This window comes from Dermochelys coriacea, chromosome 10, assembly GCF_009764565.3.
Source record: "Dermochelys coriacea isolate rDerCor1 chromosome 10, rDerCor1.pri.v4, whole genome shotgun sequence".
Lineage (NCBI taxonomy): Eukaryota > Metazoa > Chordata > Testudines > Dermochelyidae > Dermochelys > Dermochelys coriacea.
The window spans coordinates 17566402-17791960 of record NC_050077.1 but is presented as its reverse complement, the minus strand read 5'-3'; the positions used below and the strand labels follow the sequence as shown (position 1 = coordinate 17791960).

Here is a 225559-nt window from a genome sequence, read left to right as displayed (position 1 = left end):
AAGAAATGCTATACTAGTGTAAAATAGTATTAGATGTATTTTTGCACATCAGAAAATATAAAATAAAATCTTACCATTCCCTATTACTAAGTTGTAAACTCTTAAGACATAGAGTCTTAAGTCTGAAGTTGTCTGGTTCATCTTAGATGATGACAGTTTTAAACATTTTTGCCTTTGATGTCATTTAAAAAAATTATTTTAAGCACTAACTATAACAATTGAAGCCTGAGAATACCTTGTAAAGCATTGCAAAGGGTATATTGAGCTGCATTCACCACTTCAGTTGGTGTAAGTGAGAGCTGCATATATAGATCAAAAGCAGTACTCTATAAAATCTTATTTCACCCTCCATAGAAATACAGCCACTCCTGTGGCTGGGTGCTGCAGCTGGCTAAGAGCACACACTACTACACAATACTTTTGGATAGGTGAAATAGACTGATCCTAATTAAAACTACAGGGTTAATTTTAAGAAGGCCGATTGAAATTATTCAAATTACACAGTGACATCTTATTACTGCCTCATGTTTGCCATGAGGGGGCTTCCATCATGCTCCGGGTCAAGAGCCATGAGAAATGAGATGTGCCTCCGTACTCAGACCTGTTCAGTTCGCGTGTCTTCTAGATGTCCTTTATGGTCACTTATACCACCACAGGACATGACAGTGGAATTTGCTTGGCGTAATGACAACAGCTATGACAGTTGTTAGTTGGGTTGGTGATGAGTAATTATCTGTCCACCAGGTTTTGACCTGCCAAGGCACCTGTGGTCATCCTTGAACTGGTTTCAAACAGGACAGAACAATTGTGTCCAATTTATTCAAATGGGGTTTCTCTAACAACCTGCAATGTAGATGAGGTCAATTTCAGACTATGTCACATATCCTTGATGAATCCCGCTGACTGACTTTGACAGTGGGTTACTGGCTCTTCACCTGGCTGATGCCAGTGCTATCAAAGGGCGGGGCACACTGCGCATACACTGAGGAATTACAGTGAGAAGAAAATTCTGCTTTCAGTTCTCTATGGTGGACCTTGACTAATATTTTGGTCTTTTTATATGTATGCAACTGCTGCCATTTGAAAATCAGAGTTGGGATCTTGCTTTGGTGTGGAGAAATAAAAGTTTTATCCTAACAGCGAAGAACAGCAATGTGGGGTGGCATGTAATCTAATAAGCTCCAGGGGAAATGATTGCAATTAGCTGAATAAATGGGAGTCAGTGAGTCTACAGGATTTGGGAGCCTGGGGCTATCAGTACATATGCACAGATTAGTGGTACTGTACAGTATTTCCTGATTAATCCATTGCTAACCAAATGGTCCATATTCACTGACATGAGTGCTATTTGACCTCACCAAAGCAGTGATCTGATCTGTTGTACCAGGTTTCACTGACTGCCTATGATAGACACTACATGCCAGGTCAAGGTTTCCCCATCACTGGGGAGGGGAACAACTTAATTCACATTCTCCCTTCTTGTGAGAGAGCTCACCTGTCTAGAGCCTCCGCACACCTCAGTATGGGTGTGGAGGGGAGACCACATCGCTGTGTGAGAATGAGACCCTTTATGTGTATCTGTCCCTAGCAGGGCAAGGTGCCAGTTCCTCAGGATGGGGAGTGTGAGATCCATGCAATGCATAGGGGATGCGTGAGGCCACTTCATTGTGGAGAGGCTGGATGAGGCTCACGCTGTATTGATCCCTAGTTGCATGGAAAGCTGCCTCAATGTGCATGTGTGGGCTTCAGGGTGTCTAGGAAAGGGTGCCTGCAGTGTGTGGGGGGAGACCTCTTCCTCCCGGAGGTGAGGCCAGTGCTTAATTCGTGCCAGGGCTGAGTCCCGGAACCTCTAGGCTTGGCAGTTCATACCCCGGCTCCTCTGCTTGCAATGTCAGTTATGAAAGTAAAAAAAAATTGCTTGAGCCCCTGGCACCTCTTTCATTACAAATTAAACAGTGGGTTAGGCTCCCCCGTCAGTGTGTGCTGTGCGGAAAGAAGCTTCCCCCGTGGGGCTAGCTCCTAGTATGAGTGGGGAGAGGCATGTCACACACAGGGGTAGCCCCCCACCGTATGGGGTGGGCAGCAGAGCCTTTTCCATGTGGTTAGCTCCCCCAGTATAAGCCCTCCCGTCTGTGGGACAGGGGAGGAGCCTTTCCCATGGGGTTAGCCCCCATCAATGTGTGGGGTGGGGGAGGAGCCTTTCCCTAGGGGTTAGCCCCCCCGTATGTGGGGTAGGGGGAGGAGCCTTTCCCCGGGGGTTAGCCCCCCCGTATGTGGGGCAGGAGGAGGAGCCTTTCCCCGGGGGTTAGCCCCCCCGTATGTGGGGCAGGGGGAGGAGTCTTTCCCCAGGGGTTAGCCCCCCATATGTGGGGTAGGGGGATGAGCCTTTCCCCAGAGGTTAGCCCCCATCAGTGGGTGGGGCAGGGGAGGAGCCTTTCCCCGGGGGTTAGCCCCCCCGTATGTGGGGCAGGGGGAGGAGCCTTTCCCCGGGGGTTAGCCCCCCCGGTATGTGGGGCAGGGGAGGAGCCTTTCCCCGGGGGTTAGCCCCCCCGTATGTGGGGCAGGGGGAGGAGCCTTTCCCCGGGGCTTGGCCCCCTCAGGGGTGGGGGGAGGAGCCTTTCCCCGGGGGTTAGCCCCCCCGGGATGTGGGGCAGGGGAGGAGCCTTTCCCCGGGGGTTAGCCCCCCCGTATGTGGGGCAGGGGGAGGAGCCTTTCCCCGGGGCGTTGCCGTTAGCCGTTAGCCCCTGGGGTGTGCCTAGCGGGGCTGCGCTCTCTCACTTTAGGACACCGCGTCGGCGCGCGGGGCTTTGGTTGGCTCAGGAGGGCGGCGGCAGCAGCCCCCGGCTCAGCGAGAGCCATCCGCCGCTGTCGCGTGGGGCCGGCACCTTCCCTTTCCGGTTGCCCCGCACAATCATGGCAGCCTTGGCGGCGGGGCGGGGCGAGGGCGGTGAAAGACCGGACTCGGGGGGGGGGGGAGGTCACGTGACAAGGAAGCAAGATGGCTGCCTTCCCGTGGTAAGGCTGGGAGAAGCACGGGCAGAGGTGCCGGGAAGGGTCAGGGCTGAGTGAGGAGGGAGCCGCGCCGGGCAGGCGGAGGAAGGTGGCAACGGGTCTGGACTCGTGTAGTGTGAGGTGGAGCAGTTCCGGCTGGGCCGGGCGGGAGCTGGTTCCCTGGTTCCTGGGGAAGGGTCCCTGATCTTCCCCTATCTGGAGCCAACGGGCTAAAGCAGAGCCTGGCTACAGACTCCCGAGCCGGGTCGGCTGGGGACTTCCCTGTCCCCCAGCTTAAAGAAAAGAGGGTGAAAGGCGCCTCCGCTCTGTCAGCCTGCCTAGCCTGTTCCCCCGCTAACTCAGTCCGAAAGCCTAGTGCAAAACTGCCGTGGCCTTCCCCCGGGTGCGAAGCTCACCTGTTTCGGAGGTGCATGCGGTGGAGCTGTGGTAAGGTTTAATTCCCTCCTTTCCTACAGTCTGTACCAGTAGCCCTGACCAAAGCTTTCTTTGCTGTAAGGGGCTTCCCCAGTAAAACAAATATCAAGAACAACACCGATAACTTCCTCCTTGGTTCAGGACTGCTGCTTTGGAATGGGTCTAAAAGGAAGCCAGAAGCCTAAATGAAATAGCAGTAAGCTATTCACTTGTGGCAATGTTTTAGAAAGTTCATTTCTAATTTGGATATATACATACATACATGTTCCGACAGTGACGGTGCTTCTTTCAAATGCCCCCATGAAAAGACCATTAAATTATGTTGTTATCACAAGCCTGCAACTGAGACTATCTGAAAGAAGTTAAAAAAAATATACTTGAACCTCACAGTAAAATCCTTCCTCCGCAGAAGGGGACATGCATTCGGATCTGTTTTAATAATGTGGGATTGGTGTTACTTATTTGCATTTTTGTGAGAAGATGGGATAACCCCAAAGGAATTGCTGTAGTTTACTCTGTGATTCGTGTAGGGTATATAAAGCCTCCATATGCTTTTTTTCCTCCCTGTAACCCTATATTTGTTTTTTCTTTGATGTCTTACAAAGTGCCAAATCACAGCAGGAGCATGGAGGTGCCTGGAAGGCATTGCGTTGAAACCTTTAAAAAAACATTACTGAAAAAAAACACACCCATGTGTGTAGCTTTGCACCAGTGTAGATGCAGGCATGTCAATGGAAGAATACATCTGTTGATGTAGCTACCATCAGATGACATTTCTACACTGGCAGAAAACCCCTTCTGTTAATGTAGGCAGCATCTGTATGAGGGGGTTATATGCTGGCTGTATAGCCTCAAAAGTCTGGACATACCCTAACTGAATAAGAGACAACAGATGTATGCAAGCAGACAGGGGAGTACTAGGAAAGTGAGCCTGTGTTGGTCAGCATGATAGGCAGTGGTATCAGCACGTTGGCAGCCTAACCATTATCAGTTTTTTTTTTTGTTTTTTGTTTTTTTTTTGTAGGTATCAGGGCAAAATAGAATTTTGAGGAGGGATTTGAAGAGGGATAATGAGGTAGCTTTGTGGATGTAGAAGTCTTCACAGGAGCATGATAGAGATGTCCTGTGAACAGACTTTCTTATGTACTGTCTTTAAAAGTAAGCAAGAACAATCTAGGGCAGTCAGAATTTGGATCTAATTTGATTGTGTTGGATTTTATAATGTCTTTGTTTGTAAGAGAGGGATGGGGGGAGGAGAAAGAAGCCAGATAAAAATTCTGTTCCTCTTATAGTCCAGTGGATGTCCCTGTTGGTTCATGTTAGGATACAAATTCTTCTTCTGTAGTAATATGAAATGTTTCTTTACTTCTGGAAAACTGAATGCAGAACTGAAGAAAATACTTAGGAAATAAGCTACATAGTACAATTTCTGTTAGAGCAAGCAAGACAAGGAAATGATGAAATTTTTTTCATTTGACAAGATAAAGAAAAATATGTGCAATAATCGTTTCCCTGCTTCATAAAGTGCATGGCTGCTTGTAAATAAACTAATTCCTGTTTTTGAAAGACTTGCTTTCCTGAACTTTTTGTTCCTTTAAATAATAAATTTAATTTATTCAGCTTTCACATGGAGGTACAGCTTTTTCTGAAATGAAGGGACACATTAAGATACTCAGTGTGCTATTTGCATCACTATTAAAATAGCTTTTCAAGATGTTTAAAAAATATAAGTTGCCCTCTTTTAAAGTAAAAGGAGCTTGTTGCTTGAATGAATTTCATTCCAGGCTGAAACTAGCCGTATAGTACTCACCCACATACTTTTTTAATAGTATAATATCAAAATGAGACTTTGTAAATATTATGAGGGAGGAAAGAATATCAAGTATTTGGCTTAAACTCAGATATGTCCATAGGTGCCTCTTAAGATCCATTCTTGAAGTTTTTCTGTTAATACTTCTCAAATGCCCATTTCATTAGGGTTTTGTTAGCAATTTAGTTATAGACCATTGTTTGGGGATAATAGTTAAACCAAAAAATAAGTCTTGGATATTAGCCGAACAAAACTTTATGTTGTGAAAATTGCAAACAAGCTATTTTAAGGAAATGCTTGTGTTAAAATGTTACATACTTAGGGGAATATCCAGTAGAGACACCGGAGTCGGATTAAAGGCTCCCTGAGACCTTTACAAACCCATTCTCTGGTGAAAGGAGAGACAGGGCAGTGCAGGGCTAGTGGTATCAGGGAGAGTCTGCTCCAGTGTGGAGAGCTGCTCTCTTCCCTACAGGGGAAGCTACATAAGACTGTTTAGGGGAAGGACTGGCGCTCCAGGGCCAATAACAAGGCTTCACACCTTCGGCGTGTGTGTGATGGTGGTGGCGAGGGGTGGTAGGAAAAGACATTCCCCTTTGTTTCGAGTTGGAACTGTGTTTTTTGTTGGGTGGAGGAGCACTCCTTGGGCTGGCCCTGAGGCCTGCCAGAAAAGTATTGGGAAATAAACCCCCAAGTGGGAGAATAAATACAGTGAAGAGTGGTGCTGACTTACTCCATGCCTCCACCAGCAGAGGGGGAAATGCTGTACCTGCCGAGGTGGAGGAGGTGCCTTGTCGCAATACATATATAAATCCATTCCAATAAAAGGGATGCCTTCCCAATAGATGTGGCCGCTGCTTTTCTTCCCTCATTGCTCTTCTAAGTGCCAGACTCGGGTAGAGCAAGGCAACCTGCCTGTTATAGGGTAAAGCCTGCATGTGGACATGGACCTTACAGTTGCCCAGAAGACTGGATCAGTCAGTCTAATTTCTTATGAAATGTTATATTTAAAAGTAGCAGCTGTGTTAGTCTGTATCTGCAAAAAGAACAGGAGTATTTGTAGCACCTTAGAGACTAACAAATTTATTAGAGCACAAGCTTTCGTGGACTACAGCCCACTTCATCGAATGCATAGAATGGAACATATAGTGAGAAGATATATACACACACATACAGAGAAGGTGGAAGTTGCCACAGTTCATTATCTATGTTGTTTTTCAAGTGCAAATCGTTTTCTGTTATGGAAGAAGGTCTAGTTTTTTCAACAGGCTAACAACTCGGATTAAGAATAAAAACTGTAAAATATGAGTTTGCTGCAAGTTATTTTTGTTAATAAAATATTTTCAGTAAGAATGGAAGCCTTTAGTACAATGACTTATTTCTTGTTCTTGCATTGCTGGTTATGTTCTTCCTTCCTCTTGTCAGCTGGCCACTGCAACTTTTAATTGTGAATTCTGTGGAACAGCAGGATATTGATTCCCTTTGTAAATTACCTAATGGGTAAATTATTTGCTAATTCTGATCATTCTGATCCTTTTGACGATTAAATTAAATGGTATAGAGGCGAATCCAGCTGCTGTACTTTGAATACAAAACAGTAACTGGCAGTTACCTCCCTTCGCAAGTGTACTGACCAGAAGTTTTTATTTAGTGTATAAAAGAGCAAAGTAGTCAAGTCAGTTTACAAATTAGCTTCCCATGCAAAGGGAAACCTTACATCATACAATTTGATTTACTTTCCAAAACACGGCTTGGCGTATAAACATGTTTGCACCTATACAAGTATTATGTATATTTACAGTCTCTCACATACATATACAATAATGCACCTATAAAACTTTTTCTTTATTCTTGCTTTTTAAGGCATGCAAGGTCTAGAAATTACACATCAGAGATTGAATTATGCAGACTGGAGGCTATACCTGTGGAATTTGGGGACTACCATCCACTGAAACCCATTACCGTAAGTTTCTTTTTGAGCCTTTGCAAATAACATCACTGTAAAGTGAAAACTACTGTTTCCTGCTGGCAACTAGAGGCAGTTCTGATTTCCTGTTGAATTTGTTAGAAGAAAAGTTTTGGTTTTAAAATCACTGGCAGTACCAGGTTTCAGAGTAGCCAGCTTGTTAGTCTGTATTCACAAAAAGAAAAGGAGTACTTGTGGCACTTTAGAGACTAACAAATTTATTTGAGCGTAAGCTTTTGTGAGCTACAGCTCACTTCATCAGATGCATTCAGTACCAGTGAACTACATTTGGGATGCTCCAGCTGCTTGCAGCTCCCACCATTTCTATAGTATTAGGAGTTTATGTTGCTATTTACACAGTACTGAAAGTCTTGATGTTGTAAGAGACGTTTTCTGGCATATTATTCAGAACAGCTCAAATCCCGCACAGCTTCTTGGTTACTTATGAAATGTTTCATCTTGTATAAAAAGACCAGATTAGGACCAACTCATCGCATTACCAGTAACCTGCCTTACTGATCAATGTAGAACTTGTTGTTTTTGTGTTACCTCTAAACCAGCTGTGATTTTTAAAAACACTCTATGAAATATTGCAAGCAGGCATGGGGCTCTACAAAACACATAAGAGGCAAGGTCCCTGCTTCAAAGAGGTTAGTTTAACTCTGGTGACTATGATACATGGGCAGCAGTTCAGACTCTGGAAGGTCACTAGGGAGATCTGCATAGGAAAGCTTCTTGAAAGGAGTAGTCTTTAAGGGTGGTTTTGAAAGACAAAAGGAAGGGTATTTGGTGCACAGGAAGTGGTAGCCTGTTTGAAGCTAAAGGAGCATCATGAAAGAAGGGATAAAAACAAGAGTGGGAGGAGGAAGCAAAGAACAGGTGGGGGAGAGAGTGCCTTTTGCTGCAGAGAATAGAAACAAAAATGGTAAAAGAACTTCTAAGTACCAGTACTATAGCTGAGGCACTCCTAGCAGAGAGAAAAATTGTGCTATTGGGAGAATCTGTGCTCTAGTAAGTTATTAAAGTGGAAGTAGATCATTTCATTTTACAGTTGAACTTCTCCTTCAGGTTACTGAATCCAAGACCAAGAAAATGGGTCGGAAAGGAAGTACTTCCTCTACCTCCTCCTCTTCTTCCAGTTCAATGATAGACCCACTAAGCAGTGTGTTGGACGGTACTGATCCCTTGTCATTGTTCGCAGCAACAGCAGATCCAGTGACTACTGCAGCTAACACGGTAAAGCTCGAGGTTAATTATCTCAAGTAGATTGAACAAAATAGACCTGCATAGAACTGATTCTTTGTGCTCTTGCAAGAGCTGTTTCAGTATAGAAAGTACCATATTAACTAATCAGAGCATTTCGTTTACCTGTTTTCTTTTGCTTTAGCAGTTCTGGTAACGTTTGTGTTTTTTAATGTTGTAAATCTGTGAAGGATCAGTAACACATGAAACACAGTAGGTCTTAAAATATCTGGTCACCTTTCTTAGTCTTCCTGGTATACATGAAGCTGAACACCTTGTTTGTGTTTCTCCTAGGATAGTACAAGAAAGAAACATGATAAAGACGACAGCTTGGCTGTAGGAAGTGACTTTGAACCATGGTCAAGCAAACGTGGTGAAATCCTTGCTAGATACACGACGACTGAAAAACTCTCCATTGTAAGTACACTTATTAATAATTTTGTGCAAGAACCTTAATAGACTATGGGTACTGTGAGGCTACAGTAATTGAGTACCTTGTGACTATTCCTTTTCTATGTAAACAAATTCAGTAAATTTAATTTGCAATGAAGTGGAAAACCATCCCAGCAGCTCTAGCTTTTAAATATTCATAAAGAAGACTGGCTGATCTTTGGCCTATTGTACTTGATTATTTTTAGAGAGCCCAAAAGTGTGTTAGCCACTTCCCAGAACACAAATAGAGACATGGTTCATGCCATGAAAATCACGCTTTATATCTCCATTAATTTATAGAACAAATAGCAGCACTGAAAATAATCAATCCACACGTCTTAAATAATTTATAAATAAGTAAATAGTTTGTAAATACATTCTTTCTAAAATGCTGTTGTTTCTCTGCAGAATCTGTATATGAGTTCTGAAAAAGGTGAGTAGTTTCTCTATATCAAGTGGCATGGGACATGGGACTATTATTTTAAGGAGAGAGCAAATGACAGACCTTTGGTGCAAACATGCATTCAAATTAAAGCTTTCTTTCTCCAACTGTGAGCTGATTCACTGCTGTTGCTCATGAGTCCCACTGGATTGTAAAAATATTTATCTTGCTCCATCTAGTGGCTGCTGGGTACATTGTTATGTGTAATTGAAAGAAACTACAACTGCGGCTTTAAAAAAACATCTGGGCTGTTACTATCCCTCCAAATTTCCCAAAATTGCAAGATTATTTTGACAGGTTTCAGAGCAGCAGCCATGTTAGTCTGTATTCGCAAAAAGGAAAGGAGTACTTGTGGCACCTTAGAGACTAACAAATTTATTTGAGCATAAGCTTTCGTGAGCTACAGCTCACTTCATCGGATGCATGTTTGGCTTGTCTTTATTAATTTTCCCGCTTGCTTGCTTGAAGGGAAATAGAAGGAAGTGCTTTGCATAGCTGTCCAACAATTCTCTCTGCCTGGCTGAGAGAAGCATTGAAGGAGCAGATTCCAGTATTATACTGGCTGTTTAGTATGACACCAAAATCTTAATTTTTAATGCAGTGTTTTAATTGAATTGTTAATGGAAAAAACTGTTAAGAATGTGAGGCGAAGTAATAAAGAACCTTCCATAGCCAGTGCAATCTTGAAATGAGTAAATATACAGGGCTCCAGCATCTTACCCAAAGAACCTGAATAAAAAAATCTAGAGTCTGGTTTTGTTTTGTTTTTCGCTTTTTCCAGTTGCTATTCTGTACCCACTATGAAATGTTTGGAGAAAAAGATGAATGAATTGTTGGCAACATTCATTGTGTGCCTGCAGGAATGGAGGTCTTGTTTGAAAATCAGGCTCTGAGTCTCTAATGCTAGCAGCTGAATAGCTGCCTTTAGGTTGTTGAACCACCGTTTTGGTCTTGGATACTGTTAGCTTGTTTAAATCTGACTCTTCCCCTCAAGTCTCTCTCTTTTTTTTTTTTTTTAAATTTTTTTTATATATATAATATATAATTTAAGAATTTGAAAATGTTAAACTCAAAGATATAATTACCTACAGGAAAAGCTGTGACGCCTGGCTCAGCAGTTTCTGAGAAGGTGCGAACAAGGCTAGAAGAGCTGGATGATCTTGAAGAGGTGAGCAAACTGTCCAGGAAACATTTCCATTTTAAGAGAAAAAAGATTAGTTGTGTGAGATGAAAACTATTTAAGAAACTTTCTGACTTATCCCTAAAAGCCCTGATTCTGCAAACACTTATGCAGTTGTTTAACTTCATGCACTTGAGTAGTCCCATTGAAAGTGTGTGTGTCTGTGTAGAACTGGGGCCTAAATTTTTGGCTCATTGACAACCAGTACCCCAAAAGGAGAGTCACTGGGCTGACTCTCATTTATCTCCTATAGCTGCTGTATTTAAGCTCCCTGATGTCTGGTAGGCTCTACCAATTTTTAATCTTTTTATTCTGTCTCTTGTTGCAGAGACTGACATCTCTCCTAAGTAAGGCACTGATTCAGTCAGGCACCTAATATGCATATGTTTAACTACTTTAATCCCATTGAAATCAGTAAGGCTATTGACATGTTTACGTACCTTACTGAATTGGTGCCAATTCTGCTTCAGTGCTTCCATGTCTTTTTTGGTTAACTTCAACTTGGATTTCATGATTAACACAGTATTGTCATTTTATAAATTCAGCATGAAGGGATCATGTGTCAAAAGTAGCATCTACTTAAATATCTGCAGATTAGATTCTATTAGTGGAAGAATAAGTATCTCGATAATATATAATGTATTCACTACTGAGACCGAATTGCCTAGCCTCACTCACAAAATAGTGGTTGTTTCTGCACTTCATCACTCCATTTGTCGATTTATTTCCCTGGTAGTCATTCCTGATACGTAATCCTTTACAGTGACCTGCTATAGTTCTGATACGACTATGCTTGAGTCTTGCTCTTTATTTTTCACAAATGAGTAGCTGGGAGCTTTGCAATAACTCTTTGCCCTAGGTCTGCACACCATTCTGCAACACACTTTGTTCATAAACAGACTTACGATATTGAATGGTGTTCATATGAAAAGGAATTGGAGAGTTAGAGGAACTCAGTATTGTTGTTGTATTTGACCTGAAAGTAACCAAAGGACACTTTATTTCTACTGCTGCTACAACTTAATAGCAGTCAATGACAAAACCTCATAAAAATTTAAAGGAATAAAGAATTTCATTAGAGCAGAGGTTCTCAAACTGTGGTCCGTGGGAGCTCCATTCCATGCGGTGGTCCGTGGATAGTTCTCTAAGGTGCACGGCTGGGCGGCCGCACATGAGAGAATGAAGGGCTATCCACCGAATTAGTGGAACCATGCAGGCATGGCTTCACTAATTAGGTGCATGGATCCTGGAGAAGACGCACATGTAAGGTGAGGTGGTGGCCTTGGGGGGAATTTGGGATGTGCAGGGCTGCCGTGGCAAGAGAAAAAGGCGACTTTCCCCAGCTCCAGGGCTGCGGCTGCCAGGGGAGACCCCTCCCCTTCCCAGCCCCAGCTCAGGGACTGCCGCGGTGAGGGGGAGAGGGCATATCCATCACATTAGAAAGGTAGGACTACTGATATTAAAATGAGAGTTGTGTGCTTTTATTTGTAGAACAAAAAAACGTTTATTGGGTTTTTTAAAATATATAGCACTTTATCCAAAACGCTTTACAATAGTTAGCTGACAGTACAAACAACATTTGGCAAGATCATTAAGTGGTCCGCCGAGACCCTCGGCAATTTTCAAGTGGTCTGTGGGGGGGAAAAAAGTTTGAGAACCACTGCATTAGGAAAAAATGGCTTAACAGCTTGAGGGTCAGTCTGATGCTTGTGTTCTTTGAGCTCTGATTTATATTTTAAAGGTATTTGGTTAATATAAAGAATATAAGGGCACTGTCAAGTACTTTATGTATCTATTTCAACTTTCATTGTGTTTCCCCTTTTCAGTAGAAGCAGAATTCTCTCCTCCTGATTTTTCTCCCTGTCATTTTGGCAAATATTGTATAGTAATGTTTCTAGTGTCAGAGCCAGCACAACTTCTTTATTTACCTTTGTTTCTACACCAGCATTGCTGATGTCACCAGGAATAGTCCCATAAATGCTGGGAATATTTATAGGAAGAAATGTTCTATGAGCCTAAACCAAAGCCCAAGACTCAATATCTCCCCTCCCTGGATTTTGAGGAAGTTCATATCTGGCTCTGATCTCTGCAGCTTGGGGCTATATTTGTTAGTGAGTTGCTACAACAAAGCAAGCACCTTGAATGTGTTGTTTTGTTGCATCATACTAAAATGGTGGGATTAAAAACACAGTTATTATAGGGGAGGGGCTGGTAGCTCAGCCTATTATTAAGGTTCCTCATTTCCCATTATAACATCCAGTTTTCAGTTTGTAACTGCCAAACTTTAAGCATTAATTAGGGGTAATATTTCCTATGCTGGTTTTCTGCCTCATGCTGATTTTTTTTTTTTTTAAATGTCAGCCTAAAACTATTTAGCATGAGGTTCTGTGCCCGCTAGAGAGCCCTCCAGAGCCTAGAATGGAACCCACGATTCCTAAGTCTCACCCTTCCTCTCTTGTCAGCAAATATCTGTGAAACCCTCCAGCAGCTGTCCCCCAATGCCCAACACTGAGTTCTCTGGTCACGAACTGTGCTGTCCAGGGGTCACGGAGACCAGAAACTCTTCCTCCTCCTTCCCCCTGCAACACGCACTTTCAAAAATTCACAGGGTTTTAAATGCCTTTTCTTGATTGCCCAGCTTGATGAGCACACCTAGCACTCTCCACTGTTGTGTGCTATTGCCCAGCTGAACATGCCAGATACATGCTCAAGACATGCTCTGGCCTGGAGTAGACGGGCAATTCTGGATCTCCTTAGCCTGTGGGAAGAAGAGGCTGTGCAGGCACAGCTACAGACCAGCTGTAGAAATGTGGACATCTATGAGCAGATTGCTTCAGGAATGCAGAAGAAGGGGTATGACAGGGATCTGAAGCAGCGCCACGTGAAAGCGAAGGAATTGCAGCAGACATACCAGAAGGCCAGGGAGGCTAACAGTTGATCTGGTGCCAAGCCACAGACCTGCTGACTTTACAAAGAGTTGCAGGCCATATGTGTTGGAGACCCCACCAGCACCTTGCATGCAACCTCTGAAGCGCCTGAGTCACAGGTCCCTGGCGAGAACAGCGAGGAGGAGGAGGAGGGACATGCTATCAGGGGATCTAGCTATGTCACAAGTCAGGACCTGTCTGATACTCTACCACACCCCAGTGAGTTCCGGCCGTTGAGTACGGGTGAGCCCAATGGAGGGGAAAGAACCTCAGGGTAAGTATGTAATTGTATTTCTTATTATTATGATGTACTGATGGTGCCCCCAGCTTAACAGGATATTGCTATTGACTTTTTGTTAACTTTACTCTCCTTGTTGTACCACTACCTCTTCTGGTATAAGTAAGTTATCTGCTTTTCATTCCCCTGTAGAGTTAGGTGGGGTCGAGGAGGAGGGGAAAATGTAGAGCAGTTTGTGTATGTACACAGAGATGTCCCTCGAATCCTCCTGAGACATCTCGACAAAACTTTCATGGAGGTTCTCTGCAATCCTCTCCAGAAAGTTTCTAAGGATGGCAGCCTTATTTCTTCCTCTGCGGTAGGACACTTTCCCATGCCAGTTGGCAATAATTTTGCCAGGCACCATTGCAATAAACAGGCTAGCAGCATATGGGCCTCTGTGACTTCAGGACTCCAGCAGCAGCTGTATTCTCTGTGCCTTTGTCATGCTCATGAGTGAGATATCAGCTAAAATCGGTAAAACGATTGGCTAAAACGGTGCCAATATTCAGTGATGTTGCCTGGTTCTTGTAGTTTCATGCACTTGAGCAATTCTCTCCTCATTTCCCTTGTCCCTGCCAGGTCAAACTCATCATGGCTGCTGCTGTGAGTTGGGCCATCCACGAACACTCTGAAGCAAAAGTGTCAATAAGCATGTCTTGTTTAAAACTTTAGGGGAGTAAGGGAGGGGAGTTCTGAATCTTAACTTTCACTTTCCATTGTGACTGTACTGACTATGATACCTCTGGGTGTTTTACCTGTAGCTGCAGCAGTCGCAACCTTGAGGGGTTTCCCCCTCCACACCCATGGAATGCCTGCACCAGGCAAGGAGGAGAAAGAAGAGGACTCATGGTGACGTGTACAGTGAGATCCAGTGCTGATTCAGATCCTTAGCAGAGGGTCTGGAGGGTGAATATTGCAGACTGTATGGAGAAGGAAAGAGCAGACAGGAGAAGGGTGCAGGAAAAGGAGAAGGAGATGCATCAGGACATAATGGGGCTTCTTCTGCAGCAAACACAGGTGCTGCAGACTCTTGTGGAACTACAGATTCAACAGTCATGGACTTGCCTCCCTTTGCAGTCCACAGATAACTCCATTACAGCATCTTCCCTACACCTCCCGCCCCAATATTCCATGCAGCATCAGGGGCTGCATCCCTACCATTGCCACTCCACCCCGGGGAAGATTAAAGACAGCCACAACTTCACATACAGTTACCTGGTTGATGTATGTGTAGGTAAAATGGACATGAATGTACTTTCTACTTCAAGTGCTGTTCCATAAATGTAAGAAGGTTTTGATGTATTTGCATTTAATTTGCACAGAATTTTTTTTTTGTAGTGTGTTTTGTTACACAATAAAAATCTGTTTGGAAAATTATTTCTTTATTAATTCTCAACATATGCTGCAGAATGCCTAGTCGTACTGAAAGCACCCACTTGTTGTATAGTATGACACAACTCGTTGGATCAGTTTAAAAAACCCCCACCAGTGTAGTAATCATAAATGTACAACAAACATCACAAAATTAATAGGTGCATTGACATGGTTTATTCATAGATGTACACCAAGTGCCACATAATTCCTAACATGCCCCAAAACAGCAGGATCACGGAGAGCACAGTACACCACAACACGTTACTGTGGCTCATTGTTAAAGTGCTCTTTCAAAGCCTCCCTTAGCTGTATAGCTTCACGTTGAGCTCTTCTAATAGTCCTTGCGTCTGGCTGTTCAAACTCAACAAACAGCTGATGCATCTCTGCCCTTCATTCCACTGGTAAGTTTTCTCCCTTGCTTCACAGACGTTATGCAGGACACATCAGGCATCTAGAACCACTGGGGTTTTTTTTGTCACTGAGACCGTGCTGTGAATAAACAACGCCAATAGCCATTCAGTCTACCAAAAGCACATTCACCTGTCATTCAGAACCTGCTGAGCTAGTAGTTGAATCTTTCCTTGGTGCTGTTGAGGTGGCCGGTGTACAGCTTCATGAGCTGGGGAGCAGAGGGTAGGCCCGGTCCCCTAGGATCACTACTGGCATTTCAACATTGCCAGTGGTAATCCGCTGGTCTGGAAAGAAAGTCCCTGCTGGTAACTTTCTGAATAGTCCTGTGTTCTTAAAGATGTGAGCATCATGCACCTTCTCTGACCAGCCAACACTGATGTTAGTGACGCATCTCCCGTGATCCACCAACGCTTGCATAACCACAGAATATTAGCCATTTCTGTTGATTTACTTTGTGGCAAGGTGGTCTGGTGCCAGAATATATATATGTATGTGAGTGCTGTCTATTGCCCCACAGCAGCTGGGGAAGCCCATTGCTGCAGATCTATCCACTATGTCCTGCACATTGCCAAGAGTCACAGTCCTGCATAGCATGAGACAATTAATGGCCCTGCATACTTGCATGACAATGGCCCCTATGGTTAATGGTTAATTTTCCAACTCCAAAATGATTTCCCGCTGAATGGTAGCAATCTGGTATTGCAAGTTGCCAGAGCACTATCGCCTATCACTTCTCCAGTATCAGTGCAGCTCTCATTTTGGTGTCCCTGCCCTAGAGGACTGGGGTGAGTGCGGCACATAGATCTGGGAATGCTCTCCTTCTCATTTGAAAGTACTGCAGCCACTGCTTATCATCCCAAGCGTGCATTACAGTGCAATCCCACCAATCATTTCTTGGGCCCAGATTCGGCACTCTGCTACCTGTAGCTGCTCCGTCAATGCCACCAGCAACCTTGAATTGGTCCTTCTTTTGTTCCACAGCAATCTATCCTCCAAGAAATTGTCATGATCCTTGCTGATTTGGTTCTTTTTCCAGCTCTGCAGATACCTGAGGATAGTGCATCCTATGCTTGCAACTCTCATGACAATAGGTCACAGCTAAGCAGGCTCCATGCTTCTGTCAGAGATGGCGGACAGCGAGGAGGGCTGTGTGGGTTTGTGGGATTTTTTTTAATTTAAAAGGCATGAAAATTTGGGGATGTACATGATGTTCTGGGATGGGGAAAGTTGCATCCTGGGAAGTTGACCCCTTGCTCCCAGTCACCTCTGTGTGACTTGTTTCTGCTCCATTATGCATTGCCAAAACTTCTTAAGAGACAGTGCGCTGGACAGTGGTGAGTTGCACATTGGGATACCTATCCATGGTTCATCGTACTGTGGTTTGACACAAGCACTCCAGGTGCGTATGTGCAGCACTGATGCAAGGAACCAAGTAGGCAAGTGCACAAGTGATATACCAACTGCGGCAGCTCTATGCTGATTTAACTTGCATTGGCAAAAGTTTGTAGCGTAGATGGCATGTTAGCTCAAGTGGCAGAGCCTGTGCAGTGGATCTGAAGGTTCCAACCTTGCTGATGAACCTCAGGTTAATAGATTGGCTAACTAATAGGTATCTTCTTTTTGTTGGTTGCCTCTTTATTAAACACTGCTGTTTTTTCTTGTCAGGGTTCACAAAAAGAGCTGTTGAATTTGACTCAGCAGGATTACATGAATCGGATTGAAGACCTTAATCAGTCACTGAAGGATGCTTGGGCCTCTGATCAGAAAGTAAAAGCTCTAAAAATAGTTATCCAGGTCAGTTTAACTATGTGTGTGTGTGTGTGTGTGTGTGTGTGTGTGTGTGTGTGTGATACAAAAATAGTGAGATTTGTTTATTTAGAAAACAAAAAGATGAGTGAATGTTACTCTAACTATAAGACTGCTGCAGACACCTCCACCATGCTCAGAATTCTGAGGGTAGGAATGAAGTGTGTAAAACCCTTTGTGCTATATGATTACTAGTTTATTCTGGCCCTAAGTAGTTGGAAAGCTAGTTGCTACTAATAAAGTAGTATGAATGTCATGATGACTCCCTAGCCCAAGGGGCTGATCCAGGCATGCACTTAATGTGCTCGAGAGATCTCATTGTGAATAATGCCACTGAAATTGTACTTAAAGTTCAGCATGCACTCAAATGCTTTGTTGGATCAGGGTTTAAGCCTCTCAGAGGCAGTAGTGAAAACTCCATAACTGAGAACACTTAAAGTTAGACTGGACAAAACACAAGAAAATGTACTTTACGGAATAATCTTAATTAGAAAGGGGGATGGATTATATGATTTTTATGATTGTATTGTTTTTTAGATCTCTAATATTTTTAATGCTGTAAATATTTAAATTGCAGTAAAGTTATTGGTGATCACATACATCTTCCTCTTACATGTGATCTTTTTATTTTTGTTTTATTTTTCCTAATACTGTGCTTAGATGATGATGTGGAAAATAATACACAAATCAATAATTAATTGATACCAAAAATTGGGACTTTGAAAATGCTTTTATGTTGTACATTTTAGTACCATTGGTAATTTTAGCATTTTTACCTTTGTGAATGTATCTTTTTGTAAATGCTAAGGTGCAAAGATAAGTGTGGGGGATGAGAGGGAGTGATGAAAACATATATGTAGAATAGGCTGAATCTCTTAACTGTTTATTTCTAGACATTCTATCATTTGGGTTATTGGTTTTTTTTTTAAATCAGTTTTTGTAAAGGAAGTACATAGTTCACTGGTCTCCACTGAAATTCACTTATCTCTTTTGCAAAAGCTGATGTTTTGTGACTCAGATGTTACTAAGAGTTTAGTTTCTCAACATTTTTTTTTAAAACTATGAACTGATAACCTCTTTGAAGTTGCTCAAATATTAAAGAGATGAAAAATTGCCTAATTGGTTTGAAATACTGGATAATAAAATGAGGCTCCTTGAGGAAATCAAAATACTTAGATGATCTAAGAATGCTTAAGATATTCTCTCTGATACATATGCTTGGTGTTAATAATTTAGAAACAATAGATCTGTATCTTTAAGATGCTCATCACATTAAATATTTATTTCTGGCTTACAAAAAATACACATTTATGATTGTTTCACTGCTCTGGCACAAAAAAGCTGTGAGCTCATTTAGAAGTGAATATGCTTATTTCCCAGTCTGTTGATCTGAAAGTAGCTGCAAAGGGAGCCTGCCATTCATTGCAACAGATATTTAGAGTTGCATCAAGTAGATTTCCAGTGTAAAAAATTTTTTTCGTATGATGTGGCAAACTGCTGCTATCTTCCTTTCAACGACTGTTTGTTGACTTACAAAGTAAACATTATTCAAAGAAGTTGATATAATATTCCAAAAACATGTGGTGTGAGCTGCTTGCAGTGTAGATCATATGTGGAAAATATTTGAAACAGCAAGTGTGTTCTTCTAAATATTTGTCTTTGGCAGTAATTCTGCTTAGATTAATTCATTAACACTGTTCTGATGCAATGAAAGTTTTAACTTATTTTTTAGTTTTTGATTAATCTATCTTCAAATAAAATAAAGCCTGTAGGACCTCCTGTTAGTCAAACATCAGTTGAAGTTAAACCTCTATCTAGGGCTCATCACAGTAGTATCATATTGGGATATATTATCATCTACAAATAATAAATGGCTTGGAGGGCAGTAGCTAGGAAATTTTACCTTTGGATAAAAATAGTTCCTGAGATTGTGCAGATTGCCTGAAGCTAACATCACAACTGAAGGGACTATATATTACCAGGTTTCTTTTATCCTTGCCCATCTTGATTCATTTTTGGGTACGGAACAGAGACTACTGATATTGCTGGTAGCTGATCTCCTTATAATGTATGGTGCCCATGCTAATTTATTAGAACCTTCAGCATTTTTTGTAATCAGTGACCACAAGAATTGTTTCACTGCAGGAACCTTGCCATAGTGAATGGGAGAATATCTGCAGTTTCTGTGCTGCTTCTTAATAAAGTCAGAGTGGGTAGTGCTGCATAACTACTCATCTTCCCTGAAAGGTTGTCGTCTTGCAGGAGATGGACCTCTTGGAGTGAAGTGGAGTAGAAAGCTGCCATGCTAAGTGCTCAGTGATGCCAAATGTAGATTACTGTCCACCTGTGGCAATAACTTAGCCTGCTTTTGGCCATGTCATCAGTTTCTAGATAGATTTTTTTTTTTTCATTTAAAGTTGATATTTATTTGGTTTGGATACCTAATAGTTCAGAGGCAACAAAGGAGTGAAAAATACCTTTACTTTGCAAGTCTTCAGTACAGTCAGGAAAAATGAATGAGCATTTAGAAGGAAAACTTATTTCAGCAGGTTTCACTGAATCAAGTCAGTTAAATTTTGCCATCTGCTTGCTAGACTGAAAATCTAATAAATTAACAGTATTGCTTCTCCTAGACTTATTTTTCCATTGTTTTGTTTTAAAATATTAGTTGTACTACGCTAGCACTTAGAGACCCCAGCCAGGTCTGGTTGCCATTGTGCTAGATTGTGTCCAGACATATAGCAAGAGACAGGTTAAGCCTCAGCCAGCTTACAGTTTTACAGACAAGATGCAACAGGTTGGTGTGACAAATAGGATATGGAGAGAGAAGAGAGGAAAGGGAAACCCTTAACACAAGCATGTTTAGATTAGGCTGGCTGAATGCACAATTCATATGTGTAATAAGACAATCAGTAGTAGTAATCATGGCTTGGAAGTGAGTCTTATACACGATAATGTGGTGTGTTTAGGGATTTTGATTGGGGAGGAAAAGGGGATTCCTAGGTGTAAGGGGTAACATGGGAGAAAGCGTGAAGGTGCTTGTGGGAGAAGTGGATGAAAGACTGATAAAGGCTGTTAAACCGCACAATAGAGTCAGTAAAACCAATGTATTTACATTTTTATTGGCCACTGATTCCCCCCCCCCCCCCCAACAAAATAATGGAACGATGGCTAGAGTAAACTACTATTTTCTGCATATCCTGGTTTAGTAAAATAATTGAATAATTTGATTAAGCACAGAAACAGTTCAAAGATTCTCTAGTGATGTTCAAGCTGTATTAATTTGTAAATTACTCTTTTGGGGGGATGGCACGTGTTAAGAAATAGGACAACTGAATGTTAAAACTTGTATGAATTTTCCTTTAAATGAGGCCAGAGACAGAGTGCAGTGAAGTTGCAACAACCTTAGAAACTGAGAGACTGATGTAATGTTAATAAAGTCAGGATTGTTTTTCCAGCAGTGGATCCCCTTTGGAAAGCTGTTTAAATTGGAAATGCTGGTAAAGTTTACAAAGGAAATGAAACATAAATCAGTAGTGAATAGAGTTCAGAAAAAAGAAAAGGAGTACTTGTGGCACCTTAGAGACTAACAAATTTATTTGAGCATAAACTTTCGTGAACTACAGCGACACGAAAGCTTATGCTCAAATAAATTTGTTAGTCTCTAAGGTGCCACAAGTACTCCTTTTCTTTTCTTTTTGTGAATACAGACTAACACGGTTGCTACCCTGAAAAGAGTTCAGAAAATGATCTTTGAGTTTGGATGATTATGCCTTTTAGTAGCACCAGGGAATTAGCAATATTATTAAAAAAAACAAATTGCCATTAAAAGTGTGGTGACCTAATAGTATTTTATCACAAGAAAATACAATACCATATTACAATGCCTTTGTTGAGAGGAAAACTCAGAATATAAATGTAGTACCTGTAGGATTTCTGTGTATATAATATCACAAAAGGATTTTCAGAGGAAGTCAAAGGAAGATCCTAAGACATGGTTCTGTGTCAGACCGTGTTTCTTAGAATGATACCAAAATTGAGGATGTTCCCATCTTGCGATTTACTTAACTCCCCTACTCCCAAAAAACAACACTCTCAGTGGTCCCTGGGTAGTGTCATAAGAAAAGTTTACTATTGTATGCATAATTACTTCTCACCCATAGGAACCCTCCTTCTCCATGAAAATTCTGTTGCAGACACTAATTCCTACCTGATTCTAGGCCTGGGCATTAATCACATCTGTATTTCAGTTACTGAAATAATATACCAGTTCCTGTGGTAAGGGATAGAGGAAACAGAAATGCAATAAATTGGTGTTTAGAAAAGAGTGTGAATGAGAGAATACTGGAGCTTAACTATTGCTGGATCACTCTGAATTTGAGAAACTCTTAAACATATATTACTACTCCCTCTTACCCCAGAAGTAAACAGTTTCCTAACAAGAGTACAACATTATGAGCATACTAAATGGCGGGGGCATACTTTATTCCCAGAATTAAACATTTGTCAATAGAGGGCAAATGACCAACCGCATCACAACACTAGAAGTAGCTTGATTTAGGGCCAGATTGTGAGAGAACCTTGTTAGGGAAATGGAAAAGTACACGCAGAGCCTTGCCTTCCACAACTCCATGCAACAGCTTGTACAGTTGCAGTACTTGCTTCGAGGGAGTATCCTGAGTGCCCCTGGGGGGTGCACAGTGACGTAAAGGGAGGAAGGTCCGTGCTCATGGGTTCATTGTTGGGCATGTGAGTCTGTGTGTGTGTGATAGTTTGTTTTGTTTTTGGTACACATAGAAGAGATAACAAAGAATTACTGGGAAAGCAACTAAGTACTATTCACTAAAATTCTCTTGGAAATATAGGGCAAATGAGCTATGTGATAAATTTAAAAGACTTCAGGAAACTTTCAGGTTTGACCTTGATAGAGTTTAGAGACGCATGATTATTGTGGAAAAGTCCAGCCCCATCCTATTAATAATTTTAGATTCAGAGCAAATGCTGCTGTGCTGGTATCTATTTTTTGAGTGTGAGAATTAGAAATCTTGGGGGCAGTTGGGCGTCTGTCTTAAAAGCTTTCTGTACTCCACTAGAAGTGTCAACATATTTAGTACCTTGTTTTCTTGGTCTGATGTGGAAAGTCAGAACATATGGAAACTAATGTTCTCTTTGGGTACGTCTACACTGCCATAAAATACCTGTGGCATGGCTAGGGCTGGCCCAGCATAAGCTGGCTTGGGCAGCAGGGCTAAATATTGCAATGTAGATGTTTGGGCTCAGGCTGGGGCCTGGGCTCTGAAACCTTCCCCCCACTCATGGGTTCTCAGAGCCCCATCCCGAGCCCAGCCCAAAAATCTACACTGCAATTTTTATCCCTGCGAGCCTGAGACAATTGACCCAGGCTCTCAGACTTAGTGCCGCAGGTTTTTTATTGCAATGTAGATGTACTTTCATTTTCAGTTAGGTGAACCCATCTCGCAATGAATATATTAAAATATACGAATTGGAGAGAGCACAAATATTTTAATAGCACTTTAACTTTGTCATCCTTAGATTAAGTGAACAAAGGTGTGTTGTGTGGTGGCTGCCCATATTGCGCTTGGATGCCCATAATGTGCTTGGATCTATCTATTACCTGAGGGGAGAACTGTGTACATACTTAACAGGCAACAGTGGAGATAGTTCTCTTGGGTCACAGGAGTGAAGGGTCTAGCTTTTCTTTCTTGTGAACTCTCTAGATCCTCTCTTGGTGAATAAAGTAGTGAGGCTGAAAGGACTATCCCACTTATACTTGTTCCGTATATTGTTCCAGTCTGGTGATGCTTCAGCAGGTCACTTCCTGAACGTTGGGAATAGAGTTGAAATTGCATTTTTAGACAGCACCCCCCCATACTCCCCCCACACTATATTCATTCCATTCAGTTGAAGACTGTCTCCTGATTGCAGGGGAAGGGCCATCCTACAGCAGAAGGGACTGAGGTGGGTTTTTTACTGGTCCTCTTGGTGACATGGAGGATAAAGAGATTTCTTGTGAAGCTATAGGCTTTGTGTTTTTCAAGAGAGTATATTGGAGAAGCAGACTTGTCCCTTTACTCCTCTCTTCCCACCCCCAAGCCTGCTTTTCTTCTACAGTGGGAGCTGACTATCAGTAAACTTCTCCCAAAGATTTCGGCTACATCAGGGCTTATTGCTATGTCCTACCATATATGTACCATATCTTGTATGTTTTATAAGTTGGTCACCATGTAATTGGATTCATATGCTGCTCCAGTAAAATATTTCACTTTTTGGTCCTGTCTAAACTAGGAAATGGGCTGTGTTTTAGACTATTAGCAAATGTGTCTTTAAACATGACTTTACACCTACCATTGACTCAGTTTAGCACTTTAGTGTCCACCACTGTGTGTTTGTGTGTCAGTGATGTGGTTGATCACAGGTTTCCCTTTATGGTTACCATGACTAGCGTACATGTTTTAAAAGGTCTTAAGTTCTTCTAGATGCAAGGTTGTGTTTAAAAATATGGTAGCTATTATGTTTTTAACCATAATTTCCTAGTTTAGATATGTGCTGTGCATATGCTGCGTATAGATGCTTGGAAGACAGATTGATTAGTACCATAACAATGCTTTTAAATAAATATTTTTTTAAAAAAGGTGGCATTTTCCTTGTATTTCTCGCTATCTTCTATCAGAGATCATTTGTCTTGCCTGAGTGAATATATAAATCTTTCCAAGGCCAACTTAAATGCTGTGCTGTGGATTTCTTAGCATGAGGGAAGACTGACTGATAGTGCTGCTGCTGAAATGGAAACTATCATGGTGATATTCTCCAGAGCCAGGTGTGACAGTTTCAGGGTAACTGCACTTGTATTCCCCCCTCTGTGGTCCACTCCAGGGGTGTCCAGTGCGGTCAAGCCATTGCTTGTCTCTGGGCAGGGACCCATGCCCCACTCCTAAAGGCTGCACGGCCACTGTCTGACACTGTGATATCCCCAGCAAGCCAGTCTACGTAATGACCAGTGTTGTGCTTTGCTTTCTCTCTAAGGGCTGTGGCCAGTGTATTGCCAGCAGTTACAAGTTACCACACAACTCTTTTTAAGCAAGCAAACTTATTCTTAAGGCAAAAGCATTATAAAGAAAGCACTTTTTAAAAAGAAAGCCCGGAACAGATTGAAATGCTTATGAAATGCTTAAAGGAGTCACCCATCAGTCTTATAGGGTCTGAGTAGGCCAAAATCTTTCCAACACTTCTGCAGTGGTTGGGTCTCCCTTAGAGGGAAGGTCCTGTCCATTTGCTGAATTGGAAAGAAGGTCCTGTGTCAGTTTAAACTCATCTCCTTTTATACCAACGTCCTTTCATTACCTGATGGTCTTTGGAAAACCCAGTCTGAACCAGTATATGCAAATCTTCCCAGGGGATGGTACCCTGATGCAGGTGTGCCTGAATGATTCACCTTAATCTCCCCTTCTGCCCCAACTGTTTTTAGTTCCTGGAGGAGCTGTGGTAACCCACCCCTGCTGAGTTGCATGCAATCACTGACCCACAATGATGCATAAACCATTCAAAAACTTAATACAGTGTCATCCTCAAAGATGCTGTATGTGATTGCAATATCTGTCACAGCAGGTATCTTGCAGTGTTCTGTCAAATGATTCCAAAGTCTCTAGGGCTTTTTATATGGCACTCCCCTTTGCAGATTCCATCACTGACTACCTTTAAATTGGGTAAACAGAATTTTGTATCGTCCTGGTAAAGCTTTGTTCCTTTTTCTTTCTTTTCTAGTGTTCTAAACTTCTTTCGGACACAACAGTAATCCAGTTTTATCCAAGTAAATTTGTTCTAATTACAGATATACTTGATACATTTGGTAAGTACTTACAATGGACCTATGATGGATTCATTTTTATTAATTTTTTGTAGAATTACAAAATATTCTAGAAATAGAACCTATAAAGAGTTAACATCAACTGCTTTAAGGATTTAACTTTTACAAAAAATGTAGATAGTTGTACATGCTGTTCCCTGTCTGATCAGTCAAAGACATTAAGTACAAGCCAGCACAGCCTGGAGAGAGAGAGAAATGGATAGACATGTTCCTTTGGACTGTCCTCTCTCCCCTCACTAGGCTTTAAGTGATTTGTGGTCAGATTATTGTATTTTTGCTTCCTTGAGATCCACTCTCTATAGTTGTGTCTATTTTGGCTATTTAAAGATAGTGGTGTGGTTGTGATACTATTAAGAGGGATTTTCAGCTCGTCTGTTAGCCAGCTATCTTCAAAATATGCAAAGGTCTATCTGTCTCCTCAGGCATTCTTTGATGCTGGAGCACTTACTTATTGCCCTCACCCTCAGACCATCTCAGACTTTCACTTTTTTCAGTTCCAGGTCACTTCCACTCTAATGAGTTCCTGGATATGTTCCAGGTTGGTTTCAGTCTCCTTCTAGGCTTGAAACCCATTGATTAGGGGCACAGATAAACTCATGGTAGCTATTGTTGGGGTCAGTTGGCTATCTTGGTCCTGCTGGTCTTCTCGGTAGCCTTTAATGTGATTGACTATGGATGGTTGCTTTGGCAATTGAAGGATATAGCTTTTGTGTCAGAAATTGCTCTCGATTAGTTCCTTAGCTGATGGGAGTCAATTGCTGGTGATGGATAATCTAGAGTTCTTGCAGGATCTGTCTTATCTGCAAGTTCCTTAGCTTATGTACAAAGCTTCTTAGCAAAGTCAAAGTATTAGAAATATATTGATATTCTGCACATCTTGTCCAGGGGCCTTACTGACTTCTGGTCTGGAGAGATGCTTAGATGACATTGCTGGCTGGACATGTCAGATCTTTCTCATCCTTAACCCATGGTAGGCGGAAGTGTTGCTAGCTACTAAGAATTGTTATGCGGAGTTTCTTCCCTTCCTTGATGCCTTTAAAACATGTTCAGTTAGTAAATAAAGTAATGAACCAGGTTAAGATGTCTAGTTTTATTTTTGTTTTTATCTTGCAACAGCAACATAAGCCTTTGTAATCATAGGCTGTGTCAACTAAAGTAATTTCTTAGAATTGCTTCCAGCAGTTCTTCTCTCTCACTTACAGATAGTACAGAATGTACCAGCATGCCTAGTCACTGGATTGAGCAATTGTGCGTGGTGAACTGGTGAAATAATTTTTAAGCTGGTCCTCTTGGGTTTTAAAACTTCTAATGAGGAGCCTGGAAGTATTTGAAAGATTCTCCATTAGTCTTGTCCTGGTAGGTTTCTGCTTTCTGACACTGTCCACTCCTTTAGGATTGGCTATCTCCTTAGATCAATGGGTGATTGAACCTTAGTGGCAGTATCCCCTGTGGATCTCCTTCCTCTCTGGGCATTGTTATTTTTTTTTATCCTCCCTACCTAATTTTGAAAACTGCCTCAAAACTTAATTTGGGTTCTCTCTCTAATAACCATACAATCTTGTTTCAGTTCCATTCTGCCTCTGTATAAGACTCCCTTGAGGCATCCCTAATGTGCCTATCGCCATGGCATCTAAGCGTCTGGCTCATAATTGGGACACACTAACTCTATCCATAAAATACTCTACTCTTCACCCTCCCTTTATTTATCTGCTAACATTCAAATTACTAGATCTATTTTTATAATCTGTCCATGAGAGTGCTGTGCTTTAGTCCCTGTTTAGTGAAGGAAAGCTTATGCAAAAAGTTGGGTCTTGCAATGTGTTCTGAAACCAAAATGATGGCATGTTGTTTTTTGTTTTATTTGGCTTTGTATTGTCCATTTTATGTTTGTCACTGTTTGTTTGCTTGGTGAAGTACCTTAAGTCTCTTTGTGAGGGTATGCAAAACACTATATGCTACGTTCTGTTAATGATATTTATATTTTCATTAACTGATTCTTCAGATTTTCATGTGATTCTCTTATTTATAACAATTCTAAGTGATATATAGATAGATATATGTCCCTTTAATGCTGTGTTTGGGCTCAGAATATTTTTCTGTTTTGTTTTTCTATATTACTAATAAACATGTTTAATTTAGATTCCTAACAAGAATAAATAAATACATTAGTTTGCAGCTTGTTCTAGAAATGTAATAGTTATTAAAGTAACTTCTGAAAGCCAACAATCAATTCTGTTTCAGGATAATATATTGTTTCACTGAATAACCTTGAAAGATGAATAATCTTAAATACATACAATATGCTGTAATACAATGAATATCACTAAAGTAAAGTCATGAGATAAACATCATTTGTTATGGCTATATGAATTACCAGTTGTAGAAAACTAAAGACTCTAGGGAGGAAAATAATTGAGATGATTAAATAGTTGGCTATGTTTTATTATTACATAAACAATTATCTCAGTTGGCTCTCTTCTCCTAGGGAGAGTACATTTGCAACAAATACAAGATTAATTCTGTGGCGTTTCAGTACTCATTTTGCCTTGTAGGTAGATGCTTACACAAATACAAAAGAAAGAAATATAATTTCAAGGATAACGGGATAGCTCAGTGGTTTGAGTATTGGCCTGCTAAACCCAGGGTTGTGAGTTCAATCCTTGAGGGGACCATTTAGGAACAAATGGGGGCAAAAATTGGGGATTGGTCCTGCTTTGAGCAGGGGGTTGGACTAGATGACCTCCTGAGGTCCCTTCCAACCCTGATATTCTGGAGACTGAATGTATCTCTCAGGATCAGATCTCTAGGTAGTCTCTTGCCATCAGTAAAGCATTTTACATCAAGTAAATCTATTGATATGGCAGCTATTTTAGATTGGGTTTTTGTGAATTATCAACATGATGAAACATTCATCAGTCACACTAAAATCTGTGGAAATGCCTTACAGATTGCCACTAGCCTGGTCTCTGCATGTAATTCTAAGCAAGCAGGAAAAGAACTGGAAAATATTGTTTTCTGGACACAGCTGCTTTTTAAATCCTTATTCAATAATATAAATGTTTTATGCTTAAAACTTCCTGATTCTCTATTGAGGTATAAATAATAACCCTCTCTTCAAGCTCCTGGAGAAGGTGATAGTGGAGGTGGTTTGCTTAATGGCCAAAACAGTAAGCAAATTTAGGATAATTTGGAAAATGTAAAGTTGTAATTTCACTAACTTTAAATCATTATATTCCCAGTCAGATCCAATGCTTGGATTTGCAGATAATAGCAACATATTGCTCTTTTCAGTGGCTTATGCCCTGTCTCCCTTCTGGAGCCATCTCATTTGGCCCTGTTCTTAATTGGCAGGAAACGGAATTAGGGCTCAGTATTTAAACAGAGTTCCAGTTATGCCAGCTTCTAATGCAGTATGGATGGGCGATTTGACTCCATCAGCTCACTGATTGATTGGCTAAACTATGTGAAACTGGCTTAGCTGGGACAAAGTTCAAACACATTTCATAGCTCCATTGTAGATGGGGGAGCCTTCTTTGACACAGGGCAGATGGGAAGCTCTTCATTTTCCCTTAGTATATTTTCATATTCTTTTAATTCATGAAGAAACCTGACTCTTTAGGTCAAGAAGGAGATTCTCATTAATTAATTAGGTGCTCTGTTTATCCACGCTGTAATTAGTATGTAGGATTCCAAAAGTAAGTGAGTTAAACGTTTAGGCAAACAATAATACAGACAGATTAGATACGGTACATCATTCTTCAAACAAAATGGAAGTGTTTTATTTTAAAAAAAAAATCTAAACACATTTCTTTAAATCTCCAAAAGGAAAAAGGTGCACTTTCTTTGTGTGTTTAACAATGTGAGGCTAAAACAAAACTATGGGAAAGGTTAGGATCTCTAAACTTTGAAATCTAAAACTATATCTCAAGTTAAAATAACGTGTTACGTAATGTTGCAAGAAATTATCACTCTATCACCTAACAGCTTCCTAAATCTTAAAAATATTTCATTCCATCTCTTCCTGTTTGTGGAACAGTTGAACTAGTAAAAGCTTTCTTTAATTGAATATAGACTATGAAATGGTCAAAATGTTTTTTGCTGAATTATTTAATCTAATTGATTAAAATTATTAATAAAAACAATCTTGGATTTCTTTAACAGTATGGAACTGATTTATTACAGCCTTTTAACTTGAAATGCATTGTTGGTGTTTAACAGGATGTGCTGTGACAGATGCAGTTGTTTTTCCAGGTTTTATATCCCCTTTATGTCCTTTTCTACTGATTGACAGTTGCTAACAATAATACAGGATCACTGCTCAGTGAAGAGGGGGGCACCAAAATTTACTTCCTGGTCAACAGGAGATAGTTGGGAGTAATCTGACCTATCCACTGCCTTTGTTCTTAGTGAAACTAAACCAGAGAAATTATAGCATGCAAAATCCTCAGTGCAGACCTTCAAATCTTTCAGATTCACTAGATGGCAGCATAATATAATGGAGTTCAAGGAAGTCTTTGCAGATGAGATTCCTGGACCCTGTAGAAAACCATCATTATTTCACAATTTGCATTTTACAATTTGCTAAAGATTAATTTATTTTCTTGGCAGGAAAACTAGTATATGAAAGAATTTTATCCATGTGTCTGGATAATCGCGGCTCTTTACCAGGTAACTTTGTGCCTGCCTTGTGCTATTCTTGTAGAAATGTGTAAATTTATCATGTTTACCAAGCTAGGTTTGGGATTGTAAGTAATTTCAACAATACATATCCTGAAACAAATTCAGTTTTGCTTCCAAGCTTTATAAAATAAAAACACATGGGAAGACTTTAGTGCATACCTCAATTCCTGTGGGAGAGAACTAGAGTTTTTAAATTGGGCCAAGCCAATGGTGTAGTAGAAAAATATTACCTTGTTAATGTCCTCTGAAAATAAATCAGTCTGCTCATGTTTGCTGAATTTGGATTTAGTTGCTGTTCCTAGTTTTTAACAAGGGAAAATGTCTATAACAGGTTACTTTAATCACTCCCACAACTTTACATAAGTTTACTTCCTTACTATAAATAACCCAACATAAAACTTGTGACAGTAAAATGTATTCATTTCCAGTTTTAATGATTCTCAACATTAGCAAAAAGAAAAGGAGTACTTGTGGCACCTTAGAGACTAACAAATTTTTTTTTTTCTTTTTGCGAATACAGACTAACACGGCTGCTACTCTGAAACCTGTCAACATTAGCAGGGTTTGTTGCGGGGGAGGGAAGAGTGTGTAACTTCTAGGGCAGGAGGAAATGGAAGACAACTGTTGGGAGCTTACTATTCCCACTCAATCCGGTTCTAAAACAAGGGAAAAAACTCTTGTCCTCTTCTCTCCTCATACTCTCATATCCTAAGCATCTTCCTACAGTTTTTCAGCATGCTTATAACATGGTTTTATCTGCACAGACAAGAATAAACCCTATTACCACACAGTTTGGCCAAAACCATGTTTAAATATGGTTATTTTCATGTTGTAGATGAGCCCATGCAAATTTCATTATAAAATAAAAGTATTTACCTTTGATTTCATCACAAACAGCTTGCAATACTAAACCAGTAGCATCATGAGAAACAAGTCAGTAATAATATTTTCTTTGGTGAGTTTTTTTTTTTTTCTCCTTGCTATTTAACGCTCCACCCCCTATGGACCGCTCTCTCCGGGTGAAGCAAGAGTCAAAATATCTTGGAAAGAAATCTCTACCAGCAATGATATCAGGAATGGGATGTCTAGTCCACCTGGGATGTCTAGTCCATCCCCCGCCATGTCGAGGCAGGATTAAGTATGCCTACACCATCCCTGACAGAAGTTTGTCTAACCTTTTCTTAATAACCTCCAGTGACAGAGATTCCACAACCTCCACACTTAACCTGTTCCAGTGCTTAACTATCCTTAAAGTTAGAAAGATTTTTCTTCATATCTAACCTAAATCTCCATTGCTGCAAATTAAGCAGATTACTTTTTGTCCTACCCTTTGTGCACACAGAAAACAGTTGATCACTGTCCTCTATATAACAGCCCTTAACAGATTTGAGTATTTTTATCAGATCCCCACTCATTCTTCTGTTCTGTAGGCTAAACATGCCAGTTCTTTCAACCTTTCCTCATAGGTCAGGTTTTCTAAATCTCTTATCATTTTTGTTGCTCTCCCCTGAACTCTCTCCAGTTTTTTCACATCTTTCTTAAAGTATGGCACCCAGAATTGAATACAGTGCTCCATCTGAGGCCTCACCAATGCTAAACAGAGCAGAACTATTACCTCCCATGTCTTAAATGTGACACTGCTGTTAAAACCTCCTAGAGTAGTTGCCTTTTTTGCCACAGAATCACATTGTTGACTCACATTCAATGCCCATATAGCTATGTCTGTTGCCACTTTCAGTATCCAAGATTTGAAGGGAGGGAAGTAGAGGGTATTCATCTTGTATAAGCACAAAGATAGGTATCAGCACAAGGATGAGTCTGGAATTATGACAGGTTTCAGAGAAGCAGCCATGTTAGTTTGTATTCACAAAAAAAAAGAGTACTTGTAGCACCTTAGAGACAAATTTATTTGAGCATCCGATGAAGTGAGCTGTAGCTCACGAAAGCTTATGCTCAAATAAATTTGTTAGTCTCTAAGGTGCCACAAGTACTCCTTTTCTAATTTGTTTTTGCACATTTCTCCATTTGTTAGCAATAAATTATTTATGTGTAGGTTAAATACCTTGTAGTTTGTTAATGTGTAATTTTACATACTATCTTTAGGACTGTATTTCATTCTATATCACTTGCTTTAGTGATAAGAAAAGAGAGTAATAAGTTATGAATCAGAAAAAGCATCCAAAGGGGTATGTGTGTGTGTGCTGGTAGCGTAGGGCCTGAGAAGGGAGCCTACATAGCCACTGGGAGGCTCCCTCCTCAGCCCCTATGTTACCAGCACCCCCAGCTATCTTCGAGACACCACTGACTTCCTGAGGAAACTACAATCCATCGGTGATCTTCCTAAAAACACCATTCTGGCCACTATGGCTGTAGAAGCCCTTTACACCAACATTCCACACAAAGATGGACTACAAGCCGTCAGGAACAATATCCCCGATAATGTCATGGCTAACCTAGTGGCTAAACTTTGTGACTTTGTCCTCACCCATAACTATTTCACATTTGGGGACAATGTATACCTTCAAATCAGCAGCACTGCAATGGGTACCCGCATGGCCCCACAGTATACCAACATTTTTATGGCTGACTTAGAACAACGCTTCCTCAGCTCTCGTCCCCTAATGCCCCTACTCTACTTGTGCTACATTGATGACATCTTCATCATCTGGACCCATGGAAAAGAAGCCCTTGAGGAATTCCACCAGGATTTCAACAATTTCCATCCCACCATCAACCTCAGCCTGGACCAGTCCACACACGAGATCCACTTCCTGGACACTACGGTGCTAATAAGCGATGGTCACATAAACACCACCCTATACCGGAAACCTACTGACCGCTATTCCTACCTGCATGCCTCTAGCTTTCATCCAGATCATATCACTCGATCCATTGTCTACAGCCAAGCTGTACGATACAACTGCATTTGCTCCAACCCCTCAGACAGAGACAAACACCTACAAGATCTCTATCAAGCATTCTGACAACTACAATACCCACCTGCTGAAGTGAAGAAACAGATTGACAGAGCCAGAAGAGTACCTAGAAATCACCTACTACAGGACAGGCCCAACAAAGAAAATAACAGAACGCCATTAGCCATCACCTTCAGCCCCCAACTAAAACCTCTCCAACGCATCATCAAGGATCTACAACCTATCCTGAAGGACGACCCATCACTCTCACAAATCTCGGGAGACAGGTCAGTCCTTGCTTACAGACAGCCTCCCAACCTGAAGCAAATACTCACCAGCAACCACACACCACACAACAGAACCACTAACCCAGGAAACTATCCTTGCAACAAAACCCGTTGCCAAGTGTGTCCACATATCTATTAAGGGGATACCATCACAGGGCCTAATCACATCAGCCACACTATCAGAGGCTCGTTCACCTGCGCATCTACCAATGTGATATATGCCATCATGTGCCAGCAATGCCCCTCTGCCATGTACATTGGTCAAACTGGACAGTCTCTACGTAAAAGAATAAATGGACACAAATCAGACGTCAAGAATTATAACATTCAAAAACCAGTTGGCAAACACTTCAATCTTTCTGGTCACTCGATTACAGACCTAAGAGTGGCTATTCTTCAACAAAAAAAACTTCAAAACCAGACTCCAACGAGAGACTGCTGACTTGGAATTAATTTGCAAACTGGATACAATTAACTTAGGCTTGAATAGAGACTGGGAGCGGATGGGTCATTACACAAAGTAAAACTATTTCCCCATGTTATTCCCTCTCCACCCCCCACTGTTCCTCAGACATTCTTGTCAACTGCTCAAAATGGCCCACCTTGATTATACCACAAAAGGTTTTCTTCCTTCCCCCCACCCTCCGTACCTGCTGGTAATAGCTCATCTTAAGTGATCACTCTCCTTACAGTGTGTATGGTAATACCCATTGTTTCATTTTGTGTGTGTGTGTGTATATAAATCTCCCCTCTGTATTTTCCACTGAATGCATCCGGTGAAGGTGAGCTGTAGCTCACCAAAGCTTATGCTCAAATAAATTTGTTAGTCTCTAAGGTGCTACAAGTACTCCTTTTCTTTCTGGAATTATGCCATCACTAGTTAGCATTTCCCATGAAGCTGAATTTGATTAAGGATTTAGCACTTTTGCTACAGCTCCCAAATTTAACAGTGGCAGTATTATGAGGCTTCCATTTCTAGATTATTAAACACTCAGTTGGAATATAGACATTTCCTTGTCAGCATATTATTCAAAGTGTGTCAAAGAGTGCCTTTCCTTGAAATAAAAGGAATACTTGTGGCACCTTAGAGACTAAAAAATTTATTTGAGCATAAGCTTTCATGAGCTGCAGCTCACTTCACTGGATGCATACAGTGGAAAATATAGTGGGGAGATTTTATATACACAGAGAACATGAAACAATGGGTGTTACCATACAGATTGTAACAAGAGGGATCAGGAAAGGTAAGCTATTACCAGCAGGAGAGCGGGGGTACGGAGGGGGAACCTTTTGTAGTGATAATCAAGGTGGGCCATTTCCCCCAGTAGACAAGAACAGTAGGAGGGGAAATAGTTTTATTTATTTTCCTTTGCTTTATGTAATGACACATCCACTGTAAGTTAATTGTATCCAGTTTGCAAATTAATTCCAATTCAGCAGTCTCTCCTTGGAGTCTGTTTTTGAAGTTTTTTTTATTGAAGAATTGCCGCTATACTTACCTACTTGCTGCCAGCTTTCATCCAGACCACACCACATGATCCATTTTCTACAGCCAAGCTCTATGATACAACCGCATTTACTCCAACCCCTCAGACAGAGACAAACACCTACAAGATCTCTATCAAGCGTTCTTACAACTACAATACCCACTTACTGAAGTGAAGAAACAGATTGACAGGAACCGTGGCCAATGGGAGCTGAGGGGGCAATGCCTGTATGCGCAGGCAGAGCCATTTGGTCGCACCTCCGCTTAGGAGCCTGAGGGAGATGTCACTGCTTCCGGGAAGCCTGCATCCCAAATCCCCTCCTGCACACCAACCCCCGTCCTAGCCCTGAGCCCTCCTGCACCCCAAACCTGGCCCCAGCCCAGAGCCTGCACCCACAACTAGAACTCTCACCCCCCCCCCCCCCCACACTCCAACCCTCTGCCACAGCCTGGAGCCCTCTTCTGCATGCCAAACCTCTAATCTGCAGCTCCACCCCGGAGTCCGCACCCACAGCTGGAGCCCTCACCCCCTCATCCCCCTGCACCACTGCACCCATAACCCTTCCTGCACCCATAACCCTGCATCCCCCTGCACCACTACAGAGCCTGCACTCAGAGCCCTCACCCCTGTCACACCCTACTGTCTCCCAGCCCAATGAAAACGAGTGAGTGAGCGAGGGTGGGATAGAGCGAGCGACGGAGGCGGGGGGATAGAGTGAGAGGGGGCGGGGCCTTGGAGAAGGGGCTGGGCGGGGGTGGGGCAAAGGTCTTTAGTTTTCTGCGAATACAAATTTGGCAACCCTAGAGGAGGTGAGAGTAAGGAGCGGGAGGGTGCAAGAGGACAAAGGCAGAGAAGACGATAAAGAGCAGTATTTGTCAGCTCTTCCATATGAGAATTTCATAGGAGTTACTTGTCTAGCTCTAAAATAATAATAAAGTATATTATGAGCTACTGGGTTGACATCAGGCATTAGATCAAATGAAATAAATCAATATTACTAGAAAATAGAAGTGGGGCTCTGGTTACCTAACATTGCTGCTCGCTCTGGGTTTGCAGTCGAGCAGTTGTCTGTATTGCTGGAAAGGAGATCCTAGAATTACATTGTCCAGTTCATTACCGTATGTTTCACTTCTTTTTAAAAGGAAATACTCAATGTACTGTTTTAAATAAATGTAACTAATGTAATTTATTTCAGAACTAAATGTAATATGCTTGGCTCTGGCTTTGTTTTTACAGATAATTTTACTCCAGAAAGTGTTAATGATACTGCCAAAGAAACCTGTTTAAACTGGTTTTTCAAGATTGCTTCAATCAGAGAGCTCATTCCCAGATTGTATCCTTTTTAGATGAGTTTGACTATCAAAATGGTACACTATGAAGTTTTAAAAGGAATTAAAGTAATATGAGAACATCAATTTCACTATGTTGAAAATCTAAACAATGATTATCACCTCAGGTTTTAGTCTGAAAATATCTGTCTATCTTATGTACTTACATGCCCCCCTCCCATCACAACATTATTTGATCACCTCTCAATCTTTAATGTATTTATCTTCACAACACCCCCGTAAGGTAGTGGTGTACTGTTATTCCCTTTTTTTTTTTTTTTTTAAACAGGTGGGGAACTAAGTGAGGCACAGAGAGGTTAGGTGACTTTACCCAGATCATACAGTCAGATTGTGGTGGAGCAGGAAATTGAACCTCAGTCTCCCAAGACATAGGCTAGTACCCTAACTGCTGGACCATCCTTTCTCTCCAGAATAGGAAGGCAAATGGAGCTCAACAATTGTTTTATTATAATTTGTATAATTTTTGTTACTATAGTGTCTGTCCAGGACCCCATTGTGCTGGCCACTATAGAAACACAGAAAAACAAGACAGTCCTTGCCCCAGGTTTTGCATTGAGAGTGAATTCCAACTTGTACTAAATCTTAATTGTGGTGTAGTTGAATCAGAAATCCAAGTGTCTATAGGATTTTAATGGTAACACAGACCTGTTAACTTCCAAAATTTCTGTTAACCCCATATTGATCTTCTCCTCCCAGCCCTTTCTTCTCCCTTTTTATATTGACCCCTTTAATTTTGTTTGGATTTTGAGCTTTGAAGTGTTTTCGAATTCTTTGAATCATGTGGTACTGTAGCCTGAGTGCCATGGTGGTGGCTGGGGGGTGTGGCAGCACACGATGATGATTGTTTATTAAGTAGAGTTTACATGCTATAAACTGGACATATTTGAAAACGAAATGGAAAAGCTATAAAAGCCACTAAACAAGTAGTGCAGTTAATGATATTAGGTCTTAGAGTACCCTTACCATGTGGTGTCCAAGAGAAATTAATTTCACAGCCAGGGAGTTGTCACAATTCAGGGCAACTGTACCTATATTTCCCCTCAGTGGTTTAGCAAGGGCATCCACTCTTGGCCTTCAGCTCCCCAGCTGTTGCCTCTCTTGGATGGAGACTCTTGTGTCTCTCTCTCTCCCTTGTGACTGGGATATTCTCAGGTTGCACAGTTCCCCTGCCTTCACTGTGTACTTCCAGCACCGAAAGGTTGCACAAGGGTACCTGCTTGCTCTCTCTTGAGAAACGGATAACAATGTAATTATTACAGATATGTTACAATGCAGCTCTTTCTAAGCAAGCCTACTTTATTCTTAAGGTATGAAGCATTACAGAGCAATCGTATTAAAAACAATAAAACAACTTACATGCACAGTAATATGCTTACCAGAGTTCATCCCAGCTGTCACATGGACTCTGGCAAGTCCAGTCTTTTAATACCCCATCCAAGGGTCATCTTTATGGTTACAAGTTCATTGGAGCTTCCCAACTCAGAACAAGCCCCCAGTCTTATGAGGCCTCATAGGTCAAGTCTTTCCAATCCTCCCCTAAGTACTGACGCCCTGCGTAGACCAGGAGTCCTTTTGTTGGAGCAGGAAGAAGGTTGAAAGCCCCCCCCCCCCCCCCCCCCAGGTTTTTATCTAAAAGTATTTCCTTTGTCTGTTGGTCTCTGGAGAATCCAATTCTAACCAGTATATGCATCTCTTTCTGGGGCTGACTTCAAAGGGTTGACAATGGAGGAAGTACATTAGCATTCCTCCTTCCTACGTATGTAGAAAAGGTACATACGCTGCCATGTAGGGTTGCCAACTTTCTACGTGCACAAAACCGAACATCCCTGCCCGGCCCCTCCTCCGAGGCTCTTCCTCTTCTCCAAGGCCCTGGCCCCATTCTCTCCATCCATCCCTCCCTCCCTCTGTTGCTCGCTCTTCCCACCCACACTCACTTGCTCATTTTCACCGGGCTGGCTCAGGGGGCATTGGAGTGTATGAGGGGGTGAGGGTTCTGGCTGGGGGTGCAGGCTCTGGTGTGGGACTGGGCATGAGGGATTTGGGGTATAGGAGGGTGCTTCAGGCTGGGAGCAAGGAGTTCGGAGGGCAGGAGGGGGATCAGGGCTGAGGTAGGGGGTTGGGGTGCAGGAGGAGATCAGGGGTACAGGCTCTGGGCAGCGCTTACCTGAAGCAGCTCCCGGAAGCAGTAGCATGTCCTCCCTCCAGCTCCTACGCAGAGGTGTGGCCTGGTGGCTCTACATGCTGCCCCGTCTGCAAGCGCTGCCCCTGTAGCTCCCATTTCCCGCAGTTCCTGGCCAATGGAAGCTGCAGAGCTGGCGCTTGGGGCAGGGGCAGCGTACGGAGGTATAGGTGCTGGAGGGGGGACATGCCACTACTTCTGGAAGCCTCATGGAGCCTGCTTTAGTCCCACTGTGCCACTGACCTGATTTGGTCATCAGTGCTGACCGGACCTGCCAGGGTCCCTTTTCGACTGGGCATTCTGGTTGAAAACTGGACACTTGGCAACCCTACTGCCACAACAACACATTAATGTACATACAGTACACCCCAAATGGGGTTAAAATAAACCTTATTGAATTAGGGCTATCTTAATTCCATAAGATTTGCTCAGTATATTACAGGATATTTTCAGTCTGTCAGAGTAGTAGTTTTGTTTTTCTTACAAGGAATACATCTTGGAATATTTTTCCTTAACTTGGTTTTGTTGTAGCTATGTGGAAGCAGCAATATTGAAATGCAACAAATTTCTGTCCAAAACGTAAGGCTAACATGCAGTTAATAAATATGGACAGCCAACAAATGGGTACATGTTAAAGTAGTATGTAGAGAATTAAGTATGAAAGTTCCACTATCAATAATGGCAGGAATCTTCTGTGCTTTTGGATGGGGCAATATTGATTGCTTTGGGCTCCTGATACAAATCCCATCAAGGCAGAATATTAGCACAGCTGCTGACGTACTTATGCATCCACTTCAGAGCACTTGCATAACTGTAGTATGAATGGAAAGTCGAGCATTTTTGGGGGGCGAGGAGGAGGGGTTTACAAAACTGAAAGGAAAGCAAAATTGAAAGGAGGTGGCTGAAGGTAAAGGAGAGGGTAACACAGGAAGAAAAATAGGTAGGTCAGTAACCAGGCTAAAGGCAAGCTGAGGAAACAAGGCAGAGGCAGTGAGCCTGGAAAGCAGCTGGGGAATAGGCTCCAAGCAGAACTGAATCAATATTGTTTTAAAAATAGCCCTTCAGGACTAACAGGCCTTTGCAGTTAATTGCTACAATGAATGCTATAATCTCAATGGCTCTACAATGACAGCTTGATTATTTTTGGGTCTCCCAGTATGGGCCCGATCACACTTGTGCCAGTGCAGGTGTGTGCTGGAGGGGTAGGAATACTATAAGCAGCCCACACCACCTGCATGTAACAGCTCTGTGGTGAGTCCCTCCTTATAACCATAGCAGGTGAAATTGGGAGTGAAGTGGGACCAGTGGATCTGTGACTGACTAGGAGATTCCTTGGCCATCATAGATCCACTGCCTCTGAGGCCTTTGGGCTTCTGCATCCCTGAGACTACATTGCAACCAGAGAGGAAGCTCCAGCTTCTCCAGCCTAGAGGAAAGGCTTCTTTCCTTCCATCAGTCCCCCAGCTCTTTGCAAATCTCCAGTACCTAGCCTGGCTGCTTCTAAGGGTAAATAGTATAATTCATGTCTAAGATGTTACTTAGAGAACTAGTTAAATTTTACTTCTAAATTAGACTTTGTGCTAATATGACTTTTCTTGATTCTTTTAATTCTTGCTCACATGGAAATTTAATAATGCAGCCTTTTAAGTTATCATTATGCGCTGTGGTGCTCTGATCAATTCATAAACTTCAAAATTTAATTTTTCAAAAATCTTAACAGGGGAATTTCAGAATGTCTCCCGCGACTAACGTCTATGATTAGAGGAATTGGAGATCCACTGGTTGCAGTCTATGCAAGAGCGTACCTGTGCAGGGTAGGCTATAATTTAACATTATTTAAAGTGAGCTTACATCAATGGTATATTTCTCTCTTACTGCAGCCTCACCTGCCAAAAAAGGAAGATTTTAATTAGTGGCAGGTTTTCTCTGGCCCAAAAAGCAGCCTGTTCCTCCTCTTAGAAAATTGCAAGGCAGGATAACTTTTCCATTATAGTCAGAATTTGAAAACCTGCTGCATAATTGTCTATAACAATCATAGTAATTAAAAACTAATTTTCCAGGCTTGTCCTGCCAGTACTTCCTGCTGAGGGAAGGGGGAAATTGGGGACTGAGTCATAAAGAAAGCTTGTAGCTTTGTGGTATTACAGATTGCTATATTAGTATGTCTTTTCAGAGGTACTGTACAAGCTTTCCTTCTACTTGAATTCATTGTCTCCCTGTTCATGCCACGAGAGCATCTACTTTTGGAGGATGGCTTGATGAGCTTCATGGTGAAAAAGAGTTAATTTGATGTCATGTTTTAAAAACTAGGGGGTTGCACACTTTGTATCTTGCGTAGGCTGAGCTTATTACACGCACTAGAGGCTCCTTGGTTTCCCCTATAAGCGCCACCCTCCCTTCCCCCTCTATGTCAGGGATTTGCTGCAACTCCCTCCAATTGCTCCCTGCCAGGGTTTCTGTGTGCACCCTAATTCCCTCTCCTCCCATGCCATGGTCCCCCATTCCTACCTCTTTGCTAGGTGCGCTGTGTGCCCCTCTTTCCATCATATAAGTCCTCCCAATTTTCCCCATAAGGGAGTTCTGTGTTCCCCCATTCCAAGATCCCCATTCTTCCCCCTATGTCAGTGGTTCCCAAACTGGGGTTCGCAAAATGTTACAGGGAGTTCTCGGGTGAGGGAAAAAATCCCTAATGGCGGACAGAGCTGTCCCTAGGGATCCCAGGCAGCATGGGGCCAGCAGCCTGGAGCCCCTGGAATTCCAACAGCTAAGCAGATCAAAGGAAGTATATATCACGCTAAGGAGATTTAAACTTCAAGACTCCTTATAAGAAATGGACAGGGAGATGGATATTTTTTGCTGTTTTTAAAATCAAATAGGCAGCTAGTATTGGTTTAAAATTATTGTGAAGAACAAGTTTAAGCTTTGTTGTAACGTGCGTTGTTTGCCTGGACTGCTCAAGACCTGAATGCTTATGTAGGAAGAATTCTTTGATTTGGCTTCTTAAATACCTTCATGCTGTTTCACATCTGATATTCCTTGATGAAACATAGGAGCCTCAACTTATAACAGGTTTATTCAAGTGATACAAACTACGAAAGTGAGATCTTGGAAGAATGTTGCCGTTTTCATAATGTAATAAAAATACTGTAATGATAAATAATAATTAATGATAAATAGTGTGTAATAAGCATGTCATAAAAACAAATTTTATATGTCCAAGATCACTGCTTTTATAATTTATACTCGGGTAAAGGAGAAAATCCCTGGAAATATTCATTTTTAAGAGGGGGTTCGCGAGACTTGACATTTTAGTGAAAGGGGTTCACAGGTTGTTAAAGTTTGGGAACCACTGCCCTATGGTAAGCACTCTTTGTGCATTCCCTTCCCCCCGATGCCAGAGTCTCTGTCTGCCCTGCCCCCAGTTGCTCCCCAAGGAATTCTGTGTGTGTCATTCTCCCTCCCACTATGCCAGGTGTGTGCACTCCCTCCTCATCATTATTATTCTTTCTGTCTGGGAGATAATCATCCAGGGTGTCATCATATTAAACTCTGTTGTGGGGGGATGAGCAGAGGTGAGATGTTATACTGGAAGGTATTAATGGGTGCCATCAACCACTTGTTTGATCAACAGACAATTGCATAGGTGCTGAAAGCTGTGGCTGTGCTAGTCAGATGGCAGCAGCTACATGTACCCCCCCTTTTCCTCCTTCCAGTTTTCCCCAAAATCAGAGGGGTTCTGACAGCTGATGTCTAGACCATTCCCTGAAATTTTGGAATTGATCGGATGCATTGCATTACATGCATATGTACAGACAGAAATGCTGTCAAATTGTGTAAGGCCTTGACAGGTTGGCCGATGAAATGTTCCAGGTACCATCACATTGGATGTTTGTGGCCTTAACAGTCTGCCATAGGGTATGTTTTTAAAATAAGAAAAGAAGTCTTGGTCCGGAATGAAAGCAGAAGTTAGGGAAATAGACTCCCCCCTAGCAGGAGGTAAAATTGTGACACACAATTCTGTGTGGTCATCTACTTGCTTTCTGTTAACACCTAATTAATTAAAATAAAATTTCAAACTGACCCTGGTTGGAATAAAAACCTGATAAAAACTAACAGTTCATAAATAATGAAGCTGTAGTGCAGACACAAATAAGATCTGTAAAGCAGCAGCATCGCTGAATAGAGGTATCTCTGCTGTTGAATTGAATCAAAGAACCAGCTCTCTCTATGGAAAGTTCATAGGGCAGTGTATTTTTTTTAAGCTTATATGACTCAAATAGAAACAAAATATAAAGGCTAGAGATGCTTGGTGTAGGTAGGTGGTGGGTACTTGCAGTTCCCGACAAAGTCAGTGGGAGTGGCAGGTGCTTCTCAGGATCAGGCCTTGGTTGAGCAAAGTGATAGGGGAGGAGTCTTAGAAGCTGTTGTTTGTTTGTTTGTTTGTTTGTTTGTTTTTTAAAGTAACTGACTTATAGCTTTTTCATGAGTCATTTGTGTTCCACTTTCTCTTCTCTTACACTTGCACATAACAAATTTTTTTTACCTTTTTTCTTTTCTTAAAAATTATAGTAAAAAATACCCTGCACTTAAAAAATCGTTAGTTAGGTTGCAAAATCAAGCACTCAAGAATTAGGAAAGTCCAGACTTAAAATTACCTCTGACCCCTTAATTCACCCCCTTACATGTTTATGCATTACAATAGTCTTTAATTACACGGTCCTGTACTATTTTTTTTTTTTCACGGGACCCCTACTTCATTCAGTGCAAGGAATGGATGCACCAAAGGGCAGCCTTAAATATGGCTTTTCCTAACATTTGAATGCTAGTTTTTTCTCTTACTGGTCATGAACACATACTAGGTTCTCAACAACCTCGTTTAAACACAGTAGTAGCTAGCTCAGTTCTGGTCTCAATGGATGGGGCCATAATATCACTGCCTAGTGAGTCGGGGATAACGATGGGCAAAAAGCACTCTGTTCAGTACTCTGCTATAATATCTTCATCTTATTGATATGCGTGTGAATATACTTATTCCCCGGTGAATAACTCTATTTCATAGCTGAAAGAGGATGGTAAGTGGTACAGATACAATTTTTCTCTTTCTTCGAATGTAGGTTGGGATGGAAGTAGCTCCTCATCGTAAAGAAAGCCTTAACAAGAATTTTTTTGACTTCCTTCTAACATTTAAGCAAGTAAGCAAATATGTTTGTATTGCCTGAGTGATGAAATAAGGATGTTCCTTGAGCAACTGATGATGAAAATACTTTTTATGAATCTTTTTAAAAGTTCTAGAATCTAGAGTTGTAAATATTTTTGAAACTGTGAATCTGAAAAAAATATAATTTCACCAGCCAATAGATGTCACCAGCAAAATTGATGTTTACTAGATTGAACTCTTTACCTTTACTGTGGTATTTCCTATATTTAGAATGGGAAATACTGCACATATTGTGGTAAATTTAACTACTGTACATGCAATATGCCCAAATTTTAAATAGTGCCCACTCTATATTTCTTCCAAATACCGGAAAATATGCAGAATACTTGTTGAGCATACTGTGTAATTCATATACCCTGGTCTTTCAAAGCTTTCAATTAACCTATAACTTGAAGTTTTGTTTCCAGTTTCTCATAGCCCCAGCCAGACACCTTTTTTCCCCCCCGTGGCAGCTCTTTCATCTTTTACTTCCTTTACAGATGCATGGGGATACTGTTCAGAATCAGCTGGTAGTGCAGTGTGTGGAGATTCCATTGTATTTGACTCTCTACTCTCCTGCTATAGATTGGATTTTACAGTGTATTGCGTACCGTGCTCCCGAGGTAAATGACGTAGTCACCATGTAAATAAATGCTTGATAGTTAACTGGAACAAAGAACATATACAATATCTGATTTTTAAAAGATGTTAGATTCCTATGGTAATTGTTCATTGCAAGGCTATTTAGTAAATATTGATGTAGGACCTAGGATGCTATATTCAAACTTGAATTGAAAAATGACCAAAGCTTATGTGAGTGATATTATTAACAGATATAGTTATAGTGCTGTAAATATACACTGGGCTTTACATAGCTAGTTAAGATACATGCAATGCTCTGAAGTGCCTACATTCTAAGTAGCCATAAATAGTATGAGAGTGAGAGTGCTTGAAAAGACAAAAAGGCCAATGTGAAAGGAATAGTAAGTGTAAAAACAAAACCATAGTGAAGGAGGCGTAAGTGGATTCATAATTATTTTTAGTTGTAGATATTAAGTTTAAAATTATAAGGCAAAGTTGAAGAATAAATGTAATATTACACAACAGACTAAAATAAGTCAGCTTCATTATTCCACAAAGCTTATTTCCTTTTCATAGTTTTAATATAAACGGAGATGCAGAAACAGAACTGTGGGTATAAGTAAATAAAAAGCAGGCAACTTCTTCTCTGTCTGATATGACTCTTGGGATAAATATATAGTACGAGTAGAAATCAAAATTTGTACCAGAACAAGTGATTGGGAAATTTTATCTCAACCACAATAATAATAATAAACCGTATTTTCTAAGGTGAGCCTATCAGAAGATCTTTAAATTCCCAACAAAACATGAAGTGCATCTGAGACAATCACAATCTGATGCAGAATTCTGAAGAAAGTGGAAATAATAAAAGTTGACTTAAAAAATAACTTTCTGAAAATATAGGAAGCTAATAGTTCCCCTTTGGGTAAAGAAGGGCTCCAGAAAAATATTGCCCTCTAAACTGGGCTCCAGCAATGGGCAAAGTACAAGTAATGCAGATCAAGGGCAGCATACAGGTAATAGGTGTATGTATGAAAGAAGTGCTAACAAGCCTTAACAGTAATCAAAATGAGTAGTGCCAATATAAAGCCATTCTTGTTGTAGTACATGTTTACAGATTATGTAGAATGTAAATGCTTTTAAATAATGAAGATACTAAAGACATTTTAAAGGTGAAACCTCACCCACATGAAAATGCACATCTGATTGCTTTGTACAGGACTCTGCATAACATGTCTCCTGAGGCCAAATTAGAGATCTTTGATTCTGCATCAGAACCCCATGATGCTGTTCTTCGCACTGCTTTATCAACTTTTTTTATTTATAAACGTGATCAACATAATATTATAACCAGCCTAAAAATAGTCTGAACCAGAAATTAATTTCTAAGGAGACATTACAACACTTCATCATTTGAGAGGAAAGCTGAAGGAAGTCCGATCATGAGGAGAATTTAAATCTGCTGTGATTTGTCTCCTTGTTTAAAGCAGGGATGGGTAAGCTATGGCCTGGGGGCCGCATCTGGCCCTTCAGACACTTTAATCCGACCCTTGACCTCCCACCAGGGAGTGGGGTCTGGGGCTTGCCCTGCTCCGGTGCTCCAGCAAGGAAGTGAGGTTGGGGGCTTGCCCTGCTCTGTGCAACTCCCAGAAGCAGTGTCATGTTCCCCCTCCGGCTCCTACGCATGGGGCAGCCAAGAGGTTCTGCACGCTGCCACTGACCCCGCAGCTCCCATTGGCCACGCCTGGCCGCACCTTCGTGTAGGAGCCAGAGCGGGGACATGCCGCTGCTTCTGGGAGGTGCTTGAGGTAAGCGCCACCCAGAGCCTTCACCCCGACCCCCTCCTGCACTCCAACCCTCAATTTCATGAGCATTCATGGCCTGCCATACAATTTCCGTACCCACATGTGGCCATCAGGCCAAAAAGTTTGCCTGGTTTAAAGGCTTGTTTAAAAATTATCTTCTTAGAAATCAGCTCTTTCTCATTTTAGAGAAGAATAGACTAAACCACAATAGATATGAGCATACATTTTAAAACTCTTGTACACAGAAAAAATATATGTATATTGGAAATAATAATAATAAGCAATTATATTAAAGCACAAATGAGAACATTTACATTTATAGTCAATACTGCATTTTCTTTTTTACTGTCTCATTGGCTGGTATTATCTTGCTTTCTTGATCTTCTGATTCTATTCAGTTTCTTCTGTCATACTGATATAAGCTAATGAGGAAAAATTTGGTAAGCTTTGGGCTTTGTAATTGCTTAACATAGCCAACAAGCTACTTAAAACTTCAATCAGTGTTTCTGCATTCTACAGTAAAGAGGTAGTAGTAGTCATCTCTCTTGCCAGAGGTAATTGACCATGTCATTTTTCAGAGAGAGAACCTTTTCCAGACATGACTAAAGATCTGGAAACTCGACTTTTATAAAATAAAGTAGCAAGTCAGATTAAAATGTCACTATATCCATGCAATATATTTGTTTTATATTGCACCACCCACAATATTTTCTTTTGACTAGATGTAGTGTTAAATAAGATGATTGGAATGTAGTTGCTATGTAATGAAATTCACCTCTAGCTAATGTACAGTTTTCCAAAAGCTGTGAGAATGTTTTATTTGGGTGGTCCACAATTTTTATTTGAATAAAATCACTGTTCTAGATTCTGCTTACCGAGATGATGGAGAGATGCAAGAAACTGGGGAACAAGTAAGTACTGCATGGTCAACAGACCATGAGTCAGAAATCTAAATCTTATGTTACACTTTTATAATCCAGTTCTTTGTATAATGTGTCTCATTTTATTTTGTTGCAGACGTACTTTATTAAACTACTAAAACTGAAATGTAGTATCTGTGCTCCCTGAATTTTTTTTCACCCAAAATTCCAGTGGATTTGGCTGTGGCAAAAAGGTTAATTGACCCAATTGTCAGATGAGCTAGAGTTCAGCCATGATACTTTGTGCTCCCAGTCATTTCCTTTGAGAATTACACATGCTACATTTTCTTCTGTTCCCCTTTTTTACTTTTGCCAGTTGGCCAGTATGTGTATACTGTGAGGGAGGTTGCAAGCAGGTGACTGAACAGTGCCATTTTAAGGCTAAGAATAGCCTTCCAAGCCTGTTCCAGGAAGAATGTGCATTCATTCCTAGTTAACTAGTCCCTGTCTGAACTAGAAAAATGAGCAGAAAATGGTTTTCAAATACAATTCATCCCATCTCCATACCTTAACCTGAACTGGAATGTGGTTTGGCCTGGTCTGCACAGGTTTACCTGTATTTCGTGACTGATTCAGAAAGGTTAATTGCTAGTCTTGAATCCTCTTTCTGAATTGTGTGAGCATGGTTTAGCCCAAGTTATACTGGCTGGTTTCAGTTTGGTTTATTAGGTGGGCTGGGAGGAGATCTTTGAAAATTGTTTGCAAACATGATTAATTTTTTTTACTAAATAGTGAGCTAGTGTAATCTGCTTTGAGTGAAGAGCCAGAAATGCATTACCCTTTTAACCAAAAGAAAGATATTGTAACACCAAACATGTGACTGAGTTAAGGAGTGGAGAAGTTTGACTCAAAATCAGGGGTGAGGAGGCAAAAATCATACTTTTAGACTCATTGTATTAGGATCTGTCTATAGATTTTTGGTTCATTCTACAGTATTTGTCTTTAAATTAAATAGTTTCTAGTCTTTTGGGTTGTGAAGACAGATTTTCTGCTTAGTCTGTGCACAGCTCTCTTGTTTGCTTCGCAGCAAGGCAAATTTCACAATGTAGCACCAAGAGAGCTGAGAAATTTCCTAGGTGTTTTAATGGAGTGTTACTTTCAGTCTATTTTTGACCTTTTAAATGCTTATGTAATGTAGCTAATTGGAAATTGAATTAACTCTGCTCTGACCATTGTTTTGTAGGTTAATAACGAGAGGCAAATTTCTGCCCTCTTACGTGCACCGCATTGAATATTTTAATTTATGTGGTGGTTTTCATTGCTAAATTTTGAATCCCGAGCCCTTCACTAACTACATACATGCAATATCACTATAATTCAGCCATCTCTGGGTGAAAGGTAGCAGCCAACTTGTGCAACATGCTGTGGACAACAGCTGGTGGCATGGAAATGTGTGAACAAGGCCAAGGGCAAATTCCTACTAAGTGCTATGTGATCACTGTAATCCCATTCTCTTCTTCTGTTCTGCAAAAGACCCCCACACAGTAAATTGCACAGTATTCACTTTATTGACTTCAAAAGAATGAAGGACTGAGTGTCGACTCTGCTGGGGTTACAAGTCAAAATGGAAGTTGTGCAGATGTATCTCAGGGCAGAATTTGGCCCTGAATATTTGTTTTAAAATGCTGTCAAATTGAGTTACTTTTTCTGAAGTGCAGTACATTGGATTGCCTCTTCAATAGCTAACTTACAATATAAATTTTAGGTTTCAATTATTACATCTGTAGACAATAATAATCACCTTTACTGTAACCATATGGATTTATTTCTGTTCTACCAGCTCATTTAGTAGAAATCAGCCTCGCAACAACTGCTTTAGTTAATGCAACAAAGCTTCAATGGAGACTGTTGCCATACCAAAAGATACTTCCAATTGCAGGGACTTCAGACAGAAGAAGAAAATAGAATAGTTCAGCAAATGTGCAAAAACGATCCCAATATTACTGTTTCTTTTTATTGACTAGCCAATGGTCTCCAGCTTGGTGAGTGATGTGCCAGTATTATAAGGAAATCTGCTCTCTGCTAGTGATAGCTTGGAAGAAAGTTGATCCTTAAGTAAGAAATCTAATGTAAAATTTATTTTAAAGACAATTAAATGATGTTTTCCTTGGAGTTAAGCAAAGAAAGTACAGGCTGAGGTTTTCTACATATCCTGTGCAGCATTGCCAAACTTCATGTTTTCTTGTTTTGCCAACAAATTACAGCCTTGATCAACCCATCACCCAAACAGGTAGAAACTGAGTGGTGTTTGATTATTCTTTGAAGTTCAGATTAATGTAAACTAGACAATGAAAATTGGCTTAATTTATGGTGAGCTGTGCTGATTTGTATCCTGTTCCTTCTAGTGCCTTGCTGTTGAATTCAGTGATGTCAGCATTCAGAGCGGAGTTTATTGCTGCAAGGTCTATGGATTTTATTGGCATGATTAAAGAGTGCGATGAATCTGGATTCCCCAAGGTAAGTTTTTGCAATTTAAAGCAATCCTTATTCATTATCTTGCTGAGTGCTTTATACTTTTAGCTAGTTGTCTAGATAGTTCACACAGGATTAAAAAATGGGAACTCTCTGCTGTGTAGAATAAGGTGATTTAAGATCTAGAACATTAAGTGATTTCTATTCCAGGGTCCTGAATCCTTTACGAGTGGGAGGGGTCCACTGAGAATGGAGACAAGAACTATGTCTTCTGCAGTAGCAGTGAATGGATCAAAAAGAGGCCTTTTGCAGTTTATTTGTAATAAGGAAGGGGCTGTTATTAGCCAGTCAATCCCAATGCTGGAAAGAAGTGCTGGGAATTAGTTAATTGTGGCTTCCTTCACACAGCATGCAACTCTACTCCCGGAACTTACTTGTACTGCTTTAAGGGGCTTAATCCTGCCCTATGAAGCCAATGGGAGTTTTGCTGTTGACTTCAATGGGAGCAGAATCTGACTTCTGGGTGTGCTAGTTTAGAGCCTTTCTTCAGGAATCTGCCAAATAAGCCCTGGTCTACACTAGGAGTTGAGGTCAAATTTAGCAGCATTAAATTGATTTAACCCTGCGGCCGTCCACATGATGATGCCCTTTTTTCCGACTTAAAGGGCTGTTAAAATTTATTTCCTTACTCCACCCTCGACAAGGGGATTAGCGCTGAAATCGGCCTTGCCGGGTCGAATTTGGGGTACTGTGGACACAATTAGACTGTATTGGCCTCCGTGAGCTATCCCAGAGTGCTCCATTGTGACCGCTCTGGACAGCACTCTCAACTCAGATGCACTGGCCAGGTAGACAGGAAAAGGCTGCGAACTTTTGAATTTCAATTTCCTGTTTGGCCAACGTGGCAAGCTGCAGGTGACCATGCAGAGCTCATCAACAGAGGTGACCATGATGGAGTCCCAGAATCGCAAAAGAGCTCCAGCATGGACCGAACGGGAGGTATGGGATCTGATCGCTGTATGGGGAGAGGAATCCATGCTATCAGAACTCCGTTCCAGTTTTCGAAATGCCAAAACATTTGTGAAAATCTCCCAGGGCATGAAGGACAGAGGCCATAAAGGACCCGAAGCAGTGCCGCGTGAAACTTAAGGAGCTGAGGCAAGCCTACCAGAAAACCAGAGAGGCGAACAGCCGCTCCGGGACAGAGCCCCAAACATGCGCTTCTATCATGTGCTGCATGCCATTTTAGGGGGTTCAGCCACCACTACCCCAGCTGTGTTCTTTGACTCCTTCAATGGAGAGGGAGGCAACACGGAAACAGGTTTTGGGGATGAGGAAGATGATAGCTCACAGCAAGCAAGAGGAGAAAGCGGTTTTCCCAACAGCCAGGAACTGTTTCTCACCTTGGACCTGGAGCCAGTACCCCCCGAACCCACCCAAGGCTGCCTCCTGGACCCGCCAGGCAGAGAAGGAACCTCTGGTGAGTGTACCTTTTTAAATAGTATATATGATTTAAAAGCAAGCATGTTTTATGATTGATTTGCCCTGGCATTTGCGGCTCTCCTGGATGTACTCCCAAAGCCTTTGCAAAAGGTTTCTGGGGAGGGCAGCCTTATTCCATCCACCATGGTAGGACACTTTACCATTCCAGGCCAGTAGCACGTACTCGGGAATCATTGTAGAACAAAGCATTACAGTGTATGTTTGCTGGCGTTCAAACAACATCCGTTCTTTATCTCTCTGTGTTATCCTCAGGAGAATGATATCGTTCATGGTCACCTGGTTGAAAGAGGGTGCTTTTCTTAAGGGGACATTCAGAGGTGTCCGTTCCTGCTGGCGTGTTTGTCTGTGGCTGAACGGAAATGTTCCCTGCTGTTAGCCATGGGGAGGGTGGAGGGGCTAGCCGCGCGCTGAGGGGAGGCAAAATGCGACCTTGGAACGAAAGCACATGTGCTATGTATGTAATGTTAACAGCAAGGTTTACTGTGAAAGAGTGTACCCATTGTTCTATAAAATGTGTCTTTTTAAATATCACTGTCCCTTTTTTTTTTTTCTCCACCAGCTGCATGTGTTTTAAGGATCACAGGATCTTCTCCTTCCCAGAGGCTAGCGAAGATCAGAAGATGAAAAAAAATGCACTTGCGATGAAATGTTCTCTGAGCTCATGCTGTCATCACACTGACAGAGCACAGACGAATGCATGGAGGCAGACAATGTCAACGTGTAGGAAAGCACAAAATGACCGGTAGGAGAGGTGGGCTGAAGAGAGTAAGTGGCGGGCTGAAGAGAGGGCTGAAGCTGAAAGGGGGTGGCAGCGTTATGAGAGGAGGCAGGACTCAATGCTGAGGCTGCTGGAGTATCAAAGTAATATGCTCAAGCGTATGGTTGAGCTGCAGGAAAGGCAGGAGCACAGACCACCGCTACAGCCCCTGTGTAACCAACCGCCCTCCTCCCCAAGTTCCATAGCCTCCTCACCCAGATGACCAAGAACGTGGTGTGGGGGGCCCTCCGGTCACCCAGCCACTCCAACCCCGAGGATTGCCCAAGCAACAGAAGGCTGGCCTGGCATTCAATAAGTTTTAAAGTTTTAAATGTTTAAAGTGCTGTGTGGCCTTGTCCTTCCCTCCTCCACCACCCCTCTCGGTGTGCCTCTCCTCCACCACCCCTCCTGGGCTACCTTGGTAGTTATCCCCCTATTTGTGTGATGAATTAATAAAGAATGCATGAATGTGAAGCAACAATGACTTTATTGCCTCTGCAAGCGGTGATCGAAGGGAGGATGGGAGGGTGGTTAGCTTACAGGGAAATAGAGTGAACCAATGGGCGGGGGGTTTCATCAAGGAGAAACAAACAGAACATTCACACCATAGCCTGGCCAGTCATGAAACTGGTTTTCAAAGCTTCTCTGATGCGCATCACGCCCTCCTATGCTCTTCTAACCGCCCTGATGTCTGGCTGTGCGTAACCAGCAGCCAGGTGATTTGCCTCAACCTCCCACCTCGCCATAAATGTCTCCCCCTTACTCTCACAGATATTGTGGAGCCACAGCAAGCAGTAATAACAGTGGGAATATTGGTTTCTCTGAGGTCTAACTGAGTCAGTAAACTGCACCAGCACGCTTTTAAACGTCCAAATACACATTCTATCACCATTCTGCACTTGCTTAGCCTGTAGTTGAACAGCTCCTGACTACTGTCCAGGCTGCCTGTGTATGGCTTCATGAGCCATGGCATTAAGGGATAGGCTGGGTCCCCAAGGATAACTATAGGCATTTCAACATCCCCAACGGTTATTTTATGGTCTAGGAATTTTCTGGTCTTCCTGCAGCTTTTGAAACAGACCAGAGTTCCTGAAGATGCGAGCGTCATGTACGTTTCCGAGCCATCCCACGTTGATGTTGGTGAAACATCCCTTGTGATCCACCAGTGCTTGCAGCACTATTGAGAAGTATCCCTTGCGGTTTATGTACTCGCCGCCTTGATGCTCCGGTGCCAAGATAGGGATATGGGTTCTGTCTATGGCCCCACAACAGTTAGGGAATCCCATTGCTGCAAAACCATCCACTATGATCTGCATATTTCCCAGACTCACTACCCTTGATATCAGCAGATCTTTGATTGCATTGGCTACTTGCATCACAGCAGTCCCCACGTAGATGTGCCCATTCCAAATTGATTCCCGATTGACCGGTAGCTGTTTGGCGTTGCAAGCTTCCACAGGGCTATTGCCACTCGCTTCTCAACTGTGAGGGCTGCTCTCATCTTGGTATTCTTGCACCTCAGGGCAGGGGAAAGCAAGTCACAAAGTTCCATGAAAGTGCCCTTATGCATGCGAAAGTTTCGCAGCCACTGGGAATCATCCCAGACCCGCAACACTATTCGGTCCCACCAGTCTGTGCTTGTTTCCCGAGCCCAGAATCGGCGTTCCACCGCATGAACCTGCCCCATTAGCACTATGATGCCCACATTGCCAGGGCCTGTTCTTTGAGAGAAGTCTGTGTCCATGTCCTCATCACTCTCGTCACCGCGCTGATGTCGCCTACTCACCCGGTTTTGCTTTGCTAGGTTCTTGTGCTGCATATACCGCTGGATAATGTGTCTGGTGTTAAATGTGCTCCTAATTGCCAAAGTGATCTGAGCGTGCTCCATGCTTGCTGTGGTATGGCATCTACACAGAAAAAAGGTGCGGAATGATTGTCTGCCGTTGCCCTGACGGAGGGAGTGGCAACTGACGATATGGCTTACAGGGAATTAAAATCAACAAAGGGGGTGGCTTTGTGAGAAACTGAATGGCCCCCTCAAGGATAGAACTCAAAACTGGCCATTGATTTCACGGAGGGATGGTGGAGAAAATGAATACAAAACAAATCTGGTTTATTTCTTGTTTTGAGCCACTTCATCTATCTTTATACATCTTGCTGGCAGCACTCTGTGCAGTACGACCGCTAGCCATCATCATCTCCTGGGTGCTCAGCAGAAGACGGTGCAGTATGACTACTGGCAATTGTCTTCTGTAGGCTGCAGATTAAAAGACAGTGCAGTGCCGGTAGGACTCAATCACTATGAGACGAAACTTTAAAAGGGAAATGACCTGGCTGAGTCACTCCCATGTTTGCCCAGGCGCCCCGACCTCATCAAGGTCGGTTAAAAGAGCACCCAGGACTTCGTTGACGAAGGTTACCAGTCATACTGCACTGTCTGCTGCCAAAAGGCAATAAACTGCTGCTGTGTAGCAATGCAGTACCGTGTCTGCCAGCACCCAGGAGACGTACGGTGACGGTTAGCTGAGCGGGCCCCATTCTTGCTGTGGTATGGCGTCTGCACAGGTAACTCAAGAAAAAAGGCACAAAATGATTGTCTGCCCTTGTTTTCACAGAAGGAAGGAGGGAAGGGGGGGCCTTACGATATGTATCCAGAAGCACCCGTGACAATGTTTTAGCCCCATCAGGCACTGGGATTTCTACCCAGAATTCCAATGGGCGGCGGAGACTGCGGAAACAGCTACCCACAGTGCAACGCTGCAGAAGTCGATGGTTGCCTCAGTTTTGTGGACACACTCCGCCGACTACATGCGTTTAGAGCATTTGTGTGGGGACACACACACTCGACTGTATAAAAACGCTTTCTACAAAACCGACTTCTATAAATTCGACCTAATTTTGTAGTGTAGACATACCCTTTGTACGCATGTTAAACAGCAGAACACAATATAGTACTTTCATATTGGTCCATCAAAAGCAAATGGTCTTAATGCTGTATATCATTTCAATATATATGCTCTGATGAGTTGCTAATTAAATTTAACTGCTTATAGTTCTCCACAAAAGTTCATTACAGTTCAGTCTTTGGGCTAGAAAGTATATGATCTTTGAGTGACTTACCCAACTTTATAATTTTGTAACCAGTAGTATTTTGAAGTATGATCTGTTTCATAGAGAATCTCTAACTGATAGGATGATCTGATCTTTCCTCAGCATCTTCTCTTTCGCTCTTTGGGGTTAAACTTGGCCATGGCTGATCCTCCTGAATGTGATCGCCTTCTGATATTAAATGAAGCCTGGAAGGTTATCACAAAATTGAAGAACCCACAGGTGGGTAATTTGATAGGAGATGAGTTCTGGGGTAAGTTGGAACTGACTTTCCTATTTCAGACACAGTTGTAGCCAGTTGTTCAAAATGATTTTAAAAAAAACCTGCAATTACATATGAGCTTTTAATACACACCGAGTGTAGCATTGCCTAGTTCATCATTCCTTGACACTCAATAATTGTCTTGTCAATAAGAATACTGGGCACATGTTTCATGTGAACCCACCCTTTTGTACTCGGTTTGGGTACAACAGGGCCCCGTTCTGAAATTTGTAACTGTGAGGGTAGGTCCTTGTGCCTGCTTGGATCCAAGTGCCAGACAAGTGCCTAAGTAATTACTTTAGCAGACTGTGGGACGAGAAATATATACTCTGAAACTTGATACAGATTTTGAAGGTGATGCATTCTTTTGACCATAGTGTGTGTGTGTGTGAGATATTATATATATATATAAATTTTTTTTCTAGGATTATATTAACTGTGCAGAAGTCTGGGTGGAGTATACCTGCAGACACTTTACGGTATGTAGGAATTTCTATAAGGATTTTTTTTTCTAATTTTAACTATATGGAGACAGTAAGTAGCACATCTTTACAATGTGAAAAACAATAAAACAGATTATCTCCTAATGTGAGTGCTGAATAGATACATATTAGAGGCTTAAAAGGAGTCCTTTTGATCATTCAGGTTAGAAATATATTCACGTATTTGGAACATAATTGGGGAAACAGACAGTGTTACAGTAGTGGCTGTTTGAACCTTAAATAAGAATGATCTGGTTTCAACTACAACCATGTAGAAAATTCATTCTTTTGTAAATGGCAATAAATTCTCAACCTTAACTTAGTACTAACAAAGTATTTTAATAATTTGATTTCTGCAACATTTTTTATGCTGAGTTGTGACATTTGATTTTCACTACATAGAAGCGTGAGGTCAATACTGTTTTGGGAGATGTTATCAAGCACATGACTCCAGATCGTGCATTTGAAGATGCCTATCCACAGGTAAGAGACTGTTTTGATTTACCAACTCTATAAATAATTAATTTTGTTCCAAGAAAATGCACAGAGGGTTCTAAAGTCTCTTACCTTACAGTGTATTTTAAAAGGTCTTTTGTAATTCAGGAAGCTCTTTAGAATAAAGTAAAGCTGTGGTATAGTGTTCCAGTTTTATTCATGGAGGTCAATTTTTAAATCTAGAATAATTAACAACAAAATTGTGTGTGTGTGTGTGTGTGTGTGTGTGCGCGCGCACACAAATTGTTTTCTAGGCATTAACAGGAGAAAAATAACCTATAAATCAGATGATTTGCGGATAGATCTGCACCGTTGTCGTCATTATGTACTTTAACATGCAATTTATTTAGTTGTTTTTCTTCTTTTCCTAGCTTCAGTCAATTATTCAGAAAATTATCACCTATTTCCATGACTTTTCTGTACTTTTTTCAGCGGTAAGTCATATCTTTGCATTGTTTTCTAGAACTTGAGTGTAGACTGTCTTTTATAAGGAAAGCTAACCTAATTTACTTATCTAAGTCATCTGAAAGGTCACATGGTGAGAAGCACTTTTTGTCAAGTATAAAACTGTTAAAACACCATGGGAAGTTTTCTCTTGTTACCTTCTTAAAAAATCCATTATTTACATTCCAGCCTATCACACTGTTTTCTTCTTAGGTTATAGAATTCTGTAATACTATTTAATTCTCTAATATATCTTTTGTTTTAATGCAGCAGTAACAGCCAGCCAGCCAGCAAAGGGAGCTCAGATGAACTAATACAGTCTATTTGTGTGGTGTGCTGTGCTGATAACTACATAATGAGTCGTTAGTCTCTGCCACAAGTACTCCTTTTCTTTTTGCAAATACAGACTAACACGGCTGCTACTCTGAAACCTACATAATGAGTGTTTCAGTACAATGCATTCATATAATCTGTCATAGCAAAGAATTCAGTGTCAACTGTTCCGGTACTGATTCATAGATACCAAGGTCAGAAAGGACCACTATGATCATCTAATCCAACCTCCTGCACAACGCAGGCCACAGAATCTCACCCACCCACTCCTTGGAGGTGCAAATGAAAGTTTAGGGAGGCCAATGAGTGCGTTTGCATTACAAAGTCTGATTAAACTACTGAAACTTGATTCAGAGTAAACTTTTCAAATATACCTAGGAGCCAAAATCCTATTTTCAAGCCACTTGGGCACCTAATGCTCAGTAGGGCTTAGGTCCCTCAGTCACTTGGGCACTTAGAAAATTTCACCTTACACACATTTTGGGGATGGTACAGATACTAATTCTCTAGATTCTCAAATTCAGCATCTTTAAATGACATCCGAACGGTCTAAAGTTTCAAAAGTAGCCCTGGAAAAATCCAAAATGGTGGCAGGAAGTTGACAGATTTTTTGGGGCTGTAATACCCTATGACTTGTTCCTGGAGTCCTCAGACTTTCCAGTGATCATCACTTCTGCATCTGTGCTGCTTCAAGCATATTATTGCTTTTATAACATGTTTTCCTTATTTGTTGGTGACACTTGGCTAAATGAGCTCTGACCTGTTGCATGTTTATACTGGATACTCTGAGCCAATAAACTAACTCTTTTGTCAGCCAATAGGATTTCTCCATTCATACCACCCTGCTATAATCTCTCAGTACCTAATCACTGATCCTCCAGGAAAAATAACTTTCTTCAAAAGAGGTAAAAACTGGTCTATTATACTCATGCACTCATAGCTGAGATTATTTTAAATATTTCTAAAATATTTATACTTATTGGTTCTTTAGGCAGATTTTCATCTTCAGCACAGAGATCAAAAGCTTTTGTGTATAAAATACTTTAATATACCTGTGTTTTTTTTTTTTTTTTAAATTTGTATTTTTAGGAGAAATTCTTACCATTCCTGGATATGTTCCAGAAAGAAAGTGTGCGAGTGGAGGTTTGCAAGTGCATTATGGAAGCTTTTATTAAGTAAGTAGAAAATATTCTGATTAAGGGCATGCTAGAGGATCTGGGCAATCTATTGAAAAGTTGCTGGGGAGATAGAATGAATCTTGTTGTTGTCCATTCAGCATGTATAAGATATTCCAGGCTCCAAGAAGAAAATATAAACATATAATTTTTGATTATTCTTGTTTATGCATCAGTTGCTTATTAATTGTTTTTCAGTGAAAATCAGCGTATCTGAATACTCTTGTCAACTCTGTGTCTGATAGAAATATAAATTGTATGCAGTGTTGTAGCCATATTGGTCTCAGGATATTTGAGAGACAAGACCTGAAGAAGAGCTTTGTGTAAGAGCTCGTCTCTCTCATAAACAGAAGTTGGTCCAAGAAAGATATTAACTCACCCACCTTATCTCAGAAATATAACTTGACTTTCCCCATAATAAACAGTTAGATTTGTTGTTACTGATTCCACCACAGATTAATTGTTCTTTGTGCTTGCTTCAATTTCCATTACTTGACTTGATTTACATGATAAATGCCATGTATTCCTAGCCTTGGCTGACATCAATAATGATCTTGGCATATGAATGAGGAAGGGAACAAATAGACATATTTGTTACAGTAAAATGAATGCTTCCTGAATGAAAAACAATATCTGAAGATGAGATTTCATGTTCAAACTTTTCCAAGTCCAGAATAGTCATTTTCATTAAAACAAAAGATTTTTTTTTTTGAAATCTTACTTTCTTTTCTTATCTTTTTCTTTTAAATTGTCAAATTGGAGAGCAGTAGTACATAATTTAAAAGTGATATCTGAATTTTAATTAGATTTCTTCCAATCAGAAGTATTAAGTGTTGATAATTCAGGCATGAAAAAATAAATAGTGAATGGCTGGCTAGAGCAACTTCCACTGGTCTGTTAAAAAGAGCAGATTGTTATGATTTCTTGATTGCATAGTTGAGAAACATTGATAGCCATTCAGATTCTGCCTGATGTGTTTGTACTGCATTATGTCAATTGTATATCCCAAGGGGACTGTATATAACAGATTGTGCAGTTGATGGTGCCAGGTTTGGAGTCTTTTGTTACTAGTTCTAAATTTTTCAAAAATATAGTCCATTGTAGTTGGCAGAAGCCTGCAAATGGTGTTTGACCATGACGAAAATGCAGCTTGGATACGTTTAAAAACCAAACCAAAACCCAGAAAACTTTATTTGAAGTCCATTAGAAATATTGTTGTATACAGAATGCCAAATTCTTGTCTTTTAGATATGGAACTTACCATATGGACAGAGATTTACCTGTCACTGACCCCTTCCATCCACATATAAGTGTTCCTGTGCTGCCCTGGCTACCAGTGGTGCCATTTATTAATGAAGTTTCCAGGCTTACTTCCACTTAAAACAGAGCTGTGGGGTGATAAATATTTCCTGCTCTATTCCACTTACAGTGAGATGGACTAACTCCTGATATATGTAGAGCATTCTTTTGGTAATGCCCTTTTGTTAGGCAATATATTAAGTGGAGAACTTTTAATACTACATAGGCAAAGAACACTTAAATAGTATATAGTAAATGAATGTATAGTTTATCACTAGGCATTTGTACAGCAGAAAAAAACATACTCAGTACAAATAGAATGAACAATTAATTGCCCTACTAATATTTCCTAGTTAGGCACTAGTAGACTATAAGATCCTGTACTGGAATGCAGGGCTCTTCAGCTGTATCACTCTAAGCCCAGGTGCTTAATCTCTGTATTAATATCTAGAGTAATTACTGCTAAACAGATTGGCAGGTGGTTCTAGTTGGCTCCTCCCAGCATATAGAGGGAGTGGGAGTGTCTCTTTGGGCCATTAGGAAATGAGGGAGAGGGGGGCTCTGGAGAGGAAGCTTAGGCTGAAGTTTGTTTCAGTGTTTTTGAGTTGTCAACGAAGCCATGCCTCAGGAAGGAGATGCAATTGAATCATGGTGGTTTTGCTGTGTTGAGGATACAGTGGGGATTGGTCTGTTCACAGGGGCTGTTCTGAATGCTCTGTTACAGTAAAAGATACAGTGGTTATAAGTTAATACAGTACAGGGCATGCATTGCTCATCAGGGTTAGGTGTCTCTGCCCTTTATCTCTTTCAGGTGGCCTTATTTTATTGCATATTGAGTGTTATGCTTCTTTGTCCTTGGCAGTTGATTGGCTGTGCTAGTGTTGAGGCACTTTTGTTTTCCTCCTTCTTTGGAGCTCAGAGTATGGGAAAGTAAATGGTTTCTTTCAAAATATCTGTTGAAAATGGCATTGGAAATATTATCTAGGAAATAGAGTGGCATTTCTCATTCCCTTGGTAACTCAGGAATTCTGTTCTTTGGCTTCAGTATTTATCTGTGGCATGATTAATACCTCAAGGTGATGTGACTTCAGGATATACACTTGGTTGTCTAATTAGTCCTTGCATGCCTAGACAGGGCATGTCGCCCATTCTGTGCTATCTGACATTAACCAAGGAACTAGATTCCTATCTGAGATTTCTTTACTGGTTTTGCTTTCAAGTTCTTAGCTGGACATTTCTGGGCAATCTGTCTACACTCTCACCATCCATAAGACTTAAGGTGTCTGTGACTTCGTAATAACACCACCAGATAGTTATGAAATATAAGTCCCACTGTCATGGTTTTTTTTAACTGTGTATTAACTGTGAAGGTATAAATATATTCTGTGTATTTTTGTAAAAAGAAAAATACGTTGAGATGTTGTACAATGTAAGATGTTCTTTGGAGGTTATTTCACAGACAGAGATCATGTTTTCACCATTGCAATTCTCTGCTCATAAGAGTATATAAAGGCTGCCTAGCGCAAAATTAGCATTAAATGAATTTTCAGTTTTCCACTGTTTTGTGTCTTGGAGAAACTGCAGTATTTTTATCAGTATTTTCCAAAAATGTTTTTTAGACATCAACAAGATGCTACTAAAGACCCTGTCATACTTAATGCTCTTCTACACGTGTGCAAGACCATGCATGATTCTGTGAAGTAAGATGAAATTTACATGTACTATAATACAGAATATGTGTAAATGGTGGATGTTCTGATGTATAGTTTTATTTTTGGGGGGGTTAATGTTTCACGGTAAATTTATGCATGGCCCTCTGTTTTGCATTAATGGAAGCTGTGCAGTGAAATCACAACACAAATTATTTACTCTTTAATCATTGCTTTGTTAGATTCTTTGTTTCATCATTCAAACTGGAAAATGGCAATAACTTAATAGATTTTTCTAGTGTGGAGGGAGGCAGCAAGGATTCTTCTTGAGAATAAAAAGCATAAACAAAGTAGCAGATGCTGTTAAGAGAAATGATGCCAGTTTGGGCCCTTTTCAGTTTTTGTGAGGATAGAAAGCAGCTAGAATCTTCCAGGAACTACAGTGAACAATACAATATTTAGAGGTTTTCAATACATACTTCACCATTAAAAACACAGCTCCCAAAACTGAGTTGCACTCCAGCCACTTTTAGTTATTTGACTTGCACAAAGCAGCCCTAATCTGGCAGAAATAACAAGAAAATCTCTCTTGAGTAGGGGGATTGTTGGGTGGTAGAGAAACTCCTACATCAAACCCACACCCTATGGCTGTGCAGGAAATGAGACTGGGATGTCCTGGTAATCCCCAGCTGTCATAATTGCTCTCAGAGGCTGTTGGCAATTGGAACAGTTAAGAACAGCCTTCCCTTTTCTATGCAGCCTTCTTCAACTGTGCTGAGTCCTCATTAACCATGCGTCAGAGCCTGGCCAATAATTTTTTGCAGTTATTAGAGGCCAATTTATTTTTAGAAATAGAAGAAAAGAGCTGCATGCCATACTAACAACTTTGCTTTGATATAGTACTCTGGACTACTGTAGCAGTTTCCATCCAAGTGTCTCAAAGCGCTGGACAGATTAATAATTAAGCTCTACTGCTACTAATGATACCGTACTAATATTTAACACCCTTTGTGAGGTAGGGAAATAATATTATCCCAATTCTGAGGGTGAGGAAACTGAGACACAGTCATTAAGTGACACCCAAAATCACACAGAAAATCTTTGGCAGAGCTGGGAATAGAACCAAGATTTCCAAGCGCCTACTTTTGTGTGTAAATAAAAAACTCTCCTTCCTTCTTTCTATGAGGGTTGAATAGAATTGTAAGGGCATATTTTTGTGGTGCTCTCAATCAAGAGCCATTTATAATTTAGTGCCAATACTGTAAAGGTAATTTACAACACTTTCAGTGTTTATAGTATATTATTGTAAGTTTCCTCAGATCATAGAGTATCAGTGAATGCAAGACACACTGGCAATAGAGGAAATCAGCTTTGGCATGTAATTCAAATTAAGACAAGTCCAAATGCTTTATTCTAGGTTATGTGGTCTTTTTGGCTTACGTACGTACAAATGTCTTTTCAACCTTTAAACAGTAATGTGTATTAAAAATAAAATTAATTATTAAAGCATTAAAACAGTTGCCAGTGGCCTATAGTTGACGTTTCTTCACATCTTGTTGTCAAAACAGCTCTGAACCTTCACTGGGAGCCTTGGAAAACCCCTAATTAGCAATTCTTTTAGTTTAGGCAAAATTAATTTACATCATTCTTTTGATTCTGTTCTGTCAGCTCTTACAATGGCCATTTTACATAGCATTCTAATAAGTTTAAAACTACCTCTTTCCACTTTTTACAAATTTTGGTTCAGCAAAGTTTGAACCCACAGTCTAGATCTTAGCACAATTTAGGCCACTTGAACAGCTGTTGAATGGTAACAGCTCACCCTCAGTTCTTTCTTTTGACTGGTAATGTACTAATGAGCAAATCACGCTGAGGTTTTCCTTCCTTCTCTAGTGGATAAAACTATTGTCCTGTTTCCATCTGGTGTCTGCTCTAGGAAAATGGTAAAATGATACACAGGAGGTCAAAGCTGGAGACAAGTATGTAATAGTAAATGTATTAAATGGGATTACTTAATTGTAATTTAAATTCTGTTTATCCATTTTCATCCAAACAGATCTAGCTTATTAGGATGTCCATTTGATGTAAATTTGTCTCGTACTGAATTTGGGTTATGCCTTCTGAAAGATCAGATATATTTGTGGTAACGTTGGAAATAAATGTATCATTTTAGTACCATTTGTGACAGCAAAACTTCTAGAGAACACTATAATGAGACATAGTGGTAATGGTAAAAGAGTTAAAAGGACACAGTTGAGTAATCATAGCTTAAAACAAAAACCTTATAAATAACACCTTAGAGAATTAAAACTGAAAGAACGTTAAATGTCACATTTAAAGTTTTTTTTAAATTGCTTGTATTTCTTTCAAGTAGGAACATGAATTTAGATGAGCTAATCTAACTTGTTTATAATTAGTTTATAGTCAATTTCTCATTCATGTTTTCATGCTGTATGTAGTTCAATGCTGCAACCACTGAATTGCTGTTATGAGAATATTAGTCTGGATAAAAGCTATATCTTTTTTCTCTGGGATTCAAAGTATTTCATAGAAACTGTTGGTCTCTACATTTTATAAAATCTTATTTTACAGAATTTTACGTATTAGGCCAAACTTGTCCTGGTAATATCCCTTTAAGAGTATTTTTAAAAATGGCTGACAATCATAAATACAGTGTGATTTTAAGTTAGTTTAAAAATTATGAGTATAAAAATGAGTATAAGATTAATGTGTGTCCTTAAAATGAGTGAATTAGATACTGTGAGCATACTTTTTTTTTAAAGAATTTGTAAAATACGTATATAGTTGAAACTTCTTGGGTTTTTTTTAAGATGGCTTATCTTATATTGACTATATAAACTTACTGTTGTAGTGCACTAACACTTGAAGATGAAAAGAGAATGTTAGCATCTTTGATAAATGGATTTATAAAAATGGTGAGTACTTAGCGTTCATGATTGCCTGGGAAAACTTTTTGTGGCAGAGATACCAAGTGGGAAGTAGGCACCTAACTACCACTGAAATTCAATGGGACTTGAGCATCCAACTAGCTCAGGATATGTTAAAAATTCCACCCAGTATATTTAGTGAAGGAAATATGCAAATGTTTTGAAGAAATGTCATACAACTGTTGATCCTTACTTGGTATCACAGGCCTAGTTTAAAGTGTAGGTATCACAGCATGCATCAAAATCTTCTGTTAAATGTTTTAAAATGTCTTGTAAAACCTATATGTGTTTTAAAGTTGAATATTTAATGAATGTCTTGCATGTCATGACAGTTTGAAAGTTCACAAGTCACTAGCAAGTGAACAGTAACATTAGCAGATTTAATTCCACCACCCACACCTGAGTAATTCCCACAATCCACCACCCACAAAATTAAAAACAAAAAACTTCTTTTAAAAAATCAGTTTTTTTGAGCCCTCCAGCATTCGAAAATTGAGACAGACTTTAAAAATAACTTAAAAAAACCCCCAAATGCCCACTCTTCAAAAGACGGTTTTTATTGGCTGCATAATAAACTAGTGTTAGTAAAAAGGTTGATTCATTAATCTGTTTGTAGAGCGATTATGTGGGTTTTCTGTTAAGCTGTTTGTTTTGTGTTTTGTTTTGTTAAAATGCAAACCACACCAAACCCCCACTTCCTATAAACCTCACTTTAGGAATTCTGTGAGATACCAGATCCCTTTCCAGAAGTTTGGAAGCTGATAAGTGTTGTATGCTTGAGAAATATTCACACCATAAATCAGAGACCATATATTATTTTAATAATAATAATAATAAATAATAATAAAACACTTGCAGATTTCCCTAGAAGCTAAATTATGGAAGGTGAACAGTTGAAGGAGAATCTCTTCTATTCCTAATATAGCTGTGAGCAAGTTACTTTGAAATTATTGAACTTAATTGCAGTTGAGGTTCTTCATTCCAACCCTTTTTGAACAAACAAAAGAGAGAAAGAGAGAGAGCACCTTAATTCAACACACATTATAGAAAGATCAAATAGCTGTGTGCTGCGGAATGTCATAAGTGTGGCTTTTTGTATCTTCCTAATCTCAGGTATCGTTTGGCCGAGACTTTGAGCAGCAGCTGAGTTTTTATGTTGAAGCTAGGTCAATGTTTTGCAATCTGGAGCCTGTTCTTGTCCAGTTGGTTCATGTAAGCAAAAATTTTACTGCAGATGTTGTCTTAATCGGTGGGTTCCTCCCCCTCCCGCTGCCCCCCCCCCGATTGCCATTCCTTATAATTACTGTGTTTAAGATTTATTTCGCTAGGTATTCAGGAGTATACTTTGTTTTTGCCTTTCTTTTCTCATTAAATTTTTCTTCAATTGTGTACTTTACCCCCATACTCAGTACCATTTAATGATGCAAATTAGCTGTTTCATTAGATTCATTAGCTTATGGAACAAACAATACTACAAGGTGTTCCTATATATTCAGAAATTGGAGACTGATAATCACAGGAGGAAGCATGTGAGTGCTCTCCAGGAGAGATTCTGTCTCTGGAACAAACTTCCAGATGAAATTAAACAAATTACAAAGTCAGACCACCTTTGGCAAACTCTGCAAAATTTTCCTATTTGATCAAGTTTTTGCACCAGAAGCAGAAGGACATGTATAACATCAACCTTCCCCCTGCAACCTCCCTCAAAAGCAGAGCTTTCTATAGCTGTGTAAAGGGTAAGAACCAGAGACTTAATAAATTCCACTGGGACTTGGCTGTTTGCATATGAAAGGTGCTGAAATACCACGGTGATTGATGGCAATATAAAATTTCTTCCATAGATACCTTCTGCGCATTTTTTCTGAAAAATGTAGTGGTGGTCTAATTGGATTATGAATTGAGTATTAGAAGAAATGGGACCTCTTTCATAGTTAAGTTTATTTTCTTTTGTGTTAATTTTTAAATGATGATTATACACAAGATAGAAACAGTATTTCACAAAAATAAATAATGAAAAGTCAAAGACTTTGGTGGAGTTATGGAATCCAGGAGCACAAATAAGAACCCACCCTATAAGGTATATGAAAAGAATCTACATTTCAGGCTTATGTATTCGTTCTAACTGCCCAGGTTCAGAAATCAGTTTGACAGAATGATATCGAGATTAAGCCGAGTTCATATGACTAGATCAGTGTAGAGAATTTTTTTTGTAATTAAACAGGAATTTTCCCATTCTTGCTTAGTTCAAGCAAACAAGAAAAAATAGAAATGGAAAAGGTTGAAATGCCAGGTCAGCAATTCACTGTATAATTTACAAGTGCTGGTTAGCCTTTAAATACATCCCCAAAACAAACTCTGGAAGCATAATTTCATATTTTTACATTTAAAACTGTTGGGTAACTGAAAAATAATAGCAACATAATAATCAGCATGACTATTTTGGTCTTTGGTGGTAATAGGATGGGGAGAATTAATCCATTGCTACTAATTAGATTGGTTTATAAAGTGGGAGTTACAAACAGATACTGATTGACTCACTTACTGAATCTATCTCCGATAGCAGCCTTGGGTGGAAATTCAACCAGTTGTATTTTTTTATTTTTGTTCTTGTTTTTATGTAACGAATAATTTTACAAAAGCACTAATACACTTAAAGTGCAGGTATGGTAAATACTTCTTCTTGGAGATTAGACCTAGGCTAAATACTGCACCTAAGGCATATCAGTATCTTGCGTAATAGCACACATTGTCCAGCCAAATCGGAAGAAAGACAGGAGGCAATGGATGTGGTTTAGTTAAGCTACAATAAAAACGAAATCACTTAAAATATCTGGGAGTACATGGCAATAAATTGTACATTGCAAGTTGTCATAGTTTCCTAATCATTTCCATATAATCCCCAACTAATCCTGACCATCCAGTTGCTGGGACCGTATACCCTCTCCTCTTGTATGAGGTAAATGGAGGACTAGAAAAGGAGGAGGGGGTCAGCTGCTTACTGTTCCAGATGTAGGAGCCCCAAACCTCCCCCTCCTCAGTTTTCTCAAGATGTTTTCTCTCTCATCCTTTTCCATACCCTTCCATAACAAGTATCTGCACTGGACATCTGCCATGAGTTTTACCTACTAAGTTGTGGCATTATAACCAAACACCCCTCCTCAACCCTAGAGGGTCCCAGATTTGCTTTGGGAAAGATGAAAAAACCCACCCCATCTCGCCGAGTCTTGCAGTGAGGGAAAAATTCTTTCCCAGTCCCCAAGAAAAAAACGGGCAACAGCAGATCATGAAGGAAGCTGGTTCTTTCTCGGATTTCATGGGTGAGAGGGTGGTGCTGCCAGCCTGGTCCAGGTAAAAGAGGGCTTCTCCTGAATTGCAAGGGGTTTAAATACCAGTCAGCAGGAAGGGCAGTACCCCCTCCAGATCTGACCTAGCTGCTTCCTGCTCTTCCCTGTTCTGTCTGTCCATGTCAACTTTCCCCTTCTGCCCCAGTTGCAGAAGGGAACCCATAAAGGGACCACAACCCCTTTCCTTCTGGCCAGCCAGACAAGGACCCTCCAAACATAGTTGTGGTGAACACATTATCCCTTTGGCTACTTTTGTTTCCCATATGTTTAACTTGACAGAATGATAAGAGTTGGATGTTTATTTGCAGACTTGGTAAATCTATTCATTTCTATTAGTGCCTTACTTTTCTTTTTTATACATAGTCTGTGAACCAACTGGCAATGGAAACGAGAAAAGTGATGAAAGGAAATCATTCCAGAAAGACAGCCGCATTTGTCCGGGTAAGTGCAAAAAGTCAAATATATTTCTAGATTCTTCATCCCATGTGCACAGATGTTACGATAGGCTGGAGCCTAAGGTTGTCATTTATACAGAAGAAATACATTTGTGGTTTCCATATTGCTTATCAACTCACTTTCTCTTATGGGCACTGATATTTACTCACTAACAGCCAATTGCTGCCATCCTCGTTAGACAAAACTCCAGCAGAGTCCCATGAGTTTGCCTAAGTAAGGGTGATAGGATTCGGTCCCTAAGTGAGGTTTTTTTTAAGCTCTCCTTTAAGGAAATTTCATTTTTCCAAATTAATTGTCATTGTATGCAAGCGAATTATATAGAGGGGAGAAAAGAGCTGCTGCAAGATAAATGGCATGACAATGTGTATCATAATCAAAAAGTCAAAGTGGGTACTTAAATCTAAAGTGGATACTTAAATTAAATAATATATTTTCATAGTGCAGGTGTGTCTTTACACAAGAACTATATGATTCATATGTGTCAGCATGCCAGGTTTCCCCTGAAGCATCCCATGCTCTTAGAAAGTGTAGATTTTTCTGGGGAAGGATTAAGTGGGTTGTTTTCACTCACAGCCAAGTGACTTATGGCACCTGGATATACAGGAAGTGGAATTGACTTTCTGGAGAGAGAGAGAGAGAGAGAGAGGATCTAGGGTGTGGGTTAGTCACTCCTGAGGGAGGAACCCTAGGAGCAAGAAAGCCTTCAAAGAAGTTCTGAGCTAATATTTATTTTCACTGTTAATAAAGGGAAACCCCAAGAGTTGGGTCAGTTTGAATTTCACAAACTTTGCGGGCCATGTTTTGTAGATGAAAGTGGGAAAGATACCTACTTGTGTTATATTTTTAAGCTTTTGCTTGAGCATATACAATAGTAGTTAATTAAAAAGCCCTAAAATTGCTATACCTCTAATTTAAGAAATTATTTGAGTTATGTTTTGTATATTTTCTTCTTTACTTAGGCTTGTGTTGCCTTCTGTTTCATTACAATTCCATCTCTGACTAGTATCTTTGCCCGTCTTAATTTGTACCTGAACTCTGGACAGGTTGCCCTGGCAAATCAGTGCCTTTCACAAGGTAAGAAAGGTGTTTGTTTCAATTGCATAATAATTCTTTCTTGCCAGAAAACAGAATATTACTAATTGTGGATAATATTGATTCAGTTTGAAACTGAAGTTAACTCTTTCACTCCTTATTCTTGCACACATTTCTTTAGTCACAAAGTAAAATAATTCTAAAATGTATTTTTCTAAATGATAGCATATTTAAAATATAGGAATTATTGTAGGAGAGAGGTCTGATATTCAGGTATTTATTCAATTATTCCTTATTTTAGCCTCCATCTATGATTTTTTTTAAATAGCATATTTTCAGAGAAAGCAGTGCTGTTTTAAATAAGGGACTTGAACTTGTGTGCAAATAATGTGCTTTAAATAAGTTTTTCTTGAGGAGAGGAGGAAACTTAGATCAGCTAAATGATTATGCATGGAGATTGATATTCCTGTAAAAACTGTTGGGAAAGAATTAAAGGTTTAAGTACTTCAGTCAGGTTGCCCTAATCATGGATTGTAGTGCTGCATTTTGTAGTGGTACTGGAAGATAGATGTCAAAGCACCGAAGGAATGTGCCATGAAAAAAAATACTTTGCTAATAAAAATGTGTCATGTGTTCCAGGGAAACTAGTGTTGACTATAGGGTTGCCAATTTTCTAAATGCAGAAAACCAAACACCCTTGTCTTGCCCTGCTCACTCCATCCCGCCTCCCTCTGTCACTTGCTCTCCTCTATCCTTGCTCAATGCTTATTTTCACTGGGTTGGGGCAGGGGGTTAGGGGGCAGAACTGGGGGATGGCTCCGGCTGGGAATGCGGGTTCTGGGGTGGGGCAGGGGATGAGGAGTTTGGGGTGCAGGAGTGGACTCTGGGCTGGGATTGGGGCTGAGGGGTTTGTCACGTGGGAGGGAGCTCCAGACTGGGGCAGGGGTTGGGGTGTGGGAGGGGGTGCAGGGTGTGGGCTCTGGGAGGGAGTTTGGGTGTGGGACGAGGTTCCGAGCTGGGGTTGGGACACAAGAGGCGGTTTGGGGTGCGGGCTCCAGGTGGCGCTGACCTCAGGCAGCTCCCGAGAAGGAGAATCATGTCCCTCTGGCTCCTAAGCAGAGGGGAGCCAGGGCACTGCATGCTAATGCTGCCCCCACCCACAGGCACTGCCCCCACAGCTCCCTTTGGCCACGGTTCCTGGCCAATGGGAGCTGCGGAGCCGGTGCTTGGGACAGTGCCTGCGGGCGGGGGCAGGGTGCAGAGCTCCCCTTGGCTGCCCCTCCACCTAGGAACCAGTGGGACATGTCGGCCGCATCCTGAGAGCTGTGCAGAGCCCAGCATGGAGCCTGTTTTGCCGCATTGGTGCTGCGGCCAACCGGACTTTTAGTGGCTCGGTCAGATGTGCTAGCTGGACCCACCAGGGTCTCTTTTCGACCGGGTGTTCCGGTCGAAAACCGAACGCCTGGCAACCTTTAATTGACTAGTATTGAGAAATGTGAGGAATCAAAATGTGCTCATTTGATTGGAATTACTATCAAACTAATGCCTGAACATGGTGTTCAGTCAGGGACTCTGTTTTACTAGATGTCTTAGATAAGATGTAAAACAGAAGTTCTGATCGCTTGTGGTTTTAAAAAAAAACCCATGGCAAGAGTTATGAGCGTTAGTTCTGGTGTCCTGTTCAAATTCCAGCTTGAACATGCTTGCCTAAAAGCAGCTTCCTCTACCTTCATCTGGATACAGTGTCCCTCATTCCTGTCTTAAACTGTTATGCAATTTTACTATGCGCTCTTAAATTGTTGTGATGTTGAGCCTCAGAGATTACTGCATTTCATTGCTGGGTGAAGTGCTTCCTATATGCTATATATGGTTTGCTTAATGCTTAGGGATTTTTCATGGTCTTCTCTTTACCTATAATCATGTCTTGTATGTTAAATATTGTTTTTCCCCTATACTTTTTTGTGCACTTCTGTAGTGAAAGCCATAAATTGAATTACTATGAAAACATCATCTTGTAGTGGCTGTTAACTCTGATTTTAGCTTTGTGTATGTTGATACAGCATGGCCAGAGGGCAGCAGGAGAGTGTTAGAAGGGAGCCTTATTCCCTGTAGAGGGAAGAAAGTTTGCTATAAATTAATTAAAGCACCTGAAGCCAATTAAAGCACCTGAAGCCAGTCACATGATAAAAACCTCTGCTTCAATCAGACAAGAGGAGGAGTTGAAGCAGAGTGGATTGGCACTGGAGCAAAGAGCAGTTTGGAAGAGTTGAAATAGAGTGGATTGGTGTTGAAGCAGAGAGTGGTTTGGAGGGAAGCAGAGGAGAGTTTGGAGAAGTGCTGCGGCGGGCTAAGAAGACCAAGACCAAGACCCTAGATAAGGGCACCTGGTTTGTGCAGAGGGAGGGCAGGAAGCCCCACAAGCTGAAGGGCAGGAGAGGGAAGTAGCCCAGGGGAAGCAACTGCTAGTTCTAGTGGTTTACTTCTATCTTTAGGGCCCCTGGGTTGGGACCCGGAATGGAGGGCGGGCCCGGGTCCCTCCCTCTCCACTCCCCTCCTCTAGGACACTAGTGGGGCAGTTAATACCCCAGTTCAGAGGCAAGAAACGGTGCCCTGAACCCCCACCCAAGAAAAGAAAGTGCGAGACCCATCATATTAGTGCCGGCAATTTGCCACAATGTATATAGAAGAATTAATGAAGCTCATGTTGTGACTATTTTAACTATTACTTGTTATGTATGGAAGAGCATCCCGTATTTGGCACATATTGCTGTCACTGCCACCATAACTTACTATGAAATATCAAGGGGTGTTTGGGTGGGGTGGGGAGAGGGCGGATGACAACTGATGGAATCAGGGTCGGTTTTGCATGTAGGTTGACAAATTAAATAAAACTTATTTTTAAGAACATGAACTTGGCTTGAAGGGTGCAGGCACTTGTGCCTACAAAATTAGTTGAAGTCTAAAATTTACACTTGTCTTGCGTGTGCAGTGTTGTTGTAGCTGTGTCAGTCCCAGGATATTTATTCCTGGGGGAATTCTGTGTCACTGCATGAATAATTAACGAGACACGCATATTTTTAATGCAGAAAAAAGCTGCTGCTGGTAAGTTGCTGCAGTTCTGCCTTTTGCCCACCAGAGGGCACTATGGTGATAGAACAGAGAAGCAGCTCCTGGCCAGCTAGGGAAGAGAAAGAGCCTGCCTTCTTCACAGTGCCTGTTGGGCCAGGTCGGGAGACAAGGGCTATGGGGAGACAGACAGCATGGAGCTGCTGGGGGGTCACAGACAGGGGCTGATAAGGGCTAGTGTGGGAGGACGGATTGGGACGGGCTGAATGGAAGTGGATGTGCAGTGCCAGATAGGGACGGGGAGTGGCTGAGTCGGGGCACAGACATACATGGGGACAGGGGGAGGGGTGCAGGGCCACATGGCTATGGGGGAAGTGGGGGTGGAGGGACATGTGGGCAGGGGGTGCAAGGACACATGGAGTGCAGGAACACATGGAGACGGGCAGATGTGCCTGACTGAATGGGAGAGGCCAGGGGTCAGCCAGGGTCCCACCTAATAACAGGCTGTTATACTGTGGGAGGAAAGGGCTGTCATGCATATTTATTTTGAAGGCCAGTAGGAGATAAGGGTGAAGTGAGGGTGTTTAAATGTCAGTAGCTAAACAAATGCAAAGCTTTAGCGTTACAGGTATACTGTAACTTTTGTAATTGAACTTGTAGCTTGACTTTAAAAAAACAAGCACAAATAAGTCATTTGCTTGTGTGAGGGAAGGGTCTCCTATCAAAGCTTTCCTCCAAGGAGGAAAAGAGAGAGTTTTTCCCACCTGAAACTGTCTGATGAGGAGATATATTAGACTGTGAAATAGTCTCCCAGTAGAAGTGGTGGAAGCCTTATTACCAGCGATTTAAAATTGCAGTAGGGAACAATCCTTCACTTGCCTGGAGATAGGCTATATATTGCGTTCTATCTCGGATTGCTGTGATTCCATATAAATGCAGGGAAGAATAACTTTTCATCTACTTGCACCTTGTCTTCCTGTTTCAATTGATATGTTGCCAAAGCTGTGCATTCATTAGTAAGTTCCAGCTGCACTCACAAACATGCTGCATAGGATGCTGACTAAAGCTTTTAGTATAAGACCACTGTTAGATTTCTTTGTCTGAACATGATGTTGCAAATATAATCAGGGCAGAGGGATTTAGAGAAAAGCTGGCTGTTATATCCAAGTATGTTGTAAAAACAAAAGACTTGCAAAGTCAGTTGTGCAATTGAGTTTATGCAGCTTGTTTGTAGACAAACTATTCACAGACCCAAAAATGAAGTCATTTTTTTCCGCTAGTGTTTTTCTGTTAATTCATTAGCTGTCCCTTTATTTTGTATGCTCTTTGTTGCTGCTTATTAGTGGATCTTTTGTTAGAAATAAAATCTGTAAAATAAAAAGACAGGATACCGGGCTAGATGGACCTTTGGTCTGACCCAGTATGACTGTTCTTATGTAAATGAGTGCTCTTATCATTTGACCCACATGTATAAACACATAGTGTAATCGCTAGACAGTTAATATGAATTCCCACACAGAAATCTTTGTTAATGTTGCCGGCACATCTCAGTGTTTGAATGCATGCTACTTTTCATGACTGTTGAGATGTTAAAACGAAAAACTCCTTGAATCTAAGACCCAGAAAATGTAGAATTATAGTTGGACGACCTTAATTCTGTTCTTGTGGTGTCTTCCCTTCTTTACATATCTAGTATTGGAAATGTGTGTTGCAGACCACTTGGTTTGACACAGTGTTCCAAACAGTGTTCCAAATGAGGTTTTATCAGTACCTTATATAAAGGCAATAACACTTCCCTATCCCTACTGGAAATGCATCCTAGGATTACATTAGACTTTTTCACAGCTGCATCAGATTGGTGGTTTATGATCTTCTTGTGATTGACCAATACACCCAGGTCTTTCTCTTCCTCTGTCACCTCCAATTGATCTCATAGCAAAAATTCTTGTTATTAGTCCCTAAGTGCATGACTTTGCTCTATTAAATTTCAGCTCATTTCTTTTACTCCAGTTTTCAAGGTCCTTCAGATCTTCTTGTACGATATTCCGGCCCTCCTCTGTATTGGCAGTACCTCCCAATTTTGTGTCATCTGCAAACATTTTTAGCACACTCCCACTTTTTGTGCCAAGGTTATGAATGCAAATGTTAAATAAGACTGGTCCCAAGACCAATCCCTTTGCATTAGTAACCTGCCTCCAGGCCTGACAGTTCACCTTTCAGTCTGACCTGTTATAGTCTCCTCTCTAACCAGTTCCTTATCCACCTTTCAATTCTCATATTAATCCTCACGTTCTCCAATTTAACTAATAATTTCTCATGTGGGAACTATATCAAGTGCCTTACTGAAATCCAGGTAGATTAGATTACTGCATAACTATTTTTTAGACAAAGGTAATCTTCTCAAAGAAAGAGATCGGGTTGGTTTGCCACAATCTACCTTTTGTAAAACTGTTGTATTTTATCCAATTACTGTTTACCTCTATGTCCTTAACTTCTTTTTCTTTCAAAATTTGTTCCAAGACCTTGCATACAATTGAGGTCAAACTAACAGGCCGGTAGTTTCCAGGATCATTTTTCCCCCTTTCTTAAAAATAGGTACTATATTTAGGCAATTCTCCAGTCATAGGGTATGACCCCCGAGTTTATGGATTCATTAAAAATCCTTGTTGTTGGGCTTGCAATTTCATATGCCAGTTCCTTTAATATTCTTGGATGGAGATTTTCCAGGCCACCGGATTTGGTCCCATTAAGCTGTTTGAGTTTGACTTCCACCTCGCATGTGGTAATTTCTATTTCCCTATCCTTGATTCTATTTGCTCCCCTGCCACTACCTCTAAGCTCCTCATTACTTTTATTAAAAACTGAGACAAAGTATTCATTCATTCATTCATTCATTTATTTTTGGGCCATTCCTAGATTATCTTTAATGTCCACCCCATACTCCGTGCTTAGTGGTTTCACTTCTTTCCTTGTTTTCTTTTTATTTATGTGGTTATAGAACCTTTTACTGTTTTAATTTTTTTTTTGCAATGTCCAACTCTGTTTGGCTTTTGGCAGTTTTCACTTTTTCCCAGTTCTTTCTGACCTCCAAGAGGTAGCTTTCCTTACTGATCCTTTCCATCTTCCATTACTTTTAGGCTTTATGCTTCCTCAGTATGCTATTTCAGCCAGCTACTTTGTCTCTTAAAGCCAGATAATGCTTCCCATGAAGTAAATATTGGTGATGCTGATTTCAACAGGGACAGGATTTGGGGCAGGATATGCATCTGTATGAGATGTGTATCTCAAGAGAAAACATAGCAAGCTCAAATATATACACAACTAGTACTGATTAATGCATAGCAACAAATTTAAAGCTAGTTCCTTACTTGAATCAATACCAGATTGATGCTGATTCACTCAAATAACTGACACTGTAGGGAATCCTCTATGTGTTTAATGAAAGATACTTAGTAGTAGCTCTGAGCTCAAAATGAAATCTTGCAGCACTATTTGGTTGCTGATTTGGTTTGGCTTGACATAAAATTGGAGGGAGAGACATAACTCTAGGATAACATGTTATTGATCTGGTAGATTACATATTGATGCTACAGATGCAGGCATTTTAAAAATTCCATGTGTTTTTCTGAAGGTTGAGGATTTTAGTTAATGTCTCTGCATGAAAATAGAATTTAGCTGTTACCTGACTGGCACTTGCATTTAATTGTACAATCAAATTGACAGTTTATTTTTATTAGTTGCTGGAAAGCATCCGATTTCTGTAAATTGTGAATTAATATGGAGAAAGGAGTAAAAATTATCTTAATCTGCTTTTTGATAGTCTCCTTCAGTACTCCTGGCAACACTTCACTGCTTAGCTAAGTTATTCAGAACTGGCAAGTTGTACCTACTTTGCCTATGAAGGTGCAGTTTGCAGCTGCCTTCATCCTCAGTGTTGAGATTCAGAACCAAAAAGTCTACTGGTCCCAGCATGGAATTACTTGACTTTAATCTGTATAACTGCTGCTTGCATCAAGATAGAGCAGGAGTGGGCAAACTTTTTGGCCTGAGGGCCACATCGGGGAATAGAAATTGTATGGCAAGCCATGAATGCTCACAAAATTGGGGTTCGGGTTTGGGATGGGTGCAGGTTCTGTGGTGGGGCTGGAGATGAGAGATTTGGGGTGTAGGAGGGTGCAGGAAGTGGGATCAAGGGGTTTGCAGAGAGGGAGGGGGATCAGGGCTGGGGCAGAGGGTTGGGGCGTGGGGAGAGGTTCAGGGGGGGCAGGCTCCAAGTGGCTCTTACCTCAAGTGGCTCCCGGAAGCTGTGCCATGTCCCTTCTCTGGCTCCTACGTGGAGGCACAGCCAGGCAGCTCTGCATGCTGTCCCATCTGCAGGCGCTGCTCCATCCGCAGGCGCTGCCCCTGCAGCTCCCATTTGAGCTGGAGTGGGGCCATGCCAGAGCTTCCCGGAGCCATGTGGTGCGGCCCCTGACCCAGCGCCCCAGCTGGAGCGGGGCCAAGCCACGTGGTGTGGTCCTGACTCAGCGCCCCAGCTGGAGCGGGGCTGAGTCGTGTGGTGCGGCTCGCAGGCCAGATCTGGCCTGCAGGTTGTAGTTTGCCCACCCCTGAGATAGAATATTGCCTGTTGGGACCTGAAGTCTCCTGATGAGCCAGTGCCTCGTTAGTGAAGGCGAGTAAGGCCTGCATTGTTGAACTCCATCTGCATTTGACATGAAGCCTGCAGCTTCGTCATCCATGTATGTGATCACCCATGTGGTAGTTTATTGACATATTCACACTGAGCTATAATGGTTATTTTTGAAAATATGTGGCCTGCTTGTCCCTAGATTACACTGCTTAGTATTTTCCAGGACAATGCTAATGGGTCAAAATGGCGCAAAGAATTCTTGTGGCCAAGCTATAAAAGGCAGTTTTCAGAAACCAATTCAGTAAATACCATGTGGGTGTTTAGATTTTTAGTCAGAGTTTTTTGCGTGTTGGATTCAGAGCAGTGGAGACTCTGGAGTGATGAAATTCCTTGGGTACCTTGGAGAATGGAAGTAAGAGCTGCTTGAGAGTCATTAAATCTTAATGTGTGTTAGAAGCTTAGTTTGCAGCACATTTGGGGGAGAGTAGTTACTGTTATGCAGAGGAAGTGCTGCAGCGTTTCTACTGCAGACTGCACAGGGAGACATCTAAACAATCATGCAGTCTGCAAGCAAATAGGCATTATCACTACCTTTGCAATGTCCATTTATGCTCTTATGGGCCTTTTCCTGCATTGATAGAGGCAGCTAGAGTTATTGGGATGGGTTGGGCAAAGGCCACTGATTCTGTGCTTAGAAGTATCTGCCTCCATAGTAGCAATACGAGGTAGCCTATGAGCTCCAGTGTTATCAATAGCTATTTCTTTCAGGAAATTCCAGCATTTCTTCTCTCAGCTCTTTACCTTCTATTGAGCTTTCCTTATGCCTTTACTTTTACTGCTCTCCTCCTGCTTCCTGTAGCATGGAGATCTGGAGCCAAAGTCTAGAAGGGGCTGTGTAGCAAGTGGCAATATGGTGGGGGGAAAAAGACTCCCACCAGTACAACAGTTCAAGGTTAGCCTTCTAACACCCACTGAAGCCCTCAAGATGAAGGTCGTCTGCTTTTAGGATCTGACATGGATCTTCTTGAGTTGATGAGAAAGAGATCTATGGATTAGCCAATTTCCCTCCAAAACTCACAAAGGCCTGAGCTAAAAAAGTTATACCTCTTGCTGACCTAGGCCCTAGGAACACAGCAGTCTGTGTGGAAGGAGAGGCGCAAGAAGTCCAGCCAAACAGGGTATGGCTGAGCACACCATTCATTCTATTTAGGAGCTTATAATCCTCCCAACTTTTTTTGGCCTGTGCAATCTACCAAGTATGTAGGTAGTACCCCAGTATCCCCCTGGAGGGTACTCAAATGGAATGGATATTTTAATTAAAACTCTGCCCCAAGAAGATGATCATCTAAATACCTATAATACATTTTTTGTGGAGCCTCCAGATCTCACCTTAGTAAGTAGAATACTGACTTGGAGGGGGGTGTACATACCCCAGTTACCTTAACTGACTGACCTGACACTTCTCCATAGTGGCACATTACAAAACTGAATAACAAATCCTTATCAGACATGCTTCTTGTCATGGGTAATGCTTTGGACCAAACTGAGATTAATTAGACACTCTCTCCCTCCCCCTCTTTCCCCCCACATGGAGATGATGCTGTAGCCTCCTGAAAAATGGACAGCATGATTCTTAACCATAGGTCTCTTACCATTCAGTGAGTGGGTGATGATGAAACAATTTTCAGACAGTATAGGGTTGAGTGACATTTTTATCCCTAAAGCTGTTAAATTCTTGTTTAGCTTTAGGCATAATATGTGTGAATTGAGCAATCCAACCAATTCAAGCTGTTATGTCTGACTAATTTCACTAAAGGATTGAGAAAAGTAGATATTGCATGTGGTGGTGGGGAGGTCTTCCATATTTACTCCAAGTTCTTAATTTTGTTAGGCACATCTAAAGGAGGAGTTCAAAAGTGCATATTACCGAGGTTGATCTAAAAGGTCTGGTTTTCTGCAGTTTAAATTGAGATGGAAACATGAAAAAGCAGTTTCCCTAGTGAACTGCAAAGTTTTCAAGCTCACCGCAGTTCAGATAAATGGAGGCTGTGAAGTGCCCTAAACTGATAACATTTTTTTTCCTTAGAGAAAGTTGCTTCTGCATCAATATTTTATAGCCAAGACAAGCAGTAAATGTGCCACGGTGTGAAACTCTTTTAATAATAAGTAGCTTTGTTGAAACGACTTTATGGCCTGAAGTGTTTTCCCCTGTAGCATTAAAATAGGCTTTCTTATTAAGACTAATAATTAATTAGCACTTACAGGTTTTTAGATCTTCCATGGTGTTCGGAGATGTGGGATGAATATGTATTCTCCCCAATTCACATATGAAGAAGCTGAAGCAGAGAGGTTGGGGGCGTAAGGCCATCACTGAAGTTAAGGTTAGGATTAAAACTTGGGGCTCCCTGTCCTTTGATTCCCTTCTTCTCTTTCTAAGCACTGTTGTCTCAATAGGACAACCAAGCATGTGTGACAGAATCTGAATGAAGAGGATTACTGATAAATGAGGTTTAGAATATGACTCTCTTTACTTGGGAAAATTTACTGTTGTGATGGTGGTGGAGTATTACCGTTAACTGAAGTCTCTAGAGGTGGAAATTCCTCCTGATCATTGGACTTTTTTCCAGTTCTTTCAAGGATCAGTTAGTGGTTTTTCAGTACCTCTTGGGCGATTGATCTCTGTCTGCCTGTGCCTTTATAAGCATGCCAAAGCTGGTATTTCTGCCCCACTGTACATCATGACCAGTTTAGAGACTATGCAACATCCAGCTAGTCAGGCTGAATCTTTTCAGTGACTTTCAACTAATTATAAAGATTTAAAAATCTGGCATCCCGGAAATGGCCTGTATTTTTCTTGGTAGGAGTAAGTTCCAGGATCTTCCTCATGATTCAGTGCGTCCTTCCACTTACGCCTGTGTGAGGTTTTTGTTTTGTAGTTTCAAGTCCTTGTTAGAAACCCAGATTTATAATCAAATCCCTTGTACAACTAGCATCAAAACAGGCTTCATCAATCTTATTACATTTCTACCTAAAAATAATTCCCATTATATGTTCCAGTTTACCAAATATTCCGTTTTTCCATCCTCCACCCTGTCTGAAAGGAGCTCTTTGTAATCCTTAGACGCAAAACTACATTAAGATGAAGTTAAGGATCAGAGTGTGAAAGAGTAACGTAAAGGTAAAACACATTACAGAGGTGTAGTGTTCAGGGCTGTTACAAAACCTTTCTGGTTTCCTGAGCTGTGTTAAAGGAGCTTAACTTCCCACATACTTAAAGCATATGATAGTCAGATGTACCAATATGTTGGTGCAAGAGTGTGTGAGGTTGCTGTTAAACTTTTACATTAGCGCACAAGGTTGATTGAAGTTGAGGAATGTATTGCTTTTCAATATCCATTGGAGATCAAAAGCCTTTGAGGTGTAGGTGTGTTATTGACAGTGTTGTAGGAAAAATTAAGGTGGCAAAAATGGAGGAATCTTTTAACTACTGATTCCCCTGCTTTTATTATTTTGGGTGGACGCATGTGTGTCCTGATGCAATCTTAATGATCACTAAATATAGTTTATATTTGTTAATACATCACTAGATAGGCAAACCTCATACTCTCTGTCTCTCCTTAGATGTGTCTTTTGAGTTGTGAATTATTTTTTCATCTCCAGTGGCCTCATTTCTCAGACTGTTTTTGGCCAGCCTGAGATTTTATATCCAGCCTGTCATGGATACTAGAAATAGAATTGCACATTAGATGGAAACTCAGACTGTCACAATTGCTTTACACACCCTTACAAATTACAAGCTTTTTTACCATCACACTGATATTGGTAAAAGAAAACATCCACAAAGGAATTTTGCTTGCTTTTCTGCAGTGAAATATTGTCAAAAGTACTCAATCTTAGAGCAGGCCATTAGTTCTCTTCAGCCTGAAGGTCACCACATATGTGCAGGGGGAAGGATTTATAGATTGTGGTCAACCGGAATGAAGGAGCTGCTGTGGAAGGACAAATTCAACGAAGCATGAAATATGTTGTGTTCGGTGCAGTGCACAAGATATTAACTACAGCCTCGGAAGACTTCATCATGATGATTTGTTGTAATGAGCACTCCGCTCTACCCTCATCTACCCTTAGCAGTGGCTCACTTTAGGAGCAGAATTAAACACTTGGCTAACGTGAGAAACTTTTTCAAACAGAAGGAGCTTCTGCATATATTTATTAACAGGGTTGAAACAAACAGGATCAGAATAGAAGCTAAGAAACTGATCTTGCATGGAACAGAGCAGTATGGAGCCCATTTCCTTTAAACTGGAGCACATCATCTTGTTGTGCTTCCTGCATATCTGTCATAAGCCAAAGGGGTTGGTGCATCCCTTAAACTGTACTTTGAAGCAATTGCACAATAAGATGCTTTATAATTTAGTTGTAAAGATGAGCTTGTCCAATTCTATAGCTTCATAATTATGATAATTTATATCCAGATATACATATTGACACTTATTTCGTGCTTAAGGGAATAATTAGCATTTCCATGATTTCGTACTGTTTACCTTAATCTTACTCCAAACTGAACACTCAATGAGTGTTCCTTCCTTAAAACTCATATAGTTCAACTAGCTCTCTATAAAGGAAAAAAAGCAGAGTAGTTTAAGAACAATTGATTTTCTGAGGACTTTTTTATTTTTTCCTGCAATAATGGGAATATTCTGTGTCTCAGCTGATTGTTTTCATAAATTGCACCTTCTTAAGATGTTCTGGACAATGATTTAACTCCTGCTCCCTGTAACCATATTTGCCTTGGAGAAGTGTAAACTTAGTGTTCAAATTAAACAACCATTTTATAATCCGTAATATGTACAGACCAGTTTAGGAACAGATGATTACAAATGATGCTATCTCACCTGTCACTATGCTGAGCGTGGGAGCAGCAGAAATAAAATATTGTACAAGTCTCTTTTTAAATAGGGATATGATGGAAGGACTGAATATAGTTGGAGCTTTCTGGGTGGGAGATTGATTGCTTTCCCCCCTTTTCTCATTCCTCTTCTTCCTCCTCCCCCAACAAAAAACAAACAAATAACCCAACTGTTTGAGCACTTCCCTAAAAATGTTGAGCCAGTAAGGAACATAAGGTTTTAAAAAGTGGCCAAGCAAATTGCACAAGAAACTAGGCAAGAAATAAGGAAGCCATCTCTGTATTCTGTATTAATCACGTAGTTCAGCCCTTCCATAACTGTTTTCTATTTTTAGAAACATTATAATTTTTGTCTTTTAAACAAAGACAATTAGTTCTGCAAAGAAGAGCTCGAATGGGATAGGGATAAAATAGCATATTGTGACTCTAAGGAGTATCTTTCTGAGAATGGAGATGGGCTTCCTGTCCTTACCAGACACTCCAGTAAGACAATCGGTATCTAAAGCAGGGGTGGGCAAACTACGGCCCTGGGGCCACATCCAGTCCTTCAGACGTTTTAATCCGGCCCTCAAACTCCTGCCGCGGAGTGAGGTCCGGAGCTCCGCGTGGCTCCCCGAAGCAGCGGTATGTCGCCCCTCCAAATCCTACGTATAGGGGCAGCCAGGGGGCTCTACATGCTGTTCCCGCCCCAAGCACTGCCCTGCAGCTCCCATTGGCCGGGAATCACGGCCAATGGGAGTTGCAGGGGCGGCATGTGCAGACGGGGCAGCGCACAGAACTGCCTGGCTTACAGGAGCTGCTTGAGGTAAGCACTGCCCGAAGACTACACCCCAACCCCTTCCTTCACCCCAACCCCCTGCCCTAGCCCTGATCCCCCTCATGCACTCTGAGCCCCTTGGTCCTATCCCAGAGCACCCTCCTGCACCCCCAGCCCCCACCTCAGAGCCTGTACCCCCAGCTGGAGGTACCTTACTACACCCCCGTACCCCAACCTCCTGCCCCAGTCCAGTGCCCCCTTCCACACCCTGAACTCCTCATTTCTGGCCCCACCCCACAGCCCTCGCCCTCTCCCGCACCCCAACCCCCAATTTCGTGAGCATTCATGGCCCGCCATAAAATTTACATACCCATATTTGGCCCTCAGGCCAAAAAGTTTGCCCACCCCTGATCTAGGAAACTCAACCAGGAGATAGTTAGGAAACTCAGCCAGGAGATAGTTGCTTGTTATGGCCATTCTATAGGGAGAAGGCTCTTGTTCTCTGAAATAGTAGAGCATTGAGAGTAAATCCACTCAAACTGAAGCTATCCAGGGTCAGAGTGGTGAGATGTGTATTTTGGTGCTATTGTTTGGGAAGATTTGCTCCCAGACCATTTTTTCTTTCTAAAGGAAAGGAGAGAGAGTAAACCAAGCAGACTTGGTCTGCAAGATTTCTTATTTTATTTGTTGAAGTTAGAGAAATACTACACAGATTCTCACAACGCCATTTGATCATGGTAAGGTTCAATGGTGGTAATGTGGGGTATGTGCATTTTTTAGGGACAGGACAACTGCGGAAATGATAGCAATTCATCTGTTTGTTCTAAAATGAACATCTGCTCCTGCTTTCTCTCTTAATAACATTCTGAGAGATTACTTATCTCCCATTGGGCCAACTGTGTGAATTAATATATCTTCAAAACAAATAAAAACATCCCCTTGAAATAAATATGCAAGCTAAAAAGGAAGCATGTGGTTTGAACATGAAAAGTTTGGAAGGTCACACAAGTGTATGTTGGAAAGAAACGAGTCATAAGAATAGCAATTTTTCTAAAGGAAATGTTTCACTGGTATTTCTCACAAACTTAGTTTTGATATCATGTGGTTCTATATTTAGCAAATTTGCTTAGAGCCTCATGTGTCCAAGTTAATTTTTCCGGAGCAAGTTTCTGTCCTGGAAACAACTATACATGAAATCAGTGGCATCTCTGGGTTATGAAATTTTTCCCTCCTTTCTCCCTGAGTATCTGCTCTTCTCCTTCACTAGGAATCAATAGACCTGGGTTTGGATTCTCACTCTGCTGTTTGATTGTCTTTCTGGCCTAGCACAAATCATTAGGGCCCAGATTTTTAAAGATATTTAGGAATTGCTGTGCCTAAATCTCATTTTCACAAGGGATTTAGGCACTTAGGAGCCTCAGTTTCTCCATCTATAAAATCAAGACGGGGACAGCACCAATTTTGAAAAGTGCTTTGAGGTCCTTGGATAATTGACTTCAATGGGACTTAAACATGTGCTTAACTACTTTGGGGCCAAAAAAGATGGTATTAGATCATTACTGCTTGCTAGAATACCCCAGCAAACACTGTTACAAAAGAACTTTGAAGTGGAAGTTAGGAATACTATCTTTTCAGTACTTTTTAGAAATGTAATTGAAGAGTAGGTTTCAGAGTAGCAGCCGTGTTAGTCTGTATTCGCAAAAAGAAAAGGAGTACTTGTGGCACCTTAGAGACTAACAAATTTATTTGAGCATAAGCTTTCGTGAGCTTCAGCTCACTGCATCGGATGCAGTGAGCTGTAGCTCACGAAAGCTTATGCTCACATAAATTATTAGTTTCTAAGGTGCCACAATTGAAAAGTAGAAATTCTAGTTGATTTTATTTGGGATTACAGTGCAGTTTATTCCTAGCTGTGCTTTACTATACCATTAATGGGTCCATCTTCAAACTCGTGGAAACAAATAGAAGAAAATCTAAAGAATTCCTGTAATATGATTGTTCAGAGGAGTCCTCAGATCTTGGTAACTGGCGGCCCTCTGGTACTACTTTTTGTTTCATAATCCTGTTTTAATTAAAGAATGTAAACATTTAAGCATATTATAACAACTGCATGTACCATCTCTGATTTTCATTGGTCTCTGTAAATCACAGAAGTTAGAGATAGAAAGAACTTCTTATTAGATCATTCAGTCCACTTATCTCTGGGCTAGAACAGCATTGAATATAAGAGAAGGCTGAAAATATTTATAAAACATGTACTGTATTATGGCTGGATTTGAACTGGAGAGTCTATCCTTTTTAATCCGGTACTCTGCTAGTTTAGGTAAAGTGGAAACTAAGGATAACATTTTAAAGCCTCTTAGGCTCTTTTGGAAAATCACTTGGGTGTTTTTGAAAATTTTATTTGAGAACAACTGAGACATTTAATTACATACAGTATTGTTGTAGCCGTGTTGGTTCCAGGGTTTTAGAGAGACAAGATGAGTGAAGTAATATCTTTTATTGGACCCGCTTCTGTTTGTGTGAGAGAGAGAGAAGCTTTCGAGCTACACAGAGCTCTTCCTCAGGACTCGGAAAAGGTATCCAGAGGAAGAGGACCTCAGGAAGAGCTCTGTGTAGCTCGAAAGCGTGTCTGTCTCCCCAGCGGAAGCTGATCACTCCCCTTGTGACATTTAATTATAACAAAAAGTTATAATTGTTTTTGTGGATACAGACTAACACAACTATCCATCTGATACTTAATTATAACAGACACGCTAAACAATCTTTAGCTCATAGGCATGTTTGTAAATTCAACTGCTATGGTGATATTGTAACTATTTTAATGTTGTTTTTTGTAGCTGATGCTTTTTTCAAAGCTGCAGTGAGTCTTGTTCCTGAAGTACCAAAGATGATCAATATAGATGGGAAGATGCGTCCCTCTGAACCATTCCTCCTGGAATTCTTCTGTAATTTCTTTTCCACTTTATTAATTATGCCAGTAAGTAACTTTAGCATGAATTGCAGTGTGAAGCATTTAATCCCTAAAGCTGAAGGTGGCTATTGAATTTTAGCTTGTCTGCTTATAGACCAGACCTTGTTTTAAACTGAATATTTCTTACATGTTTTATTATAAATACTGTCCGTTATTTATTTTTAAATTAAAATAAAAAAATACTTCTGTTTTATATATCAAAGCACATGAATGGTAGTTAAAACACTGTGTCCAAAGTTACTTGAGCACAGTCAGCATAAAACCCTAATCCTGTAATTTCATCATAATGCACCCCATTCTTCAAAAGGCACAAGCCTGTGAACAGACTCTGACTTCATCAGATTGACAGTGGAAGTGCATTTGAATTGGAGACTACTGAAATTCCCGGACATTCAGATCTGGGGACCGTTAGCTTGAATGCCCAGCTGATCTTAACTGCGAGAGGAGAGGTTTTTTCAGATCGCTAGATCCAGAGTGTGTAAGTGTGTGCAGATCACTATCACCCTCTTGAATTGTATCTGGAATGGAACAATGAGCCTCTGGAGTCTTTGGTGCACTGGTAAAATATGCTCTCTGCTGATAAAGCTGCTAAGCAGATTCGCCGCTGCATTCTGTGCCTGTCGTTTGATTGGACTTTAAAGGTGGGTGGGTACAGTGATCTAATCGGGAAGTGACAAAGCCATGGATAATGGAGTCATGGTCCACGTCTGAATCAGTATAATCAGAGAAAAATAGCTGTGAATGTCCTACCCAGAGCAAGTAGATAAGGGGGGTAGGGCAGGAGGCATTTCATGCCACAGGAGGCACTTCATGCCGCATGAGCCACTTGAAACAAGGAAGGATCCAAAAGTACCCCAAGATAGTGAACTTTTTTGGGACAGGGTATGTGGACTTCATCAATATGAGAGAGGGGTCAGATACTAACTTCGCGATGTTCTCTGGTTGTTTCTCCCAGCTGGCTGAAACAATCTTTATCTGGACTAAGTTTCAACCTGCTCAGCATCATCCAGCCAGGTACTTGGGAAAATACTCTCTCTTGATGCAGTGTCAAGAATGCATTAAGCTGAGCATCATCTGCATATAGATGGTACTGCCTCCCAAACTATATTTCTCTCACCCCCCGATGGTGTCACATCCAGTACGTGCTGAGCAGGAGGAATGAGAACAGAGCGCTGCTGCATCCTGCATTAAAAGAGCCCATTGCGTGGTTAAGCATTTGCCCAATACCACTCTCTTCAATCTCTCTAAAAGGAAGGGTTGGGGCCACTTTAACCATTAAAGATTCATTACTCATGGATACAGTACCCATGTGCTTGATTTAAGCCAGCTATGAAGAATGAGGAACCAGGACCTCAGTGAGTGAAACTGATCCTGAACTGATAGGGTGTCAATCCAGTCTGAATTTCCACCATCTGTTACCTTTGTTAGACGATCCTGGCTTTACTCATGAAGCTGGAGTGGGGGAAGATAGACATGAAAGGTTTTGCCTGCAGAAAAGCTGTTTATAATTATTGGCGGTGCTACAGAGAAGCATATTGACTCTTTGAGTTTAGATGTCCTTCATGGGTTCAAAACTGAATATCCATCACATTTTAAAGGTCTCTGAAGAGAATCCTCAGTGCTCTCCTAGTGCATGTTTCCACACAGTACTGACATGGCACTTTATCTCAGCCTAAGGAATTTACAGAACATTCCTTATTAAGCAATAAAATGACTTAAGATATTGTGAACATCAGTGAGTATAAAGAAATAAGTAAAAGTGACCTTCTTTAGCACAGTTAGAAATATGAGCAGAAAATAAAATGAGATTCAATTTGCGGAAACTGCAAACTAATATGGTATATCTGCATATTAGATTATTTCCCCAATGCACAGTAGAAAGGGGAAACTTGGAAAGCAGTAATAATACCTAATTTTGCCCATCCTGTTGGTTAAACAGCTGTATTACAGAACCATCACACTTAATTTAACAGACAGTGAGTAGGATTTATGTAGATGACTGTCTCCAGATTAATTTCATTCTGTTTTACATCCACCATTTTAAAGGCTAATCAGCTGCTTAATAGTTGGCATTATGGGTGAAACATTGAGTCTGTGCCAATCATTCCTTGGCACTGATAGTTCAGTGGTCCTGATGCTAAAAGCTGATGAATTTTGCCTCAAAAACTCTTGCCTCCTGCTGCCAAAAGGTTAGTGGAAAACGTGTGCATATTAAGTTGTTCATGATTCAGGAATTCAGCAAATTTTTAACATCCATGAGTTTGTAAACTCATAAAGGTGTCATATTTACCATGTGGCTTCAGCTATTCAGGATTACTTGATGAAAACAGGATTCACTTTTTAACTTTAAATCTATTAATGTATGAATTGCAAAGGGAGGCTTTCATACTACAGCAGATTGGAAATTGTCTACATGTTCTCTTTTGTAATGCAAAAATCATATGTGGCAGCTCAACCTTAGAAAGACTTTTTCCTCATCCATTACTCTGTGTAGGTATAGTAAGTTGTCTTCCCTTCTTCTGTGGTTTACAGGGTATAGAATGAAATTACAACACACATATATTCTCTCAGTTAACTGTTTGTTTTTAATATTAAACTTAGTGTAGATACTCATCTGTCTTAGGTACAGATGTAAAGTGACTTTGCTGTGGTTGCACAGGACATCGGTAACACACATCAAGGACTTGAACCTAGGTCTCCTGAGGCCTAAGCTAGTGCTCTCCCCATTGGATCATCTTTGCTCCCACAACAGAACTAAATAAAATCCATTTTGAAGACAACGTCATCTTGGAAAGGATGCAAGGGTTAGTAGGTTGCCAGAAAAGATTGTTTCACTAAAGTGCTGTCTCTACTGAACATAATGTAGACTTGAAGAGCTCTGTTTAAGCTCGAAAGCTTGTCTCCTTCAGCAACAGAAATTTGTCCAATGAAAGATATTACCTCACTCATGTTGTCTCTGTAATGTAGATCAACATTTTTGTAGGGTCTGGATGTACAAGAGCAACAGGAAAACAATGCAGAGCTTTGACTATTATTGTCCATTGTTGTGAGTCACTTCAACCTTGGAGGCAGTATCCTTTTTAACTGGTGGTGTTTTCAAGTGGGAATAATAATTAGGAACTGCCCGTGGTCATAATTTTCCTTTTTTGAAGAAGTAGACAAATTGTTACAAAACATTACAATTGCATTCCTTTCCAGGTTTTAACCCAGAGGTGTATTTTACATTCAGATATAAGAAAATTCCTTCTAAACATTAGCAATTATTACTGAAAGATGAGAAACAATCTTTAATTAATTATAAAGACCTAACGATGAAACCTATATAAGTGAAGAAATTCAGATGTTCCATTTTTACTATGAAAATGATAGCACTTTAAACACTTATAGAAACCACACATGGTTTTTACCCATAACCAGGATAAAAAACCCATTTACTAAGCAAGTCTCCCTTGGGGCCGATACTTATCTTACCACTTCTGAGGCTGACATTCCTTCATTTGGGTTAAAATTGGGCTCAGAATGGAAACTAAGTTGTAACCTTAAATGTGAGCCATCTAGTATTATGTCATGACTTTTGTCTTACTGCTTTTTTTTTTTTTTTTTTTTTTGGCCCTTCTCTCCCTTTTATTGTCTTAAAAAAAAAATTTCCCTTCACAGTGGAACAGGTTTTTTTCTCCCTCTTTTTCCGCTGCCCTCATTCCCCCTTCCCACTCTACCCACATGTGCAGCAATATACATGGTGCTGTCAGCCAAGCTACTTTCTTTGTTTGCTCCTTGTGCTCTGCCGGAAGCCTTGGTGTCCTCCTGCTCGAGCCATGTATTTGAGGGAGTGCATTGTATTGAATATGGAATGAGGGACAGGAGTGGCTAGCCAGCAGTGTGTTGTGCCTCCGTTATGCAGGTGCGACACTGAAGAGAGATAACTTCAGAATTAAACTCACACTTGGGAAAATGGTCTGGAAGGAGCATGAAGTGTCCTGGCCTCTGGCAGTAATTGCCAATGAAAGCAAGGGTAGGCCCCACCTTTAGATCTGCCTGTGCTGAAAGAGATTTCCAGTGAGAGGCAGTGATTTCAGGGACTATAGTTTTCCCTGCTTCCAACCCCCAATGCCTCTATTCTGTCCTGCTGTCCTCTCCTGCCGACTCGCTACATTGAGGAACTCTCCTATTACCACATGGCTGTCCTAGAGGTGCTGGTATGTCACACCCAGCTTGAGGTTGGTGCAGTGTTGAAAATGCTGTTAAGAAGAATGAAGTGTTTCTGAAAGTTGGTGTGCTTATAATTTCTTTTAATATTAAAAGGCCATTGCCATTCTGTAGCTTTGGTGCCTTCCCAGTGTATATTTCTTCCAAGACTCATAATTACAAGAGTAATATACTTTTTTTGTAGTTTACTGAAATAATAAGGGTAAAAAAAAAACTAACTAGAGTGTGTAATTTTGGAAGTTCAGCTGTTAAGAAGTTGACAGCTAATTTTGTTTGTCTCCCCCTCAGATTAGAAAGCAAAGGATTTCAAAGCTTGTCTGCTGTGGCTTCCTAGACCAAGATGATTATTATGGATCAAAAAGATGTTATAATTTTCTCTTCAAATGTGTTTGCTAGGAAGCACACTTCGTTAACGGCTTTAATTATATTGTATTTTGCTGTCACGGAGATGTTGCTGCACTTTAAAAAAACAAAAACTCAAACCTCTAGCTGATTGTTAGTCTGTCTCTTGGTTGTTCTGTAGGACCATCCAGAACAGGGAGTGTTGTTTCTCGTGCGAGGACTACTCAATGTGATCCAGGATTATACGTGGGAGGATAATAGCGATGACAAAGTTCGGATTTATGCCAATGTTTTACATCTACTCTCTGCAATGACTCAGGAGACCTATATCTATCACATAGACAAAGGTAAACTGTGAGGGTTATTGTGGGTTCTATGCTCTACAGCATTACATCTATACAGTTCCCCATTGCATTGCATCAGTGATTTGCCAGTGTAAATGCTAGCTGATTAAAATTGAAGCAATAACCTTATACAATGGATTATTCTCCTGCACATATCTGTGTACTATAGTCTAGAACGACCATGAGAGATCATTTGGGTTGCTAAGTATGTATCCAGGCCATACTTATAATAAAACAATATTCCACAAAGAGCATTTATACTTAATTTACTTGTTTAAAGCTTTATTTGTGCAAATCCTGGGACTCCAAACTGGATTTCTTCAATGGGCCTCGTCAAACGTTTTGTTGAGTCCTCCATGTATTTGTTTTAAATAATAGTATCTTATTGTAACCCACTTGTCAGAGAGTGGTATGTCCTCCTCTATGCTCATGAGAACATAAGAATCCACAGTTGATGCAAGTCTGTTTCAGCTCACAGTTGGAGAGTCTGGATTTTTAATGCAAGCTGTAGAGACTCATCCTTTTAGCTCTAGAAGTCCATGGTTCAGTCCCCAATGTCTGCTAAGACAGTGGCTGTTACTTTAGTACAGGGATGATCCAACTCTGTAAGGTCTCATATCAGTTCAGAAGTTCTTCAAAATGTTCTCACTGTCTTCCCTCTTTTCCCTCACCCCAAAGGATCATAATTAAGGTTAAGATTTAGTCATGGGTATTTTTAGTAAAAGTCATGGACCGGTCATGGGCAATAAACAAAAATTCACAGCCTGTGATCTGCCCACGACTTTTACTATAAATACCCCTGACTATAACTTAGCAGCTCCTGGGGCCCTGGGACACCATTGCTCTGATGGCTAGCCCCTGCACTGACAACAGAGGCTGACTGCCCCCAGCTGTCCGCTGCTCTGAGGCCCCCTGGGACCACTGCTCCTCCAGTGGCCGCGAGGCCAGCCATACCAGCTGCTGCTCAGGCGGCTCCCGGGACCGCTCCAGCAGCAGCCAGTGTGGCTGTCCTGTGGGTCAGTTGCACTGGCAGCTGCAGAAATCACGGAGGTCCCGGAAAATCACAGAATCTGTGACCTCAGTGACAGACTCGCAGCCTTAATTGTTGTTTGTTTTTATCCTCACTATCTATTTCACCAGTAGATTCTTTAACAGTTGAATTTGTGCTTCCCAATAGATATGTTGTCATGAGTGACCCTCACATGCTTTACCAAAGAGGTTAAAATAATTTGCTTTCTATTTAAGTGCATCAGGTACATTAAGTGGATTCCAGTGTTTACAAAAAGGCTGAAGCACCTAAAAGGACCAAGAATCCAATTTTGGGATCTGTTCCATTGTGAAAGGACTGTGTTATAACTAACCGACCTGCCTCAGGAAAAATATAGATCATAATCACTTACCTTTTGAGCTATAAACTCAACCCAGCACACCTTATCATTGTGAAAAGAGGAGCTCTCAGCAGCCAGCATGAAAAGAGTGTCTCTAGCACACTTCTCTCTAACTATTATAACTCCTGACGAAGGCTTTATGTTATCCCTCATCTTTTACTCTGAGGAGCCGCAAGTCTTTATCTTTGACCCTCTACTCTCCTGTTTTTATTTTTCTGAGACACCTCCTGGCTAGTTTCAACCTTGGATGTTACCTCTGTGCTTTTGTAACTCCACTCCATATCCCTGGGTTTTGTATTCTGATCCGTCTTATCTCCCATTTGTTGGCCTGTCTTTGTTCTGTTGGCTCCATAACTTCCTAATGCTATGCCTGAAAGACTGTGTGCTGCTTTCTGGGTAAAAGTCAATTTTGAGCCTTGTTTTTAACTCAGCCAGTTCTGGTGTAAGCTTACTGTAGTTGTGTGAATTCCAGACACTGCTGCAGTAAAAGCAGTAGAGAGAGGTTACTAAGATAGACTTGTTTGTTTAAAATCCAGATGTGAACTTGACCATAGCTGGGTGTGCATAGGTGAAGAATTTTGTTTTGTGGACACACTTTCCCACAGCTTGGGGATTTCCTGCCAGCTGCCTTTTGTGAAGGCTTTCTCTGCAGACTATTCCATACCTCCAGGATTACTGCATTGTGGCAATGTGGAGCTGGAAGAAGAAAATCACTTTTTCCAATACGTCACTTATTGTTTGACAAGATACAGCATCAACCACCCAGTAGGAGCATCCGCTCGGCACTTCTGTTAAACTTCCCACTCTCTCTCTACTGGAATAGCCTTTTGGGTTCTGTTAGCTTTGGATTTTAGCTTTTTAGCCTTAATGCTTCATCTTTTCATTTTTTTAAAGATCATCCTGAGGGCTGAACTCTATTTGGTTTTGTACTTTAAGAACTTACAACTCGTTAGAAAAATTAAATATTTCTTGCTGTTCATCTTGATTAATTTTATGATATATAGTGAAGGAGACAAAAAGGAGAAAGGTTTCAGAGTAGCAGCCGTGTTAGTCTGTATTCGCAAAAAGAAAAGGAGTACTTGTGGCACCTTAGAGACTAACAAATTTATTAGAGCATAAGCTTTCGTGAGCTACAGCTCACTTCATCGGATGCATCCAATGATCCATCCATGATCCATCCATGATGCATCCGATGAAGTGAGCTGTAGCTCACGAAAGCTTATGCTCTAATAAATTTGTTAGTCTCTAAGGTGCCACAAGTACTCCTTTTCTTTTTGCAAAAAGGAGAAAGTGAGACAACTGACCCATATTTTTAATATCAAAGAACTAGCTTATAAGAAGAGCAATAATATTTTCTTTTTCAAAGAAAATTTTTAGATGGGTGAATCAGCCTGCATAATTATACAACTGACTAGTTAGTGCAGTTCCCAGTAGAAGTAAATAGAACTTTTCAGAAGAATCTCTATCAAAACTTTTAGACTTTGTTAAAACTATTTGCATTTATATGTTTAGAGGGTCTTTCTTTTTGTTTGAACTATCAACAAAGCTTAGGCTTATCAACATTTTGCATATATTATTTAACAGCTCTAAACCTCAGAATTTAAAGCTCAGTCCTGCTCTAAAATTCAGGTATATGGGGATGAATCTGATAAAATGATCTATTATGCAAACACTGTTGCCAGTTTTACAGGAGATAGATAGATTTGAGTCTGTCTGTCCATCTATCTATATGAAAGCAGGTTCAAGTGCTAGTATCTGTTGTGGGAATTACCATTTTAAAACTATGGCTGTATCTTGAGATTTCACAGTGGCAAACCTAAGATTATTCTAATTATAACAAATGACCAAAACAGACCTGTTAACATTTTATCAACAAGTTGAATGCATCAAGTAGTGCCACTGTCAGCACTAAGGAAATAGGTGTCCCAAATGGAGATACTTGCCCCAGACCCTAAAAATGAAGTAAGTTTTGTTCTGACTCAGTTTTAAGCGCTAAGTGTTTTAGCCCCTGTAGTGCACCAAAGACTGTCTGCAGTGCATACTTTGACATGGTTAAAATTTTGTGGTTGCATCTACTACCCAGTATTTCTTTCAGATGTACTCCAACTTTTGTCTCATCCTGCTAAATTCCTTGTATGATGCTAATCTTGCAACATGTAGAAACTAAGGGAGGCTGCCCATCACTTAGTTGCTTGGAGTAGGCTGGTTTGGCAGAAGTTATCTGCAAAAGATCCCAAGTTTCTCTTTTTAAGGTGGGGAAAAATGTGTGAGGGGATGATCACAGCCATCTTTAACTGAGGCTTTAGATCTTTGTGATCATGATGGGACCAGTTCCAGTTGAACACATTGGAATTTTACCATTGACCTCACTGGAAGCAGGATCAGGCCTTTATGGCCATCCTTCTGTTGGAGAGGCCCCCAATTACTTATGTACCTGTTTCCTGTTTTCATATGGGCTACTCTGACAATCTAACCATAAACAGATGATGGGTTTAGAAGCTTATTGTCATTTTGTGGGATATAGAAATAAAAATTTCCCTACTAGAATCTGAATCATTATAGTGGAGACATAATGCTGGAGGAGAAGGGAAGAAAGTCATATTTTCCAGGCATTTAAAAACAAAACATATTTTTTGTAAATGCAGCTGTGTTTGGATGTGGTAATTGTATCTTCTTAAATCATAACAGGGAAGGTGAAACAACTAGCAAAAAAATCTTTCCATGCATTGGATGCGTTCCAGTCATTGGACTTGCAGGTCGCTGACTCTGACACTTTGGACAGCACTGAGGCATAATAGACTTTCAGTAAAGAGGAGAGAGGCAGTTAATGACAGCAAAATTTAAATCCTATTTCAGGATACATGTAAAGGAAAAGAGAGGCCCAATTTCCCTTTTAAACAATATCTGCACTGGTTTTCTGCTTCCTGCTTTCTAAATACCCATTTAGGAAGGGTTGGCTTCTCTGCAGGAAAATTTAAAATTTTAAAAGTTGGGATCAGTTATAAAAAAAAAAATCTGATTCTGACAGTGATCAAAAAGATGCTGCAAATTTAGTGTGCGACAGAAAAAGGCTAAAATATATGGCAGAGAAGAGTGTCCTTTGTGGATTGTAATTGCTTGTGGTTTTTACACCTAGACTCTAAGATCTCACTCTGGCAATTATTTATTTATTTGGTTATTTGTTTTCATTGTATAGCTGGAACCATGAAAGTGAGGCTCAGAGTGATTAAAATGTTTGAAAGTGTGGTGGTGAGTTAGTAGCAGAACTGGGAATAGAACCCAGATATCTTGACTTTTGGTCCCCTTCTCTAAGACTGTGCTTTCTTCTGATGGTATGCTGATTTTCAAAGACAGATCTAAAATAAATACTTGAGTTCTTCTGGTGGATGGGCTACCAAGATAAAGTCACCATCCATGACAAGATGTAGCAGCCTAGCAGGAAGTTTACAATTGAGCCAATATGGAACTCCGGACTGTAGTGAAGATCTTCCTAGTCTCTTTCAGAATCCCTAAGAAAGTGAATGTGATCTTACCTTTTTCCATTTATAAAAGGGTCAGAATAACACTTACCCATTTCTTGGGGATGTTCTGAAGTTTAAATGTTTGTAAAGTCCTATGATATCATAAAATGAAAAAAGCTATGTGAAGTAGTTATTTTCCCTCTTCCCCTGGGGCAACATTTCTGTTTCTAGACAGCAGCACCATGGTTATATGGATTTCTTGGAGTGCCTTGTACAAAGAGAGAGAACTGGGGCTCAGAAGCTGTCGGAATGATTGTGAAGGATGTCTGGGGGACATTGGATTTTTTAATTCTCTTGGAGATTTGATTTATTAGAAATACCTAGATTTTGCTGAGGAAGAAAATTAAAATCAACAATGGCAGCAGTTCATTATTCCCTCAGTACAGCTTTCCATGCCTTCTTTCCTGCAGATCGTAAATAAGTGCATACAGATTATTATATAGTCAGTAGAAAATTGTGACATGAAAGAGGATGATGCTGGATATATACAGCTAAAGAGGACTGGCCATGACTTGCTGAGAATCTTTAATTTTATTAGAGACTAACAAATTTATTAGAGCATAAGCTTTCGTGAGCTACAGCTCACTTCATCGGATGCATCCGATGAAGTGAGCTGTAGCTCACGAAAGCTTATGCTCTAATAAATTTGTTAGTCTCTAAGGTGCCACAAGTACTCCTTTTCTTTTTGCGAATACAGACTAACACGGCTGCTACTCTGAAACCTTTAATTTCATTCTACATCAACAAACATGGGACTATCCTTTTGCAGCTGCTGGTTTGTTCCATTAAAAATGCTGGTGGATTTCTGAAATGAGTTCAGCTTGCAGTGAAATAGCTTTCATGCCTGACTAGGTGCAAATACCATTCAAATGGCAGCAATACCAAGTACAATGAATATGGAATCTTTCATCTGGATTTAGTGGATTTTTTTCAGCCATTCATCTACTTGTAGATGAAATTGTCATAGGATCCAGGGCCCTAGTGCATTGGCAATTAAGAGTTTTTGGTGCCTGCGATGCAAAATGGTGGGCATTTGAGTATTAACTCAACGGGGAGTACTGACTTCATGTGATGGAACAGTTTTCCTGGCATCTGCACGAAGCACATAACATAAAATGTATCCAGGTGTTAAAATGTGTTTATACCAAATAGACCTTTATTCTGATTTAGATAATCACACATTAGAACTTGTTAATGCTAGTATTTACCCAGCCTGCTTCTTCCAATACAGACTGTTTTTTTTGGCACTTTATCGATTCACCGCTTCAGAATCAGAACCCTGTGATTCTCATTGTTCTTGCCTGTGGAATTTGTCATGCATACACCTCATACCACTGAGGAATTGTGCTGCAGAATCTAGGTATTCTTGATGTTTGTACCAAACATGAACTGAACGTAAATCAATGCAGTATTTCTGCATGCAGACAAGCAGCCTGACACAATAGCTTGAAGAGATGTGAATTCACAAGGGTATCAATATGTTAACTCTGAAACCTAGTAATGGCAATTTAAAATATCAGCGTTAACTATTTGGCTGCTGCTCACTTCAGCTTATAACTGAAATATCCAGCTAATGAACTGTATCCATCATTGAATGTACTGGTAAATACTGGTGGGTGGATAATTAGAGGCATTAGTTGCTTATCTCTAAGGTTATGATTATATCACAGAATCCATGACTTCCAGAGACCTCCATGATATTTTTTGCTTCAGCCCCAAAATTTTAGCCTTACTTGTCACAGATTGCTGAGGTATGGAATTAGAAGTCCAGGTCTTCCAGTCTTCCCAAAACTATTGTTTTTCAAGTCACCTGTACCTTTCCCACAACAAAGGAAGAAAGAGGAGAGGTTTCCTATTTGCACTTAAAACAGAATTCCCACCTCTGGTCTATTCCCATGTGTCAAAAGCTACAAATGTCCTTTTCCCAATTGTCAAAGTTCCTTTTTCATCCCTAGCAATTTCTACAGTGCAGTTTTCATCATCTGTGGCACGTTCAAGATGTAAATTTTGGTGATATTAAAAAATTGTATGTAATATCAAAATACATAGCACTAAAAACTTGCTATCTGGATTTATTTAAAATAATCAAGTTTGTTGAATTTGTCTGCTGCTGCAGAATTTCCAGTTTTTGCAGACATCCAGAGCCGATGCTGCAGAGTTAAGGCTTAGATCATAATCTAAACAACCCAACAAATTAAACATGTATAGATACAAGACAAACTGCTTATGGTCAGCAAAGTGAAATAAAGTGGTTTCTGCCATATTGACTGATTGCATATATTGTATGATTAGGTTTTCGACTGGAATCCCTGGTTTAAAAGGGATCCTGATGGCTCTGGTCAGCACCACTGACCGGGCCATTAAAAGTCTGGTCAGCGGCGTAGTGTGGCTAAGACAGGCTCCATTCCTACCATGGCTCCACGTGGCTACAGGAAGTAGCGGCATGTCCCCACTCTGACTCCTATGCGTAGGGGCAGCCAGGGGGCTCTGCACGCTGCCCCCGCCCCAAACGTTGGCTCTGCCCCTTCCATTGGCCGGGAACCGGGGCCAATGGGAGCTGCAGCGGTGGCACCTGTGGACAGGGCAACACGCAGAGCCACCTGGCCGCGCCTCCACATAGGAGCTGGAGGGGGTCAGGCCGTTGCTTCCAGGAGCCGCCTAAGGTAAGCGTCGCCCAGAACCTGCATCCCTGATCCCCTCCGGCAACACAATCCTGGACCCTAGCTCTGATCCCCCTCCTACCCTCTGAACCCCTCGATCCCAGCCTGTAGCCCCACCCTGCACCCCAAAACCCTCATCCCCAGAGCCCGCACCCCAAGCCAGAGCCTACTCCCTGATCCCCCTCCTGCCCTCCAAACCCCTCAGTCCCAGCCCGGAATACTGTTCTGCACTCCAAACCCCTTATCTGCAGCCCCAGCCCGATTTCCCCCCCCCCCGTACCCCAACCCCCTGAGCCAGCCCTATAAGAATGAGTGAGTGAGAGTAGGGAGAGTGACAGGTTTCAGAGTAGCAGCCGTGTTAGTCTGTATTTGCAAAAAGAAAAGGAGTACTTGTGGCACCTTAGAGACTAACAAATTTATTAGAGCATAAGCTTTCGTGAGCTACAGCTCACTTCATCGGATGCATTTGGTGGAAAAAACAGAGGAGAGATTTATATACACACACACAGAGAACATGAAACAATGGGTTTATCATACACACTGTAAGGAGAGTGATCACTTAAGATAAGCCATCACCAGCAGCGGGGGGGAAAGGAGGAAAACCTTTCGTGGTGACAAGCAAGGTAGGCTAATTCCAGCAGTTAACAAGAATATCAGAGGAACAGTGGGGGTGGGGTGGGAGGGAGAAATACCATGGGGAAATAGTTTTACTTTGTGTAATGACTCATCCATTCCCAGTCTCTATTCAAGCCTAAATTAATTGTATCCAGTTTGCAAATTAATTCCAATTCAGCAGTCTCTCGTTGGAGTCTGTTTTTGAAGCTTTTTTGATGAAGTATAGCCACTCTTAGGTCTGTGATCGAGTGACCAGAGAGATTGAAGTGTTCTCCAAGTGGTTTTTGAATGTTATAATTCTTGACATCTGATTTGTGTCCATTCATTCTTTTACGTAGAGACTGTCCAGTTTGGCCAATGTACATGGCAGAGGGGCATTGCTGGCACATGATGGCATATATCACATTGGTAGATGCGCAGGTGAACGAGCCTCTGATAGTGTGGCTGATGTGATTAGGCCCTATGATGGTATCCCCTGAATAAATATGTGGACAGAGTTGGCAACGGGCTTTGTTGCAAGGATAGGTTCCTGGGTTAGTGGTTCTGTTGTGTGGTGTGTGGTTGCTGGTGAGTATTTGCTTCAGATTGGGGGGCTGTCTGTAAGCAAGGACTGGAGAGTGAGTGACAGAGGGAGTGGGGGATGGAGTGAGCAGGGCTGGGGCATCAGCGATGGGGCAGAGCAAGGGTGTTCAGTTTTGCACAAGTAGAAAGTTGGCAAACCTAACCTGCACCCACACCGTAACTCCCTCCCAGAGCCTGCACCCCAACTCCTTGCCCAAGTCCTGAGCCCCCTCCTGCACCCCAGAGCCCACATCCCCAGTTGGAGCCCTCACCCTTTCCCACACCCCAATTCCGTGCCCCAGCCTGGTGAAAGTGAGACGGTGGGGGAGAGCAAGCAACAGAGGGAGAAGCCTTGGAGAAGGGTTGGAGGCGGGGCCACAGGGAAGGGGCGGGGCAAGGGTGTTTAGAAAGTTGGCAACCCTATTTATAAGAAATAACTGAATCAGATCTCCTTGTTCTGTAGTCAGCTTTGTTTCACTTATGTAGGTTTCTAGTGTGCGCTCTGTAGTGCAGTGACTGTGTATATGTCCATACTGCACCTAGCAGAATGGATCCTTGATTTCAGATGAGGCCCACTGGCATTACTGATAAAATAGATATTTGTCATGAAACAGAGGCCACGGGTATTTAAAAAAGGGCTACTTTTTTTGTATCAAGTCTGTGGCTGTGTAAAATGTTTGAACCTATGAGCTTTGAAATTACATCACTCATGTTTTTGCTCAGCATGTATTTACTTTTCACTGCAATATTTAAAAAATAAAAATAAAACTGCAATTTAATAACAGTTAAAAGCTTCTCTAGCACCAATTGAATGTGGTGCATCAGTAGTAACCATATTGACTGTTCTAAGCTTTCATTTCTCATGTTATTTTGTCAGTATGCAAGGAAAGTAGTTTCCAAAGAGTAATAAAATAATAAAACAAAACCTTTTAAATAGATGAGTTCTCTGAGGGCTGGGGATGATCTTCCTCTCCCACTCCCTGATTTTTCTAGAGTATGCTTGTATTTGAAAATTCTTCATGTAATGTATTCTCTTTAAAATAAGTGTTGTTTAAAGTGAGTAGGTGAAAGAAGGCTATGTAGTTGGTATAAAACAATACAGACTACTTTGAAAATTCCTGCTATTATCTGAATTTAGTCAGTATTGCCCATGATTTTCAGTCAATCAAGTTTTACTTTAGAATGCCTTACCATTTTTTAGGTATACAAATAAATATAAACCTGGTGTAAGCAACATGCATATATAATTCCGGAGTCACCTGAATAGTTGCACACATGCCTGATTTCCTTATACTTATGGGACTAGGTTTCTGAGGTATACAGGGAGCATCAGCTAGAGGGGTTAAGCATTGAAGAGAAACTGATGTCACTTGTCCCAGTAACACATTTTATAATAGTGAATGATCTGGAAAATTGGGGTGATAATGTCAATAAGCCAAATTTTTGTCCAGATTGTCGGCCTTGCATTCATAAAGTAAGTTCAAACAAAAGGTATGGAACAGCTAAGTGAAAAATTTACATGTACAGTGTACGCGGTATGTGCTACAAAATGGGCACTAGCCTTTCAGTTTTCACCAATTTTTCTGACATTCTCTTTCCCTGAATACTATTGCTTTGACAGAGACAAGTTGCGTTTCTGCAGTTGTAAAGTGGTATGGTAATATATGAGGGCTCCAGGTTTGTGGTTGCTGGAACGCTCGGCAAAACTGTATGTTGGTGCTTGAATTGGATAAAGCATAAATTGTCCATCAACTTAATCAATCCCGCTCCTATTAAAATCAATGGCAAAACCTACCTAGCTTCAGTGAAAGCAAGGGATCTGGCCATATGGAAGGTTCGTATGTTGTGCTGTATGTTGCTTTGTGTTCCAGCATGCAATTAAGATCAGCCAATGGTAATAAAAACACAGGTGTCAGGTCTTTATGAAAGATTTCATATGCGGGTGGGATCATTTTACAGCTTTAAAAATTATCTGTTTTAAATATCCAGTATTGTTTTGTAGCAAACACACTTATATAATTTATCCAAATTAAACTCAGATTTAATTATGCTTGTTTCTGCAGTTGATTCCAATGACACCCTCTATGGTGGAGACTCCAAGTTCCTGATTGAAATTAACAAGCTGTGTGAGACAGTGATAGCTCAGATCCTGGACCATCTGAAGACCCTTGGACAGGAAGAGGTATGTCTTTTCTTGTCTTATTACTATACAATGCAACACCAGATCACTTGCAGAGCCCAATAAATGAGCCTTTTCAATTGATACTCCTGGGGAAATTTTACGCCAAAAATTTAAAAATTCCTTGCACAATATTTTAAAAATCTGCAAAGTTCTGCATATTTTATTTGTCAAAATAACACAATATAATCACACTGGTTTAAATTATTTCAGTAATTTATTTAAACTACAATACAATGGATGGAGAATGGGAGTGGGGAGCATACAAATATATGCAGCCATATGCTCCGTGTTACATCATAGACAACTGAAGAGCAACTGAGGGCTGGTGAGTCAAACTCACAATTTATATTGGCTACTGACCATTGGTAGAAAGATCAGTAGCAAACAGTTCATGGAGCACATTTTGATAGGAAATTTTTTCAGTCCAGAAAGTTTGACCAGTTCTAATCGCTAAAGCACCATAAGCATTTATAAGGCCATACTGTCCTTTATACCTCACTGGCAATGTAAACAAGTCTTAAAACTTTTATACCTGTTTTGTATTCCTGGGGGAATTCACAAAGACAATGGGAACAATTCACTAAACAGGCAGGCTTCTACATTCTGGTCTTCACACGCTTACCTCCTCAGAAACACCGTGAAGCCCTGACCCTCCATGCTGAGCGTGCTGCAATAGCGAGCGAGAGGGACAGAGTGTCTCTTTCTCATATGCACAGCTACCCAGTCCACTCTCTGAAGCAGTGATTTACGTCTCTAATGGCTGTTCTGGGCGCCCAAACCAATCTGCCTGCACTGCTGGGGAGAGGTGCGTGACCGCTCTTGTGGTTTCCCTTTGCTTCCCCGCTAGAAGCCATTTTTCTGCAGGGAACCAAAGAAATCTGTAGGGGACATGAATTTTGTGCACACACAGTGATGCAGAATTCCTCCAGGAGTAAATAATTGACAGTGCAATCTAGTGTGTTGCTGCTTTTGGAAAGTCCTGTGAATGTTTACAGCGCTGGAGAGGATTGTATGGTGTTACTTTGGTTAAAAAAAATAAACAGACATCATGTAGGCAACAGTGGTGTGAAGAGATTCAGTAATATTTATAGCCCCACTATTTGTTGTTGTACTCTTTAAGAGATGGATTGTTTAGCTGCATTCTGTGCATGACATGGACAGTCAGTTGTACCAGAGAGAATTGTTTTTTGCTAGGCAGTGGATGCTGCTCTGGGGCCAATTTTGGTCTTGCTGCTTTTCTTGAGGTGTAATAATCTCTACAGCTCCCTTCTGTTTTCATTCCCTCCCAGCTGTCACTTCACTCCTGACCTAAACCAAAGTCTCTATTTTCTCCCTAGTCCCAATTGCTACTTTTCTCATCAGCCTAACCAGACTTCTGGAATAGGCTAATGGACAAAATGAGAATTAACCGATTGGTCTGTTCTGAGCTAAATGCAGTGGAAATTACTTCATTTGTAAAGGCTCTGCATCCCAGAGGGTGATTAAGAATGATTTGCTTAGCTGTAGGGAGTACTTTCACTTTTACCCTATTTTGAATAATGGTTACACTAGTTAAAACAAAGCACAAACCCTTGTCGATTTATTGGATTCCTTGATTTCGGGTTTATACGGTATGTGAGATCAAAAACAGCTCTATGGACTCATTTGTTATGTGGTAATGACTGGCATTCTCCATGTTACTGAACTCATCACCTCTGCATGAGAACAGACTATGTCCCTGGTAACATGTCTGTTTCTGAGCTTCAATTCCCACAGCAACAGCTTTTTTTTTTTTTTAACTGTCTCTATTAGACTATTGTCTCATGTCTTATAGCCTGAAATGCAGGGCAAAGTGAGTCTTTGATGGAAAGAAAATAGAGCTGAAGTCCTTCTCTTATGTCATTTTACTTGGCTACTCGCCAAATAGTTCAGGTGGTTGTTTTTTTTTCTTCCCCTTCTGCTGGGATTACATTTTAGAAATTCTTCAAAAGAGAGATCCTTAAGGTATGCCTCCAAGAATTCATTAAGCAACATGCACTTGAGAGCCCAGCTACTGCTGTTACAGTATTTCCTCTGCCTTTGATATCAAATACTTTCTCATAAAACAACTGTAGAGATTCAAAATTAATAAATCCCACATTTTTACAGTAGCATATTCCAATGTACAGCATAAACTATGTATGTACAGTAGCACGGTGAAATATAGCTATCTTTGGATGCAACAGCAAACCAGCACCCTGTGCAATGGCAAGGACACCAAAGCAACTTCTGCTCTTACAAATAGTGCCATGGGATCTTTTTAATGTGCTCACAGAACACACAGGACTGGGTTTTAAGATACTCTGTGAAATACCAAACACAGTAAACTGTCACTGTATTTACCTCACACAGGCTGAGCCTGTCCTGCTGGGATTGGGACTTGTGTCTCCAGAAAGTCTAGCTTTACAAACCTGATGCTTAGACTACTAAGAGAGTCCGTCTAGCTAATTCACTGAAGCAGGAGATATTGTGGTCCAGTAGATAGAGGGACACTGGTCTGAGAGTAAAGGGACACACACTCTGATCCTAGCTCTGTTATTGGCAAGCTGTGTGATCTTGGGCAAGTCACTTCTCTTCTGTGCCTCAGTTTCCCTAGTTGTAAGGTGGGGGGATATTTGCCTTCCTTTACAAAGTGCTTTCAGATCTGTGGATGAAGAGCACTATACAGAAGCCAAGTATTTCTCTCTTTTTTCCTTTCTTTTAGGGGGTGGGGAGTGTAGGGGTTGATGATGATGTTAAAGTCGCATCCTTCAGCTCTAAAGCAGTACTTGGCAGAAAATCATCTCAGATTTTATTTTGATCACTTCAGTGTTGGCGACCTTTTATTATCTGGCTGCTCATTTACATGAACAAGCCTCTGCTGATATTGGTTTTCCTTGGTTCATTTCATTTGAAACCCATAAAAGGGAATTGATTTTCATATAATAAAATGATTTTGCCAAACTGCAATTTGAAGGAAGAGAAGTGAATCTGATGTTAACACAGTAACAGTATCCTTTCTTCCTATATTACTTTAAAAAATATTTTTTAAAAAATTCTGCTTCTTTTGTGTGATATTGTTTGAACTGAAATTTACAGTCCCAAACTACCCTATACAAATACAAACTGTCTGTGGTCATGGGAGTGTGCCACCATACCGTTCCCTGCTTTGCATTTTTATTGCATTTTGGACTGGAAGGGTTTTTGTTCTTGTTTGTTTGTTTTTGTTTTTTTGTTTGTTTTTAATGCAGAATTCTTATAAATGTTAAAATCCTGCCTGCGGCAGTTGGACTGAGTCGTGAACAGTCAAATGTGTGCATGTTTCATGCAGAGCCATTTGCTTTGGATCCAAACCCAAAGTGTTACAGTAGCCAGTGTTACATTAGGAAGTGAGGTGGTCAGCGTCATGTCCAACCACCTTTGACTGCCCTAACCTGATGGATCAGGTACGCATTTTGCACCTGGGTGATAATTGGTGATGGCCTTTCAGGGTGAGATGAAGTGAGATTTGAACTCTCAACCTTCGGGGATTGTAGTCAAGCTCCTTAATCTCTCAGCCACCACACCTATTTACCCAATTAGCTCACCTATTTTTTATTTTAAAGATGCTAAAGATTTAAAGTTCTTCCTGAAACAATTCTCTATTATTGTCACTCCAGTATTGTTACTAAAGCTTTCAAACAGTAATGGCTTTGTTAGCTTCTTGGAGCAGGGAGCATGCTTTCTGCACTGTTGGGAAAGTATCTGCAAGCTGTAGGAGTTGCCAGAAACAAATACCTGCAATTCTCCCACAGTTCCAGTTATCAGAAGTCCAAACTTCACCCTGCTCCTATTCAAATCAAATTCAAAGATGAGGTGAACTTGGTGTTTTCAGAATTTCCAGCAACTTGGTTAGTCTACAGCCAGTTAAGATTCTTCATTCCAACATCTCATCTTGCTTCCATAACAAAGAGGTATTGAGTGGTCTCATGAGTACAGTTGTGATACCTGTAGAAAAGCAACTACTTTTTATTAAGTCGTCAGTCTGAGAAATGTAGCCAGGCCATTGTTGTAGCTTGCAGTTATCTTGGAAGGCTCGCTCAGCAGGAAGTGTCTTGTACTACTCTTTAATAGTGGCAAGAGTGGAAACCATCCTGATCTCTGCTGACAGGGATTTCTCTGGCTATGGGCCTTCAACAAAAGTGCTTCTGAGAGTATTGCCATGGGCTCCATCGTGCATGAACCCCATGTGGCAATAGAGAAACAAATAGCTGAATTGTTGAGCTCTACTTTAATGAGGTCTTTAAAAAATTAGGGCCATGGTTTTGAAGCGTATCCTGAATCTGATAGGTAGCCAATATAGGGCTTGAAGCACTGGAATAGTATGTTTTCATTGGTCTAACCAGGAAAGCAAGCTCTTGTACACCAAGCCAGCTGGAGTTCCCATGTAGAGTGTGTTGGAGTACTCCTAGAGTGTGACTGACAAATCACAGAGTGCTGTTTCAAAGTCTGTATCCACAAGAAAGGATTTAGTCACCTGGCCATCTGAAGAAGGAATTCTGCTTGCTGCTACTATTTAGGAATGCAGGAACAATGAGGAGTTCAAGAGGACCCTAAGACTGTGTACATACTACCTTCGTAAACAGGGGACTTGTGCTTACAACAGTTGGCAAGTTCAGAGCTGCTGCTGGGTTATTAGTGCTTCTTCTGTTCCAATCAGCATCACCTTTTACTCAGACTGAACTTGAGTCAGTTGTCTTATATCGAGGGGCTTTATTATCCCAAAGAGGAGGATAACTGTGTAATGGCACTGTGTATTAAGTTCTGAGAGCATGATATTGTCTGCTTATACCATCTTATGATCGTCCCTAATTGACTAATGTGTATGAACGGCCCCTGAAGGACTCTTGAGGAGAGGAGAAGCTGCCCACTGTGACCTCTTGAGAGGAAGGAGCACAACTAAATTCCCAAATGCCTTATTCGTCACAGCATGAAGCTTTAAGCGAGCAGATTTCAATGGAAGGCTGGAGTGAATGCTAGAAAGCAGGATTGCTATTGTAAGCAATGCTAAAATGAATAGTAAGACCAGCAAGATCACATTTTTCTCCATCATGCCATATTAAATTAAGATATTACTCTACTCTTTGCTGGAGGGGATAGGACATGAGGCACATAACAGGCCACATGTTCTGGGCTTGTGTAGTTCTTTCTTTATTTCAGTGTCATCTACACACTGTTTCAAAGATTATGAAAAATGCCTATCAAGTGGGTTCTCTCTGCTCTCTTTGGTGTGGGAACTATTAGTCTCATGATTTATGTGACTGCCAGAAACTAGATCTATTCATCTCTGTTTGCTGCCCATAAATACCTCCTCATGAGTTGGAATGCCCTCCACAGTTCAGTCTTGATTATGTCAGTGGAGTTGGCAGCATGTTGACATGGATTTCTCACTCAGTTTTGAGGTCAGTGCCATGTTACACAAATATTCTTGTTGATCAAAATGCAGAGTGTTGCATGCCTTCTTGGTTTTGTTCCTTTTTATATAGTGGCTTTTACTCCATCTTCTCTGGAGTCTGTGCATCTCTTAACTTTGCAACTTCTAACATATGATTGGATCACCATCTCCTACTTGTGCCTGTGTGCTTACCTCAAAATACTGTGAATTGTAATGTACATCCCTTCCTTCTGACTCTGTCTTGAATGTGCTGCATCCTTTTTGAAGTGTTCTCTATGTTATCAAAATGTTAAACAGAGTGTGGGCACATACACAGGCATATATATATTGTATAGAAATACAATATGGTGGGGATATTCAGGGGAGAGACCTTTGACTACCTCTCCTGCACTCTGCTCAATAATCTAGCTCCACTAGGATTATTACTATCGTAAACCTGCAGGCAGCTTCAAACAGTCTTTCTCCTATGTTTGGATTCAAGCAAAAATATATAGGCACAAGTGGTTAATCTAAGGTGGAGGGGGAAAATAGTCCAGATAATAATTTAAATGCTCTAAAGATTTCTGAAGTATTTCTCTAAAATGTACAAGTACAAAATACATGGTGGAGTGGCAAAAAGGCTTTGCATCGCATAATTCTCCCATCTCAAATGCATGCTGTCATGCCACATCATATATTCTTTCTTTTATTTTCCTTTTGCCCAGAGATGTTGGTCCTAGTGCAGTGCTTTCTCTCAGCTCTGATAGTTACTTTCTAACTACTCATAGTTTCCTTATAGTTTGCTAGATATGTCGCTGTGCTTCCTGTTATAGTGTTGCTGGGGCAGACTGATGGACCGTGTCTGTGTCCAGAAGTGGCCACATTTCAATAGTGGATGAAATGATGCTTGAATCTAAGGCTATAAAGAGCTTTGGGAGCCACTGGGATGAAAGGTGCTACAGTATATAAATGTAAATGGAAGCATTTTCTCTGTGACTGCTGCATTTACTCACATTAACACTAGTGGGGATTTATGTACTCATTGAGTGACCCATAATTTTTGTAATAAAAGTTTTTAAGAAAGGGAGTTTCAATCTAATATTCTAAGCACCACCTCAGAATAAAAGTAGTAATCTATTGAAAAGTAGCCACTTGTACTGACTTTAAATATTTAACAGTGTGATAGTCAAATACTCCAATGCTATATGACCTTGCCAATTCAGTATCTTTTTTTGTAAAATATCTTCCTATCTATGTAGCAGCTGAACATGCTAAATAAAGAACATAATCGGTATGTGCAGAGCTTATATTCTAAAGGCACTTACGAATAAAATACAGGGGTCCAAGCCACACAGTGGCTTGTTGTCTTCATAGCTAGATGCTTCACTGGCAGACCCATTGTCCAAAGTTTTCTAAGGTAGTTTAGCATATGTTAGGTTTGGGAAAGCCTCCCAAACTAACGGGCAGCATGAATAAAAGAGACAGTCGCAAGTGGGAGAAAAATAGATAAAATAGTGAAGGTCTGAGCCTACATTTTATTAACATGTTTGCTAGTACTTGTTACCATGAGTAATCTCACTGATTTGAAAGAGTTGGCGTGTTTGTAGGTTGGTCGCTAAATGCTTAATGATCAAGTGCTACTGCCCCCAGTGGGGGTGGGTATCTTCTCTTCTCCTTGGTTAGCTGCTTGGTCCATGCCATCTCCTTTTTGATAGTGTGCATATGCAATTAGTTCTGCTGGCAGTGATAGGAAACATTAATTTCTTTTCACTGCCACAGCAATACTGTATACTGGCCATAGAATTTACTGGCTGAACTTAGAGAAGGCTCAAGTGAAGAATGAAATTTGTTAATTAATGTGGGGGTTCACCATGATTGTGCATTTGCTTCTAACTGCTCTTCAATTGATTCAATTATTGTAGTAGATGAGGCTCTGCCTTTTAATCAACGGTCTCTTTTCCAAGTGAGCCGAACACAAAGTACAGCTCTAGAAAAGCAATGGTAAATAAATACCTCCCCTCAGACGTGACCTTTGATAATAGCAGTGCCTAGCAGCATAGGCATAAATAACAGTGGAAGTGGTGTCAGCATTTCCATTATGCATGCCCCGTGCTGGTGGTGATGCTAAGAGGTCTGTAGTATAGCTGTGTAAAGTTGCTCTATAAGAGACCTGATTTGCAAAGTTTTGCAATTAATTTTTTTTAAAAGTTGTCAAGGTGTTCTTTCCGCTGCCTTCTGGAGCAAGAAAGCCCTCTCCCTTTTTTCTGCATCTCTTGGAAGGAGACTTAGACTTAGAATCTCCTCTACCTAGTGGTGCATGAGACAACCAATTCTTTCTATTGCTGTCTATCCAGACCAAGATGTGACTCCATCATAAGTTGTCTCCACGATGGTAATATCCTTTTCAACCATCCTGCAATAGATCATTCTTTGTCTTCCATGACTTTTTTTCTCTGCGTGGAATCCAGTCTGAAATACCTTGAGCTTCTGCTATGGGAAGGCTGATGACAAAGCAGTATCGCCCTAATTATTGAGTCCACAGTCTGGTGACCTGTGCAGCACAACACTTTCTCATTGGTTACACAATCTCTCCAGAGAATTCTCAAGATTCTTCTTAAACAATGGTGGTGAAATGCATTCAGCTTCCTGTCATGTATTTCCACTATCTGCTACTCCTGGTGGAATGCTGCACCAAAAACTAAAAATTCTGCGCACAGTATTTTAAAATTCTGCGTATTTTATTTGTCAAAATAAGACAATATAATCACGCCAGTTTCAATTATTTTGGTAACTTATTTAAAAATACCTGTCGGCAAGTATGTCTGTAACAATATAGACAACAAAAAAGATTCAAGAAATGTTGTTTTGACAAATAGATTCTTTACTCGGCATATTAATACAGAACGTTGAGTAATTCATTTAAACTACAATAGAGAAATGTATTTCCTGCATGCCTCAGAAGCAGTGCAAAGGTTTGGGGAGTCAGGGGTAATGGAGGAGCTGAGGGAGAGGGAAGTAATAGTTCGGAAGGAGCCTGGGAGTGAACCACGTGGGTTTTTGGGTGTGGGTGGAAGAAGTATGGAACAGGTTTTTTGGGGGTGGAGGGATTGTTAGGGAGTTGGGGAGCTGAGCCCTAGCCTCTCCCAATCCGTCAGACACATCAGGCCCTGTCTTCATGTGTGCCTGCACCTGCTCACCCCATCCGCATGTGTGTCTGCACCCGCACTCAGCCACCCTGTCTACTCCCATGTGTCCCTGCACCTCCACTCCCATTCAGCCCCTGCTCCAGTTTGTCCCCACACTAGCCCTTCTGACCTCCAGTCTATGTGACCCCCGCAGCAATAACTCCCTTCCTCTGTCTTTTCTTCCCCACCCCCATATCCCATGCCTCCTCACTTAATCCGAGGAGTAATCTGTCATGTTTCTAGGGCTAACAATAATGTTGGGAGGACAATAGCATTGTATTCTTCTCACTCTTCCAGATGTTTAACAGACAGGAAAATGATCTACTGTCTTTAACTTTCTTAGAGAGCTGGCCACTAGCGGATATTGTACTTCCAAGATAGACAAAATTGCCAAATCTTGTACTCTGCTCCACCAATCTCACCTCCGCCTGCGCTGATAGCGTTTTCTCCTGTCTCCGTGATCTTGGTCTTCTGCATACTGATACAGAGTCCCACTTTGAAAGCTTTTGGGAGGAGTGGGCCAGAGGCAATTGGGCCACAATCCTGTAATGTATCTTACTTGTCTCTGCCTTTCATTCCCTAAAACACAATTTGACTGCTGTTGCAACCACTAGTAAGCTAAGCAGCAGGGCCAGTAGCACTCCATAAGGTTTAGTGCATGGTTGCCTGTGTTCCAAAGATCCTTTGTAGGATTTCCTTGACTATAAAAAGTGGGAGAAACCTCCTGGCCTCAAGAGACAGCAAGCGACTGTAGGGAGGACCTCTGGGAAGACGGTGCTGAGATCCCTGTGGAAGCTGCTGTTAGGTGTGAGGGGCTAAAAGGCAGGTCAGGCTATATGAACATCACCCCAAGTCTGCCGGACTCTTACGAATCTGGGCTAATATTCACAGTCCTAATAGGATCTTAAAGGCATCCTGATCTCGGGTAAGTTCAGGGTTCTAGTATCATAGAATCATAGAATATCAGAGTTGGAAGGGACCTCAGGAGGTCATTTAGTCCAACCCCCTGCTCAAAGCAGGACCAATCCCCCACTAAATCATCCTATAGAACCTTTCAAACAGTCCTGTCAGTGAGGTGGCAGAAGAGGTGCCCACGTTCGGTACTGTGTGTATGCAGTAGTGGTGGTGTTTACAGCTACAACCATTCAGGTATCCAGAATGCACAATATTACAAAAATGTACCAAGTCATTGAACTAAACTGACACCTGATGTAGGAGCTGTTGTAACTCACACTACTTTGGAATGGGGCTGAATGAGTAGGTAGGTGTTTTTTTATTTGTCCTATTTTGAGGACAAATGCATGGAGAACTAGCCCCAAAGTCCTTGCTGATGTTGATAATGCTAGGCCTGTTGGTTACAGAGCATATGTCTAGCTATTGGTAAAATTCTCTGGACTGTGTATAATTATCAGGATATCTATATTTTGCTGATATATCAGAACTCCAGGATGGCTGTAGAATAATTTTTTACTTTTTTTTATTTTTTTAATGATAGACTCTGAAGCGCCAAAGCCAGCTGGCTCTCTACTTCTTTAATAGTATTTTAGCTCATGGAGACCTACGGAACAACAAACTAAACCAACTTTCAGTCAATCTCTGGAACCTGGCACAGAAGCATGGCTTTGCTGACACCAAGACTATGGTAAGAATAACATGAACTGAAATGGAGTGTGCCATTTTTGGTATTAGTTCTAGGTGCCCTTCCTTTTACTCCTACTGGTCCCAGTGGAAGCCATCTGTGGTCACTCAATTAGGGTGAACTTCAAAGAATGGGGCAGCCAAACCCCAAAAAGCTGGTAGATATTCCAATATTTAGATTCACCCAGCCAGCATAAAACGGCTTTTTTATTACCTTACTGGTTACTCAGAAGTCCAAACAACACAGTTCCCTTAACATGGTCCAGCCTCAGACCTCCATCCACGTACCCACGTCAAATATGATGAAAATTTCAGTAAATCTTATTTCATCATATAAAATGAAAGGTTCTACCAATCAAGGATTGGACACATTACCTGCCAGGCTAATGAATGTTTCAGATCTTAACCAAATACACACTATAGGCAATTCTTATTAATTAAACTAAAATGTATTAAAAAACAAGAGAGAACGAGTATGATTAAAAGATCAATATACATACAGACATGAGTTCAGTTCATTTAGGTGCAGATTCATAGCAGAGATGGTGAGCTTTGTGGTTGCAAAGAGTTCCTTTAGAATTCAGTTCATAGGTCATAGTCCAATGTCCAGATATCATATTCAGGGCGTACCCGCATAACTGCAACCTCAGTCTTGTGACTCAAACTTGCTCTGACGAAGCTTAAGCAGATCTGAGATGATAGAATTGGGACCCAAGGATCTTTATACAATTTCATGTTCTCTTTGACAAGTTGGGAGTTCCTTGGGGAACAAAAGGTAAATAGGATGACTTTGAAGGAGGTCCATCACCGGTACTTAGCTATACGAATTAACATAAGGCCATTTGCATTTTCCTTCACCATTCACAGTACATTGCAAAGAGAGATAAATACTGAGAGATCCCGTGTTTACAATTAATTTAAATTATATCAGAATACAGCATAGACAGGGACTGTTGATTACATTGTCGACCCTACTTATACATATGTAAATACACAAAAACACAAACATTATCTCCCCACATGTCTTCTGCGAGTTATTTATTTTGCAGGATGTTTAACCCTTTCTAGCCATGCCTCACAGTGATTTTATTAGATTTATTTCCTTATAACAAAAATATGTTCATTTAAATCTTTTAAAATAGTTTTGAATTGAAAAATAACATGTCCTGTGTATCTGAATCCTAATAACTTACTGTTGATTTTATGAGAGCACATAATATAAATGCCAACTTTGAATCAACATCTGCTCAAAACAGAAATCAGAGGTAACCTTTCACTTGGGTCCTGGGTCCATGACTGACAGGGTTATAAGTAAAATGGAGTGTGATTTTAGTCTCTTTTGCTATGACCAGTGGTCCACTTTACAACACTAGCATCCAGCCTGGACCAGTCGGCAGCATCGGCTTACTGGATGCTGACTAGCCAACCTTTTATATTTAGACTGCCTTGGTAACTTTCCCAGCCCATTTTATAAGTATGTCATGCATTTGTTGGATGTAAGAGAACTGAAACTGCTGGGGCTAGGAGTACAGGAGATGGCTTTACTCCAAATGAAACTGCCTTTCTGGTTAGTGGAGAAGCAGCATGGTCCAGACCTGAAAAATAATACTTGTTGAGCAACACCTGTGACTGCCAGCGCTGGGGTCAGGAGTGTGTGGTGCTTATGCCTGGATTGGACTGCAGTATTGAAACCAAGTGAAAAATCAGAGGCGTTCTTCACTAAAACTTTCATATGGCTGTCAAGAAATCTGATTCAAGAAAAAGCACAAAGATTTGTATATCTCCTTCCTCTGTAGGTAAAAACATTGGAATACATCAAGAGGCAAAGCAAGCAACCTGAAATGAGTCATTTTACAGAGCTGGCACTAAGACTCCCTCTGCAGTCCAGGACCTGATGAATGTTACCCTTTCCAGAGTCATCTGTAACGAAGGGCATGTTGCCAAGTCCATAAAATAGAAGCTTTATTCTGAGCTTTTATTAGAGTTCAATGTATTTTCATTTTTAAGTTTCACTTAAAAGTATGACAGATTGATTTGGACAAGATAAAATTGTTCTGACAAAGTGCAATAATTTGAACTAAGTTTGGTTCCAATGGTGTCATTGAACAGAATCTGATTGAAATGTTTAGATTCAGTAAAGTGTATCTTAAAATTTCTGATGGCAAATAACATTCTAGACCTGAATTTGACATGACTTTAACAACATAGGAAGAAAATTATCCACATACGCATATTCAGGAGTTCCCCCTTCCCCCCAACTTCATTCCATTTAGGACATATTATTTTCTCTTGTGTGTGAGCAATATGTTGATGTAACATCCTAGTTCATGATCAGCAATAGTTCTGGATGAGAATTATGCCTCAGACTTCTTTGTAGACAGAGTTGTTTCCAATATTCATGTGGCCAGTTTCACTGTAACAGGAATATGGCTGAGATGTTACTGTTTTCTGGATTTGAAAAACCATTTTTGTAATACACTTTCGCCAACATGTTTATGCTTTTCATTTTAGTCTAAAAATGTTTTGTAAAATGGAGGGAACCTCTACATCTAATCTGGCAATCGGTGGGGAGTCTTCAGAGGAAAATGCAAATGTATTTAAAGTACCTTGTGTTTTCAGTCCAAATGCACAGTATCATCAAATAAAACCTGTTAATGTGCAGTTTAGTTCATCTTTCTTCCTTATTACATGTATCCACAGTCATCACCTGACTGAACATGCTGTGATGATTAGTTCCATTTGCTATTCTACTGCTTAACAAATTCCACTCTGCCAGTGGCAAGGAGCCAGGATGTGAGGTTGCTGTTACTGCCATAAGTGCCCTAGTTTTGACTGAGTTTAGGCAATTTACTGAGTTATCCTCTACAATAACCAAGGATGACTAAAATAGTCTAGCCAAATTTTGAGCAAGTAGTTGTCTTTTGTGGAGGGTGAAAATTCCATTTTGTGTGAATGAAATTCTCTAATAATATAGTTCTGCTCTGTGGTAGAAGCTGCACTACGTAATGCGTGTGGAATGGTGCTGTTAAAATATTCTCCATCGTGCTAAGACTGATGACTGCCTCATTGATTAAAACAAGGAGTTATGTCCCCAAAACTAGTTTAGCTGGAGAGCAGAAGTGTTAATCAGTTAATGATTGCAGATTTTTATTGTTTTTGCAGGTGGTGTGTTAAGAAATGCAGGTGTCAATCACACATGCCGGGGTTTAAAGTGGATGAAGCTTAACTGCTATTTAAAAAAAAAGCTAACTGTAGTGATAGGCCAGTTGCGGTGAATAACTGCTCTGGTTGCCAGGCAACAACTGATTTTTCTGCAACATATTTTGAGTCCACGGTAATTATATCAAAGGGTCCACTTGTCAATGGACATTCACTACATCATTTGCTGTCTGTAATTTTAGTTGGGTATGCACAGCTTGCAGTAGAGAGTTAGGAATTAGTTTTCATTCAGAGGGGTTGAATGATATTGGATGCTTGTTAATACTTTTTAAAAATTTTAGATTGGAAATAAATTTTTTCAAAAGTAATCGTGTAGGGTATATAACAGAGGTGGGCAAACTACGGCCCGTGGGACCATCCTGCTTGGCCCCGGGAGGCGAGCCCCCGGCCCCGGAGGTGAGCCCCCAGCCCCTCCCCTGCAGCCTCAGCTCACTGCGCTGCCGGCGCAAAGCTCTGGGTGGCGGGGCTGCAGAGCCCGGCCAACCTGGTGCTCTGTGCTGCACGGGGGTCCGGCTGGCTCCAGCCAGGTGGCGTAACTGCCTCTCCTGGTGCTCTGGGCGGTGCGGCTGTAGCACCGCCAGCCACCAGTGCTCCAAGCAGTGCGGTAAGGGGGCAGGGAGCGGTGGAGGGGGGGTTTGGATACAGGGCAGGGGAGTTTGGGGTGGTGGTCAGGGGTGGGGGTGTGGATAGGGGTCAGAGTGGGGAACAGGGGGATTGAATGGGGGCAGAGGGTCCTGGTGGGAGGGCAGTCAGGAAGGAGAGGGAAGGTTGGATGGGGCAGCGGGGAGCAGTCAGGGGCGGGTGGCAGGGGGTGGATGGGGCAGGAGTCCTGGGGGGGTCAGATAGGGGGCAGAGGCCAGGCCATGGCACGCCTGGCTGTTTGGGGAGGCACAGCCCTCCATACCATTTTGGAAACCTGATGTGTCCCTCAGGCCAAAAAGTATATAACCATCAGAACAAGTGTATCATAGCTATGCAATATGGAATGGGTATATATTTGACTGTTTCCATTCTTTGCTCATATGCTGTTAATTCATCAATGCAAAGTCTGGTGAGAACCAGAATTACAGGTGGTCAGTGGGAGGGGAGTGGTGCTAATTTAGTAGAGTAAAGGTTTTTTAAAAATTAACCTGATGGTGTGCAAGTGCTAAACCATTCTCAGTTCCCCCCCCCATTCCCCCCAACGAGTGTGTTTACTCACGTTACAGCCACTTTGTCTTGGTGTGTTTCACCCATGGTTCAATTCCTTTGGAAGCCTGGGAGTTCTCTAGCAAAATGTCTGCTCTACCTATTTTTGTGGGAGTGTTGATTGGTTTGGTATGCCCATGTATGGGGTGTAATGGTGATCTACAAATCTGCAGTGTAGAACATGCATGCAAGGACTCTGATCCTGTTAGCTATACAGCTAATGTGGCTTTCTGTGATACATGGACGTGCAGAATACCAGGATCTTTTTACAGAAGGTAATATACAAATGTCTCAGAAGAATAGAGATACTGAACAGCTCTGTAACCTATTTTATGATCAAACAGAAGTCTGGGGCCTGTGAGCCTCAATTTTTCTTAACCAATAGCTTTTAAATTGTCCATTGCATTTTCAAGGTTACTTAGTTTTGCAGTTGATTTAAGCCAGGTCCACAAACCCTATACCCTGAGGCTAGCAATGCAGTGTACCAAAAATTATTATTCTTTCCTTTTTCTCTGATTTTCTTAGATGTTAATGAGCAAAAACCCAAGAAATATAACTAGTGATCAGGTTGTAGCTAAGTGAATTGAAGTAGGATCCTGTGCAGGCTGTATCTAGGGGGAAAGAAAAAGTTGTAGGAACACTGCATAACATTTATGAAGTGAGGCTGGTGTCTCAGCTTGTCATACAGTTATCCTAACCCCGGGTGCACTACTGCTGTTACCAGGTTGTAATTTGCCTGTAAGGAATTATGTCAAATACACAAGCATGGTAAAATAATGGCATTAGTACATCGAACTATGTATCGAACCCATATGTTTCCTCACTGGCCACATAAGATTTTCCACCATACTGTTCCGTTTTTTTTACTTTTATGTTCTTCCACGCTCATGTAGCTGTACAGTGACAGACCAGATGCCTTTGCAAGTACAAAGATCTAATGGGGAAATAAATGAACACACCCAGTCTCATTAAAAATCACTGCTTTATTTTCAAAGCTACATTACAATGAAATTTAGGTACAAAGAATAAAAAGCTTTCATTATAAATATATACAAATCTTTTAAAACATTACAGCTGCTAAATGCGAAGGAAAGATTGAGAAATGTGCATGTTACATGTAGCGAGCGCAGAGGCTGAGGTAGGACTCCTCACAGAACAAGGATATCAGTGTTCAGATTCTGCCCTCTTTTTTAATATACAAGTCTGAAAAGCACAGAGGAGATTAATTCTACACATCCCACATGCTGAAAAAAGCCTGAGTAAACGAGAAAGGAAGGTGCATAGTGTGAATCTATATTGAAAGTGACTAAAAATGGTCTCCATGCTCAGTAGTGCTGCTCTGCAGAACCAGCCCAGGTAGGGGAGAGTGCACTGGACTCATCATTCTGGCTCACATCACAGCATTATGTTCTAATGGCAAAGCACCCTGAGAAACTCCTCAGTTGATACTCTTGGTTACACACCTGAGAGTAAGGCCTCAGTTGACGACCCAGGTTTGAGTAATAGAGCCTGCAGCATCTTTGGTGTAGAGGTGTGCTGCCTGCGTCAAGCCAGCTTTGACTTTCAGATCCCAGGCTAACCTTGCTGTGGCTCACAGTGCAGATGTTGGTTTCCCTCCTACACTGATCAAATCGCCAGCCAAGGTTTTCCCAATCCTTCCTCTGCATCTCCAATTTGACTCTTGCCTTACCCAGAGCAAAACAAAGGAAGGTGACTCCAGCAGCACAGCTGGCACTCTTCATGTCTTAGCCAGAGACGGTTAAAGTTAGAATGTGGCTCTAGCAGTAGCATTCTACAGACCTTGACTTTTCTGTTTAGTGAGAAGAGGGAGGCAGGAACGAAAGCCAATTGCAGGGCTGTGACAGATGAGCCAGCCACTTGGCTGGAGGGGGGAAGAGTTCCAGTGGGAGGATAGAGGCTCTGCCTGAGGTAGTCAAGGGCTGTAACCCATGCAGCAAGGGGAGGAGTTTGACCTGAGGCAGCCTCAGACCCTGCAGAAGAAAGGATTCAACATTTCAATGAGGGAAGGGAGGTCACCATGCCCCCTTTTCCTTGTCTGAGGTACTGGAGTGGATTAGTAGGGGCTTCCTACTTATCAGGTGGCTTTAATCTCCCTTTATAGGAGTTACCTAAAAAGCCATTGGCTGACTCCTGGGGTTTTTTGTACACACAGACCAGACTTTGCCAAGAGACTTGCCGTCTCAAGGGGGTACAGGCTAACGCTTGTTTCAGAGCAATGGCTGAAGAAGCAGAGGAGGGAGGCCTAGCAAATGGGAAATCCTGAGTGGATGTCATCCTGCCTGTCAGAGAGCAATGAGAAACTGAGCATCTGCAAAACAAATCAGCTGATAAGTGGGTAAAATAATTTGCCTTTTACCTTCTAAGCTGAGCCATATTGCTGTGGAAATGCTGGACCCAGGAAGTAGCCACGCTGCCATTTTTATAGTCACTTCACAGCTATGCTAACACTTGTGAAGACCGTCTCCTCCCCGCCCCATATCCCAGTTACCAGTGGCATGACACTAAGAGAAAGGATTAAACTAGTTAATACACACAGCTTTTCAGAGTTTCAAGGAGACAATGCCACCCCTACTGATTCGGGCTCTCTGGAGTTTCAAATATGCATAGATTGAATAAATATACAATTGCATTTATATAGTTCATGCTCTCTTGTACACAGCCAGTGAATGTAACATTACGTGTAGGAGTTAATCCAAAGGTTAAGAAACAGGGATTTCGTTCATGCAGGTCTACGATTGACCTTCATGCGGGTTGTGCAGTTCTGAGAAATAGCCTTGGCCACACCTGGTCCCACTAGCCAATGGGAATTCTACCAGTTTACTGGGACCAGGATTTGGCCCTTAAACCAAAGCTACCAAAACAGATTAACAAAAATAGTGAACAATGTTAGTTAGCAAGGAAGAAGTAAAAATCAAGTGTAGCTCAGTGATTCATTGCAAGTTTCCATCCGTGTCTAGACATGCTTAACTGGTGCATAGAAATTATAACCAAGATTCATCAGCACAGCTACCTTATAGATATAGTCACTAACTGGGTTTTTGATGTTGAAATAAAATGTTACTTGAGAGAGCTTGGGAAGTAAAAATGATTTGGCTTGTGGCATTTTTGAAAAGAAAAAAGCTATTGAGACCATTAAAAAAAACATGAGATTTGCAAACAAAGTAGCGTGTTGATCAGATTCTAGCCTTCCCTATAGTGTCTTTCAGTGCAAAAGGCCATAATTTGGCACCACACTAGCAGAAAAACGTATGTGAGGATTTTACATGATGGACTGTAAAACAGCAAAGGAACCATTATGTTGCCCTTGAGTCACTAAAATGTATTAAAGGGTTTTATACATTCTGCATTCTAAGAGTCTAAATAAATATTTACAAGATTTAAATGGCCACAGGCTACAGCTGCAAGTCTCAAACTTTTGCTGAAGGAGAGTTTCTCCCCATTAGTAAAGAACATACTGGCAGACCTTCAAGATACATTGGGATTTGTCATTCAGCTGAGGTTAGAATTTAGTTCCATGTGCATGGAGATTTCTAGTCACATCACTTGGTGCTCTTAAGTGGCAAACTGGGTGTTGAACTTGGTTTCATCCCAAGAAAAAAATGTAGAAAGCAAGTCAATGTTGTTTTCATCCCCCTCACATTGCTGCAACAAAGTTTAGTCCTCAAATTTAATAGATTTAGAAACATATTTATCTATGTACACTTTTTTGTTGGCAATAGGCTGGAATCCAAGGCCAATTCCTCTATGTTGCTTTAAGTTTATTGCTTTATCAAACTCCATTTGCAGGGTCTGCTTTAAGGTATCCTCACCTTTCCTGTTCAGAGCCATGTTTGGTTTTTCTGTGGTTCCTGGTGGATCTTGGGTTGATGCAGAACTCTTTTTAAAACCGCCCATCAGTTTAAGGAATTTTTTTTTTTGGTCTGAACTTTCAAAAGTAGCTGTGCTCCACTGGCTAAACTTTATATCCTGCTGAATAAAACAAGATGATTAGGAAGTTTTACCTGAACTATAGCTATTATACATAAACTCCTAGGATCACAACATTAAATGACACCAGCTTTAAGGGCTGCAACCACCAGTGGGCCATAAAGATTGTGACAAAGACAACCAAAACCATAGTGAGGCCCTAGCACTCCTTGGGAGTGAGCTAAGGGAAGGGAAGGAGAAATTGTTCTCTTCCTGCTTCTGCATCCCACCTCTCTGCCTGCTCTACTTCAGGGAAGCACATGGTAAGGAACTGGCTGCATTAATCGTATAATCATATGATGCTCAGAAGTCTCATTGCCATCTGAGGGGGGAACTTCTCTGGAGCAGAGTGAGACAGAGGTTTGAATGGGGTAACTCTCAGGATCCAAGCGCACCAAGCCATGTTCGCTACCCACCATCAGAAACACCACCATGAAACCCAGTCCTGGTTTTTGCAGACACTAAAATCTACAAGTCTTGAAGCAACCAAAGGGGAGACATTTTAAGCATCTTTGAACAAGGCACATACACTGCCTAAAGAGGAGATAGGAATTGCATGGAAAGACACCTGTGAACAGATCTAACAACTATACTTCTTTTAAAAACTTTTCAGTATTTGCAACAGTGAGTTTTGAACCCTTCTCCATCTAACCTAGAGGCAGGCTTGAGTGGTTTCATGGTGCTGGTAAAGCCAATCATAACTGCTTCAATTAATGAAGTAGTACAGGGGGGCTTTGCTGCTGCTTTAGCATTCAGCAATACTGAGTACAAATGTAGGCCCCCAATCTGTCAGGTACTGAACAGCTTCAACCCCACACTGCACTCTATATGATCTGGCCCATGATCAGCTAAAGGAGAAGGAAACAGAAGGTGCAACTACATATTAGAACAGCTGGGCACTAATACGTGCCCAGGACTGACTCCCGAGTACATCCTACTGTTTGAGATTGTCTCAGATTACTAAAATTATCTCTACCATGTTTTGCACAATTACAATCAGTGCCCACTATTTTCAGAACTTCTGAAGGCTGGAATAAAAACTACAGCCTAAATTACTTAGGCTTTGTCCAGTATTAAAATAAGTGCTTCAACTCCTATCTAGAACTAATACAGCACAGTTTACCACATACTCCTTTCAGAATATTGCACCCTTGCTTTGCCTCAATGCAGTAAATATAAACAGAAGATAAGCCACACATATACAATTACAGCATTTACTTCCCAATTATGTAATGCAACAGTTCGTAGTCTGTCAGATTATGGACTGATGCTCCAGTGAACCTTCAGAGATAAGCCAAAGAATGTTCAATGACTGTTTTCAAAGCCATGGTAACCAATAAAGAGAGGGTTGCTGTATCAGATGGGTTGCAAATGGAACAAAAGATGCATCATGATCCATTTTAAGATCACAGTGACAATAGACTGCATCCAGGAGGACGTCGGTATAGCTGAATATGCAGTCACGGCACCATGTTCATTCCTGTTTTATCTCTGGTGTCTCTTTCCCCTTTATCTTTAGGCAGCCAACTTCTCTGCCATCTGGACACTTCGCTGATAAATTCCCAAAGACATAAAAAGCCGCCTCTAGCCACACTTTACTTATTCTAACGAGCTGGCTGCGTGGCTTTTCTAGAAAATGTTTCAGACCTGTCCTCTATGTTTTCATTTTAATAACCTCAGCAACTTTTTCTAATAAAAAGTTAACTATGAAGACACACCAAATCTGGCCCATGGGTTCTAAGCACTAATTTCTTCCCCCACTAGTTAATTACCCTCTATGGGCACATTAAAAACACACACACAACCCGTAGGACCATTGGCAACTGCTGTAGTTTGTCATTCTTTAGCTCTAGCCTTCCATGCTTCAGTTGCTAACAAAAGCAGGACGGAAGGAGTTCTGCTCCCGTGGTAGGAGATTCAAGGGTATCAAACAATGGAGCTCCACATCAGCCAGGGTCATCTCCTTTATATATAGTTAAGTTGTATGTAGCCCGCTCTACTGAAACCACCATCTTCACCAAACAGCCAAGGTGATACACAGCACACCATACATGCTGCAACAATTGCAATAGTGGCAGCAAGCTGGGAAGGGTTTTTGTACATGATACATAGCCAGTGGGCGTAGAGTCTTTTAATTCAACTTAGACTAGGCTGTCTGCTTTTAAAAGCAGACTTTCCACATGACTGAGGCGTTTCACTTTGAACAGAATACAAACCACCTCATTGATATTTTAGCTTTTGTAGAATTTTCATAATTTTGTCAGACAGCTGCTGTAATAAGTCAGTGTCTATGACACAAATTCTTTCTGGGAGGTGGAGGATACATATCAGCACAGATGCAGAAATAATTACACCTTTTCAAACCCTATAATTTTTTAAGTTAACTGCTGGCAATTACTACACATTGCTTTTACTGCAGCATTTCCAGCTTGCTCTTTGTGAAGCTCATTAATTAGTCTTCATAGCTCCTATTCTTCCATGTGCTAATAACCACTGATAGTTCAGCTTCAAAGGACTGGGATTCCCTGCCAATATGTCATTTTCTGAATGACTTCAGAGCCATTTAGATTGCTTTTATTTCAAGGTATGCCTTGAAACTATCTGAGTTCTCTTCCTGATCCCCTCCCCTATGCAAAGTTACACATTTTATAGATTTTGGCCATTTGATTCATATACGTTCATACTTTACTAGAATTGTGGTAGTCTTCTGGTGCAGTTCACAGACAGTGAAGATAATCTGGGATACCAATAAGGCCCCCTCCCCTTTCTTAATTCCACTACCCCTGTTAAAGGCCAGCAATTACAGCAGCTGACAGATGTTCCACTCTAGACCTGCCAGGGAACAGAAGAGGCAAAGACAAAGAACCAAGACAAGCCCTACAGAGATGTAGGTGTGAGCTGTGGAAGGTGAAAACCTGACTGACGGGAAGGGGGCATATGCACTATATTTTCTTAATCCTCTTTTGGCCTTCCCACTCACGCTCACACACTTGAGCTAAAGTACCAGGTTACATTATTTGTTTATAGGAGACAGGAAGCTTTTCAAATGGATTTGTCAGTTTCTCCATTCCCTTGCCCCAAGTGAACTTTCTTCCCAGAAAAAGTGCATCTGCCCCTTGACATGCACAGCAAGCCACCTACTTGTGAATAACCAAAGTGTCTATCAAGTCATCATGGAGACTTTAAAACAAGCTGGCTGGGTTTGATGCTGCTCAGTAATTTGGGACTAGCTCCCTGCTCTCCAATTCTCCCAGCAAACTATGTGCTAACTCTAGTCCCAGTGACAAGTATATGCATGGGTTAGTGTTATTTATATTCCACAATAAATAGAAAATGATTTTGCAGCAAATTCATCTTGGCTAATTTTTCCAGAGGGAGCAGGGAAAATGCTACTTTTCAGGACTAGCGATGGGAATTAGAGGTCTGTACAATCCCACTGCTATTGGACTTGGCTAATCCGCTCCCAGGGTCTCTTGGGATTGGACTAATTTGGTCTGTAGTATGACCTCAAATTTGCAATCAGAAGAGAGGACTGTGTGCCAGGTGGTGTACATGACTAGCATACAGAGAAGGATGTAGTGCATTTTCAAGAGTGTTGCTGTAGACACATTATCCCATCGGACCAAGCTCTAGGTTCATACGTACAGATTCCACTTTGTTTCTGAAAACCTTCGTTTTGCCAGATTCTCTATCAATCTCTTCTTGCAGAGCTTGCCGTCTAACCTAAAAGGAAGAAAAATAAATCACATAAGATACTGGTTTGTGGTGAAATTTTGGTTAACTGAATTTATGACATAAGAATAAGATGACAAGAAAAAGTGACTGGTTGAAAACCTGCCTTGTAACTTAATTAAAAGTTAGCATTCTAGCCTTTTGCACACTCAATTTCAGAAGATAAAGCCATTATTAATTTCCAATATTAGCATTTCTTACAAATAATTGCAAAACATTAACTCTGGTACTTATCAAACATATTAATTAGAGCTGTTGATTAATCACAGTTAACTCACATGATTAGTCACGATTAATTTGTTTGAGTTAATCACACTGCTAAACAATAGAATACCAATTGAAATTTATTAAATATTTTGGATGTTTTTCTACATTTTCAAATATATAGATTTCTATTACAACAGAGAATACAAAGTTTACAATGTGCTCTTTACATTATTATTATTACAAATATTTGCACTGTAAAAATGATACAAAATAGTATTTTTCAATTCACCTCATACAAGTTCTGTAGTACAATCTCCTTATCATGAAAGTGTAACTTACAAATGTAGATTTTTTTGTTACATAACTGCATTCAAAAACAAAATGTAAAACTTTAGTGCTTACAAATGTACTCAGTCCTACTTCTTGTTCAGCCAATTGCTAAGACAAACAAGTTTGTTTACATTTACAGGAGATACTGCTGCTTGCTTCTTATTTACAATGTCACCTGAAAATAAGAATAGGCATTCACATGGCACTTTTGTATCCAGCACTGCAAAGTATTTATGTGCTAGATAAGCTAAACATTCATATGCCCCTTCATTCCACCATTGGCCACCATTCCAGAGGACATGCTTCCATGCTGATGATGCTCGTTAAAAAAATAATGTATTAATTAAATTTGTGACAAAACTCTTTGGGGGAGAATTGTACGTCTCCTGTTCTGTTTTACCTGCATTCTGCCACATATTTCATGTTATAGCAGACTCGGATTATAACCCAGCACATGTTTGTTTAAGAACACGTTCACAACAGATTTGACAAAACACAAAAAAGGTACCATTGTGAGATTTCTAAAAATAGCTACAGTTCTCGACCCAAGGTTTAAGAATCTGAAGTGATGTCAAAATCTGAGACGGATGTGGTGTGGAGCATGCTTTCAAAAGTCTTAAAAGAGCAACACTCCGATGCGGAAACTACAGAACCCGAACCACCAAAAAAGAAAATCAACTTTCTGCTGGTACCATCTGACTCAGATGATGAAAATGAACATGTGTCCATCCGCATTGCTTTGGATTGTTATCAAGCAGAACCCGTCATCAGCATGGATGCATGTCCTCTGGAATGATGGTTGAAGCATGAAGGGACATGAATCTTTAGCGCATTTGGCACGTAAATATACCTTGTGATACCAGCTACAACAGTGCCATGTGAATACCTGTTCTCACTTTTAGGTGACATTATAAACAAGAAGCAGGCAGTATTATCTCCTACAATTTGTATCCAATCTTGTTTGAGTGATTGGCTGAAGTAGGATTGAGTGGACTTGTAGGCTCTAAAGTTTTACATTGCATTCACACACACACGCAAACAAAGTTATATTTTTGTACATAATTCTACATTTTTAAGTTCAACTTTCATGCTAAAGAGCTTGCACTACAGTACTTGTATGAGGTAAATTGAAAAATACTATTTCTTTTGGTTTTACAGTGCAAGTATTTGTAACCAAAAATAATATAAAGTGAGCACCTTATATTTTGTATTTTGTGTTGTCATTGAAATCAATATATTTGAAAATGTAGAAAACATCCAAAACTATTTAAATAAATGGTGGACTATTGTTGTTTAACAGCACTTTTAATGGCTTGACAACGATTACTGAATTTCCTTGACACAAAGTCCACTGCAGGTAACAAATATACAAACTGCCAGCACAGATGAGGCTTGGACAAGTGAGCATTAAATCTGATCAGCTACTTCAAACCCTTTGGCAGCCACTGCAGCAACAGGTCCCAGATTTTACCCTGCTTTAGTGCAGGGCCCATGGAAGATGCAACATATTTCATCTGGTAAGTAGTACACTCTTTAGCATGTATGTGCACAATAACAATCAATGTGATTTCTTATCTGCACACAGCATGTGCACATTCACATGGCTTGCTAGATCCAGACACACCTACTACTAGGATTTGACTTAACACATAGCTACACAGTATATAGAAATGAGTCTATACCTTGTCTATATTTATTTCATCGCAGTTTCCTTTCCTTTCCTCTACCACTGTTACATCATCCTTACATTCCTGCAAAACAAAGATATAAACCTGAATATAAGTATGAATATCTACTCATTTTAACTGCAATTTACATAGTGACAGTGACAACATTGAGAACATTGCCTAATAGACACAATGCAGTGTTGTAAAATCAGGTAAATGGAAACAGTCAAATTCTACACTGAAAGTGACAACTGGGCCTGTGCATCTCCTTCTGGAGAGATTTCCACCAGTGGGGAGATGGATACATCTGCCAAAGCTTTGCACAACAGAACTCTGCTTTTTCAGAGAGTATCAGGGACACCTGCGATCCTTGTAAAAGAAGGACTTGTAAAGAGATGGGGAACATACAATAAATAATCTGTTGCACAGAAGATGGAGACAGAGGCATTTCAGATTAAACAGTTTGGTAAAAAATCAGAGTTACCCTATTTTGAATCTGCAAATAAAAGGGGTGGGTTACCAGCATCAAATCTGTGACAAACATAACCCACATTGAGAACACACAGAAACCCACTCACTAGGGTAAGCAGACCCCACTGTAAGGACAACTTTGAAAACTCAGTTACAAAGATGAGATTAATGGGCAGCCAATGTGTTGGATAAGTAATGGAGAGGCTAGGATAGTAGAAAATTAACTGAGCCACAGTGGTTTGACTAGCTGAGAGAAGGTGGCCAGAGGAAAGATTCATTGAGAAAACTAGAACAATAATTCAAGCATGAAATAACGAAGGAATGCTAGGACAAGGAGAAGATTTGTAAGAGACTTATGTCCACAGAGATTGCTATTTCTGTTGAGGGTTTTTTTTTTTCCCCAACCAACCCATGGAAAATTTAACTCGTTTTCCATATCTACTTTTTTATACACTGAATTCACATACACACAATTACGTCTAACCCCAACAGGAGAAAGAAATGCTTTCCACAGTAAGGAGAGCTCATTCTCTGAACAAAATTGAAGTATCCAGTTTACTTCTACGTGGCCTAGTCCTGTCTCTTCAGATTTCTTTAAAACAAAAGGGAAAACAGTGATGACAGCAACACACCAAGTTCAGCAAACAGAGCTGCAGTGATTTTAGTCTGAAGGGTAGGTGGCAGGCAAGAAAGGGAGAATTGTGTGCATCTACCCTTGCTAATTCACAATGACTGGATGACCCAATGTGAGTTACTGACCATTGAGAATTAGCAGGATCAGGCCTTTGTGCACCCATCTGAAGTTCTCCTGGACATGATGGAAGCTGAGAGTGGTTAGCACTTCACAGAATTAGGTCACAAGTACACATCATTTAAAAGAAGCAAATATAGTTTTTCAGCACAGGATAGTCTTGGTTTATTTTGCTCAAGGCTATTAATTGTGACTAGACTCCATCAGTGTAATGAAGTCTCATTCACATAAGGCACTGCAGACTCTGCTGCAAAATGAAAAGAGGACTGTTTTTGTGAGATTTAGTGAGAATGTGCATATGTGAGGTTTATGCATGTATAACACACAGTGCCTGCTGTTAAAAAGGCCAGGTGGGTGAGATAATATCTTTTACTGGACCAATTTCTTCTGTTGGTGAGAGAGAAGCTTATCTTGGGACCAACAAGGCTACAACTACCCTGCATACAATAAAAAGGCCAGCACTTTGGCATTCCTGGTAACTATTGTTACCATAGTTATTTCCTTTTGAAAGTGTACAGGAAAATTGTTGGTACCCCAGAGCCCTATTCTACTCTCACTGACACCAAGAGCAAAACTCATTCAAGCAGAACAGGATTGGAGCCTCCTGGTAACTGCAGGCATGTGCTCTCTTACACACATGCCCCTTTATGTATTCATTTGGCCAGCAGCATGGAATATACCAATGTTTTAAAGGTCAGTACAGTCAGACCCTCAAAAGAAGGGAGCACTAGGGACAGCTCAACTCCCTACAAGAAATATAGATTTTTACAGACTCTGAGTTTCAGCTTCTATTTCTGGACCACAATGAGGGAGCTGGAATGTCCTCTACATATCCAAAGTGGTGGTTCATATTGCTCACAGACACAATGTATAAAAACTAACATTAGTAAAGACTTGTTGCCAACTAATCCAAATTTGTTATAACTCTAAATGTGACAAATGTGAATCTCAGCTACAACGTACTGCTTTGTATAGTCTTCAAAAAACTTGCTACGGGCTTGTATGCACAAACAAGGCAGTGGATTTTCTGAGAGATGCAGTGGTGTGAGACATGCATTAGAGATTAGAAACTGGTCCAGAACTGTAATGCAGTTAAACCGGGGACAAGCACCACCACCATCTATTACAGCAGTGTAACAATAACTAAATTTCTTCAGACCAGAACTACCCCGACATCTAAACTTTTGGAAAATTTGGGGTAATTTCGTTACTAATCTACAGAGGACTGAACATAAATAGTAAGAATAGTAATCAGTTGCTTGGAAGGCACTTTGCTGTGCTTTCCATCTTCATTGTCCAGTACCATCATACTACTGCATTTGTCACTGTAAAGCTTATCTTGCCTGTGCACATGTGTGAGCAGCTGCATAAATCCAAATAACGTCTAATCGTCTCATCAGGACAATGCCAATTTAATTAGAAAATTTATCACAGCAATAAAACCATCTTGTCCTTCTGAAGGTCAAAAGGAAAAACCTAATAAAGAAGGCTACAGCCCCAGCTGGCCTACTCACAATGATACATGCACTCACACACATGTACCTTTCTGACCAAACAAAGCCCATTTCCATGCTGCTGTGCAAGCTGAAGACTCCACTTGTACGCTGCAACTTACACATGATTGAAAGTGCTGGACGTTGGAAAGCTCTGCAGGATTCCACAGAACACAAATAACTGTATATGGTGATACACCAAAACAGAGTACACCCCCAGATTTACTGTGTGTTTTGTCTCAGAAGTGAGTTAAATGGAGATAGAGTCCAAAGTAACCCCAAAATCGATCATGAATCTAACATACGGACAATGTTTAAAAAAAAATATGAGGGAGTAACTCTAATACTCTCCACACAACTGCTGGAGCATGCCTAGTGCTATCTACCACAATGGCAGAGTGAAGCCTGAGCCAGGAAGGATGCTAATTTTACAGATTTAAGTAGTGGAATGAGAATTAGTGGTTAGAGCACAAACTAAGGAGGCAGTGAGTTATATTCCCTGCTCTGCTGACTCACAGTGTGGCTTTGGATATGTCCTATCTTATCTGTGCCTAAGTTTTCCCTGCTGTAAAGCAGTTGGAGTAGTAATTACTTCTAAGCGTTGTTGAGACATAATGTATGTAAAGCTCTTGTAGAGCCTTAGATAAGAGGTTCTGTGGAAGTGCAGAGTATCATACAGTAATATTGTCATCTAGGGTCTGAGTTTTAGAGGTGCTGAGCACATGCAGCTCCTATGGACTTCAACAGGAGATCTGGGTTCTCTGCCCCTATGCTTATATGGGGTCAGGAGAGAAAGTGATAAAATGATCATATAAATAGTAATTCGCTATCACTACTCTTAAATAGAGTTGAACATTTTGAAAAACTTCAGAGAAAAAACGTTCATTGGAAAATGCTCAGTTTGAGGATTGTTTGTACACCAGGTAAGTGTTTTTATTCATCCCAGCCCTCATTATCTTATGCACAAGACCATTTCTCCATGTACGTTCCACCCAACAGCAAGTTCATTTGGCTATTCAATTGGCACCACAATTTAAGAATTCCTAATGGGATTTCCATAATAAATAGTCAGCTGGAGTTCTGCTCCAATTAACTTGAGTCATAGATTTCTGGAGCTTTAGATTACCCATCTCTTAAATGCCTGTTTATTTTAATTTAGGGTTTATTGTGTTTCATTAACAAGTGAGTTTTCATTTAGGTTTCATCCTAACATTTGGTCTACCAGGGTTTGCAGATCAATATTTGAGATCTTGTACACATTTGGGATTTTCTGAAAGGCTTTGTCTACATAAGGCATTTTTTCCCCTTAAACTTCTCCCACAGTTGATACCATTAGTATAGGTAGCTCCTCCAGCAATGTCAACAATAGGAGAACCTTTAGGGGGGAAAAAAGGCCTTGAACAGACAAGGTGCTGGTGGACACTAGCATTTTACCATCATGTCATGGAGACACAGGTCTAGATGGCATGGTGATAAAAACACTGGTACCCCACTCTACTATCAACAGTGGGATGGGTCTGAGAAAGTTCAGAGCATAGACACAGCCTTTGGTTTTGTGTCAACTCCTCCGGGTAGTTACATAAGTCATTTGTGCATTTTACATTTTTGTAATTAGAGCACACTAAGTGGTTATAGCAATAGGCATTAAAAAATAAAATACTTCTCTGCCTCTCAGGACTGGTGTCAGACTTAGATCATTCAACTCTAATCCTGCTGGCTGTTCCTCACTTTGACCCTGCACTTGACTGCAGCCCCAATTATATAAATGTGGCCCTGCACAGTCCATCCATGCGGAACAGCTTGCAAGACTGCACTCTTCATGTGTACATAAAAAGCTTTGAGCGCCTCAGTGGGAAGATGGAAAGATGACTACATTTAGAGCTTACCATTGCCTCATTTTCTGTTTTTACTGTGACCTTCTTCTTTTTCAATCTTGGCTCTTCAGCACAGTTCTGCGATCCCTGTTTATTTCTTTTCTTACCCTTATTGTCACAGTGCACATTATTATTTTCTCGAAGTCCCTCATCTATATTATCCACTGCAAGGTCTTCCGTTGGTTTGGATTTCTTTTTCTTGTTCTTTCTATTACTTTTAATTGGCGTCATCTTTTCTCCTTCAGATATTTCCCCATCTTCATCCATAAGGTTTACAGGCTCAGTTACTTCCTCCTCTTCCTTCTGAATCTTTTTCTTTTTCTTCTTGGTTACTTCACTGTCATCTTCAGAATGCTCTCTGTGTTTTTTACTGAGTGCTTTGTCCTGGGACTTGGCTTTTTGTTTTTTTGGAAGGTGTTTATTAGAAACTCCATGACTTTGGTCCTGATTATCCTCACATGTTAAGGAAGAAAAATCTTTGCTTTTTTTCTTCCTCTTGGTTACTTCTCTGTCACTTTCAGAGTTCTGGACAATGTCCTCTTTTTGTTTTTTTCTTATTAATGTGTTTTCCTGGGAATCGGTTTCTTGATTTTTTCTGAAATCTCGTGTTGAAAGCTTCTCCTCAGAAACACCAGGATTGTTGTCCTGATTACCTGCCAGTGTTAAGGAGTCTTGTTTGTCTTTCTTTTTCTTCTTCTTAATTATATCACTCTCTCCTGCAGAGTTCTGGACAATATCCTTTCTGTGTTTTTTACCAGCAAGTGCTTTTTCCCGTAAAGTGGTTTTATTTATTTTTTTAAGGTTTTTATTAGAAATTTCAGGATCACTTTCTAGAATTTCTATCACTGTTAAGGAAGAAATGTCTCTCTCTTTCTTTTTCTTCTTTTTCTTGGTTACTTCATTGTGACCTTCAGAGTACTGGGAGATATTCTCTCTGTGTTTTTTACCAATGACTGTATTTTCCTGAGAATGAATTGTGTATTTCTTTGGAAGGTATTGATCACTGTCCTGATTATTCTCCAACGGTAACAAGGAAAGACCTTGCCCTTTCTTTGACTTCTTTTTGAAAACTTTAGATTTCTTATTTATTTCTTTTACTGGCTCAGACTCTGATTTGCTTTCTATTGTCACAGGGCTGTCAGAACACGCTCTTTTCTTTAATTTAGAGTCAACTTTCTTCTTTTTACTAAGATTTAATTGATCTGAATCCTCTTCTGCTAAGCATTTCTTTTTCTTCACCTTAGTTTTTGCTTGTGTGTCAGATTGGAGGTCTTCTTCAATTTTGATGACAGTTTGGCTCCCAGTGTTCTTCACTTTTTTCTTTTTCTGTGTCGTTTCCTCATAAACACTCCCTCCCTCTTCATTTATTATCATTCTGAAAAACATACTACAGGTTAGTGCACAGCTTTAGTATTGCAACACAGAGCTTTCTGCTTAGGGCTTCCCACTCTTTTGAAGTGTTAATTCTACTTGAACTATGGAGGGGGGGAAAACTACTGGTCTGATTTTCTGACATGCTCAGAACCCACAGCTCCCTTAGCCTAATTTAAACGTCCAATGAACAGCTCTGAAGATCAGACTATAAACATTTCTAATAAGGTTAAATCCATCAGCTATTTCTCTTGATGAAGGCTCTGTCCACACTCAGATCAGAACTATGCTAGCTACAAACAGACTGAAAGCCTGCTTGGGCTAGCATGATTTTCCTGAGCATTGTCAATAGGGATTCTTTTCTGAGCTATACTGACCCTACCATGACAGACAACTTTCTGTAATAGGAGGGCAGACTCTGTGAACACAGACCCTACATAGGCAAACAAGAACCTTCAGATTCATCCTGTTTTCAGGTGCTCACAACCAACATGAAGGTGCAGGCAATCACTAACAGATAGATTCAGTTATCTTCAAACATAAGAAGGGACAGAAGGCTCAGAGGAGGTCCAAAAAATGAGTCCTTGCAACAGTCACGCCTGGAGGAAAAGATTAGGCTTTTATGTTTGAGTTGCCCACTTCCTGAGGTGAGTTTTATCGGTAAATTTGGACTACATATAGTATCTGTACGCTCTGATTGGAGCAGGGCGGGAATACCACTTCTTTTGCTACCTCCCCACAACTGGCTGTCGATCATATGGGACTCTGACAGAACCAGAGTAGTCAGGGGAAGACCTAGTTGACTATAATCACATTTAATTTATCCCACCCTGTGCTTAATGTAGCATTTGCTGTTCCAGTGTAAACAAGGCTTGTAAGATTACACTGTTTCAGCTTCAGTTCTGAACAATAACCTTTCAGAAAGGAATGAAGTGAGATGGTGACTCTTATTACCCCATCAATTGTCCCTCTTTCAAAGATATTATACTGGAGCTTCCAGGGCACAGATGTTTGTGGATCTGAATTCTACCACCAGTCAAGGTATTAAGGAGGCAACTCAGGTGGTGGAATTTAATATGTCCAGATGCCTCCCACAGACTGCAGCATAAAATGAGTTCCTAGTAGGTTTTTTTTCCCCTTTCTCCTCGCAGGCAGCTATCCTGACTGAATAGGCCCCAAAATATGCAGCCAAAGTGACTTTTTAAAGACTCTGTTAGCTCAGCTCTGAGCTGTAATGATAGGTCATACTCTAAATCTAGGCAGAAATGCTAGCTCTGACAGCGTTCTCCATTTATCAGAGTAGGTCCTTCTTTAAAACAATAAAACTTTGGGCTATATCCTCCCCAAGGTAGGTATCTCACAAGCAGGGGACAGGGAACCCTCATTTGCTAGTTTTCCTACACATTATCCCCTCAGGGGCGTACAGTTCATGTGGACCCTCAACAAAGCCAGCAGGAATGTTGGCCTCCCCCAAGCCAGAAAATCCCTCAAGATCCCGAGGTGCAGAAGCCATCTACATAGAGGCCCTGTGCCCTGTCAGGTTTCCGCTGGCTCTCCCCGTCTGCACAGCTCCAGAACTCCCATCTGCTGCTGCAACCGAGACCCACCCAGAGAGGGCTTCACAGCAGAGAGGGAAAAGTAGGTACACTAATGTAACCACATCAGTCAAAAGAAAAGGAGTACTTGGGGCCCCGTAGAGACTAACACATGATCAGTCAGTGCAGCGCTTCGGTGGAACTGGAGGGCACGCTGCCATGGAGATGTGACCTGCACTTCCATGCTCAGAATAACGATCTATGCGCTCACTGCTTGCACAAACCTATAGCACGAAACAGCTCCACGGATGCACTCACACTAGAAAAAGGAGGACCTATAACCCCCAGCGGATGCAGCTTCCCCCGAAGGAGGCTGTAGCATAGGGTTAGATGCCACGGCGGCTACAACACCTTCCATGCTACAGCCTCTGCCGGCGCTACTACTGGCGGAGCTGCACTGGCCAGCAGCTGTGGGCCCTCGTTCATCCTAGGGCTGACACGGCTTCCGCGAGGATCCGTTCTGGGAAGGCTGCGGCGTGGTTTTGTTCCGCGAAACAGTCCCGCTTTTGGCCTTCATAGAATCATAGAATATCAGGGTTGGAAGGGACCTCAGGAGATCATCTAGTCCAACCCCCTGCTCAAAGCAGGACCAATCCCCAATTTTTGCCCCAGATCCCTAAATGGCCCCCTCAAGGATTGAACTCACAACCCTGGGTTTAGCAGGCCAATGCTCAAACCACTGAGCTATCCCTCCCCCCTCCTTCATGCTCCACGGGATCCGTTCCCGGGGTTGCTGACACGTGTGACAGATCTCCATGGCTTTAAGAGGATGGGAACTTTACATTTATTGGCATTAGCGGCGAATTCAGCCCCCTGCCCCCACCAGCCAACCGCCTCCCGCGCCGCGCCCCGCCCCGCCCCGCGCGCGCGCGCGCGCGCTCGCGCTCGCGCTCGCTCGCTCAGGCTTCGACCCCCCCCAACCAACCCAGAGTCCGCGCCAGCTTCCGGCCCCGCGCTCGCTCCACCGCCTGCACCGGGAGGCCTCTTACCTGCGGACCCCACGTGCAACTCCTCCCCCCGCCCAGCGTGTTCGTCCAACCCGGGTGGCGCTGACCCGGAAGCGGAAGGCAAGGCCTGGCGCGGGCTCCTCTGGGTAATCTCCGCCTGCTGCTTGGGGGTTGCTTGGCAACCGCGCCCCTTCATGGCTGTAGCTCAGGGACCAAAGACGCTCTGGGAGCAAATCTGCGCTGGTGAGAGAGACACCTCCGACCCCCGTCAGCGCTCGGGCGGGGCTCCCCCAAGTCCCCCTCTCTGGGGCAGGGGATAAGTGGAGGCTCCCCCAAGCCTCCCTCACGGGGATAGGACTTGGGGGCGTTCGCCCCTTCAGAGCCCCCCAGGCCTCCCTCACTGAGATAGGGGTTGGGGGATGCCCCCCTTCAGAGCTGCTCCGAGCCTCCATCAGTGAGCTAGGGATGCGGGTTCACTGTAAGTCAGTTTCTCTCCCTATGGGGCTGGACCGTTTTACTGTCCATTTCAGTAAGACTTTCCCTGTCTCACTCCAAATGGTTTTTTGCATTCAAATCCCTCTCCTGGGGAGAATCTGGTTCAGCAGGGTTGCAAAGAACTGGACATTGGGGTGTCCCTTTGCAATATAAACATTAGACTGACCCAGCTCTGCAGACAAAACACTTCAACTGGTTCAGAAGTCTAAAAGAAAGTACATTCTTCACAAATGCAGGACAAAAGGTTCAAATATATTTAATAAAATTTGACTCTCGCTCTTGTGATTTAAATTGTCATCAGGCACTCCAATTAGAAATATAGCCTTGTATCATGTGCTGGTGAAGGTGTCCAATTTATTACACCCTTAATGAAGTGATAATATTGCCTTTTGTGTGAGAGTAATCTGCTTCCCAATTGAATCCAGCCTTCTGGTTTATCGCAAGGGAATCAGCTTATTGCCTCATAAAAGCAGAGAGGCAATGATATTGCAAGTTTAATCACTATAAAATTAATAAGCCTTGTTTTCTGTTTCAACAATAGAAGCCTTTGTCTTGGCCATTCCCCATCATCTGCACTGGCAGCTGTGGCTACTAGGAATATTCAGGAAGTTGAGGAGCCCACACCACCAGTCATTTTATTGTACAATACCTAAAGTTATCTATTTATCTATTTAATATTTATAGTGCCCTGCAGTGTGATAAGTGCTTGATATTAAATCGCCATTTTTAATCCTAGAATAAAATGTTACCTACCCTAACTTGACTGAATCAGTAGGTGCATATCATAGATGGAGGCCATAATGCCAGTTAAGGCACATGACTATAAAAATGGTAGGTTGGGTGGTCACAGGTATGTTTTGCATCTAAGGCCCTCATCCTGAATTGTGTAGTGCGAGGGAAGACTTCAGCTTCTTCCCATAATCACCTTCAAAGTTAGTGGGGCTCTGCAGGGACACCTAGTTCCTAAAGAATGCTGGATCAGGGTTGAAGTCTGTAATTCCATTTTGGGTTTCTGGTGATGTTGACTAACTACTTACGCATTAGTTTTAATGTCAAGCTACCATCCTGAATCATGTATTTACAATTGTAATGTAAACTTAGATAATGTAAACTGAAGATATATTGCCAAATATTTTATTAAGATAATATTCTGTAAGATTTCAGTTTTGCTTCTCAGATCCATATATTCCTACTGTATGGGTAAAATAAACTGGTGGAAAGATTTGAATGGTTCATGTGTAGAAATCCTGAAATTTGTCAAAACTTTCCAGTCAGAGAACCATTTAAATCCCTTACTATAGCCCTTTATTCTCTATTTTTAAATTTAATTTCATTAAGAGCAAAATTTCTTCTTAGTGGATCTTAACTACACACACTCGTTCTCCATGTGGCAGATCCAAGACCAAAGAAGTTAATTGAAATATTCCGATTTATTTCAGTGGGAGATGGATCCAGCCCCATACCTTTGCAAATCTATCATTGATATCACTAGGAGATCTGTGCATATAGTGAGAGCAGAACACCTGAGTGGGTTTCTGCCTTTGATATGTATTAGGAACATTTTGCACTTGGGGTAGGTGGAATTGTTGTCTAATGGTCAGCACATGTGGCCAGGATGCAGGACTCCTGGGTTCTGTTTTTTACTGATTCGCTGAATAGTTTGCAAAGATCACATAACCACTCTGCATTTCCATTTTTTCCTTTATAAATTGTAGATGATAATAGTTAGCTACCTCACAGGAGTTTAATAGTTTACATGGGGTCCCCGGTATATGTAGGGATTGTGTTCTTGAAAAGGGCAACGGATACTGAAACGATGGATACCAGGGAATTTTTCCCCATAAGAAATAATGGCCTGCCCTGCCTCTTCTTGCCCCCCCCACTCCCTCCCTGCCTCTTCCCGCCCAGTTCCACCCCCTCCTCCGAGCGTACCCCATCCCTCCCAGCACCTCTTGAATGCTGGGGGAAGCACCCAAAGAAAAGCCACGCAAAAGGTGAAGTGACGGATATGCGGATCAGGACCGATGTGAATCGGAACACGTTCCCCTATTGATGAGCGACAGTTATGCAAAATGACTGATAAGGGGGAGACATATAGCAGGGACCCCCTGTATAAAGAGCCTCATTTGAAAAGCACTATTGCATATAAGTGAAAAAGATTATTAATTTCATGCAAGCATCCTCATTTTATTTAACAAACATTTTATAGTCTTAAACTAAGCAAACAGGTTTCAGAGTAGCAGCCGTAAGTGAGCTGTAAACGAAAGCTTATGCTCAAATAAATTTATTAGTCTTTAAGGTGCCACAAGCATTCCTTTTGCTTTTTTGCGAAACTATGCTAAATTACTTACTTAGTACAAAAAGCCCATTTTCAAGAAAGACTTCCTGAAAATATTGACCTTGATTCTCCAGGACAAGTGACTCAGTTCTGTCTCATTTTAATAAATTAGATTTTGTGTTAAGTATTTGCTTATCATACATGGTTTATCATTTTTGCAAATGAAAGTAGCTTTTAATAACTAATATTTGTTTGTGTGTTTTCAGAAAAATAGTTATAAAGTCCTTTTGACATTTGGTATGGTGCTGGGTTTTGTCTTCTTTTAGATTATGAAGCAGAGCAGCCTCCATTTCCGTGTAGTCCTGAATCAAAACAAGATTCTGTGAGTACAATTCAAGCAAAAAAGCTGTACATAGTATGTCTGAAAAGGTGCATCTATTTCTAAAGGGGAAGATTAGGTATCAAAAATATCTCCAAATTCATTCGATGAATGTGTGACCGTGTATTTCAAATTTCTCTTAAGTGTCAAATGCAATATTCTAGAAATCACTGCTGTTCTTTAAAGATATTTTGGTAAGGCTGCTATGCCTAAAATTAGATTACCAGCTGTGTTTTGGTTTGCACATTGCGTTGTCCCTCTGCTCTGCCTGTCTGCTTCCTTCTTATGAATAGGCAGGATATTGAAATACGCAAGCATCTTGTTCACTGGATTCCTGCATATTTTCAATACTCTCCCTGATCGCAAAAATGAGGCAAGTAAGCAGAATAGAAGACTGATGCTCTGTTTTCACACATGTGCCATTGTTGCCTTACTCAAACTCTTGCTATTGCAAAGACACACAGGTCCTCACATTTATTGTTGGTATATCATATCCTGTTTGTAAGTTTGGAATTTCATATACTTTGTGCTGAATCCCTCAGTTTGAAAAGCTGATTGTTTTGTTTGTTTGTTTTTTTGGTGCCCTTCCATATCTTAAAAAAAAAAAAAAATTACAAAAAGGTGGACCAGATTCAGGCCTACTACCATAGAACCTCAGAGTTACGAACACCTTGGGAATGGAGATTGTTCGCAAGTCTGCAATGTTTGTAACTCTGAACAAAGTGTTATGGTTGTTCTTTCAAAAGTTTACAACTGAACATTGACTTAATACAGCTTTGAAACTTTTCTGTGTAGAAGAAAAATGCTGCTTTTAACTGTCTTAATTTAAATGAAACAAGCACAGAAAGTTTTCTTAACTTATCCTCTTTTTTAAACTTTCCCTTTATTATTTTTGTAGTTTATGTTTAACACAGTACTGTACAATATTTGAGTTTTTTGTGGTTTCTGCTGCCTGATTGCTTACTTCCAGTTCCAAATGAGGTGTGTGGTTGAGCAGTCAGTTTGTAACTCTGGTGTTCGTAACTGAGGTTCTGCTGCATAAGGTGGGCAACTTTGCCTAGTCTGTATTTGGCTAGGTATTTTTATTGGAGGAAAACTTTGGGTGTTCATAAAACTTTAAAAAAAAAAAAACTTTGAACCCTTGTCTCAGAGAACTGCTTGAACAGGGAGATAAACCATCACAGACTCAAATACAAAGCTTGTTGTGTAAAGCACCAAATTAGCCTTACAAAATGATCTAAAAACCAAAGTTTGATCAGCCTGTTTTGGATGTTTTCATTTAAACTAGGCATCTCATAGCTATTTTAGCCTACTATGCATCAGTTAGCTTACAATATTAACATTTTATATGAATATTAACATATTATAACTCTGTGCTAAGCTGGCTAGAATATCCTGTTGCCCTAAGTGAAAATAACACCATTATAATATATTATTTAAGTAAAAAGAATAGCAAATTCTGATGACTGTGTCATTAGTTTGGGAGTAATATATCTGTCAATTTCAGTTTCCTTGCAATTGAATCAAAAACATAGTGCAATGACATGCATTTATATGTTAATGAAGTTCTGTTAATTCCTTAATAGGATTTGTTTATGAACCTTGCATGTATTAAAAAGAAGCCTGCTCATGTCTGTTTTATCGATATGCAACATATTAGATGTATTAGGGGCCTGATCCTACTAATATTTTGTTCAGTAGAGTAGGAGCATGTTCACAAACCCATCTGAGTTCAAATATGCAACAGTTTATTATGCCAAATTTTGATAGCAAATTATGACAGTGATGCAATAGTGTTGGTATGAGGGGTTTGCGTTCCTCTTTCTAAACATTAGGGATAGGTCATTGTCTGATAGAGTAATATTCTTGTCCGCTATAACCGTATCTGTGTTCCTAGAAACACAGATCAAACTATGGGCCTTCAGTCTTGTTAGTTTCACTATTTTTTCCAATTATGATTTTTCACAAGCTGTGTAACTGCAATTTTTTTAATGTGAGAAAAATTCAGACTTGGGTTTGCATCAGTTTTGAATTTGGCTCTCTGTATTTTCTTTAAAAATATGCACATTTCAATCTTATTTTATTTCTTAAACAACAAAAAGAATTCCAGGATACACAGGCAAGTAGTGTATGCAAGCAATTGAATGGAAAAAATGTTAGTATGGAAAATATTTCAATTTTAGTTTAGGGGTATTATATATTGACAGTGAGTAAAACACATTTTTAAATTGTGAAAATCCCTTGACGGTGCCCTTCTTGACAACTGTCGTAGCCTTTCATATGCATAGCTTCCTATATTTGGATATTTTTAGTGCACTGGAACCTAGATTTTTTTTTCCCCTCAAACAGAATTTTCTCTCTGTTTAAAGTATTCATAAAGATAGAAACTGTCCAGCCCAAATATGGAAATCAGTTAATATTTTATTTATTGTAAATTCCAAAACTTGTATTTCCTCTCACACTAAATTTACTTGAAATATATTTATGAAGGGGAACCAATCTGGATGAGATACTTGTCAAGTATGTTTATTTTTAACAGGTTTCTTTGGATACAGGAATTTTGCAGCCTTTACATACAAAGCAATTATACTCAGCTTTTACTGAATGTTCCGGTGCCCAAAAAATACCTTCCTTACCCACGCTCGCACCACTTCCAGCAGCACTTAATCCAAAAACATGTAAGTAAGGGTCTGAAAGAATATATTTACTTTGTAAGGAACAGAAAAGATGTAAATAAGGTCACGTGAGTACAGGCAACCTGTGCATGGTACAGAGGACAAGGTCTCTTGATACAGTGCATCAGAGTGGGCACAGAGCTATATATGGTTAACATTACGGACTACAGACGAAGACCTGAAAAAGAATATCTGGATTTATATGAAAGGGGTGCTGCTGGGCCAAAAAATAATTTAGCATGTATGCTGCCTTGCATACCACTTTGCATGTTCTGAGCAAGTTTCTGCACAAAAGATCTGAATTAAGACGTGCCCCCACAGTATGTTGGGCTACCCTGACAAACTATTCTACCTTTGAAAGACACATACTAGCATACTAGGGCACACCCTGCTGTGATTATTTAAAAGTATAACTTAAAAATTTCTACATGGTTTTTTATTTGAGATTCTCATGACTAGTCCCCAGTACTTCAAACAGATACTCCAGTTTGGGCCCATGTGTCCTTGCAGAGTCATATTGATACACTCTGCAGACATTAGAAATCTATAACAATGCATTTGTTTGTAGGATTAAGGGTTTAATATATAGTTGTACAAATCTATTGAGGACAATTTTCCAACCCTGAATAGAGACTTTTTACTCAGCTGTTTATATTACAACTAGGGCTGTCGCGCAGTTAATTTTATTTAGTCGTGCGATTAATTACACTGTTAAACAGTAATAGAATACCATTTATTTAAATAGATTTGGATATTTTCAAATATATTGATTTCAATTACAACACAGACTATAAATTGTATAGTGCTCACTTTATATTTTTGATTACAAATATTTGCCCTGTAAAAAGCAAGTGATAATATTTTTCAGTTCACCTCATACAAGTACTGTAGTGCAATCTCTTTATCATGAAAGTTGAACTTACAAATGTAGAATTATGTACAAAAAATAACTGCATTCAAAAACAAAACAATGTAAAACTTTAGCGCCTACAAGTCCACTCAATCTTACTTCTTGTTCAGCCAATCGCTCAGACGAACAAGTTTACATTTGCAGGAGATAATGCTGCCCATTTCTTGTTTACAATATCACCTGAAAATGAGAACAGGCATTCTTATGGCATTGCTGTATCTGGCATTGCAAGATATTTATGCGCCAGATGCACTAAAGATTCATATGTCCCTTCATGCTTCAACCATCATTCCAGAGGACATGCATCCATGCTGATAATGGGTTCTGCTTGATAACCAAAGCAATCCAAAGCAATGCAGATTGACACATGTTCATTTTCATCATTTGAGTCAGATGCCATCAGCAGAAAGCTGATTTTCTTTTTTGGTGGTTCGGATTCTGTAGTTTCCGCATCAGAATGTTGCTCTTTTAAGACTTCTGAAAGCATGCTCTACACTTCATCCTTCTCAGATTTTTGGATGGCATTTCAGATTCTTAAACCTTAAGTCTAGTGATGAAGCTATCTTTAGAAATCTCACATTGGTACCTTCTTTGCGTTTTGTCAAATCTGCTGTGAAAGTGTTCTTAAAACAAACGTGCTGGGTCATCATCCGAGACTACTATAACATGAAATGTATGGCAGAATATAGGTAAAACAGAACAGGAGACATACAATTCTCCCCCAAGGAGTTCAGTCATAAATTTAATTAATGCATTATTTTTTTTAATGAGCATCATCAGCATGGAAGCATGGCCAAAGCATGAAGGGACATATGAACGTTTAGCACATCTGGCACGTAAATACTTTGCAATACTGGCTACAAAAGTGCCATGAGAACTCCTGTTCTCACTTTCAGGTGACATTGTAAATAAGAAGCAGGCAGCATTATCTCCTGTAAATGTAAACAAATTTGTTTGTCTTAGCGATTTGGCTGAACAAGAAGTAGGACTGACTGGATTTGTAGGCTCTGAAGTTTTACATTTTGTTTTTGCGTGCAGTTATGTAACAAAAACATCAACATTGGTTATCATTGGTTTCAACTTTCTGAAATTCACATAGAACCTGTAACAATGTTTTCCTTTAGATGTTCCGCACTTTAGACTTTGTATTGTCTTTCAACCATCACCTTTCTTCATCTCATTTTCTATGTTTCTTCTCTTTCTTCTGTTCATTTTTTTCCATTGCTGACAGTGAGAAGCAGTAATATCATAGGCTTTTATATAGGCTGCCCTTCCAATTAGGAACATTTTCAAGAGATATCTGAACTGGATTAAGGATGTGAAGCAATGAACAAAGCCTTTGCTAAAGATGTACATTTCCAGGATACCACCCTTTTAATAATTAATCTGTATTTGCCACATTAAGACAGGAATATTTACTGCAACAGCAGCTGAGACTCTTGACTGAGGACAGCACTTCAACTGGTTATGGCACCTCCTCCGTCCCCCTCTCCCCCCAAAAAAAGTTCCGTGCTTGCTCCCTAGGATTTCTGAATCACTCTGATCTGATGACTAATAAAAATTGTTCCACACCTGATGTAAATTTATTTTATAATGTACAGTGCTCCATAATATTTCTTCTTAAGGTCTTCAGTACAGACAAATTTGAATCTTAAAATTTTCTCTGATTTCAGTGTCTAGATTACGATTTTCAAAGAAGCAAAAGAGTTAAATGCCCAAATCTCATTGAAATTCAGTGTCACTTGGACACACAAAGCCTTAGACACATTTAAAAATTCCAGCCTTTGGAATTTGGAATGTATTTGGTTCCATTTTGTGTCAAGTTTGTCCATAAAATATGCAGCCAATTAATACTATTAACACTACCATGGCTAAACAAACAAGACACACTTAAATTATTAAAATAATTATTACTATCAAACATGGCATGGGATAAGATTAAAACTTGTTTAGTTGTTATGTAGTTAATCAGGATTTTTTGTGTGTGAAATTAGTTACATACATTGTACTGAAATGCTTAGAAATGGCTTTCTTGTTTGATTTAATTTATCTAACTTTGAGATCATAAAAATCAGAATAAAAAGTGGGTCATATTCTGCTCTTGGCTAAACCAGGGTAAATCTGGAGTAATTCCAGTGAAAGTGATGGAATTACAGTGGTATAAATCCAGAGTAATCCAGGGCAGAAATTCACCTGGTTAAAACAAATATCTGTGCATTTATATACACGGGACCATGTAATCTGAAAGGTAATCATGTTGTCATTTTGGTCTTTTGAGTTAATTTTTTTCACCTTAAAGACTGAAGCTTGTATTTTTAAAAAGTAGTTGCCATGGGCCTAATTCTGTGCTCATTGAAGTTAATGGCATCTTTACCATTGACTTCGCTGAGAGCAGAGTTAGATCAACACGGAGTGCTTTTGAAAATTTCACTCTTAAAATTCTCCCCTATATTTAAACATGCACATACTTTCTGTTTCAAGGAGCGCAGCCATGAACTGGCTTTGTTGTCTAAAGCTAAGTGTTATAATCTACCAAACTGGAAATTAAAGTCCAAATCCCAATTCAGTCTCTCGCTTCTAAGGCCGCAGAGCTGGCAATCTAGTGAGAGGCAAAACATCAGAACACCTAGCAGTTAGGCCTGCTGGCCGATCAGGAGCCACATTGATGGAGCTCTGATAGCAATTTTGTTTGTTTCTCTTGTTCCTGGAGGGTTTATTCATGATGACAAAGCCTGTGAAAAGGAGGTGGGTAACAGAGAAGTCTGTGCACCACAAAGTGAAGATTTGACCTGGCCCTCCTCCTGATGCCTAAGAGTTGAATTTTGTGACTGACTACGTTATTCCAATTTCTAAGTGAAAGCCAACCAATAATGGGTGGATATCCTTCACAGGAGGGGAGGAGAAAGTACCCAGTTTGAAATTTATTAAAATTGATGTATTCTTTGTGACTTAAGAGGAGTGAAATCTGTGACTATCTAAATTGAAAGAATCTGTGTTTTAGAACAAACTGAGATGATACCGATTAAAATTAAGGCTATTTGATTTATTTCAGATGAATGTTATTCTTTCTCCAGACTAAATTCAATCTGTTAATGAAAAAAAAATATTGTTTTGTCCAGGTTCTCCTCGAGAATACTTGGAATATTATATATTTCCAGTACTTTTGCCGGGAATGGCTGAACTTCTGCATCAAGCAAAGAAGGAAAAGTGTTTTGAGGTCAGTTCTTAGTTTTCAAGACGCTGTTTCAGAATTCTAAAGTTTTTTAATCCACTATCTACATTTCATTATTTTGTCTTTTACAAACGGATTATAATAAAATAAAATAATGTATTATATGTCATTTTTAAACTCAGTTAGTTTTGAGTAGTGTACTTCATAAACCCGATCAATATGACAAGCCCTACGTTATGCCTTTTCACATAAAACCCTTTCTGAAATTTTCAATTGTATCTAGCCCAGCTAGCTATCAAGCTTCAGGGGGAGGGGTCACTTTTCTTATTAACACCAAGGGGCACTCAATTGAAGAAAGAGAGAAGATTATAGGCCAGAGCAGCTGCAGGAATTTAAATTTAATCTACTACACTAGTTATGAAAATTCAAGACACTGCTCGATCATTGTAACTGTCTGTTGGAATATTGTCTTGTTTTTTTTTGTATGTTGGCCTTTTGAAGTTTTGTGAAAAAATGCTACTTATAATGTACATGATGCAATTTAAGTATTTGGTTTCTCACAGCAATCTTATAAAGACTGGGCGTTGTGGCAAGATTTATTTGCCACACACAGTTTTATAAATGCTTCCATACATTTTTGTAAAATTGTTGTTCTTCATTCAAGTCAATTTAGTTATAGCAATTCAAATTCTGCCTTTAGTTACTTTAGCTAAAGTAATATTTGCTAAGTTTTTCTATCTGATTAACTGTTAATGTCTCTTTCATCAAACTATTTCTTCCTTACGTGTAACTGATTTGTCTGATTTATGCAAACAACTTCAAAGGTGGCAAAATCATAAAAATACATTAAGATTTTCTGTTGAAAGATGCATACCAAATGTGTTAAATCAGTGTTTCTTAACTGGGGGTTATGGGATGGGTTAAGGGGGGGTGGGCAGCAAGCAGGGCCAGTGTTAGGGGGTAGGAAGCAGGGCAGTTGCCTGCAGCCCCATGCCACACAGGGCCCGCAATGCTAATATACATGAAGCCTGGAGCCCCAAGGGATCACAATTTTTTCTAGTGGAGGCGGGGGTCATGATATTTTTTTAAGTCCAGAGAGGGTAGCCAGCACAAAAAGGCTGAGAAACACTGTTTTAAATTAATAATCTGGAAACAAACCAGGGGAGCGTTAAATATTCAGACCCTAGATAGCAAAGCATGCAATTCAGACTATTTTGCTATCCAAGCTACTGACACAGACTTCATATTAAATATATATATGTGCCAGATAACAGACACAATGGAATAGCTTTAAAAATGTTTGGCATGCAATTACATTTGTAGAATTAACCATTGACATATGTACACTTTTGATACAGCCAAAAATTCATTACACTTACCACACTTGGCTGCCCCTCCCAAATTTGTCTTCCATGTTCAGATCTTGTTCTTCCATGTAAATAGCTTGCTTCAGTTTTCACTAAAACTTCACAAGGTTTGAGTGTAATTCTACAATCATTATTTTTTATAAGTGAGCAGGTTTATATCACCTGTGATTGACGCTGTTGATGGAAATGGAAAGTTGTTTTACTGCATGTCAAAATACTTTGTGAGCATTATACATTCGTGCCATGATATTTATAGTGTTTAGCTTAGCAATCTATTGATATATACAATATTCATCGCATCATATACGAAGCCTATATTGAGGTTTTTTATGGAAAGGCAATCGAGAGTAGACCACCTCATAATATGAAAGAATTAAATATTTTTAGACCACTTGAGCAGTTAATTTTCACGGTTGCATAGTGAAGGTTTGGGATTTGGGAGGAGGGGTTGGTTGGTTGGGTTGTTTTTATTTTTTAGTTGAGACCTGTTGGAAAGATTCAGTGTTGAATGGTCCTCTGATCCATATTTCCACTAATGAATTTTAGTATGAGGGCAGCAGACTGTAACAAAAAGTGTAGGAATACTATCAGTTTTAAAATCCACTGATACTTTTCTTAACAATTTATGCTACTCTATTAAAATGTGGTTAAATACAGTTTAAAGACATTGTTAATGTAACAGTAAGAGCAAATAGAAGTCACTTATAGATTAGTATAAGCACTGAGAGAATCCCACACCTTAACAAAGATATAGTTATTATGAGGTATGCAATAATGAGCTCCCTTGAGTAAATATAAAATTCATCCCAATGATTAAATATGTGCTTTTTAATAACAAGCAAAATAAAGTATCCATGTGCATTGTAGTGGGGTGGCTGCCCCACTCCTATACTAGATGGGGCTTCAGCAGGCCAGAGAGACCGTGCAGGTGGGCGGCCAATCAGAGAAGGCCTGATAGAGAGCCAATCAGAGGCTGAGTAAGAGACAGCCAATCAGGGCCAGGCTCAGCCATGTATAAAGGCTGCCCAGGAAGGGAGCAGTCACTCTTTCCCAGGCTTTCAGAGGGTGAAGGTCTGTCTCCTGTGCAAGGGGACTAGCACCAGGGACAGCGCAGCGCAGCGCAGCGCAGCGCAGCGCAGCGCAGGGGAGGGGAGGGGAGGGGAGCTGAGCTGAAGGAACTCCAGCCCAGTATCTGCCTGGCTGCAGGCCCAGAGGGAAGGGCTGGGCCGGTGCAAAGGGGACGAAGAGGAAGCGACCCAGGGAGAGAGGCAGACAAGGGGAGAGAAGGAGGGCAGGAAGGCTGCCGCCAAAGGGTCCCTGGGGGGGGACCCAGAATAGAGGGCAGGCCTGGGTCCCCCCCCCCCCTTCCCTCTTGCACATACACCCAGCCATTGGATGTGGTGATAGTGGACTGCACCGGACCCCTGGCAAAAGGGGTTAGACTTAGGGGTGTGGTTGGCCGCTGTGGCTGGGCAACCTGAAAGACTGCTGAAGGGAGCAACACGAGTCCATGCGCCAAGAGAGGGGGGAGACGGATGGGACACCATCAGTGGAGGGTGCTTCACACTGGACTGAGCTAATTCCCTGACAAGTCAGCAGGAGGCCCTGCAGTCGTGAATCCCAACCCCATCACATGCATAAAGTTGGTTTTTGTTTGTATAGGAACGTTTTCAAGAAAGCAACAAAAAATACAAATACAAACTGTAAACTATATTTGTCTGTAGTGCATCTTTTTACTTGCTATATTAGGAGTTATTTTAGTTTTTTGTTTTGCTTTCTTTCTCATAAAAATTAGCACACTATCAAAAAATAAACTAGGTCATTTTGGTTGTAAAAGGGAGTAATGTCATGTTGGTTGGGAGGGAAATTTAGGAAAGCATGGGTGTGTCATATGACAGTTGTCCTCTGGGACATCATTTATTGCTCTTTTGGAATAATGTTAGCAAAACAATAGGTCTTGGTAACCATATGCATGAATACTAGTGTTACTTTCCATTGCTGACCAAGTGCTTAATACTTAGATTTGAAAATAGACTGTCCAACTTGAATGTATAAATTCTAACTGAACCTTGCCTACTTCAGCTAACATTCACATAACAAAAGCATTATTCTTTGTTAATTACAAAGTCTACTGCCTAACTTGCATAAAAAAGTTTTAGATGGTAACTAGAACCCCTTTCTAATATTCAGAGAGCTATGCAATCATTTTCTTGAAACAAATTCAGTGCCTTACTTCTACTTCACCTTTATTACACAGATCCCCTTGTGGATTTTTATACATTTGTGGTATTGTGATTTAAATATAACATGCACAAGTTGAATGAAATTATTCTTGATATAACAATTAAGAACCAAATTTTCAGCATTTCACAAATGTGCCTGAAAAATATGCAGCTACAGCTATTTAAATTGACATTTAAATTGTAAATTGACATTCTTGCTTATAGTAACTCACCTTTGCATATGCAGTGAGGTCTTGTGTGTGTGACCAAACATGAGGCCCACTGAAAATGTGGTTATAATTCACTCTTTATCACAATGTACAGTAATTGTCTGGCTATCCTGGAAAAAGGACAGGGAGCTCCTGGATGTGGTTTAATTAGGCTGAAACTTTATTCCTAAAAGTCTGGGGATACTCAGCAGATAAAATTGTACAGGACGGGTAATAACATAATCATTTACATATACCCCAGGGATTGCCGTGAGCCCTCCTGCTTTTCCATCCTGGTCCCCAACCAATGTACTGCTGGGACCTCACTATTCCCCAAATGATGGTTAAGGAGGAATACAAAGGTGCGGGGATTGACTCCCTGCCGTATCAGTCACAGGAGCCCTAAACCCACCCTTTTCCTCTTCTTTAAAGATACATCTAAATCTTTTCCACATCCATTTTATCTGATCACCTTAGCCACACCATTTCAAGTACCTGCACCGGACATCTGCCACAAGGAGACACCAGCATTTAGCTTGGCTGTCTTCTCCCCCTCCCCCTGCCTATACCCAGATGGGTTCCTAGACATCTGATGCTCTCTTTAACATTGGCCAAAAATGTATATGCTCCCAAGTCAGATAGGTGGGGTCTGCCTGAGTAACTCTGGTGCCCTGTATACTATGTCCAGATGAAAAATTAGCAATCCCCCTAGGCTACCTGTGAATTTAGCCACCTCCGTGTTCACATATATCCTAGCCTTCTGGACCCATGAGACCTTCACCATTCTCTACCACATCCATCATAGCAACATGTCTGACCACATAATTTTTACTCAGGGAAAAAGTTCCAGGATCTGCTCCAAGTCCCTCTTAGCTCTGACCATTAAATCTACTGTTATACACATTCCCAAACCATTTTCCCTAAGATGAAGCACAATCATATCTGATGTCTGCTCCCGGGCCATCATGGTGTAGAGAGGAGCATCAGCTGGTCCCATAACATGTCTCTCATGCCATGCCAGCTCAGGACTGCTTCACCCCAAAGCAGTCCCGGGTTTACAATGGCTCCAGTGGTTCCATGGAGCCAGGCCCATGCTCAGAAGGGGCCCTGGCCTGCTCCACTTGCATTGCACCCTGAGACCCCTCTGGCTCCCCCCACCCACCACTTGCTTCTCGTGGCCTGCTGCGTCCTCGGCCCCACCCCCTGCTCCTCTCTGCCCCCAGGCCAAACCCCAGTGCACCTCCGGCTCTGAGCAGTCTTTGCCTGTGTGGCCCCACCTGTCTCCCCAGAGCTGAGCTGCCTGGGAATGGTGCAGAAGCCTGGCCCATCTCAGCCCGGGGGGAAGGGGACAGTGCGGGGAGCTTGGCTGGATCCCTCCACGGGAAGTGCGTCTTGAGGGAGCCCAGCCGGGGCAGTCCCTGGCCTGGCTGATTGCACCACTCCTGAGGGACCAGAGCGATTTCCCCGGCCTGGCACCAGCTCTGGCTGCACTGCCGGTTCAGCCTGGCAGACGCAGTTGCCTCCCAACAGGGCCAGTGAGTGCGGACGGGAGGCAGGGTGTGGAGGACTGGGTTTATTGCGGGGGCACTGGGCATAGTGGGGCTGGGGGGGCTCTGGCCATAGGGAGTCTGGAGGATGTTGGGTGGAGGGGCTTTGTGGCACAGCATGGGCCTGCCCCCCAAGGGGAAGGGGCATGCTGGCAGCACAGGGCTGGAGAGGCACTGTGTGTCTGGCAACTTCCAGTTTGCAAATAGTGCCCTCGCACTGGGCTGGGCAGAGCTAGGCGGCCCCTGCTATGCCAGGCCCCATTGCCCCTGGCTGGCTCCTCTCTCTGGGGACTGACCTCCTCACGCCATGCTCCATCACCTCCATGGGGGCCCACGAATAAGTTTGGCACTGGGCCCACAAAAGGTTAATCCATCCCTGCCCCCAAGGACCAGCTGTGAATCTCCAGGCAACCTGGAAATCCACCTACGTGCCCAGTAAATGTACTGTGCCACAGATCCATGTGGTCTGCTGGCCCATCTGCAAGTGCAAACAAAAAGGAAAATTAACACTGATTCCCTACCACCAGTGGGGGGGTCTCATATACATATGGTATGCTTCAGACTGCCAATGCTGAATTGCCCCATTTTCCAGAACGAGGTGGGCTGCTGCTGCTGCTGCCCCAATCCTGACTGAGTGGGAACCAAATTCATGTGCTGGAAATCGCAGCCTCATCAGTCCCTGTCTTAAAACTGTAACAAACTGGTATGCTGTGAGTGGACTCTTATTACTGTGAATAAAGAGAGACCTATCCCTCCCTGGTCTTATTGCCATGTGTGCCTTCACAGCACCCACAGGGTAGATCCCAGACTTGCCGCCTTTCTGGAAAATAATGAATTCTCTCATACCTCCTTGATCCATCTTTAACCTCCTCAAGGTTAATATCTCCTGAAGTGAGCTGTAGCTCACGAAAGCTTATGCTCAAATAAATTTGTTAGTCTCTACGGTGCCACAAGTACTTCTTTTCTTTTTTTTTATCACCTCTCCGAATGTATATCCATCAGTTCTAAGTCCCTTCCAGAAGTATCCCTGAAAGACTCAGGCACTAGCTTGCTGATCCTAAAAGATCCAAAACAACCCCGAAAACAATATCAGGAATGCAGCACAGAAAAAGGCCACCTCTTGTCCACAATGACATATGGAATCTAGGATCCACACCACATCCCTGAACGTATTAACGGTGCTTGGACAACGTGGATCCTGCCAAGGGCTGGTGCTTTGAGACCATCCTGCTAGAAACCTCTGAACTAAAAACCTGCTACAAGGATCTGGGTCACCATTCAGCCTACTGACAAACATAAGGCCTAGTAAGTGAGTGGAAATGTTTCATGATTCAATTGCCAGGTTGCTAACAACACGATGTACTGCAGCACCAGGTCCTCTATAAATGGTCATATTGCAGGCCCTCTAACTCCTGAAACTGCACAAAATCATTACAATGTTTCTCATGGCTCCAGAATGTTCATGGAGCCACCGATCTCTGTGCTACTCTGAAAGCCATCATACTCCAAGGTTCCCCAGTGCCAGCGGCATCCATTTGGGTTCCTTGCTGGCTCTAGTTCCAGCTTCTGAAATCTGTCCATCTGAAAATGAGACAATGCATCTGCTACATCTTTATCAACCCCAGCCCATGTTTGGAAAAAAAAGATGTTAAAGCTTAAACATTGTACAACAATAGCTCTCATCAGCCTCATAACTCTGTGTGATCTAGAGGACTGGTGGTTGATAACATGTACCACCACCTTGCTGTCATACCGGAAACACATTCTTTTATTAGCAAACTCCATTCCCCAAATGATCACTGCATCAAAATTGGAAAAAATTCCAGGAACGTTATATCCTGCACTATCCCTTTTGGCATCCAGGTGGAGGGCCATTTCTGGGCACACCACCTGTGTTGGTAAAATACCTCAAAATCTGTACTTTCTGAAGCATCTGAGTGGATCTTTTATCAGCCTTGAGTATCCAGTCCTATCTCTAGAATGACAAGCCATTAAAATGGCTCAGAAACTTTCTCCATACCCCCAAATCCTCCTTCATTTCGTTAGTTACCTTTATAATATGGTGAGGTCTAGATATGCCTGCAGTGGGATCTGCAAGCTGGAAACCAAATGCCTGCCCCTGGGCTACCACTCAGCAAGCAAAGTTAAGATGCCCAATAATAGATTGCAGCTCATGGGAGTGTAACTTTCTTGGCCACTCTAGCCCTGTTAATTAAGCCCAATACCTCCCGAAGCTTACACGGGCAGGTATATTTTGACTCCCTCAGGATATCTTGCTCTGTCCCCAGATAGGTCAACATAGTAGAAGGTCTCTCCATTTTATCTTCCACCAGTTGTACCCTCATTTTTTTAGACAGAGCCTGAAAGGCATCCATCAGGCTTACACACTTATCTGAATTCACCTTGCCCATGAACAAAACATTATCTAAATAATGCACTACCTACTGCAAACCAGTTTCCTGCACCACTGCCCAATGTAGCATTGTACTAAATTTTTCAAATGCAGAACAGGATATTGCGCATCCCACAGACGTAACTTTATCAAAATAAAACTCTTCGAAAGAGAAACCCAAAAGGTTAATGTCAGAAGGATGCACTGGCAACCGTCAAAAAGCAGACTTGAGATCACTCTTGGCCATCACTGTCCCTGGGCTACAAGGCTTACTCATGCTCACAGCCTCATCAGTGGAGGAACAGTGAACAGAACACAAGGATGGGTCTAGTCCATCATTAACTGAGCCACTCCATGGGTTTGACAGGTGGAGAATTAAGCAATACTTTCCCAGAGCCTTTTTAGGAATCAAGCTTAGGGGAGAAACCTGCAAGTTCTATATAGGTAGTTTGAATGTCCTGCTACCCTCTTCTTCTTCAATTTCAGGAGTAATCTTTTTCTTTATAATATGGCCCCTTTCCACTAAGGACTAGTTTTTGGACATTACATGACTTCTTTCCCCTCTAAATCCTGAAGTAAACACATCCCACAAATATGCCCCAGCTGTCTTGTTAGGGAAATCCCAAAGGAGAATCCTTAACACCACAAGCTTAACGAGAGATAGTGCCCTTGTCCAGCTCCCATTTTCAGCTCACCCCCCACCTGTTATTGCACCTTGGCCCTCAAATCTTGCACCCAAGGGTCTGCAGGTGGCACCTGACTTACCCCCCCCACACACATTTTGTTTCCGTACTGTGGCCTTCCCTGACTGCTGTAGCAGTTGTGGGCTGCATGGGCCCCAAAGTACATTTTGCAAGCATGCCTAACTTTGCAGATGCTCTGAAAACATCCACTTTCATTAAATGCCTAGCAAATGTCATTACGAGCCTTGGGCATCCGGTGGACTTGGGATGGAACAAATAGGCCCCCATGGTGTCATTCTCTTTAACCACAGCATATGTTGCAATGTGTGCCACTGAATCCCTGTTTGTGTTGCAGCCCTCAGTCTAAACTGTTCGTCATAGTTAAACCAAGCCATGCTCCTAAACATATTATATGCCCACCTGATTATATTCATATATTTGAATAATACTGGCTTCTGTCTGGGTGAGCCTCTCCAATAATGCCTGCATATATTAAGAAGGTGGCTTCCCCTATTTTCCTACGTTCTAGCCATCGTTGGCCATGTCATGGCCATGCTTGCTCTGCCCTGGCTTACTCTGTCAGCACCTCCCTGTGCAACAATGATAATATGTCTATATATTCAGCTCTCAAAATGTTATCTTTAGTAGTACCAAGCAGGTGAACTCCTATTGGGTCAGCCACCCCAGCATAACCATACTCGCAACTGACCATTGGGGCACTCTTAGTTCTCTATTGCCCCCGTCAGCAGTTCTATCTCACAAATTCACATTCTTTGTCAGTGGGTGAGTTGTAGGGTGCTCAACAACCTCCATCTCCCTGATAAGGCTTTCCACCCCTTGGTGAGGGTCCTGCCCTGCCTGACTATTGCCTGTCCCCCAAAGTCGAGCCCATGTTGGGTGTCCAGTACTGTCACCTCCAGACCCTCTCCCCCACCTATGGAAGCTCCCAGCTGCTGCAATAACTGAAGGTTAGCTAGTTACAGTTGTGTAATTCCATTAGTCTCTGTAGATGGTGTGTATAACCCAGACATTCCTGACACAATTCCTAGAACATCAGCTCCCTCCCATAATCTACTGGCTAGTTCTGTTACCCCACTAGTTTTGGTGTCTCCTGCCCTCTAGGGAGAGGGGGGAAGTGACCACCTTCCCCTTCCCCGTTTAGGTCCTCCAAGTGGAGAATTGTGCAAGTTCCTTGAAACCCCAGTGAGGTCCCTGCTACAGTTACACATTGCTGCATTGGAGGGAAGGGAATCACGTTCACACTCTGCTCCTGCAACCTCCTTCTGGGGTTGATTACACTCACCCCTGCCAACCACATTGCTCCCCTGTCCTGCAATCAGATTGTTCAAATGTCCTGGCTCTGGGCGACCCTCTAGACACTGGAAGCCTTGTAGTGCAGTCTGTTATCAAGGAGAATGAGGATGGAGTGCTGGTTCTCAGTTTTGGTTAAGACAAGGTCATTAGAGAGTTTGGCAAGAGTGGTTTGACAAAGCAGAGTGCAAGGGGTGAAGGCATCACTGGAGAGAGTCTAGGATGTAACTGAAGGAGAACTCCAGACAGAGATTATAAACCATTAGTTCAGTAAGTTTAGAGACAGCAAGGAGATGGGGTAGTAGCTGGAAGGGCAAGTGGGGTCAAGGATTATTTTTTTTTTAAAGTGGGAGAAACTAATACATGCTTGTATTGTAAGGAGAAAGAGCCAGAGGATAGTGAAAGGTGAAGGAGAAGGGTAAGGGAAGGATGAGGATTGGTTTGAGAGAGATCAGGATATGGGATGGAAGGGGATCACTAGGGCAAGTGATGGCATTAGAGGAAAGTAAATGAGAAACTTCTGCATCTGTGACAAGGGAGGAGAGAGTAGTAGGGCGGAAAGGGGGAAGGAGAAAGAGAAAGTCGTGTTGTATTTTGTCAGTTTTCTCTTGAAAGAAATTGGCGAGATCCAGTGCAGAGAGAGAAGTAGAAACAGGAGTTTAAATTTTTAAAATAGGCTGTTGCACTATAAAGTCCAAATAAATAATTTGAAATTCAACAGCATTAGTATTCAGAATAACCAACTGCTGTCTGTATTCTCAGACTTCAAGCTGATATGAATATAAAAACAGGGTGCAAAAAACTACAGTTTTAGATTAGAGATGAAAGAAAACATCGTCCCCCAGTGTCTCCCCCTGCCGAAGTAGGATTTTTCCCTCTGGTATGTTTTTTCATGTTTTGTCCACTCTGCTTTCTATTGTTGTCAGTGGAGGGACTTTTTCATCTCTTCTCACTTGAGAATTGAGTGATGTGTTCATTTTTCAGAATAAAAATTTAACGAAATTTAAACATTTTTCTTAAATTATTCTGACATTCCTTTCAAATTGTATACAAATAGCCACAGAAAAGGGAGGTTGCAGCTGGGCCTATGACAAAATATATTACATTAAAAAAGTACAGTATATACAGGAAAGTGAATGGAATTGTGGTCACGATTAATTCATCTAGACATTAACAATATTTATGGACTTAACATATAACATATAATTATGTGGATTATGAAAATGATTCCTGTGTATAAATAGTTTATAAACACATCAGTAGGTTAACAATACACAATGTGCAGACATTTCCTGTGTTTGTCCTGAACAGCATAGGAGGAATGTGCCAAGAGCAGGTCAATTTATGTCACTTTTTTCCTTCTAAAGGCAGGGTTCTAGACAACAACAAATTTCACCGAATAACACTGATAACAGTTGCATAGCACAGTGGTTTTCAAACTTTTTTTCTGGGGACCCAGTTGAAGAAAATTGTTGATGCCCGAAACCCAGTGGAGTTGAGGATGAGGGGTTTGGGGTGTTGGAGGAGCTCAGGACTGGGGCAAAGGGTTGGCTTGCAGGGGTGAGGGCTGTGGGGTCGGGCTGGGAATGAGGGGTTCAGGGCATGGGAAGGGGCTCTGGGCTGGGGCAGGGGGTTGGGGTGTGGGAGGGGGTCAGGGCTCTGGACTGGGGCTAGGGATGAGGGGTTTTGGGGTGCAGGAGGGGCTCTGGGTTTGGGGGTCTCAGGGCTGGGGCAGGGGTTTGGGGTGTGGGAGGGGGTTAAGGCTCTGGGCTGGGGATGAGGGATTTGGGGTGCAGGAAGGGGTTCCAGGTTTGGGGGTACTCAGGGCTGGGGCAGGAGATTGGGGTGTGGGAGGGGGTCAGGGTCTGGGCTGGGGCCAGGGATGAGGGGTTTGGGGTGCAGATTTCCAGGTTTGGGGGTGCTCAGGCCTGGGTCATGGGATTGGGGCATGGTGTTGAGGTGCAGACTTGCCTCCAGCAGCTCCCAGTCAGCGGCACAGCCGGGGTGCACCGCAGACCATGCTGTGCCCTGGAAGCGGCCAGCAGCAGGTCTGGCTCCTAGGCGGAGGTACACCAGTGGCTCTGCGTGACTCTCGCCCTCAGGCACCATGCCCCCAGTTCCCATTGGCTGGTTGCTGGCCAATGGGAGTGCAGAGCCAGTGCTTGGGGCAGGAGCAGCACGCGGAGCCCCGTGGCCCCCTTGCCTAGAAGCCAGACCCTCTGCTGGCCGTTTCCAGGGCACAGCGCAGTGTCGGAAAAGGTAGGCACTGGCCTGCCTTAGCTGGGCAGCACCGCCTATGGGACTTTTGACATCCCGTTCGGGGGTGCTGATCAGAGCAAGGTGACCCAGAGCCTTACATGCCACGGCCCAGTAGTAGTCGCAACCCACAGTTTGGAAAACACTGACATAGCATATAAAAACCTCATAAAGGGCTAAATTCATCCCTAGTATAACTCCACTAACGGTAATAGAGATACACCATTGATGAATTTGGCTGATTGTTTTCAATGGTGACTGCACCACTGTTTTGATTAGTTACTCTTACGTTATTCATTGAAGAGGAAAGAGTAAATTACTTAAAACAGAGTGAAGGCTAGATAATTAGTACCTTCCTGTCAAAGAAATATAGATTTTACTTTCTAAAACAGTTCACTGTATGGTGGATCCATTAAACAGTATCTAGTTTAATACTCTGATTTAGAAAAAACATAGTATAAAGAGATCGAGCCAAAGTCTGCCAGTTGGTTTTATGTATAATCAAGGTCAGAACTTGGCCCTCTAGTTCAGATGTTAATTCTTGATAACCTAACAGAAAGCTCTCTTGTGAAGGAGCTGGCTTTTTAGAGCTCAGAACTATAGAGTGTTCTGATGTTCTAGGAACAGCATCTGGTATTGTCATGACAAGCCAAGGAAAACTCCGCTGGGAGACTTCTTTGTTTCTGCACATCCAGATGCTGGAATGGAAATTAGCTGTATGTGAACCCTGAGAATTTTGCTGTGAAGCAGCTCTGACCTGATAACATTTTACCTTTATGCTTCTCCCCCCACCTGTTTTCTAAAATATTATTCCAACTTTCCTCTGTCCCAAGGCCATATCTGTATGTCAGCACATATGCTTTTTATACTCTGATTCCTTTGTCAGATAAAGACCATGGCATGGGCCACATCACACCTTCCTATGGGAGGGAAAGACTTACGAGGAAAACTTATATGGAATTTCCAAGGTATCATCCCTTTCACTTGCAGCTCTAGCTTTTAACCTCAGATCTGTGGCTACTTAGCCATATGGATGCCCTGAGTCTTTCACTTTGGAGAACTAGCCCTTCACGGCTGCCCCTGATCCCCTCTCCTCCCATTGGAACATTCCACTGGTCCCCAGTTCATGTCTGTGCACTAATCCCCTACCCTTTAGGAGAAGCATATGATGTACAACAGCTTTTTCTCCATCTACCCACACCCTCTAACTCCTGTGGCAGCTCAGTTGCATCATATTCCTGCAGAGGAAAGGAATCCGTGGATTTAGGATAAAGGGATAATATGGCAAGTAGGCTCCATTCTTTCAACTATAAAATCTTCAGATACATATCTATTGTATTTTCCCGAGCAGAAGGCAGAAGCACCTTCCTTTAGTTCACTTAAAACTAGACTTGAAAAAGCAACAAACACTCTGGAGCCTTCTGGCTCTGCATTGCTGTATTGGGAGGATTCTGAAAGAACACTTCCTTTTTCTTGCTGAGAGCCCTTTCTTTGTTTAGGGTTAGGGTGGAGCTTAGCTGGAGATTCTCTTTTTCAGCTGGCATGCTGAGTTGCTTTTCCAAGGTGGGGAAGCTGTCTGCCTAGTTTCTTTTGAATGGAGTTAAGCCCTTTCCTTCTTGACTGTGAATGGAGTCTTAGTGTGGGTTATGTACACATCATAGATTTCACCTACTCCCCTCTCCCAAAGACCCCAAGCCGCTGAGTGCACCAAGCAAAAGCTATACCTTCCCTCTCCCCCAACACATGCACATCCATTTGCAGGACAGAAATGGCATAATGTGGCACCACCCCTGTTCTCTTGCATCTTGAAAGACTTCAGGTAGCAAGGACAGATACCACTTCATGCACCAGACATATAGGAATTTCAGAGGGACAGGGTCTGTGACCAGTGTGAAGTGGATCCCTAAGTCATAGTGGAGGGCCTCAATCAGCTTAACAGCTAAACACTCCTCCTTAGTTGAAGAGTAGGCTTTACCTCAAGGAAACAGCTTTCTACTTTGATAGGGCACTGAGTGCCTCTGTCCCTCAGAATCTTCTGAAGCTCACCCTGGGTACTGCAAATCTTTACCACACCTAATGCAGGGCAGTGCCTAATTCACACCATCAGGCTCTAGGTCTGTGCTTTAAAAGCTTATATGACCCACCATCCACGAACATTCATTTATGCTTTAGACTACAGGTGCTCTGTTTTATAATTATTGTTTAGGGTGTCTAGAATCAATGATTCAGGTGAAAAACACAGTATCATTATAACTATAAAATTACCTCTAGTTAAAGATGTTTTTCTAATTCATAAAATTTACCTATTACCAACTGTAGATTCATCTACATAAATTATAAGATTGCATAAATTGAAGCAATATACCAACACAATGCTAACTGGGGAACGCAAAATGCGTCCCCTCTGCAAAAGAAAAAGTAAAGCCCATCTCTAGCATCCCTTAGACAAAAATGAGGTCAGTTTTGAAGGTAAGCAAACTCAAGCTTTCTCAGATCAGCAGGGCCTCAAATTCCAGAACTGAGAACTGCCCAACTGAGAACACCCAGTCTGCAGACCTTGGACGTTCAGGTTTCTGAACTTTTTAGAAAGAGCACCTCTGCTTCTCTCAACTGTTAGGATGGAGCACAGAGAGACAATCTCTAAGAAAATAAGGATCCCAATCAAAACCCATGCTTTGAATTTCATTTGGAAACATACACTATGCAGCATTGTGTAGTGTAAGTAAACAGCCACACTCTGCACAAATCTTTAAGGCTAGCCCCAGGCAGAGCACTCTACAAAATCCTGTCTATTGGTGACAAAGGCTTGGATAACTTTGAGGCGGTCTGCATTCAACTGTAAACGTCACCATCTTTTTGCTAAGCAAAAATTAAAAATAGTGCTCTTGACAACTTCTGTTCAAGAAGTTCAACAGAGACTTGGTGGGATAACTCACATGACTGGAGTACAGTCATGGATGGTTATAAACTGTTCAGGAAGGACAGGCAGGGCAGAAAAGGTGGGGGAGTAGCACTGTATGTAAGGGAGCAGTATGACTGCTCAGAGCTCCGGTACGAAACTGTGGAAAAACCTGAGTGTCTCTGGATTAAGTTTAGAAGTGTGTGCAACAAGAGTGATGTCATGGTGGGAGTCTGCTATAGACCACCGGACCAGGGGGATGAGGTGGATGAGGCTTTCTTCCGGCAACTCACGGAAGCTACTAGATCGCATGCCCTGATTCTCATGGGTGACTTTAATTTTCCTGATATCTGCTGGGAGAGCAATACAGCGGTGCATAGACAATCCAGGAAGTTTTTGGAAAGCGTAGGGGACAATTTCCTGGTGCAAGTGCTAGGGGAGCCAACTAGGGGGAGCGCTTTTCTTGACCTGCTGCTCACAAACCGGGTAGAATTAGTGGGGGAAGCAAAAGTGGATGGGAATCTGGGAGGCAGTGACCATGAGTTGGTTGAGTTCAGGATCCTGACGCAGGGGAAGAAAGGTAAGCAGCAGGATACGGACCCTGGACTTCAGGAAAGCAGACTTTGACTCCCTCAGGGAACAGATGGCCAGGATCCCCTGGGGGACTAACATGAAAGGGAAGGGAGTCCAGGAGAGCTGGCTGTATTTCAAGGAATCCCTGTTGAGGTTACAGGGACAAACCATCCCGATGAGTCGAAAGAATAGTAAATATGGCAGGCGACCAGCTTGGCTTAATGGTGAAATCTTAGCGGATCTTAAACATAAAAAAGAAGCTTACAAGAAGTGGAAGGTTGGACATATGACCAGGGAAGAGTATAAAAATATTGCTCGGGCATGTAGGAAAGATATCAGGAGGGCCAAATCGCACCTGGAGCTGCAGCTAGCAAGAGATGTCAAGAGTAACAAGAAGGGTTTCTTCAGGTATGTTGGCAACAAGAAGAAAGCCAAGGAAAGTGTGGGCCCCTTACTGAATGAGGGAGGCAAGCTAGTGACAGAGGATGTGGAAAAAGCTAATGTACTCAATGCTTTTTTTGCCTCTGTTTCACTAACAAGGTCAGCTCCCAGACTGCTGTGCTGGGCAACACAAAACGGGGAAGAGATGGCCAGCCCTCTGTAGAGATAGAGGTGGTTAGGGACTATTTAGAAAAGCTGGACGTGCACAAGTCCATGGGGCCGGACGAATTGCATCCGAGAGTGCTGAAGGAATTGGCGGCTGTGATTGCAGAGCCCTTGGCCATTATCTTTGAAAACTCGTGGCGAACGGGGAAAGTCCCGGATGACTGGAAAAAGGCTAATGTAGTGCCCATCTTTAAAAAAGGGAAGAAGGAGGATCCTGGGAACTACAGGCCGGTCAGCCTCACCTCAGTCCCTGGAAAAATCATGGAGCAGGTCCTCAAAGAATCAATCCTGAAGCACTTAGAGGAGAGGAAAGTGATCAGGAACAGTCAGCATGGATTCACCAAGGGAAGGTCATGCCTGACTAATCTAATCGCCTTTTATGATGAGATTACTGGTTCTGTGGATGAAGGGAAAGCAGTGGATGTATTGTTTCTTGACTTTAGCAAAGCTTTTGACACGGTCTCCCACAGCATTCTTGTCAGCAAGTTAAGGAAGTATGGGCTGGATGAATGCACTATAAGGTGGGTAGAAAGCTGGCTAGATTGTTGGGCTCAACGGGTAGTGATCAATGGCTCCATGTCTAGTTGGCAGCCGGTGTCAAGTGGAGTGCCCCAGGGGTCGGTCCTGGGGCCCGTTTTGTTCAATATCTTCATAAATGATCTGGAGGATGGTGTGGATTGCACTCTCAGCAAATTTGCGGATGATACTAAACTGGGAGGAGTGGTAGATACGCTGGAGGGGAGGGATAGGATACAGAAGGACCTAGACAAATTGGAGGATTGGGCCAAAAGAAATCTAATGAGGTTCAATAAGGATAAATGCAGGGTCCTGCACTTAGGATGGAAGAATCCAATGCACCGCTACAGACTAGGGACCGAATGGCTCGGCAGCAGTTCTGCGGAAAAGGACCTAGGGGTGACAGTGGACGAGAAGCTGGATATGAGTCAGCAGTGTGCCCTTGTTGCCAAGAAGGCCAATGGCATTTTGGGATGTATAAGTAGGGGCATAGCGAGCAGATCGAGGGACGTGATCGTTCCCCTCTATTCGACACTGGTGAGGCCTCATCTGGAGTACTGTGTCCAGTTTTGGGCCCCACACTACAGGAAGGATGTGGATAAATTGGAAAGAGTACAGCGAAGGGCAACAAAAATGATTAGGGGTCTAGAGCACATGACTTATGAGGAGAGGCTGAGGGAGCTGGGATTGTTTAGTCTGCAGAAGAGAAGAATGAGGGGGGATTTGATAGCTGCTTTCAACTACCTGAAAGGGGGTTTCAAAGAGGATGGCTCTAGACTGTTCTCAATGGTAGCAGATGACAGAACGAGGAGTAATGGTCTCAAGTTGCAATGGGGGAGGTTTAGATTGGATATTAGGAAAAACTTTTTCACTAAGAGGGTGGTGAAACACTGGAATGCGTTACCTAGGGAGGTGGTAGAATCTCCTTCCTTAGAGGTTTTTAAGGTCAGGCTTGACAAGGCCCTGGCTGGGATGATTTAACTGGGACTTGGTCCTGCTTTGAGCAGGGGATTGGACTAGATGACCTTCTGGGGTCCCTTCCAACCCTGATATTCTATGATTCTATGATTCTATGTTCCCTCTGAATCCAAGAGCTCCCCAGGATGCCAAGCCGGCTAAAAGGTGGACTAATTCAACAGGTAGCCTTCATTGGCAAAGTTCCTAGTAGTCCTGGAATGGATTTTAAAAGCTGTCCTATACTTGATCAATAGTACACCATTGCTTCTATGACGTTTACAAGGTAAGTTTAAGGGGGTACACACTCAGCTCCCTCTGCCCTAAAAGATTTACAGTCCTGGCCCTTTAAAATTCTTCCTGTGTTGTAAAGGAATGTCTAGGGAAACCAACCTGTCAATTTTCTGGTTCACAAGCAAAGAATAACTTAGATTGTAACCTCTTTGGGGCAGGGAATGTTTTTTGTTCTGTGTTTGTACAGTGCCTAGCACCATAGGGACCTAGTCCATGACTAGCGTGATAATGCTGATAATAACATTACCGATTAGAGGAGGAAGTCATTGTCTGCAGCAATTTGCTGTTTTGAGGACAGAGGAAGAGAAGGGGGGAGCTCACAGAAGGTGTCTTTTCAGAAATAGCTGCAAATGCATTAGAAACTGCAGGTGCGTTAGTCCTTTTTCCTATGTCCAGTGCATCTGTCTGCTACTCCCAAGGCTTGGCACGGAATCCTGCCAGTTGGTCCTGAATGCTGCTTGCTACATTTGGCCCCGAATCATTAATTCTGCCCTATGTTCTCAGTGCCAGCTATGAAATCCTAATGCTGGCTGCTGCTTGTAATCTTGGTTCTTGAATCATTCCTGCTGCTTCTACAGCTAGGTTCTTATTCCTGTCTAGTGGTGCTCTTAGGGCCAATTGCTGTACATTTCTAGACCATGGGAGTTTTGCAGTTGACTTCAGCTAGATCATTATTTGATCCTTAGTCCTTAATCTTGCTTTGCTTCTGGTTCTGTGTCCTTCACCCTAGCTGTGTTTCACTTGATCTCTAGCTCCAAATGTTGCTTTTGATCCTGTGCATTTAGTTTGGGAGGTTGCACTGCACATAGGGCCTTATCCGTGAATGTTAGTAATGTGCAATGTATTTGTGGACCGGGATGTTCAAGTGAAGGTCACACAAAGTTTCCACCTCTCTCTCTCTGGACCACTCTACAGATAATGCTTTTAGCTGAGCAATGGCACAATACTTTGACTGTTCTGTGTGTGCCCGGGTATGCACAACACATCCACATTGGCCCCAAACAAAAGAACAACAACATTTCTTCCATTTTTTTCTCTCCTTCAGAAGTGATTCAGTCTCTCAGCATGCCCCTTACATATCAGGTTGCCCATTTTAATAGTAGCTCTGGCAGCACTTGCTAACTGTATGGAATGAAACTTCAAAACCAAATAGCGCTGTAAATACCATTAGAAACAATGTTGTGAAAAGAAAAGAAATGTTGTCATTATGCAGCTTATTTATGGCTAGCTAATTTAAATGATTTTCAGAGCATATACTTCAGATGCCTGCTTTCATTTCCCCACAGTTATATTTTAGTGTTCTCATTAATACTGACTTTTAGAAAGCTACAAAGTGTCTGAATTGAATAGTAATGTATAATTTAAGAGAAAATACATAATAGTAAAATGAAAGTTTATGGCAACCACAGCACAGCTTGTTTATTAGTGTCTAGTGCAAGTGCAGTAGAGCCAGCCAGTATCTTGAGTAGAAAAGTGGCATGTGAATTGCATAATATTTGCTTGCATTAAACATATCAAAGCAAAAGTTTCAATTATGTATCCTTTTTATAAGTACAAAAGTCACCTTTGTGCATGCATATCAGGTTTGGTATGATCTTTAATGTTGTCAACCAATCTAAAATTATCCTGGCCTAAAAACATTTTTAATGGAGTCACCCATGTCCCTGCATTTCAGATTATACTAATGTTTGTTTTTATAATGCTAAATTGAATGTCTAAATATATACAATTTTGTTTGGGTTTTTTTTTGTTTGTTTGTTTTTTAAACATTATTACAAAAGTTAAAAGGGTAACTTCCGGTAATGTCAACCCCAAGTATTCAAAAGTCATACATAAGTCAGACCCCCAGAAGTCATAAAATTGGCTGAAAAATTGAGTTTTTTCAAACTCAAAAAAATGTTGAGTTCTTTTTATTTACCTTCTGTATTAATTTTAAGCACTTAAAATTCAGCATTTTCAAGCTTTTCCCCTCCCCGAACTGTATGGGCTAGAAACTTACTTATTTGTTAAATGAATGTTGTGATTCTCACATGATCACTTGTCTCCAAGAGTTGGGGCTTCTAAGAAAAACACCCACTCTTGCGAGACTCTCAAAAAAACCATGAAAGTTAGCAACTCCTATTTCAATGATACTTTACCTGCGGAACTGAACATATAAGACCAGAGTGTCCCTGGCCATAGTGTTGTTGCTTCTTTCTCCAGACATCACAGACAAGGGTTAGGGACATTCACTATGCTCCTTCTGTTTTCCTATGAATGCACAAATTTCCCCAAAGTGGGGTATGGTCCTGCTCCCCTTCACACCTGCCTGCCTACTGAATTGGTCAGGTGCACTGGGGCAAGAAGCTTGCCTCCCTCACCTCCATTGGATTGATGCAGTTTCACACTATCTCCTATGTACAGCTCTCGTTCAGTGCTATTATCTTGTCCATAATAGGGGCCCAATTTAAAAAAAGAGAGAGAGACTAGAGTCTTGTATATCCACTGGTAAGGTTTTGTATGAAAAAGATTGTTTTCTGTACAAAACAGCCAACATTACTTTATGTATCAGATTATTCTTATTTTAGATTAAGGAAAACAACAAAAAAGTGTGGACTAGATCATGGGATGTTTTGGATGTCCTCAACTTTTACTGATTTCAGTGGGAATTGAGGGTGCTCAGTATATTGCAGGAACAGGCTCATGTGGTTGAATGCTGCCATCAGATACATAGATGCGACTCCTTGTGTCCTCTGTTGAATTGTGCTTGATTATACTATGCTGAATTTGGCCTCTTAATTTTAAGTCAAGGCCATGAATTCTGCCAGGTATACTTGCCAGCTAGGTTCTTGGGACCTAGCACATTCTGCTTACTATTCTTCCTATCTTCCCTTGTCTCAACAATGTCAGATTACAGCGAGCACATTGAAGTTTATAATATATGTATCTTGTCTCCTGTTATAAGTGAATGGTAAAGCATTTTGTTACAGAATTGGGTAGTGTGTTTCTGAATCTGTTCTTTGTGTGTGTTGCAATCATATGAACACTTTGATGTGCCATGTTAATCAAAAGTCAGAAAGTATTTATATCAAAGTGAAATTATTTGATGAGGGTGAAAAATATGTCATAAGTAGGTTAAGGAGACGTAAGACTGAGATAACACCTTTGAACACAATGTACAGTAATATACAGTTTCTTACATCAGATCCATTAATTCCTTCAATCAAAGAGACCATGATTTGGAAGGAATGATATTGGGAAGGAATTTGTTATAACTGTAGTGCAACAAGCATCATGATCCTAGCGTAAATGTCAAAATGGACATATTTCCTTTACTCATATTTAGACTTGGCTTGAAAAGTGGTTCCACAAATGACATTTCTACAGCTTTGGCTAAACCACAGATGCTTGGCAGTTGCAAAATTAAAATAGACACAGTAATGTACTGTATATTTTATTTAACAATGGCAATTAGCTTAGCTGCAGATCCTCAGCACTAGTTAAAACGTGAGACCAAAGGTCAAAAGGTAATAAATAATTTGAAACTATCTTCTATCTTTAGAGAAAAAGGACCAAATTTATCGCCTGTGATTTTCTGACTGAGTGGTTATACAAGTAAGTTAATTCTGTTTCTAAATATTAACTTTGTCCAATGATTCAGCAACATAAATTTATAAGTAGAATAACAACAATTGAGATGAATGTTGTTGTTTTCCTGTTAACTGTATTTTAAAAAAAATATATGATATAATTATCAGTCAGAATCCAAAGAGGAAAGATGAGCCATTCACAGAATTCTTCTCCATCCCTTTTGTGAAGGACTGGCTAAAGGACCAGTAAGTATTATGCAATATTCAAACAGTATTTTTTTCTTTTTTCTCATCTCCCCCTAATTTCCCCCCTCCCCAAATAACAGAGCTTAAATGTGTTAAAATTGTCCCCCTTGGAGTGTCCTTCACTATTCTTACATAACAAAGGGTCTTTATGGTGCTTGTTAATTGGTAGTTATAAGATATTTTGTGTCAGGTTCATTTGCACGGAAAGTTTTGTGGGAGTGCTAAACATTTCATTATTCTAAAGTACAGGGAATTTCAAATTGCCTGACAGTATTATGAAAATCCGTATACTAATGTACAAATAACCCTGGTTTTAAATATTGCTTGCTAATGCGATGATTAGGAACCTCTTTGAGGTTTAGAAATTTGTTCCTCCATTCTGTGACCAGCTTGTTTAAAAATCCCTGTAGTAATACTTGGCAGGGAGATGCATTTCTTCTGCATATTATTCATGATTTTGTATCTAAGAGATGACACTTTCTGTTTCTGGAGTAAAGTGTTAATTGTCTCCCTCTACAGCTTTCCCTATTACTCCTGCAGTACAGGGCTGTATCATAGTTTTGGAGGAAACTTTTTCTTCTTGGTTGCATGACTTGTCCAGCAATGCATCTGTTGCTTGAGAAAAGAATGGGGGGTCGGGGCAGGGGAGGGAGGGGGAAATAACAGCCCACAATGTAGGAGTATGGAAATTCTATGGCCCAGATTTTCAAGAGAATTCCCTTTTAAGCACCTTTAATGATGTGGCCAGATATGTTGCCAGTGGAAGCTTTTGGGTGCTGAGGACTTTTTTGAAAATCTGTCCATTTCATTAAGATGCCAAAATGGGAGCTGAGCTTTCTTGAATATCTTGCTATAGGGTTCCACTTGGAAAAACCTAAAACTCTGAGTCACTACCTCAGAGAGAGAATAGCTCCTTGACATTCATAGGCCTTTGAAGAGAGCAGGGTGAATGAGAAGTGGACACTCAAGCCTGGTCTATACTACACTGCTAGGTTGATGTAAGGCAGCTTACGTCAAAGTAATTATAACAGTGTACACACTAGACCCTTGTCCCACCCATGTAAGTGCTGTACTACACCGACATCATAACTCCAGCAGACGTAGAGCTTATGTCGATGTAGTTAGGACAACGTGGTGTCTGTGTAGACACTGTTACTTACCTCAGATGTTGGCTATCTTGTCAATTTCAGGACTCCATGCTGGAGCCCTGAAATTGGCAAGAAAACTGGGCAGCTTGAGCCCGGCTGCCCCGCTCCCAGAATGGAGGCAAGAAGCTCAGGAGGCTGCCCCCTCTCTTGCTCCTGGCGGGGAACAGGGAGGCGAGAAGCCCAGATGGCTAACCCTGCTTCCAGTTGGGAGGTAGGAGCCAAAAGCCTGGGGGGGCAGCTGGGCTACGGTGTGGAGCTGCGCGGAGCTGTGAACTCTGGCTCTCAGCCCCCCACGCTGCCCTTCTTCAGCCAGTGGAAGTGCTCCTGCTGAGGATGCACATCACCGACAGAAGGAGAGTAGTAGCTGTAAGTCGACCTAACATAGGTCAACTTAAGTTTGTAGTGTAGACATGCCCTCAGATACCTAATACAGAAATAACAAGTTTCCTCACACTTCCCTGCCAATGTGGCTCAAACCTATCTTGGATGGACAACTTCTAGGGACTAATAAATTTCATTCTCCATACCCATTAGCTGCTTACTATCTCAACCAACAAGATTGCCAATTAAAGCGGCAATTTTTGAGATTTGGATGCTTGCTTTAAACTGGAGTGAGATGGTCATACTAATTGCATAGAGGCTACTGAACAGCCATCAGATAGTATCATATTTCTGTTATCACTGACATGGGTGTTGGAACTTTTGAAGGTGACTAAGGTCTGGTCTACACTATAGAGTTAGGTCGACTCAAAGCAGATTACATTGACCTAACTCTGTAAGCGTCTATGCTAAAATGTCACTCCCACCAATGTAACTCATCTGTTATGCTGCTTAATAGCTCCATCTCCACGAGAGGTGTAGTGCGTAGGTTGATGTAGTTAGATCAACGCAGTGTCAGCGTATATACTGTTTTACTTATGTCGACTTTAGTGGCCTTCAGGAGGTGCCCCACAGTGCCCCAACCTGACCTCTCTGGTCACCATTTTTAACTCTGCTGCCCAGAGGCCAAGTGGATAGGTACACACATCTCCCCTTTAAAAGCCCTGCAAATTTTTGAAATTCCATGTCCTGTTTGCTTGGTGTGGAGAGCTCACCTAGCAACTACCCAGCTGACCATGCTGGCTCCACGCTGCTTGGAGTACACAGGAGGCGGTGGATTTCCTGGGTCTGTGGGGAGAAGAGGCTGTGCAGGCACAGATCCAATCCGGCTGTAGAAACGTCATTATCTATGAGCGGATTGCTCAGGGCCTGGGGAAGAATGGCTACAAGATGGACCACAGCAGTGCCGTGGGAAAGCCAATGTGCTGCCGCAAGCATACCAAAAGGCAAGGGAGGTTAACATTCGCTCTGGTGCGGAGTGCAGACGTGCTGCTTTTATAAAGAGCTGCATGCCATCCTCAGCGGAGACCCCGCTACCACTTCCAAGAGCCCCATGGATACTTCATAGAATCATAGAACTGGAAGGGACCTCGAGAGGTTATCTAGTCCAGTCCCCTGCACTCATGGCAGGACTAAGTTCTAGACCCCATTCCTGACACGTGTTTGTCTAACCTGCTTTTAAAAATCTCCAATGATGGAGACTCCATAACCTTTCTACGCAATTTATTCCAGTGCTTAATCACCATGACAGTTAGGAAATTTTTCCTAATGTCCACCCTAAACCTCCCTTGCTGCAATTTAAGCCCATTGTGACTTTAGGGGAACTGGAGTCACAGGCCCCCAGAGTGAACAGTGAGGAGGAGGTGTTGGATGAGGAAGAGAAAGAGGAGGAGTATGGGGGACAGGTGACGGGGGATCCAGTGGCTCAGCGAGTCAGAACCTCTTTTTGACTCCAGAACAGTTGAGCCAGTCCCTACAGTCCAGTGCGAGAAAGCCTGGTGCAGGGGAAGTAACCTCTGGTAAGTATGCAGTTTGCTTTGATATCGCAGGGACACGTGTTCATTTACTCTTTTTAAATCATGCTAGAAGAGGTAGTGAAATAATCAATAGCGGTAGAGTTGCTATCTGCTTCTCATTCCCCTATACAGTAAGACAGAGGGGGCCCTGCAGAACCTGTTTGTGCACCAGGATAGCCCATGAATCCTCCATAGAGATATCAAGGAAACTTTCCTGAAGGTAGTCTGCAATTCTCTGACAAAAGTTTCTGGGGAGGGCTGCCTAATTTCATCCACTGTGGTAGGACACTTTCCCATGCCATTCAGCAATGACTTCAGCAGGCACCATTGCAGCACACAAGCTAGCAGCATATAGATGCATGCAGCAGCTTTTCCCTTTTAGCCTCCATTACCCTCAGGAGTGAGAGATCAGCTAAAATCACCACTGCCTGTGGAAAATGGTGCCAATATTCAGTTCAGTTGTCCTATTTGCATATACTCATGCCCGTGAGCTATTCCTTCCCCCCCATTATTGTCCCAATTCACCCCCTTCTTCCCCGGGCCGCACTATGAATCCCCAGGAGGAGAGGCCTGGAAGGTCTCTACATCCACACCAGCAGAGTGTCCGATGAAGTGAGCTGTAGCTCATGAAAGCTTATGCTCTAATAAATTTGTTAGTCTCTAAGGTACCACAAGTATTCCTTTTCTTTTTACGGATACAGACTAACACGGCTGCTACTCTGAAATCAGCCAGATAAGGAGGAGAAGGAAGAGCATGTAGGATGACATGTTCCAAGAGATCCTGCAAGCCTCTGGTGCTTTGGATACTGAGCATATGGCTTGGAGGATCACCCTTGCAGACAGAATGGACAGAGATAGAGCGGAGAGGAGAGGAGAGGAGAAAAGCACAGGAAAAGGAGACAGACTTACAGCAAGAGATGTTAGTACTTCTCAAGGAGCAAATAGACATGCTGGAGACAGTCAGGCCAATGAGAGGAGGCAAATGCCACGCCTGCTCGAGGCTTGCAGTTTGTGAGGACAAGCCCCTCCTCCCTGCCCAAACTATGCCCATGCTTATAAATCTTATTTTTGGTATAAATTGTTTCTAAATTTTGTCAGAATAAGAACCAAAAGCTGTATCCAGTTTCAAAAGTTTTGATGAATACATTTTAGCATTAATTTTAGAGAGCTTGCCACAGATGAAGCTTCACAATTGTTTCCATCTGTAAGATGTACAGCAACAGCAAAAAGAAAAGGAGTACTTGTGGCACCTTAGAGACTAACAAATTTATTTGAGCATAAGCTTTCGTGAGTTACAGCTCACTTCATCGAATGCATTCACGAAAGCTTATGCTCAAATAAATTTGTTAGTCTCTAAGGTGCCACAGGTACTCCTGTTCTTTTTGCGAATACAGACTAACACAGCTGTTACTCTGAAACCAGTAACAGCAAATGAATCTGTAGGTAAATTCTCTGGGGCAGTTACCGTATCTCCAACTGGATTTTGTAAAGCACCAAGCGAACTGACAAATATTTTATCATTATGTACTAAAGCTGTTTTAAAAAGTAAAGATGTTGTCCTGATGACTGTCTGGCTGAGAAACATTACCTCAGTTATAACAAGCAAAAAACATTATTTTAGAAATGTAGAAGGTTCCCCTTAACAGATTGCTACAGTTAAACCCTTGGACTCTTTCCATACATATGCAATAAGAGCAATGCAGTTGCCTTTTGTTTGCATTTTCTCAGCAATATTTCCAGCTGAACTACCCTGAACCCCAAGCACAAGTAACCAAATTATATAAAATTCAGGGGTCATGTCATATCGTGAACCCATTGGCATTTTGATTTTTAGTAGAGATGCAATTCGGGTTATACCTGTTCATCGTTTGTTTGTCGGGCTTTCCAATGCCCTAAAGCAGATTCGATAAATGTGTGGGAAAAAGCAATAGGATAAATCTATAATATTGTAGTGATGTGAAAAATGCTAATATGATGAGATTCTCGTGTAATATTAATTTAGAAATACTACAGCTTCATTCTAGTTTACCTTCAACATTGCCCGAGAATGAAAGGCAATAGCATGCAGTCCTGTGTTTCATAGTAGCAGCCGTGTTAGTCTGTATTCGCAAAAAGAAAAGGAGTATTTGTGGCACCTTAGAGACAAACAAATTTATTAGAGCATAAGCTTTCGTGAGCTACAGCTCACTTCATCGGATGCATTTGGTGGAAAAAACAGAGGGGAGATTTATATACACACACAGAGAACATGAAACAATGGGTTTATCATACACACTGTAAGGAGAGTGATCACTTAAGATAAGCCATCACCAGCAGCGGGGCGGGAGGGGGGAAGGAGGAAAACCTTTCATGGTGACAAGCAAGGTATGCTAATTCCAGCAGTTAACAAGAATATCTGAGGAACAGTGGGGGGTGGGGTGGGGGGAGAAATAACATGGGGAAATAGTTTTACTTTGTGTAATGACTCATCCATTCCCAGTCTCTATTCAAGCCTAAGTTAATTGTATCCAGTTTGCAAATTAATTCCAATTCAGCAGTCTCTCCTTGGAGTCTGTTTTTGAAGCTTTTTTGTTGAAGGATAGCCACTCTTAGGTCTGTAATCGAGTGACCAGAGAGATTGAAGTGTTCTCCAACTGGTTTTTGAATGTTATAATTCTTGACGTCTGATTTGTGTCCATTCATTCTTTTACGTAGAGACTGTCCAGTTTGGCCAATATACATGGCAGAGGGGCATTGCTGGCACATGATGGCATATATCACATTGGTAGATGCGCAGGTGAAGGAGCCTCTGATAGTGATGATGTGATTAGGCCCTATGATGGTATCCCCTGAATAGATATGTGGACAGAGTTGGCAATGGGCTTTGTTGCAAGGATAGGTTCCTGGGTTAGTGGTTCTGTTGTGTGGTGTGTGGTTGCTGGTGAGTATTTGCTTCAGATTGGGGGGCTGTCTGTAAGCAAGGACTGGCCTGTCTCCCAAGATCTGTGAGAGTGATGGGTCATCCTTCAGGATAGGTTGTAGATCCTTGATGATGCGTTGGAGAGGTTTTAGTTGGGGGCTGAAGGTGATGGCTAGTGGCGTTCTGTTATTTTCTTTGTTGGGCCTGTCCTGTAGTAGGTGACTTCTGTGTACTCTTCTGGCTCTGTCAATCTGTTTCTTCACTTCAGCAGGTGGGTATTGTAGTTGTAGGAATGCATGATAGAGATCTTGTAGGTGTTTGTCTCTGTCTGAGGGGTTGGAGCAAATGCGGTTATATCGTAGAGCTTGGCTGTAGACAATGGATCGAGTGATATGATCTGGATGAAAGCTAGAGGCATGCAGGTAGGAATAGCGGTCAGTAGGTTTCCGATATAGGATGGTGTTTATGTGACCATCGCTTATTAGCACCGTAGTGTCCAGGAAGTGGATCTCTTGTGTGGACTGGTCCAGGCTGAGGTTGATGGTGGGATGGAAATTGTTGAAATCCTGGTGGAATTCCTCAAGAGCTTCTTTTCCATGGGTCTAGATGATGAAGATGTCATCAATGTAGCGGAAGTAGAATAGGGGCATTAGGGGACAAGAGCTGAGGAAGCGTTGTTCTAAGTCAGCCATAAAAACGTTGGCATACTGTGGGGCCATGCGGGTACCCATCGCAGTGCCGCTGATTTGAAGGTATACATTGTCCCCAAATGTGAAATAGTTATGGGTGAGGACAAAGTCACAAAATTCAGCCACCAGGTTAGCCATGACATTATCGGGGATACTGTTCCTGATGGCTTGTAGTCCATCTTTGTGTGGAATGTTGGTGTAGAGGGCTTCTACATCCATAGTGGCTAGGATGGTGTTTTTAGGAAGATCACCAATGGACTGTAGTTTCCTCAGGAAGTCAGTGGTGTCTCGAAGATAGCTGGGAGTGCTGGTAATGTAGGGCCTGAGGAGGGAGTCTACATAGCCAGACAATCCTGCTGTCAGGGTGCCAATGCCTGAGATGATGGGGCGTCCAGGATTTCCAGGTTTATGGATCTTGGGTAGCAGATAGAATACCCCAGGTCGGGGTGCTAGGGGTGTGTCTGTGCGGATTTGTTCTTGTGCTTTTTCAGGGAGTTTCTTGAGCAAATGCTGTAGTTTCTTTTGGTAACTCTCAGTGGGATCAGAGGGTAATGGCTTGTAGAAAGTGGTGTTGGAGAGCTGCCTAGTAGCCTCTTGTTCATACTCCGACCTATTCATGATGACGACAGCACCTCCTTTGTCAGCCTTTTTGATTATGATGTCAGAATTGTTTCTGAGGCTGTGGATGGCACTGTGTTCTGCATGGCTGAGGTTATGGGGTAAGCGATGCGACTAAACCTGTGTAGTTTCCTCTGCCCTCGACCCAAGGTCAGCTCGTGCATGGGTATCTAACTGGGGTTACAAGAGCTATACAGTTTCTTTGTGAATTAACAGTAATATGCAGAACATTGAAACTATCTGCATTTTTGCTTTTGTTAAAAAAATGTATATAGTAGTATCCACTCAATATTGAATTCCAAAGAATATATTCCCTATTGGCATTGATGGAACCTATCTGTGTGTACTGAAACAAATATAGAGATATGGGGGAAATAAATGATCATAGCCTTTATCATGCTGAAATATTTAGCTAAGATATACTGGTACATAAATGATTGCTATTGCAATGCTAGTTGCTTTATGTAGAGCATATATATCTATCTGTGTTTGTATATACAGATTAGGTTTTTTTCTCTTCTCCTCCTTTTAATATTCTAATTAGGCAAAGTTTGCTGGTCTCAGCTGTCTTTACAGTTGACTTCATTGTCAGTTCTCAGCTGGCCAATAGGGGTAATTTTGCATGGGTGGCTGACTTCTTTCTTTCCATAATATGCCCAGTTCCCACAGGTTTTGCTTCATGCACACTGCAATATTTCATTGCTCTGTCACTAAATCGGTCATGCTCTGCAACTTTCAGTATACATTTCATTTGGACTACATGTGTCTTTCTTATAGCTTGTGTTTTAATATGTTGGTAGAGTAAGCAACACCTTTACTAAGAAAAAGCAAACTAATAGTTCAATATGGACCCTCGTCCAGCCACACAGTTCTGATTACAGGAATGTGGCAGGGTTAATGTTGTTGTAGGAAGCTTAATTTTTTTATTTCATGATTTTTTTCTTTTTCACTTTAAACTGTGCAACATTAACATTGCATTGACATAGTATTTTTGCATTTAGTTTATATATAAAATATTTACACTGTGATTTAAGTTTTTGTGACTGAACATTCTCTTAGAATAATGAAATTTGATTTACAGTAGAGATTGTCAAAATTACTGTGGGGAAAATGGAAAAATATTAATGGTGTACTTTGGCTTCCTAATAGGTTATATCAAAGATTACTACTGCTAATCCTTCTTGCTTACAGAATATAGGGTCTGATCCAAAGCACATTGAAGTCAATGGAAAGATTCCCATTGACTTCAATGGGCTTTGGATAAGGTTCATGTGCCTTTGATTGAAGAATCTCTTTCCATCGAAGGCTGAAAACACCCCATGAAGTAGGCAAGTGTTATTAGCTTCATTTTTGTACAAATGAGCAAACTAAGGCGTAGAACTATGGGGACTTGCACAATGTCATACAACATACCTGTGGATCCAGTAATAGGGCTTAGGTCTCCTGACTCCCAGGCTCATGCTGTAACCACAAACTCACCATTAAAAACACAGAGTTCTACATCAGAAGCAGACACAGAGTGTTGTAAGGGGAAAATCACTATTTCATAATTTTCAGGCTGAAAAAACTTACCTAGGACAAAGGCACATGACACTGTTTTTATGTAATGACATAGGTATGCATACAGATAAATATTAAACCAGGGCATTTTAGCTCCCATCCACACTAGACCTAGAGACACCCGGGGGAACAACAGTTGCAGCTGGAAGGAACTTGCATGGACCTGATTATGGAATCTGTTTCTAGATCTGTACGACTCCTTTCCCAGAGCATCTAATGCCACCATATGAGCTGGAGGCACACAGTGTAAATCAGGACTATCCAGCCTCCCCATTCTCAGCAAGACTGAGAGGGACCTGTCACATTCCCTTTCTCCCCCTCTAATTGGGGAGCAACAGCTGTAGCTGAGAGGAGCCTTCATACCTTGACATCATTCACTCAGTTCTGAAAGTTGGTCTCTGGATTTTGTTTTTCCCCATTTGCTCTTCGATTACTGTTGGTTGGTGGTCTCCCTTCATCCTAACCCTCTTGTACCCTTGCTACCATTCAACTGCCCTGCCCCATTCTCTTGCCCATTGTGCTTCTCTCCCTCCTTCTCTAGACCTCCTGACTTTCTAACATTTAGTTCCACACTCACTCTGCTTTCCTTCTCACCCCTAAGGCCACTTTGCTTATTCATTATATACCTGTCATCCACCCAATGACTGTTTCTTGTCTTTTTTATACTGTAAGCTCTTGTGGGCAAGTATTTTGTCTTCCTATATATCAGTACAATGCCTAGCATATTTTCTTTGCTACCACTGTATAAATAACAATAATAAAGTGGGGGAAATTCTTCCTCAACTTGCCCCCTTTAGGAACAGCCAGACAAGTCTCTCCTATATCATGAATGAAACTAAGTGCAGTAAGCATGCTATTTTGGCAAATACATTGGAATTGCAATAACTGCAGGGCTAAACTGTTAAGTTGTCAGACACTGTAGATGTCAAAAAATGCTCTGGAAATCTGGCCTAGATAAATGCCTGTGTTCTACATGTTTATATCTGTACTTCAGTGTATATCTAGAAAACCCCTGAATGAGTTAAGACTGAAATTTGCATTTTGATTCTTTCCCCTAAAAGATTTCCTACCTAAAATGCAAAGAAAGTAGAGAGTTATTTTAAAAAATGAAACACTCTCCTCCTTCAAGGCTTAGTAGCTTTACACTTGGCTGTGTTCAGACGGATACAAAAGCTCAGGTCAATGAATTCTTGAAAAAAGCAATAGGTAAAAAGGGGATTACAGTATTTGATCAGTCCCGTCCTAGTTGTCAGCTATAGGAAGGAAAAAGTGATAGACAGGAGAAGACTTTGTGAAGCTTTACTCCTGACAACTGTCTAAGGCTGCTGGTTTGTATCTCCTTCAGAAGGCCAAACATGGTTGTTCCAACATTCAGAGTCTTTCAAAGGAGAAATACCCTTCATAAAATGGATGAGGAGTGGGTCCTTAGCTTTTTATATAGTGAGGTATTTTTCAAATCACTTCTTTTCAATCTGGTGTATTGGTGTTGCTCCAAAAGACAACTAATATTCTGTGTTTCTGCAAACTGTTGAGTGAATGTATTGCAACCTGTTACAAAGAAAGTGTCTTGTAAGGTCTCTGAGCCCATTCCGCCAGGTCTGTGGAAGTGCCCAAGGGATATTTCACCAAGTCCCTGTGTAAATCCATCCCTCTAAAACCGTGGAGTCTTCATGTAGTATTGAATGCATTATGTAGTTAGTGGTGTTGTCTGGATTTAAAGGTTAGTGACATAAATCAGTGCTGCAGTCTCCTTTGGCTTAAGTGATCCTCTCTCTCCTTTTGGGATAAATAATACTTAATAAAATCCATTAACCAAGATTTCTGGAGACATTTCATTAAAAAATACTTTTTAATTTTCCACGCCTCTGCATTTCTGGATTCTGGGTAGGCACATTAGCAAAGCACACCTACAAAGGGAGCTGCTGTTGCAGTATTTCCAGACTGACTGGCTGCAGGAAATATTAGAAATGTCATGAGAAATTTTTTTTTAAAATATTTCAGAGTCTGGAGGTTTGGATAGTTCAGATCAGCATCTGAACTTTTGAGTGCTTATGAACTTTTTTAAGCAAAATTGTGTCTGTTCCAGATTCATTTATGTGTCTGTTAACCTTTTGTCAGTTCCTGTGTCTTTTAGAGCATATGCTTTCCAGTGCAAGGACTTTCTCTTTAGATGTGTTTGTAGAGTGCTCAGCACACAATCTGGGGCTTTATGCACTATTATAATATAAATATTCAAGATTAATAAGCATAACAATCAATCTGATGACAATATATGTTGGTCTCCTTTATATAGCTATAGATACCGTGTTAAGTCACACAATCCTAGTAAAGATCAAATTGTTTTTTAGTGTGGCAATCCCTAAAGCTTCAAGAGTGTAGCTATATGGAGGCAATAAGGCCCTTATCCAGAAATTGAATGATATTGACATTCCCCTGTATCTGCACACAGCGTCAGTGGGAGTCTGCAGACAGCTGGGATTTCCTCCCAAGACCTTTTTCCACTCGGTGTCCCAAGCAATCAGTTTGACTCCAGATTTTGTCACTCAGGTATTTTTATTTGGCATACAGCAGTTACACTAAGTTGATCAGAGGTGGATAATAGGGCATACCACATCCAAAATCACACAGAAAACCTCTTCCTTTATATACGTTTCCAGATTATCTTGCACTTACTGTACATTGCATTACACATTTTGGGATTGACTTGGTTACTTTGTAGGAACCAAGTCTTGTACAGCATTCTCTGTCCATGCACTGTCCATATACAACTAATCTTTGCCTCATCTTATGTTCCAGCTTATCTTGTCCATTGTAACTGGTTCCCTGGGTGTTCTGCCTCTTAGCTTACTGAGCCATTTACCTATTTTAGCACAGTCAATTAGTTTCCAGCCTACTGACCGATTTACATCTCTAATCCTGTCTCCCAAGAAATGAGATCTTACCCATGTCTAATTGCTCATGTCTAGCCAGGCCTACACACACGTGCTGCAGTGAACCTGCATACAATCAGTATAAGACTGGGGCCTAAATTTGGAGATTTTCAGTTGCCGTTAAGTAATATATTGGATTTGAGTGCAAAGAGCAATTAACAAATGTTGAATTACACATGGTGAAAACTCTGCATGATAATACAAGCAAATAAAAGATGAGAGAAAAATAAAGTGACTGTTAGATTGTAAATAGCTCAAAAAAGGGACCAGATCTGATGTATTCATTTCCACTGAATGCATCTGATGAAGTGAGCTGTAGCTCACAAAAGCTTATGCTCAAATAAATTTGTTAGTCTCTAAGGTGCCACAAGTACTCCTTTTCTTTTTTGCGAATACAGACTAACACGGCTGCTACTCTGAAACCTGTCATACAGCAGAATGGGGCCTTAAACCTGATTGAGGCCTCTGCGCATTATAGTAATACAGATATTGGGTACCTATAGTATAGGTCAATGTGCTTACCAACGACCACACACATCCCACTATCGTGACATGAATGCTTTTCCCCCCACCCCCTTTTTAAGAACAGGATTAACATTAAGAAAGCCAACTTCTGAGTTCAATATAGAAATCACAGATATAAAACTGGGAGCTTCGATAAGAACCCTTTGTAATATTTCATACACTTTTCTAACACAAGTGTGCAGTATTTCTTCTGGATACTGAATTACATCTGCATAATGTTATGTAATAATAGATATCTCATTATCGGGATCCTTACAACCCTGATTCCTCAGAAAGCAAAGCACATCCTTCCTGACATTAAAGATTCTTCTGGTCAATTCCTGCTTTATTTTGGTAAAATTTGAAAAATATTTGGTAAAATTTGGTAAAGTGTGAAAAACTTTGGTAAAGTGTGATAATAACCAACACGTTATTCAGAAAGATTATTATATTGTAGCCATTTTAAATGTAAAACATATTCTACATAGCGTATTAAGAATTGGCTTTTAAGATTCTACATGATTTGAGGCTCTTTTATTTTGAAATAAACAGAATACATTTACCGTACATTTGGTTGTCATTCAAATCTTCTTGGAGTGTTACAGCTGTCTTCTGCCACAAATGACATATTCCCTCTTCCCCGATTCACTGTTGATGGGTGGCTGCCTCTGCTCATATTCTATTTTTATTTGACCTGAAGTCAATTGCATATATTCCAGTGGACAGAAATGGACCTGGCATGACTTTCATTCCTGTTCCTTCAAGCTAGTCTGCTGAAATGATTGATATTTCCCACTGACCACCACACTGAAGATTAGGTCCTTTCCATTTTGCTTGATTTACACTGGCTTTCTCAGATTTGGTGTTGGATGGCAAATCAGATAGATCCCCATTATTTAATAACAAAAGCAGTGGAGTGGCTGGTACTGTTGCAAGACTACATTCTGCTTTTTAGACATGCCATTTTGATGCAAAGGAGTCTAATGTTCCATTACCAGTGAAAGCTCATTGTTTTCCTGTTTACCTGCTGTATTTTAAAATGTATAGGTTGGTGTCCTCATTTGCATTGTTTAAAATAGAAACCTTTTCAACTTTTCAAAAAGATAAATCTTAGAACAAAAGGGAGGAATCCATCAGCAAAAAAGCACAGTCTAAATTCATAGATGAACTCATTACAAAAGAGAGCGACAAGGTGGGTGAGGTAATATCTTTTATGGGTCCAACTTCTGTTGGTGAGAGAGACCTGCTTTACACAGAGTTTACACAGAGCTCCTCTTCTTCTGGTCTGGGAAATGTATTCAGTGTCACAGCTGACTGGAACAGATTGTTTAGAATAAGTAGTTAACACATATTTCAAGGGACCATTCAAGGTGAAGTGGCCTGTTAAGACCTCTGCAGTCATGGGGGGAGGAGGGACAGGGAAGCTGGGGGGAGGGGAATGGAGTTAGTGGATTATACATTGTTGTAATAAACCATAAACCAAGTGTTGCTATTCAATCCATGATCTTTAGTGTCCAGCAAAGTTATAAATTTAAGCTCCCAGGCTTATCTTTTGAAGATATTATGCAAGTTTCCTTTGAGGATGAGGACTGAGAGGTCAATGTGTCTACCAACAGGTGATATGGTGTTTTTGTCTTCTATCATTTTAATCTGAGAGTGTAATGATTGTCTGGTTTCACCCACATAGTTTTTGTTGGGGCAGTTAGTGCACTGGATGAGGTACATGACATGCTGTGATAGGCATGGGTAGGACCCAGGGATCTTGAAAGCTGTGTTGTGGGCGGTGTTGATCATGGTAGCAGTGGAGGTTTGTCTGAAGGTTTTGCATCTGTTGTTCTGGCAGGGTCTTCCGTAAGAGTGCCGTGGCCAGATATGATGTGTCTGCCTGGATTCCCTTGTCTGTGTATTTTGGGAAGTATGTAGAAGCTCCCTGGGGTGGGTTCATAGGAAATGAGATTGTAGAGTTTCTCTTGGAGTTGTTTTGGGAAGGGTTTGATGATATCCTTAAATTCCTAGGTAAATTGTGGTGTGGTGTCTTCTTTGAGTTCTTTATAATAGACGGTGTTGGAGAGTTGTTGGTTTGCCTTATTAACATAGTCATCATGGCTGAGGACTACGATGGCACCTCTTTTGTCTGCTGGTTTCATTACTATCTGATGGTTGGATTTCAGGGACTGTATAGCTGTCCTCTCAGCAGTGACGAGATTGTGGAGGATCTGATGTTTGTTAAGGATTTCACAGTCTTTTTTTTTTTTTTTCCACAAAGCAGTCAATGTAATGATCAAGAGCATGATTTCATCTGCTGTGGAGTGTCCATTCAGATGGTTTGTTTTTCTTATGACTGTTGGTGAGGACTGAAATTGTGGGTGGTGTCATCAACTCAAAAGCTTGTCTCTGTTACCAACAGAAGTTGGTCCAGTAAAAGATATTACTTCACCCACCTGGTTTCTCTAATGTCCTGGGACCAATACAGTTACAACAACACTGAATACAACTTATTACATATAGCATTTTGCATAGGCATCTTGGTTGTCCAGCCTTATGATTTCTCTCAAGCAATAGGCATGCTAATGTCCATAGAGTTATTACCATATGGTTTAATGGAAATAGCACTTCCTGCTATTGTCTGCATTTCTCATGTCCCAGACACAGATTGAGATTTTCTTTCACATAAAATAAATGAAGGCAAAAATCTCAGTCGACAGGATGTTGAGCACTATTTGTTCCTGTGTACACTGACTGTAGAGTTGAGGTCAGCTTTGTATTAGTTAATAATTAAGGTAAGGCATGGACGGTACGTATCATAGGCTGGAGAAGTCTACGCCAGGCTATGCTGGGGGCCACGCGCTGCTCACCTAGTGCTCTGGGGCTAGATGCGCTCGGGCTTCAGCGGGGGAAGGAGGGCGGGAGGGACAGGGCCTCGGGTAGAAGGGGCAGGCTGGGCTGGGGTTTAGTCTCCCTGAGCCCATAGTTCACCCACCACCCATGAGGCCATGTTCTAACTCGATGTACTTCTCCAGTGAAGTATTCTCCAGAAAAGACAAGCCCTAAGACAAAGGTCTCAAAAGGCAAAGAAAACTGACTACGGTAGGGACAAATATAAATGAAACTGAACAAAGAAAAATGTAGCTGAATATATGGAAAAACCTCCTAATATGAGATCTATTATGTTGTAGAATAGTCTTCCAAAAGAAATGGTGGAAGAACCAGTCTTTTGGTCAATTTAAAGTTGGACTAGATAAAGCATTTGGGGACAGACTGTAAGGAATAAACCCGCACTGGAAAGAGAATTGCCTTATCGGTTGCTTCCATCTCTTATTTCTGTGAAAAAGAAACAACAGGATTCTGTTATAAGGACTGATTTGGGCAAACACTTGTTTGATTATGTCCAAATGATCACCCGCATCATCCAGATTCATAAAACTTTGAACTTCTCAATCAAACTTGTGCACAGAAGCTCAATCTGTGACTTTTTTTTTTAAGGACAGAGCAAGTTCTACTAGGTATTCTAGTGCCATGGGAAGTCAGCTGTTTATAATGGGCACTCTCATGAGTTGTAACATTTATCTGCAGCCCAGTGACTTTTTTTTTTTTTAAAGTGTGGGGTGTGACATTTTCTTACCTTTGAAAAAAATCAAAGAAAATCAAATAAATTACTTTCAGTCTGATCCCTTCAACTGGCTGCTTGTTGATAAGTATAAATGAGAGCTAAACACATCCACAAGCATGGTGAAATGGCTTTTGTAAAGCTGATTTGATACACCGATCTGAATGTTCACTGAAACCTAATTACACTGTAAAGTGATTCTCATTAGGACTGGTAGCAGAATTTACTGTAAATGCTTTCAAATCACCATCAATTTATGCTAAAAATTAATTGTTGAGTTCTTATCCTTTGTATTCCTCTGGCCCCTTACAATGCCAGGTTTGTCTGACTATTTCAAAGGTAAAATCGCCACATTTATTTTACGACCATGTTAAGACATGTCTCTGCGACTTCTTGTACATAGTTATGGTAACAGTAATCCTTTCAGAACAAAACAATTCAGTCTAAAAAGAACATAGAATGTAATTCAAATGGTTTTATGGAATAAAATGTATTTGAGTGGCATGTCTACACTGCATATAAAGATCCTCTGTGCGTCGTACACTCCATTACTGCAGCCCTGCCCTTCAGTGTTTATAAATAGTAAAAAATAACCAAATAATAAAAATGCAGGAATGAAAAACACTTGAAGGATAATTCAGAACAATACAGTCCTTGATATATTATTGACATTATGGTGTTTGCGGAGAAGAAACAATTTGTATAATACTGTATCTGTATTAGTGTTTTAAAAGGGCACATTATTTAAGTAATACTTTTTTTTATTTTTGGAGTATTAAGAAATTGTATCTTAGAGATACAGAACAATCTTTCTCTTTTGGGGGTGATATATTGTAAAGGAGGAAGAAAAATTTTTAAAGGCTGAACAATTTTTTTTTTCTTTTAGTCCTAGACCACCAATTCCTCTGTCTCTCCTATTATCAGAAGAAGAAGCATGCAAAATAATTCAATCATTCTGGAGAGGTTATCGGGTAAGAGTCAGCTATAATTATTTTGCATTATGCTGGATCTGTGTGACTGTGAAGGCCCTGGGGAAAACCCTTACATAAATTTTAAGTAGCAGAGACTATAAATAACTTTAAGACTGCTATGGTTCAATGGCGTTGGATATGCTTGTATGTAAGTTGTTTAGTGACTCAGATCTTTTCACAGGAGTTGTGGCAATGCACTTTGCTTTGTTTTCTTCACAAAGAAGTTTACTAGGGCTGTCAAGTGATTAAAAAAATCGCACGATTAATCGCACTGTTAAACAATAATAGAAAACCATTTATTTAAATATTTTTGGATGTTTTCTACATTTTTAAATATTTTGATTTCCATTACAACACAATACAAAGTGTACAGTGCTCACTTTATATTTATTTTTATTACAAATATTTGCATTGTAAAAAACAAAAGAAATAGTATTTTTCAATTCACCTCATACAAGTTCTGTAGTGCAATCTCTTTATCATGAATGTTGAACTTACAAATGTAGAATTATGTACAAACAAATAACTGCATTCAAAAATAAACAATGTAAAAGCCTAGAAAGTCCACTCAGTCCTACTTCTTGTACAGCCAATCGCTCAGACAAACAAGTTTGTTTACATTTGCAGGAGATAATGCCGATGGCAGGTTTGCTAGATAACAATCCAAAGCAGTGCGGGCTGATGCATGTTCATTTTCATCATCTGAGTCAGATGCCACCAGCAGAAGGTTGATTTTCCTTTTTGGTGGTTTGGGTTCTGTAGTTTCCACATCAGAGTGTTGCACTTTTAAGACTTCTGAAAGCATGCTCCACACTTTGTCCCTCTCAGATTTTGGACAGCACTTCAGATTCTTAAACTTTGGGTCGAGTGCTATAGCTATCTTTAGAAATTTCACATTGGTGCCTTCTTTGCATTTTGTCAAATCTGCAGTGAAAGTGTTCTTAAAATGAACAACATGTGCTGGGTCATCATCTGAGACTGCTATAACATGAAATATATGGCAGAATGTGGGTAAAACAGCAGGAAACATACAATTCTCCCCCAAGTTGTTCAGTCATAAATTTAATTAATGCATTATTTTTTGAATGGGCATCATCAGTATGAAAACATGTCCTCAGGAATGGTGGCCAAGCATGAAGAGGCATACGAATGTTTAGCATATCTGACATTTAAATACTTTGCAATGCCAGCTACAAAAAGTGGCATGTGACTGCCTGTTCTCACTTTCAGGTGGCATTGTAAATAAGAAGCAGACAGCATTATCTCCCGTAAATGTAAACAAACTTATTTCTCTTAGTGATTAGCTGAACAAGAAATAGGACTGAGTGGACTTGTAGGCGCTAAAGTTTAAAATTGTTTTGTTTTTTTTAATGCAGCTATGTAACAAAAAAATTTACATTTGTAAGTTGCACTTTCACGATAAAGAGAGTATACTACAGTACTTGTATGAGGTAAATTGAAAAATACTATTTCTTTTGTTGTTTTTACAGTGCAAATATTTGTAATAAAAATAATATAAAGTGAGCACTGTACACTTTGTATTCTGTGTTGTAATTGAAATCAATATATTTGAAAATGTGGAAACATATCCAAAAATATTTAATACATCTCAATTGGTATTCTACTGTTTAACAGTGTGATTAAAACTGCAATCATTTTTTTAAATTGTGATTAATTTTTTTGAGTTAATCGTGTGAGTTAACTGCGATTAATCCACAGCCCTAAAGTTTACAGAAAATTTTATTTTAGAAATATTGTCCTCTCTTGGGAGCCTTCCAAGTTTTATTTCAGCCTTTAACTAGTATGTGTGAGATAAAATTTCCAAATTCCATGTGTGGGTGTGGAAGTGGACATGAGAGAGATTGATGGGGAAAGTAAGGGGGAAAAAAAGTGTAGTATAAAGAGCGGGAGAGAGAAATGAGATATGGAAGGAGATGGAATATATTTAGGAAAGGTAGAGGGCACAATGTAAGGAAAGAGAACGGGAAAAAGTGGAAACAGACATTGAAGACAACTTAGGAAAAAATATACCATGATCTCTTATAGGAAACAAACATAGAGCAAAGTCAGGAAGGGCAAAAGAAAGTAAAACCAATAAGGGGTGTAGTAAGTAGTATTGGGTGAATTTCTTATTTGACAGTTTTCAAAAGAGTTTGCTCTATAGTTGGCTTACATTTGTTGTAATTTGTTGAATAATAGAAGATGAATATTTTTCTGTAATTCACCAGCTGTACCAGCTGTAGTAAATTTTTATGTATATAAAATGTATTAAATAGAAAGTTGATTGACAATGTTACAGTTAAATACACCAAACAGTGAATAGTACACAACTGGTTTATTCCTTTAAATTGAAGAGAGTATAGGTTTGGGAGGAGGAGCATGACTTGTGAGGAGTAGTGATACACTATCCTGGCTAGTTAGACTCTTAATTAACATACCAATTTTTCAAAACCATTGCTCTTTAAGTGCTTTAGAAAGAAGGTTAAATAACATGATCTCCATTTCATGATGAAAAAAATGAGGCAGAGAGAATATATATGCAGAATATTTAATTGTGTTTATAGGCAGGACTGGTAGCATGCCCAATACTTCCCATTTTAAGAATCGGTTTTTCAGTGGCTACTGACTTTGCTAAACTTTTACCATTTGGGCTAAAATCTTCCGAACAGTTCAGCCATTTCCAAGATCGAGGCTAGGGAAACATACATTGTTTTGCCAATGTTAAAAAATTCTGGCAACCTTTTTGAAAAACTCTAGCATGTCCATGCTTTGGAGCAGCATTTGAAATTTGGCAGAGTGGAGGCCTTTGTATCAAAAATGTGCTCTTTGCTGTCCTCATAAAAATCTGCCCAAATATGGCCAAGCCAAATTTAGTCTTTGAAAAATCATAATTTGCACATGATTATCTACAGAGACTCTGTAGATTTTAGCATCTAATGTCCCTGAAGATTCTGTCTGCACAGGGCATGCACCAGCCCAGGACTGAGCAGCACCTGGAATTGTATCTCTGCAGGCTGTGTCAGGTCTGGGTCCAGGCACCTGACCTGAGACAGGGAGCCTGTCTCTCCTGTGCTCTGAATGACCACCGTGCTGGGCCCAGATAGCGTGAAGGAGGAAGCTGCCTGATTCAAAAGCAGAGGGGACAAGAGCTAAACCTACAGTGGGGCCTGGGAGGGAGTGGACAAGGGCAAGGAGCCTGGAGTGGAGGGAGATATGGAAACTGGGACTGGGAGTTGGGGTAGGTGAGACTGAGACTGGCTGGTCCAGGAGATTAGCACTGGGAGTCAGTTGGCTTGGGGAATATGCTGGACAGTGGGGTGGCTGTAGGCTCTGATGCAGGAGAGAGAGATGGATCAGATGAGGAGCCAGGAGGGGATGGCAGAAACTTAGACGAGCTGGGCAAGGAGCTTGGAGAGAAGGATTTCGAGGTCTGGGAAAGAACTGTGAATGTCTAGGCAATGAAGCTGGGCTTGGGAGTCTGGGGGAGAGTGGGATGTGGATAGGGAGTCCAGAGGGATCAGACTAGGACTTGCTGGACATGGAAAATGGAGTGAGAAGCCTGAGGAGTGGAAACTGGGACTAGCTGGGTGAGGAGAATGGAACTGCATAAGGATCCAGAGGTGAGAAAATGACAGGAGTGGGATAGACACATGTTGGAAGGAATGGGGCAGACTAGGCCATACTTAAGGGGGAATAGGCAGAAGAGTCCGTGCCTACTAGAGCACTCTCCTCTCCAGAGCCTGGAATGGAGCCCAAGCCTTCTGAGTCTCACCATTTGTCTATTATCAATAAGTATTTGTGAAATAGATTGGCAAAATATCCCATCCCCCTCTATTGCTGGTCCCTACTGAGGATGACAATCTGCTATCACTAACTCCATTAGCTCACGTAGCAGAGATCAGTATGAAGGATCTAAAGCCTCCAACCTTGCTAATGACCCAGGTGGATGTCACATGATGGAATTTCTGTTTTTTCAATTTGTTTTTTAAAAAACCTAGGAAATCACACACAAAAAAACTATGTTAAAAGGTTGTTATTAAGGTTGTAAAATCAAGCACTCAAAAGTTAGGAAATGCCGGAATTAATGTTGTCTGTGCAACCTTAGTTCAACCGTTTTGTATATATGTATTACGTTACAATCTTTAATTGCATACTATTTTTTCTACAGGACCCCTGCCTCATTCATTGCCAAAACACATTATAATACCCACTGACTTCAATGATGGCCTGCAAAACTCCCATTGACTTCAGTGGGGCTAGTCTGTCACCATGAGTTTTAATGCCCTTTCAGTAGCTGAAAAATTTCCTCCGGACTAACCACCAAGGTTGGTTCATGGATCAGCAAAAAAGGCCTCATACTCATGGCACAATCAGTGGCCTCTTCCACCTGCACACTATACTAGACCCAAAGTAAAGCACCTCAGCCAGGCAGGATAGGGAAGAGACCTCTAATGACTCAGGAATCCAGATGTCCTGTTATGCCATTTGTAGCTTCATCAACGCATCACAGGTTCAGCCCACTTTGATCAAAAGAATTAACATAAATGTTAGCAAATATGTAAATTAATCTGTAGCATTTTCCAAATATTTTGAATAGTGCTTCATAGGTCGCTCCAGTTTACATCCAGCATTCCTCCTGACTGCTATTCCATGTGATAATGTACTTTAAGGAAGTGATACTGAAGTTTCTTTATTTAAATTTAAAAATAAAATAAGGGATGAGAAAGCAATATAACCATGACATAACAAATTATTTTATTTATCATGAGTGAGGTTTCTTTTTGGAAGGTGTGAATAACCTCTAGACTTTGAACCTACTTTGCTTCACTGCACAGGGAGTTAGACTTCTGTTTCTGTAAATATAGCGTGTTTTCTAAATAACAATGAATATAGAAACTCTCTGTGCTGCTTATAAACGGACTTCAGTATGTGAAGAATCTTGTATGAACATGAGCATGGGAGCATGCTCTGAATATTTATTCTTGATTAATAGAGTCCTGTGATGTTTTATGCTGTGTGTTTATTTGTTTTCCCTGATTTTCTTTTTTAACCTATCTGACTTTAATTCCCACAGTAACATTAATTAGCACTGACAATACCACTGCAGGCATCCTCACAGTAAAATATTGCATAGCCAATCATTATCCAATAACATTTGTATGTTGGATTAACACCACAAGGTTGCTCAGATACCTTGTGTTTGGGGGCAAAGGTTCTGAAAGGCAATGTCTTTGCCCTCTACATTAACATTTAATTTAAAAGAGTATTGTTTGTAGAGCTAAATCTGTTAGAAAAGAAAAGCAGAGTCCTAAAGAACAGTCAATTGCAATGATTAACTCTGACTATCAAACTGTGAAATATTTTTGTTTGTTTGTTGAGTGCAGGGGGAAGAGTTTTGTTGTTTAAGAGTTATAAAATGAAATTAGAGACAAGATGGGTGATGTAATATCTTTTATTGGATGAACTTTTCTGTTGGTGAGGGAGACAAGCTTTCAAGCTAACACAGGGCTAGCTGTTAATAACAAGCTACAGTACAGTCAATCTAGGGTGATGTATTTTTATGTATGCTGGTAAATAAAGAGAATGTTAAACTTAAATGAGAATCACTCATCCTCTATAAGGAAAATGGATACAAAATATCATGGGAGATTGTTAATCTAAAATTTCAAAAGACAGGAACTTTTAAAACTAGTTGATATATGTCAGCATTGATTTACTCTGTCCATAACAGTTTCTTTGTAAAGGCTTCCTCCCACCCAAGGATATTTTTAGAACATTGTTTGGAAAACTCATTTTTATTTCAACAGGATACAAAAAGGTTTTATCAAGTAGTGATTTTAAACTTTTCATATAGACATTGTTCACTGAACTTAATTATATAATTCATACAATCTGTAATTCTAAAACACCCTATTATTACACTGGACACCTTCTGGTAATATTGACTATAAATACAAAGATGTGCCCTAATATATCAGATCATACAGTGTACTGTAAAAAAGGAAGGTCATTACTTCCACTGAACTTCTCAGTTTACGTTTTCAAGGACATGAAATCACACACCACACACATTGAAGGGTAGAGGGGAAAATATTCTGGACACACTGTTTGATTTCTCAAGAAGTAAATAACTAAGAAATTTAATAAAATGAAAGATAGAAAGATAGCTCGTGTGTAACAATAACATTCCAGAATGTGAGGATATAAATTTGAATCCTTGTATTTCTTTATTTCTGAAGCTACATCATCTCATTTGGAAGAAACCACAGCAAGCCCTGTTATATTGTTTAAAAATTTTGTTTTGTGTACCTCTTCAGCTGTTCTTCAGGACATTCATTGTCAAACATACTGAGGCATATATCGATGTAGAGGGTGAAATTACCTCATTTGTAAAATTAACTGAGCTTTTCAAATCTATTCATGATGCTTCCCTTGTTTTTATCATCCATGCCTGAGTGAATATACACAACGTGAAAAACTCAGGCAGATCCACAGCAACGTGTCATCCAATAAAAAAAGTCTTTGCACCAAAAGCTGCAGAGCAGAATTTTAACACTGAAGCACAGGCTAGCAATAAGACATAAGGAACCACTGTGTTCAGCTAAACCTTGAGCCGATTACAGAAGAATGCGGTTGTTATATTGGAAGTTGTTAATGGCTTCCATCAAGTGAGTCTTTGATCCAAAGACAATCTCAGTTCTGGTTGTTATAAACACCCTGCTTTCAGGCTAAATGGAAGCTGAAGCTGTGTGCAGTGAGCAGGAAGCAAAAGAAGCTACTACCCAAGGCAAAGGGGTGTCTGGTGAGACCTCAGCAAAAACGAATCTAGGTAGATTTAAAGGGGTTTCCCTGACTGAAAGTCAGGGGCTAAGTATTGGATTTGCAGGCTGGGGAATCAAAGGCAGAAAAAGCCAGAAGAAAGTGAGAGAAGCAGTTGTGAGCATGATGCTGAGTGGAAGCAGAGACACAGAGCTTCTTGGGCACAGAAATCACTGGATAGGCAGGTTTGGGTATTTCTAAGGAAAGAAGCTTTTTGCGGTTGGATGTTGCTACGCTTGTTCAGGGAAACAATGCTTTGTGCATTCTTTGTAAATAAACAGGATTGCACTAAAGAAAGTACCTGATTCATATAATCAGTTTCTCCTCCTAACGGAAACAACCCTGCAAGTCCCCAAATATTGGCTAACCACTCAGGCCAAAGGGACAACATTATTATCATTTATTATTTATCTGTACTTGGTGCTTTACACAATGTAAAGATAAAATCTCATCCGCTTCCATGAAGAGGGCAAAAGTGTTTCATGATTTTGAAGTTGTATCTAGGAGAGAAGCCGGAACACCCAAGACCCAAGATCTATGGTAGCTCTTGCACAAGAATTCTTTCCTTTACCTTCAACATTCATCTTCCTTAGTGAACTTATGCAAACCCATCATGTTCCAAAGGAGTATCCTGAGATATGTTGAAAAAAGTTGCTTGGCAAATGTCAATTTCACTTATATTAGTTGAGAGAATGTAATTCCTTTCTCTTTCCATTTTAATTTCTGTAAAGTTTGGTCTTATCTGAGGCTTAAATACATTGGCTTAAATCTTCCTCTCCTGAACTAAAACCATGTGTGGATTCCTTCCTGGGGATAGTCTCTCTCTCTCTCCCCCTTTCCCCTTCTTTCACACACACACATGCATGAGCACATGCACTCTCGTGCCATAAGGCAGACAGGTATTCCTCCCTATGAACAATCCTGTGGGACCTGTTCCCAACCCCAGGACCACCTACACTGAACCCCTTTGCCATCACACAGGTTCTTGCCCCACCAGCTTCACCCATTTCCATGCACCTTAGTTATCTATGGTGCCCCTCATTTGAGTCTGAACCTGAAAGTTGCTGAGTGCCTTCTGTGATGCTGTATGGAATATGGGTGACCACTGATTTTATTAATACCAATATTATAAAATTGGAATGAATCATAGCAGATATTCCATGTGAGCTATCTGCAAAAATGTCACAATTTGCCAAGTATGATGATCTTGTGTATTTGTTTGCATCACCTTTGTATTATGAGTTATAGATATGTAGGGTATATCTGTATTTCAAACTTGTGCTGTGCATCTGGGTCACATCCCCAGGCAGATTGGCATCAGCACTGCCTAGCCTCTTTGATGGCCCTACATGGGTCATCAACTGTACAATGAACCCATTGAAAGGAACCAGGGAAGACACCTTATTAGTCAGCAAGGCATCTGGTATGGCTATGGACAGAGCATGCTGCTAAAATGCATGCAGCGTAGCTGCTGTTTGTCAACAGGAGAGAGCTCTCCTGCCAACAAAAAACATCCCCAATGAGTGGCGTTAACGTTGTTGGCAGGAGAATGCCAAGACCAGCACTTGTTGTCGACAAAACTTTTGTCTTCAGGGTGTGTGTGTGTGTTTAACACCTCAGTGACAAAAGTTTTGTCTTTCACTTGCCTGTATAGACAAAGCCTAAGGCTTCCATGTCATATTCTGGGCAGCTTTGATTTGGAACAAAGGAAGCACAGGCCGCATAGCAAAAGACTATAAAAGGCAGCTGGATCTTCTCCATTTTGTCTTCAGTCCTGCTTCTTGCCTCTGGAGGAACTTTTCTGCAAATGAAGCTCTGAACAAAGGACTCAATGACTCATCCAAGCTGTGGATGTGTTCCAGAGGTACTTTCAAGCCAGCAAACTCACCAGTACTGCTAAGAACCTGATATATGTACTTTGAAGTCTTTGTATGAATGTAACTGCTTTATTATTTAACAACTCTCTCCTTGTTCTTCCTTTTTTTCTTTATAATAAACCTTTTGTTTTAGACACTAAAGGATTGGCTGGAAGCGTGCTATTTTGGGTAAGATCCAGCCTAATATTGACCTGGCAATGTGGCTGGCCCTTTGCGGTTGAGAAGAACATTTTGTATTGTGAGCAGAGTTCTAAAATAACTTCTTACTGTACTGGACCTAGGTGCTGATTGGGAGCCAGAGAACTGGAATGCAACTGACTGTGTGATTTTTTTTTTTTTTTTTTTTGCTTCTTGATAACCAGTGTGGGGATCAGAAGCACAGTTTGTGACTTGTTGGGAGTTTAACTTCAGTGTTACCCACCAGTCTTGGGAGTATCTGCTCTCCTTTTTGCAGCCTGCCCTGACCTTGGCATTTCCAGTGAGGGCTACCCTGGGCACCCTATGTCACACCACTTACCAAGCTGCTGAGCACTCTCTAGGTCTGTGGAAGCTTAACTTTTTGAAGGTTCTGAGCACCTTCCTGTTGAAGTCAATGGACATTGAGGGCACTCAGCAGCCTGTGGGATCAAGCCCAGAAAGGGCTGAAAAAAAGAGTAAGATTTATCTTCATCTTATCTTTGGTCCAATGCTAGGAAGATGGGCCTTGAAGAGACAGGAGAGTCAGAGAGAAATGGGAAGAAAGAGAATTTTGTTGTCAATGTCATCCATGTCAAACATCCAGGGTGGAAGGACTAAGGAATTAGGATCTCACTCTTTTCTTTTTGAGCTTTCCCCTACATTTTGAAAGGATTTGTACAAAATGTGAGTGTCTGGAAGCATCTTTATCTTTCCCACATCTTTAGGGATTGTGTTGGTAAGTATATGGAACGTTCCTGTGGGGAGTGAAAGGAGCTGTTAGATGTGATAAATTAATGTATTTTCCAAAGTTACAAGAGGAGAAATACTAGGCTGGGGTAAGATGGCCAATTCTGGTTGCTCTGGTGTTAGGAGAAAAGTTTTGGAGTAAGGCCTGTTCAAATGGATATACTGAGGCTTGAAGTCCAAAAGGAAAAACAACAGTGCCCCATTTTTTTCTCTAGTTCTTCCAGGTAACATACTTTCACTTTCTGGTGAAAATACAGCAAGAGCCTCAAATAACATGAGGGTATTGAAACAGAAGAGATAATAGTCTCCTACAGAAGTAGGGTTGATTAACTTTCGGAGGAGGTGTGTCATTTTTATGGAAATATTCTTGGACACAGATATCCTGCATCCTCAGAGTTTTAGTCATTAGTTTTGGCTGGAGAATCCTGTTCTTAATGGTACTCAACTGGAACATGCTCCCCATGAGCAAAAGTAAAAGGAAGAGCACTGTGCCTTACACAGCACAATGGTAAGACTCAATTTTCCTCTTTGAAAGAAGAATTCCACTGTTTTAATATTCTCTGGTTTAATCTTCTTGATAAACATTCATAAACTGATGGGAGAAACAAAAAAACAAAACAGCCCTTTTTCCCTCCCCCCCAATCTTGCTTTCTTCTTATTTTCTTTTGTGTGCTGAAAAGCATGATCAGAGAGAGAAAGTTTAAAGGCTGGTTCCAAAGGTAGTTGAAGTAGTAGTGGGAATCTGAGATACTGCCAACAACTAATCCAGAAGTCTGAACCTTATCACAGATGGTTAAAGAAGATGCTGTGAGATCAAACAGCATATGAAAACCTACAGTATTCAAAGCATTAAGAACTGTAATATCACAAAATATAGCAATGAACATTGTATTACCATTTTTCTACTACTTCTTGTGTGGCTTGTTAAAATGAAGCCAAATAAAATACAAAATTGTTAATTAAAATATATAATTAATCATCATAAAAGATAGCTATAGTGGTCTACACCTTTGAATGCTGCTACCCTTTAGTCTGATCCTGAGTGAGGCTGACTTCAGTGGGAATAGAGAGCACCCTTCACCTTGAAAGATCAAGCTCTTACTGATGAAGCAAGATCAAGCAAACATGGTAGCTTATTTATGCCATAGGAGATGCAAGCATTATACATATGAAAAGTGAAATAAAGCTTAGTTCATGAATAAGAAGACACGAGGGAGCAATGAGTGGTTCTTCGACATACTGCTTAACAAATGTGGTTTGCATTGCAGTAGGTACTTAGAATCCCCAAACCCAGAAAATTTATTTAAAATATTTCTTTTTGAGACTTGTACTAAAAATAAGTATATTCAGTAAATCTATATTTTCATAAGAGAATGCCCTGTCCCTTTATTTTCCTGGGCACAAACCTGGGTTGAATTGTTAACATCTATTTTGGGAGGTTAGAAAGGATTAATTTAAAAATGTGTTTCAGTTATGACAGGCTTGTATGTAAGGATATTTTCATCAGGGACAAGTGTGACTGCTGGGAGGTGTTTAAGTAACCTAACCTCTGCCAAATATGCACATTAGTTAAATTTATCACCACTCAAGGCCTTATATAAGAGACAAGATCACAAAATGTTTAGCAATGTATAATTTTATAATTCATAGTATAGATTCATTAGAGCTAGGAAGGTCATGCTGGATGTATGTACTGGAATTCTTGTGTATCCTTCCAAGTAAGTGGTCTGAAGTGATTGGCTGAATGCATATTGTCTGCATTTCAAAAAAATTTGATAATGCACCATGCATTAGATTGGTCTCTGAAGTCAGAGAGCGTGGCATACAGGAGGAAACTGTTAACAGAGTAATGTTAATGATCTTGACTCCTCTGCTCATTTTTTGGCTTTGCCTTGGACCTTAAAAAGAAATCTTATGCACGTTTTGCTTGATGTAGCATTCTGCAAATGTACATGGATGAAAGCTCTTCTCATAAAAATATAAACTGTGTGAATTGTATTGGAAACAGCTTTTGCTTAAATTGGCATTTCTGACTCTCCAGCTGGTGACCACCATTTTCCTGAAAAGTGATGTCATTAGTGACACCAAAAATATTGGAACCTTGATCAGAAAGTGCAAAGCAATCTCTTCTGTGTAATTACTGTGATGTTGTAAATTTAAACTCAGCTGTTCAAATAAAAGTTGAGGGTGGCTTAGTATCTTAAGCCTTAGGTTTAACATACTTAGACTCCGTAGCACCATAGATTCAAAACCCAGTGGTGGTAGACCTATTCCATTATTCCTTTAATGTAGAATTGAGTTTTATACAATTTGTTTTATGTTGGTCTTCTGAAAGAGACATGAAAAACAGGTCCTGTCCATGCTGCATGGCCATTGTTCACCCCAGGACATATTTTAACGAGTAGATATTTCTCTAGTGTCTTTGATCAAAAATGGTCTTATCTCCCCCCATTATGCAGTGTGGTGTGCGCCAGTTTGCTTCTAACCCAGACCTGAATGCATTTCATTGTTGCTATGTGTAGAGATGACCAAAAAGTTACTGTATTGAGAGTATTAGATAAGGCAGGATTGTAGTATCATGTCTATAATTTGTAAAGTGTTTTGTGATTCCTTGGGATCAAAGGCATTATGTAAATATCAAATGTCATTATTTATTATGTATGTATTCTGATTGTTTAAACTAGAATTAAATCAGAATAGAAATGATTTACTTTTATCTCTAACGAGGTGTTCTTATACTTCTGCTGTCATCAGTGATGTCCCTTTTCACAAGATAGAGCCACCACCAAAAGGCTCAGAATAAATGATTGTGACCCAGGCAATCAATAGAATGTTTGCTGCATTTACAGCAAATGTGGATTCACTCTAAAAGGTTTGGGTTTTTTAAAAAAACCTGCACTCTGACTTCAAAACTGGTCTTGTTCAGTGCTTCACATCGTAGTGGTCTTCAGTGGGACAAAGACATGGATTCATCCCCATGCCTTGATTACTTGCAAACATATTTGCCTGTTGGCTGTTTTGCAGGTTATTGTCTGGTTAGAATTATATTGTGTTTATAAAGCAGAACTAATTTGCTGGTGTATTGCCAAAGATATATTAAAATAATTTGCTGAATTATTAAATAGTCGATATACTGTAGTTGGAATTGACTCTTAAATGTGTGAGATATTCCGTTTTACTCAGATATCTGAATGTGTCCTCTTCATAAGATGACCAAATCCTATCAGTCTAAGAACTGGAAATCTCAACGGTCATTCATAAAACATGACAACTCTCATATGGCAAATTAGCTCTTGTATAGCTGCTAAGTGATGAGAACTGAGATAACTGCAATGCTATAGAGTAATACTATTTTCTAAGTTTTATTGACCATATTCAGCACTTAATTACACCATATGCTACCCCTTGGGGCAAATTGTGCACCAACATACATTCTGTGCCCCTTCAGTGGGTTAGCACAAAGTGTAAGTGATTGCAGAGTTAGGCCCTATGGACTTTACTCTGCCTCTCAGGCTCTAGCCCATGTTGAGCGACACCATCTCAGGATGATTTCAGAGGCATTCTTGTGGAAGAGTGCCCCCATTGCCGCGCTCTTTCATAGGATGATGTGATGCAGCAAAATGTCCTCCTGCTCCTTTTCAACCTCATTTGCCAGTCTCACTCCAGAGCCCAGTGGGATGAACAGCGAGAATAGTTCCTGCACTTCTGATAGTCGCTTACAGGAGGCACAAAAGGAAGGGATCTTCTTGGGCACTCCCCCCCTCCTGTGCACCCACTTAGGAGCTGTAAGGACCTGCTTGATGGTTGGATTTTTCTCCATTAGCCATTAGAAACATTGTCTTTCTCCTTAATATGTAAAGATCAGTAGTGCACTCTTGACATTCTCCTAAACACATTTTGACATAGGTTCAGTTATAAATCGCTCACTTCACTTTTTCAACAAATTTTCAGTAAAGAATAGGTGCTGTTATTTCTTTGAGATAGAATAAGCCCTGTTCCTTTACCCTCCTGCAGGCCCTTCCCCCCAACCCTGGTACACATAGGAAGATTGATTCCATGCAACTAATTAATTGATACTCATTTAGTAGAACTTATATGTGCGAGCATCAGAGAGACACAATACATCTCTTTTCAGAGTGGTAGCTGTGTTAGTCTGTATCAGCAAAAGCAACGAGGAGTCCTTGTGGCACCTTAGAGACTAACAAATTTATTTGGGCATAAGTTTTCGTGGGCTAGAACCCACTTCATCAGATTCATACATCTCTTGTGAGTCTAGGAAACCATCCAGTGCATGGACTTGTCCTGTATAACCTACCTGTGGAGGAATAGCTGATGAGGTTCATAGAAATGATTTTTGTAACCATGAAAATACAGTTTTGGCTAGTAACATTAACACTATTTTTCTGATTTCAAGTGTTCATATTAAACATGTTAAAGTGTGACAAATGATGCAGAGCTAGTTTATTGGAGAAAAGATAATGTAGTATTGTACGAGATATATGATGTCAGGTCACTGAGTAAAATTCTTCTCTGTTCGCATTCATTTTGTAACCTTGCATTGCATTACTGCTCTATCATTGCACTGTCTACAATGTAACAAGTGGCCTTCTCTGAAATGGATTAAAAACTATTCCAGGGTTCCATCTATTGTAGATAGCTTTCTTGGTTTCAAGGCACAGGAAATATATTTTTGGTGGAAAGAATGCTTCTGCTAAATAACATTCATGGTCTCCCTTAAGAATTTTGAAACTAATGAAGATAGAGTCATGCTCTCAAAGTCTGTCATAAAAGAGGAAGAAGATTGAAATGTAACAGACCACCATCACATAAGTTAATATTAATTACAATATTATCTAAAATTAACTGTGAGGAGGCTTGCCGGGAACTGAATCTGTGGGTGCATTGGAAACATGAGGACACCACCATTGAGAGGGGAAACCAGGCTTGTTAATATTTGTTGTTAACAGCCATTATCTTTGTAGGACCATAAATTACAATGCAGTTTTTTGTACCTAGAGCTTATAAATAAAAAACAGAATCTGCGTTTTGATAACTATCATAATTCAGGTACCACATGGTATAGTTTCAGCTACACAGGAGAATCTGCTTAATTGTCATTGGCCATCCTGATAAACAGTTTCTGCTCCCATTGAAGTAAGTGGGGCTGTATCTAATACTTTGGATTTTCTGAAATTCTCCCAGAGTTTCTCTAGCATTGGTGCTAGGAACAGTGGGGAATGCTAGACTAGATCAGTTGAAGGCATGTTTACCACTAAACATGCTTTCAGCAGGTCAAGATGAGACAATGGTAAAAAACTGAGGTGGGTCCAACTGTAGTTCAGATCAATGGGAGCGGCACTACTACTAGACCAAGGGTTAGAGCATTTCAGAAAATTTTAAATGTAGACATGGCCTGGGAGTGTTGTCATTATCTTCAATGGGAGCAGGCCCTTCATATGGATGATTGACAAAGAATAGATGTCATGAATGCATTTCAATTACTCCAAATAATGGATTAATGGCATTCCTCTCTGTAAAAGTCTATTTAAATTGTAGGACTGGTGTTGTCTGCAAGCCTATTTGCAACCGTTAGTAGGTGGGAATTGGTTTGCTAGCATTAATTTCGTGCTGCATGGCTCTTTCTTTGCTTCATGTTCCTCTCCTGCGCTATTATGGCTGCTCAGAGGGTAGGTAAAGGCCTTAATGCTTTTAAGTACAGTGCTTAATTTTTTAAACAATTCAGGAAATATGTAACTATCTGCCATCACATAGCATTCAGAGGAGTCCCTGCTAGCCATAACTGGCATATGTTTTCAACAGGGTATGTCAATTATGTAGATTTTGCTTCTGTATAGACTGAATTTTTTAAGCCCTCGGGGCTAGATTGTGCTTTTACATCTGGTCCTGTATAATGAGCAGCCCAGGGAAAGAATTGTGCTTCAGAAAGTCAGTCTTTCTTATCTGCTTTTCTTGAAACCATATGTCATTGTGACTCACTCTACCCCTGTGTAATTCCATTGACTTTTGTAATTACTCCTGATTTCCATTTATAAGTTTCATTCTACTTTAGTTACATAGATTTGTTATAGTAAAACATTGATAATGCATTTAGGGAGGACACAGGTACATTTCTTACAAGAGCGTGTTTTTCCTTTCCTAGGTCCGCTGTGACACTGAGATACAAGAACTGCGGCAATGGCAAAAGCAATTGAGAGAGGACAAGAACATTATTAAAAGAGTGCAAGAGTTCTGGACTAAACAGGAAACCAAAGGTAGGTTGCCCAAACCAGGGATTAAAGACTTCGTAATTTAAATGTTAAACATTTTATATGCACTCAGATGTATGTAACACACTGATACACCAATCACAAAGGACAATCCAGGCAAGGCATAGGTTTTACTGAAGTACTTTACTGCTCCTTCAGAGTTCTTAGTTGTGTTTGTAACTTGAAATGCTAATGCAAAATACAGTACTGCGCTAGATCTTTAGCTGGTGTAACTTGTCATAGTTCCATTGGCTTCAATGAAGCTATGACAAGTTACACCAGCTGAGGATATGACCCAGTATCTCGTAGGGCCCATTGGATTCAGACTTCTCTACTAGATACCACCACATTTAAATACTGATATTGCTAGTGGGATTCTAACATGGTTTTCCTAAACTTGAGGACTTTTCTGTCTGAGAATCATTATACTGGTGTTATTCAAATTTTACCGTTTGTGCAGTGTAGTTATTTGTAGTAGAATTGGCAGGTACAGTTCTCAAGAACAGGAAAAAAAATTTCCAGGGAAATCATGTTAGAATGCCGCTGCTGCTAACTGTATAACCAACTGTTTGATCCTGCTGTGGACAGGACTTTACAGATAGGGTCAAAGTCTACCCTCCATCTGTCTTCATATGTGCAAGCACATTCATAGAAATTAGAGAGAGATTAGCTGGATCATGATCCCTGTGATCTAGTATAAAGTATAGATACTTTAGAACTGTTCATTTAGGATTCATCTACACAGCGCCATTGTAGAGCGCTCTAATGTGTTGTGCTATGACTATCCCATATCAACCCTGCTGGCGTGAACTGAAAAAGACCTAGTTCGCATTAATGTAGTTCTGTTTGAAGCAGGACTACATCAGTGTGAACAAGGTACCTTTTCATTCATGCCAATAGGGTGTACATGGGGCAGTTAAAGTGCAACATGTTAGAGTGCTCTACAATTCACACCTCTGTAATCTGGACTGTAGTGACATGTAGACAAGCGATAGTGAAAAATTGAGTTGGGAGCCCTGAGTTTGTTGGTTAATTTAACTTTCCTCATTCCAATTCATGGAATACATGGAGTTCGTTTTAACGCAAAGCATGAACGAAATAGCCAGAAATTCTGAACACAAATTTCCCCTGATAAATTCAGGTAGCTATGTTGAAATGGAAATTTTTGAATAATCTGACCATTTCATAATTCATAATGTGGAAAAAAGTTCTGTTAGTTTCATTGTTTTATATTTAACTGTTCTTTTTAATTAAGTAGAGTTTATCATACTAATGTGTTTATATGAAAACATAATGAATTCTGGAATAAAAAGCTTGTTATTCTCAAACAGTATTCTGCATTAAATATGACATTTAAAAACATCTGAATTTAAAGAGCATTTAATAATATTATTACCTGTAGAACTTGGATTCTGCTGTAAATGATTAACCACATGCAGTTCCTACAATAACTGATATTGTCAAAGACCTTCTATAGCTATTTCTAATTCCAAAACTGTTCTGTTTTCCATAATACAACACATGCTATTCTATGAAGTTGTTTAATTATAAAGTAATCTGTGCTTTGTAATTGTAAGTGGAATTTATAACAGTCAGGTCATTAATTTAATGTGCTGCAATTATTTTTTCACTGATGTTTATTCTGCATCCAATTTTTGTCCCTTAGTCATGAGCTTACTATCCTAGATGGACAGCATGAAAATTCCTTTCATTTTCTTTCTTGTGCTTGCAACCTGTGCCCTGAGATGTTCACCTGTTTGTATCTTAATATCCTTCCATGGGAACTTTAGCTTGAGGATGAATACTTGTGAGAGGAAAATGTTCCTCAGAACATTGTCTTCTAAGAAGGCCAGCTCCATTCTCAGCTGTAAATGTCAATTACTAATGATTATCATTGTGACCATTGTGGTTGCAATATCATTGTCAGAAGCCCTTTGGTTCCAACTTTGCACAGTTTATTTTCCTAATATTTTCTTTGCAGAATGCCCATAGTGTACTATGCATTCAGGCTCTAATCATGCAGGCTTTTCCCATGTGCTGGACCTCTGCACTTGGGTAGAACTCCACTGATTTCAGTTGGGCTTTATGTGGGCTCCTCTATGGGATTTGTTGCTGGCTTAATGCCTTTGTCATTTTTGTAATGATGCTGAATATAAAAAAGTGATTGCATATATTGAAGAGTTCCTCATGTAACCATATCTTAGATTTCTTAACCCCCCTCCTCCCCCCGCCCCACACTTGGAAGACTATTAAGTGTGTAATTGAGCTGCTTAGTTTTTCTAAAAATGTGTGAATATATAGGATTGCTTCCTATTTTTAACTACATATGTGCATGCATTGCATGGTAGTTTTGAAAAGATACAGTCAAGGTGACATTGTAATTATATTTTTGTAGTGAAGCATTCTGATAATGTATGTTAAACACCTGCTAGAACTGCAGTCAGAACTCGAGCAGACTACCAATAAAAGGCAATCAAAGGGTACCAAATGATTTTTTCCACTAGATTTATTTTAACACATACATAGTTATATGCATACAGTATGGATGTGTGTATAAATATCTTATTAAATAGTGCCATTGTAATTAGATTTCATCTTCCTCTCTCTTCAGTATTCCTGGTGAAAACAGGAACATATGAACTCATTTTATGCAACAACCATGCAGCCAACTCCACCCCAGGGTTCTGGGTGAGGGTATTTTCAGCTGTTGTATTGGATTTGTGGCATAAAACAGACTTTCTCACATTACACTGAGTCAAACTCTTCTAGGACAGATACAGTGTTAAATTGCACCCATCCATCCATTTGTTCATTTGTTTGTCAATTCATTCACTCTGAATGATATATTTTAAAACCTTGATAAGAATTGTTCAAAAAAAAATTGAACAAAGTCCAGCCTGCAGAAGGTTGGTAGCATATTATTTACTTCAACAAAATGTGCTAATTTGTAAACTCACTTTGCAGCTAGAAGCTGTATTTTTTATTTGGTGATAATCATCCTATCATATGATTTTATCAGGACACATGCACCCAGGATATATATAGCATGTGCTTAAGTCCCATTGACTTCAAGACAGAACTTCAGTGGAACTTAAATGATGCATAGCTTTTCTGTCACCCCACTGTATAGGGGGCAAATTTCAGATTTTATGAATGAGACTCTATTTTTAACATTGAGGAAAATGTAATTATAATGATTATAATGTAGCTGGATATTTCAGGACTTGGTGCTGGTGTCTCTTCCTCCAGTTGTCCATCACACTCATTCCTATCATGTATTCATTAATAAAACACGTATATTGGAATATATTTTCATTATAGTACTCGAAGAGCTAAATTCACAGCACTTGTTAGCATCAAGAATTTTCACTGACTATGTGCATCAAATAGTAGCAGGTAGCGTTGGGTAAATTTTTAACTGGATAGTTTAGGAGACAGGCTCACAACTATAATTAACAAAAACTATGATGAATGGCAGCCACTGCAGCAGTTCTAGACATCTACATGAAGTTCTAGACATCTACATCTACATGATTGTAAACACCACCACCAGTAGGTTGCATTTGACAATGAAAGGCAGGTTTGAGTCTGAGATCAGTCAATAGAGTTCACTGTTTTTTCTTCCACAATATAAGTAGAATTTTTTGAGGACACCAGGATGGAAATCACAGAGGCTGTGAAGCACCAATTAAGGATGAATTGGATGCATACAACTCAGTAAAAAAAACCTTGAAAATTAGAGCCATCATAACAACTAATCATTCTTTCAATGGAATTTTCCAAAATATTTCTGATATGAATTCTTTCAAATCTTCCCATGTTATGTCAAGGACTGCTCCGGATCTAAAGATGAGTGTGTATGTGGGGGTATATATACATACTATTGTGTTGTTATTGGATATGAGGTATCATGAGCTGCTACATTCAACAAGAAAAAGGCATGGTACTCTACATATAGGACATGTTGAGAGCAGAAGTGGAGTTTGCATCATTGAAGTTACACATTTCAATATCACTACTGGGTCCAGGGTAGTTCTGTGATCTCTTGTGATGAAGTCTTCAGTCATGTCAAATTATGCCAATTTATTATACAGGCTGTACAGATTCACCATATATGAGTTAATATTTTACTGCAGTCTTACACAGAAAGGTCAGGGTTTTGTTTGCCAGCCTACACAGCCGCCTCAAGGATATTTTGTAGCTGTGCATGCGCACACTTCATTTTGCAGTGTAAAATAACACAGTGCATCAGGAAAATTTACATTTGTATATATAATATGCATGTGTATCTGTGCAATAGTGCAGTAGGGTTCTTGTTTTAATAGCTGAAGGGAAGGGGATTAGATGAAACGTTCAATAACTGTATACATAAAAACTAAAAAATAAATCCATCACAGATACATTCTCCTCTTCCAACAAACTTAGCTGGGATATAAGGAAAACTTTGGTAAAACCTGCTTCCATTTTCTTCTAGCACCTGTGGAATTCCATAGACTATTAGTCATGGTTTTCAAATGGTTCAGTTTTTATCTGCTTTTTTTGCACATCTGTATTTTTGAAGAACACAAATATGGATCATTCTGGAATATCTGAGAACTGTGGCTCCAAAAATGCCATTAGAATCTATAAGCAACCCCCATAATGTGATGTATTTCAAATGTTGTCTCTCAGTAAATTCCCCTGTATTATAGATTAACAAAATATAGGGCCAACTTCTGCCCTCAATAACACCCGTGTAATTCCATTTATGTCAATTGCCCAGAATTTGCATTTCTGAAGGGAACATTAGAATTTGATCCAGCATGTTTGCTAATCCATTTTAAATGACTTAAGCTGAGTGTTTGTGTTCTGGGCACATTTTTCAGTGTGTTAGCATTTATATTATCTCATCAAAGCATGGAAGCTTTTTATATGGCTAACTCCCATGGATATCAATGAGAGTTATACATATATGTCTCCTGCTTATTGATGGAAAAACAAGCCTCTAAATTAGGGTCATACTAGTCAGAGAGAGAAAACAGCTATTCAATTTATCAAGACCATCCTACTACATATTTATGATATTGTCCCCTGAAACAGGACATATTTGATATTAAACTGATACTACACTTAGGGGCTTGTCTACACATTGTTACTCCTGAGGGAATTCTGTGCCAAAAAATTAAAAATTATGTGCACAATATTTTAAAATTCTGCAAATTTTATTTGTCAATAAATAAATGTGACTCCAGCATGGCAGTGGGGAGCACAGGCCACTGGCTGCATTGAGGTGGGAGATCACCCTTAAGCTCCCACCTCCCCCGGTACAGGGACTTGGCAGTGAGGCTGCACAGTCTCGACCCTGACACAGTGCAAGGGCTGGGCCTGCCCCAGAAACTACCCCAGAAACACCCTGCTTCTCTGTGCCAGGTGCGCCAGGTGCGCCAGGTGTGGGTGGGCAGGCTCAGCCTGGCATGATCCAAGTGTGGAGGGGCTAAGTGTCGGGGGATCCAGGTGTGGGGTGAGAGGTTTTTGTGTGGTGCAATCTGGGTGCAAGCGGCTCAGTGGGAGATCTGGATGCACAGGGGCTCATTGGGGGGTTTGAGGTGCAGGGGCAATGGGACTCTGCAGGGGGTCCAGGTGAAGGTGGTTGGGGCTCAGTGGGCAGGGGGTCTGGGGAGATGGGGTTCGGCAGACGGGGGGGTCTGAGTGTGGGAGGCTTAGTGGAGGGGTTCAGGTATTGGAGGGTAGACCATGTCAGTGTGAGGGTTCAATGGGCCTGCTTAATGGGGGAGCCCCAGCTGCTGCCAAGGGGATGCCGCATACTGGGCTCCCCCTTTCCCCCATGATTCCCCTATCCCCTTTTCTTCCCCGTCTCATCTGCCTCCCTCACTGCCCCATGCCCCATTCCCTCACTCCAGGGCTTCTGGAACAATTTTTATAGTGGGGGTGATGAGAGCCATTGAACCAAATGGTAAACCCTGTATATAATGGAAACCTCCTCAAGCCAGGAGTTGTGGAAGCACTCCCTTTCCCCCCGCATCCCTAGTTCCAGCACCTATACCTCACTCCCACATTCCCCTCCCCCTGCCCTATTCCACCCCCCTTCCTTCCCCACTGCCTCATCCCCCCCAGCACCTCATCCCCCTTTCCCTCATTTCCCCCACTGCCCCTTACCCAACCCCACTGTGGGCACTCACTGTTGCACAGAAAACAGGAAGGCTCCCAGCACACAGAAGGGGGGCATGATAGGACCCAGGAGGAGGCATACAGCTGCAGAGTAAGCAAAGCTGAGATGCAGCGTCCTTCAGCTGGGCAACTCTGCACTTGCAGAAATGGAGGGGTGGGGGGGGTTGTGGAACGTAATCCCGTGTGCCTCCCATGCATCACCTCTATTGGGGAGGAAATCCCACCAAAAAACTTCGCCCATGGTTGTTCCTGGACCACCCCCTCCCCAACACGACTTCCCTGCCCTTTTCCAGCAGGAGAGCACAGGAATTCTGTCCGGGGAGGGTGTTTTCTGCATACAGTCCCGCAGAATTCCCCCAGGAGTAAAACACACAGCACTGCAATGGCACAGCTGCACCGATGCAGCTGTGCCAGTATAGCGCTTAGTGAAGACACTACCTACACCGACAGGAGAGCTTCTCCACTTCCCCAAGAGGTGGTAGCTAGGTAGACAGGAGGAGCCCTCCCGCCAACATAGCACTGTCTACGCCAGTGATGTGGTGAGTATAACTGCATTGCTCAGGGTGTGGCTTTTCCACTTACCTGAGTGACATAGTTATACCAACATAAGTCTGTAGTGTAGACAAAGCCTTAATCTTTCAAAGTTAATATACTGTAAAGATAAAAAGAGAAGGCTGGTATGTCAGTATCACAGCATGCTACCATGTAACATACTTCTTTGCTTCCTAGGCCAGTGGGGACTGAGAATACGGCAAAAAGTGTGTGATCAGCCCCTGGGGAGGAAACTTTATGGTTCTCTTGGGTGAGCCGTCTGTCAGTTAGGAGCTCTGGTATTAATGGGTACGTTCAGCTGTCCTTTTAGGTCACTGTGAAATGAGGCCTTTGGAAAGGGGAGAATCTTAAGAATCACAGACAACCTTGCATCCTCAGTCAGTTGAATAAGAGAAAACTTCCAACACTATTGAAAATGTTCTACGCAGCTGCCTTCCTAGCAATACATTGTGACAACATTGTTTTAGGACCACATTTTCAAAAGCAACCCATAAAATTGTGCCCATTATTTGTCACCTTTTGATTTTCATGCATATAAAAACATGGAGTTGTGAATGCAGCCTGTGTTTGCACAAGCAAAGAGCATAGCTATGTATCTACCCAGTTTATATGCACAACCATAGGATGCATGCAGAAGTCAGTGTCAGGCATGCAAAATCTTAGAGATGAAGAAGTAGAGATGAAAATTTCAGAGGCCAAGATGAGGACCCTTTGAAAATATCAACCTGAAGCAGGGGTACTGGAAGAATTTTTGTAGTAGAAGTGGTGAGAGCCATTGAACCAAATTGTAAAACCCTGTATATAATGGAAACCATTTCAAGCCAGGGGGTACAGCAGCACCTCTAGTTCCAGCACCCTATGACCTGAAGGGTTGTATACAATGAAAAGTAAGAGAAATGGACTGCGTGCTGTGGCGATTAGATTCAATCAAAGAGCTGCTTTCATCCTGAAGAAATGGAAACATTTCCGTTATCTATATTTAAACTAATTTGCGGTAGATATGGAGAGAAGATTTCCTTTGCACTCTGCCAATTTTTTCAGCAAGAAAAGTTTTCTCCTTTATCTCTTTTATTACCTTCACCCATCTGTCCACATATTGAATTCATTATATTTAGGTTAAGGAAATCACAGGCCACGTCGACACACAATAGTTGCACTGGTTTAACTAAAGCTGTGATTTTGCACTGATTTACTTAAACTGGTGCAACTTTGTGTGTGAACAGTCTTTTATCGATTGAAACTGGCTTACATCAGTTTAGCTTGTCCAGGTTACTTAATTGCACCTCCAAGTACTTAACAGGGCCAGTTAAACTAATATATCCGTGTCCATGCACAAAGGTGCACTGGTTTAACTAAATCATTGCAACATCACCACTTAGTTAAACCAGTGAACTTTGTGTGTAGACCAGGACACAGCATTTGTAGGAACAAAAACTTTGATAGCACAAATAAAGGATTACATTTCACAATAAGAATAAAACCTAACTTTAGTCTTCTATAACTACATTTAAATTCATAATAAATGTTTATTGCTACATTACAATATTCATTGAAATATTTTATTTTTAACCTTATTTATTTAGTGTTGCAAACTAATGAAAAAGAAAATAGCTTTTAAAACTGCAAGCTGTAGAATAGCTTTTAGAAAATGCTAACTCAGGCAGTAATGTGATTCGGTTGACACTACTAGAATGATCAGCATACCTTCCATCAAAATATCTGCCAAATAATCTGTAGTGTGAGCTAAAAATCAGTTTTGTTGTGTAGCATCTATCAGCACATGGAATATAAACTTGATTTCAGGAGTACCCATTGGACAAATATTTACATTTTTATGAAGCTATACTTATGTATTCTTGGCATCTGTCCCAATGAATGTATCAAAAAAGGAAGCACGAGTTATGAATTTAATCATTTGTATAATTTAACATAATTTAACATTTTAAAATGTGTTCTTATTTATTCTGTTTTCAAAGGAAATAGAGTTATGGAAATTAAAACAAGATTTCAGGGAAATCTTTTAAACCACATTAATGATTATTTGGCCAAACACTGAAGTTCTTTTTATTCAGTTCTTACTGGGGTAAAACTCCAGTGAGAGTTTGCCTGAATAAGGAAGGAGGCCTGGATCCATAAAGAGAATTAGGCATTGCAACACTGATTGGTGTTATACTTCTAGGCCCTAGAAAATCACTGGAACAACAATGAGACCCACAAAGCCTGGATTAAGCACTAGGCTCCGTATATAATGAATGAGGAGAGATAGGCACCTAACAATGGGATCCACAAAAGCCAGCGTGCTAGCCAATGAGAGATGCCAATGAAAGGGGTGTGTCCTAAGCCTCACCCCTCTCTCTGAGTTCGGGTCCTAAGGGTTTGTCTACAAGATTGGCCCAGCTGTGCCTCTGTAGCACTTGAGTGTGGACACTACCTACACCAGGGGTTCTCAAACTGGGGGTTAGGACCCCTTAGGGGGTCACGAGGTTATTACATGGGGGGTCATGAGCTGTCAGCCTCCACCCCAAACCTTGCTTTCCCTCCAGCATTTATAATGGTGTTAAGTATATAAAAAAGTGTTTTTAATTTATAAGGGGAGTCGCACTCAGAGGTTTGCTTTGTGAAAGAGGTCACCAGTATAAAAGTTTGAAAACCACTGACCTACACCAACAGGAGGGATTCCCCTGTCAGAATTCTTCTGTCAGCCTAGCACTGTCTACATGGGGACTTATGTCAGCTTAACTATGCTCTTCAGGGGTATGGATTTTTCACACCCCTGAGCGATGTAGTTATGATGACCTAATTACCCAGTGTAGATCAGGCTGCAGGGAGGTTCTTATCTACTTGCACTCTGCAGCTGGACCTCTTGCAATCCCCATTCCTGGAATCAGGTGGCTTAGGCACCTAAATAGTTCTTATAGGAAACGTTGGCAACAAGGAGTAGGTGACACCTCTCTTATAACTTCTAGCCCAGTGGTTAGAATACTTACTTGGGATATAGGTTTCAGAGTAGCAGCTGTGTTAGTCTGTATTTGCAAAAAAGAAAAGGAGTATTTGTGGCACCTTAGAGACTAACAACTTGTTACTCCTTCTCCACAAGTACTCCTTTTCTTTTTTACTTGGGATGTAGAAGACCCAGACTCAATTTTCCCCTCTGCTGAGGCGGGGAAGCATTTGAATAGTGGTCTCCCACCTCTTGAGAGTGCCCTAACCACTGGGCTATGGGATAGTCTGATATGGGACTCCTTCAGGCTCTCCTGTTGAAACTGTCACACTTTGGATAAATAGTCGAGGAGTGATTGGATCAGGGGGCTGGACCCTGGTCTCTCAAATCCCCAGTGAGCACCCTAACCCCCCAGCTAGGGAGTTCATCTCACTCTCTGGCCCAGTGACATTTAAGTATTTATCCAAAGTGGAACAGCTTCAATAGGTGAGATTGAGGGAGCCACATGAGACTATTTTGTCGCCCAAGTAATTAGATCACTTCCCTGAGAGGTGCGAGAAACCCTCTCTGTTCAAATCCTTTCTCCCCATCAAGCAGAAGAGGGAATTGGACCTGGCTCTCCCACCTCCCAGGTGAGTGCTCTAACCACTGAGTTAAAAGTTATAAGGGACGTGGCTCCTCCTCTGGATAGATTTTGAATGGGGCCCAGTTTGGTGGGTGATCAGAGCATGCCTACTGGATTGGGCCCTCAGACGAGATAGGCACGACCCCCACTATCTTCCCCTGGTTTGAGGAGTGCACTGGGGCTTAGAGATGAAATAGGCATCTGATTGCCTAGACTGAGGCAGCGGTGTGCATGGCCAGAGGCAGGAACTTTTACATTAAAAATGTCGGCACCTAAGGAGTTGGGCAGCAGCTGAGAGCAGGTTTTGTGGACCACAGCGATGCCTAAATCTGGAATTTAGGCAGGGGTGAAAGTAAAGCCGAAGACCTACCAGTACAGGGGCCGACTCTGGCCCCCAGAAGGGGCAGGGCTTCAGGCAGAAGGGGCGGAGCTGGGGGTCAGCGTTCCCCAGCCAGCCCTTTTAAATTGCCAGCCCTGGGGCAGCTGCTCCTTTTGGTCGGCAGCCGGGAGGGGGGCGGCAAAAGGGGCGATGACATTAAAGTGCTGCTGCGGCAGCGCTTTAACTTCGCTGCCCCTTTTGCTCCCCCTGTCGGCGGCCCTGCCAGTAGGGACCCAGCAGGGCCGACTGTGGGCGCAAAAGGGGCAGTGACTTAAAGTCAGCTTTTGACCAGTACCAACCCGTACCAGCTTACTTTCACCCCTGAATTTAGGGATCTGTATCTGGGGCTTAGGTGCCAGCCCTTGCCCTGAAGTCTATGGTAGCTTTTTTATTGGCTACAGCGGGAGCGGAATCAATCCCTGAGAAAGGATTTCAGGTTTGTCTCTGGCTCCTCATGTACTGCAAGTTCCACCTCCAAATTCTTCTTCTTTATTGTAAAACCTCTGAATGGGCTTGCTCCCGCCTATCGCATGCCTTTGGGCTAAATTTAGAGGAAACTAAATTGGCATAATTTACCAATTCCCAGCCTTGGATTAAGGCAGTCTGCCCTCCCCCCCTTGGGCTCCATCCCAACACTGTCTACCTACACTTGGACTGTAGGTGGTATGTCCCATCCCATATATAGTGACTATCTGAGCTATCGTTTCAGGCTGTCTGCAGACTGCGGAAGTTGTCACTGCATCAGTTATACTCAGTTAATGTTTTCAAGCTTTTCTTCACAACCGCAAGGGCTAGAAACTTGGGGGGAGGGTGTAATTAAAGCTTAGATTCTGATGTAATCACTTGATTCCAGGGGTAGGTGCTAGCTGGCTCCTTAATGCCCCACCCCATGGTTCTTCCTAGAGTGCTTTTGTGTTAATCCAGCCCTGCCATCTCTTCTTTCATATATGGTTTTACCAGGATATAATTCCTTGACTCCCGCAGACTTACTTTGTTAGTTACACCTATTTTCACTCACTCCCACTTCCCAATGGTAACTTACATCCCATTACAAATGACCTCTGAAATTGACCCACTAAGTCTAAAGCAGTCAACGTGTATATAACTCACGTGCTGAAGAGCCAAAAAAGAGGAATGTAGCAGTTACCAGGAGGGCATAAGGATGCAAATGTTAAAGTAAGCGTACTTTAACATATGTGTCCGTATACCTTACTCTCACACTTCTACTCACAGATTGGTAAATGGGTACGAGTGAGTCTAATTTTCACTTAATTTACATGTCACCTCTGAATTTTGCTCCTTGTTGCTGCCTGATCTGCTCCCCTGTCAGCTCTACTGATCTAGTGCCAACTTCCTTTCTGGTCTTTCATACAATCTCTTTGCTTTGAGTCCAAAAGCTTTCTCTGCAGCTCCTACCATCTGGAACAATCATCCCATATTTCTCCACTGACTCTCCATCTATTTCAAATCTTATTAGAAAACATCTCTTTTCTTCCTTGTCTGTACCATTTTAATTTCTCTCTCTCTCAGTTTTATTTTGACTTTCTTTCTGTTTCTGTTGTTTAACTCTGCAAAGTGTTTTGGGATGCAGTCAGTATGAAAACATGGCATGAAAGTGACTGTAGAAAATAGAGTGGTGTTTCTCTGTACTGAGTATTATCCTGACAGGTGTATGCTATACTGTCATGCTAGAGTGCCCTCACAATCCAAGGTAGGGACTTGAATAAACTTCAGTTGGTCTTTAATTCTGAGACACTATTTTCCTTCTAAAATGCTGGGTATAGAGAACTTCCCTAGTGGTCAAGAGGACAACCAGCTAGCTCCTTCTGGAGAACAAAATGTCATCTTGTTAATGAAAATTACTGTAAATACTTCAATTTTGTACAACACCTAGCCCAATAGTACCCTGTCTCTAGGTGCTACAGTAATGCAAATAATAATAAATTAGACCGGGCCACAGAGTTGCATTCAGGTCTGGATTAGGAGTAGTCTAGGATATGGGTTTGAGTCTTGAGGGTGAATCAGGGGTAGGATTTGAATTTAGATTAGAACTAGTCAACATTTTTCCATATCTGTTTTTGTGAAAAAATTTGGTTTCTCAAATCCAAAAATATTTCAGTTTTTTAAAATTTTGGAATGACAACTCCAAAAATTTCAAAGAAATGATTCAATATAAAATGAAAAAAAAAAGGTGAAAATTTTCAAAGGAAAAAGCCCTTTACCAACCAACTTTAGTTTAGCTTCAACACCCCTGAAGTTTGGAGATGTGTTTTGGAGAGATTTTTGATTACTTTCTATTTAGCAGAACATAAAAGTCTCCTAAGAGGATGGGACAGCAGCAGCTGGGCTTCTGCTTCATTTGAAAATATTGTTCCTCACTGACTTCATTACTCAGATAGCTAAAATTCTTTTAATTGGAGCCTAGTTAAACAAGTGTATTAAATCTATAACTGCTTTCATGTTATCAGTGATTAAAACTGGCAGGATGTGACACAGAGACAGCATCATCCTTTGTGATTTCCTTTTTTCCCAGCATGCCTTCATGGGGTAGCCTTTCCATTATGCCAGAGCTATAAGCTGTAGCCATAAGATAGCCATTTTAGAACTGGCTATGGTTTGCTGCATCTTCCTGTTTTCTACCTGGTAAGTACTCTTAGCTCATGTCATGTTGCCGTGGTGCTCTGTACCAGTTTGAGTTCCACTGGCTGGTGCAGGGGAAGCAATTGGGAGCGCAGTGACTGCAGCTGGGGCTGGCACCTATGCAGGAAGGTCCAAGAGATTAAGGTTCCTTATATGTTCCCCTCTTGTACACTTATGCCAGCGCTAGGAACAAGCTGATCCTGAGCCTCATAAAACCTGAGCAATGTACTAAGAAGGAGAAGCATAGCTGTGACTGTATTGGAAACAAACAAGTATGTGTTGTGCAATGTAAGGATTTTAAAGACATTTGGTCTTTATTTTTGGATATGTCTAAAGCCTTTATTCATCACTTGCATATGCAATATATCATGCTGACATTCTTGTCTGTTACGCTGGTTCTCTTTGTGCTGGTGTGCTTTTGGAAAAACAACTGGTTCTCTGTACCAGGTGTAGAGGTTTGTATCTTTCTTGTTTTTCCACTCGCTCTCTTTCCTTCCTCCTCTCCTTATTTTGTAAAATATCACAAAAAAGCATGTTTCTTGGGGAAAAATGTTAGAAGAAATGATATATTTATTTCATCTGTGAACATTTTTGAACCAGCAGCTAAAACAAATTAATCAAATATGTTAGCTGTGTGAGATAACTTTACATGATGAAGGCTCTCAATGTGAGACAAAGCAACCTGCACAGCACATAACTTTCTGCTTTCTAGACACAGAATAGAATGTTCCTTTATATGCAATTTGGTTTCATGTGTATATTTCTTTGGAGAGTGCAGCTGCATTAATATCACCAGAAATAGTGGCTTTCTTCTGCCTTGTTACTCTTCTGTATTGAGATATTTTAAAAGAAATGTCTTTAAGGCAACTATCGGGAAACAGAATAGGATACACTGCAGTTTACCATCTCTCTCATGGTACTTCAGGAACGGGTGATTGTGAATTAAGATATTCATAAATGATCTGGAAGATGTAGTTAATAGCACAGCAATGAAATGCACAGGTGATATTAAATTGGCATGAACTGCAAACACCAATGGGAACAGATAAATAATACAAAGAGCCCTGGGAGGTTAGACACTTGGGCAGAAAATAATAAAAATGAAATTATTGGGAAAATGCAAGCTACACCATTTGCTGGTGATGGGAGACTAGGAATACAGATATTCCAGGAAAGGGAGAAACATTGAAAGTAGCTAACCTGAATGAGCCGTAGTTTGGGGTGATAGGCAGCAAATTAGATGTTTGCACCAGAATGTGGCAACAGCAAAGATCAACGTAATTTGAATCTGCATTATGTCACAGACCAGAGAAGTAATAGTCACTCTTTACACAGCTCTGGTGCAGCTGCACTGAATTATGAGGAGAGATTTGCAAAATGAAATATATCTAAGCTAAGACAAGTAAGGAGGACATATATCTGCACATATTTGAAGAGTGTAAATACAATGGATAGAGAAGGTTTGTTGAGTGTGGTACATGAGCGGGAAGGGGAGGGTAAGAGAAATCAGTGAAATTAGGAAAGGGAAAATAATAGTATGCTGAAAAAACTTCCAGACTCCAAAAGCTGCACATAAGTAGGAATATGAGCTTATACATGTGCCTAAATCGATCAGCGTTAATGGAGCCATTTACACCATGTTTGCAGGATTGGATCATTACACTGGGGAATAGTGGAAGGGTGGCATAGTTTGGGACACTTTTAACTAGACTTCAGAGTAGCAGCCGTGTTAGTCTGTATTCGCAAAAAGAAAAGGAGTACTTGTGGCACCTTAGAGACTAACAAATTTATTAGAGCATAAGCTTTCGTGAGCTGTAGCTCACGAAAGCTTATGCTCTAATAAATTTGTTAGTCTCTAAGGTGCCACAAGTACTCCTTTTCTTTTAACTAGACTGAATACATTAAAATGTACTGTAGATAACAGTCCTGCATTGGCAAAAGAAAGAGCCTGGATGACCCTTAAGTTTTAAGATACAGTATTTACAGATAATCTGATTTCGAAACTTTTCCTAAAACAAAAGCTCTATATTCAGAATTGTTTAAAATGGGCTTCATAAAAACAATAGTTTGCAATGAAAAAATAAGCAAAGTTTGCAAGCTTTTACATTAGACCAAAAAAGCCTTACAAACCTCTTTGACACTAAATAATCCAAGAACAAAGCAGTGTTGATAGCTGTGTATGTGGTGTTTACATCAAGCTAATTCAAAATGCTTGAGATGCTTAGAAAGTTTAATTTTGGCAGTAACAGCTGAGAATGTGATAAAAGTCATAAGACTCCTGATGTGGAGTCTGCTGTATTGGTCCACACCCCTGAGTCAGATTCTTCGGAAAGCTAAAACCCTTGCAAGTCTACATTAGTCATGGCTGAAAAAATTAAAAGTGATAGTTTCGATAGATGACGGCTAGACATGTGATCCCCTAAGTAGTATAGAGTCAGAGTAATATTGCAGCTACTGAGTACACAAAGTAGCTTTCCGATATAAACATTCTATTTTTCCCCCAATGTCTTTGCTCGAAGCTACGTGTCATTCTTCAGAGTAGCAGCCGTGTTAGTCTGTATTCGCAAAAAGAAAAGGAGTACTTGTGGCACCTTAGAGACTAACAAATTTGTCATTCTGCAACCTTGGCAAGACGGTGTTCCTTGATGTCTTCTTAAAGTTGACCTGCAAAAGGAAAAAAGAGCTTGTGCCTTTTTGTGATGCAGAGAGAAGGCTGAAATAAATACAATTTTTTTTAAAAAAAAGGTGAGGAGAGGGTGCTAGTGGTGGGGGAGTGTTCTCCTTTTTTACATCTGTTTTCTCTGGAAGACTAGTGACCAGAGAATTAGTGAAACTGCAACATGATGAAGCTACAAGCTGAACAGTTGAAAGGGAAAGAGATTTTTTTTGATCATTTAGAGTTTTTGTTTTAGTTCTTCGTTGTTTACCCCACTCCAATGTGTATAAACGCTTGGGGAAAAGGCTGAACGCCCCTGCCTCTTCGGTTTAAGGTGTGAGGGCTCACAATACTTATTTAATACTTCCAACAAAGCCTGCAAGAAAACCAGACTTGACACCCCTGATATTTTAACAGTTAAAAAACAAGCAGGAAAATAAAACAAAACTACCAGCACCACCCTTTATGGCCACCTTCATAAATGATAAGGAAGCAAAACAGTGCAAATCACCAATTAAAAAAAATAATCTTCAGTACTTTCCTGGACTCCACAAACAGTAAATGGTTTTACAACACTGAATTGTGTTTTACAAAATGTAAACCAATTAAAAAAAAAAAACAAAATCAAATATTTCCTTTTGATTCTGTAAATATTTGGAATATTCCAATGTGCATTTCCAGAACTCTTCTTAATGTATTTGGCAGGATGTAAAATGTGGGTGGGAAGAAGGGGTAATATAGTGATTATCAAATGCAGAGTTTTGGTACTGTTCATGCTTCGACAGGCCACAAACTACTGTAGAGCTTTGCCATGTTATTTATAGAGTAGCAGTGATGTGCATGGTACATTACAGAGAATACATATTGTTAGCCGCTAAATTCCACTTGGTGCTAGGGCCCACATTTTGCACTATGGTTAATGAGCAGTGGGTGATGCTTCTGCCTGCTCGTGTATCTTGTGCCTGCTCATGTATCTTGTGCCTGAGAGTATAAATAGGAACTGGAGAGGGTCTGGCATATTTTCTATGTAGTAGAAATTTCTGCAGTATGGTTGTCTCATAGGTGTAAATGCAGTTTCTGTGAAACCTCATCAGCAGACTTGGTAAAAAGAAAAGGAGTACTTGTGGCACCTTAAAGACTAACAAATTTATTAGAGCATAAGCTTTCGTGAGCTACAGCTCACAAATTTGTTAGTCTCTAAGGTGCCACAAGTACTCCTTTTCTTTTTGCGAATACAGACTAACACGGCTGCTACTCTGAAACCTGAGACTTGGTAAAGGGACACTCCTGTTTTCTGCCCAAGTTGGCTCCCTTCCATTTTCTCCAGTTGCAGAAGTCTTCCCCCAACCCCCCTGCACCATTTATTGTAGTAGCACCCCTCCTCCCCCATCCTAATTCTGTCCAGCTCTCCCTTGCTGGCCTGCATCCCTCCCTTTTCACCTCCCCTCCATTTCCAAACTCTCTCCTGTTTTTCCTTCCCCATTATATAGACACAACCCATCTGTATTGCTCAGGTGCTCTGACTGTCTTTGTTCTGGATTTTTCTTCTCTCTGTCCAGACTCCTCTTTGCCATAGTGACTAGATTTTCATCCTACCTGTTTAGGCTTATGTTAGTTTTCCAGAAACAAATCTATTCTCTTGCTGTGGGTTTCTTTCTGGGCAGTATCGAGTGCTGATCTCAGGTCACGGATTCCTCTGTGAGAGGATAATGGGATGTGATTAGGAATTGTTACAGTCTCATCATTATGCGTGATTCGATTTGTTCCATTCTCTCTCACTTTAAGATGTTCATCTGGTCCTTTTCTTCCAACATTTTTATGGATGTGTTGCTGCTTATAGACTTTGAATTGTACAGATACTCTCCAAAATGCAAGAATGTTGGAAGAATGTTCCTGCTGTTTTTGTTAGATGCCAAATCTAAAATCAATGGTCCCTCTCCTAAAATAACCTCTGAAATGCACACATTAAAAAAGATTAAGGAAAACTCAGTGCTCCACATGGAAAAGTGACTCCAAAGTTACTGAAAATTGAGGGAAAGATGCATGGTTTAGAGAAATTGTCTTAAGAAAACCTGAAAAAATCTGCTGTATGCCTCATATTTTACTGTTTTTTTTCAGGCAACATCAGTGGAGAATACTAGCCAGCTAATTCATATATCTCAAAATTTTCAGCCATTCCACCTCCACCTCCACTGTCAGCTAGTTTCTATAGTAGGGTGCGTCTGTGTTTGTTTCTGTATCTATGTATCAGATTTGAGTCCCTTAAATAGTTAAGGAGTACTTGTGGCACCTTAGAGACTAACAAATTTATTAGAGCATAAGCTTTCGTGAGCTACAGCTCACTTCATCGGATGCATCCAATGCATCCGATGAAGTGAGCTGTAGCTCACGAAAGCTTATGCTCTAATAAATTTGTTAGTCTCTAAGGTGCCACAAGTACTCCTTTTCTTTTTGCGAATACAGACTAACACGGCTGCTACTCTGAAACCTTAAATAGTTGTAGGCTTGATCCTAGGTGGAGAAGTCAATTTCCCTTGAATTGTTTGTGTCCTTAAAGGAATGAAGGCCCAGGGCAAGTGTGATGCATATGAATGGAATGGAATTCCAGAAACATCATGAGTAAATCTAGTTGCCTTAAAGCAGACTGGGCTGCAAACTGCTTTTAAATAATGATTCTATCTTGAGAATTTGTTAGTCTCTAAGGTGCCACAAGTACTCCTTTTCTTTTTATCTTGAGAATGTCAGTGCAAATGGTGTGTGGAGTCCTGTGAGGTGCCAAGTACCCTTCACTCCCACTGCTGTCACTGGCCACTGAGGGTACTCAGCACCTAGCATTGAAAGCTTATGCTCAAATAAATTTGTTAGTCTCTAAGTTGCCACAAGTACTCCTTTTCTCATTGTTGGTCAGTTAGCCTAAACCAGTTTCTATGTCTCTACACTACTGTCTGTGTCGGCATAATTTATGTCGCTCAGGGATGTGAAAAAAACACCCCCCCTCAGCAACATGAGCCCTCATCTGCACAGTGCTATGTTGGCATGAGAAAATCGCCATCCGCTTTTTCTGCTTGTGGAGGTGGTTTTATGCAGACGGGAGAGCTCTGTATGCATACATATAAGACTAAACAGTCTTTAAGCCAAAGTATAAGCACTTTACAATCCTGCTACTCCTTTTACACGTTGTGTTGTGTTTATGTTGTGTTGAATCATCACCTTTGGAGCGCTCAACATGAGGTGCTTCTTTGGATTCATAAATAAATGGCATATCTGGGCCCAACTTCTATCTTATAAAATGTTTCCTTCACAATATCAGTTTCCTGTCACAGTTGGTTGAGAATTTCTTGAAGCAAAAGGTTTTACCAGTAGTAACCTAGCTGGAGACTTCTAAGATCAAGGAGCTAGAAATAAACATTTAAAAAAGTCACTGTCTCTTTAAAAATCAAGTCTTGTTCCAGCATGACTACTAGCAGCTCCAATTTCATGTTCAGGCTGCTTTGGCATTTCACTGGCATGCTAGGATGATATTCCGTTCTATATATATTTTATACTAAGCCCCTGCTAATAAGCTAGACAAAATAGCTTTTCTTTAATGGGACTTAATTTCCTTATAGTCTTATTGTCCCACAGTCTGTCAACTCTGTGGCATTTTTCATTATCACTTTCAAATGTTTCAGTTGCTAACTGTAATTCTCCTATTCTCTGATTTAAAAAAAACCAATCAAACACACAACGGTATGGATGTGCAAACCTTTTGTATTCCTAGGATATTGTCTAACACTAGTTATACTGTGAAGTAGTGTATGAAGTAGGTCATACCTTGTTCATTGTTTTGCTGAAACAACCAAATCTTCAATAGAACATTTCAGTCTTGACTTGGAATTTGTGCGCTAGGATTGCCCATAAAAAATGACCTCCTTTGTCTCATATAAGTGGTAAAGATGTATGTACTTAATGCATAACTAAATAGGGCACAAATATTACTATTAACCCTGAAGTTTTAACCATGCAGTTGTGAGTTTTGCAGCTACAAAACTTCAGAGTGCTTTGAATTTCCCCCTTTGGCTTTACATGTTTCACCTAACAAATTCAAAGTCAGTCCTTCCCTTGCCATCTGTGTAAGTATTGCAGCACATAGGTGGTACAGTATGTAAAATGACCCACAGTTTTAAGAACATAACGGTAGCCATACTGATACATAACCATGTTTTTTATGTAGTTCAGTACCAAGTAGTGCTAAACCTGCTCATTCAAAGCATGCTCCTGCTCCCATCCAAGTCAATTGCAGAATTCCTAATTGACTTCCATTACTGGTGGAGCAGGATTATATGAATTACGAAATGCCTTAGTACAATGGGGATTAAAGAGGTTCTGATGTATATTTTAAAATATGGGCCTTTATTAATCAGTAGAAGGAGAGAAATCCAGTATTGACAACTCTAAAATGGCATAAACAATTTAAAACTGTGTAACAAATGTGATTTTGAAATATGGAAGATATGAACCCTGAAAAAATGGGAGTAATATTGAGAGGTATTATACCAGTGCTACCAACCCCAAACACTCAAAAATCACGAGTCAAGCCTTAAAAAATTGAGATTGTCTTAATTATGAGATTTTATTTTTAAGATTTGAGATTTTATTTGTCCTCCTGGAGTTTGAGCCTTTAGATTACATTCATGTCACATTTTCAAGCTCTCCTTTCAACCCATGAAGGCTAGAAACTACTTTAAAAAACAAACAAACCTAAGATTCTCATTATTATTTATTATTTGTATTATGGTAGCTCCGGTCAGGGACTAAGAAACTATTATGTACAAACACAGAACAAAAAAGAGGATCCCTGTCTCTAGGAGTTGATGTTTTAGAAAAGCACCAAATATCATTTGGGGGAAGGGATAGCTCAGTGGTTTGAGCATTGGCCTGCTAAACAAACCCAGGGTTGTGAGTTCAATCCTTGAGGGGGCCATTTAGGGATCTGGGGCAAAAATTGGGGACTGGTCCTGCTTTGAGCAGGGGGTTGGACTAGATGACCTCCTGAGGTCCCTTCCAACCCTGATATTCTATGATTATGAGATTCAGGATAAAAACCATGAGTTGCAACATTGTGTAACAGAAGTAAGATTTCAATAGTGTTGGTGTAACTACATTTCTTAAACTAGCTGCTGTACCTTTCTGAGGCTGACTTTCACACCACCTGTGGCACTGAAGCCTTTTGGAGTTGTGTTATTGCCTTTAGTTGGAGCAGAATCTGCCCGTTCCATACGGGTCAGCTTTGTGGGTGGTACCTCAGACTTTTGCAATATATATTTAATTTTTTAATTGCCTGTCTGAACCAGAGCTGGGCAACTCCATTTTCTCATTCCTTTTGTTTTTCCAGACATAATGAGTGACATCTGTGCACAGCCATCATAGCCACTACAGAACTGGCATTCTCTTGCAGTTTACCCTGAGGAAATATGTCCAGAACTTCCCCCTTCCCTCCCCTGAAATTCCAAAAAAAACCTCTCCAGTGAGCAACTTGGTCTCTCCAGCACAATAGAATTGCAGTTCTGTGATGTCTGTGAACTAGGGTGACCATATTTTCCTAGGCTGAATATAGGACACCTAATAAAATTACGTTTTCAAGTGAGTTCAGTGGTAATCAATCAGAACTATGCAGTACGAACATTCAAATTAACATCAAGTTGACAAAGCCTCTGTTAAAAAGAAATACATAGCAGGATTCTTTTTATTACCTTATCTTTAAGGCTTTAGGGTTCACATCGGGAGGGTGGACACACACACTGGGTGTGAGGGAAGGGATGGGAGCTGCTTCCAGCCACAGGGGGCAGGGGGAGGGATAATCAGGCTGTTTTTTGCAGATCTATTTGCGCCCCCCCCCCCCATGCAGCTTGCTCCTTCCTGCCTGCAGTGTCAACACCTCTAGGCTACTGCTGGCTGCTGACATAACCCAGCTGCCAGGGCCGGCTCCAGACACCAGCATTCCAGGCAGGTGCTTGGGGCAGCAGTTAGAAAGGGGCGGCGGTGTTTCTGCCGTGGCGGCAATTTGGCGGCGGCTCCTCTATCCTGACGGCCACGGCGGCAGCTTCTCCCTTTTGCCGGCCACGGCGGCAGTTTTTTTTCCACTGCGTGGGGCGGCGAAAACTGTAGAGCAGGCCCTGCCAGCTGCCTCCTGTCCTGTCCCCCCACCCACTACAGTGTGGGCAGGAAGGGGTTAAGCCCTAAGGATGTGTTGTGCCCCACGGCCCAGGGAACCTGACTGCAGGGGCTTCAACAGCAGCCTGGCCAAAGAGGTGGCTCAGCAGGAGAGAGTGCCTAGGGGACAGATTTCAGAGTAGCAGCCGTGTTAGTCTGTATTCGCAAAAAGAAAAGGAGTACTTGTGGCACCTTAGAGACTAACAAATTTATTAGAGCATAAGCTTTCGTGAGCTACAGGGGGCAGGACCTGGAGTGGGGTGAAGATGGTGCTAAGCCCATGCCCCGGGGGCTGCTGTGGAGTCTACACATTCAGGGCATGCACAGGCTTGAAATTGCTTCCTCCTCCCTCACCAGTGCAGGACTTTGGCACATGCAGGTCTCAGCTCCTCCTGGCCAGCACCCTGAGCTGGAGAGTCTTGGGCTTTCCCAGGGTGCCTGCCCAGCCAAAGGCAGTGGGGGAAGGAAGGAGCCTGCTAGCCAGGCTGCTGGTGAGCTGAGTGCTCCAACTGGTGGCTGGTTCTCCACACAGTTCTGGGAGTGAGACACGCCCTGTTGGGGGGGGACATGGAAGCACAATGGGGCAGGAGGGGTAAACGGGCAAAGCTGAGAGAGGATAGTGAGAGTGGGAGCACGTAAAGGGCTTATGGGTAGGCAACAGATGCGACACATGGTGTGTGTGACCTGCTCGCACACACCAGCCACTGCAGGCCAGAAATGGGATGGGAGGGCCCTGCTGGCTGAAAGCAGGCATGCAGCGGGGGGCTGCACTGATGGACTAGCAGTGGGAGCGGCCAGCCCTGCATGCTGCATCTTTGCCCCGCCACCGGCCTTGAACATCCACCCCCACACTCACCGCTGTAAGGAGGGCAGCTGGCGAGCAGGGATCTGGCCAGCAGCAGGACCCACCAATACTGCTGACAATAAGATAGAAAATATGGGACAATTTGCATGTTTTAAAGAAAAAGTCGGGACACCTGCAGGAGAGCTTAAATACGGGACTGTCCCTTTTAAATTGGGACATCTAGACACCCTGCTGTGAACACTTTCCAGCATCATTACAGAATGAAGCAGACCTGTACAACTGAAGTACAATTTGTTTTTAAAACAATTTGTAAAAAAGCTAGAAAACCTATAAGTGGGCTAAACATGCTCCCACTGAATGCAATGGCAAGCCTCCCATTGACTTCTGTAGGAGCAGAATCCTGCACATAATTAGTATGCTTGTAATCAGTTCATGTTCACGTGATGTATTCCCTTTAAATATCTTGGTTGTCTGGGCACAATGGGCTGGATCCTCAGCTAGTGTGAATCGTCGTTGCTCCACTCCACTTGCTCTACAAGAGCGCTATGGTGATTTACACCAGCCAAGGAACTGGCCTCATATTTTCAAAATATTAATTGCTGTTACTGCAGTTTGAGGACTAACTGCCTGAAAAATATATTTTTTATAAATATATTTTTCCAAATTAAGTTTCCAGCGAAGAGGGATTTTTTCCAATCTTCCCATACATCCCCCACAGAATACTGTGTGCAGTTCTGGTCTCCCATGTTTAAAAAGGATGAATTCAAACTGGAGCAGGTACAGAGAAGGGCTACTAGGATGATCCGAGGAATGGAAAACTTGTCTTATGAAAGGAGACTTAGGAGCTTGGCTTGTTTAGCCTAACTAAAAGAAGGTTGAGGGGAGATATGATTGCTCTCTTTAAATATATCAGAGGGATAAATACAGGAGAGGGAGAGGAATTATTTCTGCTCAGCACCAATGTGGACACAAGAACAAATGGGAAAAACCGGCTACCAGGAAGTTTAGGCTGAAATTAGATGAAGGTTTCCTAACCATCAGAGGAGTGAAGTTTTGGAATAGCCTTCCAAGGGAAGCAGTGGGGGCAAAAGATCTATCTGGTTTTAAGATTCTACTTGATAAGTTTATGGAGGAGATGGTATGATGGGATAATGGGATTTTGGTAAGTAATTGATCTTTAAATATTCAGGGGTAAATAGGACTAATCCCTGAGATGGGATATTAGATGGATTGGGATCTGAGTTACCAAGGAAAGAATTTTCTGTAGTATGTGGCTGGTGAATCTGTGCCCATATGCTCAGGGTTTAGCTGATTGCCATATTTGGGGTCGGGAAGGAATTTTCCTCCAGGGCAGATTGGAGAGGCCCTGGAGATTTTTCGCCTTCCTCTGTAGCCTGGGGCATGGTTGACTTGAGGGAGGCTTCTCTGCTCCTTGAAGTCTTTAACCATGATTTAAGGACTTCAATAGCTCAGACATAGGTGAGGTTTTTCATAGGAGTGGGTGGGTGAGATTCTGTGGCCTGCGCTGTGCAGGAGGTCGGACTAGATGATCAGAATGGTCCCTTCTGACCTTAGTATCTATGAATCTGAATCCCAAGGAAAGCTTCCTTTTTTTGCCTATCTTAGAAGCAAGAGAATGTCTGAAGCTATTGAAATAACTCTTTGAAATCCAAATTCAGGTTGACAGCCTGTGCTGTGTGGTTTAGTGTGATGAGCTTTGAAAATGTCATGCCTAAACAACATGGTCTGTGATAGAACACGGAGGCACTGCTATTGGGCACCTCTAAAATACCTGTTTACCCAGCCTGTTTCACTTTAACGTTGAACAATACGTGTAAGGTTCAGTCTCTTCGGAAACACTTGTAAAAAGTAACCTCATAGTATTCTGGGAATATTAAACAAACTAGTTGTCCATTAGTGAATATTCCATACATGGTGCAAAATTGTTACATTCATCATAGTAACTTGGAATACATTTTTAACCAGTTTAATTTTTCTACTTAGCATCCACTAAGCCAAGTGATTTAGTATCAAAAGAAGGTCTTTTACCAACCAGGCATTGCACATGTACCAACATTGTCTTTTCCATTGTGGGCCTGTGGCATACCTTGCAATCTCAGCCATATTTGGGTTCCTTAGAAAACTTATTTTTGAGTTTAACACTACCAAGTGCTGAGTTTCTCACCTCCAAAAGTTTTCTGCTGTGTTTTGCTCACAAGCTGAGATCTTCCAGGCTAGGGAAACTTAGTCAGGAAGTTTAAATTAGAACATGGACCCATTGTGCCCAGACCTATCTGTATAAGCAAGAGGTTGGGTTTTTTTTTATTTGCACCTCTCACTGGAGGAGTTAAGCTATACTGGATCTGAACTTTCCTGAAAGTTAACTTTCCTTTCATGCATACTGGCTTCCCAACATGACTGTCCTCTGTCTGGAAGAGCTGAACTTTGCAGCCCCCTTCTGAAGTACAGGCAATAGATAGCATAAAAAGTCAAATAATAAGTCTGTTAAGTTTTCTTTAAGAACAGCACAATATAGAACATTGGATATCACATAACTTGGCTGATTGCTTGTCTCAGAGAAAAATATTACAATAATCTGCATATAGCGCTTAGAGCTTTGAAGGGAACTTTCACTAGAAGGTGGAGCTTTTTACTATTATGTGGGGGGAGGGAGGGGTTGTTGTTTACTGCAGCAAGCAACCCTGTGCTGGTTGTTTGGCTGATTTATTTTTTTTCCCCCTCCAATTTGGCAGACGGTTCTGTATCACATGGATCACATTCTTGTTTGCACTGTGACACAGAGGAAACTATTCTTTATTGACCTTGCTGTTGGCCCTAGTGATTGAAAACAACAGATAAATTTGGTGAGCTGGAAGGCTTGATCTGACGTTAGCTTTTATTTAAAAATTCTTCAAAGTCAAGAAACTCAAGAGTATGTCTAGACTGCAATTAAAAACATACAGCTGGCCCGTACCAGCTGAATCAGGCTAGGGGGTTCAGGCTAAGGGGCTGTTTAATTCAGACGTTTTTTGCTGAGGCCCAGCCTGGGACCCACCCACCCACTTCATAGGGTCCTAGAAGACCAGGCTGCAACTGAGCCCAAATGTCTATGTCACAGTTAAACAGCCCCATACCCCAAGACTTTCAAGCTTGGGTCAGCTGGCACTGGACAGCCACAGGTTTTTATTTAACTGCAGTAAAGACATACCCTCAACTGCTTTCACCTTTGACTCCCGTGAACAATCCTGATGACTTCTAATTAGAAGATAAATTCTGCCTTCAGTTACATAGGCACAGTAATGTCAGTGAGGATTGTGTACGAGGATCTGAGGACAGAACATTTTTCAAGGAAAAAGATGCTATGCATTTCTAAAAATGATTTTCGTTATCGTTTTTGATGCAGGTAGTGTGCTTACAGTAGAGACGTAGAAATGACTTCAATTCCTGCGTGTGTTGCACAAAGTTAAACATTTAATATTTTTGTTTTTATCTGGTTGCAGTGGGAAGCAAATTAGACTCAGAAGAACCAATACCAAATCGTTCTGGAGTTTCGATTTTGTTTCTTTCACCAACACCGCAAAATACCGAGCTCATGGACTGAGTTTCTTGTATGGTTATCTGATTTGGAAATTCTCCTGGAGTTACATGCTTACTTTAATAAGTGAAGTGTTGTACATCAAGAAGGGCCACATAAGGACCTGGTTCTGCAGTCATTCAGCACACCAGGGACAAAAATACAGCCCTAGCATAAGTGAACACTATGAAGTCAGTGGAACCGTGCCCCCTTAAAACAAGAGCTGAGTTTGGCCAAAGGCTTTATGCCCAGTCCTAAACACTCAGGCAAAAGTTTCCAGCTAGATAGAAACTTCCACTGAAATAAATGGCGGTTTCTGCCCATACAAAATCTGGGTGTAAAATGAAGGGCAGATTCTCAGCTGCTGTAAATGGGTTATAGCTCCCTTGGCTTCAGTGGAGCTACAGTAATTTACACCAGCTAAGAATCTACCCCAAGGCCCAAACTGTCAGATATGCTGTGCTTCCACAACTCCAGCTGAAGTCAGTGAGAGCTAGGGTTGCTCAGCACTCCTTAAAAACAGTCTGAGGGCCTCTTGTTGTCCCTTGTCTGTGCCAAGAGAGTATGACGATTATATGATTAGAGCAAAATGGTAGCAGTTTAGACCCATTTTTGCATTGGTATAGGTAACTACAGAAGGTGCAAGGCAATGGGCATGCAGGCCCTGAGTAAGGGCCTCAGTTTGCCCCACTATCCATTTAGTTTCCCTGGTGGATACGTCATCGGTGGGCCTTTTGCACCAGATTAAATGTCACATTTAGAAAAGCTATGCACAGAGTTGACAAATTTAAGTCTGACAAAAATCTCATTGACTTAAATGGTGCCAGGTAAGATGTATAGTCAAAACTAATATTGGTACCATTTCACCTCATGTCACCAACTTGGTGGGATACTCCACAGACTAATTCTGCCTCTAATATCAGTAGGCTATGGAGAATTTAAAGATTAAGGTAAACTATAACTCCAAGTTACCACAAATCTTGTAAGTAAATAGTAATGCCTTTATTTTTTGTTAAGAACAGCATTTTGAAAATAAACATTTGCCCATGCTTTACAACCTTTTTAATTTTGTATACGTCTATACAGTCATTATGGTACACGTTGATTGTCTTGAAAATCCTTCAGAGGTGTACTTAAGATATCAGTATGCAACAACCAGCGGAAAAGAAAGGTACGTTATAAAACACACATTAATACATTTAATAAATATATATTTATCAAAAATGAGCCTTAGCTCTCCTCAGTTAATAAAAAGCACCTGCTGGG

The 225559-nt window shown here is 41.1% G+C and overlaps 3 protein-coding genes across 13 annotated transcripts; 2 read left to right on the top strand and 1 right to left on the bottom strand.

The window, feature by feature from the left end:
* The first annotated feature begins 2760 nt into the window (after positions 1-2760).
* On the top strand, positions 2761-113874 carry VPS35L (VPS35 endosomal protein sorting factor like). Of its 7 annotated transcripts, none has more exons than XM_038419885.2 (31): positions 2761-3015; positions 7100-7199; positions 8271-8438; positions 8739-8861; positions 9285-9309; positions 10410-10486; positions 17156-17284; positions 25079-25163; positions 29790-29849; positions 35787-35883; positions 38610-38657; positions 39799-39892; positions 43193-43270; positions 43776-43898; positions 46527-46573; positions 48928-49039; positions 54468-54584; positions 55050-55103; positions 55509-55589; positions 55973-56035; positions 57468-57553; positions 60472-60552; positions 63374-63437; positions 64563-64661; positions 67157-67234; positions 68209-68323; positions 84484-84623; positions 89347-89512; positions 100318-100436; positions 110527-110673; positions 112466-113675. In XM_038419885.2, exons 1-31 carry the CDS (start codon positions 2999-3001, stop codon positions 112562-112564), a joined length of 2892 nt encoding a protein of 963 aa, XP_038275813.1. In that variant the 5' UTR covers positions 2761-2998; the 3' UTR covers positions 112565-113675. The 7 variants fall into 7 exon arrangements, 6 of the variants coding, with proteins under 6 accessions (XP_038275813.1, XP_038275815.1, XP_043349928.1 ...); XR_006274817.1 differs by lacking the exon at positions 112466-113675 and adding an exon at positions 101067-101241 and having other exon boundaries at positions 2934-3015; positions 110527-110661; XM_038419887.2 differs by lacking the exon at positions 112466-113675 and adding an exon at positions 113832-113874 and having other exon boundaries at positions 2934-3015.
* Positions 113875-116039: 2165 nt separating this feature from the next.
* KNOP1 (lysine rich nucleolar protein 1) lies at positions 116040-133712 on the bottom strand. The gene is given in 6 exon segments (XM_038419895.2): positions 116040-119066; positions 122709-122786; positions 125015-125083; positions 129601-130963; positions 133544-133569; positions 133572-133712. Coding segments are annotated over 6 exon segments (1977 nt in total). The 5' UTR covers positions 133698-133712; the 3' UTR covers positions 116040-118751.
* Positions 133564-224804, top strand: IQCK (IQ motif containing K). Of its 5 annotated transcripts, none has more exons than XM_043493997.1 (9): positions 133564-133744; positions 136601-136656; positions 139193-139331; positions 143358-143455; positions 164781-164833; positions 164977-165054; positions 181791-181875; positions 197656-197767; positions 223473-223719. In XM_043493997.1, the coding sequence occupies exons 1-9, from the start codon at positions 133696-133698 to the stop codon at positions 223538-223540; spliced, it is 738 nt and encodes a 245-aa protein (XP_043349932.1). In that variant the 5' UTR covers positions 133564-133695; the 3' UTR covers positions 223541-223719. The 5 variants fall into 5 exon arrangements, with proteins under 5 accessions (XP_043349932.1, XP_038275826.1, XP_038275825.1 ...); XM_038419898.2 differs by lacking the exon at positions 223473-223719 and adding an exon at positions 199428-200685 and having other exon boundaries at positions 133565-133744; XM_038419899.2 differs by lacking the exon at positions 223473-223719 and adding an exon at positions 224220-224804 and having other exon boundaries at positions 133570-133744.
* Positions 224805-225559: the final 755 nt, after the last annotated feature.

Bases quoted from the DNA above. Each gene is read 5' to 3' on its own strand.
- VPS35L (XM_038419885.2), top strand. The intron at 7,200-8,270 runs GTAAGTTTCTTT...CTTCTCCTTCAG, and splicing joins ATCCACTGAAACCCATTACC to GTTACTGAATCCAAGACCAA. The intron at 54,585-55,049 runs GTGGGTAATTTG...TTTTTTTTCTAG, and splicing joins CAAAATTGAAGAACCCACAG to GATTATATTAACTGTGCAGA.
- IQCK (XM_038419899.2), top strand. From the start codon at position 133,696: ATGGCTGTAGCTCAGGGACCAAAGACGCTCTGGGAGCAAATCTGCGCT. The intron at 133,745-136,600 runs GTGAGAGAGACA...GTCTTCTTTTAG, and splicing joins CTGGGAGCAAATCTGCGCTG to ATTATGAAGCAGAGCAGCCT. The intron at 139,332-143,357 runs GTAAGTAAGGGT...TGTTTTGTCCAG, and splicing joins AGCACTTAATCCAAAAACAT to GTTCTCCTCGAGAATACTTG.